The 288,358-nt window shown below is 41.8% G+C and overlaps 9 protein-coding genes across 14 annotated transcripts in view; 4 read left to right on the forward strand and 5 right to left on the reverse strand.

The window, feature by feature from the left end:
- Positions 1-39,049: 39,049 nt before the first annotated feature.
- On the reverse strand, positions 39,050-73,714 carry LOC129110546 (protein disulfide-isomerase TMX3-like). The gene is made up of 16 exons (XM_054622639.1): positions 73,450-73,714; positions 73,167-73,224; positions 72,536-72,575; positions 69,974-70,097; positions 69,259-69,304; positions 66,764-66,844; positions 66,214-66,313; positions 65,893-65,970; positions 65,502-65,568; positions 59,735-59,833; positions 56,057-56,114; positions 55,759-55,812; positions 52,517-52,573; positions 48,661-48,790; positions 47,242-47,310; positions 39,050-42,292 (listed from the first exon to the last, which is right to left on the reverse strand). Exons 1-16 carry the CDS (start codon positions 73,541-73,543, stop codon positions 42,011-42,013), a joined length of 1,437 nt encoding a protein of 478 aa, XP_054478614.1. The 5' UTR covers positions 73,544-73,714; the 3' UTR covers positions 39,050-42,010.
- Positions 73,715-75,527: 1,813 nt separating this feature from the next.
- pxdc1b (PX domain containing 1b) lies at positions 75,528-87,082 on the reverse strand. Its single transcript, XM_054622971.1, has 5 exons — positions 86,394-87,082; positions 79,157-79,248; positions 78,878-78,995; positions 78,674-78,785; positions 75,528-78,221 (listed from the first exon to the last, which is right to left on the reverse strand). The coding sequence occupies exons 1-5, from the start codon at positions 86,647-86,649 to the stop codon at positions 78,095-78,097; spliced, it is 705 nt and encodes a 234-aa protein (XP_054478946.1). The 5' UTR covers positions 86,650-87,082; the 3' UTR covers positions 75,528-78,094.
- An 8,896-nt stretch (positions 87,083-95,978) lies between these two features.
- prpf4bb (pre-mRNA processing factor 4Bb) lies at positions 95,979-105,415 on the forward strand. Its single transcript, XM_054622654.1, has 16 exons — positions 95,979-96,122; positions 98,031-98,121; positions 98,621-99,771; positions 99,939-100,112; positions 100,281-100,439; positions 100,856-100,937; positions 101,096-101,297; positions 102,061-102,134; positions 102,266-102,356; positions 102,524-102,671; positions 102,828-102,965; positions 103,079-103,232; positions 103,341-103,455; positions 103,548-103,699; positions 103,828-103,914; positions 104,062-105,415. Exons 1-16 carry the CDS (start codon positions 96,064-96,066, stop codon positions 104,263-104,265), a joined length of 3,081 nt encoding a protein of 1,026 aa, XP_054478629.1. The 5' UTR covers positions 95,979-96,063; the 3' UTR covers positions 104,266-105,415.
- Positions 105,416-106,878: 1,463 nt separating this feature from the next.
- Positions 106,879-197,839, reverse strand: gli3 (GLI family zinc finger 3). Its single transcript, XM_054623011.1, is given in 16 exon segments — positions 106,879-110,541; positions 111,551-111,944; positions 113,078-113,365; positions 113,479-113,643; positions 113,770-113,919; positions 119,954-120,094; positions 121,109-121,222; positions 122,280-122,493; positions 124,005-124,206; positions 127,769-127,930; positions 131,221-131,426; positions 148,405-148,510; positions 163,041-163,070; positions 163,073-163,279; positions 180,277-180,450; positions 197,409-197,839. Coding segments are annotated over 15 exon segments (4,884 nt in total). The 5' UTR covers positions 180,410-180,450; positions 197,409-197,839; the 3' UTR covers positions 106,879-108,169.
- A 14,390-nt stretch (positions 197,840-212,229) lies between these two features.
- ccr9b (chemokine (C-C motif) receptor 9b) lies at positions 212,230-215,803 on the reverse strand. The gene is made up of 3 exons (XM_054623023.1): positions 215,544-215,803; positions 215,336-215,403; positions 212,230-213,609 (listed from the first exon to the last, which is right to left on the reverse strand). The coding sequence occupies exons 2-3, from the start codon at positions 215,396-215,398 to the stop codon at positions 212,551-212,553; spliced, it is 1,122 nt and encodes a 373-aa protein (XP_054478998.1). The 5' UTR covers positions 215,399-215,403; positions 215,544-215,803; the 3' UTR covers positions 212,230-212,550.
- Positions 215,804-221,642: 5,839 nt separating this feature from the next.
- lztfl1 (leucine zipper transcription factor-like 1) lies at positions 221,643-230,844 on the reverse strand. Its single transcript, XM_054622513.1, has 10 exons — positions 230,588-230,844; positions 230,210-230,334; positions 229,185-229,379; positions 224,424-224,481; positions 223,888-223,959; positions 223,735-223,800; positions 223,558-223,635; positions 223,084-223,260; positions 222,795-222,898; positions 221,643-222,609 (listed from the first exon to the last, which is right to left on the reverse strand). Exons 1-10 carry the CDS (start codon positions 230,588-230,590, stop codon positions 222,591-222,593), a joined length of 897 nt encoding a protein of 298 aa, XP_054478488.1. The 5' UTR covers positions 230,591-230,844; the 3' UTR covers positions 221,643-222,590.
- A 4,138-nt stretch (positions 230,845-234,982) lies between these two features.
- On the forward strand, positions 234,983-266,300 carry LOC129110433 (dnaJ homolog subfamily C member 13-like). Of its 2 annotated transcripts, XM_054622511.1 has the most exons (57): positions 234,983-235,153; positions 238,069-238,149; positions 244,531-244,606; positions 245,313-245,462; positions 245,892-245,933; positions 246,022-246,222; positions 246,711-246,917; positions 247,496-247,591; positions 247,854-247,945; positions 248,195-248,361; positions 248,511-248,590; positions 248,692-248,861; positions 248,964-248,996; positions 249,742-249,841; positions 249,943-250,050; positions 250,153-250,308; positions 250,413-250,469; positions 250,577-250,698; positions 250,887-250,962; positions 251,152-251,247; positions 251,359-251,499; positions 252,499-252,516; positions 253,384-253,466; positions 253,764-253,917; positions 254,112-254,215; positions 254,316-254,475; positions 254,576-254,638; positions 254,741-254,842; positions 254,971-255,075; positions 255,894-256,096; positions 256,229-256,313; positions 256,419-256,573; positions 257,347-257,392; positions 257,504-257,658; positions 257,778-257,979; positions 258,098-258,213; positions 258,354-258,432; positions 258,531-258,666; positions 258,979-259,163; positions 259,285-259,359; positions 259,471-259,590; positions 260,017-260,412; positions 260,503-260,616; positions 260,724-260,840; positions 261,224-261,401; positions 261,505-261,596; positions 261,682-261,781; positions 261,873-261,947; positions 262,033-262,145; positions 262,235-262,404; positions 262,508-262,550; positions 262,742-262,915; positions 263,144-263,323; positions 263,427-263,567; positions 263,687-263,830; positions 263,940-264,039; positions 264,771-266,300. In XM_054622511.1, the coding sequence occupies exons 2-57, from the start codon at positions 238,082-238,084 to the stop codon at positions 264,866-264,868; spliced, it is 6,819 nt and encodes a 2,272-aa protein (XP_054478486.1). In that variant the 5' UTR covers positions 234,983-235,153; positions 238,069-238,081; the 3' UTR covers positions 264,869-266,300. The 2 variants fall into 2 exon arrangements, with proteins under 2 accessions (XP_054478486.1, XP_054478487.1); XM_054622512.1 differs by lacking the exon at positions 248,964-248,996.
- A 1,143-nt stretch (positions 266,301-267,443) lies between these two features.
- On the forward strand, positions 267,444-282,380 carry topbp1 (DNA topoisomerase II binding protein 1). 5 transcript variants are annotated; one of them, XM_054623200.1, is made up of 29 exons: positions 267,444-267,553; positions 267,649-267,712; positions 267,832-267,924; positions 267,998-268,132; positions 268,535-268,678; positions 269,667-269,848; positions 270,129-270,322; positions 270,403-270,579; positions 270,671-270,837; positions 270,946-271,109; positions 271,653-271,897; positions 272,010-272,332; positions 272,892-273,064; positions 274,110-274,321; positions 274,459-274,775; positions 274,892-275,077; positions 275,245-275,360; positions 275,526-275,649; positions 276,541-276,699; positions 276,844-276,940; positions 277,031-277,232; positions 277,466-277,695; positions 278,427-278,569; positions 278,672-278,768; positions 279,514-279,677; positions 280,409-280,537; positions 280,650-280,739; positions 281,837-281,998; positions 282,151-282,380. In XM_054623200.1, the coding sequence occupies exons 3-29, from the start codon at positions 267,838-267,840 to the stop codon at positions 282,277-282,279; spliced, it is 4,548 nt and encodes a 1,515-aa protein (XP_054479175.1). In that variant the 5' UTR covers positions 267,444-267,553; positions 267,649-267,712; positions 267,832-267,837; the 3' UTR covers positions 282,280-282,380. The 5 variants fall into 5 exon arrangements, with proteins under 5 accessions (XP_054479175.1, XP_054479174.1, XP_054479176.1 ...); XM_054623199.1 differs by having other exon boundaries at positions 267,652-267,712; XM_054623201.1 differs by having other exon boundaries at positions 267,444-267,530; positions 267,652-267,712.
- Positions 282,381-284,648: 2,268 nt separating this feature from the next.
- tmem108 (transmembrane protein 108) overlaps positions 284,649-288,358 on the forward strand; it is a 42,906-nt gene continuing 39,196 nt past the window's right edge. The window contains exon 1 of the mRNA XM_054623130.1: positions 284,649-284,905. The gene's annotated coding sequence lies outside the window, so the exon portion shown is untranslated. The remainder of the gene's footprint in view (positions 284,906-288,358) is intronic.

Raw genomic sequence — 288,358 nt, forward strand, 5'->3', positions numbered from 1 at the left:
TTAGGTCCCCCGCTCTCTCTCATCTGTCTTATTAAATTTTAATGGCAAACAAAACCCCTAGTCTCCCCCCATATCTGATGGCGAAAGAGAAAAACAATTTTGAGGGATTCGCGACGGTTTATAAGCCGTGGCTTCACGTGGAGAAAACACTCAGAGGTCTAAGATGAGATAGACCCTCCAAATCAATCACTGCCGCCGGAGGATTCCTCACATTAATGCCGGTGTTGATTGACTGACTTCAAAAAGTCTCAGTGACTGTCAAACAGAGCCAGAACTTTGACCACCTGCTTAGGCGGTCTAGCCTTTATGCCCCACTGATGTGAAGTTAATGTGAAATGTATGGTTTTCTTATAATAAAAACTTGGTGGGGGAAAGAAGAAGATGGGGTTATAATAACACACAATATATAATGTACCAAGCATTAAGTGTGGTGTGGAGAAACTTCTGTGGAATATGTGACCATTTAAATGCCCATTTTAGATCCCTGTTAGAGAAAACATACCAGCAGCCTCTGAATCTGCCACATGGAATCATTTTCAACCGAGGTTATATTTGCCATTTTTGTGGAATGTTACTTAAATACTCAACTGGCCTGTGATCTGAAACTCTTAACAAATGTATGTTTTTTTTTCCAAGAATCTACAAGTTTGGCCTCTTTGCATTCTAGGAAGGAGATAGCTGACCACTTTGTTTTTTTTGGGATGCGCCCATTGCAGTCGTGAAATGACAGAGGAGGGAACCCGTGACCTTAATGCCCATCTATCGCTGCTGGAGCTCACTGGTTTAATTAATTGAATCCTTTCATTTTTGCAGACAGGAGAAGTGAGAATGGATGTGGCAGCGTTGGTTGGAATGTCAGCCCTTTATATAGAGAGTCAGGAGGGTTGTAATGAGGAGAGGAGTCTGATAATTAAGCTTCACGGGCACTAGCTGCTGTAGAGGGAGAGCAGAGTAAATATTTGGAATAATGGAGGGGGTAATTGATGAATATTGCATTTCATTAATTAATGGTTTATTGAGGTTTTCTTCCCTTTTACAAAAGTCTTAAATGCATGGCTGCTTTGCAAAACAAACCCCAATCCCTTTATAGACCAGCTACAAGTTTAACAACGTTTGAGCTACAATTCATTTGATATTGCTTGTTAATGTTTCAGAACAAAGCATTGCCATAAAGAACTCCCAAACACATATTTCTTCCACAGAAATAGATTATTGTTAATGAGACCTAAGAGTCTAAGCCGTTCTTCTAATGTTTATCAAGTTTACCATTTAGATTTTGCTATAAGAATGCTAATACCTGCTTATTAGCACCAAACACAAAGTACAGCTGAGGCTGAATGGACAAAATGTCATTTTGACTAGAGTAAAAGTCATGAGATTGAAGTTAATCAAAGTCTTCTCACCACTGTGACTGTATCATGCCTAATTTATCAAATAGCTCCAGCACCATTTTGCCATCCATCCTAAGTATTTCCATTCCATTTCCACAACTGAGAAAAGTCGGATTTCATTATCCAGATCATTCTGATTAACACAAGTTTTGTAGCACTGCTCCTGAGAACAATGCATATCTGTACCAAATTTCACAAACAAAATTAAATTTAAAAAAAATCATGTCAAAGTGGCACTAGAGGAAAAAACAGGAAAATCACCAAAAGTCACTAGGGTACATCATCTGGGAAACATGAATGTCTGTATAAAACAAAACGTTGATCTGATTGTAACACTAGACTATAAATACTGTCAGACCATTTTTCTCCAACACATTGCCGCTTTGTGAATAACAGGTTCCCTAATATATTACAACCGGCAGATTTGTTTTCCAAATGTCGACTTCATGGGAGGGAGCGTTTCATGCCAACCATGACAACTACATAGTAATAATTCCAGCTTGCACACAAGGACAATAATAAACAAAAATAGATCACAATTTCTACAAAGACACATCTGATGTTTTGAAATGCAGATGGTTGCTGTTGGCAACGTGGCAGAAAAGCCCTTTGAGGGTGGTTTGCTCCTCATCCGAGAGCTGTTAGGATTATTTGATAATTGTTAAGCAGTGACAGGGAAATTATTGTTTTTGGTCTCTTAATTTATTATTGAAATGTTTAGATAAAATGTACGCAATGCACCCTTTGAAACACTTCACTGCCTAATTCTAAAAGATCTGTTTAGCATAATCCGCTAACAATCACTGCCTTGTAATAACCCTGTCAAATGAACCTGACATAATGCTTTACTGGATGATACTTAGCAGTGTCCACACAAAGCACAGGGGCAAAGTAATAAATGTATTCCAATAGGCCCTGCATCCAGGGTTTTGTGTGAGTGTTCTGTTTTCTACGACCCCTGTGAGAGGAAAGGTTAATTGCTGTCCCTGCGAACCAGTCAGAGACGGTTAAGTTGGCCAAACACACCCACAGCATTTTGCCCCGAGGCTAGGTCTGAATTAGAACAGAAATAACAACAATAAAAAGCTGTGGATGAGACTAGGACTAGGTTATGTGTATGTTGCACATACCAAGGCTGCCTTCTATATACATGCAGTATGACAAGGTCAACCAGTTGTAAGCTCACAGAGATACACAGCCCTGATATTATGTGACCATTTCCATTCATGAGATGTGAGGAATACATTGTGTTTACCACTACGAAGACATCCATCCATCCATCTTCCGTAACCTGCTTATCCAGTTAAGGGTCGCGGGGGTGCTGGAGCAGATCCCAGCCGAAGGCAGGGTACACCCTGGACAGGCCGCCAGCCTATCACAGGGCAGACATATAGAGACAAACAACCACTCACACTCACATCCACACCTACGGGCAATTTAGAGTCATCAATTAACCTAAGCTGCATGTCTTTGGACTGTGGGAGGAAGCCGGAGAACCCGGAGAGAACCCACGCTGACACAGGGAGAACATGCAAACTCCACACAGAAGGTTGTCCAGCCCGGGAATTGAACCCCGGCCCCTCTTGCTGTGAGGCGACAGTGCTAACCACTACACCACCGTGCAGCTTGCTACGAAGACATATTCTATCTCATATTCTATATAATAGCAGTTACTGTGCTGTTCTATATTATCTCTACTTGTCTCTTTACACACCAGCCTCCGCTTACTGGTGCCCAACAACTAACACCAGACCAGTATATCATATTTTACCACTGAGTTTAACGCTTAACCAAGCAGACGCTTTTGAAGGGAACATAGTGAGACTGAGAGCCCATGAATGAGATTGTAGCAACTCTTGTCCACTTGCTGGTAAAGAACCTCTAAACTGGTTTGTCAACAGCCAATAAATAAGAAATAAGAAGAAAAAGCAGAGAGTGAAATGGCAACACAACCAGCAGGACAACTGACATATTGTGTTTTTATTTCTCACAACAAGCATTCAAATGAACTTTTCTTATTATATATTCATCTTGTTATGCCAAAAACCACATGAACAAACGCAACGTGCGCTGTGCGTATCTTTCCCCAACCCACCTCTACAGAAATGTGATCCCCTTAATGTAGACTGCCTCGGCTTGGTTGTAAATTGCGCATGGCCTGTTCCAACTCTGGTCGGAGTTATAGTTGGCAAAATGCTTTAATTTGACAAAAAACAAGGTTGTCTGTTGGTTGGAAAGTGGAAACGAATGGCAGCCTCCTGTGTTGAAGTGCCATGTTTTGTTGATTCATTCATCCACCCCCAACTGAATCTCTACATGAACTTTGTCACTCTACAAGGTCACATGACTTCCTTCTTTGTCCCCGTCATAATCACTGCTACCACTAAGGGGTTTTGTCTCTTGAACGTAAATGTAAACTACATTTTGGGACACTTGCTCTTCTTTGGAGGACACTGAATGGCCTTCAAGCCAGTACAGAAAAAAGATAAAAATAAGCAGCAGTGCCCTAGTTATCAAAGTTAGTAAAGTACGGGTTTTATGTGCAGAAATTATACAGTATGTGTATCATTCCTGGCATACCACAGTGTCACAATTAGAAGCTAATTTCCTGTGTCACAGGAAAAATAAACTGGCGCCCATTTCAAGATTTGGTTGGCTCATATATCAGAATTTTAGGTCAGGTAAACATGAAAACAAAATCTATGGACACAAAAACAAAATAATAAAATAAAGGAATATAAAATCACCTGCAGTCTAAAGATAAAGCAGCTTTCATTATTTTTTGTTATCAGTCTGGTTGCCAGCGGCAGGAATTACTGCTCTCCCTCTGAGGCATGCTGCCTAAGGCAAATTAGGTCTCCGGGACAGTGTTATGGAGCATAATAGACACAATACAATCCATCACTGTAGACACCTACTCCATATCCAAATGACAATGGTGAGGCCACAGCAAGAGACACCTGTTGCTAAGGCCGGTGTCCTGCTGTGCAGAGAGCTTACATGAGACCTCGGTATTCTAGAAACGAAGTAAAAGTAGTAACAGGAAGAACAACATTCACCTGGGGCTTACTGGGACACCGAGTTCCCAGTAGATGCTGCTCTGCCAGTGGCATTTTTCTATCCTAATCAGTTTTCTAAACTCTCAGGTGGCCAGAAAAATGGGGTTAATGCTCCTGTTTATAAATGTAGAAATGAGGCTTTAACACTGTGGATAATTTATTGTGTACAGTAAAAATAAACAAGAGGGCAGTAAATTTAAAGGACAATGTCGTCGGCCATTTATCAAAAGGTACAGCTGACTGCTCTGCCAGAGCTTCCATTAATGTTAGCCTGAAGCTCAGGCCTGTCGAGGATTTCTTTGGATATTAAACCTTAAAATTGTTTAGGTTTTGGAGCCCTGCTGAGGGTTATAATTACTAAGGCATCATCTTCACAGGAGGTAGATGGGAAATAACTGAAGGTTAAATGCGTTTCCACATGTCTGTGCTTCAGCTAAAGAGTATGGCTCGAGACCAAAATAAACCCAAATATGAAGATAATGTAAGATTAATTTATTCAACATGCTCAAATTCTAATCACCATCCAACATTGCTGAGTAAATGCCAGTTACCATATTTAACAAAAGACTCTCCGGTCCTTTCATATGGAAATATCAGGGCCTTTCTTTTTGGGATCATTTCTCCCTCTGCACCTCTGTTTTACATAATCCACAGGCTAATTCCTGGTATATGGGTTCAGGCAATGACAGGACACCACTTACTGTAATGACATCATGTGCAAACATAATCTAAAACACCAAGCGCAGCACATCCCTAGCATAAACAATCTGGATGGAATAAAAACACCAAATATTTATCAGTTGCAATAAAAGCCATGTTGTTCCCAGTGTTTGCATTCATTATAATGTTCCATATCAAGGAGCAACTTACTGTCACACTATATCAAAGTTATCCCCAGAAAAACCGAAGCGTTTGCTTACAGAATTAATTTGTTTGCAGTGGTGGATTATAACTTTGGATGACTAAAGTTTTCAGCAGTGAATGCTGATTAACACATTAAACACATTAAAGCCTCTGGAACATTGGCTTGAAATAGTCAAAATTAATTTACAATAACAAAGTTGAGTGTCTCATTTAGCATACACAAAAATCTGACTGAAATATGGACTATTATAAATACCTGGCTTAAGTACCATTTTATTTAACTTTCAGTCATTAACCTTTCAATCACTATAACGTTTAGCTGCCATGGGGAAAAAACATACAAAATCCATCAAATGGACCCTTCTTGGTTAGAAAGCCTGACTAATCGACTTGCTAGTAAACTTCGTTAGGCCACCTTAATTGTGTTTTTAATTAACTCTACTTTCCGGAGTTTGGTGCTAATCGTTTTACCATTCTCGTCAATGAAAATTAAACAATTAGTATAGATTTAAAGGATATTTCAGGTCCTTTTTATAAAAAAAATAAAATAGAAATGTACACTTTTCTAATTATTTATTCTAGCTGAGCCTTTTTTTACGTGGCTAAAACCCATTTTGCTGCTCCCCCCCTCAAAAAGGAAGACCCAGGAAGAGCGTTTGGCTTTAAAGCACCACCTCTGATGCTATATCCAGTTCTCTTTATACATCCATGGCTCACAGCAGTACATTGATCTGATCCTGTGCCCATTCTCCCAGGTAATAATGTATAAGTACCCTCATACAACCCCACTTCAAACGCACCAAACTATCTCTTTAAAATGTTATGCTATAAACTACTTAATGCATCTAATGGACCCTACTTGATTAAAAAGCTTGAATTATCCACTACCTTATTTAAGTATACCACTGGGAGTATGGCGCTAATCGTTTTAGCAATTTCCATTAACTTACTTAGCAATAACTTTTGCCATATTTGCCCACGTTTGTGTTTTTATTGGTCTATACCTCCCAGACTACTTTTTAGGTGTTTACTCTATGCACTAGATATTCGAGGATGGCCGTTATATCTGGGCTAAAGAGAGAAACTGCACATTTACACACGAGGAACAACAGCATAAGTTCATTGAATATTTCAGAAGCTAAAAGTTTTGTTTTGTTTCCTCTGTTGAGTTTATAAATACTATAGTTGTGCTGGTGTAATTTCCCATGATATTTGCTGCAGTGAAATTACTGCGTGTAGGAATTGTTTACAATTACTGAATGCAGCCTGTCTAAATAAATAAAGTCAATCGTTAAAGAAAACACACATACATCAATACAACACATATTTTGAAAATCCACATAGCCTGCAGTGAATTGTCCATGCAAGTGCGGTTCTCTAAATCTGAGAACAAATAATTAATTTGGGTGGGTGGCGGGTGGATGATTTATTTGTGCACGCAGATTTGGTTGCCGTTAGAAACGATCCTTAAATCTCTATTATGTATATTAGATCCCAAATTACATAATTAAGAGCCAGTCATGGATTTGCCTTCCCAGGGGCTTAAAACAATGTCGGAAATCTCCAAATATTTTATTTATATATCTAGATGTCCAGCTACAGTTATTCATGATGTCACTGCGGTTGTGGAGACCCACATGGCTTGTTGGTAGATATTAAGTCACAGGAAACACTGATACTCAGAAACGTGTTATCACAAATATGTGCTGTGTGGAGTGAATTCAAATAGCTTTTTCTTTCTAAAGCAACATGGAATAATGTTACCGTGATATATTATAAAGTTAAACAACATTGCAATACACAACATGATTGCTGGGAATAAATAAATGGGACCCTTAATTCAGACGTGACACTATTTCGTTTGCTACAAATGGTAATCAAATACAGTTGTACTTGGCTGTGTAAATTTGTTCCCAGTATGTTCAAGGAACCAGTGTGTGCGAACATGACAGACTGGCTCTGAGGACAGTCTGAAGAATGCATATTACCTTATTCTAATTATAATGTTATATTGCATGAATATATACCAAAATAGCGTGGCTTCATGAATACTAATGCGTTTGGAGGGTGTTGGAGAAATATATTGCTCTGGAGCAGCGTTGGATATTTTACAAGTCACTTTATGGACCACCTATAACATCTAGACTGCCAGAACTACTGCAAAGATTTATCCCATCCATCGTGACATTTAGGGATGGATCTATTGTTAGACCATAGGATGAGAAATGTATCAAAGGTAGCTGGTCATATGGCCAGTGGCCTTAGGTGGGCCTTTCATTGTTTTTTAAATGACTGTTCGTTTCCTGTATAGGTTATATGAGGATATAAGAAGAAGCAATTTATTAATTCTCGAAACACACCATAATCAAATTCAGTAAGAAACATGTGAGAAATGACCGCAGTGCCGAAGAAAAACCGGCTTCTCCTAATATTGAGACAGGAAGAACCTTGGTTACAAGAAAAGATTCCTGCATGCAAGTAAAAGTATAAAAGTATTAGCATCAAACTACACTTAAAGTACCAAAATTAAAAGTATCCATTATGCAGAATTGTCCATTTCAGAATAAAATATATTATATCACTGAATTATAATAAATTATGCAATAATGTTCTCAGTGCATGACTGCATCCCCAATGTCCATTTATTTAATTACATTTTTTAAATCATAGTAAAAAAGAGAATTGTACGAAATGCCTTAAATAATCAAATTTAAGTTTTTCTTTTTTATCCAATTATTAAATCGATAAATCAAAGTAATTGAGAGATTTAATCAACAAAGACTTAGTTGCAGCCCTCGAGCTAATTATTAAGTGTTAGCATGATAGCATGCTAACACGCTAAACTAAGATGGTGAACATGGTCCACGTTACCCCAGTTGTTAGCATGTTAGCATGTTGATGTCTAAAAGTGCTTCTAGCATGGCCATGGCTTGTTTGTACATATTTAATCCCTATTGGGTTTTCAAAACAGTTCTGGGACCCTGTGATCCAGTAAACGATCTTCATAAAACATTTAAAACCTTTTAAGCGTAACTGCTCCGTTTGTGTGTGCGATTTAACTCTAAAAGGAATTCTTAATTATCTTTGTTGCTCTTCTCTCCACTCTCCTTGGCACAAAGTAGCAATTTATACGAGCTTTTGGCATGAATGTGAAGTATTCAGATTTTTCCCTGCGGTATCCTGACACTGAGTATTGTGAATATTACACAAACTAACAGTGGGAGAGTAACCAAAGTGATACGTAGGAACACGGGGCCCTGCTTCACTAGAACTTTGAATTATAGCCTCTCCCTACAGTTCTGTCAGCTCCTGTTTGACAACCACTTTGAAGTGGAAAAGTTTGCAGCACATACCAGCTCAGACTTAATTGTAAGGAGCCGAAACGAAACCACAACGCATTTTCAGAGTCTTTTTTTATGAGCGAGCTGGCATTTCCGGTGAACCAAACAGGATGAAAACATCGTGTCTGGTACATTGGTTTACTAATTAATCTTTAATGGGAATTATATTGCTGCAAATAACTGTACTCAGACACACTATTTGCTGCAAATAACAGTGCTCGGTGTTTTCCACTCATTCGGATTGAACAAAAGAAAAGGCATTTACAAACACATCACTGGGTCCCTCTCATGAAATTCACAGTGATTCATCACTAGGAGTAATATGATACTCACTCATTTGCATATTTGATGCTAATGTTGTGTTTGTTTATGGTAATGAGCACTTGTAATTGGATTTTAATTCATTACACAATAAATGGGCGATCGGTGGAAAAGATTGTTGCTGTATTTATGTCAGTGAACGCATCAATCTTAATGTCAGTGTTTGTTGTTTTTTTGGGTGGTGAAAGGTGTCTCTTGTTTCCAGCGTGGCCCCAAACTAATCTGATTTCAGCAAAATGCAACACCTCCTTACAGAGCTGTTTAGGGTCGTCTGTGGCTCGGTTCAATCAAATTAAATTGTTCAGCTCTCACTTTGAGTATCTCCCACTTTGTGTTGCTATTCATGCATCATTTGTATGTACAATGAATCCTCTCTGCCGCTAAATCGATGCAGCCACACAGCTTCCAGCGGCTGTTTGATGAATATCTCTCACTCCTCCCCGCCAAAGCACCACTGGAGAGTTTCAGTAACATCAATGGAAAGGCAACCAGGAGAGCCGCTTTGTGCCATGTAAATTAAAAATCATTGTCTGCAGCTCCTTTAGTCACAAAAGAAAATTGTATTTGGACGTACTGGAACAATCTAGACTGAGATAACAAAAATTGGTTGCCAGTTATGCTAAGAACACATGGCGCAATCTCAGATTTGAGAGAATGAACAAGTGGAATCTCATTTGAATAATAATTATGTGATCCACATTTTAAAAGCAAACAACACAGAATGAAAGCACCAGTCTTACAGTGCAGCCACTTTATTCATTTGTTCTACTTTCATTTATTCAGATTGGACCAATGAAAGTGTTAAAAAAAGTTTTGGGGCGGCTGTGGCGTAGTGGAGAGGAAGGTAGTTCTCCAATCAGAAGGTCGGTGGTTCGATACCCGGCTTCGGCAGTCGATGTGTCCTTGGGCAAGACACTTAACCCCAAGTTGCTCCCGAAGGCTTGCCATCGGTGTGGACTGGATGTTGCATGAATGTTAGTTAGAGTCTGATGATGGTAGCCTGTGTGAATGGGTGAATGATATGTAATGATATGTAATATACTACTGATTGTAAGTCGCTTTGGATAAAAGCGTCTGCTAAATGACTGTAATGTAATGTAAAAAGAATGGTTTGACGCTTTTGGAAGGGCATTCATTAATTTCTTGTTGAGAGTTAGATAAGAGGATACCACTCTCATCATATATTTTTCTGGCATTTCACCTCTTCTTGTGATCATTTACTGGATATTTTTACATAATTCTGTTTAAAAGTCAAACCCAAAAATAGCACCTGAATAATCTTCAAATGTATAAATACCAGTTGCCTGCAGCTACGGCAAATATGTGCCTGAAACATTCTGAATGCTGCGTGACAAGACATCAATATCAACTACACATTGTTTCAATCATCGACTGGACTCTTGGAGTCGACAGCTACAGCTGACACAGTAATTTGATTGAAAGTATATGTTTGTGTTCCGTGTGTGAGCTTTTTCTTTACTTTCTTTTCTTTATGTGAATTTTGACAGCAATACCAACCAAAAAAATTGTACCTAAATCCAATCATCTATCCTTATCCTTTCATTTCAGTTTCATTCCGTTTCAGTATCATCGAAAAATCTCATTCTTTTGCCGATAAAAGAAAGTCAATATTCCAGTGCAGGTTGAATTTTCTCACAGCACATATGTCAAGGCTAAAATCCTGCAGTATACCCCCTTTAAAACACCTCTGAAATCTTGTTTCTGTGTGGGAATCAGCTTATTTTGAAAACCTTTCCACCGCTCATAGTTCAGATTATATCTCCTGAAGGCTTGCACACAAAAGATAGGCAACGCTTTTGCCCCCCCCCCAGAGAACACAATAGTCTGAACTCCCATCCTCTTAACAAGAGTGAGCTGAGGCTCCAAGTGCAATATCAAGCCGACAGCTCGCACTCGCAGCTCACGTTGCCATGGCGATAATGGTAGAATCTGTAGTCCTCTCCTTCGCCACGTTGGTAATTCGGTTATTTTAGCTTGAGAGATAGACCTTGTCAGTGATACAGCAAAGCTGCGGAGGCCGCAATGAAACGGGATTAAATCCTAACGATAAATAAATGTGTTCACTCACTACATTCAGCGTGATTGAAAGATACAGAGAGAGTGAGGAGGTGTAAATGAAGGGGCTTAGAAATAACAAATTTCAAACTCCATAAATCACCTTCATATCTTATCATTATCTACGCCCATGCCACAGTCATTGCAAGCACACCTTATTACCTCAAACATTTACAGTCGCTATTGGAAGGATTGAAATTTGTCTGAAAATGTTGAAATTACTTTGAGTATATTGTGAACAAATTCATTCATGACCCCATGACTCCTGTATCGTACTATCTACATACTTTCCTTGAGCACAGACCATGAAAATATTGCATTGAGCGTACCATATGTTTATGATCTCAAGAGTCCTATATTTAAAAGAAATCCAAATACCATGTTACATGTTGTCATGAGTATGTACAGTGTTTCCCACACAATGATTTATTTGTGGCGCCACAATATCAACATAGACCGCCACATATTTTATTTTATTGTATTTTGGCAGATGCTATTAGAACCCAGGTGTCAAAAAACAACAATACTATTTGCACACTGGTGGAATTCATTAACACCTAGTTGCAAATAGCACGGCAGAGACAAGCACCCAGGCATCTCTAGCCAGCAACACTTTTATCAACCAACTCAGGGAAAACATTAGATACTGTATGTGTATATGTAGCTTACTGTACCTAAACCTAACCAAGTAGTTCAGATGCCTAAATAACCAAACTGCTATTTAAAACTGAAAAAGTAAAACAAGTCAACTCAGTGTAAAAATAGGTTCTTCACAGGACTAGGACCCTTGTCTCCTGGGTATAAGTCCTGAGTTTGACCAATTCCTCTACCTCAACCTATAGAACTACAACTACAACAACTATTACTACTTCTAAATCAAAGCCTTACGTCTAGCTAACTATTGCTAAATTAAGTAGCATTAACTCAATTTGGCTGCATGTAAGTAGCCAGATAACTGTTCTCCCTGCTCTCCCTCGGTGCAAATTGGAATTCAGATTTTTTTCCTCTTTTTTTTAAACCATTTAAAAAAAAGTTAGCCCCTCAGTTTGCGTCAACTTCAGCCGTGGCTAAATTAAAGCGGGCTGACCTTTCAGCTTTCTAGGCCATTTAAGCACGTACTAGGGAATTTATTTCTTCATTTGACTACATTTACCATCAAAAATGATTGGACACGCAAATAAAATATGGGGAATTTTCCTTTTAACATTTAAGCAGCATGTCCTCCTGGGCACTATACTGCATGGGAGGAGGAGCCCCAGCGGAGCATTATAAAACTTTGATCTGAAAAACAAGGAATGCTCATAAATGTTCAACAAGCAAACACAAAAGTTCAATTTAAAATAAATCCAGCTGCACGGGAGCTCCACAGCTGTGTGTTTCTTAATGGACATGTGTAGATACATGCTCTCTGAGGAATGAGACCCGACATAAATGTATGGTATTGGCAAAAAAGCTCAGCACATTGTTCTACTTAGCTTTCTAAGCATTGAGTCTTTGTCACGAGCAGCAGTGGAGGAAGTATTTATATTCTCTTTACTTGAGAAACTTTACTTAAGTATTAAAAAAAACATATATAAAAATGTACCCTATGAGTAAAACAATATTAGGATTTGAGTAGTTCCTTCATGGAAATGTCTTTAAATCAATAATTTTATAAACCCTAATTAAAACACAAATGCCTGTCTGTGAACTTGTCTAAACACTTTTCCTATACATTTTATATTTATTTATTATGAAAAGGCATGTTAAAGTAAAATCCAAATACCTAAAATTTGTACATTGTACAGTACTTAAGTAAATGTACGTAGTTACTTTCCACCACTGAGATGCTTGGAAAATAAATAAAGTGTACAACTTCAACACACCAGGTATGTTGCACAATTCAAAAGGAACCAATTTCACAGTGACATGCTCTACATTACATTACATTACATTACATTACAGTCATTTAGCAGACGCTTTTATCCAAAGCGACTTACAGGAAGTGTATTCAACATAGGTATTCAAGAGAACTACTAGTCACCAGAAGTCATAAGTGCATCTCCTTTCTTAAACAAGCATCTTAAAGCATAAACCAGAGCAAAAGTATAGTGCAGAAGCAAATTACTACGAATACAATAAGTGCAACAAACTACTACGAATACAATAAGTGCTACAAACTACTACGAATAGGATAAGTGCAGTAAACGAATGCAAATACAATAAGTGCAGCGAACTGATACGAATACAATACGTGCAACAACTAATACGAATGCAATAAGTGCTACGAGGACGGCTCAGGGTAGTACTTCTCGAAGAGGTGAGTTTTCAGCCTGCGCCGAAAGATGGGCAGCGACTCTGCTCTAATAGGGATCAACGTCATTATGGTTCACATTTAAACATATATATGGTTTATGTAAGTCAAAAGGAAAATACAGTAACCAATCATGATGGTGCCATCAATAAATTCTTCACCTTTCATATTCTTCATTAATTTAAATCACCCTTTCTAAGCCAAAAACCATTTCTGTTGAGCTCTTGCCAACGATGAGGCCCATTAATCTCCACTCTCCTTTCCAATAAACCTTAAGGATGATTCAAATTTAAAATGACTGCAAATCTTACGGTCAATTATTCAGACATTTGGCTGTTGAATCTGAATTTAGCTGTACGTACAGTATTGTGGTTGGCAGCCAGCTGGGCACTTCCTATCCTTAGAATGAATTATAATTAATCAAGAAATGACAGAAAATGGACTGTTGTCATTACGGAAAGCTGCAACAAATTCTAAGAAGGTAATAGTGCTCCATTACTGATATCGCGGATCAAAAGCTATGAATACATTATTTATTTATGACCTCTATCTCTGGGGAGACTGCACTCTCACAATGGCCAGTGGACGAGGCTTGAAGATCAAGCACACACTTGAAACCCCCCCCGGCTGCATACAGCACACCGACTCCCTGGGTGCACTTGAATCATCAGGCCCGATAAAGACAGCACTGCATTCGGCCTCATTGGAATTAAAAAAAATGCAAGCTCCACAACCATAAACAAGGGAATGTGCTACTTTTAGAGGTGGCAGTGGAGCCATAGCATGAGCTATTACTCCAGGGTCCACCACTAACTGGCCGGCAGTCCTGTTTCTCCTCAATTATGTTCAACCCGGCGCTCCCAGTTGGGGAGACGGCGAGCAGCATTTCACTCCATACGCCACTTGCATACATTATCGCAGCATTCTTACTTTGAAAAGTTGGGGTGCTAGCATGTAGAAAATACAAATGCTCTCACAGAAAAATACCGCTTCACTTTTGATACAAGGTGTGACATTGTGATAGCAAAAGAGAGGCGAACAAAGATACCGACAAATGTGACAATCTCCGTACGCAGCTGCCACCTTGACTGTGTTGGGATTAATGAGAAATAATTAAATAAAGTTTGTGAGTTTCCCTTGCAACCTCACCCCAAGGGACGTTATCAGTGTGACAGGCCCTGGCTTCCGTGTCGCTCTGAAATGTCAGACACCGGTGCCGCGGTCCATTCTTAATGATTCGAGACACCAATCAGGTTCGCACACTACCTGCCAACTTCATATTCTTCCCTCTGAAAACACATAATGGGGCAGAGAGCGGATCGTTGCTTGCGGGGGATAAAAGGAGATCCTAGTAGTTCTAGTTTCAGAGCTGACATGAAATATCATGGAAATTGCGACAGACTAGCGCTGTCACATATTTTTGGTCTGCCTCTTCTCTGACATGATCTACTTTTACATCCGATTCTGTGTGGTTTGGATGTATAAACAGGTACAATGATGTAGGACTGCTAATTTAGGCCGTGTGTGGCACGCATGGGACAACGTGCCATCGTCGGCAATGAGGGTTGTCTTGAATTGACTGAAACTCGGGGATGAAACATGGGTTTCCGAGAGCTTTAATCATTCTATTTTGTCAAGATTTGAGGTGCATCCTGTCTCTCTCTTTTCCTCCTGCCGGCTCCATGGCTCGCCTCTAATTCGGGCCCATCCAAGGAAGTACTCTCGGTTGCTATTTCCGACACACTAAGCGGAGGGAGCGTGGCGAGCCTCTCCGGTTGAGAATCGACTGGATGAAATTTTCTCCCGAGTGTCGTCAAAGAGGAGGAATGACCAAATTGGAGCCTTAAATCTTAAATTGCTCGGGTGACATGTTCTTGACTCACACCCACATGATAATGTATGCTCCCAGAGGATGTGTAGAGTGGTGAGGGTGGCTGGAAATGTAATGCGTCTGTGTCAAACCGGGTGGCAGGGTGACCTAGTGATCAAATGGGCAATCAGTAAACCAAAAAAAAGAAAAAAAAGCACTCTGCTAGCAAGAATTCAAGATTGGTACCTTCCTTGACTCCCAAATTGTTCTTTTAATACAGGGGGTAACAGTAGTTATTAAAGTTGTTAAAGTGGAACTCACGACATAGTATCACACCTCCATAAGTATGGGGGGGACTGACAAGAGCCAGATTAAAAATAGAATGGTTCAAATTGACTTCAAGTCCCTAGTTTGGGTCTCAAAAAATGACGGATAGCCTACTTTACTAATGTAACTTTGTTGACTGGTTAAAGGAATAGTTCGACATTTTGGGTAATACACCGAATTGCGTTCTTGCTGAAAGTTAAATAAGAAGATGGATACCACTCTTACATCTGTAGGGTGCACATGAAGCTACTGTCAGTTAGCTTAGCTTAGCATAAAGACTGGAAGCAGGAGGAAACAGCTAGCCTGGCTCTTTCTGCCTACCAGCAGCTCTAAAAGCTCACTAATCAACATGTTAAAAAGGTCTTTGTTTTATCCATACAGGTTTTTTACTAGTGGGTATGTGCCATAATTGGACTGGGAACATGCTGTTGCCTCCTTGGGTCTCCATTGGTTGGCAACAAGATTCCAGGAAGTGACTACACCCAGCAATTAAATAGAGTTTTTCTTGAATCCCCTCATTTTTAAAACTGCACACCCCCAAGTTTACAATGCAGACTTTCTCTAAAGGCCGAGATAACCCTGATGACATTTGCCTCAAACTTTGAAGACACCTCCTGGGTTACAGAAGACATAACTGTTCTCACAGCCATTATGACTTCATTTATCTTCATAAATAAAATCAATGGAGTTCCCATTTAATGTTTTTCATGACGTTAGGAGGTATGAGACAGGCTTATGCTTTCAATTGCGATCATTTGAGAAACAAACAAAATGTTTTCATCATTCAGCTTGAGGTTGCATCATTCACTTACTATATATAAGTTGATAATCGTCAAATTTATGTGATGAAAAAATGACAGGAGACTCTTTTTTTTCCCGCTGAGATGGAGGACCTGCCAACTTGTCCCTGGAGGGAAAAATGTCCGACTTTCTCTGCAACAAGGAGTTTATCTGACAAGGCATATTCAGCTCAACTTACTCAGCTGTTATAAAATACAGATCCACCCATCAGGACATTTATCCTTACTGATGTCATGATGCTACATTTGTAAGATTGACATTCAGATATTCTTACATTTCCCTGTTATTATGCCAGACAACGCCACGTCTCGTTTCAAGCTAACCGCTCAGGAGAAATATATATATTTATATATTTAGATAAAGCAAGCAATATCTGAAGCTTTGAGCAGATGGTATAAATAAAACGGGATATTTTTGGAAGCCCTTCTCCTCACATCATCCTTTTTAGGTGCCCTCAAACAAGAATTACCTGTGAAAGTCAAAGGTACTCTTTCACAGAAGTACAAGGTGCAATGTTCAATGTGAAAGACGGCAAATGTCAGACGCTTGTTTATGAGGAAAAGTCTCGGAACATCAGTGCTTTTTTGCTGCTTTTTTGCTGCTTTTTTTCTTTTGCGCTGCAGTATTTTTGCGCTGGTACTGAGGGAGCACCGTGGTTCTGCTGGGATCAAATGAAGCCCCCCTTTTTTTAAGCGTGCGTCGTGAATGGCGTATTAGTGGCACTTTGTGATCACACACACACCATGAGATGTAAAAGACGTGAGAGCCCTTGACGTTTCTTGACAACTGTGTATTTTTCTAAACATGAGGAGCCATTTCAAGTGTTTATCCCCTAACAAAAGACAAAGTTTGAATTGTGTTGGTTGTCTGGAATGAATGCATAATGCATAAATCTGCCACAACAGTGCTGCTATTTTATCTTTTTAGAAAATGGTATCCTCAGCTGCAGTGCATCTCATCTGGTCACTGAAGCTGTAATCTTGATCAAGTATCACATTTTAAAAACGACGCTACATTGTTAAAGGTCTTTTAATTGGCTTCAAAGAAGGTGCTCAGTTGTCTTTGCAACCTTATTTAAAGTTTTAAAACCTGACATGCTTGTTTACATACTGTCAATTAGAGGCTGGGAATAAGAATGCATGACTTGTCGCTGTTACTGTGGTTTTGTCGCCAATCACTGATCATCTCGAGAGGCATTTGTTTAAATCACCGGTGACTCTGAAGAGCGGGGTAGGCGAGAGAAACGTGGGAGTTTTTCTCTCTAACGCATGACCTAATGCACCTGCAAACTGTACTTTTCTGCAGAGAATGTTTTCCTCCTACTAAAATATGTAAATGTGTGCATTTATACAAAAGAAACAACAACCTGAGATCTCACATGTCATCTGCCTAAGGTGTGTGAGTGTGAGTGTGTGTGTGTGTGTGTGTGTGTGTGTGTGTGTGTGGGGATCAAATTCTACCTTCAAATCTTCCTCTTGCAGTATGCACACTAGGAAACAGCCGACGTTTCAAGCGCCTTATTTGCTGAGAATGTGACACGCTGTAATAAACATGGGAGGGTAAATACTTTCCAAGCGCAAAAAAAAAAAAAAAAAAAGATATCCGTAAACAGCTAATGTTGTTTTTTTCTCCCTCTCACTCTGAACTTGCTTGTTATTATTTCCGTTGCTGCCTGAACGCGGCCGCCATCGTGTCCTCTGGCACATTCGGCCTCTAATAAACACTGCAGTTGACCAGCTGGCCGCAAGATTGTTGAACTCGCTTTTTGGCCAAATAAGACTGTGCTTCCCTCTAATCCGCCTGGTCCTTGTGTGTGTGTGTGTGTGTGTGTGTGTGTGTGTGTGTGTGTGTGTGTGTGTGTGTGTGTGTGTGTGTGTGTGTGTGTGTGTGTGTGTGTGTGTGTGTGTGTGTACTGGGTATGTTATCATTTCTCCTCAGACTGCTGACTAGCTCTGCCGTCCAATTGGAGCGGGTTTCCCCTCGGCCCCTACAGCGCTCCGAGTAATGCCACTAATGAGCATGAGGAGGACTTGGTAGCGGGGATCAATGTTCTCAGCTGTGAGTCGGAGAACCAGCTGCCCCCGACCCGAACCGACCAGGCCAGCCATCCTGCCCGCCCTGCATGCGCCGCAGCCCTGCTGACACCGGCACTGCTGAGACTGTCTGGGTGCCTCTGGGCCTTTTGGGTGTCAGTGTTCCTATAATCACCTGTTATCTCTCTCGCAGCAGCACCTGAGCCTCTGATACTGTGAACCACTGTGGTAAAGAGAGCAGGTTTCATCTGGTTACCTTCTTCACTCTGCTGCTATTACACCCATAACATATTCTGTCACGATTGGTACTTAGTACTTTACGATACAACGACTATCTCTTTCTCTGTAATGGATTTTATTGGTTGTGTTGATTTGACTGCCTGTGCTCGTCTCACTGCGAGCCCTTTTTGTATTATGGCAGTGTGCTTAAGCAATCATTGCTCTGCTCATTCTTTAGCTGCCACACTGCTCGGCTTAAAGCTACACTGTCGCTTGCTGCTGCTGCTGCTGCTGTTGTTCATAAAGCATTAAAAAAAGCCCTCACCGCCACCTCCAGCATCCACCTATAGGCTCTGGGTGTACCTCACCCCAGAGGGAGTTATTAATGTCACTCCCCTACTCCCTGCTGTCTTGAGCTTGGTGGTTTTTTTTGTTTTTTTTCTTCTTGTGGGGAGTGAGCCTAGACTTTAAATATCAACTGTACATTTCCTGCTGTGTGTTCAGAGAAGATGAGACGACTTGACGCTTTTCCGTGTTTCAACCTCGGTGAAAACGTCACGCTTGTCCCAGAGCTTTATAAATAACACAGATACAAGACGGAACAGTGGCACGTGACACTTACATCTGGGTATGGACTAATTATGGTTATAGAGTTAGATGAAGTTAGATGTGGCAGACAAGGCTCTGCTGTTTGAGAAAGAAATCCTAGGATTATGCTGATAGTACATTCAATTCTAGTTAAATCAACAATACAAAATCAATGTTGGAATTAATGAAATCAGTCTAAAGTATATAATGTCCGCACTTTAGACCTACATGAATGATTGGAATATTCAGATTTTTTGTCAGAACACAGTTGGAGAAAAAAGTACCAACACTTTATTTTCATAAAGTACAAAATACTGCAATTACATGACCTCAAAAGCCGCTCAGTTGGAGTAAAAAGAGTAAGTTGTTAAAACCAAAAAGAAAAGAACACAATAAGGAAAAGGTAAGCGGAATATTCTAAAAAGTAATGGACATACTTTTCTACAGCCAAGATGTTTTTTCTTATGTCGTTATTCGATTTTTGTGTCCTCTCTGACACGCTGAATTAATAAAAAAAAAAAAACATGCTTAGCAACATTAGCTTAATATTCCAGCATCTAGATAGAATCTCCTCGTGGTTGTTTGCAAGTGACGTCTTCAGAAATCAATATTGCATTAAATATGAAAACTTCAGTTTTATCAGTTCAGTTCTACTGACAGTCTTGACACAGAATCCAATAGCCTTTATGTGAGAGAAAAAACGTTGAAATAATGACCTTGGAATACAAACGGTTGATGTAGTTTTCATCATAGTTGCATCATTTGGTGTCCACAGTATTTTTCCCACAAAACAAATATCTGACTGTGAACACAGTTTGAAAGCATAAACAAACAATCTATCTGCAACACAGTGTAAAAAAAAAAACAGCCACTTGCATCAGGGCCAATTTCAGAATGGATTAAGGATCTTAAAGTGGCTTTCTCAGAAAACAGATTGTGATTCCACTGTGTAACTCTGCCGAATCATCAAGCAGTTCAAGCGGCTCACATAAGTGGGTGGATGTACACTCCACGAATGGACTCTCGCATTGGAAAAGAACAAGGGAGTGAAGCTTGAAAAGCAGTTCACAACGTTAACATTTCATGCCTGCGTTGGCTGGCTACTGCTCAGAGAACAGAGATCATTAGAGGAATTACAAGAGTAGATATGAAATTGGGGTAATTTCATATCTAATTACTCCAATTTGAGGTTAAAAATTGGGCTGGGAAGATTCGTCAACGTAATGTACGTCATCGATTACAAATATATGTGGATTTGGCGAGTCGCAAAAAAACCTCGGCCACAACTCTCTAAAGTGTGGAAGTATTTTAGACGCATATAGTGGTTTAATGGACTGTAGTTGAACCGTGATCCATAGGATACCCCCCAAAACACAACTATTAATTACACCGTTTAACCCTTGTGGTGTGAAATAAAGTTTGACTTCAGATTGTTATCGGCCATTATGACAAAGCAACAATAAATTCATTTTCCATGGAAGAACATTTCCAGTATGTGCATACAATTTATTTTAAATTATAGATACAACCATCTTCCTTAGTGTAGTTTAATAAAGAATAAACAAGCAAACAGGACAAAAATAAGATGATTAAATTAAAACTACCAAGGAGAAACAATAGAATTATGGATACTGCAATGCCACATAAATGATTAATCTTCCACTTAAACAGCAGCAGAAAACATCACCAAGGGAGACAACACAGAAGCTTCACCCACAAACACGCACATTAAAGCAAGAGAGCCTGCACAGTTTTTCCACACAAGTATCCAATATGAGCACATTAGCATTTAGTATCTTAGCTTGACCCGGCATGCACCTGTTGTTCATGAAACATGGTGGGCGTGTTTGATTTGAGTCACTAAGAGAACTCGCCGGGTGATGCATTGAATCAGTGGTTAGTGCTGCATTCACATGGAATACAGGCAGACTGTGGACCGCACAGGGAAAAACAAACACATGGTCTGACGGAATGGCCGATGTATGGAGAAAATAAAATATAAAACGATTTTTTACCAAATACCTCAATATTGTATTTGTGTTAAAATTTGTATGGTTGACTATTGGTGCTTTCACAAAATATTTAAACAATGAGATTTTTTGATTAATAATCATCAGTAAGGTTGATATAATTACTACGTGGCTAAATAAAAAACTAATAGAGCAGCTAGAACAGTCCGGTAAGTTCAGAAAATGACATCAATTTACTGATATGTAGTCATTAAAACCAAAACAACACTTATGCCAAAGTATGTTGCTACGGTGAGGGAAGGAAATAAAATGAGTTTGTGTCTACTATGTTATGTAATTATACAAGTAATGCAGCTCTACCTTATTATTCTAATGCAAACTGAAACAACTAGTGTGATGGAGCCACGTAAGCATCTACAGTTCATGTTTCCTGTATTCTCTGCTGGCCTCACCTCATTTTTGCCATCCTGCTCTCCTTCACTATAATGATAATTTTAGTGGAAAAATATTATGTTAGTTCTGAGTAATTATGGGAAATATAACTAGCACAGTCACAAAAAAACCCGGAATAAAAACAACTAATACTAAATATTATCTGCAACTCAGGGTAAAGCATCCAAAGGTTAAAATGGAACTTTTTTGGATTTTCCATGCACCCTTTTCCCAGATTCATATCTAGCAGCAGAGGGGTTCACATGAAACAATATGCATCTAGAAATGTGACCTCCATTGTGGAGAAAACAGCCGTGTTAGTTGACATTTCCCATCCATTGATTCCATCATTGGTTCAACCTTTCGGGGTGCTTTGGTGTGACCTACACAGGCTCTACAGGGAGGCACAACACCACAAAGCGGCCTCCTATCGATCGGCCCCTCGCCTAAAAATAAAGCCGGGGCCCCTCGAAAATGACAGAGAGGCAAGCAAAAAAAAAAGCCCTTGTCTGCTAATCAATGGCGACCTAGAACTTTTTACGTCCTGAATCGATACATAATGCTTTTCTCCCATGATCTAATGATCTTCTGGATGTGTCTCGACACTCTAGAGGAGTGTGGGGACAAAATGTCAGGTGGAAAAATAAGTGTTATTTTTGCTGATATTTGTTCTTAAATTGTTTTGGTTTTTTTGGCCGTTGAACCAAAATGTGTTTAGGGATTCGAATGGCTAATCGCTCGACACATCCGCGAGGCCTCGCACGGCCAAATTGACGTCACACAATCAAGATACTTTACGACTTTCCGTTAACATCCAACGTTTTCTGACGAAGCGGATGGGTTCGTGTCCTTGTAACCGTCCGAACCGTAGCTTTAGACTGCCTCATTTGAGCTTTAAAACACGCTTTTAAAAAGATGGGACCTTTCCAGGCAAAGCTAAAGTTAATAGGCACCGAGTCCGATTAACAGTTTTGAGGTGTGTGCTTACTGGTCGTTTTTTTCTTCAATAACTCTCTTTTTACATTCCCTCTCACTTTCCATTTTCCCCCCCGTTCCTCCCCATCTTCCTCCATCTCTCTTTCTCCCTCCCTGCATCTCGCAGCAGGAGCCCGGCTTGCTCAAGGCTATGGCGCTATCTCCCCATATTTCTCTCCGGTGAATATTATATCTTTGCCTTTCAAGTATCATTTTCAGGCTGAAAAGAAGGGGGCCTGTGTCCCGCAGTGGTTTTACCCGCACTCTTTACCGCGAAACATCTGTTTGAGACAGAGTGACAATCTGTTTGTGCATTTCAGGAGAGCTTTTGATCAGAGAATGCAAATGGGGATTTATGATTTTTTATCAACAGGGGGGCTCATGAAAAAGGCATGAAGCCAAGCTGTGGTCACCTGGCATGGAGCCACACATGACGAGCTTACATTTAAATGCTGTTCATATTTACTGTGGCCTTTGTGGCCCTGCAGATAGACTACTATGGAAAAACTCATTATCTCTTCTTCCTCTGTGTCCTTCTTTCTCTTTCCATCTCCCTCCCGCTCTGTCTCTCTCTGCATCATTGCCCAGAGTGACAGTGATTTAAGCTGTCAGACATTTCAAGGCCCAAAATTCTCGACTTAGTGGCTCACATTTAGGCTCAGCGGATCCCACTTGTTTGCATTTGCCAAATTTATAGCCTCAGGCTGCGTTTCCTCAATGCATGATGGTAATAGTCCAATCCAATTTTTTTTGCAGATAACAAAAGGCTGAAATGGAAAAAAAGATATGCTAACGTCAGTGATTATGGAATAATGGATAAAAGAAATGAAAGGGGACAAAATCTCAAGAGCAATCTATAGTGTATTCATAGAGTTATATTTAAATCAATATATGTGTTTATTCGTATATGTTTTATTCATCAGGCACATTTCTTTACGGAAGAAAGAATAAGCAATAACTTGCATTTGTAATGCTTCAGCTGGTGCATTAATTCAGTTTGACACTATCCTGTGCATGTGTGTGTGTGAGTTCATGTGAGTGCATGTTCATGTTCATCCCACCATGAACGCTAGCCGGGATTGACGTGCATCAGTATTGTGAGGGAGTAAACGTCACATACCGCCAGCTTCTGATCAATCATAGGTGCCCGTCGAGATCATATGAGGCTTCCCAAGAACTTCAGCATATATTAGGCTTAGCCATCAAACTTTAAATTACACCTCACCAGCATGACCTCTAAAAGGAGAAGAGACAGAAAGCAAAAGAGACAAGAAGAGAGGGAGGAAGAGTCAGAAACCGAGACGGCAGCAGTGACTGTGACATAAATAAGATTTGGGTGAAAAAAAAAAAAAAAAAAAAAAAAAAAGAGAAAGAGCTGAGCCATAAATCATTTAGTTTCCCACCACTCCAAAAACTGATAAATCACCCATTCAGCTTTCTGGGCTGTGGCTAACCAAGGCACCAGATCTGGGTTGGGATTCAGCTGAGACCGAATCTGGGTTAGCGAGTGATTTAAAAATGCTGAAACCACTGGAAACGGGCCTTTGATAGAATCACATGCTCAGCACATACTGCAGGGAGACTGGGATGCACACTGTCTCGCCATAAAACCGAGAAATCCGACTGAAATTGGTCCTAAAATGCGTCTTTTTAGGTTTATTTACTCAGTGCAGCAGCATGACACTCTGCAGCTTAAGACTTACTCTATCAGTAATCAGTACCCCACCACGGTATGTGTAAAAGTTTAAAAAAAAAAGTTTTCTCCCTTTTTCCACTTAACTTTTTACCTTATTTAAACCCAATACAACCCAAGTAACCCTTTCTTTTGCCACACATATACCAAGAATCATACCATAAAGCATCACAAATAAGGACATATTTCATAACTTTTGGATGTAATATGGACTACAAATATAGGGAAATAAATATTACACAGAAAAATACACTATTTTAAAACTCCAATTGCACAAATCTATAAAGACCTATTTGGGATTTAGAGTGATTAAAAAGTAGTTTACACTGACTGGAAATCCAATTGAAGTCAATCTGTTTTAAAGCAATTGTCATAGAATTTAGAGGTAATTTAACAATTTAAAATGGTTACATTATATGTTTTTAGAGCTCTTTGCATCTCCAGAACATTGGTGTTAAAATAAGAAAGTGGTGGGCCAACAATAAACTTTACATTGGACGAATGCAAAACCAGAAAAATGACACAGGTGGTTATCAGACCGAGCACACACCTGTTGTTGAAACGTCACTGCTACATCCGGGTAACGTCAGCTTCGCTCAAGCCCAATTATACGGCTTTGAGGTGTTGCGTTCATGGTCATACTGGGATTGTTTTTTTCCAATCAAATTGCAGCTTGGCAACAGGCAATTAGTTCTGAGCATGCGTACTGTTGTTTTCCTCCACACACTTGATTGGAGCTGCAATTAAAAACCTTATTTTAAAACTATTATATCCAGCCAGGGACCTTAAATTGTACATAATGATAAATAACAGCAGGCGCTTATGTCATGTGTAAATCCAGAAATAGATTTATTTCTAAAAACTCATTTTGTCCTCCTGCCAGCAGGTAGACCAATTACTTCTAAAAATTTGATTAACATTTTTTGAATTTACTTATAGTTTATTCTTTTAATGTTTTTTATAAGCTGACAATGTGTTGTTATAGTTAGCGACTAGACTATATACTGCCAAATAAATATAATAATATATAGCAAAAAAAAAAAAAAAAATGTGGATATGTACAAGTTGGCCTACCTCAAAGTTGTGTTTAAGCTACCTTTAACCACCATATAAAATACATATAATGGACAACAATGATGAGGATTTGCGGGTCCTTCTTTCAGAATAAATGTACATTTTCTGATTTTCTATATATTTTAAAAAATCATATAATTTATATATATATATATATTTTTAATGAATATAATATTTTGTAATATATAAACATATATATACTTATTTATGATATATGTATATATATATATATATATATATATAGAGAGAGAGAGAGAGAGAAAGAGAGAGAGATTTCCTGTAATGCAGCCATCATATATCCGGTATGTCATGAGAATGGAGGTCTTCAGTCACTTCCTCTCATGCAGCACATGATAATTGCTGAGGCTGTGAAAACCAGCACTGGCTCCATGGACACCCAACGATGACAGCCGATATCTGCTAAAAACCTGCTGCTTGACTTGAACCAAATCCAATCTCTGGGCAGTTCTGCTGACACTGAAGTCATCAAGGCGCCCCGCGGTGAGGCCAGCCCGTGCCCCGATGTTCCCTGGACAAAGTGTCTGGAACCAGGCCTGACCGGTGATGACAGATGGGCGCTGAGATACCGGAGACCTGCCCACCCCCAGACGGTGTGTGGTGACAGCAAAGAGCCACCTATAAAGCACAGGGGAGGGGAGGGGGAGGAGAAGAGGGAGGGACGTGTGGACGGAATGATATGTAGGCGACACAGTGCTTGGCAACAGGCTTATGAATCACCCAGCAGCATCAGTCCCATAATTCACAAACAGAAGCTCTGTATGAGAGAGGACAGGCCTATCATGACATCCAAATTGGCGCCATTTGCAATTTTGACCCCGTTTCACCATCTTTTTATTATAATAAAGTGTGACTCAATGTTGACAAATGTTTCACTGTAAAGCGACTTGCAAAAATCAGGAAGGTCTTCAAATCTTTTATTCAAAGCAGTAGGTGGCTGAGCTTCAAAGCACCCACAGGGAAATCATACTGTGAGGTGAGATTATTGGAAAAGTACTTATGTTGTTCAATGAAGATAAATATAGGGATGAATGGTTGTTATTGATATTTGAACTTGCACCTTTATTGATATTTTTCGCTCTTTACTACTTTGTTCTGCAACAGCTGTACAGCAATTTCTTAAGGACAAATAATAATCTATTTTATTTTATCCTCTCCAATCTTATCTTATCTCATGTTATCTTATCTTATGTTACCTTCCTTATGTTATGTTATCTTATTTTATATTATGTTATGTTATCTTATGTTATGTTATCTTTCTTATGTTATGTTATGTTATTTTATATTATGTTATGTTTCATATGTTATATGTTATCTTATGTTATCTTATCTTAAGTTATCTTCACTTATCTTATCTTATTTTATCTTATGTTATCTTATCTTATCTGATGTTCTTATCTTATCTTATCTTATCTTATCTTATCCATGACTGATATCTACATCTGTGGACCATCGGTAGAACATTGTAAAACAAAAAAACTGAATGTTTAACATGGTTAGACACAGTATCCATTCTCCCAAAAAGCCTACATTTTACACCACTATTACCACATAAAAATGACCTGCCTAAAGTATGTAGCACTTTGATGGTGCACTTTCCAAGTTTTGTAATGCATGATCTAAGTGAAAAGCAGGTTTGTTTTGTTTTAATTTGATAAATTCGTATTTTTTGTTGTGACTTTTGTTGACAACCCAGATCTGGTGCCTTGGTTAGCCACAGCCCAGAAAGCTGAATGGGTGATTTATCAGTTCTTGGAGTGGTGGGAAACTAAATGATTTATTGTTGTGACTGTTTTTTAAATAATCATTATTTATAAAGTAAACAATTGTCCTTTTTCGTCTCATATCTTTGTAGTCCAAACATGCCAAATAACTACAATACTCTTGAGTGTGATCTTGTGTTCTGGACAGTTTTGCATGGTGGCAACATTTATATCGTTGAAAAGCAGAAATAAATTTAAAAAATGCTCAAGTTTTTTCCATTTACTCAGTATATGAATTTATTTAGTTACATTTCAACCACCTTTGCAATCTTAGAAAAGCTTCCAAAGCTGCTTATTCTGTATTGAGTCGCTGCTGCTGCTACTTCCTAGTAATAATCTGAAAACAATTTAAAGGACATAATTGCTTTGTGAACACTTTCCCTGTCGCTGTCTACATGCCACTGTTGTGCCAAATCAATATAGCAAAGATGTCAGCATGAATATAAAATTAAATTTTCTATTCGTTATTCATTGCAGACTGAGCACGGACATCCTTTGGGTGCTTTTTTTGCGGTTTAATAAAAGTGTCCACTGGCTCCAAAGAAATATGCTTTAAGATGAATGAGGGTGGGGATATAGAGGAAGTGCGGTGCATCCTTACTCTGCTATTGCAGCTTTTTCCCGTTCCAAAGTGTCAGCATATTCACGGTGTTAGCTCTATCAGTGTGTTTTATTGCTACAAAAGCTAGAACAGACCTGTGAAAGCTTATCATTACCCCCCCCCCCCAGATGATTTTCACAGCTCATAGATTCATTTGGTCCAGTGAATAATGCCGCGCTCTGTGCAGCGGTGCCAATAAAAAAATCCTGCTGAGGCGCACAATCCGATATTAGTGAAGTGGATACAGAAGTCACAATATAGCAATCTCCCGTACGAGTGTGTGTGTTTGTTTCAGATATGAACCCAGATTGAGGGGAGAGTGTGCTATCCTGCCATGATCACTAGAAGTGTCATGGCACGACGGCTACCAATGAGGCATTATTCACATAACAAGCTAACATGGAGGCCGTCTGATCATGTGCTGTTCAGGATTTCAGTGGGAGAGCGCGGGCGTACGTCGGCGGTCAGACAGCGCTTGTTAGCCAAGACAACAACACTTCATTATCACTGGCTGAGACCCAGACACTCTCGCGTTTGACACTTAGGGAAGCAGTGGTCGTGTTTGTCTATCACATGCGTACTGATGTCTGAATTTTATAAATTCGGAGCAGCAGACAGACCGAAGGGGACGTCGCGTTTGACGAAAAGCCCGGGCAGTTAACCAAGGCGGCTGCTTCAAGTCCCTCCATCATCAACACTTCCTCGGTTTTATTTGACAAGACGGCGTCTGAAAACCAGACAAAAAGGCTTCGCTAGCTGTTCGTCTTTGTCAGCTGAGTTATGAGTAGCAGTTTTCTCAGCTCGGGAGCAGTGCAGAGAAAACTTTTGAAATATCCTCATCACTCAGCACCTCACTGAGCTTCTCTACAAGTTTTTACAAGCCACCAATTCTCATGAGAAAGGGTCCAATCACAGTGAGAACCCACATGTATTCATCCCCCACTCTGCAGCTTATCTCTTATCTATTTTTGCATTTTAAGCATCTTTCCTCTTTTTATTTTTGGTTTTCCAGCTCACAACTTCACTGTTTTGGTCCAGTCCCAACACCATCATAGCGGCGTGTTTTTTGGCCTCAGCAGGAAGGTGTTTTCGCAAAAAAGCTCTTCCCTATCACCTCAGCACAAATCAGCAAACAGACACAGTTAGTGCTGAGCATGGTGGAGCATTTAGCAGCTAAAGCGCCAGGTTGATTTAGGACAAAACAGAGCTAAAAGTGACAATTGTGGGTTAAATTCATTGTGTGGCCAGAAGTCCAAATTAACCATAATATAGGTGGTTATATACATCAACTTAAAGGTGATAATGTGTCGTTGTTTTATCTGAAAGCTGAAGTTAAACTGCACTCTTTTGCTCTTTACTCATATAATTATTTGAAAATAAATAACAGAATACTGTCTGTTGGTTGACAGGCCCGAAAGTATTGGATACCACTCACTACATTAATATTTGGTTACTTTACCTGCCCGACACTTCCACTCCTTCATTGATTTTTCTTCACTTATTATTCCTCTCATTTTTCTTCATTCTTTCTTTCTTTCATTCGAATTAACATCATTCCTACACTTTATTCTGCATCAGTTGCTCCTTTATTTCCAGCCTTTCAAGCAAAGAACATGCAGCAGACACTGGATGGTCTCCAGTTTGTATTCATTTCTTGACATATATTGATCAATTATTTATAAATGCTTTACAGTTCAGTAAATGCATTTCTAAAATATGCCATGATTAAGTGAAGAATATCGAGTTGGTGTGTGCGCAGTGTTAATTTAACGTGGTTCGCTTCTGAATTTGTCTGAAGGGAATCAGATCCACCCTGTATTTATAAACACGCTTCAGAAATAGAAATGGAGAAGTAAAAGGCGCAGAGAGAAACATGTAATGTGGCAAAATGAATATTTCTGATTCATGAAGCGGAATCAAATCTAAATAAATACATTTGTTAACTACAAACAGTATATTCCTCATGCAGTCATAACCAAATTTTGCCTTTATGCTCTACTTACTAAGTCATATCATGTTTAAAAAAGAACTGATCTTAATAGTTTACAACAATGCTGAAGCAGGAGTGATGCTACCCAAACATGAGAAGTTGAACCGGGGTCATCAGGTTAAAGGTTATCACTGTTCAGTCTATCATAAAGTATCCGCTGTCATGAGGATAAAATAAACACGGGGGTTATTCAAATGTCTGCGCTTTAAAAATGCAATCAGAAAGTGTCAAATCAGAGAAACCGTTTACACTTTGATCCTCTCCAGATTCAGACGGCAATTTTAATAACTATTTATTCACATGCAAAAAAGATGGTGTCCCTCCTGCATGCTAATAGGCAAAGAATGGCAACTTTTAAGATTCATTCTGATATCAGACGTTGTTGAGAGAAGCAAAAGAGAGAGAGAGAGGGGATAAATTACAGAGAGGGGAAGAGCTGGGTTGTATTTGTGCATATGACGCTTTTTTTTCCTTTTTGCATTCTTGGGCCTGTAGGTTATTTCTCACATTTCCTTCCATTCACTCCTCTCACACATGCTCACTCATAATTTCCGTGCCGTCTTTGTTTGGGGCTGTCGATCATACTATCAGCCGCTCTCATCAGCTGCTCATGTCTGTTCAATAGCACCAGATTCTCTCTCTCTGCCTTCAGTACGTACACACTTTCTTTGCAGATCTGTCATCTTCATCAGCTTCATCATTTCATCAGCCCACCAGTCTCAGCAGAATCTTCAGCCAAAGATTTTATTATGACAAGTCTGTTATAGTAAACAATTTCTTTTTTCTTCATTCGCTTGTCTGTCCTGATTGAAGTGTTTCTATCTGCAAATATAATTCTTGAGAAGATTGATAGGTTGTTATTGAATGAGTAACAGGAACCTGTGTGTGTGAGTGTGTGTGTGTGTGTGTGTGTGTGTGTGTGTGTGTGTGTGTGTGTGTGTGTGTGTGTGTGTGTGTGTGTGTGTGTGTGTGTGTGTGTGTGTGTGTGTGTGTGTGTGTGTTTCAGTCACGGGGATAGTACGTTTTAAAACATTGGGGTTTTTCCAGTATTAAGTGGATGTGTCATCTACCATAAACCAAGGAGAAGTGTCTTTTGCTCAGGTCGGTTGTAAATAAGTAAGTTAAGGTGCTTTCTGGTAACCGCATAGAACATGAAAATGGACAATTTTTTGTTTGTGTCACATTCATATTAGGAAGTAATAAAGCATATTCGTAGGTAAAGGTTTCTCTCTTCCATTTTCCATCCCCACCAGCTAGAGTCAAACCATAAAACTAAGCAGACATGTTTATACATACACATAGATATTTTCAAGAACAGCAAAACCAGGTGAAAAATGAAATTAGGGATTTGACCCTCCGCTAAACACGACCCACCAATGTCCAATCACAGCTTAGCAACCGTTGCCAGGAAGAACCGAAATACTTCTCTCCACCTTTAGCCTCTTTCACTTTCTTTTACATTTTAGTCTGTAATGCGTTGGATGTAAACATCTTACTCATGTTCACATGTCATGCTTTTTTCCTTCAATGATACCTGCTGCTACTCCGTGCATTCATTTTGATTTTAAAATTTTTAGTTCTAGCATCACAGCTGATAAAATGCGGGAGCGACATTTGTCACTTCAGCCAACAATGGAGGAACACGGCTGCAAAACAACGACGCCTTGTCATTTTGAGAAGCTTTTGTTCACTTCTGGGTGAACATCAAAGACCAAAGTGCTTCAAAAATGACTACAAATTTCAAATGGCACTTCTACCACCGTTGTCATGGTGAACTACATTGTGTTGTGCTCAAACTGTAACTAATGGCAGAAGGGCTTAGTGATCATGGATAATTTGAGAATGTCTCTGCCTAAACTTCTAAGCCAATAATCAACATGCTGTCATATTAATACATGTTGCTTTGTATTAAATCTACCCAGCAGATTTCCATGAGCAGTAGCCAACACAAATGTATTAAAAGAAAATCTAGATAATACAAATAGTTCCTGTATCCTTTAGTTGCATTTGACAGAGAGGGGTGGGAATATCTTGGCAAAACAACGTGTAATTTACAAAGAAAGATGAATGGACAAAGCAATGGAGCAGGAGCATTTATCATTTTGGTAGATCGTCATCTTAATTGTATTATGCCTTTATTCCGCATAACACAGACATGTGTAGCTACGCAGTCCCAGGCTCTGCATTTGGTTATGTGTCTTTGTCTGAAAGATGAATAAAACATCAGCAGATATAAAGAACGCGCAAGTTATTACAGATGTAAAAGCGATGCTTTGAGTTATAGTAACCAACATTTTAAAAAATCAACTCTTAACAGTGTGATAACTGCTATTAAAGGAGTTCAGAGTCAATTTTTTAAAAGTAAGATAATCTTTACTCATATTTAAGTTAAGCCTATGAAATAATTCCCAGACAGTTTAGAGATGTTGTAAAGAAACCCTCTAAAGGAAGTAGATTGCAACCTGTCTTTGATGACTGCTGAAATCCCATGTGCACTTTTATTTTTTTTTAAAGGCGGGCCGGTTGACGTCTGTGTCTCTTCCTGTCTCATGCTGCTGTCAGGACAAGCTGATTGATACAAACTAGCTCAGCAGAGGACTCTCTCTCTCTCTCTCTCTCTCTGCCTGCTCTCTGTTCTTTGCTCGTGACAAATGTAGCCGCTAAGCGGTTGTGGCAGGCTGTGATCCTGCAGGACCCCGCATGTTTCCTATATGAGCGTTACGTTTTTTTTCATTAACTCCAGGTACGCCGTCCCATCCACCCCCTCCCCCATCTGGCATCGTTGGCCCGACTTGCACAGCCCTGTCTCTCTCTTTTGGAGCCGCCATGCTTTTTGCTTTCCGCTCTGTTTAAACCAAGTCCAGATAGGCGGAAAACGCATGACAGACAATCTCTGCCCTACTTGCAGCAGCTACACACAAACACGGCCAAGCACGTCATACACAGAGAGGCACGTAGAAGTGAAGCCACAGAAGACAACCCACTCTGGGGGAAGAAGAAGAAGAAGAAAAAAAGCAGGGCTGAGGGCCAGTCCTGAATCTGCCTCTGGCTGTCCTTGACGAACCTCCGGGCCAGATCCTCCTGGGTGATCCGAGCAGTGAGGAGCTCTGAGAAGATTTATCTGGATGCTTGACAACTTCTGCAACCACTCATCCAGGCTGCTCGCGTCCCCACAGAGAGCACATGTCACTGCCTTTACAGCGATGCCGCCTGACAATGACATTGTGGGGTTGTTTTTATCGCGTGTTCACTTTATTTTGAGGAAGTTCTGAGGGGAGTTTGAGGAAGTTTAGTTTGAGTTTTACATTTGTTTGCTAGTATGATTATAGTAAGAGATATTCCCATTGAAACTTTGCAGGCTACTGTTTGTTTAGTTGGATCATTGGCTGAATTATCTCATTGAACATGGAAATACAAACACCACGTACACACAACTCACAGTTACATGATGACAATACAACTGCCAATAGCCAAACTTAAACTGATATTGGCTTAAAGAATACTTCGCCCCAAATTGACATAATATATGGTTTACATACAATATAACATTACACTGTAAAACATTATTCATTTAGGGTAAAGACAATATAGAACAATACAGTATTTTTTAACTTTTTAACTATAAAGTAACTATAAAAATTCAGAAAATATATTGGGCTTTGAAAGTATGATATTTCTCATGAAAACAAGTAAAATAAGTTTTAAAATAAAAAGCAAAATTCATTTTTGACTTCATCTGGGCCTTCTAGCTCTACTGAAAATCAAAACCAGATTACTCCTTAACTCTGCTATGGGTAAAAAAAAAAAAGGTTGTAAAGCAGGATAAAAAGCTCCCTAAGTAGCACTGACCGGTTCATTATTGACTTTAGTTACAACAAAATATAATCAATATGTCAGGACAACCTCTTAAGAAGTCTCTTTGACTGAACTTGTGAAAACATTTTTAGTGGGAGCAGATGTTGAAAACAAGAAAATGACATTTAGCCGTCTTGGTGAATGTTTTATTGTTTTCATTAAAACTTTTTAGAGTATTTTCTTTTATTCTTGAGTGAAGCCTTGGCACCAACAAGTGCATTTTAAATGTGCTTTGCACTTGTTTGGTCATCTGCACTTTTCAGTTTAGCCCAATGCAATGGTATTAATTCAGAGCAATAACCAGAAAGAAAAAGCTATGACCCAGAAGATTTCTATCTTTTATATTAACAGAAAGCCCAGAGGAGTGTGTTAGAATTGGTCCCTACAAACAGAAAAAGGCCCCCAGCTTCAATTATTGCTTGTTTTTAAATGTGTTTCCGCGTCATCTACCAACAAGAATACATTTTTAAGAGATTATTTTGCACCTCTGGGTCATTTTAAACCAAATAACTGTTCACAATTATGTTTTCCTAATTATGATCATTTCATGATTACATTACAGAGCTCCCTTGCCATAGCCGACACAACATGGTCTCCAGGCTATTGAGGGAGTGAGGTGACACTGTCACTGAAAGCAATTAAAAAGCTATCAGGGGGAGCTGAAAAGCAAACACTTCCTATTAGATTGCAAAGTTAACCACTGGCCTGAGCCCAACAAGGCCACAGGAGCAGCGAGATGTTATTACTCTCTGCAGGCGCTGTGCCGATACTCCTCTGTGGTGTTGGATGCTAAAGTGGGCTCAGTAATGACCAACAACACTTTGGGCCGCCGTTTCCCAAAGAATAGCACATCGGGAGCAGTCGTATCCACTCAACTCGTCATTGTTCATGTGGACTCTCAAAGGTGTCTGGTACATTTTGAATGTTCTATTTTTGTTCAGCGTAAGGAAGTAAGGGCGAATGCAGAAGGGGACATGGGGGGCAAGTCTTCATGCATCTACAACAAGTGCAACAACAATACACTGTAAAATATCATGCATACAAGTCACATGATGCTTCCATCTACAGATATCAGAGTTTTAAAATGGGTGCTACAAACACAGGAATTTCTGAACAATCCAGATGTAGTCAACACGAGTAATAGGTTGGAGCCAAAGCTGGTGTTTGGGTTTAACGAGTGACCGTGTTAACTGGTGACCTTTGAATGCGTCCTGGTTGCTCGTAGTGACGGCAGTTGCTGTAAACATAAACAGAACACAAAGGTGTCCTTGTTAAAGCCTTCTATCAATTTTTTAAATATGTACTTATATGTTTTTATTATCTACGCCAACTATTTATGTGAGTTACTACGAGCAACCACGGACGCATTTCAGTCACTCGTTAAACTGAGAAACCTTTTGCTCTGAAAAGGTTGTGATTCTGTCAGAATATATATACCACTGATGGAATTTTGATATTTTTTGATGACTCGTCTGTAAAAAATGATCTTTATTCGCCACTCAAACCTACATCTACCACTCATGCTCAACACAGACTTCTGACTTTTCTATTATCCACACCCCAAACTTAAACTACTTAACATTTGAACTTGGCTTGGCTGTGTATTGTAACAGGTCCAATGAGATTAATTCATGTTGAACAATGAATTGTTTGACATTTTGTGAAATACACAAATTAACTTCCCTGCCAAGAGCCAAAGCCGAGAAGACTAATCCCATATTATATCGCATATCTGTCTATTGAAGATGACACTAGAGCTAGGAGACAGTTAGCCTAGCTTAGCTTCCTGTTAAGACTAGAAAACCCTAAAGATGACAATAAGTAGACAGTAAATTGGGGTTTAATGGGGCTAACTTCAGGAAGTCCCTGATCCAGGTTAAGGAATATTCCGGCACATAAGCCCCCGTAAAACCTAAAGCCTGACAGAGCCATGCTAACGGTTTCCCCTGGTTTCCAGTCTTAATGCTAAGCTAAACTACCCGTCTCTTAGCTGTAGCTTTATATTTAGCATACGGACATGAGACTGCTATGGATCTTCACATCTGTCTGCAAGAAAACAAATGTCCATATGTCCCAAAATGTACACAGTAAAATATAAGTAGAGGTCTTCCATGTTATGATTATAAGTACGTCCACGTCCCACGTTGGATTGAATCTATGTTCTGTGAATATTTGTTCAAATGTGTTACTTGTATGTTGAGCAGAGAATTAAACTAGAACAAATCATGTACAAACAAAAGAGGACTGATGCCGAAACACCGCCGTTGATATAAAAGATAAAAGGATCATATTCTGCACCAAACGGGCAATGAATTATTTAATACACCAGAGTGGGTCCAAACCCTAATTAAACCTTAAGCATCATATATAGCCTTTTAGCTACATGTTTATTAATTAGAGAAGCCCATTAATATTTTAAGACCACCGCTCTCATCAACAAGCCAATCTTGAATCTTGTTTGTGAGTCAGTACTGTGCCTTGTTTTTCTGTAAGGTTTTTATGAACACAGGTACAGTACGTAGAGCGTGTAATATTCAGTATAATCTACATAAACAGACAGGCCTGCTCTCTGGTACTGACCCCACCCATTCAAAACAACATCCCCCCTGAAAGGATTATTGTGCAAAAGCTCTTAACTTAAATAAATCCCACTTTCTTCACAGAAAATAGCGCTGAGCTCAGCATGTCCCAGTCGTATTCCCTGGGATATACCATTCCCAAAGCTCTCATGCTTCTAGAATGTGTTGCCAGAGCAGCAACATATCCGCACGTCATCTGTGTTTGTGTACATTAGTGTACATAAGTGTTGTTACTGTGTCATCGTTAAAAGCCAGCTGGATACAGTCACTATGGGGGGGGGGGGGGGGTTTGGGAGTAAGCTCTGGACCCAGCAGGCCAGTCACGTAACATCCCTGAACATCTGGGTAAAGGGACTAAGGATCAGATTAAACACAGGCCATGAAGGCTCAGTCACACACACTCACACACACACACACACACACGCACACTGATGTGTTGAGGAACCTGTTGTCTTCCTTGACTGTGAGAGCAGATTTTTTTTTTTTAAGCTCTTTGGGTAATCAGGTTGGAGGATGGAAACAGCCCGCGGCAAAAATTGTGGGATTGACGGCGTCAGCAGCGCATGTCATCTCCTCCAGGAACAGATATACGTCTCAGGTGCTGTAAGTCACCCTGACCCCCCCCTCCCTTCCCCTATACCTGAGGGGGACAGGTCCCTTCAGTAAACGATGACGACCCGGGCGCCATCATTACGCAGCTTCTGTGTGGCAGCAGCTCCTTGGCAGAGTGATAAGCAGGAAACACTCCAGTGGGAAATGCTTACAGTGCACTTAAAGGTGACGGAGATAATGTGGGCCGTGCACTTGTTATTCTCCGCAGAGCCGCGCATCATTTGTACGCTTCAGCTATAAATAAAGATTTGCCACAAACCGAGATGTGGAGTCTGGACGAGGCGCTGAGCCGCAGTTTTTTGAGGATTTCTAATTGACCGTTTACTAAAACCTCTCACTGGAACGGTGGTTGTCCAATCATTGCTTAGCAACCGTAAATAGGCATGACAAGTAGGAGTGGGCGATGGCACAAAATTCGGTTTAAGGTCAATACTATTATTTGTAGAAAAAAGCTACTATATAAGGGAGAGAACAATGTCAGGTTATGAAGTGAATGCATAATTAATAAGCTACTTCTGAATACAGTTTAATCACCACTGCAATCATTTTCCATGACGATTTGCTTTTTAATTCTTTCTATTAATTACTTCATCACATACATTTTTTAATACAAGGTAGCTAACAACTAAAGAGGAGACCCTGTGTTATAAAAGTACTATTTATTGTACTGTAGATGGAGCGAACGATAAATATATGTTATTTGCAGATGTGATTTTATGTGGTGAAGCCATAATTATTGTGACCCATAATCATTTATCATCACAGCGGGTCACTAATGGAGAGTTCAGGTTTACATAACATCAAACTGAATTTATGATTATAAAAAAAAAGTGTCTCCAATATTGTTCTATTTATGTTTTTTCTTATTGAAATACTCAATTATTAATATGCAGAAACAGGGTGTATGTTTGACTCTGAGGTGTTGTTGTGTTGTTGCTTGTCTTCTCTTCAGCTGACAGATACTTTCCTCCGGTGTGTGTTTGTTTGATGATTTTTGATGCAGACGTTGTAACAGCTCCGACGGGTGTCTTCGTGCAGCACACAGTCATTTTCACACAAACACCCCCCCCGGAAGAAACGTTTTTCCAAAAATGTCAGGTCAAAACAACGGCAACAAGCACCATCAATCGGCTGACAGGCTGACAAGCGGCTATTAAACCCAGTTGAACTGTTTGACGTGAAGTCAAAACACCAAAAATAGTCTTGACAGGGAATTATCTGATGGTTGAAAAAAACGAAAACACAAAAGAGGCGTTTACCGGGGGGAGGCGACATCTCAAAAAAAAGGGCACATTTGCCGACATAGTTTGTGTAATTAGGCGTTGAGGTACTTGTGGCGGCAAACAGATGGACTTTAGCAGCTGCAGCCGTCTATCAGCCGTAATGCAAAAAATACTTTTCTAACAGGAGACCAAGTGTAGGAAGGTTTCCATGGTGATCAGAGCTAATCAGCCATTGTTGAGTGGCAAAAAAAACCCCAAAAAACGAGCTCAGAATAGCCCTGAAATACAGGCTCCGAGCATTAACCTGAAATAGCCATCAATCTCTTCTACCTTGACCCGGCGTGGCCCCCTATTAAACACCTCCCCGTGAGTCATGATTACCATCTCGGCCCTTAATATGCCATTTTAACATGAGAGACGTCAGAATGAGCAGAGGAGTGTAATTGCCCTTGTCTAGTGCCGTGAGATTGTTGGTTCTCCAAAAGAAAGGAGACAGGAGGCCTCCTTCATTTGCCACGCGATAAAACTCATTCCTCGGAATATATATATTTATATATGGCGAGGTAATCGAGCGATGAATTACTTTTTGCATCAGCACCGCTCGACGACACTGATTCTGATGTAGCCTGGTAATATATTATCTCCTTATTTTGAGGTAATTTATCCCCTAAAATGTCATCCAGTGTAAAAATGAACATTCGCCTCTTTTTAATCAGACTCGAAAAACAACCAAATTTCCACCAAAAAGCAACGTATTCTTTCTCCCCCTCAAACAGTTTGAGGATCAGGCCTTCAGAAAAGTGCAGAGTGACATTGTGCGTTTTCCCATTATGTAAAGTCACGTCTACCGAGTATGACTTTTAAGCGCCGTTGTTCCCTAAAGAGAAGAAATAAATGAGTTTCACATCAAGTATTGCAATCAGCCGCAGTTAAACCTAGATCTCCAAAAATGTGATTACATCTGCTATAATTGAGTTGACACCTCTACCTTGGATTATATTGTTCAAGAGATTAAAGTAAAGACATTTATATGTGTGATAATTGGACATAGATGGAGCAATAGATGTCTAAATGGAAAACAGGCAGACAAGATGTATGTCAGATGGACAAAAGATGCCAGTCAACAAGAGAAAAAAGAGGACAATCTTTATTTCAATCTTTTTAAACCTGTAATAAAGTGTGACAATCTCAATTCAAACCCAAAAGAGAGAAGTTTGGCAGAGAATGGTAGGCAACTACAAGGACCAGAAGGCAAGGCGAGGGCATGGTTTCCTTTAGTGCAGCTTCACAGTAATAATACAGATAACCTCTGAATATTAAGAAAAAACACAGCAGGTGTGCTTAGGTTGAGGAGCCTAAGTCGATCAAGTTACAAGATTAACTGAGCTACTGAAGCACGATGAAATGGAGAATCTGAAGCGATCGTATTACTCACTATTACACTTTTTAAGAATGGGAGAGGGGGGGGGGAGATTGAGGATCACCTTTAATTATATTAGCAATAATAGCATAAACTGCTCAAAACATTCATTACTATTCAAAAGTATCACTGAGTAGATTTGTATTTAGCTCAGTTGTCGTGACGTTAGATGCGATTGAAAGACAAGTCAAAGTTGGTGGACGCAGAATTCTTGCTACTCTTCCCAAGGTCAAGGATGAACCTAATGCTCATTCATCACCATGTGTTGAAGTTCCCTTGAGAGAAAGCCTGTTACAGAAGCTGTCATTGCTCATTTCAGACTTTTTAATTACTTCCCCAGCTCGGTACGTTAAATATAATGCAGGAATGTTTCGGATGAATAATGTAAAACAAATGCAGAGCGAATAATAATCCAGTGCTCCACTCTAAAAAGGAACAGCTTGTACATTTGGGAAGTATGCCCCGTTAGCTTTTCTCGCCGGGAATTTATTGCATGGCATGGTAAATATGAAACAAGGGTCAGCGGCCGATTAGCTTAGCTTAGCATAAAGACTGGCTGCAGGGGGATATCGCTAGCCTAGCTCTGTCAATGGCGAAAAAAAATGCATACCGTCACCTCTAAAGCTCTCTAATGGACAAGATTTATATTGTTTGTTTAATCCATACAAGAATGAGTAAAAACATGTTGTGGTTTTACTGCGGGGTTATGTGACAAACGACTTCCTGGAGGCTTCACCGTTAGGTTTCCAGGCAACCAGAGAAGACTTCCTGAAAGCTACTTTACTTCACTACTTTTACAGATTTAACAAAAGAGATAAAAACCTTTTAATAAATCAGCTTTAGAAGTGTTTTTCGGGTGATACTATCATGTTTTGACTGAACCGTGCTAGCTGTTTCCCCACTGTTTCCATTCTTTGTGCTAAGCTAAGCTAACAAGCTGCTGGCCCTGGCTTCCTATTTTCCCTTCAGACATAAGAGTATTATCAACTTTCTCATCCAAGACTTGGTCAGAAAGTGAATACGCGCATTTTCCTGAATTGTCAAAGTTTTGAGTGATGGTTTCCAACATGATTTACACTTGTATCCTCAATCCTGGTTATTTAACACAATTTTGTCACATTATTCAGTATTTGTTTTTTACTCTCTTGAAGTGGACACAGCTGTATTGTGAAAAAAAGATGATTAAATTTCAATGCACCAATCATTACTAAGCAACATACGACAGTTGTTGAAAAATGTGCTTTTGTTTCCATGGAAACATCCATGTATATTACAACCCAAGTTTCTGAATGCTAACAGGTTCTCCTTTATTTTTTCCTTCTTTAGTCACAGACATTTCATTTGTAAGAAAAGATCTCAGGTGCTTTAAAATGCCTCACTGCCAGAAAAGCCCCAAATCCAAGCAGTTGCACTCTACTGTGCATTTTTCATAAAGATTGTATTACACTGGGTGTAGCAGATTTTAGGAGCACTTGTTTTATTTGAATGTAACAGACTGGCAACTTAAATCCAAAAGGAAGCCACAACCCTTACTTGATTTCAGCTACTGCATACTCTCACTAGTCATGAGAGTATGAAAATAGGATAGATATGGCCTCGAGGAAAAACAAACAATAGTGGATTATGGCAGTAAAAAAAAAAGGGGGTGAAACTAAGTAGCAGGAAGACAGGACTTGATATTTTGTGCGCTCAGTGTACGTCTCAGTGCATCGGGATTTAAACTTCAACCTGCCTACTGAATTCAATATGGCAACCAGTGATGGAAGACAGATTGAAATATGGAAAGAGACAGAGCCGGTCTATCTGAAGACTACGACTTGTTAAAAGCAGCGGGGACTACTGATGCATGTTATGGATGTCTGCTATACAGGTACAACCCATCTATACTTAGAATTTTGAGCGTGTGCATTTGCCATATGCCAGTAACAGACAGACTGATACCAATTATTACTCAAGCTTCTTTTCATTTACTCTGCTCATTATTGGACACCAACAGGTGGCTGGCAATAACTAGAAATGCGCGACTGTCTCGGCAATTTGCTCCCCTAGAACAAGAAGAAGAAGAAGAAGAAGGAGAAGAAGAAGAAATATTTTCAGGCAATAAACGTACAATAGAAAAAGCACAGTTCATTTATGGCAGATTTTCCTTCTCGGGCACTTTCTCTTGCTTTCTACACACGCCAATTACAATAAGCCTTGACTTTAAGTTTGGGGATAGAGGGGGAAAAAAATGTCTCGGTTTATTCCTGTCAGTTTTGAAGGAAGGTTTCTACTATTCTAGGAATCAAAAAGAAAAAAGAAAAAAGATTGGGATAGAAACGGGAGCATTTTAGTAGTTACAAAACAACGAGAGAAAGCGTCACACATCACATGGAATAAACCAGTGGTTGGTCGAATCTTAATAAATAAGAGGTTTGTTTGGTTCACAGCCACCCCTCTTCTTCTTTTGTGTGTTTACACGCCATCACTAAAAGGCTGTTAGCTTGAAACATGATTCGACGGCTTCACTGAGCAGCCGACCTTTAACACAGAACTCAAAGATGGGAGAAGAGTCTGCGCTACAGGGGCTTTGAGTGGGGAAGTGATATGAAAGACAAAGAAGCAGAGTAGTAATACATCGATATGTCTTTGAGTTTCATGTCACTAGGCCCTATCATCCTCAATCCGGTGGGAGCACCTGCGTTAATCGGTCTTCTTCTCTTCGGGATCCTTCTCTCCGACGTCGTCTTCCTCGTTCTCGCCCTCTTCGGGGCCCTCCAGCTCATTGGCGCGTTGCCTCTCCTCCTCCTCGTCCTCCTCCTCGTCTTCCTCCTCGTCAGTCAGGCCCTCCCTCTTGAGCGCATCCATCTCATCGGAGCCGTCATCCGACTCAGCTGTGCAGATGCCGTAGCACATCAGGCTAATTACACCCAGCGGTAGGCCGAAGAGGAAGCAGCCCAGAAGTGGAGAGCTGCGAAACACCGACTGATGTGGGAGAAGGAGACGGCAGAAGATGAAAGGAAGACAGATAAGGGGGGGGAAGTGTGAGGGAGGATATGGAGACAAGGGTAAGGAGATGTGAATGGGTTGAGGGAAATATATAAACAATGGAGTAAATGAGGAGAAGAGAGAACAAAAAAATCTGTTTTCTTTCACAATTATTAAGTATTTTGCAGGAGAAATTTCAGCTTGTTTACTTTTTTAAAACCACTACAATGATACAAATACAAGTAAAAAAGCATTTCCATCTACAAACATTAAACACCACTCAGAATCTCTTCCTCAATCTTCTTCAAGTCTGGATCATCAACCGGTCACATCAGGATGCTAATTAGTTTTTGGTATTTTGCAAAAACTGCTTGGTGGTAATCAAGTGACTATGAAGTGATAAGGGCAAGAAAGCAGACCCAGGATTTCTAAGTAAAGAGTCTCACTTATAACCAGTGATGTCACGGCGTACCGCCACACTTTGGGGTACGATCCTACATCACTGCATCTTCCACTGGTCTATAATGTCACAGGACGACAACCATCATGACTGTAACAAAAAGGTCCAGTCTAAATAATTACCACCTGAATATCAACCTCCTAGCCGGCTTGGACCTTCACCAGTTTGCATACATTGCTAACACATCCGCAGAGGGAAAAAACAACAACACTTACATAAGAGTGTTTGTTTATTTCAGCTCAGCGTTCAACATAATCTCCCCCATGTAGCTGATAAACTTAGCACTCTGGGCTGAAGTACCTCTCTCTACAACTGGTTATTAAGACTTTCTCACAAACAGACCCCAGGTAGTTCAGATTGACAGGCACACCTCCTCCACTCCAGTGTTGAACACCGGAGCACCCCAGGGCTGTGTGCTCGGCCCCCTCCCGTTCACGCTGTACACCCACGACTGCTACCACAAACATGAAGAGAACTCTGTTGTGAAGTTTGCAGATGACACTGCAGTTATCAGCCTGATTACAAACACTGATGAGACTTCATATAGAGAGGAAATCAACAATCTTGCAGAGTGGTGCTTAGAGAACGACCTATTACTCTATGTCAGTAAAAACCAAGATGCGGATTGTTGATTGTACAAAAAAAGGGGGTAAATACGCACACCCTAGTCTACATCAAGGGAGCTGAGGTGGAGCAAGTCAACAGTTTTATGTTCCTGGGAATCAGCATCACACAAAACCTGTTCATCCAACAAAGCCATCCTGGTATATAAAAACTTAACGGCTGTATTTTTGCCTTTTGGGTTTTGATGTGGTGAACATGTAATGTCAACTCTAAGTGGGATCCCTCCGCCTCGAAATAACAATGTTAGCTGATTGTGTGGTTGGTTTAGTATCAAGGATGTGGAATATGTTGTTGTTTTGATTTGCCTGGGCTTACCAATACCAAGGTAAGATGGCAACTGGTTACCTCATTAGTTATGACCTAATGTCACATCTACTGTTTAGTATCTATGGAGGTGGGTAAGACAAATATGTCAGTCAACAACAAAACAAGATAACCCCTCATCCCAACCCTCGAATAGAAGCCAGTTAACATGGAAACCAGCTACCACAAACTGGAGTAGAGGGTAGTATTCTAGCAAAGCAGAACTGGCTCTGGGCAATAACGTAAAAAGTTGCCATGTGTAGTCTGCTGTATGCAACTTCCGATGGGTACTTAAAAAAGGCAAAAAGGATGAATGTACCAGTGTAGAGAAAGTGGGAACAATCGAGGTTCAACAGGGGCCCCAAGCTCGTTTTTGCCCCGGGCCCCCCAAACGGGTTAATCCGGCCCTGACCTTAATCTTTGACTTCTTACATAAAACCATAAACACACATAATATTTTTTCAGTTTCTTTCATTTACCCTCAATGCTTCTCCAATATATCACAGCACAAATGTGGAGAGGGCATCCGTCTGTTTAATAAGAGTGTTCCATCTCTGTAAAGAGCCTCCCATTACACCCGCTATTAGGGAGAGGGAATTCAAAAATCCTATTTAGAGATCCAAAAATATTGGTGTGAAAAATTGGTGACATGCTTTTATGTTTTTAGCGGAGATACTGCATTTTTATTCATTCATTTATTCATTCATTTGCATTACGCCATTAAGCTTCGCGTGTGTGTGTTTAGAAGGCAGGTCACAAATCATTTGCAGAAACCCAGGCAGGCTTTAATATTTTAGAATTAATTAAATCTCTGTCATGTAATTTCAGGATGTCTGTGTTATGCTATACTGTTTGTGTTTCTCTCTGGTAATGCGCTGTCTTGTTCGCTTTTGTTTTGTTTTCACCCTGGCGACCATATTGGAAAGTTTTACCCTTTCTATAATACTTTGGGTTTCTTTTACATCCAGATTGTGCAGTTTGAACTGATATAAATAAAGAGATCTCAAACTTCAAACACAAGAAAAGGTCCACCTTTAAACACAAGTCTGTCTGTAGACATTTCCTGTTCTTTGTCTGTCTTCCTCGCCTATAATAGCCTCATCTCCCATGACTACACACTCTCTCACACATTCAAACAAATACTGCAGCTACATGTGTGCAAAGGGATCATGCACACGCACTCGTTATGTTGTTCTAGTGTGAATTACAACTACATTTCTTTCTTGCAATGCTCCAGTAAGAGAAACTATTCAATACTTAATGGTTTTATTTAATTTACTACTCGTAGTTTCTAGATTCATTACGATTTGGTGACACTCTGCACATTTTGTTAAATGGAAGTGTAAAAAGGAATGAATTGTGAAATGAGAGAAAAACAGTAAAATGCTCATTCACATCCATATCCTCAACCTGCATATGTATCATTTTACATTTTCGTGACACGTACCACTCCACTCCTGCCAAACACGACCCCTGCGGCAACAACAATGCCCGGGTCGTTGAAGGACAACTTCTTCTTTAAATGATCCCGGTGACAAATGGCTCATTAGGCCTTAATATAGCGGGGTACGTCGGAGACAATGTACCTGGAAGGGAGTATTCTGTCACAACTTCTGTCAGCCGCTGAGCTGAGAAGAAGGGAAACATTCGTGCTCCCTCCAGTCATTGCCACAGGAAGAGGGATGGTAATTGCCGGTGCTGCGTGATGCTCGATGAGGTAGAGATGGGTGTGCTATGCTAACACAGCAGGCTATGAGTCATTGGGCCCTAATGTCGCTGCTCCCTCATGCTCCTGTCAGACGTGCGTTTAGATTTAGGCTCTCCGGGGGCGAGGGTGATGGCTGCCGCCTATCTGCTCTGTATGATATCATGTCACTGTAAGCAAGGCTAGCCATGGGGATGCATGCAGCGTGCTAGATTTAGGGAAGCCAGAAGAGAATAGCTTTTTCTCTTATAGGTGTAAGGCAAGCCTTTTCACATGTGGATTCTTACTTTTGTGCAGTTGCTAATGGGAAACAAAAATAATCCTTCACTTTCTGCTTTTAAAACAGCCAAAAGAAAGAATTGTTTTTGTACAATGAAACCTTTTAAACTGGTTTTATTCTTCCACTGGTTTAAACTGTCATACCAGACCTGACAGTGAAAATGCTTAACCTTCAATAAAAATGTTTTTACAAGCCTTTCTTTGTACGTCAAGGTTAGCTTTCCAGAAGTCACTATACCTTCTATTTTCTACATTATCCTGAATAAAATCTATCATTTTCCTCTACGAGTTCTCTACATCCCTTTGTAAGGACATTGTTAAGGGCAGTGTCAAGCTTCACCCCGTGGTTACAGTACAACTGGAGAATTACAACACAGCTGTATTTACATTCCTATCACGCCCGCTGGAAAATAAACACCAGTTCCTCCTAAAAAGAACCAACTACTTAGGGTCAGGAGGCCGAACTTCCTTCTCCTCCCACTTTCACTCCGTCTACTCTCACATCACCCCACCGCCTCCTGCTCTGCTGCCTGTTTCTCTTTCCTTCATACTGTGTTTACTGCCTGCATTGCATATTCTCAGTCATACTCCCCGTCTTCTTCTCTGAATGTTGTTTTTTTTACTCCCACAGAGGGAGAGCAGGGTACTCAGGCATTTGTTTTTACAGTCTTACTGAACTTGGCGGATATGCATATACAGTATTTGCAGTGGATTGGAGAACACAGTGAAGGTGAGGCATGGTGAGAGGAATATCAACAAGGTGTACTAGTGTCATAATAAAGGATGAGGTGGGAAGAGAGGTATATAAGTTGGGTATCAGGTCACTATAGTAACCAACATTAGGACACAATAATATTAGCCTGAAACCTATTTAAATAAACCCTAAAGTTGGACTAATCAACATTTTTACTGGACAAAAGATTGTGTGCAAGAGGAAAGAGGTCATAATCTCACAAACCACCTAATCGGCTGAATCTGCCGCTTCTCTTAGATCTACGGAGCGTTCAAGTGTCTTTCAGCTCATTGTTTTTGGTTTATAGTCAACTCCATATCAATGCTGATATTGCTACGTCTCTGCAGGTTGTGTAAATAAGAAACTGTCTGCCAACAAGTATGCTCATCAGCTCTATGGCTATTATCAATTTATTTTACAGCTTGTTGTGCTGCTCCCAAAGTGGACATATAGATCTATTAATGGAGGTTTAACTACAACTACAGTACCACGTCTACTTGTGGAAAAATAACCTAATAAACTAAGTCTTAATACGTGTTGGCTTTTGATGCTTTAATTGAAGTTAACGCAACTGCATTTTGGTCAAATATAGTTTTTTTGAGTGAAAGTCATGATGGTGATATCCTGCAAAATGACATGTTTTGAACTATTTTGCAATTTCTTTATTGCTAAATGGTTTAAATTCAACCGGATGTGCATTTCATTGCACTTATATTCTGAACCAACATAAGCGTATATCAATATGATACATTTGAGCATTTTAAATTTCAATAACTGTGCTTAAGAAGTGTTCTCTGACCGTTTACGTGCAGCAGTCTAGAACCAAACTCTCACAAACTTACCATTATTGTGGATCTGGCATCAAAGGCCACACGTTTGATCCTCTGAATGAAGCCATCCCCTCCGTTAGCCTGCAGGGAGATGGATCAATTAATAGAGACAGACGACATACTGTGTCTAGTCTACAACATAACTTCTACTACTCGCCCAGTTCCCACACAGAATGATCTACATCTCATGCATCCTCATATGGTCAGTGCATCCCAGACATTTAAAATATTGTTTCATTAACCGCTTCCCTGCACAAAATCAACAGATGTGCCCGGCTCTAGTTTGTTCACTGTCCGGAGGTTCTACTCGGTCTGAGCCCATTTGTTTAGTGACAGCACCTGGGCAGCCAATGGGCGATCTGTCCCGACGCTAATTCATCACGATGGCCAATTAGAGAGCTCTCTGACTGAGCAGGACTCCTGTGAGCGAGCTGAAGGCGGGCATGGGAGGATTTTTTTGTGGAAGCAGCTGTTGCACAGATTCATGCTTAAGCTGTGTGAGGTCTGCATTAAGTAGTTTAGTTAGAAGTTTTAACAGGCATTTTTTGAAGCCAGCCTATGTGCCACAAGAGCAGTGAGTGGGGGGGGGGGGAATACTAAAAAACATTTCTTAGCAATTCCCTTAAAATCTGCTCGAGAGATTGCTGCCAATTCTGTCCTCCACTGTCCACGGCTAAACACGCCGTCTGTGAAGCTTAATGTTTGTGCTTCTCATGAAAAACACAAAAAAATTAAAGAATTTTGGTCACATTCCATCTAAAAAAAGAAATAAACTATTGCTTCCACTTTATCACCCTAATTTATATTATCTTAAATGTAGTTCAAAGCATTTAACACACATTATTGTGTGTTTAAGCATAAACCAGCCTTGAGAGACATCACGGCAGACATTACTAACTGATGTTGAAACTGTCCAGGCTTTGGCTGCAACCCTTTTTTTCCTTTTTTTTTTTTGCTGGGAGTTTGTTTTGCCAAGAAAAAAAATAGCTCAGACCTTTCTGGGAAAATAAAGGACAGGACCTCTGGCTGTCTGGCTTATGGTTTCATACATCTGGGGACTTTAGTGTAGTACAGAGGAAAGCGATGACATTTCTTTTCCAGATTAGTGTGCAAACCACATTACAGAATCCTGTAGTAATCTCAGTGTTTGACTCAGGAAAAGAATTATTCTAGATAATCCATTCAGAAGGACAGCAATATGAAATCTAAACATGCAAAAGGAGATTGCAAAAACTACCTCATCTGCTGGAAATATTTTCCCTGAGAGGACTTAAAATGCAAAGCAATGTGGTTGATTAATGAAGACTACTGGTGTGATTACAATAGTACAAGACAGGGGGAAGGGGGGAAGGGGAAAGGGACACACTGAGCTGAATGCATAAACAGAGAGAGAGAGAGGAGGAGGGGAGGGGAGGAGGAGAAGATTTGGACCTGTTCAGAACCGTTCAAAACGCCGTTGATGAATTGGACCAGCTGCTCCATGGTCTCAATCGGCTCACTGGGCAGGAAGTACTGCTCGTTGGATGTGTTGAGGATGATAACGGAGGGCACCGTCACCTCCCTGAGAAAAACAGGAAACGCAGCTTTTAATCTTCTTAAGCTCAGCACCTTGGACTGACATTACCAAAGCGCATCATTAGATGGGAACAAATTGTGCATGCTTTAAGAACAAATTGTAACACGGAGGATACAACAGTGAGATAAACAAACTGCTTTGTACGTGGAGCAATGTAACTTTTCCCATGGGCATCATTTCTGAGGATTTTTTATTTTTTTTCCTGCAGCCTGGTTTACTTCAGAGTGCCATTTCTTCTATCGTTTATGCATACAGCGTGCAACTCAGGGGCTTTATGGGTCTGTGCCGGTCACAGTTAAAGAGACCTTCACAAATTACAGCTGACAAGTGAAATCGCAGAGAGAGAATCCAGAGGAAAGCAACTCTGCATTCACACTGAGTCGTATATACAAAAACATATACAAAAGAAGCCCAGAGTCTCATTTCACAGAAACAGAAACGCAGCACGCTCTCCGGCCCGCTTCCTTCCACACATCAGCGGAGGAATTACAAAACTCGGCGAGATAACGAACAAGGTCATAGAAACAAGCAATCCCTCTTTCACATGTCTCGCACAACACCGAGCCCTGGCTTAGATAAGGTATCCTGGTGCTTAGACACACACATATATGCACACACACACACACACACAGTCCATCATGGCTCTGCTGCCACACATCCCTGCAGTGTTTCCCAAACCGGCAACAAATTGCACTCACACGTATCCATCACTGTCCCAATCCACCACCCAGCTGAGATCAGTGACACACACACACACACACACACACACACACACACACACACACACACACACACACACACACACACACACACACACACACACACACACACACACACACACACACACACACACACACACACACACACACACACACACACACACACTGCAGTCATGCCTCACTACTCTGTCCAGCTGAGATCTGCAATCACATGTCCCACACACACACACACACACACACACACACGACAGATGGCACCCATTTAAAATAAATATGGATTAGCCTATTCACCTCTGTGAGTGGGGACTACTGGGGGGGTTCGCCGCCCATAATGAAGGCTCATACTGTACTCTGTAGAATTACAGCTGGCAGAAAACACACATTTAAGACATTTCCCCTTCCGCTGCCAAAAAACGGCTGCCATACTGTATAATTAGGGCTAATTATTTTTTATTACAGAGGAAGTTTATCCATGTCCGTTTGGATTATTAAAAAAGGTACAATTTGACATTTGAGCAAATACAAATCACTTGCTTTCTTGCCCACTTTTAGATGAGAAAAATCAAGACACCACACTCATATCTGTGCTTCAAGAAAAGGACAGTTTTCTTTAAGAGAATAGTTTTGGAAGATTTGGGGAAATGGGCTTAATTGCCTTCTTGCTGATGATGACATCATTAGTACCCCTCTCATGTCTGTGCGTTCACTTTAAAGATGAAGATTTAGCCTGTATTAGCATAAGGTCAGGAAGTTTTCTGCCGAGTGCATTGATGACTCTAAAAGTGTCTAACAACAACAGTTTATTGGTTGTGAAAGGGGCGGGGCTAAAGTGGAGAGTCTGGGCCGAGTCTTTACTGGCATGTAAATATCCTCAGGCCAGGACCTCACATTTGACAAAGAAAACACTGAAGTTACAACAGCTTCCTGTTTTATGGCGAAAGACATGTTTTCAACGACACAATTATTCATGACATGCACACGTTTGCTAACTTTTAATTGCAGGGGTCTTTAGATTATATTAACCTTTAATTTGTGGTTTTAGGGAAGTTAAATGTGGAAGCAATGAACTGGAGAACTCGTTATATTACACTGATGTAAGCTTAGTGTGTGGCCTTAGCTCCATTTGTGTGGTACCGATCTTCTTATCAAACTCCAGGCAAAAAACTAATTGTTGGAACTTGTCGTTTAAAAGATAAATAAATAAGCAAATTGTGACAACTGGATTTTTTTTTTTTTTTTTTTTTTTTAAACTTGCGTTGGTGGACTCTGGCTCATTATCAGCAGATCATTAATTCCTCTTCTGAAAGTTTTCTTTTCACTTTCTGTTATTGATGTTTGCATGGGATTTAAATAATTTCAAGATTCATTTAAATAAATGTGATAATGATTATCAGAGTGTCCAGGAAACATGCATGGGGACATAAAGTCTAAAAGACAATCAATCTGTCCATTTAAAAAAAAAAATAAGGTATTGTTCTATAAAAAAACGTTAAAATCTGAAAAACAATCTAATCATGGAAGTTAACTGGAATTATCTTTATTTGTGTGTGAGCTGAGACCGTCACTGAGGAAATACTGAGTACCATTTCCACGCTAAATTTCTCAGAGGTTCCACACAATCAATCTTTAGTATACAAATGAAATGGCTGGTTTGTGTGGTAATAATATCAACATCATTCGCCTTCTATGATTACAAATCTTCCCTTCACACAGACCGTCCAGTCACCTCCCAACTCTACGTTCCCCACAGCCCACGATGCATTCCATATAAGGGGTTAGCGATAATCCCACGTTTAAACAGAGGCAGAGACATCTCTCTGGTTTAGAGTGGTGCTCATGTTGTATGTGTGTGTGTGTGTGTGTGTGTGTGTGTGTGTGTGTGTGTATGTGTGTGTGTGTTTATGAGTGTGTCTATGTGCCTGTGGTGAATGCAGGGGCAGCCTCACGCCAGACAGACCGCTGCCAGAACACAGTAATCGCTGTGATGACAGAACGAGGGATAAAAAGCCATCAGATTTATTTCCACGGGTTTCCTAAGGGAGAGAATTAGTGGACAGTGACAGGCCAGGATTTCATTCCTCAAAAGGAGGGCAATTAATCCCCCGTGCTGCAGCAGCCAAGAATCAGTCCGGGGGAAAAAAACGAGGCAAATACATATTGTATCTCCTCTTACATAATTAGGAGGGCTAATCACCTCTTTCATCCTTGAACATAAACACTGACTGTGTAATTTCAGCCGTGCACCGGGAGTCTGGCGTTGGAATGTCGTCACATTTGCAATACGACTTCTACTGTACTCACTGACACACTCTTAATTACACCAGACTGAGGAGACCATGTCTGCTGTAATCTCCCCTCACACAAACAATAATATGCTCAAATTAAAATAACATCCCGCAGCGGCCTATTACGCTCGCAAGATTTTTCCACACAAACGCGCACGACTTTACACAAAAGGCAGACGCAATTAGACACTGCACGTTGGTAGATATATATATAAAACAAGACGCGCCAACTGCTACAGCCCTGCTGGCCTGTAACACTAGCGCAGTTCTGTCTAATTAAAAGTGTGTGGGTTGTCTGTTGCAGGGCCTCTCCGAGCCCGACACACCAACAGTCGGCCTAGGCGCAAAACTAGTGAAGCGGGAGAGGGGGGGGGGGGCCTCTCTGTATCATTAGCGCTGCTCTTTGACAAGCTATTAAAAACACATGACCATTATGGATCTAATCCATGCAGAGCCTTATCCGTAAATACCACATATATACTTTATCGCCCTTGTACGAGCAGATTTGCCAGACCTTGTGTGCTTTCTTTTTTTTGTGCGTAAAAGTACAATTTCCAAACGCACAAAAAAAAAAAGATATAACAGTGTCTGTTTATATGAATTCTCCACGAGAGCATCTTCAATGGCAGAGGCTGACATTACAGGGTCGTATGGTGTAGAGGAAAGAGAAGGATGACATGAGAAGGGAGAGGATTTGAGACACTCACCCCATAATGAGGCTGTTAATGTAGTCGTTCCCATCCATGTGGCCAAACTGGAAGTCTCTGGAGGTGCAAAAAAAGACAAAATCAAGTGTTATGAGAAGGTGCATCAAAAACAACATACAGTAGAGCAAAACGAACACTTCTTCATGTCTCAGTGGACGGCGCGAAAACTGGGACGCCAACTTTTTCCTTGCACAAATAGGAGAACACATTGAATGGAATTTCTTGATTGAGTTATGGGGGAAAAGTGTCATTGAAGAAAAAAAAAAAAAATTATCCCCAAAGCTCCGTCCTGTTCCATTCCATTCGTTTCTCCTCGTCTTTCTCCACCACAGAAAAAAGACTCAGGTGATTTATCTAAGCGATAAGGCAGGAGAAGGAATTCAATTTGTATCTCATTGTGCTGCACTATGTCTGAGCAGAGTGTATTGTGGGTAGACTGGGGAGGTGGAGGGAGAGAGCCAGTGACTTCCACTGAATGATGATTATGGGGGCCTCTACACATATATATATATATATATATATATATATTCACCGGATCAAAAGCTACATCTCGCACGGTTGTCCCCCTGGGTGCTACACAATACTGCTTCTGCTTATATCAATGACGTGATTATGCAGAGACTGAACTACATAATAAATCCAGTGGTGGCAATATAAAAATCAAGTCTGTGTTAGTGGCAATAATGCTGACAGTAGTGGGACAGACTGGGAAATAAGGCTCATCAAAAAGTCAGTTTGTAACTTTTGCTTTCTGAAAGCTGCAGCGGAGAGTTTACCATCAGACTTGACTGGGGAAAAAAAGGATCTACATTATAGTCCAGTTAGTTTGTCTATTATTGAAACATTAACAAGTCTGTTTCATCATGTATGTCTATCTTCCAACTCCCACCGACACATCTTGGCCAGACTGGTAAGAAGACCGGCCAAGATGGATGAGTAAACTTAATGAGAAACTTGCATGTGTTAAGAGAAGGCATGGAGAAAGAATGCTCAACAGCTTTTTGCCGTAAATATTTACAGATTTTGTCCGTAAGAGTTGGAGATTTTGGCTGTTTTATTTAAACGTTCCCTCTGGAAATGTCCAAGTGTCCACTTTTTTTATTTGACTCATGAAATTGTAATAAATGAAAGCCATATTTGCTGACGTCGTCATCTGTCACGTTATGTGGTTTTCAGGAAGAGGGGAGTGTTTTCTGAAGACAGATTCCCACAGAATTTATATTCCAGTGAAACTGTGGGGTTTTGTGTGTGTGTGTGTGTGTGTGTGTGTGTGTGTGTGTGTGTGTGTGTGTGTGTGTGTGTGTGTGTGTGTTGGATAGCAGTATTATAGCCATTGCCAAAGTAAAGATGCACAAGAACATTCTACAGGGGAAATCATAGGAATCAAAGGAATGAATTATTGAACCAATTATCATAAGAAAGAATGTTTTTGGTGCTTTTCTGCTGAAAACAGCTGTTTACTGCATCTGGAAGCAGTGGGTGGTGGGACTATACCCAAATCATTAAAGTTGTAGACCACAAAACCAAAACAACGAGCTGAAAGACGCCATCTGTACCAATCACGTCTATTGCAATATTGCATACCGTCTGTTGTTCCATGGAGAGGGGTCCTTCTTCCATAAGTTTGATTTCTGATATCGGGATATAAATACATTGGTTCATGCAGCTTTACGATGTTTTGAAATGTAAAGAATGCTGCTCAACACCTAATTTGCCTCTAAGCAGGTGGAAGCCTCTGAAACCTAAAGAGTCCAGCTCCATTTATGGGTAGAAAGTCAAAAGCTTGTTTGAACAAGGCTTCTTGTCTGGTCTTGTTGCACCGACCGTCTGTGCGGCAACTGGCACATAAAAAGAAAATAATGACTGGTGCAGAATTTCAACCCAACACACACCCACTAACTGAAATCTGACTTTCCCACAACACTCGAATTTCCCCCATGGGGATCAATAAAGGAATATAATAATGTGCAATTAACGCACATTCACCCCCCCCCGCCCCCGCCCTCCCCACCCCAACACACAGACTAGTTCCCTCTCAAATCTGCATTCATTGTTCTGTCAAAACGCTACAGTTGGTGGATGAGCCGAGCACCACATCATTAACTACTGCATCAAACGGTGTCGGCTCATCCAGCCACCTCTGATCTGCCGACTCTGTGCGCTGCCGCCACCCACCACCGGGGGCGTCTCTCTCTCTCTCTCTCTCTCTCTCTCTCTCTGACTTGTAATTACAAGTACCGTTTAGGTGTGTCAGATCACTGCAGGCGGCTCTGATCTCAGTGGGGTTTCTCAAACTCGAGTCTTGAAAAAATGGAAAAACAGCAGAGAGAAGCGTGGCGGATAGTAGTCCAATTGATGATAGGGATCTGTGTAATTCAATCAGCCCTAATGGGAATGCCTGGAGAGGGAGATACACTTTGATCACGGCGGTTTTGAGATGCACCTCCTCGATCAAACGCACAAATCTATGTGATGAAGCAACATGGCCAATGTTAAGGCACTGTGAGGAACTTAAGCACAACATAATGATGATTTTTCTTTTTTTTTTTAATCCTTTTGAGGAAATCCTCTTGTCGCTTGCCGCTCTGCTGGGAGTGATCAGAGATAAGGGTCAGCTACAGAACGGCGACATTAGAGCCCGTTTTGAATGCGAGCCTCTTCAGTCGAGTGTGTTTGCTTTAACCTGGGCCCTTCAGCTGACGGATGACCTACCTACTGCTCTCATGCACACACACGGCAGCTGTTTCAGGGGCCCCATGGTAAACACTCGAGTGTCTGTGATCTTGCATCGTCTCCGCTTCCCACCATCTTTCTTTCAGACCCTTATAGTCCACTAACGGCGGGAATAACAATAACACAGTTGTGAAAGTATACATTGGAGGTGTGCGTTTCCTCTTTGTATTGGATGCCTTGTTTAAAGAAGAAGAACAGGTTGAACAAAGGCGCCACCTGACACAAAGATCCCATCCCCAGTTGTTACTGCACAATTGGAGCCAGAGAAAACAGAAAATGATGCATTAATACCAACTAGGCTGAGTTTTTGACTGACAGCTGAATAGAACACCTATATTTGGAAGCTGAAATTTTGCATAATTACCTTTCTACTGAACCTCAATGAAAACATGCGTGCCCCGACAAAGGCATCAACTTGCTCGTGAACAGACAGGCGAGTGCACCATCCTCACATAAATGTATAATTTGGGATATTCGTGGTCGACCCCATCACGTATTTTGTGCCTTACCTGTTAAAATGTTCTCTGTATTCCTTCGCCACCCTCTGAATCAAGGTCTTTAATCTAAAAGCAAATGAGAAGAGAGTGAAACACCACATGAGTCCAAGTCTAACCTTTTTTTTTTGTATTATTATTATTCTTTTCTTTTTTTTTCAGACTGATGCCTGTAATTTGTGGAGAGATCCAAACAATAACATCAAGCCTTATCTGTATTTGAAAGCCGTGCACTTGAACACAGCCATAGTGGTGACCGTGGGAGTCATTTATATAGAGCCGTGCTTTTTTTTAATTTCAGTGTTCTTTGTACCTGCCACTCTCCTCTGTGGGGTCCTTCTCGTCGATGACTGCAATCGCTACCAATTTGCCTGAGGTGGCAGACAGGGATTACAAATCACAATCACAATCACACACACACACACACAAAAAAAGAAAAGGATGAGGAGACAATGGCAGGCAGATAAGAGGGCTCTGGAGCAGACGGATCACCTCTCAACAGCGGAGAAGAAAGGAAGAGGGAACCGAGAGCGCGTTATTCATTCATCACTCAAACATTAAGATAGCTTAGGCTTTTCTACTTGGTTGGACAGGAAACAAGTGGTCACTTTTCTGGTAGAAGAGCTATTTCGGTGCCATTCAAAGCCCAAATCCCACGACAAGACAAATAGGTCTACTTAAAATAAAAAAAATGTTACACAACTCAAAAGGTCTGTCATTCAGAAGTATATTAGTTTGAGGCCTTGTTGCTCCGATGAGAGTGCCAGCCTGCCCCCTGGTGGTCACTGATGGTGCTTTAGTGTCAAGGTTGGGGTAAAGGTAGTGGGACAGTCATGGAAAGGAATATTTTTTTCAAGCAGAAAGTGTGGAAATTGAAGTTAAACTACAGAAACTATTTTTTTGAATGTATAAATATGTTAAAGGGCCAGTGCTACTGTATATGAGCGTACTTGCAATCCATCCATGTGCACTATTAATCTCCAATATATCATTCCCCAAATGACTGTGGCTGTCGGGGGGGGGGGGGGAATGGGAATTAATTTAACAATAGTTTATTTACGGTTAACTTTGTGTTGTATCGACAATGCTTCTTCATGGGAATACAACCTGCTAAAATATGAATAATTAGCTAACGAGGTGCACAGGATCTATTGTTGATGTAGCTGCAATATCTCTTTGTATATCGTCGGAAAATATAGATGAATTCTGCAATGTTGTTAAACTACAGGACCTCTAAGCAAAATGTTTCAAGCAGAAGGTCAATCGCGGGTTAAAAAAAAAGAGAATCTCTTTCTTGTAGATCACAGTTTATAAGTTTTAACAAATGGCTAACGTTGTTTTTTTTATGTTGTCGCCATTTTTTCTGTCAGTATAGAAAATGGAGGGAACAGAAATCCCAAGACTGGAATGGAACCCGGCATGTCTCAGTTATACACGCGCTGCAACAACTCAACCTGCTCCCTCATGGCTTAAATAACGGTTATTGGTAAAAGTTACTAATGCTTTATAGATCAGTGAAGACTGCTCAACTAATAAAATAATAACCGTGATCACGATTTTTTGGTTCTTACGATTAAATGAACATGATCGACTGAACGTTTAAAATGCGTGCTCCTCAACCAACAGCCAGCCAGCAGGAGGCGATCATTTAGCGAGGCGTAATTACAATTCACGCACGCACACACCACAGGGGCAGCTGTAAAAAAGTTTACTGAATGTTGCTGCTGCAGTCCAGAGTAAAAGAGTAAAATACAGCTTATTACTCGTTTTGTCCGTCTGCTCTCTGTGATATATAAAAGTGCACTGTATTCAGGTGAAGAAGCCTTATGTTGATGCAGAGATTTGTTCATTTGCAGGAATGTAGCACGACATGGGGGTGAAATCGGTGCTCTGGTTATTTAAATGTTAGAGTGCAATAAGATATTTTGTTTCTTAAAAATAACTGAATAATCTCAATACTGATCTAAATAATCCTGATTTTCATTTAAAATATAAGCTTTGGGATCAGTAACAAGCAATTTCATTCAACAATGATCAGTTTTTATCCTTTCTGTGTGGTAATAATGTAGTTAAAATGCATTAAGTCTATAAAGAAACCTTTTCATTAAGTTATAAATGAAGGGTCACAGGCTTCAGTTTCAAATTCTTCTGGTAAAAGCTGAAAGAAAGAGCTATCAGCACTCAAACTTCACTGTGAAGTGATGTAATTGGATTTCAAAGACATCCATCTGACAACTTGCACTCATCATATTCCTTCAAATCTGCTAAAGTATATTTATAGACCAAACCGGCTTGTTTTCTAATCCACTTGTTTGTGTCCTTTATCCAGCTGACTTAGTCGAGTTGACTCTTCGTGTGTCTGAAACCAGTGATGCAGAAAGTTTCATGTTTATGAGCAAAAGTTTGAGAAAATGAACACCAAAAGCTGCAAATTCTAATTCGTTTTTTTTGTGTGATTTAGACATAATTTTACTTCGTGATTGAGCAACACTGAAAGTATACCGTGTAGTCTCTTTTTTAAAGCGGTTGTTTGCGTTGTGGTTATCAGACAAACTATTCACTCTAAAGAACAGTCCCTGTACACCAAAGAAAAACTAAACAGTTGTACTGTGAATCTGTCAAATAGACTTTGTTTTCCGTACGTCATTTCTCCTCGCCTCTGCCTGTCTTCTAAGTTTTGCCCCATAAATAGAATTAAATTACAGCTTGAGACTATTCATTGATTTCGGTCACACCGTTATTTAAACACAGCGGCATAGACTTGAAGTGGGATGAGGCTTTTAGAGAGCTAAAATGTGCCTTCGCCGCCACACAATGAGCCCGAGGCCATGAAACTTCACACTTGATTGAAAAGCCTTTAGAGACAAAGCTGGAGAATTAGATACTGTTTTAAGGAATATACTGTCATCTAAACTCTATCTATGTTTGTTATAGTAGCAGACTGAAGCTGCAGACTTTGCCTTCTCAAATCAGTCACATAGTGTTTATAAAGTTAAGGTGCTTTAGAGACTTTTTTGTGTTCAGAACAAACTACAAATAATGGTATAAATGGGTTTAAGCCAGATCTTGCACCTTTAAAAAACTGACCGCAAAAAACAGTCCGACTGCACATGAAGAGGTAAAATACTGTTTCTAAATTAGAAGCACAGCTTTCTCCGCACATAGCATCAATTTACTGCCGTTTAAGAGGGAGATTGTATTTCAATCTTGAGCTTAAATTTCCTGTGAGAGAGAAAGTGAGTTTAGTGGAGCAACATGGGCTAAATCTAGAGGGAAGTGTCAGATTTTCTCATCATAGCCCCCCCACACAATTAACGCTGATATTTTTACAAGGAACTTTTGACAGGAGCAACTCTAAGATGTTTTCCTTCTAATATAAAAAGTAATTATGTGGTTGATTGGATATTTGGGTGGTGGGAAGCGAAATATTAGGGAATTTAGTGTGAAATAGCATTAAAGAGGCAGGCTGAGTAAAGCTGTGTGCTGATGCATTTCAACTTATATGTGATGATAATCATTCTGTAATATAAAAATGTTGACTATTGACTTTAGCTCCATAAACATTTCGGAGCAAAAAAATGGTGCAAAAAGTATAAAATATACACACAAAATAAAATCATTATGCTCATGGTTAACAAACATCACCATTTACAGTTTTTCTAAATAAAATAGAGCTGAAACAATAACGAAATTTATCAGAAATGATTAATATCTATGTAATATGTAATCATTTTGATAAATTTCTTTGTCTCATGTGATACATTTTAGTTTTTTTTGACAAGACATTTGAGGTTTTCACATTTGACCTTGGAAATAATTAATTAATGATGAAAACAATAGTTTTAAGCCCTAAATAAAACTGTGTTAGATATATATATATATATATATATATATATATATATATATATGTTAGATATATATATATATATATATACACACACACGCTATATGTACGCTCATAGGAGTACAATAAATGTTATGCATACGCCACCTGTTTCTCCGAGCTCATAGAGTGTAAAGCCATCAATCTGGAGGTATCCTTGGAAGCGCTCCTTGTTCACCCATGAAGACAAACTAGCGTCCGTGTACTCTGCAACACAAAGAGGCAGAAGCACAAAAATAAAAATAAAAAAATCAACATTCAGCACACAACCAGTCTACATTAAAAGCAAAGCACAACAGCGTATTGATGCCTGGATTGTAAGAAGATCACAGTGTTTACCTCTTGTGTGCTCTCGAGGGAATAAAGCGGAGCTTTTATAGATGGAGTTTAGATAGACAATGATCAGAAATTGTTATGACAGCTGGCTGCCTCTGGGTTAAGTAGTCTGGGGGGCTATTGCGGGTCTGAAACAGCCGACGGATTGTGAGTAAGAGACGGCAGATTGAGAATCAATCCAGCGGTAAACAATCAGATGTATCAGTTTGGTTGTCTAGACATGAATGAAAGAACATTTCGTCCAGTCTGGATTTGACACGATGAGCATTAATCTCTTATTTATGAAATAGCCAGTTGTCAAGATATTAAAAAGAAAACTGCAAAATCATTCAAAATAGTTGGGTTTTTTTATTATATGATGGCTCAACTAACCACACTTTCACAGCTATTTTTCCTTTCTGTCTTAAAAAAAAAAAAAAAAAAAAAAAAAAGCATTTGGTTTGTAAATGATTCTCCGAGCGTAAATACATTTATTTGCAGGGCAGATTTTTACACATTTGGAGCGAATGAATAATTCAGTAGATGCATTAGGGGGAAAAGAAAAAAAGAGATAAAGTGCAACAAAAGGAAAATAAATAAATAAATAAATAAAGTAAAATAAAGGATTGCCTCCTGAATGTGAACCACATGTTGTTGCTAGCCTAACATCTGGAGGCAACATGCAAACGGTAACCCGAGTCTGTCCCTCGAGGATTTAAATAGGGTGTAAAGCGAGGCTGCTCAAACAGAACTGTTCTCTCCGGCTGGTAAAAGAAGCTACAGGACGCTCATAATTGATGTCAAATGTAGCTGGGACCTCATTATGACATGTTCATAAGTTATCACGACCCTTCTGCTACCGTTACAGTAATTACAGCAACACTGATGACTCCAACGTGGTTCTTAAGCTGCTCCCCAAACGAGCCGGGAGCACGATAATGAACATGACAACTTTAAACCTGAACACGCTTCTAAACCCCCTCCGAGGTCGTAGCTTGTACTAGAATCCAGATAACCTTAATGCAATGTATTTCTCGCTGCTGCTGCTGCGCAAAGGCAGAGTTGTTGTTAAGGCTGCTGAGTCGGTCAATCTGGTAGAAATTCCAGAGAGTTCTTTCCACAGATGTTCTGGCTTTAAAGACAGCATGCAGCTGCCCGACTCCCTTCTCCCAGATGCAAGAGAAAGAGAGAAAGAGAGAAAGAGAGAGGGAGAAAGCGAGATAGCTGAAGGCCCCAAGCTGGGATCGTACAGCCCGATGAAGCTCTACGCCGACTGAACCTGCTTCACCTTGAAACAAATTAGAGCTGCTCTCTTCGCGGGCGCCCGCCTCGCAATCACCATACTGCCCTACAGGAGCCTGTCAGCCCAGAGTTCACACAGCTGGAGACGAGGGGGGGGAAAGGATGAGGGGCAGGAGGGGGAATAAAAACAGACAGGGGGTGGAGGGAGGATGATCCAGTGTCAAGAGTTTCGAGCACGGGGATGAGACAGCTCTGACACGTTTCAAAGATGGAGGTTAATGGCACTGAGGACCCTCCGAGACAATGCAAATAGTGCAGAAAGAAAACCAGAGGGAGAAAGGTAGAAGAGGGGGAGAGGAGGGCGGAAATATCAAAGATGATTCAGACAGGGTGAGACGCAGAGGGAGGCAGAGGAGGAAAAGATTGATGAAAGAAAGCTCAGTGAAATGACAGAACATAGTTGTTTTTATACTACTGTATGTACAAAAAGGAAGGAAAATGATATAGCTAGTTGCAAAACTGCAACACAAAAAAGAACATCCACAAAGCAACAGTGAGTGATGGGGAGCATGTGGAATAAATCAGCTCCTTAATGTGTAAGAAAGCTGGCTCTTTTTATCACGTTCTCCATCTTATTTTAGCACGTTAGCAAGTACAACCGATCGCTGAATAAGTCATTTTTTGACGACCATAAAGGTTACAATTAACTTCCATTAACTGAAAACGCACTGTGAAACGGTTACATTTCTAAGAAAAAAATACTGACAACTCCCAGGCCGAACAACGCCATGGTAGCCACCTGTCACAAGGTAGCCACGCCCTACAGCATACTCTGCTTTTTGGTGCATTTTACTCTAAATGGGACCATGATTAACTAAATGACCATCATGCTGTATTGAAGAAGACTTGAAAGTAGCAATTGAAACCATAAACTCTTAATGTTTACTGAGGTCTACCAAAGTGGAATATACCAACAGTCCCAAATAAAACTAATGAAGAACACACCTGGATTACAATCCAGTAAAGATGACCCTTCACCATGTCATTCATTCAAATAACCAATGAAGTGAATTGTCTCCATGTGTGCCGTCACAAATTGTCACATAGCATCAGTGTGTTATTACCTCGTCATCACATTCATGGACTGTTAAGCCGCCTGTCATTTAAGTGCTACCAATAAACACATGCAAAATAGTGCTACCTCACAGCTGGCTGTGTTATGTACATTTCCATACAAGGAGTGTCGGGGCCAAACCACAAACCACTGAAACAGATTAACAGAGAGCCTGATGTGTATTAAAGGGAACATTTGCCATCTTTTATGTGGATGTCCAGTCAGGGCTGATGGTAAATATAGTCCACTGAAGAAATAGTGTATGCTGTATTGACCAAGAAAGCTGATTTCTCCCGCTGTGGAGCTGTGCTTACATGTACCAGGATGCATTGCATGAGAGTGTCAAGTTCGCTACGTCTGATAAATAAACTCACAAAATCTCAATATTCTTTCACCTAAACAGAAAAACACAACCTTCTGAATTCAAGTTTCTCAACAGCCATGTCTTTTTTTTGGTCTTTCCATAGTTCCAACTTTCAACAAATTGGTCAAAAGTCCACTTTGGTCAAAATAAGTTAATTCACAGAGTACGATGTTGTAATATGACAACTCTACACTTGCTCTTATTCCTTATTAGCAAATCACATTCACAAATATGGCCGAAAAATCGCCACTGCTGGTCCTGGTTCTATTTCCAAGTTCATCTTCGGGATCCTGATGAAGTTCTCCAGTAGACCTCGGTCTCCAGTGTGGAGGAAAACCTTCATGCGTAGTAACGAACACACAGCTCTCTCTCTCTCTCTCTCGCTCTCTCTCTCTGTCTGTGTTGTCGTTGGCGATAGCATCCATTATAAACCGCCCACGCCTACATTCAATACAGGATAAGGATGATTCTGTTGGCATCGAAGTGCAATTTTAGCCAGTTGGTGTTCTCTCTCTCGGCAGCTCAGGTTCTGGAGGTTCTCCATCAACCAAAATACTGTAAAATCTACTCTGTTAAAATCCTCGTCCATAACATCCTCTGCACTCATATTTGGGATGCCATTTTCGCTGTTTTAAAACGTAACACAAGCGAACAGAACAAGGATGTTTTTGAGCGGCATTGCGCCCAACAGCTATCAAAGCTGAAGTAGCTCTTCTGTAGTTCTTCCTTGATTCCGACAACGTCAAATAACATCACTGGAAGGAGGACAACAGATTATGCAGCTGCTCCCCAAAGACGTAGGGGAACATAGGCCAGAACTGAAGACGTTTTTCTACATCCGGACTCAGATGGATAGAGACATTGTTGAAAAATAGGAGACTCAAAAACATCTCTGGAAAAAAACATCGCTGGCGAGTGCAAACAGCATGCTGTGCAGACTAATATACATCCTAATTATATCTTTCTGTTGTCTTCTTACGGTGCCAACATGTAGCCCAGTAGATTTCGCTGCACACACCACATGATCAAAACCATATGGGCCTTGAAGCGAAAACAACAGTGCAGACCTGTACAGCAGTATGAAACTGAGTATTTGGTTTATTAAATATGTATGAGCTCGAGCCTCCGTGTTGAACTATATTTTAACAACGCTCTTCAAAAAGGATTTTTTTCTGCTGTTTGTGATGTGCACTAAACCAATCAAAGCTCAACTAAATGTCAAACATCATTTCACACAAAGCGGGAGGCCGTGTTTGGACAGTGCGGCTTCGCTCTATGACATCTATTGTTTAGAAACACAACAAGTCAGACATGCACAATAAGGACAGAAAACATGCTCCGAATTTCTACTAAGCAGATTGAATCTGAATCACTAAAATAAATAGAAAAACAAATACAAGGGGGAGATGATAAAAGTTGCTTTTAAGCCTCTGTAGCTGGTAGATTTAAAAACACAGCTAATGAATAATGTGTGTTATTCATCCAAACACTTTAATTGACATCATAGTCGGCCATAAAACAGTGTCACTGGATGACTATGCAAAAGATTAGCCAAATAACAGTCGATAAAAAAAAGTGCCTGAGAGAACTTCCTGCATAAGGTGCCTCATCCAACATCCAGTCAGTGGACTTTCACTGGGACCAGTCCTCTGTGAGACGCCGCACAGCTGGAAAGAAACCAGATGCTGAGGACCACAGATTGTAAAAATGGAATCGGGAAAACTATTTCTCTAATGCAGAGTGGGGGCAATTTCTTTGCTGTCATTGTAGGTAAGTGCTTAATGAGCTGTACTCTCATTATATTTCATTTCCAGTTTCACCTACAATAACCGGCGCCTTTCTTCAACTATTTCCAGAGGCTTGAAAGGGGAAGGAGGAATCCGCTCTGCGAGGAAGGACACAATCATGTCATTTCGCCACGATGCTCCCGTTCTCAGCCCCTGACAAGCTTAATATGCCGTCGCCATGGCAATGCTAGACATTCGCCACATCCTCCGTATCAAGGTCCTGGAGGACTCTGCAGAGTGTGGAGTTTTTGTTATCAACGTCTGCTGCGGCGAGCCTCTCCTGCTGCATTTCTGGTGCAGGAAGCCCCCCTTCCGTAACGGTCAGGTGGAGCAGACGGACGTGAGCTGGCAGACGGCGGCGGAGGTGGATTTCGTTCTCCGGGCGCTACACCGTCAGCCAAATCTGCCCAACAGCCACTACTGGGGCCCGTTCGTGTTGTCATTGTGCCTCGACGCCCTTCCCTTCCGATTCCGCCTCCCGCCTCGGGCCCACAGCGACAGCAGAATACAAGACATCATGGGGGAACGCGGTGAACTCAGGTTGTTGCGGTAAGAAAGCTTCAAATTAGGCAACAGAAGAAATAACGCAGCTCCTCTAAACCCCTTATGTCACACATGACGCTTTTCCAGAGGCTGCTCCAGTGATTCAGTTCTTGGCTTTAAGTGACTGTATACACGGTGCCAGCTCTGCACTGATTTCCTTTGGCCTTAGCTGTGGTCTCTCACGCCCATCCACCCTGACCTGCTATGTACGTCCGCCCAAAGACAAACCGCCACAACATCGCTGGCCTCACCGCACACACACAATAGTGGGCAGAGCCCCGGGTGTTTTATGATGGGCCAGGCACACCATAACTCAATGTGGTGAGGAAGATGAAAGAACAGCAGCAGAGACCGGAAAACTAGAGGAACACAGCTCGAGAAAACAAGGATCGGAGGAGAGGAGCAGTAAACAGAGAGCAACCTACAGGCCCTTTAATCATTTTCTTATGCCTTTGTGTGACTAAATGAACAAAACTGCAGTGGATGAAGACATGGCAACACAATACTCACCATCATAGGTAAAGTAGGCCCCATCTTTAAAGACCACAACGGCAGGAAGCTCTGGCAAAGTTACTGACTGTTGAAAAACAACAAAAAGATATTTAAGTCAAAACCAAGTTCTATAAAACATTTTGTACTCTTTAAATGTAAGTGCACCTGCAAAAAATGTGGGACAAGACTGTTGGCAGCAGAGCTTTGCAGCAAACTGTGAAACTTGTCCTGTTTTGCATAATGCAAACACAGCATGCAAGCCTGGTTTCTGTTTATGCAGTCGAGAGAGGCGATGCTAAAACAATTAATTATTTACAATTTAGAGAAATAGCAAGGATAGACATCAACAATAAGATGCCGACATAAATATGGAACTCTTCGATAGTGATAACAGTGTTTTTGTGTTTACCTCTGGAAAGACTTCCTCTGGTGCCGAGAAGAAATAAGTGTAGACGATGAGCTCAGAGGCGACGTCGTTGTACTTCTCCTGCAACGGCAAACAAGTATATCAGAGTGCACACAATGGCTTTCAATAAATCTGTGTTAAACAGCTGCAATTAGGGTCACTACAAGGTATCACACAGAACCTCTTCTTTGTTAAAATATGTTAGAACAGCAGCAGAGCTTCTATCATTTAGTCAATACACTGTTTAAGCATTGCTCTGAAGAAGCTTGAATAAAAAAATAAAAACCTTTGAGTCATGTCTTTCTGACATTAAACGATGCTTACTTTGAGGGGAGACTCCCCACCGACATACACAAAAAGCACATTGTGTCGTTTCATCATGTGCTCGAACATCTGCTTGCTGGGAAGCGCCCTGACGGCCGGTCTGCAGGGGGAAATAAAACCCTCACTGATTAGTTCATTTTAATGAGTGAAATCCGTTCAGCACATAAAAAAAAAAAAAAAATGGCACACTAATGCAATAACATTTGTGTTCTTGATTTCTGGGCTGGTGGCGCCACCTGGTGGAGATTCAACAACAAGCAGCCCTGGAGTGAGAGCCAAGCTTTTGATCTACCCCTCTGTCACGGATCAAGCTTGATTTCCCTCAAGGAGGAGGAAAATCTGTCAGGCACTTTTGATACAGTGGCTTAAACTGGAGCTTCGGGGGGGGGGGGGGGAGGAGACACCCCATTGAGCTGTGAAACAAATATGGCCTCCATTGATAAGCTCGCTTGGATGGTTTCCTATTAGTACAGCTGTGAAATGAAGGAAGTTCTACTCAATAATCAGTTTCATGTATTTAGTTTTTTTGAGGCGGTGATCGAAGGCTCACCCTGCCACCCTGTTGGCAAACTCTATGATGTCATCTTTTGTCCGTGGTCCTTTGTAGTTATAGGCAAGATCCCCCTTTAACCTGAGGAGGAGAGACAGAAAACAAAGCCACAGTGAGAGGCTGGTAATTGAAACGTAAAACCGTTCAGTACCATTTGTTATTTTGGGGTTATTAATTCGCTGCCGGGTGAAGACATTTTCGTGAGAATTTAATTAAATTGGAAAAAACAATTACGTGACATTGAATTTTGCATTCAGGATATTGGGATTGTCTGAAAAACCTCATTCAGGGAGGAGAGAAAAGGGGAACAAAAGATCAGTCAATGGACAGAAAAAATTAATCAGCAACAATTTTGCCGTTCAATTGATCGATTTTGTCGCTTAATTAAGCAAAGACGGTAAATACTAGCTGGTTCCAGCTTTCAGAATGACAACATTTTGATGCTTTTCTACGTTCTATACACTTCTTGGTCGCTTTCTTTGGTACGCCTCTGTAATACTGGGAAGGTATTAGACTGCACCCAGAACAGGCTGAGTTCTTTGTGGCATTGATTCAATAAGAAGCTGGAATCTGCGGTTTTATTTGATGCACATCCTTGCTGCAAATCTCCCTTTCCACCACATCCTAAAAGATGCTCTGTTGAATTGACTACTATTGAAGAACTGATGAACGGCATTGTAAACAGAATATCTTTGGGTGACAGAGACCTGGGCCTCTCAAAACCTCTTAGAAACATTTTCAACCTTCTTCGGGGGCCACCACCATCAAATGTTTCCGAATCCAGATTGAAAACAGATTTACTTTCTCTGGCTTTCTCTGTTGTAGGTATGTCAATCTGTGTTTTGTCATTGTATCATTTGTCATTTTCTTCTCTTTTTTCCTTTTTAACTGAGTAAAGCACTTTTGTCAACTTCAGGATTGTTTTGTAATTGTGCTGAATAAATAAAACGGACTAATTGGCAGGTATATTACATTGATTAAAAAACAGTAAAAGAATAAATAAAAATCTGACAGATTAATCGTTAATGAAAATAGTCATTAGTAGCGGCTCTACTTTAGCCCATTATAGACATCACCTGTCTTTGGCAGTATGTGAGCATTATAACGACAACCTGTCTATTTCAAGGTGATGTGATGCAACAAATCTCTCAGGAAAAGCTTATTCATCACTAAAAGGTCAACTTAATCTAAATCCTCTCACCTCCAATGAAAAACAAAAACTAATGACTGGCCAAAATAAAAAAACCTGCTCAAGCTCCTCCAACAGGCAGAATGCATCAAAGATGGCTAAGGTTACATCAGCCCACGGGGGTTAATGAGCTCGGGGGGGGGGGAGAAGTCTAAATCAAGCCTCCTCCTGTTACCGAGGGGAGATTTCTGGTGTTCCTCGATGGATGTTTCATCACTTGCTCAGTTTGATGTTATGAACCCTGCCGTGTTCATGTGGCAGTTTTCCCAAATGAGCTTGATGAAACTAAATGGGGAGCCCATTAAGACAGCGTGCAGATAAATGATTCTGTATCGAATTCATTGAGGAACGCTCGCTCTGCGGGGTGATCATTTCTCTCAAGTCAACATGAGTTGTGCTGCTGAGCAGCTGGCGTCTACCTACAATCATCCATTCTATTTTTTTATTTTTTTTTTAAACGTCACTTGCACTTCAGGAAAGATGAAAATGAGGAATCAGTTGATGCAGTTCACAAGTGGATGTAGCACCAAACGTGGATTTATCAATCAATAGATCAAAAGAGAATGAGAAAAGCAAAAATATAAGATTGAAATTTAAATAGCTGAAGCTGATTTTAAACAATTTATGGCCCAAGAAATGTATAATTAAACTTGAGTGTCGAACCTAATACGAATTAGCCCAAAAAGGTGTGGACGGAGTTTGTCACTTAGTTGGGGCCTTAAGGACGCAGCAACAACACCTCGTTCCCTCCTGAATAAGTCATCTAAGGGCATCTCAACAGGCCAGACCTCAAGGGAGAAAAGACAAGAGTGTAAAAAAAGATCCTGATAATAAAACCATACAAATTTAAGTTAATTCACTTCATATAATAAAGTTTAACACCAAATTATGGCCTCAAAAAGTTAAATCAATGTCTCTCTGATATAAGCTTAATAAATACTTAAGACTAGAGGCTCCACAGAAACAGTGTTATCTGCAGATATATTGTACTGAGCTTGTTATCGTTCCGTCTTAGGACCCTGTAGGTCCGTACAAAATTCAATAAGCCTTCTAATCTCATATGGATTTCTTTAGGCCTTTTCAAAAGTTGCACTTCGTGGCTAAGAAAATTACAGCAAAGTGAGCATGGTATTTCATTTATGATTACACAAAGTTTAAAATCAAAGTAAACAGTCAACCGCGGCTTTAAAGTTCATTATGTTTACAAAAGATTAAAGTTAAAACAGAGTAATCTCTTATATATTATATTAAAATATATATATTATTATATATATATATATATATATATCATTTTTTTGTCACTTACAGTTTTATTGTGGGGTATCCACGAACACCGAACTCTGACGACATTCCTGCAATTTAGAAAACAAACATAGCATATCAGACAAAAAAGCGAATATTTTGAAGAACCGTCTTTGTCTTCAAAGTGTTCGATCAGGAAAATGATCAAAGGAATAGTTTGACATTTTGAGATATTCTCTTTTGTGCCAACAGTCAGATTCAGAAAAAATGAACACGGGCTGAGCTAATCTAACAGACTATTTTATCTGTAGGCTTATATTTAACAGACTGATCATGAGAGAGGTACCAACCTAAAGCTCATCCAACTCTCCGCTACAATCGAATAAGCATATTTCCCTAAAATTCCTTTAAAAGCCCTGTGGCTTAAAAAAAAATAAGGTTTCAGTCTGTCAATCAGTAGATTAAATGCGTCTGTGGATTACTCCTTAAACACAGTCTGCATAATTAAATGGAGGATTACTGTAATTTTCCCTCACAATATTAATCTTTCACTGTATGATTATTGTGGCAAAAATATGACAATAACATAATATTGATCATCATAATGTCACAACAACAAAACCAAACCTATATTTAATATTGTTTATGGTGCTTCACCATGTTGTTGAACAACACAGTCAATTAGTTTGGTCCGTCTTCGTCTCCAGCACATGAGATAAATCACCCGGGGACAAACGGGCAGCGAGGGAAGCTCCTGAAGCGCTTCATCGTTCACTCACCAGAGTAAGCGGTGGCATCCATCTTTCCCACGCGGACCGGCGACCCGGAGCTCTTCAGCTCCACTCCCACGTCGTGCCATACTGGCTCGAGTTTTTTACAGTAGCCGCACCACGGAGCATAGAACTGGGGGGAAAAAAAACAGGAGAATAAAGCGGCCTTTAGATCGTGTGCAACATATTGTCAATATTATGTTTAATCATGCAAAATACACCACTATATGTAAAGTAAATAACCAAATCTCTATTCTTTTAGAATCACACACACACATTTTTGTAGATTACTGTGCTGAATTTTGAGTGTGAGCCACCGCCCACTAAAAAAAACATTAAAAAAGGATTTTCACTTCAATTTCATCTTACACCAGAGACGATACTTCATTCACCATACTTAGTTTCACCTTATTTGACAACAGGACTTTTAAAAGCACACCAACCAGATGAAATAAATGGTAGTGCTTCTACTGAAAGGGGCTTAAACAATTCTCTTGCCTTTTTGTGTATCTGAGCTTTATTTGCACCATTGTTCTTTTATGTGATATTGTGTATGACCTCCGGGATGGATTCTTTTAGTACAAAAGGACAACACTGGAGCTTTAAATAATGGGAACAACAGTCTGGATGATCTGAATGCACTGCTGCTCATTAGGACCAGATAATGGGCTATTTAAGACACATCTTTAACCTGCAACAACTGATTTGTTTGGCCACTTGAAGGTCGTCAGCGGGTAGCCATTCTTCACTGATGTTTTGGCTCATTAACACCGGAACATCTCTGGGTGGTTGAGCAGCGGTGCCCCTGCAGCAAGACCTCAGATCCTTAGTTTCCCCACGCTTTGTCCTTATTTCGGAGTCAGAGCTCCCTCGTTCTGCCTCCTCTTCCAGAGCCTTCCTCATCTTAGATCTTGCGATCTCTAGGGCTTGGATGGATGTTCCAGTGTAGCCTCTGCAACCAACCTCTGAGCTGTTACAGAGGTGCAGGTTAGGGTGACCGGGAAGGTAATCGTCGTCTCCCACGTTGTCCATTTCTGTTGTTGCTGTTGGCTCAAAGCTTTAATTTTCTAGCTCTGTCCTTGCATCTATACCACTTCACAGATCACAAGGTCTTTCCTTCCTTATTTGTGGCACAGCTGCGTGCAATTCCCTATCCAGCACCTGCAGCAACTCAACAACATCCTGGTGTTTCATTCGATTGTTGGACTGGTCTACTGTCTGCTTCACATTCCACTTGCGTTCTATGCAAATTTGGTGTTTTGGACAGACAGGCAGGCAGGCAGGAGGTCAGGTTAGTATCTGAGCTTGAACAACAGCCTCACCTTCTCCTGTTTGTTGCCAAAGCTAATGGATTTCATTGCTTGTTTAAGAAAGGAGATGCACTTATGACTTCTGGTGACTAGTAGTTCTCTTGAATACCTATGTTGAATACACTTCCTGTAAGTCGCTTTGGATAAAAGCGTCTGCTAAATGACTGTAATGTAATGTAATGTAATTTCAGAGGAAGCTTAAGGGCGTTTCTCTCAAATTAAAAAAGGAACCCAGCCATTTACAGATTTAGTTAGCTGTTGACTTTTGAGTAAAAACCGGTTGTGAACATAACATTGACATATTGTACTTTTAAGTTTATATGATGAACTTGTTATGAAACAGTTACTTTTTTTACACATCCAGCAGTTACTTTTCCATTATTCACTCCAATTTTAGCTCTGTTTTTGGTCTCTACCAACTGCTGAGGGAGGTATCTGACTGGGACTAATAAAGGATTGATTATTATTATTATTCTTAAGCTGCTAAATGCTCCACTTAGTTAACTAGCTAGTCGCTAACTGTGTCTGTGTGCGGGTTGATGCCGATAAGGGCCTGTATGGTGGGTTTATTGTTTATCATTTTGGCCATTTTTGCTGCTAATAGCTAAGTACTACTGCTGGTAACAAGACTGACAACAGCTGGTAGACTAAACCATAGAGTTAATGTGCCATAAAGCCAAAAGCAAAAAAAAAGCTGGAGTTGGCTGACAAATGATCTGTGGGTTAATCACCGGAAACGAGACTGTGTACTATACGTAAAACATTTGATTCATTGTTATGATAAGAAAGTGATAAGTGGAGCTTTAAGAATACACATACAGCATGTAACTGGCAGGAATTCAGGTCAAACACTTGTGAATTAAGTTGTAAAATATTCCATAATTGAGTATGTAACAGAAAATACTAATATTTATATAACCAGTTGACTCAGTTGAAGCTTCCCAGGACAAGGACTCATTCTTTCAACCCAAACTAGGAGTGAAAGCAGCTTTGGGAGCTCAGGTTTGCTTATATGGACCCAGACACAAACTCTGATATAAACCCATCAGAGCCCCTTGGCTTTGCCCCGCATGCATGACTTCTCATTCTCTAATCACAAACACCCGGCCCCCCTCGGGCCCCCCATCCTCCTACAGCCCAGCCCGGCCGCTGCCACTTCCGCAAGGGATGATCCGGACAGTGGCGTGCTGGATATGAATTAAAGCATAGCTGAATGGACCCAGACTGGTATTAGTGTGTGTGTGCATAACGGCAGACTTACATCAACCAGCCAGATATCGTCCACTCTGGTGTCTTTAAATCTGTAGGAGAAAAAAAAGAAGAAGAATGAATGACAGTTGGATAAAGTTAGCCACGACATCACAAGATTTGTGTTATATGTTAAAACATAAAAAAAAATAATGCCACAGCTGACAATAACTATTCAAGTTATGAGAATATGAGTTATTATCTGTAAAAAAGAAAAAGCCACTCAATTACAAAATTAGAGGATCTCACAAACACAAATACACAAGGGACAAAATCTCCACAGACTTCCCACCACCGGCATCCAATTAAAAAACACACAGTGTAACTAGAAACCTGATATAACATCAAGACTTCATCCTATTCTTTTTTCTGATTTCAAAACAACCCTCTTATGTTTAATTGTAATAATATATAGCCTTTTGGAAATGTGATGAACCCTGCAGATATGGAAAAATTGCACAAGCCAAACTTGAGTTTCTCCTCTAAGAGAGAGTAAGTAAGCACTAAACTAAACTGAGATTAGTTTGTTAACCCACATGAAGGCTGTGGGTATACTGTGGGCATAATCTGCATTTCATGAGCACGCTATAAAGCCACAGCAGAAGCAGGAAGGTGACACATTGAAGCAGGGCTGCATTACTTACGTGTCATCTAAATCCTCCACAAATGCAAGCACTGCTGAGGCCAGGAAAGCTGCTACAACTGGAACATTAAAAACAGAAAACAATGCATGTGAATAACAGCTTTACAGTCTGTGTGTTGTGCAGCCCTGCAGCCTGAAACCTCATGACTGGAGCATCAGCAGCTAAAGCTCGTCCCACATCACACTGAGCATCAATTTTCGACAACATTAACACTGGATTTATTTGCAACAACATGTAGAGTGTAGCACTAAATGCACATGGAGTAAAAAATGGGGTTACGTACCGCCGCAAATCAGGGAAGCTTTCACTTCTGCCATCGCTTCGAGTGGAAACAGCAAGCAGGAAATACAGCTGCTAAAGCGAGCCGGTGTGCGCATGCGCGGGAGGTGACGCAGACGCCCAGAGGCTGCTGCTTCTTCTTCTTCTTCTTCTTCTTCTTCTGCTTCTTCTTCTGCTGCTTCTTCTTCTTCTTCTTCTTCTTCTTCTTCTTCTGCTTCTGCTTCTTCTTCTTCTTCTTCTTCTTCTTCTTCTTCTTCTTCTTCTTCTTCTTCTTCTTCTTCTTCTTCTTCTTCTTCTTCTTCTCCTGGTTTTATTTTAGTAATGTTTTTAAAAAATAAAAATTATAACTGCTGAGTGATTTCAAATATATATGTTAATATTTGTATATAATAATAATAATAATAATAATAATAATAATAATAATAATAATAATAATAATAATATTAGTGCATTTGATTTGACTTTGGAGGTAAAAAAATAAATAAAAATACCATCATAACAAATTAATTAAATGTGTTTTTAGCTTTTTCTGCATTTAATGATTGTCAATAATACCATATTATCTACTTATTATCTACCATATTATCTACTTATTATCTACCATATTATCTACTTATTATCTACTTATTATCTACTTATTATCTACCATATTATCTACTTATTATCTACCATATTATCTACTTATTATCTACCATATTATCTACTTATTATTACTTATTATCTACTTATTATCTACCATATTATCTACTTATTATCTACCATATTATCTACTTATTATCTACTTATTATCTACTTATTATCTACTTATTATCTACTTATTATCTACCATATTATCTACTTATTATCTACTTATTATCTACCATATTATCTACTTATTATCTACCATATTATCTACCATATTATCTACTTATTATCTACTTATTATCTACCATATTATCTACTTATTATCTACCATATTATCTACTTATTATCTACCATATTATCTACTTATTATCTACTTATTATCTACCATATTATCTACTTATTATCTACCATATTATCTACTTATTATCTACCATATTATCTACTTATTATCTACCATATTATCTACTTATTATCTACTTATTATCTACCATATTATCTACTTATTATCTACTTATTATCTACCATATTATCTACTTATTATCTACTTATTATCTACCATATTATCTACTTATTATCTACCATATTATCTACTTATTATCTACTTATTATCTACATATTATCTACTTATTATCTACCATATTATCTACTTATTATCTACCATATTATCTACTTATTATCTACCATATTATCTACTCATTATTATTATTACTCTTATAACAAATTAATTAAATGTGTTTTTAGCTTTTTTCTGCATTTAATGATTGTCAATACTCACCACAAGGTGGCGCTATAAGATAATTAACACGGGCAGCAGGCCAAGCTTCCATTGCTTGTATTATTTATTTACTTTAAGTTAATGCTACAGTCCTGCATTTAAAATGATAGTGTAGTATTATCAGCAAAATGGGCTATGTGGGTATGAAAAGTAGTCTACTCAACATTATTATGTTCATATTATCTACTTATTATCTACCATATTATCTACTTATTATCTACCATATTATCTACCATATTATCTACTTATTATCTACCATATTATCTACTTATTATCTACCATATTATCTACTTATTATCTACTTATTATCTACCATATTATCTACTTATTATCTACCATATTATCTACTTATTATCTACCATATTATCTACTTATTATCTACCATATTATCTACTTATTATTATTATTACTCTTTTGTCCTGTTGGTAAACTCACTATTTAATTACTGATGTTAGCAGCAATTTAATGTAGTTTTAGACAAAGATGTACTTTTAATTTAATTTTATATGTCAGATTAATGTGGTGGAGAATAAGTACTGTACGGCTATAAAATTGATAATACTCACATAAAGTGCAGGACCCTTGAAATTGTACTCAAATGCAGTACTTGAGCAAATGTTCTAGCTGCTAGTAAATGTATTCCCATCACAATTTCCACACAAAACACAACATGAAGGGTTTTTGTTTTTTTATTGGAAACATATTTATTTTGCTTTGAGAATAATAATTTGTATCTAATACTGTCTGAATAGCTTTAAAATAATCAAACATCTTACCACATGAACTACATTTTCAAAAGGTTATAATTAATATTATCTTCATTCAAGCCTTTTGTCAAATATAAACAAACAAAATCTCACATCACACATGAGCACATAAAAAAAAAAGTTACAAGTCATAAAATGGTTAGCTTCACAGAGTGTGGCAGAAGTTTACAAAATAAATAAAATATTTTGTTTAATATTATTTTCATATTATCTGTCACATTGTGCTCCACTGACTCCTCTTAACTATGCTGGCGTGATGGGCTTATTGATAAGTTTTATAAATAAGTCGTTTTTGTCATAACAACGCAGAGACTGCAGAATATTAATAATGCGTTACTCCAGCCTGCAAAGGGTCCTAAGATAGACAAAGGTCTTAGATATTTGAAATATGAACTCATACAACATTTAATAAACATGAATTATCTGAAAGAGAGAAAATTAACCAAGGTATGCAAATTTAAATTCCAGTTTCCTTCTATTGAAATATATTAATCATTACCATTAAGTATGCTGGAACTTTTTCAACTGGAACTTTTATATCCAAAGAATATCTTCAAATTCTAGACCTCATTCATGGAGAGAAGAGAAAAACAAAAAGTAGCGTGAAATAGTTTCACACCGTGAGAAAGAGCTGTACTTTCTCATGGGGTGAATGGTGATCATGACTGTGTTACTAAATAGACTCATGTGGAGGATCGTCCCGTCGAAGCCCCGTGTGCCAAGTTTGTGAGGGTTGAATGCCTTTTGTGTTGGGAGGGGGCAGGAAAGTGGACGCAAGCTGTTAGCCCACATTGTAAGGCCACAATGACTTCTACATTGACAAAACTGTTAAAACAATGAATACAAAAGGACATCCTTAAAGTTACTGGACACAAATATACATTTTGTTTTGCCTTTCACTTGCATTCAAAACTCATGTAATGCTCTGCTAAGAGCCACAGTTTAAACCAGGCGCTAAGAGAAGTGAAAGTTACCCAAAAAAACGTACTAAGAGAATGACCTTTAATCAAGTGTTTGATTATTTCACACACTTTTTTTTCTATTGAAAGTTTTAGTACAGCAAGATCGTTTGTGTTCTTATAAGATAAAGAGTGGACTTGTTCCCCCATTGCAGGCCGAGCTGCAGACTCCCACATTCACTAAAGACTACAGTCATCTGTCTAACTGGACCCACACACGTCACCTCACAGATATGACCTCAGATGACCCATAAAACAAAGCATTCTTTGCCCTATTTCATCACTCATCACATGGCAACAACAGAAGTGAGACGATCCAGTTGTCAACACATTGCAACAAACTTTCTCTGCTCTGGTATTTCAAACTATTTTTCTTTATAAACATAAAAGAAGCAACGTTAGACAAGCTACATTACAAACGCATAGTACATTCTAATTTATTATTCAGACAAAACCTCCTAAAAAAATATCACAGACATTCAAAAAAGGCAGCATCAAGTTCTCACTTTGGAAAGTTGTAACAGAATTGATAATGTCTTAATATTTATTTTCTCTGATTTGATAGTAATCCAAGAACAAAATGAAACACGCATAAACATTATTCTCGCTTGATTGACCATCAAGTGTTAGTTTTTTGCTAAAACAAGAAGATTTGACAAAATTTGCCCCTATGACCTTTATTCTTTTAACTTTCTCTCAGAGCCAAAGACTAAATATCACAGCAACAAAACAGGAATCATCCCACGAGTTTTAAGCTGATATTTTACAAACAAAAAAGTTGCTACACGCTGGTGGAAATCGCACCGTAAACAAATATCATATGCAAAGCTTCGTGACAGCTTCCTGTATTTCGGCAGGATTAAAACACCAAAGCGGTAACACTGTGGACAGAGAGCCCGTTTAAATGAGAGGACAACAGGACATTTCTCCAGGCAAACCGGGACGATGCCTTCATGGACGGACAACGCGAAATATAAGACAATTGAGATAGATAAAAGACAAAGTGCTGGTTGATTCAGCTACATTTTTTTAGTAACAGTGAAAGGTCCAATACTGTAAATGTGACTCCAAGTTCAGGTTCATGTGTTGACTTCTCCCCTCTTTGATGAATTATTCTGAAGGGACTGAGCTGCATGTTTTGAAACCTCTCCAGCTGTTTGCATCTGCTTCAGGACTGAAGGAGCTTCATTTTTGCTGCCACAGGTTGCGTGAAAAACGTGAAAACCCTCTGCAGTCACAATACAGACAATCCCGTCATGTTTCTACTTGACACACTCTCGTAAGGCTCTGAATGAGGCACGCTGGTGATGTCACTTAAAGCGGGAAAAAAGTGGTGCTGCAGTTTAATGCATAATGTACATCTGCCCGACTCCATAAACGGGCCACAAGCAACTCCTGGAGTTTATCAGGATGAGCAGCATTTACTTGGAGCAGCTTAAGTGCAGCGTTGCATAGCCAGGTTCCATTTAAGAGAACATATTCCTCTGTGGCAGCGACAGATGTCCATCAACAGGCATCAGTTGTTCATTCCAGGATGTCAGTTTCAAATGGGACCAGATGGTAGTAGGAGAGGTTGGTGACATACGCTTCTGTTTCCTCTTCACACAGGTCTGCTTCCATCTTCCATTCCAAATCTGTTCCATCCTCATACCTGGCAACACAATGAAAGACATATTACTCAAAGGACAGGATGGACCTGTTGGTCTAAACACAGGAATCAAAAGTGTTGATTTAAACCACCTGTTTTTAATAGTCTACATCAACTTGTAGATACTTTATTTGCTTGTACAAATAAAAAAAATACTATTTAAGAATTATGTAAAGTGGTGTTTTATGTAAAGTAACAAGAGGAATGTGTTCCTCTTTTGTTTGCTACACACACCCAGGGAAGGAAGAGGTGCACAGACACACTTCCTGGAGAGGGGTGGAGGGTCCTGGGGTTTGGGTCACATGCAAGGACTTCCACACTGATCAAAACACTTACTACACACTCAAGGACAAACATGGAAATCCTAATAATTGTGGGGAAATAAGCAGTTTATTTGTCCATCTTGAAGCTAGATTGACTAAAAGATAGAAATGTTGAGTGGTCTTAACACTTACGTATGTTCCACAGAGTCGGTGGAGGAGGGTCTCTCTTTTTCTTCTGGGATACTGTGATCAAATACGATGGTTTCTGTGTTGGCCAGACAGAATCCGTTTGACCGCATGATTTCTGAAAAGGGTCCAGAGTGCCGGTTTAGTCATCATGACAAGCAAAAAAGTGGCTCCATCTTTTTGTTTCAGAAGAATACAAGATATACATACCAGATATTTTGATTGGACTCTGGAAGCACGGCTGGATTCTGTGGACTTTGTCGTTCCTCAGCACCTGGTCCAGAGGCGACCGCTCAAAGAAAGTCAGCATCACCTCAGACCTGGAATACTGTGGAGACGGGTTTGTTAGCGGTCTAGTAAAAAGAGTTTCCAACCATCTACCTTTGACCCTCAAGCAAGAGCATCATGGAAACTTTCTACTGCACAATGAACATGCTTATGAAGTAAAGACATAGGATATTATTTGAAAGGTAACAGGTAGAGACCGACCTTGCACGGCATGTTGATGACATTCTTCAGTAGTTGTTCTACCTCGTTCAGTTTCTCCTCAATATCGCTTGCCTCTTTGATTTGTACCAGCCCTGAAACATATAAATGTGAAATCATCAGCTTTGTGTGAGGATTTCAAAAAACAGATAAAAGTCGAGTGTAATTCAACACCACAACTTTGCGATTTTAATCCTGTCTTTGTGAAGTTCATAACCTTTGGTGTTACAATATCAGAGTGTTTGTCGTTTTATGTCTAATCCTTTTTTCAAACCCCAAACCTACCACAATACAATCCAGTACAACAGCATCAACAAATACCGCATAGAGAATAACCAAAAAACATCAACCATTCCCAACAAAAGAGTCTCAATCAAAAGCGTAATTATTTCTGTGCCTGTGCGATAATAAAAGGGCAGCTGCTTTGACCTCTACACCAGACTGCTGTGTGTCCAAACAAAAAGCCAGACAGGTCTGATTTTATCCCCTGTAGTCTTGAAAAAGGTTGCCACAAATGCAAGCGAAAAGGTAGTAGTCTGTTTAAAACTGTAACCTTTTTATGAACAATGATCCCTGATATTTACCCAAAGTAGGAGGAGGGCAGAAAAATAGACTGCTTATCATTGTCTTTAGAACAAGAACACAAGAACACGTTGTAAAACTGCCAGAGTAATTGCAAACATTTGTACCACCGCAGTAATAGCAGAGAGAAGTAACAGAGAGAGAAAAGCTACACGGCGACACGTTAAATCCTGCATAACACTGGGAATGCAATTTAAGAAGCAGTGGGAGTGTCAAATCAGCACTTTTAGCAACACAAGGCTGCCGCCCATGTGAGCAGAGCAGTCAGCAGAGCATCATTTACTGCCGTGCTGACAAAAGGGATGTGGTGGTGGAGAGAATAATGACGAACACGGAGGCCACGCTGATGAGTCTCTGTCTGATGTTAGCGGTGCAGACAATAGTAGTCACACAGCGGTTACTGCTACATGGAAGCACTGAGTAAGAGAGCCTAAAGCAGCACTGTGCACAGTCACAGGCTCATCCATTTATAATGGCCAGCAGTGATGACATCATACCCGGGGGGGGGACGTGAAGAGTGATTGGGCGGTTAAATCATCAGCTGGAGCCGACTGAGACTCCCAAAGAGTCTGAACCTCATACCGCCTCTGGATCATGTTCTGTGATTAAAGTCCCTGTTTACATGTGACAAATATTACATGTTTAAAGGCTTATACTGATATATTGTGTTGTTTTGGCAAGTGCTAGGCAGTTTCATTCACAGTGTGGTCCCCCTTTTCAATGGTGGGAGAAACCAACCAGAAGTTAATACTAAGCAATTCTCAACAAAGAATATTGGGAACCATCACATTTATGTTATTTATGTTGATACGATGCATTTTTGCGAAATTTGGTCGATTTGGAGAATTAACAGCAGTGAACATCTTATGAGGAAACAAAGTCAGGATGATAACTTCACCACAGAAACTACACCCATTAAAAACACATTAGTAAAGTTTATGTCTTGCGGTGTAGGACTCTAATGTTGTGAATCCAGTGCATATTATTTATTTTTAGGTGGAGGCACACAGGACACCCAGGGTGCACATGGAAACAGGGCGGGATTAGGAAGAATGTCTCACCATGTGTTATTATCAGAGGGTGTGTGAAGGACCCCATCAAAAGCTGTTTCTCCATCATGACATACTGACAATTTAGTCATGGAGTGGAGGGTTCAAATATGCTGCATAAGACTGATGATGTCTCTTTTTGAATCATATTTCAGGGGTTCAGAGGTCAGACAATGGATTAATAAATACGGTTTTATTGCATTTAAACAAAACAAAAGCATAAACTAGCAGACTTTGTGGAATGCTAAGATATAACAGGCCTGCTTTATGTGCAAAAGAGAAGCGTGCGTGGTTAAATTTGCAACAGCTCTGTGCTGGTTGCGTAAGATTTAATCGCGGTAACCACAGTGGATCTGATGCATGTAGCTGTTTGAAGATGCACGCCTCCCTAAACATAGACATCAGAATCAACACATACCTGCTGCCATCAGAAGCATAAAAGGGATGTTAATGTGCTGGAAAACATACAGTGATCAAGCTGTTGTGGATGACAGATATTTACTCTGCATTCCTGGCAGCAGTACAATAATCATCATCATATTTGTGCGGCTAGACGGGTCTGCTGGTTGAAGATGAAGGTAAAACACTGAATAAAAGGGGGATTCTGGAAAGGGTCAATCTGGGCCGCATCCATCAATTAAAGTGTATCAAAAGGTACAAAACTTGGGTGAGCAGTGCTGACTTGGTGCGAGCAGAAGGGCGTCACATAATGCAATCAGTCTTGACACCCAAATTGCAGTGAGCCACTCGAGGGACACCCCACCCACTGCACCTCTCCTCCCACTGAGGCACCAAATCAACCAAAGTACCAAACAAAACAACACGCCGAGTTTCATCTCCAAGCACTATAAAATATACCACGTTATGTATATATTTTATCTCAGAAATGTTTGTGACAATTACAGGGTTTGTCGACTGTAAAAAATGTCTTCAAAGACACTGAGACAAAATACAGCTTTGTTTCTTTCCCCTACCAGGGTCCCTAGTGTATTTGTAAGAGTCTATTTCCTGTCTGCGTTTCCTGGTGAGTGTGGTCTTCTTCAAAATGGCGTGGTTTCTTTATGCCCTTCACTCTAAATTATCTCCAATGAGCCTAAGTGGCAGCGTTTATCTGCCAAGTGCAACCAGTTCGTAAAATGTAACAATAACAGTAACTACATAGACGCCGTATGGAATTTTGCTATGTGAGCATGTCTCATATTTTTTGTAATTGCACATATAAGTCACCCGTCTTTTATTTGTGTGACAACAGTCCGTGTTGAAAAGCCATTTCTTCATCTGTTAGCTAACATAACACAGTAGAAGTAGATGCACAACAGGAACTTGACTGTGTACAAGTCATGCTCAAACACATTATCTAAACAGTCATCACATGTTGTAAGGATCAGCTATTTCACAGCTATCTTCTGCATGGAACTTATAAGTCAGCAGCCTGCTTCATCATCTAACCACTAACTCTGCTCAGTTTTGTCATCTTGTTATTTCTGGAGGCCAAACCTCAGTGAATATCCATGTCCATGAGAAGGTCAGGGTTCAAGGATTTATTTAACCTGGTATATAAAAGTACCAGTATTTGATGTGGCGGTGTGTACAAAATCAGTACCTAGTATTTATACTTTGACTTTATTTTTTATTTTTTTATGAAAGTTTCCATATTTCCATATAACTGTGTATTAAATGCAATTTTACCAGGACTACATCCCAAAACACGATTAATAATATTAATTGTTCACTTACTTAAACAACCAATACTACAATGAAAGTAAAGAGTTTGAGGAAAAGATCGATCCCACTCTCATATCTGCTGGTTAAAGGGACAGCCCGCAGCAAGGTAACTGGAAAATTGTGTAAAAACAAACTGGTTTTGGCACCGTTAATGTTCGTTAAAAAAACGTGTAAAACAGGAAGGAGAGGGACGGTAACTTCCTGCAGTGTTAAATGATAACATGTTGTTTTTTGACCAGATTAAACAAACATTATTATTGCCAAGCTGTAGTGTTGCTGGTAGACATATTTTGTCACTTTTGGACAGAGGCAGGCTAACTTATCCCCTTCTCTCCATTCTTTATGCTAAGCTAAGCTAACCAGCTGATAGTTGTAGCTCCTATCTAACAGACATTTATGTGAGTGATATTGATTCTCTCAGCTGACCTTACAAGTGAGCGCATGAATTTATTTCTAAAGATGTCAATCTATTCCTTTAATGCTGCCACTAATTCACAAAAAGACTCCTGTCAGCCAATCAGAGACAAGAATTTTCAGTGGCCAAAATATAACAGTGTGAAAACACCACAGAGGTTGTAAGTTTTATAAATGTTAAGTAATCTATTCCGCAAATCTGCATTGAGCAAAAGGAGAAATGTAATGTCCAGTGACTCTCCTTTCTTAATGTGTGAATTAGCGCTATAATAACCAAGTGAGATGATAATTCATGAGTGTCCAAGAATAAATGATAGAGTATTTCATAAGTAGATAGTGGTAAACGAGTGTAAGGGGGAGTCATTTCGGACACAGCTTGTGTCCAAATTCCTCTGTGGGATCTGTCTCCCATGGAATGTGAGCAATCCCTTCCTGTCTGTGTTTAACCCAGGGGTCACATGTAAGGTAACTGTTAAAGGGGGCCTTCGCAGACCAGAGGGACTATATATGGGAAGTCCACTCCACCCTCTCTCTCTCTCTCTCTCTCTAACATCATGACATCAGTCTGAAAGCTCTGCACGCCTTCCCTGTTGCTTAGGCGCAGCACAGAAACAGGGAAACACGAGCGGAGCCAGAAACTGGAGCAAAGTGGACTGAGAAAAGGCCAGAGCCACACTTTTTCACAGGGACTCTCAATCTCCGTGGCGATTAGAGGGGGATGCGAATGAAATATTGAACAGTGGTAGGAATTAAAGAAAGGCCATTAGGAGAATGTTATTAACCTTGTGGCTTGCTATCCATCCATGAAATTGATTGAGTCACTAAAGTAACGCTGATGGTGCCAATATCACTGCACCATTCGTCTTTTAGCTATTAAAGAATATGAAGACGGTAAAAAAAAAGAAGTGAAAAGTGAGTCATGAGATCCAAAATGTCTCTTCCCAAAATGCATTGCAGACTGAGCTGTCAACAAGTTTCATCAGCTATTTCAGTGCATGGCCAGGAAGCGAAGCCGTCCAGTCGCCACTGAGGGGATGTTTCCAAAATATTGGTATAGGCTCAGTGGGTAGAGACAAAGGGGAAGTCCCAAGGAACAGGAACATGTCGGGCGCTCGGCCAAACTTGTTGGCAGTGTCAAAGGTCTGAACCCTGAGGGCCATGGGTATGGGCTACATATGGCAAAAGACTGTCCTCTGTAAAGCCCTGCAACTTTACTATAGAAATAAAACAAATAATAACCATTTAACCTGTCGATCAAATCATTTTTCATTCAGGGATATGATCATGTATGTCTTATATGGCATTTTTGCATAATTTTAGCATATTTGGTTTAAAACATAAACCAAATATTCAAAAATAATTTAGGGAAACCAAACTAAATTTAGTTTGCCACATACGCAGAATATATATATAATATCTCCAATCATTGCTGTCCTGTGAAAAACATTCATCTCAAAAATGTCATCTTTTTTTTTTTGGCGACAGCATGAAGATTTGTCACTTCACAGCTTGGTATTTGTATCTCTACTCCATGGTCTTTTCTCTGCTGAGTTTAGAGTTCTATGTGTGTTTGTTTTGGCTCACTCACACACCGTCAGATATTAGGGACACATCTGTCATGGCCTTTGATCAAAGCAGAACTGGGGTCAGTTCCTGAGCACAAGATAATAGCTGCTCAAACCTCCCAGTGACTTCCACCCCCCCTAAAGATCCATGATGCGTCAGATGCAAAAGCAAATTCTGTGGGGAATCCAACTTTTAGGCCTTTAGACCTTACAGATCTGACAGCCTTTTAGCTCCTAGACATTGACCAGGATTAGCCAGCATGTTGGTCTTGTGGTCTACAGGCTATGTAATAGGTCTGCTAATGTGAACCAAGAAAGAAACTATGTAAAATATTAACCTGTCCAAACAAAAGCAGGCAAATCTAGACTATGAAGCGGTTTAGTTCAGATCAGCTCTGAACCATTATTATTTGATTATCTCTTATTTTCCTGCTTTTATTTTCCTGCCCTAAACTTATAAATCCCATTTCTTTTTTAATCAAGCCCTGATTTGAATTGATGTCTTATAGTAAAAGCTACCTAAAGGACCCAAAGCTGGGATGCTTGGAAATAAATGCCGATATGGCTCTCAATCGTACATTTAGAGAAAATGTTTTGCAGTGTTATGCTACAGTATCTGAGGTCAAATATAAACAGAAACATCATATTGTAGGGGGTCCTGTGCAAGAAGGGTGCAAAGTTTTCCTCCCCAGCAGTAATCCACTACCTGGGGACATTTTACTAGTCTGATGGACAAAACCTAAAGTCCAAAAAATGATCTGTAATGATAAAGCCTTGTCAATGTGGTAAGGTGTATTTATGTTGCAGCATGATCAACAGAAACTTAATCTAAATGTGAATAAGGCAAAAAATGTAATTGCTATCACCATGAAACTTCCACAGTTCATAACTTACATGCAGACATTTTTTTTTTCTTTCTATTGGAACTTTTCTGAACTGTGGTTGTTTAAATATGCAAACTAGGAATTACCTAATGCAAACTTTATTTATAGAGGACTTTTTAAAACAAATGTTGCTCAGTGCTTTTGGGAAATGTTTGAGAAATCTGCAGACGCAAATAGACAAAAGTATAAAATAAACACCTAGATGTGTTTCGATGCTTTCTTTCCACTAGTATGAAGCAAAACATCCCCAAATCTCAAAATGATCAGTGCATGAAAACCGCCTTGCCTTAAGTCTTTTATCAGGCAAAAATGCCAAATATTTTTGCTAGTTTATCCTTCTCAGCCCAATTAAGTACAGTAATGCAGGAGAAGACAAAGTTTAGGGGCCCCCAGACACCTCCAGCACATATGGCCCCATCATTTGCAGCTACGCCCTTGATCCTAAAAAAAATGTGTATTAACAGCAACAATATTTATCATACTCTGTCACTGTATTAACTGCTCTGCCATCACCTCCCTGTGAACTGCCACATTCCCATCACACCCACCCAGGGGCGCCGCTAGGGATTTTGGGCCCCATGAAAAGAATCTTTACAGGGCCCCCAACACAGCGGCAAAATTTTTTGATGCTATTTTACATACAATTATGCATTTTAATGGTATTTTTGACTATCATTACCATATTTGTGAAAGAAGAACAGCATGACAGTTGACATGTACAGTAGGGGAAGAACTGAGCACTCTGAATACAATGGAATTCATTTTGAGTCATTTATTTGCTGCACCACTGATTCTTAAATTGGAAATAAACTCTTCCATGAAAAAATAGCAATTATAATCAGTGGAGAGAAAAAAATCTCAGCAAAAACAAAAACGCCATCAGAATACAAAATGGCCATATATCATTATTTTTTCTGTATTATAATTTCATCATCATTAGGGGCCTCTCTGGGCCCCCCTCCATCATGGGCCCCTAGAATCCGTCTCCTTTACCCCCCCTTTTCGGCGCCCCTGCACCCACCTTCTATCAGAGGACACTTGGACAGCTCTCTCCGGTCCTCGGGGAAGGACTCCAGCAGTCTCTTGAGCAGCCTCCCCAGATCCGCGTAACTGCGGTGCAAGTATAAAATGTTCCTGTCCGACCACTCCGTCCTGATCTCGAAGAACTCCTCTTCCTCTCCCCGCTGGCTGATGATGAGTCTCCGGATCCCGTTGACCCAGCAGTCCCGGACAAACATGTTGACCAGCGACGTGCCCTCAAACACAGCCGATGCCATTCCTCAGACAGTCAGTCCAGCATGCTGGGGCGGGCCGGAGGACAGCAGGGCTGAAAAGGGGGGGGGGGCTGAGCAAAGACTATACCACAGAGGATTTGGGCAATAATGATTAAGAGAAAGAAAAGGAAAAAAATCTGCCGAATAAGGGAAAACAACTTTGGGTAGCTTTTACGCACGAACTGGATGAAGGTTTACGCAGCGCATCACAGGCGTGAGCTCAAACGTGGCATGATCTCAGACCAAAAAAAAAAAAAACACACAGAGAGACAGACTTTGGAGTCATAGATACCGAACCAGAAAAATTGAATTGCCCATCGATCCAAAAACTGTTTACTTTTAAGTCATCTGGCAACAAGTCCAAAGATCTCTCAAAAGTATAAAGTGCTGCTCCCTCCTCCGATAGTTTCCCCTAAATCCAGAGCATGTCACTTCACACTGTCTGGATAAGCTTTTCTTTCAGCAGAGTTTCCTCCCCTCTCCTTCCTCCCTCCTTCCGTCCTCCCTCCTTGACAACAGGGTATTATTATGCAAAGAATGCAAAGGGCTGCAAAGACCAAACTGTCCATCTCCTTATTTGTAGAAGAAATAGTTTATTTTGCTCTTTTTTTTTTCTTCTTTATTGAAAAAGCTTTGATTGCCTCTGGATTTGATGCCATTTGCCATGTCTCTCCTTTAATGAGTACACTTAATGTTAAAAAGAGTTGTTTGGAAATAATAAAAAATCAAAATCCAGCCGCTCTTATGCCAGCTATGGAGCATTAACATTTGCAAGCTTCTCCATTTCTGACCTCACATAACTCATGTCTCCACAAAATACCAGTATTTTTAGCCAATATTTAGCCACAGCACACAAAAAAAAGATGCACTTCAGCATATTATTTGTCTTCTGTCAGTGAGACCAAAAATGGAGCAGATCTTTTATCCATTGAACGATTGAGCAACACACTAATGTTTCACCGCCAAAAAGGAGCTTTACAGGAGGTCACGGCCAAGTCAAGTAATGATGATTCAGCTGTAATTAACTACTGCAAATGGTTCTGGTAAAAGCAATTCATAGCAAGCTACAGGAAGTGGCATGTTCACTGCAAGTAAAAACAAGCTGTAAAACACTGGACAGACACACAAACATGCACATAGATCTGTGCAGGAAATTGAGTATTGGGCTGTTGAGATCGGAGAAAGCAATTCTGCTGTAATGTGCACATTACATTTGTACCAGACAGAGCAGGGGGTTGCTGTAAAACTCTGCATTCCTGCCCGTTTTGGGCTCGCAATTGCACCTTTGTGAGTGTTTCAGCCGTGCTATTGCAAATGTTACGACTCCAAACAAGGCCAAGCAGCCAGTTGGGGAAATATAAAGTGTCAAATTGCCACGCCGAAACTGTCCAAAGGGTTCTCCTTCCTGTGTGACAGTTTTATATTTTCAGCTGTTCAGTTCCTTGTTGCGTTGTAAAGAGGTGGCATATTGGATGGTGATGCTGTCAAACTGGCTGCAGTCAAAAGATGTTGCTACGATATAGAAAATAGGGAAATATATGAATAAATAGAGGAGATTTTCTGAAGAGTGAGGGATTACTGCTTCTCTGGAAGTTCAACATTGTCATAATCCATTATGCACTTCACCTTTCCTGTTATTTCCCTGTACTTTTCTGTGTAATTTTCTAGAAATAGAAACCAATTACTGAAAGTGTTTTTATGTTATTGTGGAACTGTGCTTTGTAAAAACAGATTTGTAGTCAGTGATCAACATTTCAGCATCTTTAAATGCATCTTTTCTCATACTGGTTACTTTAAAATGCAGATTAGATTAAATTAGATTAAATTACTGAAAGTGTTTTTATGTTATTGTGGAACTGTGCTTTGTAAAAACAGATTTGTAGTCAGTGATCAACATTTCAGCATCTTTAAATGCATCTTTTCTCATACTGGTTTCTTTAAAATGCAGATTAGATTAAATTAGATTAAATTAACTAAATATTGCTTTATGAAAATAAATTAGTTACATGCATGACTAATACAAAACATGCAACACTTGTATTAGTAGTTTTGTGAAATGATTGCATATTTAAAATTATATTTAAGGGAAACATCAAGAAAGCTGTGGTGCAAAACTATGTGATTAGTCATCTCAATGTTTGTTTGAAAACAGAATATTACATAGAGCTCCTGTCCGCTGTGTGCACACTAACCTGTATCATTACAGCAGAAATTATAGAGTGGGAAGAAAATTACTGGGATGCACTGTGATCATAAAATATCTGTTGTTGATTTGTCATATAGTGGTTGAGATGTGAGATGCAGTTTGGTACAAACCTACAGAGGAAGAGCTCAATCATACTGATCAGCAACCAAACCCCAAACTAAACTGTCCCTCTGCTATTGGCTGCTTTTTGCTGGAACAAAAGCCTAACATTAAAACTTAGATGGTAATGTAGAGGTTTGTGGTTTCAATTACGACTCTGTGAATGAGTTCAACATCAGTGGACAGCCTCGGAGAACTACGATTTTTATACTAACATCGGACTGTCTTTAAGAGAGAGAATCAAAATGTTAGGAGAGCTTAGGCTCCAAAATGATAAATATCTTGACCTTTGTCTGCCAACTTTAAATTAGATAAAAATAAGATTTTTTGCAATTCAGCTCTAGCATTAATTTAACATTTATTCTAAAACCAGCCGTTCTATGGCACCACCCATTGAGGTTTTAATTGAACAAAATAAATGTGTGTTTTTTCAAAGTAGCTTTGATTCTGAAAGGTTTTAAGTTAAGTTGCAAAAGTCTAATTGAAGTAAATGAATGCTCTGTTTTGAGAAAAATGCTAACTTCATCAGCATGCTAATATGCTTACAATGACAAAGTTAACATGCTGATGTTTAGCAAGTATAAAGTTTAGTGTTATGTATATTAGTTTGGTGTGCTAACATCTATGTTTTGCACAAAACACAAATTAATATTATTTTCTTTACAGTTATTAGTTTTTTGTCATTTGTTTTGCAGCTATTTGGTTGTATCCAAAATGCTGGACAAATCAAAATTTTGACCTGATGATGGAGCTAGATGAAAAGTCAGGGGAACACCAAACATACTGAGATTCATCCTCTGTGCACCATGAATGTCTGTAACGAATTTCATGGCAATCCATCTGATAGTTATTGAGATATTTCACTGACAAATAAATGTCGACCTAATGGTGCTGCTAGATGAAAAGTCAAGGGATCAACAAAGTCATTAGGATTCATCCTCTGGGGACCATGACTGTTTGTATTCAAGGCATTCATACAACAGCTAACAAACAGCCCATCCCAAACTTTAAAGAATACATGGAAGCATGTCCTTCTGTGAAAAGATCTCTTTCTTACTGACACTAAAGTTTGACTTTTTCCTGGTATGGAGCTGCTGTTTGCTGCACGTATAGCTTGAATGATTAGAGAATGATTGTATTACACAGAAAAACCGCCTCCTTAGTATCAGAAAACCCCTTCTCTCCATCTGTAATAACAGGATCTGTCTGTTTTGAACCGAGCTTCAATCTGTGGTTTGCCCACATTTACAGAGTCAGCACATTCTGTCTCAATGCTTCATTCCAGTTTAATTCCTCGGAAAAAGAGTAATCTTTAAATGGAAAAATAGACTTTAGCCCACTCAACCATAGTGCAGAATTCTAAACACATTTGTCTCTCGTTGCAACAGAGCTGAGACCAAAAGCCTGTGTGGGGGGGAAAGTAAGAGAGCGAGAGGAATCGTTGAGGGTTTGTTTGTTTGACGAGAGGCTGATGTGTCACCAGATAGAGGACAGTTTGTTTGTGTGATACAGAGATATGAAAAAAATACGCTCCAGATTGAGGAGCCAGTCTGAATTTTTAATGGAATAATTTAGGATTAGTAGCTGGGTTTAGGTTTGAAATAAGAATTTTGATTTTGCTTAGGGTAGGAAAAGGATTAATTCAGGATTAAGAATTGAATATGAACAAGTTAATAAGGGCGGGAGTCATGGCATGAGGGTTAGGATTTTTAGTTTACAACATTGAAGACCTCACATTATTTAAGACCTTTAAAAAAAGTTTTACACTTTGGAAAATGTGCACATTTGCTTTCTTGCTGAAAGTTAGATGAGAAGACTGATACCACTCTCACATCTGCCTATCATATATGAACCAGGAGCCAGGAGCCAGTTAGCTTAGCTTAGCATAAAGACTGAAAACAGGGGGTAAAAGCTAGTCTGGCTGCCAGAAGATGCAGCCACTTATGAAAAGGGTTAATACATTTCTAAAAAAGAACATAACGAGAAGTAACCGTGAGGCCTTTAGTTAAAGTGAATGTTTACCTTGTAACTTGGGTGGTGGAACTACAACATTCAAAGGCTGACATTTGGGGCCTTAATTATCATTATAGTAAAAATTTACACCAATGTTTAATTATGCAGTTTAAAAGGAGGCAGACTAGGGCTTCTACAGCTCCTGTTTACTAATATGTTACTCCCTCAATGCCAAACCACCACACCCTAAGACCTGCAGTCCTGATGTTAACACAGATGTGTCCAATTAAGCGCCAAATGATGTCCCAGCCTGCCCCAAATTAAAAGAACTTCTGTAGATTGCTCCATGAAAATCACCTGTGTGCATCCAGAGAAATGACCGCCAGTTTCAAAGTCACTCTGCCCCAGTTGCTCCTTTAAAAACCTGCCTCCTCGTCCCTTTCCCTCGGAGCAAACATAAATTTCCCCCTCTGACAAGGCCGTATGCTCCGGTCGTCCTTCCAAGCCTGCTTCTCTGACCTTGTGAATCCTGTGCCAGCCTCCCGTTCTTTCAGAAAATCAAACATCAGAGGCTCGTAAAGCGAGACATGTTCAGAAAGGAAGAGAAAAGACAAGAGAAACATAAAGATGGACACATCTGTCAGGGAACAAAGAACATCTGCGTTGATGGAAACAGGCGTTCCGTTTTCATTGACAAGTATTGTGAGTTGTGGCAGAGCTTCACTCCGAGGAAGTCGCTCTGAGCCATAACTCTGTCCTCGTCCACAACAGCAGACAAAACCCAGTGAAGAGTGCAGGAGCCAAGGGTGAAAGTGGGTTAGCGAGCTGCCGGAGTGTTTTTAACAGGCTGGATAATGGACTGTGGTTGTCTTCACTGAGCATCTGCTAGACCTCGTGTTTTATGGCTTCATCCTTATTGTGTCTCCAGTGCAGCTTGGAGAGCAGAGGCCCCTAAAAGTCCAGGCAGGCTGAACGTCTGCCTGCTTTATTTCCTCTCTATGGAGATTCAAGTTCTAGCAACAAAAGTCATAAATCAAATCTATGTATTTGTGTGTTTTCTTTCTTGTTCCAACACTTTGGTTATGCTAGATGATGCTGCTTAATGTAAATTAACTGCACCATTTCGTCAAGGGAAAAATATTTTTTATGTGCATCAATTATTCAAGTTCCCTAAATATCTGCTTACATGACACATGAGATTGTCATTTTCAATTTAAAAGTTTTGTATGTTTGAATGCTTGATCACACACAAAATTAGTTTGTAAAGAAAGTTTCACCAATGGACCCGCTAAAGATTCAGGACGACTTAAAGAAGAACATTGACATTTGGGGAAAAAGACGGTAGCTACTCTTAACATAATGTTTGCAGACACATGGAAACAGCTAGCCAGTTTAAAGGTCACAAAATTCACCCACTAATAACCGTATCTTTGTTTGTTTTAGTACATAAAAAAAAACTCAGTGAAAACTGATTATGTGCCAGATTATTTCCAACAAAGTCTTGCAGCAGTTTTGCATAATGCAATCTATTGGATTTTTGTACAGGGACACAAATTGTCCATATTTTAAAAAGGACTACATTACTTGCATTTGGTGACAATTTCACAACCCACCATGATATTGGGCTGTTATTTCTTGGTCATGAGGTGACTTAAGTTTAAGCTAGCTGGTTCCTCCAGTCTTAATGCTAAGCTAAGCTAACTGTGTCTCTTGGCTCCAACTTCATACTTAAGGGGAAAGACACAAGAGTTGTGTCAATCTTCTCATGGCAATTAAGTGAATAAGCATATTTCCCCAAATGTTAAACTGTTCTTTCAAGATTTGTGACACTTGTAATAGTTCTGGGTCAAACAGAGACTCAATTGCAGACACAGGACACAAGGCAGGTTTCAAAAAAAGGCTATGTCTTCACTGAAAAGCAGGTGGTCATACAACAGTAATCCATCCAACTAGAGCAAACAAATCTAGACAGGCAAAAGCCCAAAAAACAGTCAACAAGGCAAAGTCCAAAAACCAACCCCTTACACTGGTGAATTATTGGAAAGCAATGAGCACAGGGGCTGAACAAAGACAATCTGACAGCAGAACAGTGAGCATCTAAACAAGGTAGACTAATGGAAAAATTAGAGTGAGGTGAGTAATTGAGGACAGGTGTGAATAATCAGAGAGGAGGGAAACTTACAAAGACGGGGAAATGAAGAACCTAAGAAAAGGAAACAAACACACAACAACAGAAAACCCCAAAACAAAATCTCTATATAACCGATTACATAAAAACAAAGACGGATAAACTAATAAAGACCACAAAAATATTAAAACGCCAGATAGTATAGGACACACAGCTAGAACGTTACACCACTGTAAACAACCATGTCTAAAGTCATGTTATTTGATGTATTGCCTTCTGTTGTCAAGGTAACACAGTGAAAACATAAAGACGGATATTAATAAAAAGAAGGAAAAAGCATATATTGCACAAACTAAAGGGCCCAAGCTTCATTTTAACAAACTGGTCACGCAGCGTAATAAATCATAAACTGTATGACACACACTCATACAGCGTCTTCAGCAGCACACAACATTAACCACTGTATAGGTCCATGATTTACTGGGCATACTGGGACAGAGGCCTCACCTAATGGAATATCTAATGTGTCCATGACCGACACTTTAATCTGTGGCGAGACCTCCAGCGTGCAACTTCACCATATAAATCTGAGATACACTGCACCGCCCAGACTGTGAGCTACAGCCTTTAAACTGACTCAAGCAAAAACTGTTGGATTTTTATATAAATTGCTTTATAATGGGAAACCTAATTAAAGATTTTTTTTTTTTTTTACATTTTCAGTCCAGCCTACACACAGAGCGAGATGTCATTAAAAAACATAATGATAATGATAACACCTGCAGGACTATCATCTGCCAGAAGAACTTGTCCCATCTGCCAGGATGTCAACATTAATGCCGTTCTATCTACATGCCTCCATTATTTTCACACGGCTGTGAATAAGCAACCACAGGTGCCTCACAATAACACAATTTACTGCTTCATATAACACCGTCAAGTGAGGATAATAGCCATCCTGTGAATGCTCCTGCAACCTTGAATGTAACATGATTTCACTGAGCTGTGTTCGAAGCGACTGCTCGGTTCTTAAAATTGAAACTTTTTGCAGCAGAATGTCTCACAATGATCTGTCTGATTACGTCTTAAAGTTTAAACGTGTCGAAACACCAAATCAGATGTGGTGTTTGATATTTTTTACTTTCCGAGTAGCTATCACATTTTGTGGTTTCCCTTCTGAGAAGGATTCACATAATTGATAATGGACTTTGCATGTGTACGTCTTGTGTGCAACCACACTAATATGCCAGAAATGTAACTTGCATATCTCATTGTGATTGTAGAGCAAATTAAAATGTATCTTGCATACAAATGACAAACTTCCAAAGCAAAATATTAGGTTTCTTCTCTTGTCAGGCTTGTTTTTGCAGTATGGAATAATAATAAACATCATCTTTAAAATATGAGATTTCAGTAAACTATTTGTCTGGTGAACAATAGAATCCATAAATAAACAGCATTAGTTTACAAATGAGCCTATTAAAATAAGTCTGATTTATTTTTGTGCCAGCCAAAAATTAAACTGCTCTACAAGTTAAATTCATGAAAGGTGGGTTCTTCTTTTGAGACAATGCTTCTTAATTTATCATGGAGTATAAATGGGATGCAATCGTGCAGTATCTGCACATTCAAATAAATGTATTTTGCTGAATCGATCAGACAACTCAAGTTAAGTAGCCTACAACAAGACAACATGACAGTTTAATGTTAGTGTCCTTACCTGCTTAAAGTGCAGATGAACTCATATCTCTAGGAACTAGGCTAATGGCATACACAGTCAGTACAGAGCTTATTGGTAAAGAAAAACAAAAAGATATTGCTCATAATGCTTAAGAAATTCCTTATAAATAAGGCAATAAAGTACAGTTTCTGTCTTTATGACAACATAAAAACATCCACTCTTTACACAGTTGTGCTTTTACACATTCAACTTTTTACTGCACCAACAAAGACAGTGAAAACTGCTGTAAAGTGAAAACAAATAAATGATATTCAGGATTTTCTTGTGTTTTTCTATTTTCTGCTTCTTTATACTTCTACTCCACTACATTCTGGTGGGATATATTGTACTTTGTTCCTCCAGTATATTGCATTTGACAGATTTTTCCACTGGCTTCTTCACCAAAGCCTCCTGTTGTGTGCTCATGTTTGGACGCCATGATGTTTTAAACAGTGACACACTCACACACCCTGGTGGACAACATATACATGTCAGTGCACTAATCTGGACTTTGAGGATAAATGGGATGCCATCGTGCAGTATCTACACATTCAAAAAACATTCTTGTGCTGAATCGATCAGACAACTCAAGTTAAGACAACATGACACTTTAAGGGTAGTGTCCTTACCTGCTTAAAGTGCAAATGAACTCAAATCTCACAAATGAAATAGGCCAATGACATACACAGTCAGTACAGAGCTTATTGGTAAAGAAAAACAAAAAGATATTGCTCATAATGCTTAAGAAATTCCTTATAAATAAGGCAACAAAGTACAGTTTCTGTCTTTATGACAACATAAAAACATCCACTCTTTACACAGTTGTGCTTTTACACATTCAACTTTTTACTGCACCAACAAAGACAGTGAAAACTGCTGTAAAGTGAAAATAATAAATGATATTCAGGATTTTATAATTTTTCTATTTTCTGCTTCTTTATGACTTCTACTCCACTACATTCTGGTGGGATATAACTCAAATATATGTCAAGCCATGTTGGCTGTATTGCACATAAGTACAATTTTGAGGGTATTTTCTTGTGTTTTTTGTTCCTCCAGTATATTGCATTTGACAGATTTTTCCACTGTTTTCTTCACTAAAGCCTCCTGTTGTGTGCTCATGTTTGGACGCCATGATGTTTTAAACAGTTACACTCACACACCCTGGTGGACAACACAAACATGTCAGTGCACTAATCTGGACTGCAGTGCTCCTCCAGCACAACAGAGGGCACATCAGTGTTTTCATATCATAGCCATTTTTTTTTCTCATAACATTTGAAGAAGAAAAAGGCCCCTCTGCTGAGGAAAATGGCCGACGTTGAGATGGACATCGCGTCCACAAGAATGAATAATGGCAACGAACACGTGTAAGTGGTTTTATTTAAAACAAGATGTCGGTGTTAATCAAGTGTTAATGCTTCCACCACCTGACACCGATAGAGAAGTGTTTCTGTGCGTTACGGCTGCGGGGTAACGGCAGCAGCTTCACGTTGTTTGCCGGGGCTAACGTTAGCTACGTTACTGTGCCAACGGCTGGCTAACGTTCTTAGCTTCTAATGCTAATGTGGCTAAACTAGCGTCACGTTTTGTTTCAACGTTAAAGCACGTGCACGTCGTCGGAACCGTTGTGTACGTGTGCGTGCGTGTGTGTGTGTGTGTGTTCTAACGGCCGGGACATGTTAACCGCCGGATCACGTGGCCAAACACGAACGTTCGATAGCGCGCGTAGATGCTTGGGGGGGAAAGTCAGTTAGCGTAGCTGGAAGCTAACTAGCGGTAGCATCAAGTTTGCTAAGTTAGCTTGTCAGAGCTAATGGTGGTGGTGGAGAAGGAAGGAGGGAGGGAGACGTTGTTTCGGGGTAGCCGTGCCCCTGGGAGGGAAAGCGGACAAGTAACGTGTACATGGGGATGAATAAGTTTCGCTGCCGCACTAATAAGCAGATAAATCCCAATTAAAGTTTCAGCCGTTATTCTGAGCGTTTCCGTTCAGTTTGAAATGCAGTTAGTAGCCACATTCTGCCCATTACGTAACCATGGTTTCCCCAGTGTTACCCACTCCGGTGTGTGTGTATATATATTTTTATATTTATTTTTTTATAATTATTTTTTAATAATACTATATTTAATATGTTTTATTTTATTTACAGTAGCCTTTCTATTTTTATTTTTTATTTTTTTTATAGCACCCAAAGTGAAGAGCGCCCTGGTTGCCAATGGTTACAAGTGTTGGGAGGAGAGACAACAAAAAGGCTGCAGAACTAGATGTTTATTAAAGGAACCACCTCATGCTCATTATCAGTTAATAATAATAATAATCTTTATTGCACATTATAGCACATTGCATACAGACTAAGTAGCTCAAAGTAAAAGATAAAAAATAGTAACAGAATAACAAGTTTGTACAGAGCAGCAATAACAGGAAATTGCAGCATATCAATAAAACATATTACATTTAAAAAATTGTATATTGAATTACAGTACCAGTCAAAAGTGTGGACACACCTTCTCATTCAACTACTTTGAAGAATCTAAAATATAAAACATATTCTGGTTTGTTGAGCATTTGTTTGTTTACCACATAATTCCATATGTGTTCCTTCATAGTTTGGATGTCTTCAATATTAATCTACAATGTAGAAAAATAAAGAAAATAGAGAAAAACCATTGAATGAGAAGGTGTGTCCAAACTTTTGACTGGTACTGTACATAGAAATGAGTACATAAAAGTTGAGGGATAGTTTTGGGACTATGTGGAGGGCACCTAAGCGCTGTTATTGAAGAATGCTTGGTGAAATAGATGTGTTTTTAGCTGAAGCTTGAAAGTGTCATCTGATGTGTTTTTGGGGTAGGCTGTTTCACAGTTTGGGAGCATATGTGGAAAATGCTGCATCTCCAATTTTCCTTTTCGAGAGGTTTTGAGGAACTAGGAAACCAGCAGTGGAGGATCTAAGTGTTCGTGGAGGAACGTAGAGCAACAGGGAGTCTGTGATGTAGGCTGGTCCTAAGCCATTTAGAGCTTTGTACACAATTAACCGCTAATGCACTGATTATTTTGTAAATTAAGTGTGCTATTATTTTGATTTATAAATAAACTGCATTTATTGTGGATCACTTATTGGCTTAATAGGATCTGTATTTGCATTACACCAGGCAGGGTTTGCTACAACATTGTTTACAATTACTCCTATCGATCAACACATTCTGACTGGTCAATTAGGCACTACTGTGTAATATTGTGTGCTCAATATTTAAGATTGTAACTCTTTTTTAAACAGGAAGCAGGATCTGGAGAGCCAGGAAAAAAGTGCAAATGAGGACAGCGGAGAAATGTCGGAGGAAGAAGAAGAAGAAGAGGAGGAGGAAGAGGTAGGGGTGGACAACAGCAAGACCTAAATATCTTCAGTGGTATGATGCTATGATTATGATATGAAGTTTTTACCTCATACGTAGTTTGAACAAACTTGAACAGTCTAAATGTTGTTTGTCTCAAACTGTAGTGCTTTGTGTCTGCATTGTGATAGTATTCAGCGTTAAACAAAAAACTATTTTTCCCACAAAGCGTTGTCAACAGCATAATAACATATTTAGTTTTTCCATGAATGAACGTCAATTTACATTGACTATGGAGATAGATTTTTGAAACAGTTTTAACTGTGTTTTTTTTTTTTTAAATGACTAATGCGTAATCACAAACACAAGGACAGACTAGCATACAAACAAATACATCAAATAATACCCATATTCATGCTGTAATGATCATATTTCATATATTATACAAAATAAAGTTAATGAGAAAAGACATCTATACAGTTAAATGATTTTACACCTGAACGATTTGTCAAGCTGAAATGTTGTCTCGTCCTAGGAGGCAGAGGCCGAGGCTAACGGCCAGAAGACAGAAGAGGGGCCCAAACATCACAGCAGCAGCGGCAAACATAAGAGGAAAAAACACAAGCATCGTAGTAAGCACAAAAAACACAAGCATGCCTCTGACGAGGACAAGGACCGCAAACGCAAGCATCGTCACAAACACAGGAAACACAAACGCAAAGAGGGCGCCTCTCCCTCTGCTGCCGCCCTCTTTGCCTCCTCCGGCCACAAAAAAGTTGAATCCTCTCCCTCCTCTGGAAATCCGAGTCTGGATGACAGGGCCTTGCTGGAGGACTTGGAGAAACGGAGGGCCATGATCAAAGCCGAGCTGGACAGCCAGTTGATGGAGGGCAAGGTCCAGTCAGGAATGGGCCTTATCCTCCAGGGATATAACTCTGGATCTGAAGAAGACGGAGATGGCAGGATCAGAAATGGAGAACAGCGTCAAAGGACCAGCTCAGGTAAACCCATATCTCCCAGAGGAGTGAAAGGAGGGAAATCTAGACGGGACTCAACAGAGGGCAGTAAGACCAGCGCCAAGCGCCGCAGTCGGAGTAAGTCTGCAGAGAGGCTAGGACAGGCCAAGGAGTCCAAGCACGACAAGGTGACCAAAACCACCAAGGACACAGCTGGTAAAGACAGAGGCCGCGGCAGGAGCCGGTCGAAAGACAGAAAGCCCTCGGACAGCACTGATAGGTCCAAGGACAGAGCCGGGAAGTCCAACTCCCCCACCACCACCTGGAGAGCAGAGCAGAAAGGCGGCCGCGCTGACAAACGTCCCTCTCCACAGCGGGACGACAGACCAAACCAGGAGAGACCGGGCCGCCGGTCCAGATCACCTGGACGAGAACGACCAAGCCGCTCGGATGCTGACCGGGACAAACGGCCAGCCAAGTCCCCGTCCAAGGATGCGTCGTCGGGGAAGGAGAACCGCTCCCCCCACAGACGGGGGCCTCACAGCCCCATGAGGAAACGCAGTGCTTCGCCTCGCCACAGAGATGCCCACCACCCTCCGGCCGGCGCCATGGACAGGACAACGAAACAGAGCCACTCTCCACCCAAAACCAGGTCTCCCCCCAGGAGACCGCGCAGCCGCTCACCAGACGTCAGGAGGAGGGATGCTGACAGGCAGGACTCGCCAATGAGGTTTGTGATCACAGCTGGTTTGAGAAGTTTGACTGTGATGGATGAGTCGGACAGAAATGCCACAAAAATGAATGATAGCTTTGACTGATTCTTAAAAAAAAAAAAATGTACATGAATGATTAGAATGTCCACTTCAGCTTGTCTGTCCACTCCTGATGTTTCTACAGGAAGCGCCTCCGGCCAGATGCGGGGCCAGGCAGAGATTGGTCACGTGACAACAGTCCAAGATTAGGCGCTCGCCGCAGGATGAGTCGTTCGCCTTTAAGACGGAGGTCGATGTCACCACGACGACGCTCCCGGTCTTCCCCCCGCAGACGGAGCAGGTCTCCACTTGGACACAGGTGATGGCACTATTTACACAACTCCCATTTGTCTCTGCTCACGCTGGAGTTGTATTTAGTCAGGGATTTGTCCTGTTTTTGTAGTTTTTGTAGCTTTGTCAAAACTTCTTCATGTTGAATGACTAACGAGGTTCTAAACTATCCCTCCTTGACGTCCATGCCTTGCAGGTCTGGGGAGAGAGACCGGTATGGGCGGCTCAGACAGTACCGACGGTCAATGTCCCGCGATCGGGATAGGAGAAGAAGACGCAGCAGAGATGAGGACAAGTTCAAGGGAAGCCTTTCAGAGGGCATGAAAGTGGACAAGGAGTCCTCAGAGGAAGAAGTGTGAGTAAAGGAAGACTTTATTCTTTATGTTTCACCTTCATTGCTAAGAGCTAAACCATAGACATGTAATATTCATATAGAGGCTCTTGTTAATTATTAATTTAAAACTATATCAAGGCGATATTGCGTACTTTTTTTTTTTTTTACATTTTTTTTAACCAGTTTGCCCTCTGATTCTGCGTTATTAAAGTCGGTATATGTTATACAGGTGCTGATCTAATCATTTGCGATTAACAAAGTTTATTTAGATTTAACTGACTAATAGTGGGTTAAGCCGTTAGTCACCAACTGCTTTTTTAGTGCTAGATTGAATTGGTAATAGGTCAGACAATCTTGAGTTGATGTGCTACCTCCCTGGTGATAACAGAAAAGTGTGCATATCCATCATTTTTCTTAAACCTTGTTTGTGTTTGCAGGTTGGAGGACTTTGATGGAGAGGAGGTCGATGAAGAAGCTCTCATTGAACAGCGCCGGCAGCAGCGTTTGGCCATAGTCCAGGTCTGTTTACGTCCATGCCGATCCAAACCCGGATCAGGCTAATCTAGGCGAAAAAGCTATGTCATACTTATTCTAAAGAAACAAACGACGCAATTAATGTCCACGGCTTACCGTGTTTGAGATGTGTTCTTATAGTCGCACTCATTTCCCCGCCGCAGAAATACAAGGTTGTGAATGACGACAGCAACATGGTGTCGGAGCCCAGCAGCCCTCAGAGCAGCACGCGCAGCCGATCACCCTCCCCCGACGACATCCTGGAGCGAGTAGCCGCAGACGTCAAGGAGTACGAGCGCGAGAACCTGAACACCTTTGAGGCCAGCATCAAAGCCAAGCACAACCTCATCGCCCAGGAGAAAGACGGTAATGTCGTCTTCAGAACCATCGTACCCGTTGGCATACAAGGCCAACTGAATGAACCACACGGTCAGGTGTGTGCCCGTCTTAGCTAACTGCAGGGGTCAACATGCAATACATTCCTCTTAACATATTAGTGGAGGCTTGAGGAAAATCTCTGATTATATGAATGGGAATAGTTCATATTTATATTAAAGTTGACACACACAAAGGTCAATCAATGGTGCTACCTCATCGTTCCTCTCACCATAACCAGATCTCAGTTCAAATGGAATTGGTTGAGCACAAAAGTGTCTTCTTAATTTTCTTTCTTTGATTTTTTTATATGAAGCAAACTGACATTTTCTTATCAATGCAGTTCAATCACGGTCAGTTAACAGCCGACATGGAGGAAGTCCAAAGTACAAAAGTGAACGCTTGACTGACCTGCCTTTTTGAACTATAAAAGTGCATTAATATTTGACCAATGAATGCCGGTCGATACCAAACTAAAATGGCATTTGAGGGCTTGATTTATGTGAGAAAGAGAGTTGTGACAGTTGTGTTATGTAGGGATTTTTAATTTACCTTTCTTTCTGTCATGTGTTCATTCAGTTGCTGGCTTGTAATCCAAAGCCTGGGTGTCTCTGCCACCTGCAGCATGTTATGATCTCTGCAGAGTATGTGAATCAAACAAGTTCCAGTTATTCTGTTTTACAACATGGTGGATGATCAGAAACTCAAACTGGCTTTTTTTTTTTCCTCCTTTTTTTGTTTTTTTTTGTTTCAGGAGCCAACCCAAAGAAGCCTTCAGCCCCCGACATGTTCACAGAGTCGGACGACATGTTTGCTGCTGACTTTGATGTGAGTATTTTTCTGTTGCGTTTTCTCTTTTTCTCTTCTTTTTTCAGCAGATAATGAGAGAAAAAACTGTTTTCAGGTCTCAGCAACTGCTATGAGCCACTGACTTTATGTTTTTTGTGTGGTTTCTGCAGAGTGCCAGGATGAGAGCAGCAGGTGTAGGGAAGGACTTCAAGGAGAACCCCAACCTGAGGGACAACTGGACTGATGCTGAGGGCTACTACCGTAAGTGCTGCCTCCCGAATCCTGTTTTTTTTTTTTTCCTCCAACAGGTTTCGTCTGGAGGCAGGTCTCGCCTAATGTTGTCATTGAAATGTACCATCAACACTCATTAGAAGCGATGTGGAGTAACAGCCTCTGTGTTTCTGTTTGTGGATTGTGTTGTTATTTAGGGGTGAACATCGGGGAGACACTAGACAAGCGCTACGACGTCTACGGCTACACCGGCCAGGGTGTCTTCAGCAACGTGATCAGAGCCAGGGACACTGCCAGGGCCGGCCAGGAGGTGGCGGTCAAGATCATCCGAAACAATGAGCTCATGTGAGTCCTACATTTCTTTTTTTTTTATATGAATAACAAGTGTTCATCCAAACAAGTACAGATTCTTTGAAATCCAATACTCTCAACAACAACACTCCTGTGGATGTTTGATTGAATTTCCATTAATGAACAACATGCGGTTTTTGTGCTCAACAGGCAGAAGACCGGATTGAAAGAGTTAGAATTCCTCAAGAAGCTGAATGACGCCGATCCTGATGACAAGTTCCACTGCCTTCGCCTCTTCAGGCACTTCTACCACAAGCAGCATCTCTGCCTGGTATTTGAGCCTCTCAGGTACTGATGGAGGAACACTTCTGCTCTCTTCACATCATCTTAGATCCACTTCTGTTTGCAGCATTTACGTAATGGCCTCGCTTCCTAATAACCTGTTGTATTCTCATCCGTAGCATGAATTTGCGAGAGGTCTTGAAGAAATACGGTAAAGACGTTGGGCTCCACATCAAGGCCGTGCGCTCCTACAGTCAGCAGCTCTTTTTGGCTCTCAAGCTGCTGAAACGATGCAACATACTCCACGCCGACATCAAGCCGGACAATATCCTGGTATGGTGTACACACCCACTCTTAAAATTAAGACCGTTCAGGTTATAAATTGATGAAAAATGTCATAATCTTGTGTGTATTCATGTTTTTCTTTTTCCTTTTTTAAAGGTGAATGAGTCAAAGACTATTCTGAAGCTTTGTGACTTCGGTTCTGCGTCCCATGTTGCTGACAACGACATCACACCGTACCTGGTCAGCAGATTCTACAGAGCTCCAGAGATCAGTGAGTAGCGTTGAACGTATACATTACTGTTCTTAACATCACGTCAGGTGAAATTCAAACCGAACCTTGCTTACATTTTCTTTGCGCCTCAGTCATAGGAAAGCCGTACGACTATGGGATTGACATGTGGTCTGTTGGCTGCACTTTATTGGAGCTTTACACTGGCAAAATCCTGTTTCCTGGATCCTCCAACAATCACATGATCAAACTAGCTATGGACCTCAAGGGCAAGATGCCCAACAAGGTAAGATTGCATCATATCATTTCAGCCCCTTCAGATATCGTTTCCCTCTCCTAGATGAGTTGTGTTGCTGTTCCATGCAGTGTTCAAGAAGTTATGGCTGACGCAATATCGCGCTTGTCTTTCCTCAGATGATCCGTAAAGGCCTCTTCAAAGACCAGCACTTCGATCAGAACCTGAACTTCCTCTACATTGAAGTAGACAAAGTGACGGAAAGGGTAAGGCGTTCTTTCTTGCTAAAATGATTTTGAATGAGTATGAAATGTTATTTTATTGCCCGTTCGAGTCCAGTTTTTGATACATATTGAAAATATTGTCATTATTGAGTCCACATCTCCTCATTTCTGGTTTCTCTGCACCAACAGGAGAAGGTGACGGTGATGAGCACCATCAACCCCACCAAAGACCTGCTGATCGACATGATCGGAGGCCAGCGACTGCCCGAGGACCAGAGGAAGAAAGTGATGCAGCTGAAGGACCTGCTGGACGGCACCCTGATGCTGGACCCAGCCAAACGCATCAGCATCAACCAGGCTCTGCAGCACCCCTTTATCCAGGAGAAGATCTGAGTCCCTGAACGCCTCACACTCCCAGAGCAGACAGAAGAACCAACCACTAAACCAGCTCTGACAGGAACTGACTCTGCAGTGAAGCAGCCAACCCAACAGACAGGATTCTTTTTTTTTCCTTTTTTTTTTCTTCTACCTTTATTTTGTTTATGAATTCATAATTGTGTTTTATTGTAAATAGATCATTGAAATGGTAGCCATTTGTCCCCGTCCCCCCCTCCCCACGATTTATCATTGTAAACTTCCCTTCATACCCAACAATGCAGTTATGGACTTTTCTTTTTTTTTATTTAACTGCCATTGGAGTGACAGATGTTTAAAAGAAAAATATAATTCCTGTAAATACTGTATGTCAATCACAATAACCATCTCGAGCAGCAGACATTCGAGTCTTGTCGTAGTTGCAAATGACTAAATACATCGGTTCTTTTTTTTAAACCACAGTTGTCATTGTGGAGGCGATGCATGCTTTTGAATGTGCACCCTTTTGTGCTCTAGATTTCTGTGGTGCAGAACTGTGTAAATGCTCTGTATGTCCATCAGTGTCCCACATGTGACGTCAAACCCCCCCCCCGACCCCCCAACTCCTACCCAAGTCTTCAGGCCTTGAAGTCTGAATTGAAGGAATAGATGCATATTATGTACTCCTTGAACCAGATTATTATTATTATTTTTGTTCAAAGCAGGTAGTAATTGTTTTCTGTTGCTGGACATTTCCATATTTTTTTACCTCCCCCCCCTCCAGCACTCTGGCTTGGTCCCGGCTCTCAAGGCTCTCACATTCAAGTGCCTCCTGTATGAGCCTCGGGTGTTACAACAACCCCAACCATGTGGGCCCATTGAAGCCACACCTGTGACCCTCCTCTCCCATTGTTGTGTATATAGTCCATAGTTACCGTCATGTGTGATTAATTATTTTTTTCCTCCCCCTCCCCCCCCATTAAGTGGTAAAAAATAATTTGTGATTTCAATAAAGAATAGTTGTGGAAACACTGCTGAAAGAGAACCTTCAGTATAAGACAACTTTTTAGTAATAAAATGTTTCCTATTGTATACCAAAACCCCCTTTCTTCATTTAATCCCCAACATGTCCTGTACATCCTGTCACTGATTCTTTATTCTTCATAAAAAAAAAAGTGTTTTATAGGAAGCGAAAAGGTATTTGAGGGTCTTTTTTCATCCTTGTACCAAACTAAGTGCAGTCTGAAGATGGCAAAGCAGTGAGAGGAGGTATTGCTGCTCCCTCAGAGGAAGTATTAAAAAAAAAAAAAAAAAAAAAGGGTCCATCTTGTAACCAGTTGGTATAAATTACAGCTCTAATGCTCCGTCTCTACAGTGGAAAGTCTTAAACGCTGCCCTTCATTTCTGTGGCATGATTTCACTTGTGTTGAGCTGCTAAAAAGCATAATGGGAGGACTCACTTAGGAAAAGTTGGGGAATGATGTAAGAGCTCTCTGCCTGCATGAAGCGCACTAAAAGGACCTCTGATGTGAGCTGATGGGCTCTCGGCCTGTAAATGCGCGTGGGCTACAGAGGTACAGACGTCAGCGTGAACGAGCAGAGAAACTAACACCTACTGGCTTTAATCTCACCATACAGAGACGAGGGCTTTAATGTGGATATGTAACTAAACATTCTATTGTATAATCATGCTATTAGTAAATGCATTAGGTGGACATTCACACATTGCATTGCTCCTGTGTAAAGATGCAGTTGTAATTCCTTGTGATGATCAGTAGAGGGCATGAGAAGCTGTAGATATTCAACAAGACTGAAGTCAATGATGGCGACTGACCTTGGAACTTTTATTTTTTTTAAAGAAAGGAGAAAATTCCCAAACAAAACTCTTACACAACAGGGTTTGTTTGAATGTGGTTTGATGAGGTCATCAGTTTGATTTATAGTAATATAAGTAGTGTGTGCACAGTTAATTAAGTAGTTATTCTTCTTATATTGGGTTGTTGTCTCCATAGTAACAAAACCATAACTTAAACTAACATGTATCTATAATCAAAACCAGCAGACAGTATCAAGAAGAAAAAAAAGAGACTTAAAATATAATGTCTTTTTTAATTTCTTTTCTCGTTTTTATTAAAACCATACAAACATTTGTAGTCAGTTATAAAAGAGCAGTGGCTCTTCTGGCGGAGGGGCAGTGCTGGGCACTTGAAGCTCCGCTCTGAGCCAGATGTGTCTGGCCTCTGCCCAGGGCCTGGGAATCCCTGCTTTCAAAGTCAATTCTTTATTGGCCCCAGGATACTCCCCGTTTCCTCTGCTAAACCTACAGAAAGCGTATTGTATTTACACATTATATATAAAAGAGCACAATAAATGTGAAAACTTAAAAACAAAATCAAAGAAAAGTAGAATGCATTTCGCAAATCTTAACTTTTCTGATAGTCAGACTCTTCTTATATAAATGTTCTGTCATTTAATCTTTTTTTTTCAGGTCTCACAAGACACTTTACATGTTATTTTTTTTTTATATTTTCATAATTCACAATGGAAGATTGGCAGTGATCTTTCTCTTTACCGACAGGCAGATACGTATAAGGCACATACCTCAATGTAATTTCCTTCTCTCAAAGGAAATGATTTCTACTTCTTTGAAAAAAAAAAAAAAAAAAAGAACACCATCAATGCACGGCTACAAAAATGACAAAAGTACCAAAGAACGATAAAACAATTTGTACCTCATTGCTTTGACGCTGAATAAAAGGTAAACTACTCAATATTCTGTGTTCAGTCACATCAGACTGCAAGGCAACACTAACACTGTTGACAAAGTCACTGCAATACTTGACGGCAGTACACATTCTGAATTTAAGAGCTTTGGAGAAAACGATACTGATGATTTCCTATGAAACAAAACACGTCACTTTACAGCATTTATCATCATGAGAGGGAGATTCATGTGCTGTGGACCACTGTTGGTCATTAAGACAGATTCAAAAAACGTTTAGTACTCATATCTATTTATGTAAGCATACATAAAGCACCAAATGGGACCTTTTATCATCGAGGAGAAAGAAATGTCCATTTTCTTATCGGCTCCAAACAACCGTGCAATCAAACGTCAATTATCAGATTATCACAAACAGAATATAAAAACACTGTTATATACACTTGTGAGTACCTTTCCAGACTAACTAAATCAAGATATCAAGGAGACGAATATCGAGGGTGCCTTGAAGCCTTGGATGTGTTCGATACCATACCGCAGTTACTCTTGACAAAAAACACCACTTGGTAAAACTTGGTAGAAGCACTGAAACATTTACAGATTCACGAAAATAACGTACAAACAAAATGACAACAAAATGTAAATACACCACTTATTAAAAACCTATGATATATATAAAGTTATCGTCAGGGCCTGTTAAATCAATGCCCCATGTCTGGCCTGCCGTAACAAGTGTGGATATGTACCTGTGGGATCAGAAGGGTAGATACTTGGCACATGGGCTGGTCTATGTACTCCTATAGACAGTGTTCATGTTCAACCTTGAATACATGCATTTTTACCGACAGTGTGTACAGCAAAAACAGTGACAATCCACGGAATACTGTTTTTAAGAGGTGAACTTTTGCTCACTTTCACACAGAAATACAAACAGAAGAGCTTCCAAAAATAGCCTACATTCCAGAAAAGGAATATATCTATTTATCTATACATAATTTTGACACATCCCATCTCTGTGTGGGATGACATTTGTACAAAATAAATGGGTTTGGCGACTGCCGTTTCCAGAACACTTTAAGTACATAATAAAGTTCTCGTAATTGACACTTTGGTCTTAATCTTCACATACACCAGAGTTTTTCTCTTCCTTTTTTTCCCATTTTTTCCTAAGGGAGGAGAAAGCAGAGGGGAGAGAGAGAGAGAGAGAGAGAGAGAGAGCAGCTACTGAATGGTAGCCAGGAACTTGCTCTCCTCAGCCAGTGTGGTGAGAAGAGAGCTCATGTCTCCGATCGCCATGTTGTTGAGGCCGGGGGCCACGCTGTGGAAGGTCGCGGACGCTCGAGGGGTGGTCAGGCGTGATGAGGTCCTGGACAGGCCCTGGAAGATGGAGGGACTCAGCACACCTGAGACCAGGCTACCCTGGTCGTAGCCGTCCTCCAGCATGGCACCAAAGTCCAGACTCACCCCCTCGTCTAATATACCAGGCACATTGCCATCCATTGTGCTGGTCACCTGGTCTGTACCAGGGGAGAGAAGGGCGGCAGAGTTCCCGCCGCCACTGCCAACAACTTGGCCCACAGACTCTGCCATGGAGTTCAGCAAGCACTGGTCCTCCAGGACAGGGAACGAGGAGGCCTTGCGATCCAATGGTTCGTAAGCGAGGCAGTCACCGAAGCCCTCCTCCAAGTACCCCTGATCCGGGGCCTCCAGTTTGAGCCCGGATACCTGATGTGCAAGGGAGCAATGGTCCCCACTTCTCTGCAGTTGTTGCTGCTGGTTGAGACTAACCTGGATCTCACCAGAGTTTTCTGGATTGAGGTACTGCTGGGTCCTGACCATGTTCCTGTAACCGTCGGGTGGGCGAGGGACATGAACCTGCCGATTGTGATGAAGACCAGTTCCCTGGGAGAGGCCGGGGAGGATGTCCATAGAGGCCCTGCTAAGGACTAGGTTGTTCCCGATCTGGCAAGAGGTGCTACCGTTGTGGTTCTGTTGGAAGTGGCTCTGTTTTGGAGGTCCATTGGAGGCCTGCTGTTTGAAGCCCTGCTGAAGAGGCCCGTCGATGATCTGTGCGAAGTTAGGCCTTCCAAAGGTGTTTGTAGAGTTGTTTCCGGTACCTCTCATCTCCATGCAGGAGTTGGGCGATGTCTCTAGCTTCACCGCGGGGTTAACGCAACAAGCACTTTGGGACTGATTAGCCTGGGCGCAACTGTTCTGGAAATCAAGGGGCGCTTGCTGCTGAACCACCATGTTTCCAAACCTGCCAAAAGGCGCGGATACAGGTCCGTGTTCAGCACCCGACCACCTTCCACACTGTGTCTGGTGGTTGTTTTCCTTCTGAGGGGACCTGTCAGCACTCCCGGAGCTCACTTCATTCCACTGGATGGGAAGCTTACTGGGGCTCGTCCGCTCTGCCGTCTGCTGAGGCTGGATGCTGTGGGACCCAGCGAAGCCCATGTTCAACCCTGAAGTCTGGATCTGTTCTACCTCCTCCATAGATGGTTGGGAGGTGTCCCTTTGGATAGAAGCTATTTGGTCCTCAATGTACATGGAGGAGCCACCGTCCACCTGATCTTGGGAGTGGAGATACTGCACCAGGTCATCTGGGAGCATATCCTCATCCCCGAGCAACAGGCCAGCCTCGTCCTCCATGGCCAGGGCTTCTAAGGCTGCGTGTTCTGCGATGCTAGGAGTGTACGGTGAGTGCTGCAGGCCTCTCTGCAGGTTGCCCTCCGAGCGTGTGTAGTTCTGTAGGCTAAAGCTGCGAGTTTCAGGTGTAGAATGATGAGATAGAGGTGGAAGAGGGTGGAGGTTGTTAAGGCTGTTGAAGCGTTGTACTGGGGGCAGACCGCCAATGTCACGAGGCTGCGTCCGCACCGGATCACTGGCCCTCCGGTTCCCGTTCAGTGGTCCCTCGCCGGGATAGAGGACCCTCCTCCTGTAACCTGCATGTCCCGTGTACCCGTTGGTGTACCCGTTGGTGCCATCACCGCAGCAATGTGGCCTGACTAGAGGCGGCAAGGAGTGGTTGCTACCACCCTCATCCATCATGGCCATGCGAGTCTTCAAGCTCATGCGCTCCATGTTGGGAAGAGGCGTGGGAGGTGGGCCGCCTGTTGCTGCCGCGTACTTGGCTTTCAGGTGGTAGTGCTGTGCTGGGGTTAAAGTGAGCATCCCCCGTGACCCCCCGTGACCCACTCCCATACCTACTCCTGCACTTCCACAGCCACCACCTGAGAGTATCCCTCCTCCTGTCCCTCCTCCATAATGGCTTGCCTCGCTGGACCGGCGCGAGGCATCCGTGGAGATGGGGTCGTAAGAGTCGCTGGAGCTCAGGTTGTGGAGGCGGCGGTGGTGGGCGGCTGCCATCGTGCCCTCACTCTGGGAAGCCTGGCTGGAGCGCCGACTGGAGAAGCAGGGAGAGATGCCCGAGGAGCGCCGACTGCTGCTCAGGTAGGCCGAGCTGGTGGCGCTACCGCTGCTGTCACGCCGGTCTCGGAGCAGATTGAGCACCGTTAGCTCTGTGCTGCCCAGCTCAGCGTGAACAGGTGGCTGAGGAGCAGACACCCCCCACTGCCTGCCCAGACAGGATCCTGAGGAGAAACACAGAATGGGAAAAAAATAGGAATGAATAAAGTTTGGACAGTAAACAAGGAGCATGAAAGAGAATGAGCCAAATAAGTGTAAGCGGGGAGAGATCCCTCAAACAGATGTTACCAGAGACAAGAGGCAGCATTTGGCCATGAAACACTGTTACATGCTATTTTCTCTGATATGATATACGGCTTGATATGGTTCTGATACCATTTTCCAGCGGAACAGTAAATTTTAAGCATCTGTTTTGCCTGAATGCTTCAGCCAAGTCGGGCAAGATGGAATTCAGGATAATTTGTTTCTCAAAGCCTGATTTGAACACGCATTTGTGGTGATGTTTATATTCTGTGTACAGGTGCTTTTTCACTGTGATAAATGCCCACATGAGCTCAACCATGTGTTGAAATAAGGATACTACATGCTTTTGTGAATTTGGGGTGTAGACTTAAAACATCTTAGTGGCCCTATTATGCTTTTCCACTTTTTCCCTCTCCTTCAGTGTCTCCTAAAATGAGTTACCCTCCCCCTCAGAAGCTCCTGAGCTGCCTGAAACGTCTCGATTGAATTCTCTCCTTCACTTCTGTAACTTTATGAGGTCATAATGTTACGGAAGTGACGTAAAACTCCTTCCGGCTAGTTTGGCCCTCAAACAACAAAAGAGAGAGACGGAGCTGGAGCTCCGGAGGAAGAGTTTTTTGAAATGTTAAACGTTGACCAATCACAACAGAGCAGACTTTGCTTTCTGGAGGGAGGAGCCAGCGCTACAACGGAGCATTTCAGAGAGAGGTTGAGAAGATGTGCTGCAGGACAGCCAGGATGAGAAAAACAAGCCGGATTATGAGCATTAACGCATGTAAACATGTTGTAACTGTAACTTGAGATAAAAATATGCACCCGGAAAATAGCATAATAGGGCCTGTTTAAGAGCATTCAGTAAAAGGTTATCATAACCACCTGCACCTCAAAATTCAAGATGAAGTTGAAGATAAAGTTTTAAAAGTGGCTTACCCTTCCCCAGTATAGTGGGTAGTGTGGAACCTTTCGGGGGCGGTGTAGGGGACAGGGTCCCCAGCCTGGGCGGCGCTCCGTTCACCTGCTTCAGCCTCTCCATCTTGATGTGCTCCATCCAGCGCACAGGGCGGCCAACACTTCGCCTCGCCTGCAGGGTCAGCATGGCCGCGGTCACCGTGGAGACTGTGGAGTCCATGATGGGGGCCCGCTGGCCCACGCACTCCTCCTCCACCTCCTCATCGTGTTCCTCTTTCTCCTCGTCCTCCTCCAGCCCCTCCCCTGGCGAGCGTCCGGCGCTCACAGCAAGCTGGACTCCACTGCAGGGATAGGTGCTGACGGGGGACTGGTCACTGCTGCATGTAGACTGACCGCCAGGGCTTGGCTGAGACGTCTGACAGACACAGGCCAGGGAAGAAGAAAACACATAAGATGAGTATCAAGTCTATTTCAGGAAACACAAGGGAACGTATACAGTGTCATATGTCACATACAATGATACAATGTAATCTTTTGAAGGATGTATTCCCTATGACATTAGCCAATGATCATAACAAGTGACAGACCATTATTAGAGATAATTCAGGAGTTCAAATAATCCTCTTGCGTAATCATTGCAGTTTCAGCTGGTTCCACAAACCACAGAACCCACTGCAGCATTTATGTTTGGAAGTTTTGCAAATTTTTGGGGCATGAGTAATGCCTCCCCCTGTGAGCCAGTCCGGACAAACACACCCAAAAGAGAGAGAAAAGAGAAATCATGTTTGGGTTGTTTTCAGAGGATAGGCAAATAGGATAAAGGCCTCCTGTGAGACCGGCTAGAGCCTAATTAGGTTGTTTACTGAATTTTACGAACTATGTTGCACTGAGGAATAACGGAATTACTTTTTTTTGGCATCGAGCGTCATCAGTGTTTGGAGAGTATTCACCCTGTTTACTGTTGAATGAAGTTGGCTGCACAGCGGAGCCCTGGGCAGTTTCAGGGATAATTTCAGTGCCCATACAGTTCTGCCCAAAGACATGGGCATTGCTCCGAAAAAACATGCATTCCCTTTGGTAAATATCATTGCCACTCTTTAAAGTGTTGTAAAATGCGTAGAATCATCTTTTTTTTAATGAATATGTGGGATGAGGGAAACTTACAATGAGAGCAAATCTGCTGTGTTTTGGGTGAAAGTCAAGCAGTTGTGATGGGATGAGAAAAAAGACAATAAAACTATGAACGAGACGGGAAAAAAGTGAGACTGAGAAAGAATATTTTACGAATGCAATGTGAAGGGGATACCTATCTCACCTGATTACCCACTGTCCTTAGAAAGGGAAGGAGAGAAATGCCGAAGCATTGGATAGAAAGAAAAAGTTTTCTTGTTAGAAGAAGTCAGTGTTAAATGAGCATGCCCCCAATTCAATGTTAAATCCCAAAGGAGTCTAAATACTAGGCATTTAAACTATGTTAAAGTTAAAGAATTAGTAGCAAAGTATATAAAAAAAGAAATCTGTGTCTTAAAGCCTTAAATAAAGTCTTACCATAGGCTTCTCTGTCTTGATGGACTTGACCTGCAGACATTCATCCTGTTTTGAGGTAGCATGGTTGTACTCCCTTTGGTCCGTGTACCCACCCAGAGGCAGTTGCCCTGGCGACCGGCCCTGGCCGTTGCCCCCGTGCTCCCGGTTGGGTGGAGGACGCGGGTAATCTCCGCGCTGTTTCTTGGTGACGTGCGCCTCCGGCCCGTGCACCGTCTTCACGTGCTTGCGTAAGGAGCTGGGGTCCGTGTAGCGTTTGGTGCAGCCTGGGATTTTACACACATACGGTTTCTAGGAATATAAAGGAGACAGATGAGGTATGAGGAAACTCTTTGAATGTAAACACCACATTCAAGCAGCAAAGTCAGAGAAGCATTATCGTCTGAATGTACGTTTCTCAGTACCTCATTGGAGTGTGTGCGGTTCTGATGTTTGGCCCGGTCCGAGGCATTGGAAAAGGCCTTGTTGCAGCCTTCGTGTTCACACACATAAGGTTTCTCTCCGGTGTGCGAGCGTAAGTGGGTCTTGAGGTTTTCCAGACGGGAGTAGGCCTTGGCACAGCCCTCAAACTGCAAGACGAGAGAGAGGAGGGCATCACTCATGCAGTCTGAATCTCCTCTTAGCAGGCTACATGTCAAAACAGCTTGTTATCTGCAAATAAATGAAGTCAACTGTACAGATAGCAGTTTCCTTACCGTGCACTTGTGGGGTTTTTCCCCGGTATGCCTGCGCATGTGGACCACCAGCATGTATTGCGCCTTGAAGGGCTTCTGCTCTCGAGAACATTCCTCCCACCGACACACAAACTCCTTCTTCTCCCCGTGGATGTGGTCATTGTTGATGTGCTGGAAGAGGAGATGAAAGAGCTTTAACCAGAATGCAATGCTGTTTTTGCCTTCGATTGATTTGTTGTACAGCTTGAGGAATTTTTTTTTGCTCTGCAGCATTGGAGGCAAATATAACATTCTCTTTCCAGCTTTGCCATTTCTTTTCTTCATCAATTTCTCTCTTAACTCTTTCCTTCCTCTCTCTCCGCCTCACTCTGTTGACTCGTCAGTCTCAATGTCCAATCCAAACACGATTTATTTGAAATAAAACCCTGTCACTTCGCATCACATTGGGCCCTCGCCCCCGTCCATGACAAGTGCTGACAGATGTGCTGCCGTGGCAACTTCCAATCTGAGGCTTAGGAAGGAGGGGAGGCGGGAGGGAGGTGAGGAGACAGGGGGCGAGAAATCTAAAGTTCAGTCGTGGCATCTGAAATGCGAGGGCTTTACAACTCCAGCCAAGCATTTTATCTGTGAGCACCACCTTTCTCTTGCTCCATCCCCCTTCTCCCTTCTTCCTCTTCTTCTTCTTCTTTCCTCAATAACTATCCTGTAAAACTGGCGTAGTGGTGGATGTTACAGAGGAACTGAAGGAGGTGAAGAGGAAAAGAAAATGTCATGGCGACCCTCTGGGGACAAAGTCAACATCTGGCTCTCTTTCAGAGACAACGCTGTCGTGGCCTCTGAAGTGCCTTTCAGGGAGCAATATAAACCCAGGGAGACAGACTCAATATCCTGACCACTACAAACCGGTATTATTACATTCCTCAGTCTTTTTTTACCTCGGGGGTGAATGAAGACGGACGGATGGAAACAGAGGAGAAGGAAGGGAGATAAATAGAGACTTGACTTTGAATGCTCTTAAATGTCGGGGGGGGGAAACGTGCTTTTCTTTGAGCTCTTACTCGCAAGATTTGTCGAGCCATAAAACACGCAGCACCAAAGCAAATAAAGCATCCAGGGTCAGTCCCCCTCCAGGCATGACGCCGCTCTGACAATGGCATCTTTGTGCCTCCCCTGCTGCCCTGCCCACTGGCCAGATCATGACCCCACATATAACAATAACCGTGACATCCACCAGAAAGCGCCCTATTATTTAATCTTTCTTCCAAGACAAGCCTGCCACTACACTCGTACACTTGCTTCACAGTCGTACTAAAGGGGGGGGAGTATCGACAGATGAGTCAGCGCAGTAGCAGCAGGGTGCGACAGCAAAAGCAAAGAGCAAAAATTGACATTAATATATCCGCGGAGGACCTCCATTATTCTCCCTTGACATTTTTTTAATTCTAAAGTGACAAAACAAGACTAATTCCACGGGAAATGATTGGGGGACTGGATGACCACAGACGTTAGTGAAGTTTCCCCAAGATTGATCTCCTCCCCACCTCGGGCCCGGGCCTCAGAAAAACCTGACTCGTCTTCTCTTTTTTTTTTTCTTCCTCTATGTGAGGGAATCCCTGTGGCAAGCAATCGGTCTGCCGCGAGCAGCGTTCAATATCCCCCGGCTGAGAGCGATGGGAGAGCGCCATGGCGTTGGATCACGCAGGGTGGCTGGCACAACACGAGCCTATGCACACACACACACACACACACACACACACACACACACACACACAGATGGACACACACTCGCACCCTGTTTGTACAAATGGAGGAGGTCGTTGACGGGTGTGATGCATGAGCCTCTGAGCTGACAGAGAGAGGGGCCGCCGAGGAAAACCTAATGGCATGATCTAATGGCAATTCTTATTGAATCAATAATCTCCATGCTGAGCAGACAGGCCCCGTTGGCCGGCTAAATCGACAAACAGGTGCTGATAGCGGCGGCGCGGCAGGTTATTCATCTTCTCCCTGCCAGCTTATCGGCCAACAACTGTAAAAACGCCACCAAGATGGATTTAGGAGGGAGTCGCACGACAGGGAGCGCCGGGGACACGGACACAGGGGACACTGAAGCCGTCTGTGACGTATGAGAGGCGCACACACACACACACACACACACACACACACACACACACACACACACATGTATATACACACACACATATATACACACACAGGTGCAGACAATGTTTTCTTGGTTCAGACTCCTCCTGCATGGGTGCATGGCAAAAACATGAATATAAATAGCACTAAATCACACAAATACTTTTGGATTGCTGTTTTTATGTAACCTAAAAAATAAAAAAACCTCTGATTCAAATTATATTTTTCCTTCTATTCTCACACCTATCTCTACACACATTACTGTAATAGACAGAATCCTATCTTTTTTTTTCTTTCTCCCCCCTATTTCCCAGCATTTGCCCACTTCAGTATCCGTCTCCATGTCTCCTTATCAAACTCTCTCTGGGACACGGCCCTCATGCATTAGAATGCAAGCGTGCATGAAAAGAAGGCCTGTTTACAAGGCAATTTCACTAAGCTGTGGGACCCGCAACACCGTTTAGCTTTATCAAACACCGCCTAATAAATCATATGCTCTTTTGTGATGTCAGTTGCTGAAGTGCTTTGTGTGAAGGGGGGGGGGGGGGGAGAAGAAGGGGAAAAAAGCGTGAAAAAAGGCAAAGAAGGGAGGGAAGGAGGAGGGGAGGAAGTAAAAGCGGGGGGGAAACATGGAGTGAGTGAAGGTAGGAGGGAGGATGAGAGTAAGTGAGTGAGCGAGCAGGGGGCAGGGAGCTGGAATTGGCATGTGTAATTCAGCACAGTCTTTTCATCTCCGAGTAAGATACTCTTGACAGATAAGGGGGCCTAATCCTTCTCCTGATCAAAAAAAAATCTGCATTTTACCAATTAAAAAGACCGCGCCAGCAGCCAGAGATGTGTGTGTGTGTGTGTGTGGGGGGGGGGCTGCCTTCAGACTGTGCCCGCGTTTATCTCTCTTTAACACCGGGGGAGGCGCACAGCAGCCGCCTCCAACGAGGCTGCTCCCCAGCGAAGAACAAGGACATCACAGCGCCACCTATGCAGATGACCTGGAATAGAATGGTGCGACGGTGGAGGGTGGGAGCGACCTGGTGAGCTGTGAGAACACACACACGCACACACGGAGACCACCAACCCCATCAGAGGACCCCCCCCAATGGACTAAAACAGTCTGGGAAATCAGGCTGTTGGCAGGCCTACAATGACAAGACAGAACCTGAACTCTCATGTTCTCAATCCACTAATGTTTCAGCAGTTAAAGAAGCTGAAGATTATAAATTATGCTATTTTATTTAGCAAATCCATGTGGTGAAAAAACAACAAACTTTAAAGCCGTTTCAAATTTGTATATTTCCTCCCTTATGCAACGTCTCTAACTGCAACAAAAACTGCAAGAGAACAATATGGCTTGCATGGATTTTTACATCATACCTGTACACTGCAACTGCAGAGCTCCCTTTTAGATTTCTCCACAACCCAGTATCAGTAATACATCAATGAGAAAAAATAAAAGCTTGTTGAGCGAGGCCATATTAGGCAGTTAAGGGAGTGTGGGGTTGGCATCTCCGGCGCCACAAAAAAAGAAAACGAGTGAACAAAGCCCACTTCAAGAGAGACATTAAAGAAGCCACCAGGCCTTATCTTTAAAAGTACTCCCTTCAAGGGGGGGAAAGAGGGGAGGGAGAAAAAAAATGAAAGAGAAAATGAGAGAGGGAGAGGTTTATGCCCCCCCAAAAAAGGGGGAAGCAAAAGAATGTGGAGCTGAGAGTGAGATGGAGAGGTATAGAGAGAGTTGAAATGTGATAAATGAAATAAATACAGCAAAGTAAAATTGACACCCGCCTCGCTTTTGCTGACTGGGTAGACCAGATAAGTGAGCTAAATTGCATAGATCTGATGTTTATCTTATCGGCAGCACCGAGAGCGCTTAAACGCGAATGATAAAGGAAACGCCGCGGCATGTCATGGTGAGAGCATGCTTGAGAGTGTAAAAATATGCACGAAGAGCGCGGCAGGAGTGCTTTTGAACAAGGTGGAAAAGCGATGAGGGTGGCGTGAAGGCTTAATTCTAAAATTAGGCCAACCACAAAGGGAAAAGGGATATTTGAAGCGGCGCAGCTGTTACTTTTGATACCAAAACATGCATTTCATGACGCAGACACAGCAGTCACATGTTCTAATCATTGAATATGAATCAGTGTATAAACTTTGTGCAAAAAGCCGGTGGTTAAATTGGTTACAACCAAGGAGCTCTTTTTTTTTTTTCTCCTCATCATGTTTTTCTCCCCAAAGCCATTTCAGAAGACAAGTACAAGGGGGAAGGGACGCTCCATTGTTTGGTTATATGGAAATCCCCCCCACCCCCAAACCCCCTCTCAGTGTGTGATGAGAGCCACTGTGGTCCAAATACTGTACTTATCCTATTACTGGGGGGGGGTGGATAGATAAGAGCATTTGCCCGTCCGCTCTGCTGAATTAGAGGGCACGGATTCTGTAGGCGAATACTTTTTTTTATTGGCATCTCTCTGCATATCTGCATGTGCATGGAAAATGAGAAATAAAAAGGCAATATCAGAAAGTCAATTGGCAGAAAATAAAAACTATTCTGAGATGGAAAAACAATGGAAAACTAATAAGAGTTCTTTTTTTTTGGTGTCTCTCTGCAAATGAATCTGATAGTAAGTGCAGCTTGGCGAGGTGAGGCTGGATAGTATGGGAGGAAGGCTGAGAGGACATTGTTTTTTCTCAGACGGCCACCTGGTGTGACTACAGTAGGGGGAGGATGTGAGCAAGCTTTCCCCTCTATTAAGAAAGCCGTCCAACCCCTTCCGCTCTCTCTTCCACCACCTTACCTCATCCCGCCCTCTGAAACAGGGGCAAGAAGTTGTCAAGATTCTCAACCTTTGAGCCGAGCCCTTCAAACACGGGGAGGCAGCCCATTCCGCGCTGAGGATATCAATTATAGATAGGGGTTACCACCGCGGCAGAGGATTGCAATGTCAAGACGGCAAATAGACAGCTGTGAAGAGCTGAGGATCTTTCTATCAGATGTGTGCTGATGTGTGTTTCATGTGTGTGTGTGTGTGTGTGTGTGTGTGTGTGTGTGTGTGTGTGTGTGTGTGTACACTCCGGCGTCCCTTGTTCACAGCATCATATTGGTGTATTTCCACCACTTCCCCAACTTCAGTGTGCTCTCTCAGTCGGCTGACATGTGAGCGGTTCAGAGGCCGCGAGAGAGCAGCAGAGCTAATAGCGTCAGTGAAAGTAGACTGGGGTGGGGTTGGGGGGGGATGATGAGACCATAATGTCATTAATATTTAGCTTTAACAGTGAGTGAGCCATCCATCTCCCGGGCCGTGTGAGAGTTCTGATAACAGGCAGGAGGAAGGCCGGGTCCAGTGTTGTACACAAAGCTTCACATCCCCGCCAAATCAGTTAGCGGCGTTCAGCTGTGAGATGTGCTCTCCAGCTTCTGAGCCCATTACCACCGTCCCTGGATCCAATCAGGAATCCAGCGGCAGTATCAGTCAATGCCTGCAGCTCCGACTCCACTGGTAGCTTTAGCTGCCGTACAGACACACAGACAGGGGTCGTGGCCTGATAGGAGGGCGTTGTGCAGAACGGCACAGCTGCAGTTGTTGTTGCTAGGATCTACCGAGCTGGAGGAGAGAAACACTGAACACTCAGGCAGCATACAAACTAAGAGGCCTTGTAGTTTTCTGTGTATTTTGTGCGGCACAGTGTGGGTTTTTTTTTTCTCAATGTAAGTCTTCACCCATCTAAAAGTAGACACACCATGTTGTGTCTCCTTGTTTCCCAAGAAGAAAACTCTGGTTCTGCAGAACAGGGGTCAAGTGTGAACACTTCTCTGCCCACAGGACGTGAGAAAGCCAACTGCAAAATATCTGGTAAACAGCAGCAAGCAAGAGCTCCATTCAAATATTATTTTTCAGGTTCCTCACCCTAACCGTTTATATCAATTCACAGTATTTCTGGATATTGAAATTATATATTTGGAGTTGTACAGAAAAGCTTTGTGCAGCTTTATGTAGACAATCGAGCGTTCTTCGCTGGAGTTAGACTTTAAATAAGCACATCTGTTATTTAAATGTGAGATACTCACATGTACTAGCTGCTCCTGCGTGTCAAACTCGCGGCAACAGTTCTCCCAGTGGCAGTTCGTCTCGTAAACCACCTCGGGCTCCTGTTTGCTCTCATCCTTGTCCCCTTCCTCTTTCACCAGGGTCATCCCATCCGGATGGTCCTGAGGAACAACAGTGGAAAAAGTTTTAGCTCAACAACCAAGCACAATGATGTGTAAATAATTTAAATAAATGTATTTAATTCCAGGCTGAAATTAAAAAAAGTGAAAAAAATAATGAAAATAATTTTTAAAAAAAGAAAAGAAAAAGAACCCAAAAAATGTATAAAAAAGAAAAAGGAACAAATATATAAAAAAAAAAAAAAAAAAAAGCTATTAAAACTGCCTCCCTCTCCCCAACATCAGTCCATCCAAATATGTCATTGAGGTATTTTTTTACGGCCTTGCTGGTTTACATCTAAGGCACAGCCAAAAATGATTTGGTCACAGGTCTGAGCCACAGCGCCTCAGTGAATCTGGCCTTGGGTTGGCTGCTTGGGAGAAAAGTGTGCACAGCGGAAATGTAGCGCTGAAAGCTCCTCTGTATTTTTGGGGGTTGTTATACGACAGGACCGGGGCGAGCGTTTGAGGAACCTAACCCCCTCTTCCTGCTGTAGGTTGCTCTATTAGCCCAGACATATTTCACTGTCACAGTTAGCAGGCTGAGTGGAGCGGGGAGGTGGTGGTGGTGGAGTCTGGGCCTCCACCACCACACACACCCCAGGCTGAATCTGCTGCCGCCTGAATATCGACTCTAATAAGGTTTTTCCTGCAGATACAAACACTTGCTGTTATCACATTTCTCTTTGCAGCCACTTAAAAATTTTGATTAAACAAAAGCAGAAAAACAATTTCCTTCTAGTCTCCCAAAGATCAATGAATTGTTTTGCTTTCGGAAACAGCGGCTGATAAGAGCCGGGTGGGAAAACACCAAGAAACAGCCAGATGCAGGTAAATAAAATACAAACTGTGGCTGGTAAGCTTGTCTATTGTTGCTATTGTTGCATGTCATCATGCAGGCTTTCTATTCTATGGGAAAATCTAAAAATAAAAATCTGGCTGTTGAATTCTGGGATTGACCAGTTTGATAGCTGAGGAATATATTTTAATATGCTGATGAATGTAGACTATTCTCACCTGAACGCTCACTGCGCCTGGACTCGGCATCTCTTCCTCTGGTTTCAGTTTGGAGCGTTTGTGGTGCATCGGGTCTCCCGTGCTGCTCACTGCAGATTCACTTGTTGGTTTGGTCTGTGGAAACGGAAAATATTTTATTATTTCAAGCTCTCCTATATAGATTATTTAATGTCATCTTACTTATTTTTCTTATGTTATCCTCTATAAAATCATTAAAAATGCATGCGATGCTTATAAGTAAATCAATCATTTACTTAATCAAGCAGAAAAAACAACTGTGGTTGAGCCATAATGATTTCCGTATCAGTCCCAGGCCAGAGCTGTAACTGTGCAAATGAAAAACTATGCAATTCACTGAATCACATTAGCACCTCTAATCACAGCAATTAAAACAAACTCATGGACCAATTCAATGAGCCATTCACTGAACCAACGGATGACCTGGCTTTGGCCCTGGCTTAACTTCATCCTTGGGGGAATTCTTGTTACGAACAAAGCTCACAAGAGTAAAAGAGTTAACAAGTTTTTGTAAATGTGAACTCCCCCTAATGTCTCTGTTTTGCACAGGACTCTTAGTTGTTGTAGTGATACTGTCTGTCTCTGAGACATGTAACTATCTTTGCAATAACCTACAAGATTCAGCCATGTCCCCGAAGCAATATTCTGTTCATTCAGGAGAAGGAAAAGGCAATTTTGGTGTGCCCAATTTGAAGGAGGCCTCATTCGAGATGACACCAAATTCAAGCGATGGAGAAACAGCGGGGAGGACGGGTAATAAACATTGAATATTTACTTCAAACGTGGGCCCGCACATAGAGTAAGGGTTGGGGATGGAGAGGAAAAAAGCCCCTTTGGATCCATCCATCCATGTCAATATTCCCTCTCTATATCCTTGTTCCCTCTCTAGTGATTAATGGAGTCAGCAGTGGGATTCTATGCTAACAAGCCCCTTGTTGTTCGCTGCAGGCACGTTCAGCGCCGAGCTCGGCAGTCTAAAAACAAGAGACAACACAAGTAGGAGGGAAACTCCCTGGAGATGAGCTGGTGGAGGGGGGCTGTCTGTACCACGTTGGCTCGCTGCGATTTTCTGAGATGTGGCTGGCATGCGACGGCGCTATCTATTATTCGTGATGATGAATCGCACGTGGGCTTTTCCCGCCGCCGCTCTCACCTGCGAGGAGTCGTTGGAGAGGGCCGGCGCTCGCTGGCGCTGAGCCCGGAGGGGGATGCCGGGTACGGGCCTCTGGGTGGCGAAGGCCGGCGACGGGTGGATGAGGGGCGGGCTGTGGCCGGCGGAGCCCACGAGGCCCGGTTGACGGCCCATCAGCTGCTGGTGCATGTGCAACGCCACCGGGGTTGGAGGGTAGGCGAAGCTCAACGCCGGGCTGGAGAGGTGAAATAATAAAAACATGAAACTTCATTAAAACATCAGTTGCAAAAGGTTGAAAAAAAGGGGGTTGGGTGGTGGTGGTGGGGGGGAGACAGTGAATAAATGGATTGTTCTGGATGGCTTCTCCTCCCTGAGGACAATCTGACAGCAGACGGTGTGGTAATGCTGGAACCACGGGGCTGCCGGCAAATCCCTGCCAATGAATGTTCAGCTTGTTAACACACAGTGAAATTATCATGTGGTCGGTGTAAGGCGGTATGTCATTCTTCCACTGGGCAAACGATACAGATGATAAACAAATCTGGAGTGTGTCGTAAAGCCAATGTGCATAAAGCTGAATCACTTCCCTGTCCCCTCGACCTAAGCAAACTTTGTTTTTCCCTAAAATCCACCACACCTCCTCCAGGGGTCTGGGTAACCACAGGTGAACCGCCGGATAAACACGGATCCGTGTGGCTCGGCGGCAGCGGCGGCCTCCATTCATCCTGCGCTCTGACGCCTCGCTCTCTCCCTCTCTCTCTCTCTCTCTCTCTCGCTGCGACCCATATGTCTGCTGAGCTTATTACGAGCCGAGTGGAAATCAATGGGCCGAGACGCATTTGGGGGCCCATCCGCTTGTCATATCACTCATCAGTCTGTTGGCTCTGGCTATTCGGGGTCCTGTCACCGGGACAGTGGCCGAGCCTGCAGCGTGATTGATCAGGCTCTGCTTACAGATCGCTGATCAATGGCTGTGGGTGGGGCGATGGATCTTTTCCCCCCCCCCCCCACCCCGTCTTCTCTTCTTCTTTTCTTTTGCTTTCCCCCGTGCCTCGCCTCTGCTACCGGGCCGTGATGTATGTGGTGTGTTTTTCATGAGGTGTTACCGGATGACTGACACGAGCCGCCGGGGAGGCAAGCTGACTGGCTGGCTGGGAGATCGTCACCCACATGGGGGTTTGACATGGGTGAAGCACACTCTCGGTCACTCCACCACACACTTTCTTTCTCTCACACAGAGTCTATGTAACTACAGTACTATCTTGGTGCAGAAAAATACAGATCATGGATATTAGAAAATCATTTAAAACATAATTTCTCCCCGCGGAGAGGCTGCTGTTTGCTTTATCATTGGCATATTTTAGTCCCTAAACGACCACCTTCAGAGAAACATAGTCGATCAAAGCTCCTGAAAGACATCCTGACAGCATAAGTTAGTTTTTATAACTTTATAGGGGGTAATCCAGGAGACTAACAATGGACAGATAAAAAAATATATACCAAATCGAAGCAGCAAAGGCTGAATTATCCAGATTTTTTCTGCACAAAACTGCAAAGAAACCGAATCCTAAAATTCCCCAAATTCAATATGAGTCTTTCAATGTTCTTCCCTACCTCCTAAAATTCACGTAGGCTTTCTTTAGTTTACATCCCAACGCCCAATCAAGATAAATAATAATAATAATAATAGTAATAAACTTTATGGATAATTCATGCAGGACAATTTGCAAATCACAGTCCCATTACCTGATGGCTCCAGCAGAGAGGTGACCGTAGGAGCCGCTGGTGGAGGAGCTGGAGCGAGAGTTGTTGAGCATGGTGACCAGGGAGCTGGGTGAGTTTCGGATCACCGTCTGCAGGTCAAAGCCTGGATCGGAGAGCGGCGAGATGGGCAGCGGGCGCTTCCTGCTGGGCCTTGATGGCAGCCTCGGGCTCGAGAAACGGGAATCTGCGTGATGAGGAGAGAGGAGGAGATTGGAGTGAGGTACTTCGGAAAGAATGATTGTGAAAGTGAGAGGGTAAAAATGATCTTTAAAACTGTAAGTTAAACTTTATCTGCTTCCTAATTTTTATGTTTTTCGGGGGAAGAGCATCAGCTAAATTCATACAAATTGGTTACAGATCAAAAGGGAGTGTTGACGTGATTTCTGTTTGACTTACAAACTCTCACCTAATCTAACCCTAACAAATGACATTTTTGTCAATCATCAGACAAAGGGCTTCTCTGAATGAGTGTTCAGCTGTCACTTGATGCACTGCTTGCATTTCATCCATGAGAAAACATGCCTTTTATGTTGGAGAAATGCTCTGACTGTGTATGGTAATATTTAATCAAGTCCAATTTGACTCGTTATTCAAATGCAATCAGTGTTGACTGGAAATACTAAAAAAGGGGGTTTTGAAAAGGTAAAAGGCGGAAACGGCGCAACCATTCTCTCTGCACATACAATGAGCCACGGGTAGAGATTAAAACATGACTTTTGTTGTCTTTTCACATGGAGATGTCACAAACAAGACAGGGAAAAACAGAGGGAGACAGAAGAAGGGGGGAGAAAAAAGCGCTGAGGGGATGTCGCGCTTTGTGCGTGAACTGACACAATGACTTTGTGACTCAAGACTCGCAAATAAAACATTTTGAGTTATTTCATAAAAGGCAAACAAAACCAGCTTACGCAGCCCCGATAACCCCCCCCTCCATATTTACGTCCCCCACAATCCATCCATCTCCCAAAACGTAAATGCTCCGTCTCTCGTTTGACACATCCAACGATTACAGAACGCTCCATTCACATGGTAATCAGAGTGTGTGGATGTGAATGTGTGTGTGTGTGTATGTGGACGCCTCTGTGGTGGCAGCGGTGGTGTTCTGGCATACATAGGCCTGAGTTTTCACCACGGCGTGAAGCTGTATGGAGAGCAACGCCCCCTTTACGTTGTCATTGTATGGAAAATCTGTCTTTCTGTATGCCTTAGTGAAGGGGGTGTTGGATAGGTGGGCATGCGTAGATACACTTACAAATCCCTGAGCGCACACAATCTAGATACAATGTAGTTTGTCATGTGACGCTCCTCGACATGTCTGCTTTTTTTTAACTATTTAATTCAGGTTGAATCAACGATATAATCCTGTAAAAACCCCAAAATCCTCTTTTCTCCTGCTTTGGACAACATTTGATACCTGACACTTTTTAAACAAGCCGAATCAACCATAAGTACATTTTCCAAATTCACCACAAGTGAGAGGCAGTGTACTGCAGAGGAGCAGGGCCAGCGTCCCGCCACTGCAAAGCCTCATGGGAGTGCTGTTTATTAATGCACAGCCCAAATGATAAATCGGTCAACCGGGGGAGACGGAGAGAGGAGCGTCCCGGCTCGTAGGAGGACTGTCCCTCTAATTTCCTCTTGATTTATGGACGGGACGGCTGGTTACGCGCCGCGTCATTAATTCTTGTGGCCAGGGAGGGTTCAGACACGCGGGACGGACGGCGTTGGAAATAAAAAACTGGGATTGAACCTTCGCCGACACACTTCGGGGCCACCTGAGAGGGACGCCTTCACAGGGGAGGGCTGAAGTGTGAATATAAGACCGTACAGATTTTTTTTTTTGGTGCAACAGAAAATGGGAATATGACAGTTATCCTATTTTTCTACTCTCTAAAGATTATATGTCACGTTTAGTTTTTGGAAGCTTTTTGGTCAATTTTGCTGAGTAGTCGAATCAAAAACTACAAGAAAATGGTGTGTTTGTATTAAACAAGTGTTCAAAACGTGACTAAAAGTGAAATTATTAACAAATAAAAAAACACCATATCAGTAGACGAAATAGCAGGGAAATTAAAATGAACTAATACAGACTTTAGCGTAGTGATCCATGAGAGCTATGGCACTAATTAGGCACATAGACAATGGCCCATTAAAGCACAAATAGGCAGGACAGGCCCATTGTTTCATTAGCACAACTCTCTCTGAAGGTAATTACACTGATGTGAAATAGACTAAAATAGCCGCAGTAACATAGTAGCCCAGATTATCAGCGAAAGCCTCTTGATTGACTCTCTTCTTTGTACGTTTTTTCTCTCTTTCTTTTTATGAAATCCAACAAAGCTTTAAAGTGTTAATTCTTCAGCCGTTGGAACACACATTGTTGAAACATGATGAGTTATTACCAGCAATGATCACAGGCGTTTTATTTTTTTAAGTGAGGAGCATCGCATCTCCACTTAAATTTGGCCCTAATTGTTTTGTTTCAGTCTATTAATCTTAAAAAGTGACACAGAAGAAAGGATTTCTCCAGTGATGAATGGCGGGACATTCCAATTCCCACTTAATAGCAATTAATTTTCTGATACCCACACAAGTTTGGCTAGTTTTAATTAGTTTGTTCTGAGGAATGGGGGAACTTCACCCCGGATTTCCATGAAAGCGGCGCCCGCCTGACTAAATACGTTCTCATCAAAGGGAGCGGGGTGAGGCTGTCTGACCTTTCTGAGATTCAGTGTGCGTTTAATTTCCTATTTACACTTTAAAATAACTCATTAGCATAAGTCCTCTGCACACACAGTCCTGAGCCCAACACATTAAGACAAAAGCTCATTTAAATCATGTCATAGTAAAGTTGCAGGTCTCCTCCTCGCCGCGGTTGAGCTGGAGCTTGATCTATATATAGTACAAGAGAGGTGCATTGTGAAGGTGCATTTTAGAGGTTCAATTCCCACCGGGGCCACCCACGCTATAATGTGCAGGTATGCACTCGTAATACTTAAAGGTCTTATCCCTGTAGGCGTGGATGTGGTGGGTGTCTTTTCACCTGCTGAGCTACATCTAGTTGAAATATTGAGGTTTTTAGATGTCTAGGTTACTAAAAGAATATGTTTTTTAAACATCATTCCAATAACTATATTTCTGTGTGTAATTAGGATATGCTGCATATTGAAGTGTGATTTAAATGCTGTTAAATTTAGTCTGGTATTAACCGAGAAAACAAGAAATTAATTGATCTGCTTCATAGAATAAATCTAAAAATTCACCAAATTCTGAAAAAAACGTATTTCCAAAATTGCTGAACTTTTTTTTACTTTGGATAAATAAAACATTTAAGATTTTTTTTTTATCATAAATTGAATTGTGCATTTTCGCAAAGCCAAAAACAGGGCTGTTTTTATTACCAGAGCACATAAAGAAGGTTAAGAATATGGAGATACATTTTTTCATAGCACAACGACGATATGCAAAAACTGTTCTCTATAATTAAACAAAATTATGGCTATTATTTGATTTATCCAACTTGGCAAGTTTTTTGATGTATAAACCTGAACATTTATTGACCTTAAGCTCCTATGGTCTGTAAATCTCACACTCACACACCTCTGACCCTGCATCAGTTGGACCTCATCTCATCTCATAATACTGTATATATGGAAGGTAACTATAGGTCCTGGATCAGCACTCCTGAGACACATAGAAATGGGCTTGTGTGTGTGTGTGTGTCATGGTTCTTGCGCGTGACTTACTCTCCACGGCCTGCAGGTATTCCATGTGCAGGGCGGTGGCGGTGCTGGCGCCGGCTGTGGACGCCACCGACGGGAGCAGGTCGGTCGTGTAGGGACTACGGTGGCCCGCCAGCAGAGCCATCTGGTGGTAGTACTCGGCTGTGGTCAGACCTGTGTGAGGGGCTGGAGAAGGTGAGCGATTAGGTCAGCAAAGAGGAAACAAGGAGACCAGAAAAAAGTGAAGGTGACAGATGAGGAGACGTGGGTGGACGGGGGAGTATTTGAAGAATAGAGAGTAGAGAAAGAAACAGAGGAAGGATGAGGTAGGAGACAAGGAAAGCACCTGTACAGCATTACAAAAAAAACCTGCGTTCATTTACATGAGATGCTAATCAGCTCAGCAGAACAGTAATGAGCACATTAGCAACAACATCAAGTTAAGCAAAACAGCTGCACAGGGAGCATCACCTGAAGAGGAGAGCCTCACTGGGGATTACCGGATGCTTGCTCAGAGATTACAGTGAGTGTGCATTAGTGTCTGATTGATGCACTCATGGCGAGCGCGGCAGAACGGATCGCCTCACAATACAATTCTTTAACAGCCTTTTTTCTTTTCTTCTTCCTGTTTCTTGATCATTTTAAAGAGAGCGTGTATGTGTGTGTGTGTGTGTGGTAAGAGTATGTGGGCTGACACATCCTTTGCCAGAGATGCTGCTTGTGTGTTGTACACATCAGGGCTGCACTCTGCAGATATGCAACCTGCTCCTCCACTGTGCTCCCTTAAACTCAATGGGAAAACAAAAGGCCTAAATATGCCCAAAACGTATCTGCGTGCATAAAGATAGAGCAAACGATCCTGCCTCCACTTCACTCTATTCCTCTCTTTTTTTCCCGAGTTAAAGAGTGCTGTAAGTCCTTGAACCAGATCCTAAAAATAAACATCTGGTGGTGGGCTTCCTTATGCAAATATTCTAAGAAAGAGAGAGGGAAAAGACTAACACTGTGGTTTTGGATGCAAATATAGAATCGGTTCAGACCTACAGAGTGCTGCGGCTCTTTTTTTTTTTTTTTTTGTCCTCAGCTGAAGAAATAAAGAGGAAAAATAAAGAAAGAAACGCTCTATGAGGAGATTTCTTCTTAAGGCCGGCCTGTATGCCTGCAAAATGCATCCCTGATTGGTTGAATGAATGTAAGAAAAAAAAAATCTAAATTAATTCGATCTGGGTATTATGTCTTCAGTGGAAGGGGGGAGTTTCTTAATTGTCTCTGCTGTTCCGCCTTAGCTTTGCTTTTGCATTCAACCATAATATGGCCCATTCAGTATCCAACACGCAGAGAAAAGGGCTTTGCAGAATTTCTAAATCAGAAAACGTTGGCACCCGAGATCGATCCTGGGGGCAAAAAAAAAAAAAAAAGGGGGGGAGGTGGGGGTGGTGGTGGTGGTGGTAGGGGGGCTGTCAGTGTGGCACTCGGGCGGAGATGTGCCCCAGGACTTGGTGAGCCACCGGGTGCTCCTTCAGCATTACAATAGGATCAGGGCGAGCTTACCTCTGAACCCCATCTCACATGGAGAAGACAGGAGTGTAGTGTGTGAGGGAGGAGCACAACAAAAAAAAAAGAAAGAATTAAATAATAAGATGTGAAAGCAAATGTGTGGCAGCAAGAGGGTGGCACTAAATCCCACCCACTTTAAATCTCCATTAGATTCTGTTAATTAATTCATCATTATTCAAATGTACATTTTGGTAGGAAAAAAAAAAAAAAAATAGCATATTGAAGAAGGAGGCTCCCTGTGAGCGCGGTGATATACTAACAACACAAAGGCTGATGGGTTAATTAATCACTGCGTTGATTAAAGGAGTAATTAGGTGCCTCATTCACACTTCACAGCGAAATGAGCTGGAAGGGGATCATGTGGTAGGTTGGAGAAATTATTTTGATTTAAAGCAAGCTGAGAACGGTGCGCTTTATGTTTGGGGGGGGATGGAAAATTGGAGTGTGAAGAGTTTGAGGCTCTAGTATATGCTTCCTGTTGGGAGTGCAGGAGAGTAGGAGGTTGAGTGAGACTCTTGGCCTCCACTTAGACACAGCTCTTAACAGACCTGGAGGAGATGGAGTCGAGTGTATGTGGGGCGGTGTGGAGGAAAGGCTACAGCTATCTGTCGTAGCAGAAATACACTTCAACGCAAGGTGAAGCGCTAAAGTGTCTCCCTGCTGCTGAAGCGCTAAAAGGTCGATGGGCGACGACACACGAGCCGTGATAGGTCATCAGGTCATTTCAAGTCATTAAGAGGATTTTTGCTCAATAAGATTTTTAATAAATTTACTTTTTATGGTTTGGTCATTTGCTGCAGTTTGCTGTACTGGGTTTTACCTCTGGCTGGTGCAGCTTTGTTTTGTATGGACTGAAAACTGAAAATACTATAATAAGATCGCAAACACCAGTTATTTTCATTCTTGAATATTCTGTCATTTATTTTTTGCAGATAACAATTTAAAAATTAGTTTATTTCTAAGGAAAAATTGCCAATCCCAGAAAATATATATATGTATAACACCTTAATAAAAAGGTGCTCAATGCTCAAATTTGCACAGCTAAAAACAGCAAATATGGTTGTTTTTTTTGTTAATATATGACCTAATCAGTTCCTCTGATTTAAACCAAAAAGAGCATTAAAAACCAAAAACCAAAACATTTAAATGCATCTAATCATTTCACCACACAACACTTAGTTGCAAAAAAAAAAAAAAAAAAAGAAGAATGGGAGTTCTTCCTTCCTAGTATTTTTAATTGTTATTTTGAATCATTTTTTGTCCTTCACATTAACTGTTTCTGGTGCTCACTTTAATTTATTTCCTGTGTCCGAATCCATTGTGAGATCTCAGGAAACAAACGCTCCCCGTAGGACACCACACCACAACGCCAACCCTGAACTTGAATCCCTCCCCCTCCCCCCCCCATCCCGGTGCGAGCTCAGTAACTGTACGTGACCCTGCCGCTCACTGATGCATCCTCCAGAGGTCTCTGACATGACTCACAGATCAAAAGGATTAGCCCCCCACCACCCCTCCACCCACACGGATCGCAACACACTCATAAGACTCCCATCCACCTCCTCCCTCGCTCAGATAACATCTCACCAACCCCTGGGTCTTAATAGAGAATGGATCCAGTTGCCTCTCACCTGACCTCTTCTGATCTCAAACAGGAATTAAACTGATCCGGAGAATCGGGGTTCCCGCTAATAGCAATCAAACCTCACTAATCAATAACAATCATTTTTAAGGGTCCGCTGAGGCTTTGTCGCCCATTTCTGCTCTGCTTTGTGTGTGTGTGTGTGTGTGTGTGTTGTGTGTGTGTGTGTGTGTGTGTGTGTGTGTGTGTGTGTGTGTGTGTGTGTGTGTGTGTGTGTGTGTGTGTGTGTGTGTGTGTATCATGCTCTGTGCGTCGGCGTGTGTTTCACTTTATTCACCATCTGCAGGGCTGAGGCCCCGGGTGGCCGACAGAACGGAGATGGAGGGGCTGCTGTGGAGCGAGCGGATGTAGTCCATGTACGGGTTGATGTAAGGGTGCGGAGGGTGAAAGGGCGACTCCGCCCCCAAAGAGGGGTTCCTCTGGGGCGAGATCCGGATGAGGGAGATGTCGGAGAAAGCTGGACTGCCAGCCAACCCGTGAGGCCTGCGAAGAGACGCACAGAGAAGAAAAATACAGAAGGAACATGAATACATATTTTAAATGTGCAAAAAAAACTCATTCACACACGTTTACTGAGGAAAATATGTCAAAACTGACGCGTATAGGACTCATGTTTGGACATTTAAAAACGTGCAGTTCACATTTGAAGTTTGATTGAGGCTGATTAAGTCACCACGTGTGAAACAGTAAGATCTTTTGATTTGATGAAGCTATTTGATCACCCGCATTGTGTAAACAAAACTTGGATAATCCAGTCGCTTCCAGTTTCAACACCACTCTCATTTCACCGTCCAGATTCCACTCCCGTGGGTGGACAAATGGACTGTGACACTATCTCTCTGCCTCCATCTGCAAGGCGGAGAGGAGAGCGCTGCATTCCAAACTGCTCCCTACGCAGACATTTCCTCAGATCAAAGGCAGCTTTCACCACTGCGTCTTAATCAGAGGGAAACGTTACACCGAGCTCACCGCCGGCCAGCGCCAGACAAGCAAAGCTACACCACTTTTTGCTCGGATGGCTTCAGACTTGGCTTTGAGCAGAAAACCGTGTACAGAATCTCACATGACGGATGCGATGTTGTACAAAATCCGTCAGCAGGTCTCACATCGCACATCTCTTTTGCTTTAAATAGAAAACAGAAGCACTATCACGCTCCTCAAAAACGTTAACTGTTTCTATGAGATATGAAATAAAGTTGAGAACAATCAGGGAAACTTTTAAGGAGCCAAGTTTGAGATGAACTAATTTCTCTCCCTTTTTATAATTGGCTGGGAGGGCAAGGAAACTTCATAATGATGGCCTTCACCACAAAGGCCTTCCCCTGAGGTTGTGGAGAAATCCACATATCAGCCAGACATTAACAGGCTAAGAGATTAGACTGAATTAGCCCCTCCACTTCTCCGCGGCTCCCCAGTGGACCGGTCTACTGTGACAAAAGGACCCCAGGAGAAGGAGAGGATGAGCGAAGCAAGACAAAGTGGGGGTTTAAGAAGGAAGAGGTGAGGAGAGATGGGGGGAAAAGGGTGGGAAAGAAAGAGTGCGAGACCTGGCGCGGAGTTTGTTTCACTGTGACCTTGAGCAAGGCCAGGGGAGCGGAACAGCCCAATTACGACCTCCGCCCCGTCCCCTGATCCCCCACCAGCCCCTCCGTCCCTCCACTTCACAGCCATCCTAATGAAAGAGCTCAGGCCAGGGCAAATAATGAGCGCTGGGGAGCGGAAACACACACACACACACACACACACACACACACAGGGACAGACAGACACATGTGTGTGTGTACGCAGGAATTCACACATACAAACTTTGTCTTTTGTAATGAGCCCAAAGGGGTTATGGAATGAGTTTTTTTTTAAAGGCGTTGTGACAACTTGTCTCAGTGATGCTGAAGCATGTGTTGTGTGAGAAAGACACTCTCACTCTCAGGAGGAGCAGTCTCATTGTTATAGTGAGCAACGGTGACAGATTAATGGATAGTTTTTGTTGTTGTTTCACCTCCATTTGATCGTGTGTGTGTTTCTGCACGTCTCCCCGTCAGCAGATTTACGAGAGATTGCTGTACTTCCTCCACACCTAGCGGGTCACGCTGAGGGCAGCCGTGCACAGGTGTGTTTATGATAAGCAAGTCATGAGCCCCCACGCCAGCATTATATGCCTCGTTTACACAGATCAACAACCTTGACCGCGGAGTGATGCTGCCTTTGATGCCACATGCCTGGCCATGCATCACGCACACATACACCTATGTGCACGTGCAGCGTATTGGGATAACAAAAAAAAAAACCATGCTTTGTCATTGATGACTGCAGAAGAAGCAAAATAGAAACAGATATGTTTAAATCGCACCTGCACCTGATATTTTTATATGCATGGAAAACATTTAAAACTCTGAAAAAACGGTGCATTTAATGGCAAAGTATACGAGACAAATGAGTCTGTGTCCCTTAAATGGTTGCATATGACGTTTTAGACATTTTCAATGTAGAAACAAGAACCCAGAAGGAAAGGTAGAACGTTTTTTTCCCCTCGTCTGGCCTTCCACATGCTTTTTTTTTTGGTTGAGGAGAGCCAGACACCCACTCTGGCTGCCATGACACTGATTAACCCTGTCATGCGTTGGCTGCATCTCCCTACACTGACCCTGGCTAAATGCCTCTGCTTGGCTTGTTTTTTCCAATTAACATAGCGAGTAAGAGCAGAGCCCTACTGGAAGGCCGGAAAAGAAAAGAACAGAAAAAGAGAGCCCACGTGTTGATTGGTAGGAAGACGTTGGCTCGGTGGAACGGAGAGATTTCAGCCTGTTGAACGGTGGAAGGGGAAATAAAGGTGTGGAGAGAGGATATGAGGGAGGGCTGCAAAGAGGGAGGAAGACAGTCAGAGCAGGAACAGTAGTCGGGAGGAGCAGAAGGAGGGAGTGTGTGAAGATATGGACTATGAGTTTTTGGGAGGGGAATGGGCGGACAGAGAGGACTTAGGAGAAAAAAGGGGGGAGAGAAAAAGAGGTCTCCAGGGGTGCGGAGCCAGGTGTGAGGGGATTTGAGTCGGACAGCAGAGAGATGGATGGTTTTTGGGGGAGTGCGGCGAGCCTTCTCTGTACTTGTGAGAGGAAGAAAGAAAAACAAGAGAGTGTCCGATCCTCGGCGCTCAGCTGCTCTCTGCAGGGCCGCGATCGCCTTAGCATCTGCCAGCGCGCATTAATCAACATGACGAAAAGGAAGTAATCTGGCAGCGTGTGTGCAGGAATGTTCGCCCTGTGTGTGTGTGTGTGTGTGTGTGTGTGTGCGCCCGAGTAGGTGTGAGCGTACCGGAGAAGTGGCGTCTTAGTTACACCTGATTTAAGATTTACATCAAAGCTGTACCGCAGGGTTCTCTGACTCACCAGAGAGAGAGAGAGAGAGAGAAAGAACAACTTCTCACTCCTCTAACCTTCATAATTCCTATTAACCCTCAAAGAAGACAAACAGGGCACAAGGAAAGACTGAGCTCCCGACATATGGAAGCCATTTCCTCTTCACGTGGCGTTGCTTAAACCAGCCAGCGCCTCTTTAGGATATCACATGTTTACACGGGGCGGTCTGTCGGACTATTTCACCGGATGAATACACACTTGCCGAGTTAAAATATGCCCCCGAAAGATTTTGAGGGTTTTGCGGACGGTGGTGTGTGTGTTCATGTAAACAGGCCTTGAATCTTTGTTTGGAACAAGGTTATGTCAGCACTAATAATTCTTTTGGGGTGGGTGAAAGCTGCAGTAGAAAACACACAGTTGCGGTGAAGGTTGATGACTTCACTCGGGACAGAAGGTATCATTGTGGTGCGAGCAGTCAGACCTCGTGGTATTGACACAGCGGCCTGCAAAATACTTTTAGCCCGGGCATGAAACGGTCGCGCATGAAATGGAATCAAAATGTGTGCTTCACAGAAGGGTACAGGAAATTGGTGAGTCTAAAGCCAATAATCCAGCAACTGTGAATGTCAGTTTTTCATGAACAGCTGCTGGAGTGGTCCGAGGCGGAGATTTGACAAAAGGAAAAAACAGCTTGAGAAGTCACGATACTGACCAAGTCCACCTTGAGAAGTCTCATGTCTTTACAACAACCAGGTATATACAGTATATGTGTATAAAATAGATTGTCATAGGCAACATACTCCATGTTCATAGCCGGATTACTTTACTGGGTTACATAATGACACACAATTGTTGCTATTGATGTTATTAAATGATCTAATTTCTGTTTTTTGAAAGTGAATTAAACATTCAACTTTATTAGATGCAGGTGATGTTTCGCACTTTTCTTCATACTGGAAATTATGCAGCTAAAATGATCTATCTTTAGCTTATTGAGCCAATTTAGAGGGACCTGAATGACTTGAAGAACAAATTCACATTGTGTTTGAGAAACACGTTTTTTCAAATGTTAAAACAATGTGCAGCAGTCGTATTTATTATATCAAGATTAAGGTAAAGATATCTGACATTGGGATTTTAGGCCAGTAGCCATTTTATCATGGCATAGCAGCGTGAACACAGGTGTAACTGATTAAATGAATTACGATCCCTCTCTATTGAGTGTGTCACAGCCATTCCAATGAGCCAGCATGCACAATTTCTCTGTGCATCACCTGTGTCGTATTAGTCTCGTCAGCCTTGCTCTGTTCCCATTGTTCCAACAACCAATCAGCTTTCATTCTGCCCTCATGTCTTCCCACCTGTGTCTTGTTGTCTGATTAGTTTCTGGAGTATTTAAAGTCCTGTCTTTGCACTGCTGTCTGCATTTGGCTCCTTCGTGCCTGTGCTGCTCCCTGAAAGTGACAGATCGTCACAAATGCAAAACATAGTTCCGTTGGTAAAAGAAGTCCTTGGTTGACAAAATCCTGCAATTGCAGCCAGGTTGCATTATATCTTTAGGTGATTATGTGAAAGAAGGATCTAAAAAATAGGTCCTCAGGTACGAAATATACAGGAAGAAGAGGTTATATGAAAATAAAACCTCTCTAGACCCAGCTGTCTTGACACATTACCCCTGTGGCCACAAGGGGCTGAGTGACTGGGAACTGGGGGTTTTGGAGGGAACTGGGATCAGTCAGGTGTCAGGTCCTCTCCTGACCGAGGCTGACAGCCATTCCTCCCCTCCAACCTCGGCTCAATCTCACCACCTCATAGAAACCCTGTGCCCCCACCCCGCACCACCCGACCCACCCAGCCACAGCACAAGGCTGCCACCGCTATGAAAGCCTAAACCAGAGAGGAGGAAGAGAAGGGGCTCCTGACAGCGGAAACAGAAGCACTTTAAAGCTCTGAACCCTTTCACTGAGATCAAAGGGCCACAGGAACAGAGCCAGCTGAGACCCAAGGAGAGAGAGAGGAAAGGGAGCTGAGACAAGGGGAGAGAGTGGGAAGACAGACACAAACAGAGGGAGGCAGATATATATTCTGGGTTTCTAATGATTCAACGGGAACTTCTTCATTAAGTTCTCCCACTAAAGCCGGTTCCAATGACTTCTTTTTCCACATTTATGACATTTACAGCAGCGGTAACGATTCATTTTTACTTTGGCAAAAAATGAACAACACAAAAGGTGGATACATTTAAAAAAAACCATATTTTTCCAACCTAAGGCCAGAATTTCCACCCCCTTTTGAAAATACTCCAATGTGGAAACATGGTGATGCAGATGGCAAATAAAAGATGAGTCATAAATCTTTGAGAAACATGCCAAATATGTTTAGAAGCCAACTTTCTTTAACCTTTAACTCTTGATAGTTGCCAACGGGATATATATTTCAGTTTTTTCTACAGTCAAAAGGCTACTGATTTGGGTTTTAATGCTAACAGACCAAAATTACCATTAACAAAGATTGGCTTACTCAAGCTTTCAAGCGTACGCCATGGTCTTCATCAGCAGATGGAGTTTGCTCAGTGGTTGTGGAGCTTAAAGGGTTATCATGAACACTTTGAAGAGAAACTAAACCCCAGAGTGCCTCTACGAATCGAACTAAAAAACGAATCAACATGTGCAGGGCTGTGAGAGCGGCTAAGAAACACGCCAAGTCGCATTTATAGTATTTTCTGTGGGCTTGAAATGAAGCCATCAGCACATCTGGTGAATCAGTGTTATTGACTGTTTATCTGGTGATACAATGTGCTCTCTGTTTTGCTAGCTAAACTTGCATTCTCTCTACTGGCCATCAGGGGGCGACTCCTCTGGTTTAAAAAAGGAAGTCTGATTGTACAGAAGTCAATGAGAAAATGACCCTACTTCTCACTTGATTTATTACCTCATTAAACATTGTGAACATGAGTTTATGGTCTCAGTCGCTAGTTTCAAGTCTTCTTCAAGAAAAGAAGATAAATTATGGTCTCATTTAGAGTATGCTGTAGGGCAGGGCTACCTTGTGATTGACAGCTCCCAGAGCTATATATGGTGCAAATAAAGCGTCTGCACCATGGCGTCGCTCTTCCATAGCCCAAATATGGTCACTTCTGTTTACTGGTTGCAAAAAAACAGAATGGCCAATGCCAAAATCCAAGATGGCGACGGCCAAAATGCCAAACTCGTTGCTTAACCACTTAACACACAACTATAAATGGAGCTTGTTTAAATGTCATTAAGTTAGAGGAGGAAATGAGGAGTTTGGCTTCTGCGTATTGCGTAGAGTTTCACTGTAGGCACCAAACTTTTAGAAAAAACTTTTGGAGATTTACAAAAACCCAGAGGAGGCAGTTACTATATTTAAGTAAGTGCCTTAACAGATCACATGTTGCAGAGATCTAATCTGTCAAACTGCATATTTGAAATGAACTTCTTTACAATTCTAAGAACCCAATGTGTATATTTCAGGGAACGTGTCCGTTAACAGTCTCTGCTTTTCCTCTTCCCTCCTGGCCGGGCAGAGCAGACGGCGGGCCTGGCATGGCACGGTGAGGTTGCCAGGCGTTCATGGTAGCTATGTCTGTCCCCCACCCCCCCCCTCGGAGCTACGAGGGCTCCGTGTGACCCCCTGACATCAAAGGGCCCGGGGTGGGTTCATGGAGCCGGGGGATGGCTTTCTATTCATGGTCACATCAAGCAGGATCCCCTCTCTGTGGGACACTTCTGGAGGCGTGCCAGACATTCCCGTACGCTGCAGAGTCAGTTCACACACACACACACACACACACACACACACACACACACACACACACACACACACACACACACACACACACACACACACACACACACACACAGGCTGACCGGTCCAATGCCCGCCACTCTCCTTCGGTTTCTCCGTGTCTCCTCCCCCCTGTGTGTGTTTCCGTCACACTCACATTGTCTACATATAAGCACACAGAACATCCCTGCAGGCACGTATCACTTCCACGCTGCTGGAGTGATAACATGTGTTTATCAAGAGGAGCCGGCGAGTGTGACAAGCTCAAGTCATAACAACCGGGTCCAGGTGTCAAGAGGATCTGGTTATAGCTGCCGCCTGAGTCATGAACCCGCTGAAGGTGTGGTGTCACACATAAAAAAATAAATGATAAAAAAAGGCATCTTGTTTAAGATCAAGGCTCCCTTAGCATTTTGTTTTATCAAAAACGACACATCTTTTCACCGCTCGCCCTGGTTCCAAATTACTACGACGCTAAAAACTTTGTGTTTGGCTTTGCCACGCAGCAGGAGTTTTTTTTTTTAATTTCTCCTTCTTCTTCTTCTTCTTCGCAGGCTGTTTCAAACCATTTTTTTTCCCACTCTGCAATTAAATGTAATTTCAGCCATCGAGATAAGAATGGCTACCAAAGCGAATCAACAGAGTGAATGGCGCGGGAATGAAAACATGAAAGTGAAATGACACAAAATGAGGCTGCCCTTTTTTTTCCTGTAATTACAAGGGGGCTGGGAAAAAAACCTCACATTTTCTTGTTCCTTTTTGTTGTTCTCTCCCATGCACGCTTTTGCCTTTTTTTTTTTTTTTTTTTTTTTTTTTTTTACAAACAAAGCGTATGTTTGCGATTGGACTTTTTAACTTGATTTCTTTTTTTTCAAAGCAAGTAGAATTAGCGCTGTTCTCAGACAGTGTTTTGAGTTCCTCTGGCATGCCTCGGGCTACGGAGATGTCAGGAGAAGGGGACTCCTGGGTGTTGAAGTGTTAAACTTAAGAAAACAGAGAGGAAGCACATCTATCTTTCCTCTTCCTCTCCAGTGACGTCTCGATGGCCCCGATGCCTTTTACACAGAAACCCAGCCGACGCCTGCAGCTAAACAGGGTTCAGGTTCCACACCCCACCGCCTCCGCTCCCCCGGACAACTGTAGGTAACGAGCGTGCACGCAGCCCATCTCAGGTGAGGAAGAGTGAGTGTGGCCCAGGGCTGGGAGGAGCGGCGTGGACTCTCATCCCACCCCTCCACAATTCACCAGGTCACGCTGGGCTGCTGAAATGAGCAGCCGCACGGATGGGCCTGAGCAAATCACAAACAATACACGACGCTACAAGACAGCAGAGACACACTGCTGGAGATGGTTAATCCTTCAGACAGAGATCTGAGGTAGAAACAACAGAAGAAGGAAAAAGAGGAGGGCGAGGAGGTGGAGGAGGGGAGGGAGGGGGAGCTACTCAGAGAGAGGGGGAGAACAGGAGCATCAGGTACAAGAAAACAAGAATATATGTTTCCTTCTCTGCGCTGAAAATCTCCTTTTTCCAGAATGAAATCCATCACGTTTTCCTAATACATACTTCTTGTAGAGGAGGGAGAGAAAAAAAGGAGAGAGAAAATCCGGACAGAAGAAAGGCAAGTGCTGGTGGGAAAGTGAAAAGACACAGCCTACTTTATTCTGGCCATTTCATCCATCTTGTTGGACTAATAAAATGTCATGTGGAGTTCCTTGATATTTAATCATGGAGAAGGGCTGAGTGCGTGGCGGTGCCAAGCTCGGGCTTGATGAAGCTTTGGGAGGCTTAAACACAGACCTGTGTACACTTTGGATTTACCCAAAGGAGGATGTTTCACAAACCTGCTACATGAGTGACACAAAACTGATATGAGGGGGAGGGAATTCCTATTAAGCCTGCTCTGGAGAAACTTGTAGTTTATCTCAGCTTTATTCAATCCCTTTTAAATAAACTAATGTGGCGAAATCACTCACACACAGATGATGGACATACAACAAAAAAAGCCTGATGCATTCTTATAAGTGTGGTCACCCTGCAGCTGCGTGCATGAAAAACACCTCAGGTCTGAGCCCTGGTCCAAAAAAGAAAGTGAAGTATCATGGGAAACAGAAGTAGGTTTCATTTTTGCCAAACGACATTATTAGATGAAACCATCCCGCTATCAGATGAAATGGACGCACTGCATCTGATAAGGGAGACAATGAGAGGGCTGAGAGAATCGCTTTATGTGATATGAATGAATTTGCATTGGTGGGGGGAGTGTAAAAGGAGTGTGACTTAGAAGATAAACAAATAGAAAGAAAGAGGAGGAGAGGAGGTGCAGAAGCTGTAAGGGAGGCAATGAACTCATTTCCTCTTACATTAAAACTGTCTTTAACTGGACTTCTCCTGGACCAAGGAGGCATGTGTTCATATTTTACATTGTTGCATTTAGGTTTTTTTTTTTAAATCACATATTGAAAGCTTGAGTAAGGAAAGATGGAGAGAGGGAGGAAAGGAAAAGGGAGGGACGAAAGGGAGGATGGAAAATGAGGAAAGCTGCGGAGGATTTATGACCCTGTTCCCCCGCTCTCGTTACTCGCTGTAACTGGCCCCCAGAGTAGGATCGCAGGGTCTGGAGCCCACAGCCCAGAGATCAGAGTAATGGAAATTCCACATTTCTACACTGCTACAGCATGACGTCTGTAGGGCAAAGTAAAAGAAGAAAAAAAGCAGAGAACTGACTCAGAGTCTAGGGCTAAAATTGATAATTGTGCCATTAGGTAAGGAGGGAAGTATTTCCTTTCTAAAAAGAAATCTGTATTTCCTCCCGACTTTAGTGAGGTTCGTTTTTATTTGTGAAGAAAAGCGGACGTCAGGAGGTTGTGGAGATGATGTGAGGAGGCGGCTAATATCTCTAATAGCCAATGAGAGGAGGGTCTTTTTACAAAACCAATTAAGAACCGGCGCGGCTCATAAAAGTGACAGCCTGCCACACCCATCGAGCAACTTACCACCAGAACCACTGAAGGCTGTGTGTGCCCTTTATGAATCTAATACACCACGCAGATGAAATGCTGTTGAGCGTCGCTGCCAATGATATTTGGAATCAGAACTGAAATGATTAGTCGACTAATAAATTAGACGATTGACATAAAACTATTTGGATTATTTTTACAGGCATTTTTCCAGCTATACTACAGAACTTTGTCTGGTTCCAGCTGCTCCAATGAGAGAATTTATAACTTTTTTTTTATCTATGTAAAACATTATGAATATGTCACTGTAGGCTCTGGGAAATAGTGATTTGCCATTTTTCCCTTTACACTACAGACACGGTTAATCAAGGAAATAACAGTCAGATTAAGTGATAATAAAATAATAATTAGCTTCAGCCTTATTTATAATGCATATTATAATTATTTAAACAATTATTTAGCAAACTATACATTATTAAATGTCTGAGATCTGAATTGTAAGAAGTTAACTATTAAAAATGCATGGATAATATATTTATATGTGGCATATATATATTTACAAGGAAAAGAAAAGGTGGGGAATTGCAAACAAAAAAAAACGAATGAAATAAATAAACTAACGCTCAAACACTGACGGGTAAATATTTCAAACCAGCGTGTGTGCGTGTGTCAGCATGGAGGCACTCTCACACACACACACACACACACACACACACACAGAAACACACACACACACACACACACACACACATATTAGCGCAGAGCTGTTGGCACCTGCCTGTTATCTCTTCCCCTCAGACCTGGTTTTCCATTGTGCTCCATGGGAGAGCTACAAATTGAGATCTCAAACATGAAGAGGGGGCAAATGACTCGAGTAGAGAAAATCAAATCCACTAATGTGTTACATGTGCAAATTCACAAGGCCTCGTATTAGAGATTAATGTATCCCCTCTTTTATCCAAATGTACCTTCTTTTTTTTTCAAAAGATATTTTTAATGGAGCCTAAAATTAAATTCAACCAAAGGACTTACACTGAAGAAATAACAATGAACGGGAGATATATGTTGAGTGAATAATCAGACGGGATTTGCATGAATAAAAGTGTAAGGAATCATTTGTAGATCAGAAACGCTATGAATTAGAGATTACTATTTGCCGTTAAGATATATTAAACCATTTAGCAAGGAGCAAAAAAAAAAAAAAAAAAAAGACATAAAAAATGCATGTGATATTTAATAACTAGGGAGGAATACAACTATACGCAGAGCGGCAGGAGCAGCTCCAGCGTAGGTAATCCTAGCCCGGTAAGTAGAGTTTTGGAGCATGTCTTAACAGATCTTCACGGGTAATGACTCAACCCTAAAACCTTTACAGGTCTTGTCAAATGTCTGCTGTGCCAAATTCTTTTTTTTTTCACCCAACCTGCTGGATCTATCATTCTCAAAATACACAGGTGCCTTCAAAACATCACGGTCCTGTGCAGAGGCTGAATATAAAAAAAAAATAAAAAAAGACTACACTGCCCATTTAGGCTTCTGAAACTGGTGTATTACAAAAAAATAGATATACTGTAACTTCAATCTGCCCACATTTCTGCTTAGGCATTTATCTCCTTTCTCTCTAAATCCTGAAATTGCCTCAGAAGAAAAAAAAAAAAAGGGGAGCGGTACTTCCTCCCCCCTTCTTCGCACATTTTCACAGAGTGGTGCACAACTTTCTTTCTTCCCCCCTTCCTTTCTTTTTTTTTTTTTCTTTCCTCCAGTGAAAATTGAAGAGGCTTTATGTCAAATACGGCTAAAGCCAGCCTCTCCATATCAAACAACGCAGCGCGAAAATTACTGTGGCGATGATAAGGCTGCCAGATAGAGAGGGAGAGGAGAGCGAGGGGGGAGAAAAAAAACTGAAAGGAAGTGACTCTACTCAATTATACTGCAAAATTGGTATGACTGAATATTTTTCATTCAGGTGACTGATAGTATCAGTGAAACTGCAATGCAGATAAATAAAGGAGCCTTCTGTCAAGAATAAACACCATTAATCATGAAGCCAGCTACTGCGTGACCGCCTGTCCCCCCGACTTACTCCATAGAGAAAGTATTAAAGGGGGGAGGAGAGAGACGGGGGGAGCGGGGGAGTGAAACCAGTGACTGCACCAGAGAGGAGGTGACCTATGAAGTCACACAGAATGGGTTTTGGACAGTTGGAGAGGAGGATGAAAAAGTGGCCTTCGTCTCTCTCTCCCCTGCTTTTTTTTTCGGTGACAGCGTCCATATCTGGACACAAAATGATCAGATGAGATTATGAAATAATCATCAATTCTTAATGTTATTTATGGCTCCTGTTTCACATTCTGTTTAAGTCTAGACAATATTCAAATGTGAATATTAACAGCAAATCGTCAAGAAGACAATGGTTTCTATTCGTTTTTTTAACGACGAGAAGAAATGCTGCAAATGCATAAAAAAATATTATATAGTTACAAATTCCAGTTTTTGATTAAAAAACTGTAAAATTGTGTGTAGAAGTCGGCCTGAAACCTTAAATGAGGCCTTGACGATGCAAATTCAAATCACACCGTACACACTCATTGATGAAGCTGCACACTTACAGAACATGTCTCCTCCAGCTTCTATAAAAGCTACAGTAGACCCTTTTGTCTTTCCATTGTTTTGCATTATGTGTGTGTGTGTGTGTGTGTGTGTGTGTGTGTGTGTGTGTGTGTGTGTGTGTGTGTGTGTGTGTGTGTGTGTGTGTGTGTGTGTGTGTGTGTGTGTGTGTATTGCAATGCTCGGCCTCGTCCCATCTGGAAGGATGTGTTGAGATAAGACCGTGGTCTTTATGCTAAGCAACACGCCGCTCCTCTATGCCCAGATTGGGCGCTCCGACAACAGTTTATGTAAATAACAAAACAACACGGCGCACATCTTAAAAAAAAAAAAGAAAAAGGAAAAGAATAAAAAAAAGCACCCTCTCTCCACCAAAGGCAGAGGACAGAGAGAAGGGAAAGAGTCGGTTTACGGAAAACTGTGTGAAATTGGTGAGAATCTCGGGTGCCTAGAGAATAAAATCGGTAGGTTGACGAGGTGATTCCCCCGCTTTTTTTTTTTTTTTTTTTTTTTTTTGGTAGGATCTTTACATTAAATGATGCTTCTGGAGCAACAGCTCATGCAGCCGTTAAGTCAATTAACTCCTCTCCTGGTTCATGGTTTCTCTCCCCTGGTGCCTCCAGAATACCTTCTAGTCAGGCCTCGGCCCTGCAGCTGAACAAACACACTCCTGAATGAAATAACCACACACACGCACACACACACACACACACACACACACACACACACACACACACACACCTCACAGCCGCCACCTGCACACTCTCCCTACACCAACAGAACATACAGTTCATGACTTTATTCATGAGTCACACTGAGAAGTTTTATTTCTGAAAAATCAAAAAAAAAAAAAAAAAAAAAAAAAAAAAAAAGTGCATCTTTAAGCTTCAGATTATCGCTTTTTAAACACATTAAATCCTTAATGCAGTTTTGTAATTTCAGAACAGAATCAAATAAATACCCATTAAATAAGATATTTGTGTTTTGGTATACAAAAAGTGAAGACTGGCTTATAAATGTATGTTTTATTTTACCTCTCTAGATGATTTAAATGTAATTCTTGTGGTTTGAAGTTAAACATTTGCTCTCACGTTGAGATGCTTCCAAATACTTTTGTTTTTAGAACCTTTAAATATTGTTGTATTGTATAAGATAAGTTTGTATTTCTTGACAAATTCACAACAAAATTGAAAGTCAAAGTTCAAAGCTTTCTATTTGCTTTACGACTTTACAAACTCCTATATGGACTCTGTCTTCGTGACTAATTCGTTCCTTAAATCCACATTCGATAACCGCGCAGAAGGTTGTGAGTCAATTGCTTATCCCATAAGAATGTTTTGTTGTTTTAGTGGCCCCATTCACAGCACGAGGGCCCGGGGACTCCAGAGTAAACTCCGATGCTGATAATTGACTTGTGGCGAATACCTCTGTTTGTTCTGCGCGGTCGCCGGGTGACCGGGAGCCGTCGCTGAGCCGCATGAGAGGCCTGTTTTGTTTTGCTGTGTACCGTGGTCAGGCAATAAAGCTGCAATGAAAGGAGCGTTCTCTTCTCCCCCCCAAAAAAACTCCCATTAAGCCAGTCCCGCACAATGGAGGTGGCAGAGGGGACCAGAGCTCCCATGGAGAGCCTGCTCTTCACCGATCAATGTGTTTATTTAAGCAGGAAGCATCTTCTCTGGAGCACGAAGGGCTCTTTCTCCTCTTTGGTTGAGACTGGAGGTCAGCTGTTAACACACCAGAGGCATGCAGAGGAAAAAAACACTCAGGAGAGACTTTCTGCTGGTCCTGGATCAGTACAGGACATTAAGGTTCTGCTTAAGTTGGGAGGTTGTGGAAGCTCAGGAGCAGCTTGTTGTTAGTTGGCTTTGCTTTCTTTTTAAACCGGGGTTGTAGAAACTCTCTTCCACGTGAATATACTCCTCAGTGAAGCAGGCATCCACAGGAAGAGACCCCCACCCCCCTCCTGACCCTGAGGCTTTAATATTGAATGGCACATTGGTACCTTCCCCACAAGAATTCATAAACTAAACGATTAGCCTCTGTCTGTAATTGCGCTCTCCCCTGCCTAATAGGGGAGGCGAGGTAAAGCGGGGGGGGTGAAAAAAAACAAAGGACAGTTAATTTGTGATTTCCTCTGCTCATTTGAAGGCAAATTAAGTGTCAAGCAGCTAATACGGAGCATATTTCATTTTATGAGCTTTTAATTTAATTCTACCGCCTCGTACCGCTGGCGCCCCGTTAGCCGCGCTGCTAACGCCCGCTCCTCGCCTGAAAACGGGGGCCATAAATAAACATGTTTCAATTAGGCCCTTCACAGTAATAGGATATGATCCTGTTCATTTGCCACGTACGGATGGTGGATGTGTCATTGTGGCGGAGAGGAAACAAGCTGCTGGGCGTTCGGCGGTGTGTTTTTTCTTTTTCTTTTTCCTGCCGGACACGGACGCCACAGCGGTGACTGGGCTTGCGTGCGTGGCGGGGGGAAGCCGGCTGGATTGATGGAACCGCCGCAGGGCCAACCCAACTGTAATTACAGGCCGTAATGAGAGGCTGCATGGGGAAGTACTGCAATAATAGTCCCTGTGTACTTAGGCATATCTTTGAGAGGGCTAATAACGATTAATTCTGCTCACAGAGGAGAACTTGTCTTAAAACAATTCAATATTTCTCCATAAGCCGCCTCCTGTCCTCCATTTCCCCCGAGGCGACACAGCTATACGTTGACTGCCTCTATTTTGCTCGGCCCGACTACAAGCAACGTTACCGAGCCCAATGCATCACTTTTAAATCCTCACTTTACTTTTTCTGGCTGCAGTTCCACGGTCCTAAAGTTCTGCTGAAACTTGCACAAAGCTGAACCTGGAAGTGTAATTAATGTAATGTAATTTGCCATCAGGTGGTTGGAGCCAGCTGTAATACCGCATCTGATGAGTGCTTCTTCTCACTGGAGGGAATTCAGTGCAGCTTTTTTAATCAAGCAGGCAATATCGTTGCTTCCCGGCGCAAAGACTCCAAAGTAGTTGAGGTGATTTCTGCATGAAACCCACGTAAATTCGTAGACAACACGCGTGACAGCGGGTTTGCAGATTTAAAATAAGGCTGGCCCACTAAACAGGCTGTCGTATAATAATGACAAATAGTTTCCCTCGGCATGGCGGGTCATATTAAACAGCTCTATGCTTAATGGCTTGGATAAATAGGCCATAAGTAGCACGGCGGAGCACGGCCGTGTTCCCGCTGACAGCAAACCAAGCGCACAGATAACGCCTGTCCGGACGGAGTGACTGAAGACACCGGCGCCGCGTAACTTCTCCACCTTAATTCAATTCCACCGGCTCCGTGTTGTCCCTCCACTGCCCCCCTTCCCTCATTTCTTCCCTCCCCCTCCCTAACCTGTGTGCTCCACGTCGTACCAAAGCACTCCTGACGGATAACAAGCCCGGCTGTTTGTTCAAGCCTACGTTGCCGGTGCGTGTTCGCCCCATTATCTCTGCATAAGCTAAATGCTAAATTATATTTGCCATTTTGTTTGCAGTGACACGGGGCATCAATCACCTCCCTTTTTCTTATTTTTTTTCCCTCGCCTCTCTCTCTCTCTCTCTCCCCCTGCTGCAGCCCCCCTGAGCAGGAGATGAGGGGTTGAGAGGTAGGGTGGGCCAGAGGTGGGGAGGAAAAAGAGGAGGGGGGGGGACGGGACATAAAAAATTCATTACGCTTAGTGGCACATCAGCAAGGGAGAGATATGACTCCTGAGGAGGAGAAGGGGGGAGTTGATAATGATGAAGAATATCAAACATAATGCGGCCCAAGTAGCTGCCCCATCCAATTTGTCCTCGTCGCGCCGTGATCGCTTCCTCCGTGTCTTGCTCGGGGAAGGAAACAAGCGGCGCAAGGACGATGAGGCATCTTCCACCGGTCGGACGCGAGGAATACAAATGACGGAGCGAGAGAGAGAGTAAAAGACAGAAAGAGTGAAAGTAATTTGTGCATGAGTGTATGTAAAGTGAGCGAGCCGAGGGAATGCTTTGAAGTTCTCTGCTGACCTGGCCGGCACCGTCAGAGAGAGGAATACGAGACTACCGCAGTACTACATCCCCTGTTTCTAAATACCTACCAGTCTCCGTTACGAGGCATGACACCATGTTTTACTCTTCATTTTTGATACCCCGCGCCTGCGTGTGATTGGATGAGGCGGGCTGGTTAGCGGTATGCTCGCTTGTGTGTCAGGAGCCCATCTGTGTCTGTCAGAGACGGGTGGATGTCAGCGGAGGCTTCCCTTCTCCCTGACAGGGCTTGATCACTGCTCTTATGAGAATCGCTCGCTCCCAGGCTCTCTCTCTCCTCCCCCCCCTCGCCCCGCTCTCATTTTCCGCGTCTCTGACACATGTTCATTTGCGTGTCTCTGACATGCGGATCATGTTGCGCGGGCGTTCAGGGGGCCGTGGCCTTTTGATCCTGAAAAGGCAAAGAGAGAGAGAGAGAGAGAGAGAGAGAGAGAGAGAGAGAGAGAGGCGCCCAGCAGCCACAGGCGGAAGGAAGTTTGGGGAGCTTGATTTGTATCGCCATTAGGGGAGTGGGGAGCTCGCCAGTGATGGGTGTGATGCAGCCGAATCAAACGTGTTCTCAGGTATGATCGGCGGTAGTTTTTTGAGTGTGTGTGTGTGTGTGTGTGTGTGTGTGTGTGTGTGTGTGTGTGTGTGTGTGTGTGTGTGTGTGTGTGAGTAGTTTGAGAGACTTACACATGAAGAGGGGGCACAGGGGAGGGCTCGTAGATGTAACGTCCCTGGGTATGTCTGTCGTCGATTGGCACGGGAGGATGGAAGGTGGGGAAGAACTGTGGAGTAGCTGTGTAGAATAACAGAAAGAGAAAGAGAAAAATAAATATTAGACATTTTCTTTTACACCGGTTCCTCTGAACGCATATCGTCATGTGAATGTATTCCCTCCTCAGCTAATCTAAATAGCAGCTTTAATGAAAGGCAGTGGATGATGGCTATCTTTCGGCGGACCCGCCCAAATGAGACCTCATTAAAAGCTGCACTGCTCAGAAATGTTCGCTGAGGAAGTCTTTGCAAAATGTCTCAACGCTGATAGAACTCAACAATAAACAGCGATAAATATCCGTTAGGAAAGCAGCCAAATGGCATGTTCGTCAGCGTACTAAGCATAATATGGGTTTTGCACAAAGGATAACGTCTAAGTACAACCAATGAAACGTACAAAACGGGGACAAAAACATCCTTTTTTCCGTTTCAGTGTTTAGTCACAACTGCCAAAGAGAATCGAGAGGCTTCTTTTTTGTTCTCCCTCAAGATAAAACATTGAAACATTTGCATAATATGAGCTTCCAAGCCATTCTCTATTTTTACCCCTGAAATTTAGCACCAGACTGAATTCACATCTTTACGCTTTTACTCATCTTCTAACCTTAACTGCACTCCAAACAACCATCTTTAAAAAAAACTCAAGCTGGTATTTTGTGTTGCAACGGTGCAATCCATTGCTGGACAAGTCGCAACGAGCAAAACCATGAATTTTGGCTGAAATGCTGAGGGTCGACTTGTGAAACTGAAATGGGTTAAAACTTGTACAGCGAATGACTAATACGCACACAGGGGTCCGCAAAGCAACAAATCACCTTTTCATTCACATGCTACACAAACTCAACGCCAGAAAAAGTCACTTTATTGCCTGTGAATGACACCATTGCCAAGTTGCGTATCACCACCCCGAGGCAAAGCATGTGTCAACATCTGCATATCTTTACGCAGCGAGTCTCTGAGGCTGCGAGCTATGTGGTTTTGTTTTTCTTCTCCTTGTAAACATTTAGAAGTGTGCGCCAAGAGGGCGGATGGCCAAACGGTGGGGTGCCCGACAGCTCTACGAGCCAAACGCAGCTGCATCGCTGGGCAACGCAGCAGGTGTTGATCCCCCCCACAGAACCTCTCAGGTGTCCTTACCTCATCACTAAGTCATTCATTGGGTTGTGACTGCTGCCAGCTTGAGCCAACACAGCTACAATTAAAGGCGGGGGGGGGGGTCAGTTTGGGGTTGTTTGTAATCCTGCACCAGTCTTAAAGGGGCATTATAAGAGATTCGGAGCATTCCTTAGCCTCCCTACGGCTCTCAACGTGACGACACCTGAGCAGACTGAGCTAACATGCTAGCGGTGTTAACAGTACAAACTACCGCAAAAGTGCTGACAGAGCTAACGGCAGAGTGCACGCACACATGCACTAATAGCGTGCACGGCCGGCCTGGCTCAGATAACAACACACACAGAGGGAGAGGGACTTCATTCTCTGCTTAGGATAGAGGTTACTCCACTCAATCTTTACTTAGCAAATAGTTGTTTGCTGCTATATTGAAATAAAGTCATCGGTCTTTATGGAAGAAGCAGCAGAAGTCACGATACCCTGACTTTTACTCCCTCATGTGGATTTCCAAGTAAGAACCGAGATGCCCGGGTGATGTAACCTGAGAAACATTCTAAGACTTTGGAAACCTCGCTCTACAAGCAAAAGACAACATTATACATCTGTTTTCACAAGCTATATAGTGCTTAACATGATGAGAAAATAGACTCTGACATGTTGGTGGAGTGTCCCTTTAAGTCTAAAACACTGCCCCCACTGAATGGGAATCTTTTGAGCTCTTGCAGGGGTGACAATGAATAGGGAATAACTTGTTGAGGAGGAGATTGAGTGGGTTTTCAGATGAGGAATCAAGTGAAATAATGCTCAAACAACTGTCTAAATTCTCTTTATCCATATATTATTTATACATTACACATTTGGGTTTCCTTAAAATGAGTGGAAAAAAAAACTTAGGCAAACTTTCTGAATGGTTTTTCATTTTGTTTTCACAATAGCAAAGTAAAAAGCCTCCTACAAGCAGCTCTGGCAAATATCTGACCGCTCCGTCTCTCCGTCTGTTTGATAGTTTCCTCCTGATGACTCGGTTTTGGCTCGGCTCACCTCGGCTGAGCTGCTGAGGGAGGGATAAGGGTTTTCTGGGATGGAGAGATGGGCTGGTGGTAGAATCTGCTTTGTTTACTCTGCACAGCTCCGCTCCGAGGCTGTCGGCCCTCGGCTGTCAGAGTCGGAAACAAAACTTCAGGTTCGCCCGGGTCTACGCGCTGTGTTCTGGCTCAACGGGAGTAAAAGCCTCATGTTCTCTAATCTTACTGAACTTTAAACTAACCTCTGTCCTCTTAGGTAATGAGGGATGACTGTAGAGATTACAAACTGTGAAATCATTTTAAAGACGCCACCCCTTCACCCCCGCAACACACACACACACACACACACACACACACACCTACAATCCCACATCCGCCTCTCCTCATTGAATTACCCAGATCCCCCCTCTGTTTATGTCTCTGGAGCTCCTCACTCAGCACAGCCCTGCGCCTGGACTGGACTCCTTTTTTCTTTCTTGCTCCTTCATCACTCTTTCCTCTCTTTCCTCCCCCCCCTCTCGCCGCCACGGCCGCATGGCAAACCGTTCCGCCGAGGTTTATTTAAATCCAACTCTGAAGTTTACTTTACCACGGCCCCTATCTAAATAGAGACCGCCACCTCTTTTACGCCAGCACGGCTCTCCATTAGCGAGGCAAACAGCTCTATGTCACTAGAGGGAATGTATACAGTCGCAAAGAACAGAGGGCGAAGGAGAGAGGAGAGGCGGAGGGGGGGACGACTCTCCATCCTGCAATCCATCTCCAGTATTTCCTGTAGGGACTACTTACTGTTTACTCCGGGACTAAATTGCCCCTGCTCTTCTGGATATTCACGTTTTTTTCCTCGTTTCTCCAATACACAATACAGCTGGAGGGCGTATAGGAAGCCTAAGCACGCGCCACCGTTTTTTACCTTCCCACTGCGGCCTCACACCACAGCAGCGCCAGCATTCCTAAGGAAAACTATAATCACGATGGTTTTGTCACGGTTTGCATTTGGTGAACCACCACTGGCAAAGTGAGAGGGGTCGAAGAAGTCATCTCAGCCAATCAAACACCGAAAGTCACGAACACTGCAAACTTTTTTTTTTTGAAATACAGAACATTTTGTAGAGCTCTCTACCCATTCATCAGCTCTTCAGAACTCTTCTCGAAACATTTTAATGACTCCAGAGCAGCAGTATTCATTTTTAGTGTACTTTCTTTTTTTCTTTTTTTTATTCTTTTAGCAAAGGGAAGGAAGTCATTAAGAGATGATTACAAATGGGTCTTAATGAAAGGGCAATTAGAGGCAAACTTTGACCGGGCTCATTAATTCTAATTCAACACAAACACACCGTGCTCAGGACCAAAAGCCAGCTTCCCCTTCATTAAAGAGAGGATGGTAATTGCCTTGTCCCTTTATTGGACACTTGAATAATTTCAAAAGAAGGGGGGAGGACAAGGGGAGGATAAAGCCTAAAGCACATCATTTGCAATATCGCTCTTGGTTAATCTCCTTTCATAATGGCAGTCTTACCACAAAGGATCTTCACTGGGCTTTTTGGAACGCATGTGATGTGATACTTTAGGAGAATCTGACCTGTCACTCACAATTCAGATTTGGGTTTTGATAACACACAAACAATTTCTCATCTTTCTCTTTTGTTGTCAACTCAGCATTGTGAGTTTTATTGTCTTGACTGCTAAACCTGGGCTCCTCCTCTCCTCTGGCGAAGGTTCACCGACTCCGCTCTAACGGAGTGTCAAACCCGCAGCCGAGGACCGAGCGCTCCTCCGTAAACACTGCGCTTCTCACCAACGCTCCGCCGCGAGAGCACAAAGAGCCAGTGACAGATTGTCATAAGCGACTAAGGCGGAGTGAGGAAAGGGGCTGCTGGGGCCCTGCTCCAGAGGTTTGTGCATTGCTAATGTGGAACATATGAAGCCTGTGCCGGGGCTGTGACTGCCAGATTTCATTATGCCACCTCTCTCCCAGCTCATGATCTCACTGCTCCGGCACGCTCGTCTGCACCGAGGCCCCGCAGTTACACCACAGCTCTGCAAAGACGCTCCAGACGGTGTCTGTTTGCGTGTTGCTCCTTTATGGGAGTGAAAACAAGAACATGTACGTGACTCGTTGCAAACAACAGGACAATGCGGATACGGGCGTATTTTGTTAGTGGTGCTTTTTTTTTCTTCATACTTCTTACTGGAGATGTCACCTCGAGGTATTTGTAGTAGTTGTCTCCAACTATTTTACCTGGAGGCCCTCTTTAAATTTACATCAGCACACTTGTGACAATGAGATATCCAATTAACATATTTAATATTTCACCAAAAAGCAAACACTCATATGCAATGTAACGTAAGTTTGTCGGTTCTGAGCTACTGTAGGAACAAGGCGGTGCAACATTATGGAAACTGTGAAGAGGACCCGCTGCCTATATAGATATAATATATAATATAAACTATTCTTAGCTTCAGGTGATGACACACTAATAAAAACATAGCTATGAAGATTAAATTCCATTTTTGCTAATAAATCACCCCCGAAATGCTACACACTGTCCATAAAAAAAAGAACCACAGGACAAGAAATCAATCAATTTATCGTCATAAAATAAGAGCATAAGGATCACACTTAAACTCTTAAAGTACACTTCAGCCTGAGGGCATCTTTCAGTGAGTATTTTTCATGTGCCTGTACTTTTTCTACAACTACAAACTATATAAGAAGATGGAGAATCCCCATGCAGACTATCACTAGAAGTATTTTGGACGCTGGCTCCCTTGTGAAGCCGATTTCTCCCTCTGATCAATCCCCTCACACCCCGGTCTCTCATCGTGTTTGCATACACTGGGACCTCAAGCTGTTTGGACATGTAAATAACACTTTCGGAGACTGTTTAGCTAAGCTCAATGGGAGTTGCTGTTGACTTTTGGAGCGCTTTGCTTTAATTACGGGGTCCCAGATTGTTTCAGGTCTAATGGCCTAATTACCGCTGTATAAATTAGCCTAATGTTCTTGCCGTGCGGAGCTTTCACTACTGTATGCGAGTACACGCTTGGGCGCTAGAACAGAGAAAGCTTTTATTTTCCAGCAAAGAGCAAATAGTAATAAAGGAAGGAGAAGAAAGCAGGCAGAGAGGTTAAATAGCAGAAGAATGTTAAGTGTTGCCTTGCCAATCTCTCTGCCATTCATCATATAAACAAGGCTGGCAGATCACACTCTGCCTTTCCTCTCGAAATCAATAGATCTTTTTTTTTTTTCTCTCTTCCGCTCTGTGTTTCTTTTTCCGCTTTCTTGCTCAATCGCTCTCTCACACCCTTAAACATGAACCATCTCTCTGTGGATAAAAGTAATTAACATAGTGGGGAAAAGAAAAGCAGAGCAGAAGAAGAGTAAGTGAGTAGAGAGAAGGAAGGGAGGAAAAAAAAGGAGAAACGTCAGCTATGCACGATAAACAGCCCCCCTCCCGTTCACGTATACATTCCATCGCTACTCGCTGTCAGAAGTCATTTGTTTGTCTAGACTGAACAAGTCAAATGAATGCCCATCCGTTCTCATCATGGTTTCTACACGTCTATGCATATTTGCTCTTGGACTTAATGTTCAAGCAGGTTATCTCCACCTGTGTGCCAATATTTACCAAGTTAAGTTCTGGATCATTTGTCATTAAACCACTGCTGCTCAAACGAGTATAGCATCCACTTGACCTGCAACGATTCCATGCCGAACTTTATCCAAGAGTTCAACTTTTTACACATGTGTATCCCCTAGAAAATATGTATCCATTCTCAGGACGTTTATCTTAATTAACATACAGTAAGGAACCTTGATTTTAAGCAATCAGGGTGGAGGAGATCAAGATGTAGGCTGCGCTCCAAGCAGCTTGCTCTTCTACCCCTTTCCCCTTCTCCATAAGTCACACAAAAAAAATCTTAATGGAGCTCCAGCATCTGCAAGACATTTACCAAGCCGAGTCAATCTTAACAAATTGCACGCCAGCACGACGACCCTCGCCCCGCTACGAGAGTGGAGCTAAGCACGCACGCCGCTCTTTTCCAAGGGGGGCCCCCAGCGCCATCCAACCCCAGCTATACACCGTGTTTTTCCTCCCCCCTTTTCCTCCCCCATGTATCCCAGTGGTGGATCGGGGAGTGAAGGTTATTTCACGAGGGCCTCTGCGGAGCTCCAATCTATCTCCTACATTTGGTGAATTTCTCCAGATTGGGATAAGCTGGGGAGCAGAACAAAGCGCTGTGCGTTGGGCCTCCCCCCCCACCACCACCACCACCACCACCCTCGCTCCAGCACCCTTTCTTCCCTACCCCAACCTCCACCCTCCCCCCACCCAGCTCGGGAGAGATTTACACAGCAGTTTAGGTAGCTGAAAACACTGCGCTACACTTCTTCTTCCCCCCGTCCCTCTCTTTATCCCTCACATCTGTCTATCTCCTCCTCTCCAAACAATGATGCCTCTCAGAGAGAAGGGAGTTGATTTAAAACCTCAGGTTAACTCACCAGGACTTTGCTACATTTTATTTTTGCTTCAAACTCCCCGCTGTGTGATTTATTTGACTCAAACATACGGCCGCTTACGGGTTCGATCCTTTTTTGAGATCTTTTTTTCAGGGATTGGGGTCAACTGTTATTTATTTTTTTTAAAGACTCCATTTAAATGACTGTATCATAAATGTATGATAAATAATTCGGGTTTACCGCGACACCTATTTATGAGCCACGGTCGTATCAGTGACAGTGTTCATGATTGCCACAGCTGTATCAGGCTAGCGGGGTGACAGACTGACCCTCCATAGCCCCGTGCCGCCGCTCCTCTCTGGGCCCCTATGAAGGTGATACTAAACCTGCATGTGGCTGTGTGATAGTGACTGTGAGGCTAATACACCTGCATTATAATAACACTCTGGGCTGCTTGGGGGAAACTGGACAGCTTCTCAATTTCTGAAATCATGCCGAGAGGCCACTGACCAAAGCCGGGTATTTTTAATGATATTTTGTAACACAAATAGCCTCAAGTAGTTCTGTATTCATATTGTGTGCTATGAATATCAGCTTGCAGAGACTTTAATCTTGGTTAAGAGTGGTAATCCATCACAGTGAGTGTTTTGTCCCCTTTATTTTAATGTCAGAATTGCGTATTATCACATGGTAATGTGGCGAAAAGAAGGTGCTCCTCAGTGGTGCATTTAAGGGCATCCAAGATTCCACGTTATTTAGGTGTGTCGCAATAGCATGTTGTCTTTTGCATCACGTCGGCTTCGATTTGAGAATCTCAATCTTGGAACATTTATGAGTTCAAAAAACAAAATGGTCGCTCTGTCTCAAGTAGGTTGTAAGTCTCTGAAAGTTGATTTTCACGTGTATTCAAATAAGCGGGAAAACCAGTGGCTGCCTGGAAGTTGGGAAACCAATCTGAGAACATATCGTATCCTTTGGAAAATGGTCACGGATTCAAAACCTCCAGCGCTGTCCTTTACATATGTTTTACATTCAAATGATATTTCCCCCTGTACTGTAAGCCTATGCCTCTGTTTTCCACCAAACCCATACAGACATTAGACGAAGTCTGTGCAGGCCTCTAGAGGTACGTGGCCATTATTTGGCCTAATGGAGGAAACTGCGTGTCACAGAGCAAAGACAAAGCCCGGTGTCACTGCAATCAGACCGTCTGGCTCTGCAGGGCCAGACAGAGGTCGATGCTTCTGGACCAATTAGGTCAGTTGGAACTCTGTGATTCTCTCAGTTTTCCAATCTCGTTGCTCTTTGCATCGCTGTCACCTTAGCCTCTCTTTCACCCTCTCTCTCTCTCTCTCTCACTCTTGCGTCGTCCTCCTAATTCTTTCTGTTAATCCTGCTCGCTGTCTATCTCTTTTTTTCTTCTGCCTCTCTCATTATTCAAAGCGCATCCTCCTGATCTCTCCCCTTTGCCTCTTCACAGCATCCCAAAAACAAGGACAAAGTTGTAATCCATTTACTGCACCCCCCTGTCAACACATTCCACCCCCAAATAATCCTAAAAGACTTACAACCAGGCCTAGGTACTATCAAGGGAAAGGGGAGTGAAAAGAAGAGGCAGAATGCACAGGGGGAAGGCGAGCGAGAGGGAAAAGGGGGAAGAGAGATGAGAACATGCGAGGGTTAGTGGAGGAGAGAGGAGGAAGACGGAGGGGAACTTGTGTCACAGTGATTTGGGTCTTTGTCACGCAGGTGGCGCCCAGGGGTTCCCCTCAGCCTGGGCAGAGAGACAAACTGGGGGCCCATGTAAAAACCTTAAAGAGGATTAACCCTGCCGGAGCGCTTTAATGAGACCTGAAAGTGGCGGGCACCGGAGAGCCCCACTGATTGAGCCGCGCTTCGAAGTGGGCTCCCAACGGTCCGCCGGCCCAGCGGTGCTGCCGCAGCCCCCGTGGCCTACAGCTGCCCCGCTCACACTGAGCCACATCAAAGCGCCGCGTCTGGAAGGGGGGTTTGCGGCTGGGCATGAGGGAGGTGGAGAGAGAGAGAGAGAGAGAGAGAGAGAGCGAGCGAGTGGAGGGGAGAGGTGGGAGGAGGAAGGAGATGAGGGTGCCTGGATGGAGGAATCCCTTATCTCCTCCTGAGAGGATGCTGCTCTGTGGTGCGAGATTGTCTGGAGCTGCCACCTGTCCCAGGCATCTCTAAAGGCAACACCAAAGCCTGTGATGGGCCTGACCTCCTTGAGCTCCCATTCTTTTATGTCTCTCTTCATTTTCTGCTTTGTTACACCCCCCTCCTCCTTCTTCTCCACTCTTCTCTGGCTCTTCTCTCCTTTTTCCTACCCCTCCGTCTCACTTACAACCTCAGACTCCTGCTCTGACTTCTTTTCTCTTTCCCTTCCAGCGATATCTAACATTTCACCAGGCTGCTAGAAAACATTTTAATTACACTGTGTTCATCAGCCTCCTCTCCGTGTTAGAACAATATACACCCGCGACCCCTCCAGAGACGAGAGCAAGATACGGGGTTGTTGGCTGAAGGGATAAGGGCGCTTATCTCTGCCACTAAGTGAGAGGAATGCAAATACACAACAAAAAAAGAAGGAGCGATGAGATTTGGATACACGGGAAGCAAACATGAAGAAAGGCATGAAATAACTCTCCCGTAGCACACAGAGGTGATTATCCTACTGGAGACCATACCGGGTAACTTGAGAAGAAGAAGCCCCCATGAGCTTTTAGCCTTGTTGTTTTTTAAGTATCGTGCTTAATGTTATTGTTGCCAGTGGTGTTTGCTGCAGTTTATTCTCCTTTTGCATGGACAAGATGCAGCAAATCTTCATTTTAAGCTTTCACATCATCAGCAAAGTGCTATTGTTCCCGCTGGCCTCTGTGACTCGACTGATTAACCAGTCTCATTTGAAAAGGGAAGTAAAACACGCTGACAGATGTTGAGACGATGATACCAAGAAATGCTGAGTATTCTTCTTTGAACATCTTAAGTTCTCTGGAAATTCTTCTTAATTCTTCTCAGCCCCTTCACATTTAATCTTGTCATTGTTAATAAGAACCGCCATTGTGCGCAGATATTGAGTTCACACGCATCGGCTTTTGTGGTAAGAGAACCACATGACCCTAAGATGGGGTTTTTTTTTCCGCCGCACTTCAAACTCTGCTTAACCCCCTTTTAAATCATCATGCGCTACAAAGGGGGCACATGCATGTGAGAATATGGCCCCATCTTACAGCATAAGATGCCTCTAATAAGCTGTATAAAAGGGGATCATCTGATTATCCCTGGTGAGCTGGACCAAGGGGGCCACAGCAGAGCGCCGGCCCATGTTGTTCTTTCTTGATGAAAGGAGGTGGGTGGAAGGGATCCCTCTCCGTTGCCTGCAGTGTGCCCGAGGCTTCTCTGTGCCGGCACGCCGCTGGGGGACTACATCGTGCCACCGCGCTCTGAAAGCCAATATTGAAACAATCACAAAGACAAACACTTACCCTTGAAACGGGCACGTGTCTTCTCACCCCAGGCTCTCCTCTGTACTCCCAAGTTCTTTTGGGAGGGGGGAGGATGTTTGAACCTGTATCCCAGCCAGCACTTGTCATGTTCAAACCAACAACAAGAGGCCAAAAAAGTTTGTTCTTTCGCTCCAATTTCCAAAGAGTGCTCTGTTGGAACTTTTTTTTCCATTTCTACTCACACACGCACTTTATAATTGCTCTTTTTTGCTCTTTCCAGACATATGGAAAGGTCCAGTCCATATGAACTGAAAGACCAAAGCACTGTAATTAAGTGTGGAGAGTAGAGAGGCCATTGTTGTGCGGATCACGTTCAGTTTGGTGACAGCTAGCTCACTCAGTTCACTGGTCAGCTGCATTTTGATATTGAGGCAGACAGACTGACGCCGGAGGCCAGCGGCAGGCGTGCTACGGCCCAGTAGACCTGAGATCAGCCCTGCACAGCAGTTTAGAGTTTAACCCCTGTGACTGGACACCCGCCACCCCCACCACATCGTAAAAAAAAAAACCTGGACTGGTTTGGAGCTATGGCTCAGTTTTACCGCAAGCTTTCCCAGGACACAGGGCCAGAATGATCCAGGTTGCGGTCAACTTTTGGCCAGGCTCAGAGAGCAGGGTTACGGTATTGCATGTGAAGGAATCCTTCAGCCAAGAGATCCATACCTCCACCGCCTCTAGCTTAGCGGGCACGGTTTCTGAGATCAGTCAAGGACAGCAAAGGCTTTGGTGTGGGGATTAGGCCCTGGCAGCCAGATCTGGGTTAGATTCTTTTAAGGAGCTAACCCAAAGTCTATCGGGCTGATAGGCAGCCATCACAGCCTGGAGAGACACTTAATGTGGTTTGTCTTCTATCAAAAACATACTGTAACATAGATACAGTACAGCCACAAAACTTATGTCACTTCTGGGCCAACATACTTAAGCATTGTCTCTTAAACTTGGCAAATTTACTTTCCTTTCCTTTGCCTTTTCGTTTATATAAACATTCTCAGAGCAGAGTTTTAACATTTGCAAGAAAGCCATTGAAAAGGATGCTCTTTAAGTCCCTCCACGGATGTGTTTAGTCTGACAAAGAAGGGCAAGTGTGTGAGAATGAGACACTTTAAAGAAGAAGATCCCCTCTGGAGGAAGCAGAGATGCCTCGCCAGCAAGTGGGCTCACTGTTGCTGCAGGACCACTGACCGACTAATCAGCGCACAATGTAAACAGATGTCGGCGCTGCGCATCCCTTTCACACTTCTAAACAATTAAGATCTTAAAAAAGAAGGGAAAAAAAGACTCCTCCCTCATTAATCCTCATCTCAATCCTTTTCTTCTTATCCCACAGCAAAGCCCCGTGTATTAGTGTTGTGGTAAGAAGGATGTGTGGACTCTTATCCAGTGTTTGCCCGAGAAAAGCGGCTAAGACTCAGGCATCACCACAATTAGCTAATGCTAACAATAGGGCCGATGTTTCCTTAGCGCCTCTTCCTTTCCGCGCTGAAGTGGGTGTAAAAATAAATAAATGAGTAAACACAGTCTTAGGCCACGGACGTGAAAGGAGAGTGGGAGATCACGAGTCTGGGTGAATAGCAGAGATTTAGCCGAGCAGAGGCCCCCGAAAGATAAAAAAAAACCCCTTCTTGCTCTCTTCTCGTTTGTTTCGACTCCTACGCCTCCCAGAAATTCGCCGCCACGTTAACGACCCGGCGACCAGGTGTGGGGAGGCTGCAGGTGCCGTCGCATTTAGGCACATTAAGCACTGACAACACAGCAGCGCCAAGAGTAATCGGATTTACCTGGCTGTCTGCTGCGTGGCGTGGCACACTATGCAAGCACAGCACAACGGCTTAGGGCCCCCTCTCCATCACAAACACACACACACACACACACTCTCACATGCACACCTGGGATGAATTTAGGAGGTGACAAAGCCCTCATGGAGAGGGACTACCGCTGGTGGAGTAAGGGTCTGTGTGTGTGTGTGTGTGTGTGTGTGTGTGTGTGTGTGTGTGTGTGTGTGTGTGTGTGTGTGTGTGTGTGTGTGTGTGTGTGTGTGTGTGTGTGTGCTGGAACCAGACACCAGAACAGGAGCCGGTGGCTTTTTTTTTTTTTTTACACCTTTGTGGCGCAGGAGTGGCGACAGACACTACAGGCTTCTGGTTCAAAGCAGGCTGAGGGAGGGAGGGGGGGGAGGGGAAGTGGAGTTTTTTTTTTTTTTAGGGGAACCCTTTGGTTCTGCTGACCCTCAGACCGCCGGAGCTCATGGGGATTGAGCTCTGGTGCTGGGTTCAATCAGACAGAATGGGACCGCCGCCTTTAGGGACACCCCATGTCCTTAACACCTGAGGCCAGGAGGAGGTGTTTTACACAGTAATGCCCTCATCTCAGATCATAAGTCTTCCTGAGCAGAGTCCGGATCAGAGAACTGACATCAATGAAAAACACTAGAAGGCTTTCAGACCTTGTGTTTCTCAGTTTTATTTTCCTTTGTTGGTGTCATTTCTCCTAATAGCAAAATCAGTCTTAACTTTTTTTTTTGTTAGGGTTTTGTTAGGGCTGCAATTTAAAATTATATTTGTTATTGATTATTCTGACAAAAGATTTTCAATTGATTAATCGATTTTATATATGAAATGGTTACAAAACAAAATCCGAGCCCAAAGTAACATCTGGAGTTTGCTTGTTTTGTTCGACCAATAACTGAAAAACTTAAAATATTCAATTCACAATGATTTTAAAAAGTGAAAAGCAGCAAATTCTCGTACATTAAGAAGCTGCAGCTTGAAAATGTTTGGCATTTTTTTGCAAAATGAAATCAAATTATTGCAGATAAGTTCAACGACTTTTTATTCCAGCACTAACACTTTAGACTTTTATATTGAAATGTGGAAGAAGCAGTGCAGAAGGAGGGTAAAATATATGTTCATCATGCCTGCAGCTTCCCAGCAAGCATCACTGTGCTCTACTCAAACTCCGCCGCGTATATGATTGCGAGTCGTCCGGCCTCTTGAGCCTCAATGCACAAAGAAAAAAAAGCCTCTTGAAGCTCCACGGCCCCTTTTGACTTTTTCCTGCTGCTTTTGAACTCTCCATTTCAGACTGTGACTTTTCCACATGACCCCAAGCCCCAGATTGACCCCCTCCCCCCTTCCTCTCTCTCCTCCACTCCTACCCCGAGGCTTCAGTGGTCTGGAACCTCCAGAGCTCCTTCACACTTACACCCACCCCACACACACACACACACACACACACACACACACACACACACACATGAAATGAGAAGTGGCAGTGTTGCTGAGTTAGGTCAGGATGTAATGGGCAGTAATGTTCTGCCCTCGAGGGCCCTGTCCACAGCGCTGGTTTTTCAGTAACCTTTCTCTTAAAGAGGCACCTTGGTGACTCCCAGGCACCCAAGCACACGATGGAGCGGTAGCTAATGAACTGGCTGAATAAATAGAGTTACAGTATAGTGTTGGGGTCCACTGGACTTTTTCATTACTGCCACGGGATTAAAATGGCTCTGTCCCACTCTGTCTGCCCCAATTCAGAGCCAATTTAACCAAACTAAACAAGCTATCACATCAAATCCTTGTCTGCAGGCTAAGTCCATGCTACAGCAGCCGCTGAATTAACCTCCTAATCAGCCTCTTACTCCCCAATCATCCATCTCCTGTTCTCTCTTTCCACACACACACACACACACACACACACACACACACACACACACACACACACACACACACACACACACACACACACACACACACACACACACACACACACACAGCTTCGCTTTCATCTGACTCCTATTGTCTATATCACCTTTTTTTTTTTCTTCAAATTATCTTCGGTATCTTACTCAAGCCACAGCTCTCCCTTCACCTCAATCTCTCAGGCTTCATCTCCAGTAGTCTCTCTCTCTCTCTCTCTCTCTCTCCCTCTTTTTTCTCTCTCTCGCCGCCTTTCTCTCACACAGTCTCTGAGTCCCAGAGAGAGAGAGAGAGAGAGAGTAGGGGTGGTGAGGTTTGACGCGGCGCTGCTTTGGGGCTTTGAAGTGTGTGTTGATGAGGGAAAGCAGAGTACTGTGTTCAGACAGGCCCCTAATGAGGGAATTAAGAAGCTACGCTGGCCGTTCCCCATACTAACTTCCCAGGCACCAAACAAGACAAGTGTGCATGCGTGTGTTCACAAAGTGTGTGTGTGTGTGTGTGTGTGTGTGTGTGTGTGTGTGTGTGTGTGTGTGTGTGTGTGAGAGAGGCTAATCTGTCAGACTTAATCAAGCATCTGGCAGTCCTGCCTCTCGCCTACAGTAAATAGACAAACTTGGCCTCAGCGGTCGGGGTTGCTAAGATGTCCTTGAGCCGTGTAGTTTCTTTTTCTTCACAAAATCTACAAGCTTTCCACTTTACAGATAAATAATACCAACTATTTTGTGGCTTGCGGACTTACGATAGTGTGGGTCTAGGTAGCCGTTGCGGGGTCCATGGCGAACAGAGTGCCCCGGTACGGCAGGGCATGTTCAGCCAGGTGGGGTAAGGACCCGTGCAGCTCCTTCTTGAGCAGGGAGGGGCGTTCTTCTGTGGAGGTGGAGGGCTCCTCGCTCACGCTCCTGTCGGGGCCGCGGGGCGCCTGGGAGCTGATGGCATTGCGCCTCTCGCGGTGGTACGGCGTGCCTGAACTCTCGTCCTCTGCAAGGGATGATAGATAGAAAGGGAGGAGGGGAATATGATGTTAAAACAATTATTTTAAGAATAAAAAGTTGGGAGAAACAGATGCTTAGGTTTCATACACAACACAACCAAACACAAGCGTGGTCTGAACACCCACATGGTGAGGAGGTCCGCTCACATAGAAGGCAGGTGAATGGAGGAGCTGGAGATCAGCTTTGTATGCTTAAAACCTACTGGGCGTTATGGGTTTGTCTTCCATGGCGCCAAATGTGGGAGTTCAGAGGCAGACGGTGCATGAGTCAATGGACATTATGAATGAAAAAATCCAAACCTCTTCCTTTCCCAAAATTCAGTTCTTAAATTCAGCTCTATCTGTACTTTTCTTCATGAAGAAATGGATTCCCACGGAGGAGGCAACGCAGGCTTTGCGTCTGCATTCCAAGCTGCCCATTAACCAGCGTCATGGGTTGTATCAACCCCACCCTCCTCCATTGTCTTGTTTCCCCCCTTCTCCCCACTCTCTCTCTCTCTCTCTCCCTCTGTCTCTCTGTTCTCAAACTAAATCTGTCTTACTCTGACGGCAAAATTAGGAGGAGAGGGGTCTCTGGAGAAAGCTTCCTGGCATGCTGGGTAAAGAGGATAAATGTGGAGTTGAGTTCAAGGGCTGCGCGCCACCAGAAAAGACACGACCCTTGACCCCTTGGCCTGAACTCTGAAATGACATGCGCAAAGGTCAGCTAGCCTCCTGACCTGGTATTAGTCTTTTTCTGTAGTAGGATACTATATAGACTAACTCAGAAACTGGCATAGCATGTAAGACTGATGAAGAGGAAGAAATGCCTTCAAATGTTTGGTGCGCTTCATTTAGATCGTCTGCAGAGTGAGTCTCTATTCAGGCCCTGACTGGTTTATCAGATGCTGCTGTGAATGGTCTCCATGTTCAGCTCTGGTTATATGCAATGATGATTTCACTTTTTGAGGATGTAAGTCATCCGTTTACTCCCATTCTCTTTCTTGCTCACAGAGAAACTGGCAAAACGCCATTGTTCCGGCGCCAGAGATTCGGCCGTACTAGCATCCGATCAGTGCAAGACTCCCCAACTACGCACTGCAACCCAACAGCATCCAACAGCCAATTAAGAACAGAAGAGAGGGGCCAGATTAAAGAGCACTACCTTAAGCGCTGAAGAGGGCCGCCATGACGCTGTACCACTTCACAGAAGAAGAGAAGCGATCAGAAAAGGGGGGAGGTTAAGAGAGAGGAGCAGGGAGAGAGAATGAGATTGAGGGGAGGCGAAGAAGAGAGAGAGCACAACCCACGGGTCCCGCTTTTATTCCCCTCACTCTCCCACATCCATTACCGGCGTTCGGGCCCAGCCGTGCCTCAGCGCAGCACTGGCAGCAGATTCAAGGATTTCTTTAACGCGGAACTGACAGCCAGAGAGGCAAGCCACTCTCATCCGCAGGAAATGACAGCGTCAGTTATGATATAAGTATTTAATCCTATACTGCGCAGCCAGTGATCTTATTAAGGGAATAATGGCACTTATACGGTTAAAGCTGGATTAATAGGTCTGCTCTTGCAAAAGCGCAATATTAACATAAAGGGATTTGGAAATTGGGTTCATCTCCTGACATGGATTGAAAGAAGTCGAGACTGTAAACTACGCTGGGAGCAAGCGCTGCTAAGGGTGGAGCATGTAGCCGTGTGTAGCCCAGGCTTCCACTGCGTACTCCTTCACTTCCAGAAGATCTAGCTTTAAATTTGGGAAAGTAAAAAACTGTGTCCATATTTATGAGCTATATTTGATGTTTTATAAATACATTAATCACTGGGGGCCTCAAATAGCGTAGCAGTTGGGAGGCCACTGTGCACTAAAACCGGCCTAAAACATCTTCTGCAGAATCTACGAAAAACTCCACAGGAGACTTTACTTTTACTTTAAAAGACACACTGTGTATTCTTATTTTTTCACTATTAGATTTCATCTTGTTCACTATATTTCCCCTATTGTCCTTCCTTTCTTTCTTCTCCTTCTCCAGTGACCCCCACTACTATTTAGATATGTCCCTCTCCTCTGAGGGAGGTCAAGCGACTAATAGTTCAATCACAGCAGAGTGACAGTCCCACCATCCCCCTCCAGTCACCACGGCGGGGGTTCATCATTCTACCATATACCACCTTAAGGGGCTTCATTACTTCAGTTTATAGCACCTTAAATGGTTAAACAAACACTCAGCAGCACAAGGGTCAATGGACTCCTCGGACTGGTAGAAGAAGAAGAGAAATCTCTAGTAAGGTTTTTCTTCTGTACCTGCTGGTGGAAACTTTTTGTATCCTTACAACATGTCAGGCATGTCAAAGAAAAAAAGGGGGTCTAATGAAGACGGGGCAGACGAAGGTAAACACAAAGTTCAACCATGCAACACTCCTCTAACTCTGACCATCAGCCCCACAGACCCTTTCCCCTTTTCCCTCCCTCATTTTTCATTCCTCTTTTATTTTCTTCTCTTTTCCCATGGTTGCCGCATCCAGTCCTCCACTAGTTCGCAGGTCTATTCAGCCCAATACAAAAGCAGCAGGCCGGTCCTCTGTGGACCAGAGGAAAGCATGCCTCTCAACAAAAAAAAAAACCCAGAAAAAAAGAACCATCCCGCTCTCTCTCTATGGTGATTGAATTTCTTAACATCTTTTCAAAAAGCGCTTAAATGCCTGGAGGCGAGAGGAAGAAACAAGCTAATGGTGGATGGGGAGCACTGAACAAATTTCAGAGCCCTTTCCTGCTCGCGTTTGAGGTTGAAAGCGGGCTCCTGCCTTTCAAGTTTCAAAGTCCTCCTTCCTCCCGCAGTGTCACTGAAGGATTTGAAAAGAAGGTAATTGTGCTCACTGCCGTCCTGATCAGAGCACACGCCCCGGCTCTAGTATTTCAGGAGCTTTCTCTGCCACTATTATGGTACCTTGTGCTCCATTCCTGCATTCTTCCTCCCTTACTACTCTTTCTCCTCCCTCTCTCTCTAACCCTCTACAAATGCACTCTCTCTTGCTCTGCCCCACTTGCTTTCTATCCTTCTTTCACCCCCAGCAAGCCACTCATTAAATCCTAAAGCCCAGGTTTCTCCCTTTTTTCCCCCCCCTTGTCTGCGGTCTCCATTGTAAGACTCTGGTGCGAATACCTTCAGAGAAAAACCCCCCTATGCATGGCCTTTTAATATGGCGGCATAAAAGAGATTGTGGATGCAATGACAAAATGAAATCTTAAAAGAGATAATGAGATATGGAGTGGGGCCAATTCCTCTGAGAGTTGGGCTCCGGGACAAAGGGGGGGGCTAAAGTTAAGGGTGCCAAGGCAATTCAAAGAAATGAAAAGTGAAACAAAACCCTTTGCTTGTTGTTTTTGAAGGTATTTTCAAGAGGCAAGAGGTTAAAAACAAGGATTGTCGGTTCCTTCACATGCCAATCTGTCCTTGACTCTCAAGCATCTACATTTGCCCTCCGGCCTGCACTCAGTCAGTCAGACTCTCTAAAACCTGCGGCATGTACATTTCGGGGGTGCACAAAGGGCCATTGCTCGTTGCAACTCTTTCCCCATCCTTTTCCGCCTTTTCCTAAAAGCCTAAACATCAGAGGAGGTGTTGTTGTACCTCTGAGCCAAAGCCAGACATATGCTGTGTTCCACCTTCGAACTTCTCAAAGCACCGTTGTCAGTGGCACAAACAGGTTTTGGCCGGGGAGCACATGGAGAGCGAACAAGGAGGAGAGGAGCGGAGGATATATACAGTGAAATCACAAAACACCTCTTCAAAGCTCCTCTCCTCCTGTGCAATAATCTCTTGCTCCTTTTTTTTCTTTCTCTTGCAAATCAACTCCCGGGGAAAGACTCAAGACTCCCCAATTAACAATGAGAGGGGGAAGAAAAAAAAAATTCCAGCAGCTGGCTAGAGTTTAATAAGAGCACCTCTCCAAGCGGCTTAGGCTTATGTACCTGATTCACCGGCCCTGGCATTGGCGCTATAGACAGAGGGAATCATTCACGATTAGCGCAGGCTGAAAGACGAGGGAGAGGGAGAGCGCTCAAACTCCACCGAACCCAACACAACAAGAGCACGGGGGGGATTACCGCAATTGTGTGAGGTATTTTTCTGATCAACTTCTTGGCTGCCGGGCTCCGAGCCACGAGGAGCTAGGGTTCCTTACCAACAACAGAGTTCATCTCTGCAAAATGTGAAGGTTATAGAGTCCTAACGGAGCTTCCTGTATCTGCCCCAAAAAGGGTGACATTCGAGAAAGTCCTTGACGAACAAAATCTTCTGAATGTCAGAAGGCAGAATCAGGTCATTGGCCTGATATCTGTGGGCGGGGTAGTTGGCAATCCCCACTCAAACGATTTGACGGACCTCTGGAGAACTTCAGCATACACAGACTTCACTCCCCTTTAACTTTTTGCGCTCATGTTTGATTCTGTCTCTGCAGAGGGAATCCGTAGTGGTGCATTATTTAACCATCAGCTTGTGACTGATGTTTGGACGAATTGCAGAGAGAGGCATGGGCAGGTCAGGATGTTCTCCCTCTCCTGGTTAGCAGTCTATTGTCAGCGGCTGATTTCCCACACAGCGCCCGCAAATGCCCTCTTCAATATTCATCTAGGCCAAAAAAAAATGTGACGACTCCCACATCTCAATTTGGCTCTCGGCAGCCCACGCCCCAAACCCCCTGCTCTCACAGCCCCCGCGGTCCCAGCTTGCTCTCTCTGCCGCCAGGGGTCTGCTGGGACGCACCCAGAGCTCAGCATCTCGCCGTCCCAGCCTCCAGGCCCCGGGGGGTTGGGGAGGGGCAAATCAAAGCCTGCTCGGCTCCTTCCTTCTTCCCTGCGCTCACCTCAAATCAGCCTCACAGCGGGGTTGTATCGTGCCAAGCCTCCGCCTGCCCCCAGCTACCCCTTATTCACCCATTAGGGGCACAGGCCCACCGTAGAGCAGCCCGAAACCCCACTACCATTTCATCAGGGCCACATTGTGAGGGAGCAATGAGCATTGCAGCTGAAAGCCCTGACTCTAAAATGCACACTGATGTGTTTTTTGACCATGGATAGTTATGGCTTTTAAGGTTTTTCACTCAAAGGGCACCTTGGCCTGCATTCTCTTAGGAATCAAACACCAAGAGATGCATTCGATCAACGCTTCAAAGCAAAAAAAAAAAAAAGCCATTTAGTGCTCTGATTGGCTCATAGACTGTATAAGCATTGATTCAGATAGTCACAAGCCAGCACTGATCAGCCATTAACCTGTTAGTTATGTATCCTGTCCTCCATAACAATGTGAAATGATTGTGTGCTAGGGCAGACTAGGGCAGAGCTATGTCCGATCGGGATAGTGGGTCTTTTAGGGTGAATCTGGGCACAATGCCCAACAGACCAGAGTGGGCCAGCTTTCCACTGGGCCTCAGCATTGGAATCCCACTTCTGACACCAGAGTGATCCGGACCAAGTCTGTGGCACTCAGATTAGGAACGGCTCGCCAAGAGAAATGGATATCCAGCCAAAGCAAAGAAACATGGAGCCAACAGTTTGGATAAAATTGAAAAAATAATACAGTAATTTCAAGCACTTTAAATACGATCCAAAATGCCACTGTGGATGTTTCCCACCTTACAGGATAGAAACTTTTTAATTGTTCAAACTTGACCTCTATGTTGGATCCCCCCCTAAATACTTTCATATAAACAATGTGTTTTTGCTTGCTTAAAAAAAAATGCATATTCACACATTCAGGTCCATGTGTTAAGTGCATAACTGTGTGAGCTGCGTTGAGGCATACAGGCCCCCATTAAGATAGTTAGCCTGCACTTACTGGGAGCTGGATAATTAGACACTTCAAAGGCACCTGCCCGCCGTCCCAGAAGGGGCAGGAATCGCAGCGCCCCGCCCCATTTAAAAGCATGTTAACTCCTATCTGAGGCTAGCAGGCTAATTTAACTCTTGACATTTGATATCTAAGGAATGAGAGGGATCAGCCATTTAGCTGGAACAGGATTACCCCCCCGCACACCAGCTCTCCTCCTCCTCCTCCCCTTCCTCTTCCTCTCCCTCCCCTACAACCCCAAAACCCCCTCTCCCAGTTGGGCCGGATTCATTAATTTCCCTGCTGCTAAGCACTTTATCAATGACTGGTGAACGTCTAAGTCCAGAGTGGACTCTCTCTCTCTCTCTCTCTCTCTCTCTCTCTGCTGTGGTGATTAGGCTCGTGGATGTTCAGATCTGTCTGTCTAATTCACTGCCTGCTCTGCTGCTGATGATCTATTCTCACACCTGCTATGCAACTCAGGAAAAGAGCCATGTTCGAACAACACCAAGAAAATGCTGTATTTAGTGTGAAAGCCAGCATATCATTTCCAGGTCATTTTGGTAAAGGTCTCAGTCCACAAGGAAACGCCTAAACTGTAGAAAAATGGCTAAAAGTCTTCTTCGTCTCTTTTCAGTCTGCAAAGGACGTTTTTGGTTTATTGGATTGGCTTCTTAACTTTGCTACCACACACTTCCTGACTAGGCTTACCTTATGATTTTCACTATTTACACTGAATCAATGCCATTTTCATACCTAACCACTCTAGACACCATTTTTGAAAATCTTTATTGACAGGTGTCACAAACACCAGCATGGAGTGGAACAAAACCAAGAGGAAACTATTACATTTAGCCAGATGTGTATGTTAAATTATTATATTATTATTCATTGTTAACCTATGAATTTACTGCAATAACAGCACCCTAGCCAAACACTCTCAACTATAGAGTATATTATATCACAGGTACAGAGCTGCTGGGAGTACATTTGCGTCCATAACTCTACATTAGTCTCAGTCTAATGCCTTTTGCTGAATGTCTACATTACAGGTTGAATCAGGGGCTACACACGAGTGTGACGGATCTGGGTTAAATGAACAGCATGCACGGACCTTTGATGCTGCAGCTGGTAATGCTTACAGTTCCTAACCCGTCAGATTTGGACACAAGGTCTTTTTACCAGAGAGCATGACAATCAGAATTCCAAACTACAAGCCAAACGCCATAAAAATAACACAACTCAACCGACTCCTTTCACTCTGCTCCCACAATGAGGGGCTGTTCTGCACAAACATTAAGTCACCTCGTGTTAAAAAACAAAAAAAGCATTAATTGAATACACTTTTTGCCTTTACAGCTTGACACATTCATTATCTAAAATAACATTAGTTCATTTTCCACTATGTGTTTTTTTCATCAAGACCTAAAAAGTGCCAAAGCGCCTCACAAAGAACTCTTTATGAACCTTTCAATCAGCGAATGCCTTCCAACATCCTATCATCATTACGGCTGACGGTTGGCTGCCAAACCCCAGGCCTGACCCTCACCCGCCCCCAGCGTGTGATATGAATGGGAGTGCCCGCTTAATAAACAGGGTGTAATTCACCACTCTCCCCCCTTTAAAGTACAGGTGAGACCTGGACCCCTTCATTACAGCCTCTGCAGCGGGCAGCGAAAGCTCTGCAGATTAGAGGATCTGCTATGTTGGCCAAACAGACTAAACTGCTGTCTGCTGGGAAGAGGAATGGAGGTGAGTGGGGGAAAAGGAAAAAGGCACCAAACTTTCTATATGATTAGATAAGTGGCTCTGCAGAGCACAATACAGGATGAAAGTTACAGGTTTAGACCATATGATGGACTAGAGGTTAGATCACTGAGTCCTATACACGCTCACTGAGTGGACATTGTAGTATGTAATAAAGAGAGGAGTAATCTGAGGTGTCCAAGATTTCTAAGGTTTGGTTAGGCATGAAATTATTTCTGTTTCATCAAAGCACCTACATTGAAAAAAATCTGATTCTGTGATTGAAAAGTCTATGAAACTGTGCACGACTTTGCAGCAACATCTAGTTTATGATCTTAAAGTTCTGTTTCCTGCATCACTAATGGGGAGGTTACACCTTGAAGAGCCATGGTAATACAGCCAACAGTTCCAATCTGTTTACTTTTAGGTAAAAAACTTGCTTCTTCTTCAACAAAGTTGTACTATTTCTAATCAATCAAGCAACCATTTATCAGATTTATCTAAAAATTGTTCAGTGACGTTGGGGAAAGTGTTAAAATAAAGCTGTTAATGCAAATTTAAAATGGTGAAAATGTGTCTTCATCAATGAAAATGTAAACGGACACATTCCGACAATGTCACCATGACATTAGAAGTTTTATTTAGTCTATAAAGTGAAAGTTGCTCTTTTGGTGGCGGCTCATACATCTCCCCCTTTAACACGTTCTTCTTCCCTCCCTCCCTACGCTCCCCCCCCCGTCTATTACTGTCCCCTCCCTGTAATGAGCTCTCCTCATGTATGACCTCTCCTGTCACTCCCGCCCGGTAACAATCCTCCTCTCCCGCTCACCTCTCGCCTCCCTCTCTAATCTCTGCATTACTTTGCCATTAATCCCACATTCCACATGAGGATGGCCCGGTGGAGCTCAGACGACACCATGCCTTCATAATCTGGTGTTTGAGTGAATCAGTGTGATGGAAGGACAGCAGTGTTTAAAATCATCATAGTAAAAGGCTACTTTAGGATTCACCTGTGGCATGTAGCATTACCTTCCCTCTCTCCTCCCTCCCTCCCTCTCTTACCTCCCTACATCCCACCTTCTGAATCGTATTCACACTTTCTTCCCACTAATCTCTTGATACTCACTCCCGGTTTCCCGGTATCATCCCCACATTCTCCCAGTTCCCATGTCTTTCTCAAATCTCCTCAATCTCCCCCTCATCTCTTTCCCCGCACACTCCCTCCATCCATCCATCCATCCATCCATCCATCCATTCCCCCCCCCTTCCCCTCCAGAGCCGCAGTGGGACTGCTGGACTCACGCAGCCCCATGCTGAGCTGCTCCAGAGCCAAACCAGAACAAAGAGCCCATTGAGCCGAGCGGAGACATAATGTGGGCCGCCTCTGACAGCGCCGAAGATGAAGTCATGAGGTCGCCAAACAGTTAATAATGACGGCCCATCCTCCAGCTGCACCGAGCGTGTGTGTGTGTGTGTACAGTTTGGTGCCGTCGAGGAAAGTGGGAGAAAATGACAGATTATGTGTCTGCGTGCATGCGTGGTCGAGTATCTACAGTATGCGCCGCATGTGTACACATCTTAAAGCATGTCGATGGATAAAAAGCTTTTAGGAGCGTAATGAGATCCTCCATGACACTCAGAAATGTGCTCAATCACTTTGTAAATACCACAGAGGAAAAAAACCAAAACCTTCGGAGAATTGCACTTTTAGTTTTGGCTTCGGTCCAGCTGCGTTGAAGAACTCCCACCCCCACCCCCACCCAACCCCAACCCCACCACCACCAGACCCCCTTCCCTTATTGGAGTCTGTCTGGCGCGGAGTCTGACATGAGACACATCTCCCCGGGACTGGAGCTGTCGCTGCGAGGCCCACGCTTCCGAAACATCATTAGACTCGCAGCTCCAGGTGAGATCGGGCGGCGTAGGAAACGAGAGAGAGAGAGAGAGAGAGAGAGAGAGAGAAAGAGAGAGAGAGAGAGGTGCGAGTGTATTTGTGTCTCCGTGCGAAAGCATGCACGCGGGAGATTAGGTTCAAGTATTTATCTCAATGCCTCTGAACGGACATGGCCCATTAAAATGCCTTCGCAGGACCAGTTGCTTGTAAAGAGGCCTGCAGGCTGAGTTGGGCTCAGGACAAGGGGGAGGGAGGAGGAGGAGGAGGAGGAGGAGGAGGCGGGGGAGAGAAAGGGTGAAAGACAGCTATGCAATTGATTAACATTAGAAGGACTTTGCTCAAGTTCAAGTTGCACGGCCCCTCCGCTGTAAGCTACAGACGTTTGTTTCCCCGCGAGTAGAATGTTTCTTTCAGACCCCGTCTCTGCAACACATCTGAGTTCAATTCTCCGCATGCCCTCTCTCTGAAAATCAATTCCTCCTCCTCTCCCCTTGCTCTTTTCCTCCAGCTCTGCGAACAGACCAGGGCGAGGGGATTACACTGTCCCTCCCCAGATCCGAGCGAGACAACAAATGGTTCTTATCAACTGACACCCACCACCCCCCCCCCCTGCCATCCAGGAGGAAGAGGCAGAAAAACCTGGCCCGGCCGCCCCGGCACGGATGTGTTTTCTGGGCTCCGTCTGCCAAATCGCGGCAACTCTTTTCACACTTAAAGCCCGAGCTATTTACGAGAGAGCCCTGGGAGAGAATGCGTACGCAGCACCGGAGGGTGGGAAGACTGGAAGGGGTGAGAGCTGCTGCTTCTCAACCTCTGCTTCTAATCAATCACCAGAAATCACTGCCGTGGTTTATGGCCTTTGATCCTAGCTCCTCTTTCGCACTGCGAGGGGAGAGAGTTGGGGCGGGGAAAAGGGGAAAAGGGGAAAAGGGGAAAAGGGGAGGGGGAGCAGGGAGAAGGGTGAGAGTCAAGGCCCAGAGGGTGTGGAGGTCAGGGGAGAGAGATTAGGGGGTATGGGGCCTTTTTGTGCTCCCTCAAACCAGAAAGCATGTCTTGATTTAATCCAGTGAGTCTTGAGCAGAGCGCAGAAAATGACCTGAAACCTGCAGGACGCTTTGTTTAACCGGACATCAAGCAAAGACTTTGATGGACATTTTCATTTGAACTTTGTACAGCAGAGTTCACATGTTGTAACATGTTAAAACTATAATGCATACTGTTAATTTACCTTAATTAAATATTGCATAGTTATCCATCATTTTAAATGACAGCTGCCACTATGCCAACATGTTAGAAAGAAAGATTTACTTGATAGGGGGTAAAGTACATAAATATTAAAAACATGTTTAATAAATTGCTGTATCTTATATCTTGTAATCTACACATAAAACATGCATATGCAATCTAATAAAACATTATTTGTTCAGCACACAGAGATCCAATTATTTTTCTACATCCTACCACTTATAGGTCAAACAAGCAAACTAAGAAAAATGCCAAATCTGAAAATATCTTCAAATGCATATAATACAAATAATTAGTCTTGAAAAACAACTTGTACAGTATCATAGTATTGCAGTATCTTTAGGAGAACAGAATGTAGACATAACTAGTGGTAGTCTTTCATATGAACTCCAACCCTGGTGGCAGGGCCACTAGTTGCTACTTCCTCCCATCCAACAAGAATCCAACTGTGGTAAGGAGCCTTGAGCGAGCGAACCAAACAGAAAGGACGCGTAAAAGGACACACCACAATAAATCTTCCTGGCAGGGTCAGGACACCCCCGCTTTGTTCCTCCTGGCAGGAGGCGGGCCACTGATGCCTCCCGGCAAATGGACAGAGTGGTAGAATAATCAACTACTGTTTCCCCACTTTATGGGTTTATGGGTTTATGGGTTTACGGGGCCCTTGGTCGTCGTCCTCCCTCACTGAGAGGAGTGAGATCCGACAGGGCCGCAGTACAGGGCCACGTTGGTCGATGTCCCCTCGATCCACCTCACACGGGGCAGGCTGATTTGTCCTTGTGAGGCTGGGTAGTTGGCTCAGAGACTTGGATCTGACCCGGGTGACCTCTGACTCCAAGGCCATTCTGGCTCTCAGCGTGTCAGTGAAAATGATCTCAGGTTCTCCTAAGGAGCCTTTGTGATGGTCAGCATGAACTATCACAACAGATTAGAGTTAAAAATATATCACTGAGGTGTCAGATAGAGATAGTTTGAATGAATTTGGGTCTTGTTTTTTGTAATTTCGACCATGATCTCTATTGGTAATTATCCCATTTATCAAGTTAACTGCCAGGATCTGGATATGCGGCATCACCACTACAAGGAAGTCCAAGCAAGGAACACAATCATACAGGTTTTTAAGAAACTCCCAGGGTGCTCAAATTGTGAAAAAAAACCCTGCTGTATTTAACATAATAGTGCATCTGTCCGGTTCTCCAACAAAGAACTGCAATTCAGGCTCAATTTGGGTTTTATCCATCCAAATAAAGTGGTTTAAATAATATGTTTAACAACAAGTCTATCTGTTTCTTCCTCTGTCAGACTTAATTGTAGCAATATGTTCCAGTTCTACTTCACCCTTATCATTGCCAAAACTACAAAAACATGACCCAAAATCATAACAAATCTTAATTTCATTCAAGGGCCATATAAGATTCAAAGCCACATGCCTCGCTACATCCACCAGGGCAAACAAGTCAGCTGATCCCTGACCAAAAAAAACAAAGATGCAATTCCACTACAGCTTCTTTCTGGCTCCATCTCCACAGCATGCAAAAGTCTTGAGGCGGTGGCTTATATGCATCTTCCAACAGTGAAGGAGCAGTGGAGCACCGACCAGGCGGATCTGGGCCCGCGGAAGTGTGCCAGACGAGAGAGGCCAGGCTGGGCCGGGCAGCTGAGGTTCCCCTCCGCCCTGAGTAGCGGCGAGGCTAAGCTAATCCTGCGCCTCAGGCCCCTGTGAGGTGGCTCTGCCAAAGCCTGTCCCCCTGCTGCTGCAGGAAATTGCCTTCAGTGCAGAAGTCCATGAAATGGCTATGGCTCGACCAGTGAAGGCGAAGCACATCCACAGTGAGTGCACATGGGGCCAGAGTGACTTTACAAACCCTAATCTACAGGTAGATTTCATATCTGATACTTATATATCTTCAAAACCGCATGGTGTGCTATCATGAAAACAGCCATATTGTCACTAAAATAGTGTTTTCTTCTCTTTATTTCTGCTTAAATTTAACATTTTTATGTATTTTATGTATTATTTATGTACCATACAGGGGTCTTTTGACACTAAAAGCCAGTTTTCCTGTGTGGGGTTGTGTGTCAGTCTCTATAACGCCTCCTCCATTGTGCTGTTTGACCCGTAGGCCAGCCAGCGCTCCCATGAGGTCCCTTATCCCTCCATCAGTCCTCTCTCATTAGCCCCCACAGGCAGAGCCCAGAGTAAGGTAACACAGAGGGGCCCCTGCTTCCTCCTCTGGTCCCCATGAAATACATACAGCACAAATACAGATGACAGAGATCCCCTTTGAGGCAGCAGCGGTGCACAAACTACTAAGTGCATTTCTTAAATACCTGTTTAGTCTTAAAATAAAGGCCAGTTTAAGGAAGTAAGCAGATACATCTATTTCAATCGTTGTCATTTTTAAACGCTCATGCCGCATCACTTGTCAGAATTTATTGTCAGGCAGCGTCTGGGTGTTCTTGCTAATTTTATGTATTTATTAATCATTTTTTGCACACAAAAAAGATCATCTTTTAAGGGGGGGACACACACAACAGGGATAAAACGTGTAAAAGCAGAGGTGGCAGCATGAGGAGGAGGAGGAGGAGGAGGAGGAGGAGGAGGAGGAGATGAGGCAGGACACAGTGGAGAAACAGTTGATTATGAGTCCCATCAAGTGATCAATGATTTCATTAATAAGACGGATCACGCGGCTGTCATAGCTGTGACACGGGCTGAGGGATGATCCGCTCCCAGTGCTCCATTTCCCCCACGCCTCCCCCTTCCTCCCTTCTCCCTCCCCGTCCTTCCAATATTGCATCCCTCTGCCAACGACGAGGGAACGGCAAGGGAAAAAAAAAAAAAAAAAAGGGATGGAGCTGGGTGTTGACGAGGGTGGAGGTGGGGACGGGGGGGGGGTTAGTCATGAGGGAGGGAGGGAATGGAGAAGGAGGGGGGAGGTAGAGGAGGGTGGATGGTGGAAGAAAAGTGAAAATCCATTTTGAAACCCATTTTCAATTAGGGGTCCACAAGCTGTTATCACAGGTGTCCCAGAATGGGGGCCCGTAAGTGAAAATGTCTCCTATCCGTTTCTGAAATGAAACCTTATCTGGGAGGCACAAAGATGGCGGGGACAGCGTATCTGTAAATTACTTTCCATCCCCGCTGTTAACGGGAACTTTATTTCTGTCAGATGACATTCCCCTCTATTTACTGTTGATCATTTAAATGGCTGCCTTAAAAAAAGAAAAAAAAAGAAAGGTGGCCCCTCACTCTTCCTCTATCTCTCCCCTTTTTTTCTGCATCATTCCTCCTCCTCTTCCCCATCAAAGCAGTCAAGTGTTCCTTTTCTTCTTTAAACACTTTGGCCACGCTCTCCATTTGCTTGGGGATTTCTCCGGTAACCTACACGAAGGCCTCGCATGCGTCGCCCTTTAAGGCTTAACTTGTTTGCCTCTGAGGGCCTTTGCTCTTGCCCTTTTATGCATGACCATTAAAAAAGGTCCCAATTCTCCCACTTCATAACCTGCTTCACAGATGCTGTGTTATGTTAAAACGACATTCTCTGAAAAATGTTTCTGAACTGTGTCCAGTTGTTCTGCTCCCCGTTTGTCAATTCTCATCCTATTACTTACACTCACTCCCTCTCTTTCCTCAGCAGCACTCATGCTGTATCATAAAAGTCCGACCAACCAGAAACTTTTCCCCCTCTTTCTCTCCCTTTTTTCGCAAATAACCAATCCTTCAGCCCCCCGCTCACTGTTTTTTTCTTTTTTTTTTATTAGCAGATTATCCCATGACGACAGGATTTATTCAGCCACGGAGCATGGACATCTTTTTTTTTTTTTTTTTTTTTTTTTTTTTTTTTTAAGCTCGGGACCCAACAAAAGAATCAGGGGACTTTGTGGTCCACCTGCCTGCCGAATGATGAGGGTGGGAGGGGAGAGCACACACACCCCCGAACCCCTCCTAAAGAGCACCAATCAGAGCATTGTTGTGGCACAGTCGGCCCTTTTGAGCTGTCAGTGGCAAGAGGAGGGGGCACAGAGATGAATGGCACACAGGATGAAGCCACCATTTAGGCCAACCATGTGGGAACGCTCTACCAGGGCTCAATAATTACTCTGGGCCTGCTCAACTTGGGACAAAACTTTTGGACAAGAGTGGGAAAGCAGAATGGAGGAGGAGCATTTTACACTGTAGTGCATGTAAAGTGACAGAAGTTCAGTTTAATTCTAAGTCTAATCAGAACACACCGGCTGCAAGATCTGATCAATTTGCAAGCTGACCCCAATCACATAAAATATCTTCTAGCTTTGGGAAGCTAAACATCCGCTTTATCAACTCCACCTGCCCCCCTTCCCTTACTTATTCCTCCACTTTTTCACAACTTATCGTAGCATGAGCACTAGGGGTTTCCACAGCGCTGAGATCAGGGGTCGGCCGCTCCTCTGCTTGACGAGTGGGAAATATTTCGCCGGGCCTTCCCTAAGAAGAACCAGTCACTGGGGTTCCACAGCTGCTCACAATTACCTTTTGTTTGGATGGAGGCGGTGGGGCCGGGGCTACGGGGGTTAAAGTTGAGGCGAGTGTAGGGTTACACCTGATAAGAGGTTATGAGTTCTGGGGGCCGACTTGGGAATGTGCTGTAATTATAACAACACAAAGAATGTGTAAGCTATCTTCTGATTCCACGAGGAAGATTGGGATCTAAAAGGGACCTTTTCTCTGCAGATGAGTATCATCCCTCCCATCGACGAGTGAATCATGAGACTACTGTATTTTAGGGAGTGCGACGTTTCTTAAAGCTGTAGTGTCTCTGGTGGCGTTTAGGAGTCAACCCTTATGCTGCTCAGAACTTTAATAAGCAGCACTTTACAGAGAAAGATCCACAATCACGTAACCAAATTAAATCCATGCTTTTTCCACAACAAACATTCCCCCCCCCCCTTTGCTGCCCCTTTAATTAATAAAACAGTGCTGGCCATCTGGGAATGACTAAGACGCTTAAGGATGCATTACCTTACCCACTTCCTGTGATAACTCCCATATGGAGGAGCAAGTAACAGCAACGTGTTTACCCTCTCCTGGATTGTTTGTCTCCTCTTCGCACTTAGGATGATCACATTTGACATTAGTGGAGTCGAGGAGGGGGCGACAGAAAACTCCCTAACAGGCTAACAGCTCCAGCTACGAGAGCCAAAACCTCCAAATCCTCTCACAGCTAATGAGCACAGCTGCAGCTTAGACCGCGGTGATCTCAACTCTGGTTTTGTTATGACTTTAGCTCGATGCTCCGAGGCTTTTTTTCAGCCAAAAAAAAAAAAACAGTAAAATCGCAATCTAATATTCCTTATTCCAGCATCTGAATTAAGAATGAAAGGCTGAATGACAACTGGCTTGATGAACTGTAAGCTCCACACAGCTTTTAATAGCATGTGTTAAAGACATTGCTATGTAAACATGCCAAAAGTTTTGCTACCAGCGACGGTTGCATGTGACTCACCGCAAGAATAATGGGGAAAGTAAACATAAGTAACGCGAGTGAGGATGTGTGTGTGTGTGTGTGTGTGTGTGTGTGTGTGTGTGTGTGTGTGTGTGTGTGTGTGTGTGTGTGTGTGTGTGTGTGTGTGTGCATGTTTGTGTGTCTAGATCTTTAAATAATGCTTCTGGGAGTTAGTTTCATCTTAAAGTAATGAGAACATAGGCTAAAATAACATTCCTCCGTCCCCAGTGGGTCAGTGGCCCCGATGCTCAAATATGTTGCCACGTATGGTAGCCACACCTCCGTCTCCAGCTCACAGAGGTCTGGAAAGCATCGGGAAAGAAAAGCCTGGGAACGAGAAGCTGCAAGCCTTTTGTGACAAAATATAGGTTAAAATGGATGAAACCTGTGATTCAGTGGCATGTTTATAAGCCAGGGGTGAATTTTGATTAACAGATGTGACCGATCAAAGAGGTCGCACAGAGAAAGTTGAGTTTTTCCAAAATTCTATGATTAGAGGTGGAGGTGCAGCAAAAAAAAAAAACAGAAGGTCACCAGCAAAACCTAAACTTTTTTAGACATTATTTTGGAGACATAAAATGTGGATACAGAAATGTTGAAAGTGTATTATACTTTACTGTCCCTGAAGATCAGCTGTGTAGTGGTTTTTACCTGGGCCTAAATTAGGCTGCATGTTCCCATTACTCAACTGGTGAGCTGACTGTTGTACCAGTCCCTTCAAAAAACTGGGAGTATTCCAACAGACCCAAATTTATATTTACATTAACCACAGCGGCTGAGCGTGTGCAGTTAGAGGTGACGCGTACCGTTTGAGGTGGTGCTGGAGGCCACCGCCTTCTCGCTGATGTCATTGCGCGCCGATGAGCCCTTGGTCGCCACAATGGTCTCCACCCTCTTCTTCTTCTCAGCTGCTGAACTGGCCTGGGACTGGGTTTCCATGGCGATCGCTCATTCCTCAACACCTCATGGAGACGGGATAACTTTTGGAGAAGAACAGAGACAGAGATTGCGGGTGAATAAAAAGACATGAAGCACATAATTGTTCTGTTTTTCCAGAGCTTAAATCATTGTTTGATTTGTGTGTTAAGTTACGATTATTAAGTCTTTTTTGCTTGATTGAAGTTAAGAAATGTTAACAAAAGAGCGCCTCGAGAAAAGACTTTAACACTGAGAACCCAGCGAGAGAAAACTTCAGATCCAGTCCTCCCTTTTCATGATGCCCAGAGCAGACCACGGGTCAATCCACCAGCTCACCCTGATTTATTTTAACTCCAGCCTGCTGGGCTCTGATCTGCTTCTCCGCTAACTGTGGTTTAATATCCCAAAAGAAAAAATTAGCTTACCTTATTTTGAACTATGCCACACTAAACTTCTGACTTCATGTAAAAAAAGAAAAACAACTCTATAAACATCCAGAGAGGCAGGACATCCTGACTAGGTTTTATATCTCAGAATAGAAGTAAAGGCAGCTTGTGGATATACTAATAATCCTGCTCTAGCAGTGTTTCCAGAGAGAAAGGAGAAACCCTAAGGGGATACCACAGAGAGAGAAACATTCACAGTCCTGAAAAAACAAGGGTTGTTTGAAGGCCCTTTTGGGAATATCATGGTGCCGGGCAATTTTTCTTTCAAAGAATAAAGGTGGTTCAAGTTAATACTGTCTGTGGGTTTAGAAGGGGTTCAGCCAACAGTCTAGCAGACATGCTGCTCAGTTCAGCACCTCAGAGGCTGTCTACAAACTCCACTCTATCTAGGTCATGGAGGTCTCTGATTATGGAGACAACACGGCGATACACCACAACCCGTCATTTACACAAAGTACAGGACGGCTTTCATTTGGTCCGACACAAAGCCTTTACTTAGACTCCATAATGCATGGATAATGAGTGGAAATATTTAGTCTGACTAACATTTTCTTTACAATAAAGACCGGCTAATTACCCAACTGTACCACTTAATTGTCCTCCGCCCTATAAACATGCATGGATACAAAGGCCGGGCAGCAAAGGCAGCTATAATGCAAACACAGGAGTGCTGCTGGAACTACAAGTATAGAGGGAGGAGGGGGGGGGGGAGGCTGATTTTTTTACCAACTCCCCAAGGAGGGAAGGCGAGGGGGAAGTGGTGAGGGGTAAACTTCAGACAAACACTGTGCGCTTTGTTTGTTTTTTTTCACAACCCACTGAAAAAACCAGAGTCTGTCATCCATTCTGACCCGACAACAACATCTGTAAGCAATTTCTGGCTTAGTGAAAGAAAAAAAAATAGAAGAGAAGGGGGAAAAAAAAACAATGCAATTACTCCCTTACCAATCAAAACAGAATTAAACAAGAGCTCGTCCTCTAATCACTCCCACATGAATACACATGTAGCCATCATCCCCAACCAAAGACGTTTTTGTCCTACGTGAACAGATATCATCTCACATCACAGCTGCATGCGTTTGATAGAGTCTTTCATTTCTCTGCAGTTAATCGTCAGAATACTGTGCCGAGCTTGTCCGTCTGCACATGCTTAGTTGTAAGTTTCCCGCTATGACGACTGATCATAAATGCCACTCGTTCACTTTCATCGGCGGAAAATGAGACAAGAGCGCGATCAAAGAAAACTTTTTTGTCTCACTTCTGTGAAACTGTCATTACATCATTCTAATGACTGAACTTGAGAAACAGCAGTGAACGAGAACGGGGAGGGAACGTACTTTTCAGGCTGTTGCTGAACAGCTCCTAACATGCATTGCGTGTGTAGGAAGCATTCATGTGTGTGTAAGTGTGTGTGTGTGTGTGTGTGTGTGTGTGTGTGTGTGTGTGTGTGTGTGTGTGTGTGTCTTCCTGTCGCCCCCCCAGGTGAGTCAGACCAGTGCTAAAATAGAAAGAGCTGCAAGTGCAGTGAATATGGCGGTAGGCTGGATTCAGGGTTCGTAGGGGAGGTGAGGAGAAAGCGGGGCATTCCTCTGCTCGGGCAAATATTCACAAGTCCAAGCCAGTGAAGCGTGTCTGACCGGCCTTTTGTGTTCCACCAGGCAGGCCACAGTTCCAAAGCAGCAATTAAAAGCAGGACCTTTTCACCCATAATCCCTCTGACCTGGACGCCCACACCCAAATCCTGCAGATGTTCCTGCCTCTGTGGTTGCGTGTTGCTCATTTTCGCCCCTCTAACTCAGACACTAACCAGCACGAAGACAATTCTTTCCATCTGTGTTTACATCAAGACACTGTGGAAAGAATGCGTCTTGTTTTGAAAAAGTTTTAATCTTCAAGATGAAACACCTAGTGACGGAGATCCTTGTTTGAATGTCTTTTTCATTCAGCACTTTGAACCTTCACTGAGGAAACACGAATGTGCTCACCAGCCAGAATGTGGAAATCAGATATTTAAAAGACATTTAGATGAGACAGCAGAGGAATAAGCATCTGTATGGGGACTACCTCACAGACCATGCATCAGTGGTGTGTCACAGACGCCCGGCACAAAGGGAGGCATTACAACTAGGCATTGGTTGCTGTTCTAACTCAAAATAAATGTTAATTTCATATTAATGTCTTTCCCATGAAATGTCTGTCCTACACCCAATTAGAGACTAGAGAAAGAGGGTGTATCTTTATTTGTGCTCAACTGTAATCCTTCCACACAGAAAGGGTGGCGATTAAACAGGTTTAAAATACCACAATTCAGACCGTTCCCTCGGAAAAAAAAACATTCTTATTTTATAAGCACATTAAGCAAATCAATTTAACATAAATTATACGCCTTTGGTGACAAAGGCACTGAGTTGAAAGTCATCTGCAAATTGTACACATCAAAGTGAAACACTAAAATAAACTTTTGCCTTTGATAGAAAAAAAAATCAGGTTTTTTTTTTCATGCGAGCTTAAACGGCTGCTAACGCTATCAAAAAATCACCGCCTTTTGTTATTTAAAGGCTCCGTCTTTACAAGCTTGATTCCATGAAACTGCTTAAGGTGAACCTCCAACTCCATTTGCGAATGCAAAGCACACGAAAACACACACTCAGAAACTAAGGGACATTTTTATATAAACTCTTGAAGTGTCTTCTTAGATTTGGAAACCCCCCCTCACAGACGGGGTACTGTATTTGTGTTCATTTCATTAGGGCGACTGTTCAGTGTCGAGGGCCCCCTGAGGGGGGAGACTGGCAGCGCCACAGCATTCATCATCATTACATCAGCGACCACCGAGATCTGCTATCTTAGGCTTATCAACGCGGCACAAACGCACCGCGGCACAGCGAGTTAGAGGGGAGGGGAGAGATGGGAGATGGAGACGATTGAGGGAGATTGTGAGCAGAAGTGGGATAAGAGGGGGAGAAAATGAATGGAGGAAGGGAGGAGCATGAGACTGTGTGTGTGTGTGTGTGTGTGTGTGTGTGTGTGTGTGTGTGTGTGTGTGTGTGTGTGTGTGTGTGTGTGTGTGTGTGTGTGTGTGTGTGTGTGTGTTTCATGCATGTGTGTGCACCTCACTGTGCCCCTGCATGCCTGCACATGTTTCCCTGTGTGTACGATGTGTGTTTTCACACATTTTTCGCAGCTATGCCAACAACATTAAGGGCTCCTGCACAGCTGGAATAACTAAAACACTGAGGGGGGCAAAGAGGGAGGAGGAGTGGAAGCCCCCCTTCAGCGAGATTAGCTGAATCTAGCAATAAAACAGAATGCGCTGGCTCAGGCTGCATGTGTTTGCATTGGATAAGGTCAGCGAGTGGATGAGGCCCCTTAAGGAGACAGTGGAAGTGCTCGCTGGTGGTTAGAGGACCTGTCGTGAGTTTCTACTGGGGAGGTGTTCCCAAACTCAATGGCTCTCAGAGGAAACCACATACTTGGGTTTCCATGCTGGGTTCTAACACTGCACTTATGTCTCGCCCTTGGCTCTGGAAGGCAAAGGGGAAGAGGGTGTTTTAGGGGGGAGGGGGGTTGTGGCTCCCATTCACCAGTGAAACTTAACATTGTGCCCAGATGGCACTAAGTCTGGCCTACAGCTGATGGGGACCAGACCCTCAAGTAAGGGCCATTTAGCAGGAATTAGTCACACCCCCGCCACACATACTGCACATGCAAACTGGTTTAGTGCTAGGCCTTCTCCCCCTTTTGTACACCGTGACATGGCTGAGCTATTCAGATTGTCAGTCAGCTACATGTTCCTGTATCATCCCACAATGATGTGTGAGTCCCTGTTTTTACTGCTACCTTGTAAAACTTAAAGTTGATGCGTTTATTGAGATGATTTATTGGTTTGTGACTTGAATCCGTAAATCATCTTTCGAACAAGGAATGTGGTGGGGGTTTTTTTAAAGCTTTTTCCTGCACTGAGATTTTACCAAAATACCTTACCTGTCTTTAAATTACCTCCACACCTGAGGTTCAGAATCTTAATAGCGTCCCTTCCACAAACAGTCTGGTATCTGCTATCACAAGTGCACTGCACAATATTTGAATAGGAAAAGCCTGTGCAAATGATGAGTGTTTGTATATATTTTTTTCATGTCAAGGACAAACATGCAACAACACAGCCTATCAGTAGCTTTCAGCGGAGCTAATAAGATTATCCTCGCGTGCGTCTCGCTCCCCCAGACCTCTCCACTCGAGATGCTTTGGAGGGCTGGTGAGGGACCCTGTGTGTTGCACTGCAGAATGAGCTGAGTGCATCTTACATTCCTGGGTAACAAACCCAAACGATGTAATCGTAATGCTTACACGATGCTTCTTTTGCGCTCGCTACCCAGTAGATAAGGGGCAAATAAAGCAGGCCCCACAATGGAAATCTTCAGCGTTTTTCCCCACAGGCCCCCTGCTTATTAGATTTATTTATTTATTTTGACTTTGCATTTTGTTCGTGAGCCACTTGTGTCAGGGCAAGTGGGGCTGTGAGGAGTGAAGACAATGGGGTAATGCAGGCAGCTTTGTTGCACTGGTGGCCCAGTTAGGCGGTATTGGTTTTTCCCATCTGCTCTCCACTCTTATTCTGTTTCTCCCCATGCTAAAACGTAGAGCCCTTTTGTTAGATCAGACACTTTCCCTGATTCTTGAGAAGAAGGAAAAGATGCTTGTTCAGCCATTTACTGGAGGCCGAAGCAAACAATGCAACCTATTACTTCAGCAAAAAAACACAAACACCAAGGTCCATGAGAGGAAAAAGAAAAACCAGTTTTCTATAAGCAGAAGTTTTTTTTGCGTTGAACTGGCAGATATGAAGATTACCATGATGACAAATACTTTCCCCTACTTGCTAACTTTTGCATGCATCCACACATCCAGTTGAAATTCACTTTTATTATAAAAGCAGTTGTTGCAGCTGCAGAAGCGCATGCCAAAGACTCTATAGCGAAGGTTTCCACTTGAGTGGCCCCTGCACATGGCACCCACTGTAAAGCATAAAAAAAAGAGTGAGGTCTGTATCCTGTCAGTGGGCCTCTCATCTCCAGTGATAACAGTCTTCCTACAAGGCTTTAGAAAGCGCTCTGCACGATGCCACAACCAGAGCGCGACAACAACATCCTTCACTTTGCTTTCGCAGCGAAAGAGTACATGTTACGCGGCGCGCTGCGTTGTTTGAGAGCACGGTTCCTATGTGATGCATGTGTGTGTGTGTGTGTGTGTGTGTGTGTGTGTGTGACGGGGGACTGTGTTTGAGAGTGTGCGAGCCGTGCTGCATGACGCTGTGTAGAGGAGTCGGATGCTCCAGGTGCTCGATACGCCTCTCGGTAGGCAAGTGCGATCACTGTGTGCAGAACATAAATAAGACAGGGGACCCCAGGGAGGGGATGAGTGGAGGGAGAGAAATTCCTGTACTGATGAAAACCTCACACGCAACTCTCTCTGCCTCCTCTTCCTCCTCCTCCTCCTCCTCACACGTGCTCTGTGAGAAGGATCAAGCAGATGGAAGGTCCTGAATGAGCAGATACGGCTTTTTGACAGAAGGTTTTCACGCTTAAGAGAGTAAAACAACGAGTATTTGAGGAGACTGAACTGCTCAGAGCGTTCCGGAGGTTGTACAGCTACAGGTTACGCCGTCATCGTGAAACTTTCCTGCCCGCCAGTACTTGGAAGTTCTCCTTTCTTTCTCTTCTCACTTATTTCATTGCATGCTCCCTCTCCTGCTCTCACCCTTTCCCTCCTCCTTTTTCTATCTCCCTTTTCCCTCATTCCTTTGTGTCATTGGAATAAGTGTTGGAGCCGGAGTGAGTCAGTGCTGCTATGTGATTAATGACGGGCCCTGGCGTTCTTCGGGGCCCGAACGCTAACAACAGCCAGGGGGCAGCGCGATAATGCACAATAATAAAGCCAGCAGACAAACAGGCGGGCAAACGCAAGGCCTATTAGCTAGCCCCATCAGGACGGCTAAGTGAGAAATTAGCCCCTTCCCAAGCTCCGCCACAATTCATCAAGTGCTGCCCCTGAATCCCCCCTCAAGAAGTCATAATGTTTACTTAAATACTGGCCTCGATGCCCCAGCGGCGAGCTTTATTGGTTCTTATTAATTCCCGTTCTGGCCCTCGCGGCCATGCCATTTAAACCGAATTAAAGGGGTGAAAATTGGATGAGATGAAGTTGTCTTGGTGTTTGGCTCTCATGTGATAAAGCCGGACCTAAACGGAGGGAGACTTTGGGAGGGAAGAAAAAAGAAAATAAGAGGGGAGGGCAAACAAATCAGCATGTAAAGGAATGCTGAATGAAGCTGTCCTGAAATGTGCCGCAGTCAGTCAGAGGAATGCAGGGAGAGAGAGAGAGAGGGAGGGAAAAGGGAGAGAAAAGGGAGAAATGGCATTGCTTTAATGCTAGACTTCCTGTGTGGATGGGAAGGGATCCAGAAGGGTAACACTGGGTCACACATTCCACAGATGCAAAAAATAAATGATGTTGTATCTTCACGTTCTCCTTATCTTTCATCAGGCAGGGTTGAAAGATACCGTAAAATAAGGTCACTCTATCAGCACTCCAACCTTATTTCAACATGTCAGTGATGGACAGGAGGACAAGGGGAGGGAGTGCATTAATGAGGTGGTTGTGCTGGTCTTAAAATAACAGAGAAATGAATCACAAGTCTAAAAAAACAGTGATTAAACATGTCTGTTTTCATCAGCATGGTCGATTCACCCATTATTCAGAGCGTTTTTTTATTACATTACATTACATTACAGTCATTTTTATTATCTAGAGCTGAAACGCTTGGTTGATAAGTTGAATCAATTAGTCGTTTATCAAGAAATATGCAAAACATTTGCTGGTTCCAGCTCCTAAAGGGAAAACTGACTATTTTCCTCTGTTTATGTAATTATAAACTGGACATCTTTGGGTTTTTGGAAACTTCAAATGGGCACTTTTCACTAGTTTCTGGCGTTTTAAACTCTAAATGATTTATTGATTCATGTATTCACAGAATAACTCATAGTCAGCTGTTGCAGCTCAATACTGTCTTCTCCGTGCAGTTGCTGAAGTTCACTTCCCTCTTCGCTGTACAAGTAGTGCTTTCATGTGAAACCACAGCACTGAATGGGTTCGCTGGCCCTTGTGCAGGTTCTGTAAGTGGAGCATGCAAGTTAAGAGTCCCATGCACGTGAACTGTGGGTCTTCGTTGCAGGATTGGCGGCGGTGTGAGAGTGTGTTCTATAGTAGTATGGAGTATATGGCAGCGGAGGGTGGGGGGGGGGGGTGAGATCAAAGACAGCTGAAGCTCAGAGGGAGTCCCGGAGACTTCCAGCTCCTTGACGGCTCTCCCAACGGCGGCGTCGGGAGACAACTCTCTCCCTTCACTTTCATATCAGCCACAGAGCCCCCCATCCCTCTGCACCAGCTCTTCAACTCCACACACACACACACACACACACACACACACACACACACACACACACACACACACACACACACACACACACACACACACATATACACAAACGCACGCACAGCAAGTCTCAGAGGATTTGCCAGTGCTGCAAAAACCTGTACCCCACCTACAGCACACACACACACACACACACACACACACACACACACACACACACACACACACACACACACACACACACACACACACACGCTGTTGCTCATCAGAAACACGCAGCTGAATTTTTGGGAGTTTGGAAGAAACTCACTCACTCTCCCAGTGAGAAACGACTCACGCAACCCAAACACTGAGACAATATCACACCACACAGGAATGACAAAAAATAAACTTCCCATAAACTCCAAAGAGCACAGTCACAAAATGGCCCCCATGAAAATCCTCGGCATAAAGAACGAGGAACAAGACCGTCATTAGACAGGCAGCCCCCTCAGGCCCGCCGACTCCATCGCGAGGAAGCCAAACATCTGGGTGTGTTTACTCGTTTCAGCTGTTTGCAACCCCGCCTTCGAATAAATCTGGGAGCCGTAACACCATCGCTTAGGACAGCTCCTAAACAAACACGCTCACCGCTTGCCGGCTCGCTCACTCACTTACTCACTCCTCTCCGCACGCTCCGGCATCCCAACCGGAGCCGGGCCGGGCTAACGCAGGCAAATAAATTTGTGGAAGTGGAGGAGGAGGAGGAGGTGGAGGAGAAGGAGGAGGCCTTAATTGGAGCGTTTTGACGGGAGCCTGGGGTTAATTGGGAAGCATGGAGAGCAGCTGGCTCCACGATGGAAGTTGAGACAGGGATAATAAGTTCACCCTTCGCAGGAGAGACGGTTAGTGATGAATCAGATCAGAGGAACAGTGTACAGTGTGTAATCACCCTCACATCTCCCCCCCCCCCTCCTCCTCCTCCTCCACCACCTCCACCCTGACAAGCAGAGACAACCTGGCTCCCAGCTACGCAATCTGGCACCTATCACACAGGACTGGCAGTCGGAGGGAAGAGATCACCCGGCGATGGTTCACACACACTCACACACACACACACACACACACACACACACACACACACTCACACACACACACACACACACACACACACACACACACACACACACACACACACAGAGCTAATCACTCACGCACACCATCATTCTTACCTCTAGGACACGGAACCCAGTTTTATCAGTTCGCCCGGTCGATGTATGTAAATCTCTCCAACAATGTGTGTACTAATGGCTTATTACCCCGCGTTAGCTGGTTTGCATTGATCTCTACGCCAGAGGGAGATGGGGGGGGGAACTAGAGCAGTTCGCAGCTCATATGTACCAAGCAGGACTATAATCACATCCCAGCTTGTTTCAATAAAAGCAACATTAGCATAAACCATCTCAAACACACTAAAACCTTCACCCCGTGCAAGAAAAAAAAGGGGGGGGGAGAGAAAAAAAAAAAACTTTCCTGGATTATAGGGTAATCAGGGCCATATGGGATGGGTCGGTTCAACTTTGTGCGTCTCTCTGATGTGTATAGATTGTCTCCACAGATTATGACTTTCTAAATGAGGGCACTATTTTTTTCCAGAGGAGCAAGTCTTTAGCCAGTATATATATATATATATATATATATATAGAGAGAGAGAGAGAGAGAGAGAGAGAGAGAGAGAGAGAGAGAGAGAGAGAGAGAAGAGAAAGTGTGTCTCTCAGGAAACTAGTATCTGCAAAGGGTTTAGATATAACCCCAAACTCAGTTGCTTGTGCTGGGAGGCTGGCTGAGGGAAGCCCAGGTAGAGTCATAGGCAGTAATGGGAGGAGACAGCGACTTAGAGCGCCACACAAAAGCCAGGCTTTATAAATAATTCCAAAAGCTAACAGGATCCCTTGTATGTGTGAATCTGTGAAATACATTCACACATGAATGCACACACACACACACACACACACACACACACACGCCCTGCCACCAGGGGGAATAGGGTTATTCACACTCTTCCACTGGGGCTGCTGGGAGTCTGACCTGCCTGGTAAATAAATTGGTAAATTTAGGTGAGTATCTTTTTTTTTTTTTTTTTTTTTTTTTTTTTTTTTTTTTTGCATAGATGATGCAAAAACAAGTCCTATAAATAAAATAAAAAAGGTCCATTTGAGCAACAACAACAACACACACACACACACACACACACACACACACACACACACACACACACACACACACACACACACACACACACACGTTGACACACTCACTCACTCATAATGCAGGGCAGCAAAGCACACCGGAGACCTGTCTTGTAAATCTCTTTGTGAAAGCAGCTTTGGGGGGTAGACAGGGGCTTACGCTCTGAGCCCTGAGGTAGAGCTACAGACTCCACTCCCTCTAACCCCCCCATGGTCTTCCTTCCCTCTCCCACACACATACTCTGCGCTCTCCTCCTCACTTTCCGTCCACCCTACATTTCCTCCTCCTATTCCTGCCCTTCTCTCACCTTATCCATCGCTCCCCTCCCTCCCTCTGTTCTCCCCCCCCTCTCCCCTCTCCCCTCTCTCTCCTCCCCTCTGTCCCGGCCCACGGGCTCCAGAGCGCTGGTCCTTAGCCCCGCAGGCTCCCGTGGCGTTGCGGTGACTAATGTCCTGCCTTTGCTCAGACAATGAGTTTGAGACTGAGCCGGGAAAGTGTTGAGGAGGGGAAAAGACTCTAGCACCTTTTGACAAATGGAACCCTTCGCACTCCCGAGCCCACTGAGGGAGGCTTTACAATGTCGCGCTCCACGCTCCACGTCCTCCGAGGGACGGCTGCAACCCGCAAAGCCGCATCTGGGGGAATATAATGAATTCTTTGGGAAGTCTAACCTGGCTTTCTTCATGAATAAGATATATTTCCAAAGCATGTCGACCCCTCTTAATAAAAACACAAGTCTGGCAGGAATAGCCAAAGCCGTTTTAGGGGCCCCATGTACACGTTAATATTTCTGTTTCTCTATAAATTTTCTCGGGGTCTACTTCTTTTCCAGGCCTGTCACTGCGAGGCCAGGCCTACGTTCTCCCCCTGCAAGGTGGAGGAGCCCTGATGACAAACTGTCATTAAAAAAACGGCTGGAGTCCCTCTCTTTCAAGGAACTCAAACTCTTGGATGCTCCCTCCTCTTCCCCATGCACCCTACCCCCCATGCAACCCTGAAAGGAACTGGGCTTTGTCTGAGGAGCAAAGGAGAGAGGAATACCCCCGCCCCTTCAACCCTACCTCCCCTCCCAAAACCCTGTTCCTCGCTCCCTGCGGAGTATTGTTAAAACACAGCCCCCTCTCTTTTCCGAAGCCCGGGCTCTTAAAACAGCATGCTTTGCATGAGAAAAAACGATTAGTCTTCAAATGCTCCGCTGTCAAAGGAGGGCTCTTTCAGGTCGGGGCAGAAATTTGCTCCGATAGTAGAGTTCCTCTTTTGTTTTTCCAAGATGAGGCATTATTAGAGCCGGGGTCTGTTAGCATTCATTGCTGAGAAGAACACACTAGAGGGGTTTATACGGGATGCCTAACCCCCTCCTCCGCCTTTCCAACTTGCCCCAAGTCCGCAGCAGACGGAAATGAAGGAGCAGAGTGGGGGAAGAGGTACTCATCTAAACATGTTTGGAGAGGAGAGAGAATGTCCGGGCATGTGCTTCTTTCAGGTATTAACCTTGGGATTTACATTTGACATTCAAACAATGGCCCCCTCCTTGACCTCCACTCCAGGATGCAGCAATACTCAGGGATAACTCCCACTGAAAGACAACTAAGCAGCATGGGATTGCAAACACATGGGGTGCACATTGTGAGCATTATTGCATGACAATGCATAACTTAATTACTGGTTCGAGGGCAGGAGTTTTGTTTCTAAAAATGCACAGTTAACAATAAAGCATTTTCGGCTGAGATAATTTGCACAGAGAGTGAACGTACTGGTGTCTCGGAGCAGACAAGAGCCTGACTCATGGCTTCACACATCAAGAGGCAGGGGGTAAGTGACAGATCATTGTTCACAGCAAGCGGCCAGTTCATCTGTCCCCCAATCACCGCCCCGGCCGAGAAAGCACAGACCCCCTCACGGATGCCACAACCGGCTCCCGTCAAAGGCTGACACAATGCCACATCTGCAATAACAGGCCCGGCCCCGGGACACTGTGTCTTTAGGAGCTCAACTTTACACGCAGCCCACGAGCAAATGGGGCCCCAACACCAAAAGCACTTCACCTCTTGCTGCTATACTTCACACCGCAGACTTAAAGACATTTTTACGGCGGGCTACAGCAAACAGAGGAGGGGATGAGCGGCGCCCACATGCAGGCGTGAGCTGTCCTGTTTCTCCTCAAAGTGTGTGAGAAAAAGAAAAAAAGAACGCAGCCGCTTGCAGGCATACTCAACAAAACGGTGTATTTGCAATAAAATTTACCGCGACCTACAACGGGTCTTATGTTCAGCTGTCAAACACAACTCAATCGATCGTAAATTTTAACTCACTTGATGCAAATTTACTTTACTGTTTTCACTCCTTTTTTTTTTCCTCCTTTTTTTTTTATTGCCGTCTTCGGTGCCTCACTCTGGGAGAGCAGTTGACCGGACTAATTGTCAGGTCCAGTTTGAGTTTCCAACAGGCCAGAGCCATGGAAAACAAACCAGACCTCTCTCAGCCCCTGCAAAGGCAACTTGAGCTCCCACCTTTTTTTCCTACTATTACTTATTCCTTCAGACAAATGAGAAAAAAATAAAGTTGCTTCCACAAGAGAGGGAAAAAGAAAAAAGAAGGAAAAAATAAATTCTAAACAAGCACGTGTATGAGCGAGGGAAGAGGAGCCAAAGGAAGAGAAAAAAGAGAAGTGTGAATGAGCAGCAGAATGCATGTACATGCATGCAGTTTGAGTGCGGCGAGGTGTATGAATGTGTCAGTATGCTGTTTGCAAAAAGCCCCGAGTGTATTAAGATTCCTGGATGTGTGTAATATACATATCTGAAATTACTGTGCGATATATCTGGAGTCTCACACCCTCTTCACCGCCACTTTCCCCCCACATCGCACACACGCACGCCTTATCCGAAGACATCACCCGGCTTGAAAGGTGCCTTTAGCAGGCTCCTTGAAGCGGGGAGCGGGGGTCCCGCTCTGGGACAATGATGGTTGAGGTGGAGGGGAGCCGGGGGAGCAGGAACACATAGCATATTAAATCTGCTGGCGGAGCTGGGTCGTCCGCGCGGAGAGCCAGAGAGCCCAGATCTGAGGCATGCCCTGAAGGGATGGCTGGGCCTGGGGATTAGGAGGCCAAGGAGAAGCCCTTGCGAGCCCCAAGACCCCCTTCTTGTCTCTGCTCGCACGCAAATGCATCCAGACATTTTGACGCTTTTCAGGTTTGCCATCTCAGCCCAACTTTTCAATGCAGTCCTCGCAAACCACACCAGCGAACACACACACACACACACACACACACACACACACACACACACGCGCGCATTTCCACCCGCTCTCATGCACAGCCTTTTTTTCTTTTTTCTTCCTCAATCACTACCTCTGTCTGACTTGTCCTCTTTCTTTCCCCCACTGTGTCTGTTTCATTTGATGTCAACATATCAAAGTACTAAATCATCAAAGTGAGAGATTTCTTTTGGGGTCCATCCACTCGACTACGCGAGTTACATGCAAGGGAAGCAACAGCTAATCAAATTATACAGGGAATTACTCCAAAACTTCCACTTGTTTCTGTGTATTTTAAAAACTTATTTACACCTTCTGTGTGGTTCTTGTAACACAAAAAACTCCTGCAGAGAAAAACCCTGCAGAGACAGCGAGCTAACACTAAAAGTAAACTACAGTCCTCATTATCTTTAGGAAAAACAACTTCCTCACATTACCCTGGTTTTAACAAACATCTGCCACCTCTTTTGAGGGCTTCAGGGTCGCAGCATTAGCACAACAACACACCTCATTAGGGCCTCGTGCATTAAAAGCTGATAACAGGTATTCTTCCTGCAGGGTGTGAAAGGCCTGAGGACAGAACCTGCCTTTAGCTGAGAATGCAAAGGCCCTTAAAGAGAGGAGAGGGCCATACCTCAACCGCTAATAGCATGTCATCTCCCTGCATTAACACGACAGGCCTTATTCTGCCAGGTCGCCGGGTCACGGGTGAGCCGGGCGCCAGCGTCGCTATGCATGACTTTACTTTAAGGAGCGCTTTAAGTTGAGATAAAACAATACGCCACGCTGCTATCTGACGGACTGAGAGGGAAGCGAAGCTGGAGCGTGGAGCTGAAGGAGGCAGAGAGCGGCTGCGATACATCTCTGCTGGCTACAGTAAGCGAGTGGCTCTGAGTTGTGCATCTCATTCCAGCAGATTAGCATCTTAAACACTGCTGCATTCATCACCGCTGCTGCATCATAATGAGACAAAGTCCTGTTTTTTTTTTGGGGGGGGGTTTTGGTAAAGGTGCACCTGTTTGAAATCGGTATCCAGCTTGGTAGTTTCCTTTAGGTAAAATGTAATAGTACAAAAAAATGTTTTTGTTCTTCTGTAATATTCATACATAATTATTTTTTTTTTGTTCTTCTTTATTTTCCATAATATGAAGCTGTTTTATATGCTTAGTTATACATCACATTCTTTTTTTAAAAATACTGACGTCCACATGTTGAGTAAAGACAGAAATTAAATAAATAATAATAATAAATAGTTTAAAGTTTTTCTAGTGAATGTTAAATCCCAAAACATCACAGATTTCTCTTTCATCAGTCGGTCACAGAGTTTTGATTTTTATCACATTTAATTTAAGGCTCATGGAAAATGTATCATGTCTTATATTTTATATAAATGAAATTAGATGCCATCCTTATTTTTGGCCTCAAATAAAAATGATATAAAGGCACTCATAAGGTATTTTTAATGATCAGTTTTATTAACAAATTATTAATAAGCCACAAAAAAGCCAAACATAAAGGGGATAAATGTACGTCCATGTTTGTTTTATCACAATAAAGAAAATTACTATTAGTAATTATTCTCATGATGTCATTTTAAAATGTTAAATATTACATTTTAAATCTGAGGCCTGATGCGTCTGCTCCTTCTTTTCCTTAGTAACTGAGCTGAATCACTGACATGACATGATTCACTCCCTCCTTACAGGCCATATAAACTGTTATTTTGTTAGCATAAATGAAATAAGGGAAATATCAAATGACAGCTTATGTGACAGTCCCTTTTTTTATTTTATTAGACAAATGTAACCAAGTCCTCTCCTCAAAGTCAAATCCACAGCCAAGAGGAATGATGGAGGAGCTTCGTAAAAACAGCTTAAAAAGGAGATTTTTTATCCGTGTGAACTTGTGCTGTTAAATATCTTATTTGGTGTGTTCCCTCACTTCTCTGTCTCCAGGCAGCCAGACCCCCGTTAATAATTTGCCAAGTGTCAAAAAAAAAGGAGGATTTTGAGCTGCACCGCATGGCTGAGCACCTCGGACCCTCATCGTCTGTATGAAACCCGAGAGCAGACAAGCAGATAAAATGTGGAACAGCTGGCGAAGGACAGGAGGGAAAGTTTCAAACAAATATCCGCACATGTGGAGGCTCGGGGGCTCGCAAACGTTTTCATGTCCCAAACCCCCCCCCCAAAAAAATACAGACTTCTGTTTGAGAGATTTTCTTTTTTCACCTTACACAAGTCCATGTGAGAGTTTGTTATTTCAGTGTGGATTTTGTTTTTAAATGAAGGGCTGCCTCTGAATGGGACAAACCTGTGATTGTATTAGTCCTTCTTATCCATACTTAATTGTGATAAATCCAGTGAATACTTATAAACTAAATCAGTGACTTTACAGTATTTCTAATTTTGCTTGGGGCCCCATAAAACTCCCCACATGGACCCCTGCAGGGCCACAGACCCCCCTGCAATGGGCTTAAATTTCTCTGAGCACATGCTTTCAAACACGATATGTTTCCTTTACACATTTGTACTTTTTTTTTTTTTTTTTTTAAAGATGAAGCACATAATAATTTGTATTAATTTCTAAGTGTTTCAATTTTGTCAAGTTCCAAATACTGACACTGGTTAAATAAAATAAAAGACCACATTTCACCTTGGTGATACATTGCAATTTTCCCTTTCTTTTTTTTTTAAATATCAGATCAATGCAAAATGTAAACCTAAATGAGTTGTTAAACTGGACATTGTTTTTGCAGTGGAAATAATTCCTGTGTGTATAAAAAAAAAAAAAAAAGGCCTCAAATTGACTTTTAAGTTTTGAAAATACCATAAAAACCACTTATAAGTAAATGTGTGTGTGTATATATGTGCATGTAGCTGTTTCAATGCGTCTGCAGGCTCTTAACAGAATAAACTGAATCAATAACAGACACTGAAATATGATCACACATGCACATACATATGCATGCCCCCCACCCACCCCCACACCTCGCGTTTCTTTAGGCATTAGTCCAATAAAGTTACATGTCTGCAGAAGTTCATAAAGTTTCTGTTCAAACCACCAAGCAGCTTATATATATATATATATATATATATACATATATATATATATATATATATATATATATATATATATATATATATATATACACACACACACACACACACGTGTTCTTTCTGTCTTATAACACACAGATCCAAACACTGCTTTTCCATGACTACCCAAACTTTATGCAACTTTCTTAATAGTTGAGAAATGCACATCTGTCTGTCGGATAGTTGTAAAGTGTGCCATCCGGGGTTTCTTACAACCAACACTTATTTCACAGAGCATAAATCACACACCCCGGCCAAGTGTAACACAAGTCTGCTGTGCTGCATTTTCGGGCTTTTCTTTTTCTTTTTTTCTTTCTTTTTTTTTTTTTGGGATCCCAGACTGAAGCTTTCATGGTGTTTCCTCTGTTAACACACTCTCATGTCTACATCTTTACTTGTATGAAATTCCATCGTTTCTGGGAACATGAAACCTCTTCTGCTTCTCAAACGACTCCCGAAAACTTTAAAAAAAAAAAAAAAAAAAAAAAAAAAAAAAAAAAAAAGTGGACAAATAAGCGCAACAATGTTCCGCCTGTGCGTAAAAATAGATTACTTACTTCTTTCTGTGTGGTTCCTCCTCTAATTCTTCACTTTTTTTTTTTATCTTCACAGGAGAGAAAAAATAAAGTGTTTTATCTTGTTTCTTCGGCTTCTTCTCTGCTGTAGTTGCAGATGTGCCTCAGGACTTGTCTGGGACTTTTTTCTTTTTTTTTTTTTTTTTTTTTTTTTTACGCTGCAACTCCAACTCCAAAGCGGCGCTGCTAGAGTTTTTCCTCTTGGCCGTCTTTCTCCTCCTTCTCACAGTTTGCTGTGTACAACCACCGCCGGACCGAGACCATCAGCCTGCCGATACAATCTGCCGATAGCAGACCGCAGATCTGCGCCAGAACAACACCGGGCGTCAGAGCAGCGCATGGAGAGCTTGTTATTACATTTAGTGCGCTTTTTCCAGGAGAAGAGAGAGGACGAAGTGTGGGACTCCAGCTGCTCCTTCCCTCGCTTGACTCCTCCCTTCGGATTGCTCCCTCCTTTCCTCACTGCCTCCCTCCTTTTTTTTTTTTTTTGGTATTTTCTGTACCCCTTCCTTCTTTTCTTTCTTTAAACCAACATTTTCTTTTTTTTTTTTTTTTTTTTTTTTTTACATTAATCCTAGTTTGTCCTAATACTACAATTTATGGAGCATAAGCCCACATTACTCAGTTTACCCACCTCTCTCTTCCTTGTGGGCCTTTGTAGCACATTTGGAAGTCTCCTACTGATCCAAGTTGGGGAAAATGTGTTTAAACTGACAAGAAAGTGAGATTTTGATAATCTTTGGCACCATTTCCCTGTTTATACTCTCCTTGTATGACAATGTAACTTATATTAGCATTTGTATGTGTATTCAATGCACATCAAAGACTCTATTAGGACTGTTTTATAAAGGACATTACAAAAGTTTACAGGATAGTAAGACATACATTGAGGTGCACATTTACATAAATCCCTATAGTTAAACTAACACATGACAAAACATACAGCACAATGTCTACATTAAGACATTTGCATCAAATGGATGTCTATTTTTTATGTTATTGCTGAAATATAATCCGACATCATGTGACAACTGTTTTGATAAATGTGCTTGAGAGAATCATAGTAACAGGAAGATATGTTGATTTGTTTTGTAATTATAATGTATATAAGGTGTAATGAAAGTTTTTCTATTCTTATTAAATTAAACTGTGAGACAAATGTGACATTTTAACTGCTTTGAGACTTGGGGTTTTTTTATGCACAGGCTCATTTTTTAAATATCCATTAAAAAAAACAAACACAATTAACATTATGGAGCTCACATTTTTGAAACTGTCGATTTATGAGAGCTAAAATAGTCTCCTGGGCTCAGCCGTCAGAGTGATACCTAATGCTGCAGTAAAGCAGAGGGAAGCCTTCCTGTAGGGTTAGGTTATAATCAATATACATAATCAATATACAGGGAAATGATGTGGTAAGAAAGGTCTTTAGGGTGCCATCTCAATCAATGAAGAGGTGGGAGTTTGGAGAGGAAAATCACCGGTTAATCGTTTAACCAGGATTTGAATGTGTGCGTGTGGCCGAGAGGTCAAGTGCACCGAGTCACAGTCAGTGTATTTATCCTGATTGTAACACACATCCAATTAGCTGCTGCTGCAAATAAAGAAGTCTGTAAAATGAATTTTTCCTCTTTTTAAAATAATGTGATCACTTTTCTGATGCTTATTATGCAAATAAAGTCTGCATTGACTAATTAGTGCCTTAATCAATCAGAGCCTAAGATCTTCTGTCACAACTGTCAACATCTTTGTCATCAATAAAGCTCCAAATGTTTGATTTGGATTTTGTCAGAGTATGAAGATGGGTTTTGAATGTAAAAATTGGGCGACTATGAAGAATTTTTATGGAGCTTTTTGAAATATTACAGTTTTTTCACTCAAATAGTTTCGCTAGTCATCAATAAATCTACGGACACAGATGCATTTTTTATCCTATTGATCCATAAAATGTCAAAATAAAAGCACACATTTTTATATTTGAGACTTAATAGGTAAGGTTATAAGAAAAAAAAAAAAACATGCACAATGATAGTATATGAGCTGTGATATAAATCAGTGTCAATACAATAAAAATGCATGTTTCCGTGACGACAGGAAGTCGGGCCGAGAGAGGAGACAGTCAAAGGTGCTCTGTAAGACACGACTAATTCTGCTGTCAGTTTGTCAGGCGGTGCTCATCTGGCCCGGACTACACAGAGATAAAGTCCTTGTTATGAATCTCTCAAAGAGAATCCGAGGAACGTGGAGGTGGGGGTAAGGTGGGGGGGGAGAACATAAGGGTAAAGGAGGGAGGAGGGGGCTGCACATGGGCATCAGTAGGGTTAGCGGCTCCCGAAAGTATTTCATCAAAGAGGGCCAGGATCCTGGGGATTGAGATTCTGCCTGGAGGCAAGTAACCAATGGTCTCCCAAGAACATATTCCAAAGTAAGGCTCGCAGAGCCAAAGCACACATCAAAAGCACCTCTGTAGCCAAAGCGATTCTGGAGGAGGAAAGAAAAAGGGGGTTCGGGTCCCTTCTTGGCCCCCTTTAAGCCCCAGATCTCACCCCAATTAAGAAGGAACTACTGTTTGTTCCAGACCCTGAGATCTACAGACAGGGAGGTGTACTCACTAAGGTAGACACTCAGGCATGCTCACAAAAACACACACACACACATGATAACCAAACACAAGCATGCACACACTCATTCATGCACACACACACACTGTCACTTTTCCTCACTGCACAATCAAAAAGAAAATGCTGTGCACTGAAGATCAACATCTGCATCTTGTGCTCCTTTTTTAATATTTTTTTTATATAAAATGACCAACTGACAGAGCGTGTTTCCATGACCTCACTGAAATAATATGTAGTGCTCAGTGGGTCCACGTATGTTACACGAGTAACAGTAAATCAATACTTGGCAGAGTGTTGTGTAGGCATTTGGATTTTTGCCTTTAATTCTTCGCCGCTGGACAGATGTCACTGTGAAATGGATACGGCAGAATGAGCATATTATATCCACACAGATGTGACTGCTGTGAAATGCACTGGCTGCAGGAACGGAGGAATGACAGAGGCTGCTGCGTCTCTCACAGCAGAGAGGCGGTGTTTTAAGATAAAGGCACATTGGAAGTGTCTTCGGTTGGTATTGAGGTCTCGCAGCTCCACAATATGAAAATACTTGGTTGCAAATAACAATCTTGAATTGAAAATTGTACTTAGCTATAGCAGGAAAATGTACTTTATGTATCCAAAGGTATAGTACTCTTAGCAGAGTGCCGCTGTGAGTGTTATGTGTATCATACATCCAGATTATTGGATTTCTAAATGTGTAAACAGCATTATAAAACAATCAAGGTGGAGATCATTTTGACTTTCACATATATTGTTGGGGATTTTATCCATCCAAATGTTTCCCCTTTTATAAGATGGTCACACGAAGGTTTTATATGTAAAATCCTGACTAACTAAAGAGTCTATTTTCATCTTGAATGTACTGGAGCAGAAATACAAAGCAACATTACGTGGAAATACTCAGGTAAATAACAATTAGCTCAAAATTATACTTCATTACAGTTCTTTGAGTAAATTATACTTCATGCATCTTCATAATCTTGCCCTCAGTCTAAACGCAAATGACACATTAGTTGTGTCGCTCTCTCACTCCCCATGTTTCCTGTGTGTTACACACTTTTTTTACAAGAAAAAGACAAAATACCAAGAGTGCAATGCTAGAAATAATAACAGGTCGCTGTACCTGATCAAATATATCTCAAAATATGGGCAAATTAAAAAAAAGTCTCCATCCATTTTATGTATTTCGGGTGGACTGACCCTTTAAGCTGTAAATAAAAAAGGGAAGTCAGTTCATTGTATATTAATATTTCCAATTTAAGTCAATGAGTTTTTAAATGCCTTTTTCTAGCAGAATGTCTCAACCCAGAAAGGAGCGCTCCTTTTAACCACAAAATCACCAAATTTACAGCAACACAAGACGACCACAACTGCAAATATAAGACCAGGGGACTCTGCTGCTCGTCATCCCCCTCTCTCACTGCCCATGTTTCCTGTCTGTATCTGTCTCTATCTAATGAAGGCCTGATAGGATTTACCCAAAGTGGCTTGTTTGCTCTTAATCTTAGGACTACAAGTGCACCTGACACTGGGGCTATTTGCCAGGGACCAGAGATTTGGGACCAAACAAACATGCCACAAAGGAGAGCTCCCGTGACCTCTAGTCCACTCGTATCCATCCTTAAGCTGTGTACATAGAGCTCCAAAGGTCTTTCCCTCCTCTGTTCATGCTGCTTTTTTTTCCTCCTCTCTTTTCTCTCTCCTCACATGTACTGTACCTGTACACACTTGTACATTCAGGACGCTAAACACACCACTCCCCCTCTTCTCCTCCCTCCCTCCTCCTCCCACCCTGCCGGAGGTATCGGGTGGCTTGAGTGGACCCATTAGTGTGAATGACTGATAAGACTCTCAGCCCCCCAAAATAACCAGAAAAAAAGGATATTTGCACTTATTTTGAATCCGTCAGAAATAATAAATGCCAAACTATATCCACTTGGGCTATTTAAGCAATTTCCCCGTGATAACATCCCGTGGGGATTTCATGTGGATTCCAAATGACGACATAATAAAACCAAGACGCCTGCACCCCCTTATCAGGCTGGATTAAAAGGGAATAATGAAACAGAGAGGGGTTTGGAGCCTTGTGTGGTATGAATATGATTATCTAATGGACTCCAATGGAAAGGCATGTTAATTCCACTTTAACGCGAGACCTTTCCCAGACTATCTGCTGCCCCTGGCTCCTCCTCAGACCCCCCCTCGACCCGTTTCTCTGCCTCCTTCTCCTCTTCCTTTAAGTTTAAATAATCGCTCTGCTTTTTTTCCCCCGCAGAAGTCATTATGCCCGCTGTCTATCTCTGTGTATGAACGTGAGCATGGGAGAGTGATAAATCCCCCCTCCTGCCCTCGTCTTTCACCCTCTTTTTCTGGTCTGATTGTAGTGTGTTGGCCTCTTAACTTTCACACAAAAGCACTCTGGGCAATTATCAATATTCAGATTTTTTTATTTTTTTCTGGCATGGAGATCATTGTTGCTTGATGAATGTGGGTCACTCGTATAAAGTCAAATCAAAGTTTCTGAGCAGCCAGTTGAAATCACATTACATGGTCTGATTTGGGCTCAACAGGGCCTTAATATTTTTATATATACTGGGACAAAAAGAGTCACTTTAAACATATTCATCAAATTTTCCAATGTTTATTTATTTGTTAGAGTTATTTCAAGGTCATACATTCTTTTCTGCAAGTTGTCAGCCCGTTAAAAAACCTATAGCATCGCATTATGACATATAAGTCAGGACGTTTCTGACTGTTTTATTCTCATAGCCAAAAATGACGCAGATGAGTTTCAAGGGAGGAATTCTACATCTATAAATGCACATGTTGAAGTATACAACGTGTACACTGAAAGCCGTTGCACCTTTGTTTCAAGGGCAACCAATTACCCATCCAGCAGCAAATAAAGATTTAAGTCATGTGCAGGCTTTGCTGTCAAGATGCTGTAAAGATTCACAACGCTTGTGTGTGTATTTTGCAATTGAAGTTGACTGATTACCTTCTTCTTTTGATCAAGCAAGTCCCTGACTGATACAAGCCCCGAGTGGGGGGTCATCATTAGGCCCATTAGGACCAATAAGACTCCTTGAGCCGCATAGACAAGTCCATTCTCATCTTGCGAGGCGTGGAGCAGTATTGTGCATCAGCACACACATCCTGAGAGCAGACTGAGCTCCCACAGGACACGGTTAAAAAAGAAAAGCATCAATATTTCATCAAACTACTCTCTCTTTCTGGTCCAGATCAAAGCCTCGACTCCCACAGTCCTACAGGTAGAGATGGCTCTTTTGTTTTCGCTCCTCAGGTAGAGCAGCAGTCAGACTCTGTTCGCTTTTGGAAACCTTGCAACACTCAGCCCATCCATCTCACGGCTTACTGCCTCGCTTCTAGAAAAGGAGGGTAGAAAAAAGGAAGGGTAGAGACTGTGAGGGTGAAAACATGCTCCAGAGATGTCCAGAGATTGAACTTCATGGCCTTGTAGTTCTGTATTATTTCCTATTTTTCTTTCCTAGGTTGGCCAATAGTGAGACTAATGGTGGGAGCAAACTGAGGGTGTTGTAACTTGTCTTTGAGAGACTGAAATAGTGTTGCAAACTTCATTCCTCACTGTTATCTGCATCATCATTACCCGTAACCACTGTTTAAATACATCTGCTGCCTCGTATAATTAGGCTGATTTAAAGATCCTTTCATGCCATGGTTCAGGAAGTAAGGTTACAACAATGGGCTAGGATTTTTCAGCATTGTTCTTTAGGCGTGATCGAATTATATCTATCTGTCTATCTTTATAGCTACAAATCTGATTGTTTTAGGATTTCATTTGAGGGCAGATAGACAGTTTGCCATACATCTTCCACAATAAGATTAGTAAGTGAAGACTATCTGATTTACATCAGCTTATGTTTAACGTACATAAGAAACACAGAGTGAAGTCAGGATGCAGGTTTTTGATATTAAACATGGCAATATAATAAGAAAAGTCAAAGCAAAAGTGTTGTGTTGATAAGAAGTTGATATAATCTATATTTTATATGACAATGGAAATCAATGTTTCAGTGTCAAAGGATTCACTCATGGTGATGAAACTATGTATGCTACCTACTTCACAAAAACGCGCATCTTTGCTTAAATGTTACTATTTAAATCACATATGCACACTGCCGGTCTCAAGGGGTCAGAAGTGTTTAAAATTCTTCACTTTTCTCGTTTTTTGATTCTCCATGGAGTTATGTGAGAAAAACAATTTTTTCTTGAATAATTCAAGGTAACACAGGGGAGATTAAATTATACAATCAATCATTTATTTATTTATTTATTTATTGAAAAGCAAATTATTATTTTGCAGGAGAAGTATTGCTTAAAGTAACCATAAAATATGTAAACGAAACAAAAACTGAAAGCAAACTTGATTATTGGGATTAAGCCTTGTATTAACATTGTTATCTGCTGATGATTTATAAAGTATCATGTAAAAGTGATGATGTAAACTAGGGAAAAAACTAATTGGAAGGTCAAATTTCAAAATCATATAGGATCACTGACATTGTTCAATGCTGGACATTTAATCCCGGACTAAAGCATCATATATACCAACCAATCCAATTTGCGTCAATAAACTATTATTTTAGTTTGTGGATGATAATAATGGTTTTGTGAGTAATTGCCAAGAAAATTCGGGAAACATTTATATTTGTGGGTCTAATATTTTCAAATCCTTTTAAGAAAGTAAACTGACGATTAAAGAACGGTTCATCGATATGTAGAACTTATTATCGGAGAAACTAGTGTTTATTAGAAACTCAAATGAAATGTTAGTTAACCTAAAGAGTCTTCTGAACATTAGAAAATGTAACATCTGTATACAAACAAAAAGAACATTCAATATAAAGGAACAATAAAGTTTCCAATAACCCATTTCATATTAACTGGGATTTAAATTGAGCACTGTTTTATAAAAAAATTTAAAATACCCGATAACAACAACTGCTTAGAAACACTTTCTTGTCCATGTATTTAAAAACAAATTACATTGTTATTTACTGGAAACTTTCAAGGAAATTGGTCCAACAAGTGTTACATCATCATACCAATAAACAGTGACTTATTGCGAATATAACAAAACTGGAATTCTTCACCTTTTAATATTAAAAATACAGTAGATGTCAAAGGTAATAGAAATAAATAGTAATAAATTATTTTGCAAATTAGGAAGGCATGTGATCCCTCATGTTTCTTGATTTGTGTCATTACAAAGACAGAATGCTTTCTCTTTAAATCCAGCTTGAAGTGTAAGTGTGTGTGTGTGTGTGTGTGTGTGTGTGTGTGTGTGTGTGTGTGTGTGTGTGTGTGTGTGTGTGTGTGTGTGTGTGTGTGTGTGTGTGTGTGTGTGTGTGTGTGTGTGTGTGTGTGTGTGTGTGAATGTGTCAGTGTATGGCTTTGCGTTCATTATATATTTATATACTTGTGTAAACGTCATTCCTCTCCCTACACCAGCCGTGGGTTTTCTGCTGTCTCTGAACACACCGTTGCTTCCTCTCCTCCTCTCATCATCGGCGTCAATCTGTGGCTGTCACTCGGAGCCGGACAGTGACTAACGACACTCCCAGTCAGTCAAACACTTATCACCACACAGGTAACACACAGGCCTGGAAATGACTGACATGAAATGGAAACGTCTCTCATTCTGTGGGCCCGAGAGTTGAAGTGAAATATTAGCTGTGGGAGAGATGGCGGCTGATAAGGGGCTCCCCGTTTGCGGCTGGAATTGTGGAGGTCCAAGTTCTATTACATTTTTTTTTTTGCGTCGAGTAGTGGTATGAAGATCCTGTGTGCTGGGATAAAGGAAAGCTTTCCTTATCCGTTTCTTTTCTTATATGCATCATATTGTTTTCTCTGCAAAAACGCTTCAAAATTGCTAATAAACCACACTTGCAACTTTCCTGATGGGCTTATTTGTGACCTTCTATGGTAGTAAATCGAGTGTATTGTTGCTACATAAGCCGGCATCCCTGAGGCTTTCTGTGGTCCACAGAATCAGACCATTGGCCAGTTGGAACCAGCCTGGTCAATGTCAATGGGTCACATATGCCTACTTTGTCTCTCCTATTACTCATAGACTCCACCACGTCCTCCCTCTTTCTCTCTCTTTTTCTCCCTCTCTCTCACACACATACACACACACTCATAATTCCCCCCTGTGCAGAAAGATGGATGGGATGTCCCCAAACCACAGGTGCTGCTCTACTTGTGAGTCTTTCGTATTCTTCACGACGAAGTCCAGACCTGCTGGGTTTTGACTTTTTACCGTTTTCCCCAGCGGTGATTACTATGGAGCTTCAGTTGTGGGATAATGAGGAACATGGAATATTAGTAATACAGTATGAGATCAATCTGCTTGTCTATGAGCAGCTCTTTGGGAATGAGATTCTGTTGTAAGAACTAGACAAACTTCATGAACTTGAAGCTTTGATGTCCAATGCTTTACCCCCTGATATGGCCTCCCGTCCAGACTGCCACTAGATGGGGTTAGTTTCATCTCCAACGTGTGTGTTTGCTGGTAGCTCACTGAATCCTAAAGCACATCAGGCTCACTATGCCGTGCAAGCTTTGCCACCGTGTGGTGGATTTAATGAAAGGAAAGCTCACACTGTGTTTTCTAACATAGTCTGATTGATGCTTTTTATACAGAAGGTGATATACAGGAGTTGGACCGAATAACACCAAAATATGAGGCAGTGAGGGTACTTTTACCTCCAGAGGTATAAAATAGAGGAGTAGTTCAGCTGATTAGGAAAAACTGAAATTATGATTTGAATGCATTTATCCACATATATTTGTATTTAGGAGGAAAGTAAACACACAAATTGGTGGGATTCAGACAGTGGTGGAATGTAACTTCTATACGTGTGTTCACTCAAGTACTGTACTTATAATAATATATAATTATATATCCATTTTATTCTCCTTTATAGTTTACTATAGTGCATTTAAAAGGGAGATACTTTACTTTTTACTCCACTTAATTCATTTAACAGCTGTGGCTATTTTCTTAGATTAATATTTTACATTTGAAATACAAAGAATACGTGTAAAACATTCAGCACATTGTAAACAACCCCTACAACGTGTACTGTTTACTTGTGGCCCCTTATCATGTTTCAGATGTCTGAGTTGTTAGTAGTTCCACCAGGGAGTGATATCCCCTCTAAACTCTTGATGGTTTCCTTTAAATAACATTTATAAAGCCAAAGAGGTCACAATTATGAATATTGCACAAACAATGAAAGATTATATAAAAGTCAAAGCCCTGTATCTGTACCTGTATCTAAAGAAGTTCAAATTAGAGCCACTTCAACCAGCAACAACAGTAAAATGCAGCTTACACACACTGTTGAATCAGTAACAATTCTAATGATGATATATATAATTCTGTTTAAAGTGGACAGTGGACATTTTACTGAAAAATAAATGCTTTAATTATGCTGATATTAGTTCAGTGCTATAAGCAAATTTCTAATGCAGGAGTTTGACTTACAGAGGAGTATGTTTTCTGTTTATGTAGTATACAAACTATTGTTTTTTCTTGTGTTGTTACTTTAGTAAATTACCTTTGTGCTTCTTCCACTACTGGTTTCAGATTTTATGCATCATTTTTAACAATAGCCAACTGTGGTAGTTCGACTGCACAAGACAGGCCTCAGTTACTAACATGAGTCAGTCAGAGCATTGAGTGTTGCAATTGGGTTTGCCTTAAAACCAGTTAGCAAAACGTCACGGAAAAACTAAATAGGGATGGATTAATGGTTCAGTTAACCCTATTATCCATATTGTTGAAGTATAAATACAATCTAGACTGAATACTGAGGAAAATAAAAAAACATCAAGCTTAAACAACGATCACTATTTCCTGTATAAATGAACACCAAGGATTCAAAACATGTTTTCTCTACAGTAGAATACAGTGAGCTACATCAGACAAAAATAGTTATTGAGAGCAATCTAATACATATAGATACAAAAGTGAGGCCATAGCATTTAGGCGTTTACCACTTTTTATTATGGGTCATCTAATACAGACCACATGTAATATGTTTACTGTCAACATTAGTTTAAAAACAAGAGGATAAATTGCATTTTGCAATATGATATGACACATTTATGCAGTTTCTCCTTTTTTAAAATGTCATGAGACACACTTCTCCCTGGTTCACTCAACAATAACTGAGGAAGAATCAAAGTCTTGTTTGCAGATTAAACTGGAATACACAAACGTATTCAGAATATGCTAAAGGTGTGCTGAGGGGTAACGTGACCATCTGCATTGACACAGTTGGACAAATTCATGACATGTGCCAGGGTCTTCACAGACAGTCACTGTGAGGCCTCTGCAGTTAAACAGCACCACGTTGTTATTGACTTGAGGGTTTCCTGTCGTGAGAGGATGAAGACGACACTACAAGGCAGGAAAATGAAAGAACATTTCTCTGTGGTCTCACCTGAATTCAGCAGGTAGGCTGCAGTAGTCTGGGGGCTAACCTCAGTGACCACAATAACACTGGGTTTTGTTTTTTTACAGTAAACGTGTGAGACTATAGGTATCATGTACTTTGTGATGTTCCTCTCTTATGTCTTTGTTCATCTGTCTTTCCCCCCTCGTCTTTCTATGTGTCAGTAGACATACAGTATCATTTGATAGCGATGTTATTACATTTATTTTGCAACTCTTCACCAATGTTACATCTGAATGTAATGACTCGTACTTTTGATTGTGGGTCCTTGAGCTTTCAAAGGTACAATGTGTAACATTACATTACATTACATTACAGTCATTTAGCAGACGCTTTTATCCAAAGCGACTTACAATCAGTAGTATATTACATATCATTCACCCATTCACACACTGATGACAGGCTACCATGCAAGGTGCCACCATCAGACTCTAACTAACATTCATGCAACATCCAGTCCACACCGATGGCAAGCCTTCGGGAGCAACTTGGGGTTAAGTGTCTTGCCCAAGGACACATCGACTGCCGAAGCCGGGTATCGAACCACCGACCCTCTGATTGGAGAACTACCTTGCTCTCCACTACGCCACAGCCGCCCGTAACATCTGGCCACATGTTCCAAACAAATAGTGAGCATCATTTCACCTCTACTACTCGGCCCATAATCTGCATTTACAGTCATCAGTCTTAAGAAAAAGAAAAAAGCCAACTACTTACTAATAGCAGGGCAAGGAAACACAAAATGTGACCAAACTGCTGGAACTCTGAGAGCTGAAATAACACTGTTATCTTATAATCTTCATGTCTGGCATCACGTTGTTGTGCACTATAGATGTTTTTATTTGATTAAATTGGCACAGACAAGAAAACAGCTTGTATTTTAGTTTTGTGTGTGTCAAGTCAATTCAACTCAATTCAATTCAATTTATTTTGTATAGCCCAAAATCATAAATCACAAATTTGCTTCAGAGGGCTTCACAATCTGTACACATACAACATCTTCTGTCCCAGGACCCTCTCATCGGTACAGGAAAAAAAAAAAAAATAAAAATAGCCTTTAACAGAGAGAATAAAATGAAGAAACTTTAGGTAGAGCAACAGAGGAGGGACAGGATGGACAGAAGTGCAATAGATGTCATGTGTTCAAACTGAACAACATAACAGAGTTACAACACATTCAATCCATGTGATATAAATGATTCACATAATAAGAGTAGTAAGCAGAATAATGATGGAAATATAACAGCTACTATTAATAACAACATCAGTGGATATAGTAGAATAATATTGATAATAATAGAATAATACTGATAGCAGCCCTCTGCTCCTGAATGCTTTGGGTGGGTTAAATGTTAAAGGTTTTGTGATGTTTACTTACATGTGGTATAATGAGACAGGACGGGTCAGGCCTGCTGGTTAGCATGCTCATTTCAGTAGAAATCTCTGCAACACAATACATTGACGTCTTTCACATAACACATATGTATTTATGTCTACTGTTTCTACTAAACTTGCCATTGCACTTCTGATTAAATAAACATGAAGTTTGTTTGATTTGCGTCATGGAGATAACACAACCAGCCGTAATGCCAACGTCACTTCTCACCATTGAAGTTTTGTTTTGCCTAATGTCAGATTTACATCAGATTGATGTGTGCAGTTTCTGTTTGGATGTGTCATGAATCTTTTATTATGTGACACGGCTCATTGCCCTCAGCTCACCCGTCACAGAGACATGGATGGAAAGGCCACAAATAAGAATGAGGGTTTGAAAGTTTCAACAACATTGTTGCCCAAGCATTAACTGATCTATTTCTGCTTTCTATCTCTGACAGTAGAGAGATGTTTTGCCAGTGCATAATCTATTTTGATGGTCAGATCATATTCAAATCTACTTTGGTTTAGTTTATTTTTTCCATTGGTTTCCATTGGTTTAGCTAGCGTTATAATGTGGTTTACTTTGACTGATGTGTGAAGAGCATTGTTGATGTGAAACTGTTCAGTGTGCCCCTTGAAAAGGTGTACAGTTAGCCTCAGTACCAACTGGTATAAGGTACTCTCTCTCTCTCTCTTGGAGGGCTTTGGAGTGGAGGGAGTCTATAGGCACTGGATTTAAGGTATTTAAAACATTTGAGTGCTCTCTTTTAAATCAGTGCATTCTGCTCTACATGCATTTGTCAGTGTTTTTCTATAAATGTGTAAAATGAATCCACAGAATTCTGCATGTAAAGATTCTGTTGGATGTTTGGCCCAACGAGTAAAGCTAAGATGACTGAGTGGACCCCATACTTTACTACCTACAGCGCCATAGATAGCGACAATGATTACATTACATTACAGTCATTTAGCAGACGCTTTTATCCAAAGCGACTTACAATCAGTAGTATATTACATATCATTCACCCATTCACACACTGATGACAGGCTACCATGCAAGGTGCCACCATCAGACTCTAACTAACATTCATGCAACATCCAGTCCACACCGATGGCAAGCCTTCAGGAGCAACTTGGGGTTAAGTGTCTTGCCCAAGGACACATCGACTGCCGAAGCCGGGTATCGAACCACCGATCCTCTGATTGGAGAACTACCTTCCTCTCCACTACGCCACAGCCGCCCAATGATATTGTCAAATATTTTAAACCAGATTTTAATTGGAATTTAGACACTTAAAAATGCTCTCTTAAAGGGCCAGTGTGTTTGAACTTCTTCCATGTGCTGTGCCAAGCGAGCAAAGAGGCGGATGGCCCTCTCTAGAGCCAGTGTTTGGTTTGTCCGTTCAGAACGTAGCAGACTCCGTTAAGAGGACCAGCTTCATCCCTAGTTATAAACGGCTCATTTTAAGGTAATATTATATACCGTGTCTGCCAATAAATGCTACTTATTGGTCCTATATTTGTATTCAAGCCTTTTCTTTTAGTGTATTCATTGCCTTGTTGAAACTCCCCAATGCTGTTATTGTTATACCAAGGTAGGTTTAACTGATACTGTAATGTTCAATGATTATTTATGGTAAACTGGTGTTTATTCTCCTGATATTTTGGGTCCTTGCATTAGGCTTTGAAATTCCCTGGCACAGTTCAGACAAGTAATAACTTCTGCTAACTTGTGCGTTGGATTTCATATAGATTTTGCGCCTTTTACCTTTAAGAAACAATCTCTCCAAGGATTCAGTTTGCCTCTTTTTGATGTTGCTGATACTGAAATCCGGTGTCTTGAAAGTTGTGGCTGAATAGGGAAAGTTTTTCAGTTAGTGACACATGTCTGTCTCTGAGCTACAGCCGTTGTGAGGAGATTGTGGGAAACCTCTTTCATTTCAGTTTGAATAGGCATCCGTTGGCATCCACTGTGAAACTGCCAAGTCATAGCCAGACAAGGTTCAACAGTTAAAAGTGTCGGCACAGACGATGGCACAGACGGTCGACAGGAGGATGTCTAGTCAGATCGAAAAAATAGTAGATTGAACAGGCCACATTTAAGTGTGTTTCACACCGCACTAAATACGTTACACCACTGAAAGCGCTCAAATACTTTCCCATGTATAGTAGATATAAACTGTCTATGTCATCACTTACCACGGCTTTCGCTTAGTAGTATGTGCTCGAAATGACTGTTAAAAGTTGACCCCTTCTTTTGTGCAGAAAAGCAATCAAGAAATCTGCAGCATGCTTTTGTCATTTTTAATTGATTTTTTTTTCTGTGAAAATCTAAATTACAATAGTTCTTTTAATTCAGTTACAGCAGCACACGACAAATACATGATGGAAAGAATGTAAGAATCCAAACACTTAAAAAAAAGTATATATACACAAATATACAGTTTATACAGGGACTCCAGAAAAGTTGTCATTGTGACCGTTAGAATATGAATGTAAACTCCAAATCATTTTTTGCTTTCAAAGTAGTACATGTAATCGTTGCTCTGTTAGTAGCAAGTAATGCTTGTGAACAAAAGTAGATATGATTAAGTTGAACTAGGCTCAGGTCTCTGGCCTTTATATGGAAAGGGCAGGGGTAGTATCAGTGTCTGACATGATAGAGGGACGTTTGGGAACTGCCTGTATTTTAGTGAGCCCTCCTATGCCCAGACTGCCAACACACATCTTCACAATCCTCAGGAGGTCTTGTCTGAACCGCACTCCAATGAAGACGTACAGGAACGGGTTCAGGCAGGCGTGAGTGTACGCCAGGCTCTTGGCGATCTGTCCGGCTACATCGAACCGAGTTACAATGTCACAGTTGGTGATGGTAGTATTAGCTGCCTGCATGGCCTCCATTATCAGCAGACCGTTGTGAGGCAGCTGAGAGAGAACGAACACAAACACCACAGCAAAGATGACACGTAGGGCTTTATGCTTTTCGAAGCTCTTGGCCTGCAGAAGTGTGCGAATGATGACTGAGTAACAGAATAACATGACTAGCAGAGGGAGGAAGAAGCCCACGCAGATCTGCAGGGCCAGAACCAGGATCTTCGTCCGGTTGTACGCGTTGTTCCAGTAAACCAGAACGCAGAAGGACTGCCCGCTTCGGTCCGTCTTCACCTGGGCAAAGATGAACTCAGGGAGGGCCAGGAGAATGGAGACAGACCAGACACCCAGACAGGCCAGTTTGCTGTAGAACAGCCTCTTTTTCTTCAGGTTCTGGGCCTTGGTGACTTGTACGATGGCAATGTAGCGGTCTACGCTAATGCAGGTGAGCAGGAGCATGCTGCTGAAGAAGTTGATTTTATAGACGGCTGACACCATTTTGCAAAGACTGATGCCGAAGTCCCAGCCCTTGATGGCATCGACAGCCCAGATGGGCAGCATGCACAGGAAGAGGAGGTCAGCCACAGCCAGGTTCAGCAGGTACACGTCAGTCATGGTTTTCAGGCGGTGGCGCACAGTGGTGTAGATCCAAACCACCAACAGGTTGCCCACGGCGCCAAGGAGGAAGATGATCCAGAAGAGAGGTGGTTCGAACTGCCCGCGAAAAACCCTGACCCAGCTTCTGTTACAAATGCCTGAGTTTTGAGTCGGCCCTGAGCCATAGTAGTCTGGGTAGTCAGACGAGTCCTGCAATGGAAAACAGAAAAACTGATTAGCTGATGCAATATTAAAGAATGTTTTTTTTGCGGCAGAGAGTGGTACTTTACTTTGTACTTTACATGAGTGTTTACATGCTCCAATACACCTTTACTCCACTACATCTCAGAGGCAAATATTGCACTTCTTATTCCAGTAAATGTATTTGATACCTTTGGTTACTACTTACATAGCAGACTCCTTCTAATAATAAATAAAATCAAATGAAGTATAATGCTTTATTATGGTTAAAGATAACTTAATTGATCCATTGGTGAAATTCACAAGCTACTTAGCAGTATATATATTATAATTCTGCTTGATGACCACTACATTTTTGTACTTCAAGTACATCTTGATGCTACTAAATTTTACTTTTCGACTTACTTTTAATTAAGTAAAACATCTAAGTACTTCTTCCACCACTGCCTTTTTTTTCTAACTTTTCATTTCCTGTCCTTGTTTCCCAGCTCACACACCGTTGTTTCACAACATAACATGTTTCTAGTGAGGATACAGTGATATGACATCAAAAGCTGTCTGTGACGTACACGCTAACCATAGTGCAGGTGTTGTGTCAGCGCAGGAGAAACCACACTACTGCACAACTTCCTGCTGCTATTCAAGCCTATGGACGGGGGTAATCTTGAGGGGCTCCAGAAAGGGGCGAGCAGAAGAACTCGGTACCCCAGAAGCATCAAGTTTAGATTTAGGGCAGAGATAAACAGCCTGGGAAGCAGAGGTTTAGGTTTTCTCAAACAATGGAAAATTTGATGCTATTGCAGCTGTGAATGTGGCATTTGAGTATCCTACAGCTGTGTGCTGTAGATACATCTACTGCACTTCAAAAACGCATCTTACCAAGTATTTTTTGCCTAATTACTAGTCAACATATCTCAAAACACTTGATACGAGACACAATCACCTAACAAGTAACATTGCATTGAGACGGGACTTGCTTTTAGACATTGCATCTTGAAAAAACATTTTTTTAAACATTAGAGGCTTATGACCCCACATGACATTTTCTTATACTACTGATATAGCTCGATAGGATTTCCCCCAGCTAATTCTAAGATCTGTTTATTAATTAAAAGGCCTCAATATTCCATCTTATTTCACAAAATCTTACAAAGAATTTTCGCTTGGCAGATGTTTTTGAATTATTACAAGCAATCATAACACCTTGTATTCATCGTTTTTTACATTTATATTCAAATATGTCTTTTTTTTTCAGTGTGTACCTGGGCATGAACATAACATTAAAACAATATCTAATATATCATATTTAATAAACAGCACTGACATGGCTTTGTTCACACAGCAACCTGAGTTTACATTTTTCCATATGGTGTTCTTTAAAGTCATACTGTAAATACTACAATTCAATTCAATTCAATTCAGTTTATTTTGTATAGCCCAGAATCACAAATTACAAATTTGCCTCAGAGGGCTTTACAATCTGTGCACATGCGACATCCTCTGTCCTTCCCTCACATCGGCACAGGAAAAACTCCCCTAAAGAATGAACAAACATCGAGACACACATGCAAATTTGTTTCCCTATTAGTGATCGGGAGTAGTCAGCACCATCAGTGTCACCTTTGTTTTACTTCAGCCTTTTTAATGAAACAGACTACAACATTTTCTATATCACTGTTTCATTGTTTTTCACAGGTATCGTGGCAACAGATAATTATCTCAGATTAATACTTACAGTATAATCAGTTCCATCATAATCAGTTGCTGTGGTCGTATAAGTTGTAAATGTATCTTCCATGGTATCTACAAAGAACAGCAGGATATTAATATAACACACTTGTAAAAATGTTTGAAATAAAGAAATAAAATAAAATATTAATGGTTAAATGTAAAATGCCCCGTGCATCCTCTACAGCAGTAGAGTAGTGCAACAAATCACTTACCCACTGAGTGATGAGACGAAGGGAACAACCTCTCTGTCACAGTTCTGTTTTTTTGTCTGGGTACTCACATTGACAACCAGACACATCTTCACATGCTTATATGGTTTCCCTTTAACCACATGGATCACGTGCTGAATCACTCCAATCTCCATCCCCTTCTCAGTCTGCAGACAAAAAACAACACACGACCATTTGTGCTGTAGATTTCTTACCCTAAATACAGCTATGTATAATATACGCATTGAATTGAAAGATGACGTGTTTCCTCGTATGATCTTTGAACAGTGGCGACAGTGTGCTGGTTTCATAGGGAAGTTGTGACTTTTAGACTTAACACACCGAACCGTGGCCATCAAAAGAGAACCAAAACAATGCACCCACATTCCTTTCACAGTCGATTAAGTTTTATCAAGTCAAAGCCTGTTTTTGACACACTGTGTTCACAGGTGGAGCACTTAGTACCACAGATGAGTGATACATGAAACTGAAAACCATGAGGTGTGATTGAAGATCACATCTGGAGGTGATACACAATGTTGAGATGTTGTAAGCCCCGTTGTTACATAGCACTTCTGGCTAAAGTCTAAAGCTCAGGCAGTGTGGCCTAAAATGACTGTCTAAGCAACCATTATCTTTCTTTGAAGAAGACATTTTTGAGGGAAGTCTTTTTGAGAGTTTCCATTTTATTAGAAATTTCTATTTCAAGCCAGCAGTGACACAAAATCCTCTTTTATCATGAGATAAAAGTCCCCAACTTGTTAAACTTAAACAACTTTGAAGGAACAAATTGACCTTTTGGGAAATTGTTTTCTGTCTGGCTGTTGGATGAAAATATCAATAATTTGTCTGAACAGTAAATATTTCCCAAAATGTCAAACTATGCCTTTAACCTGGATTTGAGTTTGTTCCATCCAGGTTAAATTAAACTATAAGTCCGGCTCATACAGTGCCAAACCCTGCAAAAATAAATAAATACAATAGCCGGATTTCACATGTCAGTTGCTGCCAAGTTAAAAGGAACTCATGTGACGTGTTTCTAAAAAACAAGAGCCTTGTGTGAAGAGAGGGAAATGCAAAGTTCACTGGTATTACAGTTTTGGGAAATGAATATCATGACAAATAGTCACATTGTTGACCACACTGGTACAAAACACGACAAGGTAGAAAGTCCCCGTGATACCAAATGCATAACATGAAACCCAAAATAAGCTGAGTTTTAAAAAAACAAAACAGCAATGAGATGGTTTTAAAAATCTTTATTAATCAAGAGAAGTGTTTAAATCAGTTTTTCTGGTTGTTTCCTGTGAGTGTCTTCTAACTCATGCGGGGCCGTTTTGGCCCTTGTGAAGGACACGAGTGAGGCGCTATCTTCTCTCAGTTTCACTTCCTGGCCTGATATCACTTTTAGGCTATTCTGAGAGTGGATGCAGAGCGTGGGGGCCATCAGCTCTTCAGCTTTTCTTTTTCTTCAAATTGCATTTCTCGGTTTTGCTCACGGCGAGGCAGAGGGAAACGGCTGTGTCATGACCAGATGAGCGTTCTCCTTCTGGAAACAAGCTGTTGAAGAAAGTGGTAGACTGAGAGGTTTCACTTGCACAGCATCGCTAACTGCAGATGTGCTGTTGACTTCATTGTTCTGATCTGTGACCCATTAAAAAGCAGCGTGTGACATACAGTCGCAACTTCTTTCCCCTCGTAGAAACAAATAGAAGACAATGCAGCATCAGATCCCAAGCTGACGATTATAGATACATAATGAGGCATTTTGATCTTTGCAAATAGACTTTTATTAAGTTGGAAACTGATTTTAACTGGACGATATACTTAACTGCTTGTTCTGACTGAGATATTTCATATTCTGTCTTTGCAGTAATGTAACAAATGGAAACTTGAAAAAATAGCCTTCCCTTATGTTCATTCAATGACTTTGCATCCTTCTCTCATAACTTTGCAAAGCTTTTTTATTTGGAGAGAAAACTTGTGTCACCAATTGGATTTGACTAAGCACTTATGATCTCACAGTCACGTGTGAATAATACTGGCAGTAATTACAATCATCTGTTACACAGTCACAATGGCAAGGTCACGAAACATACATATATGACAGAAAGAGGGGGAATTCTTCAACAGATCAACCTTTACTGTCCCTTTCATTCTACATAATATAACCTCCTGATATATATGTAGTTTTCAGTGATTTAAAAGCTTCTTAAAAAGAGTCATTCGCTTGACAGTTCTCTAAATGCTCGGGTGGTGAACATTCTGTGGCTTAAAGTAGTTTCAAAGCAGAGAAAAAGTTTCAAAGCCGTGAATTAGTCACCAGTATGGTACGATGAAAACAGTGTGGTTTTAGCTTCTTATCAAGTTGCGATGCATGATGATGGTAAAGAGGAAAGCCTTTGTCCGTCTGATTAGAACAGCATTCTGTATATTACACTCTCAGCTATCGTGTCATCTCATTTGAAAGTCACGTAGACAAGTTTCACAAATAGTGTTGGTTTTCATTTAAAATAACTGTCCCCTGGGGTAGAAAGAAAGAGGTTTGCGTGACATGATTTGCATGAGCTGATGTTTCTGAGGTGAGGATATGCTGACTCAAACCTGAAATCAGTGAGATCAACACTCACTAACTGTTCACATAGTGCACTGCGTATTTTAGATACCAAGCCATATATGATGTTGAACATGATGATGACACCTCTCAAGTTGTATTTTTATGTGCCAACAAATGTTATACGGTATACGGTATGCTGTAGATATGCTGTTTCATAGAATAGTATCTACCAATTAGACAAAACAATGAGCAATCATTCTCAGATGTGACTGAAATGTTTTATCCGTTAATCTTGATCTGTGCCACTTTTTTTGCAAGTTGCACTTTCAGATTATCAAAAGATCCTCACATAACCTTTTCATAACTTTAATAACATGCCTCCTGACTGGCATGGGCCTCTGGCACAACCCACATGGACATGGCCGAGGCCTTGTGGTCAGGAAGTACAGCTGAGGAGCCAGTGGGTGAGTCACAAAGATGGAGGCAGACAAAAAAGATCTGTGGGGGAAAATATTCTATCTGTTCGGGCTTTGCAGTTCATCCTTGACCTTTGAAACTACTAAAGGTCCATACGTTTAACTGTATCACAAAGTCTGCATTCTACTTTTGAAAATAAAGAGGTACTAATGGTATAATACTGGTACTGGGGTCACTGGAGACCATATACTGTAACTTTGGATGTACAGCTGCCATGGTTGGCTCAATTGACAATTACGCAACAGTGGTAAATAGTTAAACATAGTGTAACAATAGCACGGGATGAGAAGAGGCATCAAGTCCATTATATAGCTGAATGTATTTTAAGTTTGCTAACATTAGACACTATAAGGATAAGGTCATTAACCATGAGGGGATTATGCGCTTGGAGGTGTGTGTGTGTGTGTGTGTGTGTGTGTGTGTGTGTGTGTGTGTGTGTGTGTGTGTGTGTGTGTGTGTGTGTGTGTGTGTGTGTGTGTGCGTGCGTGTGCGTGCGTGTGCGTGTGTGTGTGTCTGTCCACAGCTTATCTTGAAGACTGCTGGATCCATCAGCCTGATATTGATTCAGCTTATTTATGACTGTATGCTGAAGGACCTCTTGTTGTGGTGATTCAAAATTGATACCGTCATTGACTGGTGACTCCTCATTCCACTTAACTAACTTGTAGGGTCCGTAAACATATGCTGCGGTTTGGAATCCTGGTTCTGCAAGGGGTTAGGCATTGATCCTCTCCAGATTTGGTAAAACAATTATGTTGTGTATTTATTAAATGAAACTTTACGGCAGTGGTCGGGAATCTGAACTTTACTGAGTGCACTTTTTTAGTTTTGCCTACGAATTTAGCCTAACATTCTGCAAGGGGAATAAAGTGTTATTTCTTTTGTATGTACAGTACATAGTGTCACTTTAAGTAAGTAAGTAAACATACCATATACTGTACAGTCTGTGTCTGCTTTTTTTTATAAAGCTCTTTGATACTGATATTTAAGGAAATGTTAAAACCCAAGAAGACGCCAGCTTTTTGGCCACACAATATGGATTTGTAATGAAGGACCCAAAGATTAAATCTATCCCACCATCTTTGTTTCTAAACACCATACATCACTCTGGACATCACCTTAAATTCAAAAACTTGTGTTATTTCTCCTCAAGCAGACGTTTACTTGGTGATTCTGGAGAAAAACTCATCAACAGGAGTTTTTGTCTTGCTAGTGAAACTGAGAAAAGCCCTTTGATAGCATGTCACTAAGCAGGAAGCTACTGTGAAAAGGTAAAACACTCTGACATGTATTAACAGTAGCCCCATATTGTGGGAAAGTACCGCCGCCGTCACTGCTGTCAGAAGTGCAGAAAATGAGTTTGGTACCAAGAGACACATGCTACCACTTCCTGTGTACCTGCTTGCTGTGATTTATTTCATGCACTGATACACAACTGTTCAGCATTTGCATCCAAACCTGAAATTATGAGCAGCTTTCCCATGACGGTTTCTCCTTTTAATGCTTCTAATAGAGAACAGATGATTGCACGCAAATGTAAATTCACATGCATAAGCACACAAATGCAATTAAAGGGTTGATAAAAAATGACACATCTTTGCATGCATGCATCACCTTAAAAAGCTGTTATGTTTTGACAGCAGATCAAACAGGTTTTAAAGAATACAGTTTTTGACCACGTGTGTTTTCTCATGTGCATTCCCCCCTCCCCCTTTTTACACCCTGAATACAACTCATACACATGATGCAAAACCAACGCGAGTTTAACTCAGGACAGACTGTGGCTTTCACTGAGAGTTTCACTGAAAACAACAGGGGGGGGTTGATGTTTCATTGGCTTGGTTGGATTGGTTAACACAACCAATGCAAATACAAGGAGGTCCTTCTCAACGCGCTACAAACAGCTGAGGAAGCGTACGAAGTAACTAATATGTTGAATTGAACAAGTGCGGTTGATAAAGTGGTATGCTAATTTAGAGTTTTGATGCATTTGACAATCACTCGTGACCTTCTGTGGTTTCTTGATGTTGAACTGGTTCATGTGAGGGGTAGAGTTCTTTTTTCTCATTTTACTAAATCGGTCAATCTGTCTGATTCAGCCAGCACTGAGTTATACAGAACCACTTAAGAAACCATCATAATAAAAGCCCTGTGTACTGTAGTGAAAATGCATGCAGCAGTACCTGACAGCTCAGGCCTTGTCTGTTTTGACCTTGACACATATATATATATTTAAGTTTAGTGTGTCCAAGGACAATTATTGCAAGTTATCCTCTTTATAATGGAAAAAAATCCATTAAAAAACATCTTCCTTCTTTTGTACATTTCTGTCTCTTTGTTGCTGAAGTCACAGTTCATACTCCGCTCCACCCTGTCTGCATCCACCTGTATCATGCTGATGGAGGTATCAGTGGCATCGTGGAGGATCAGTGACTAAAGCCATCTTCAGTCCTAAAGAGGACAAATGTCTCTCTCTCCTTCTTCCTCAGCGAGTGTCCTTGCTTGAAAATACATTCAGTGGTTAAAACATGAAGCAATGCTGCAATTTACAAAATGCTCATTATAATCTTCTCAATCAACATCCCCTTAAGTACTTTGTATATATTTGTTTACAGTATTATGCATGAGTTGAGGCCACATTTAGCAACTAAGATCATACATTCCCATGTATACAGCTTGTAAATACGTGTATGTAGTTTAAGTCTGTGCATTTTTGCCCTCTGGCACCCCCTTGTGGAACCAGTCAGTTCCTGACAGTGGCGTTTAATCAGTCTAGAATCTATCATAATCAATAGATATGTCCTAATAATTCTTCAAACTTTTTGTTTATTTATTGTTTATTGCCAGTGTTACAATACCCTGAAGCCAATCCCAGCATGCATTGGGTCAGAAAGAGGGACAACCTTGGCATGTTAGAGGACAATCATAGGTCAGAAAGTTTCAGTCTTCAGTGAATGTCCTTGGTGTTTATTAAATATTAATAAATAAATATGCCTTAAACTTTAAGTGAAAAAAAAACAATTACTTAACTCACTAAGAATGACCACACGTTTAATTGTCAACAGCTTTTATTACCCCATACTTTGCACAATACAAACAAATGCACATCTAGTGTAATATAGGGTCGATGTATCATACTCTACAAGAGCATTACTTCATGAACATCATTTTCTCTTACACTCCATCACCCACAGCAATACGAAAAGTACACAGTTAAAGATTCCAGACAAAAATATTCTATGCCCTTTTGTGTAGGGGATGTAGGGAAATCACTCCAGATCACTATCCACATCATTCAATCAGCAAGAGCAGAAAAAACAATCGCGAGAAATTTCGGTATATTTTCAATGATCGGACTTTCACAGAATGTCAGATCATTGGAAATATGTTTTAGTGTGAAATGCAATTAAAATGTTTAGGTCACAAATTAAAGCAGGGTTGACCTCAAAAGGTCGGTAAACATTAATTTGAAGCTGTTCACTATTGATAAACACAACGGCTTGGGTCTAACTCAACAATATTTGGATTACAAAAGGGTCTGCTAAAATTAAGACTGATCAGCAAAATATCAATACTCGATTACCCGTTGCTAGAAAGCTAAATATCACCTATAACCATCTGATGGACTAGACGGCAATGCTTCAGGCAGACAAATGGACAAGGCCTCTTCAAACAGGGACGTGATAGTAATTGCATAGAGCACTGAGGGAAGTCTGCTAGCTACAGTAAGTCAGCTCCAAAACTGGGACGTAGAAAAAGAAAAGCACAGCTGGAGAAGGCTATCAATTGTCACTATTTCATCAGTGTGCTCGGCGGTGTGTGTACTGACGACCTCCCCGACTCTGCTCGCGCTCTTTACTAAAGCCAATAACTACTGGAGATGCCAGATAAAGCATGAATAAACAATTCCTCAACAGGAAGTGCTTTTTTTCTGTCTCTCTTGTCTTGCAGCAGTGGAACTGGTGGTTTCTTGGTCCCGTCGAAACCCTCCGGACACCTGTTTTCTTGGGTAGAACTCATTCATTGGGCTCATATCTGAAATGGACAAGCAATAACAGCATTACAAACCTGAAATTAGACCAATATATCTGTAAGAAAGCCAATTTTTAAAGCACAGAATAGAACAAAAGTGGCTGAACTTGAAGAGCCATATCAGTGTGTTTGCTTGTTTTACATCTCTGTAATTCTTTTGACCAGCATTTTTTAACAATCAAAGCTACCTCTGCAATCGTTTTCTAATGTCTTTGATCTGCTCATTTTTCTTGGTCAGGATCTCCTTCATGTTGCGGTAGGCCGCAGTTTGCTGGAACTTCTTGTCCAACTCCTGCACAACACACACATACATAAACACATGAAAACAACTGCAACAGAAGCTGTATACCTAATCTTTCTCTAACTGGGCAGTACAAAAAGTTGGTCTGCCACAAACATATTTGATAAACACTAAAACATGTGTTAACTTCAGATGCGGTTACTGTCCATTTGCAGGTAAGCACCACAGTGACGTACCTTCTCTGCCAATGACAGCTGCTCCTGCACTCGCAGAAGCTCGTGTTTGGCGGAGATCAGGTTCTCCTGCAGACCCTTCTGGGAGGCCGAGTTGGCACTAAGAGTTTTTTCATAATCATCCCTCAGAGCTGCCACTGTGTCCTCCAGACTGCTGATCTCCTGGGATTGAGCAGCCAGCTTGTAGGGAGAAGAAAAAAAACGTAGAAAATCAGATGGAATGAATGGCCATCATTGGTGTACCTACAGAATCTACACCCTACTCCTATTCACAGGTAGAGGCAAAAGCAACACTTTGATCAGCTGGATACATACCATTCAAGGTCCAAGTTAGCAGATAGAACCAAATGACAGCAAATGTTCAGATGAAACAAAAATAAAGAGTTGAAAAAATAAATGTAGTAGAATGGAGAGCAAACTCAAACAAAGTCCAAAAGAAGATGATGCTACTTCGACAAGCCAAACTCCAAACAGTACCTGTTGGTCACCTTGGACCTTCTGAATGTCCTTCAGGGCTCTCTCTGCTTTGGTTCTCTCATCCAGCGCACTCATTGCCTCAGAAAATGAATCAGAGCAGAGAGTTAACAACGTAAACTGGTGCATGGCTCATAAGAAAGTTACTGTATTTAAAAAATGTATGGCTTATTGTTATACCTGTGATTCTAAAGTCCGCATTCTGGCTTTCAGTTTATCATTTTCCTCCTGTAGTCTCGCTATCTCCTGGAAAAATATATTCAAGATGGGTGTGAAGGATTGTATGATACGATAACAACTTAAAAAAATTACTCATGCACTGTATTTCTTTACCTTGTTAAGAAGTTCGGACACCCCGCCTTCATTTAGCGGTGCTAGCTTGGGTTTGCTTGTTTCCTGGTTTATCTGGGAATAAAAAGTAAACAAATTTTCAAATGAAACAATGACTGTTATTTCTTAAAACATGTTGGCTATACCGTCAGATAACTATATGTAACATGTAATGGTAAATATGAATATTTTATATCCCTCTCACTTTTCTTAGAAATGTGAGGATGACTAGCATCTACCTTTTTGAGAGGCAAGGTGTGAAAAGCCAAACCCATGAAAGAGTGGCATATTGTGTTACAAAGATGATTTGTTTTTCTTTAACTGTGAGTTGTGAAACCACACATCAACCTCAGTGAAGTGTGACTTCTTAACCGCACTCATGAAGGGCAGGTGGCCTGAAATATAAAACTACTTAAAATCCGCCGCAGTAGCTACTGAATTCCATGAGGGTGTAAATATCCTTTGAACACATGATTAATGGCGATATTGACGGTGCCGTGTGAAGCTCTACATGTGAAAGAGCTACACATTAGACTCACCTTATCAGCGGTTTTGAAGTCAGTCTTCTCAAATTCAGCCACTTGTTCTAACAGCTCCCTATGTGGGTAGAAGAGAAAATAATTGGACAGCAGAATAATGAAGAAAATGACAGAGAAGGGAACACAAAAAGCTTGAAATTGCGTCATTTAGCAGATGCTTTTATCCAAAGCGACTTACAATCAGTAGTATATTACATATCATTCACCCATTCACACACTGATGACAGGCTACCATGCAAGGTGCCACCATCAGACTCTAACTAACATTCATGCAACATCCAGTCCACACCGATGGCAAGCCTTCGGGAGCAACTTGGGGTTAAGTGTCTTGCCCAAGGACACATCGACTGCCGAAGCCGGGTATCGAACCACCGATCCTCTGATTGGAGAACTACCTTGCTCTCCACCTTGCTCTCCACTATGCCACCCCTTTTAAATATGCACTACTCATTTTTTAGAGTACATTAAACATCAGCCTTTGGAATACAAAGTATGTACAGGTAAAGTTGACAATTTTTTGTGAGCAACACTGAACAAATTGGAACTGATCTGGTAATATGACCATTATTTGTATCTCTTCATTCAAATGTCAGCTTGCCACCACAATGTGTTTTTCAACATTACAAAAATAAAAATGCTATTTGGCAGTTATGTAGCTTCGGCAAGGAAAATAAACACCCTTGTTCCAGATGGCAGTTTAGCACATATGATATAAGATATATGCTTGTGGTGAACAGAACAGCTCTCTGGAAAGCTTAAATGTGGTTTTTAAAAAGCAGCTGAAAGCACGTAGACTGTGACATGGGGCGTATTCCTTGCTTTGTACGCCGTATCAGTCACGTAGGGCTGAGCCCTGTGAGATAAAAAAAACACTTTAGGGCCTATCCACCCACCACGTGCATATTACAAACAAAATAACTTTTCCAAAACATGCTCAGTGTTTGAACAAGGTGAAAGGTGCAGAGGTCAGAAGATGCGTTAAGTTCAACTGAATGTCAAAGAAGTACATTCAAACCTGTGTAAACATGAGCTTTAAAATGATTATACTGGCCAATGGAATCAGTTTATTACATTTTAAGAACAGTAAGCAACAAAGTAAGAAATTGTATGACCGTTTGCTCTGATACTGGCAGTCATATCAAATAATGTGACGGTAGTGAACATGGAAAAGCCTTGCTTCCTCAATCTCACATGCAAAAAGGAAGAACAGGATGACATCTGCTTTGGGCTTTAGTTTGACGTTCAATTTTGTAAATGAAAGCCACTGACATTAGTTCATTTTGGAACAGATTCATCTTAACTGTGTTATATTGTTCATCTACTTAACCTCTATGATCTAACCTGACTATATTTGTGCCAAAAAAGCCAGAGTTCAAAGTGATTTATCTTAATTATTAGTATAACATGTACATGCGTGCATTGCTATATTTTCTGCTTATAATATGAAGATGCACTCTTGGCACCCTTTCTTAGTAACAACAGAAATAATGAAATAATGTGGCCCCAAACTTTGTACGATTCCACCACTTTAAAAGTATGCACTCATAAAACATGACAAGCTAATAATAGTTAAAATCAACTTTATTAAAATGTAATTGTTTAAATCATTGTAAATGTGTGAAAAAAACATAATACTGTATTTGCAAATTCATTTTTTTCTAAGCGTTAAAGTGTTAGTTCACCCGAACATTTGAATCTCATTAACCCATAGTTGGAAAATCTTTGGGATAAACACTGCTGGGACTTTTGCAATAAAAAAAAATTGTGAGGCTGCAACAAATATTCAATTTGTAAAATTAAAAAACTCAAGAGCGTAATTCTATAAACAATGTCCTTGTTTCTCAAAATGATACATTCCGGAGTGTTACATGCTATTATGTTCTTTAAATTCAGTTTATGTTTTGAGATTCATTAACATTCACGCTCTACTCATCTCTATTGTATTGGGTTGGTGGTAGAAGTCTCAAAGTATGATATTCTAGTAATTTCTGTGAAAATGTATAGTGAAAATGTGGCAGCAGTTGTGGTTTTCATGCTAAATGAATGTCATTGCAAAAAGGAAACCATTGTAATGGAAAAAAGGGTTAAATTGACATTGTCTATGTGGCTTTCCAATGACCTTTTTGCCTGGCATACATACTGTAACACATGCACAAGATCTAAAACTAAACAGCACTGAGGAGGAAATGGCACAAAGTGGAGGAGTTATTCTCATGAACATGAAGGTGTATTGCATGTTTAGAGGCCTAGCGCACTTCTTACTTTGGTGTGGCACTCTGTTTGACCTTGAGCTCACCTTACATCATTTTAAATGATATATATTTTAGAACATATAGAAATATATTTCAGTAACAACGTTTCCGTACGTAGACCTTCATCAGGTTATTTTGGTAATTAGTAAATAACCTGATGAAGGTCTACGTACCGAAACGTTGTTACTGAAATATATTTATATGCAAGTGAAGAAGACAGTGTGCGTGATTCTTTTGTTCTATATTGTCTACCTAAGGTATTCTTCTACGCACCTGTCGTCCTACTGGAGTGCAAAAGCTTTGCTCTTTTTAAATCATTATATTTTTAAAAAGTTTTCACAGATTTTCTCATGTTTTTTTGTGCATACAAGATTTATATCTAGTGCACACAAGTGCAACAAGATATACAATTGTGAACACTATATATATATTTTATTTTAACATTTTATATATATATATATAATATATAAAATATAAAATATAAAATAAATAAAATATAAACTTTGAGGACCCAAGAGGCAATGTATAATATCTGAATAAGAACATTATGTACTCTTATTTACATAAGAGTACATAACGTTTTCTTATCTTCAAAAAAATGTCATTGTTGATCATGTAGCCTCCATATTTCTTTAAATTACTATTGGTAGAGTATGCCTCCACAAGCATTTTGGTAAACTTTTTAAGCATATGGCAGTGTTTATATTTGCAATTTTATAATACAATCACCTAGCTATAATACATGATTAACTGATTGGACTCATCGTGGCTGATTCTTCATCAGTTAAACTTATATGACTGCACGTGAGTAGTTTGGATGTCTTCAATATTAATCTACAATGTAGAAAAAAAAAACATTGAATGAGAAGGTGTGTCCAAACTTTTGACTGGTACTGTTTGATGTCCACCAAGTCTTACTATTTTATCTCCTTGATTCATTTCTATGGGTTTTCCAATTATTAATGTTACAGGTTATAGATACAAGAAGGTAAATATGATTTTTATTTAAATGCACAACATTTACCTTCTCAATGCACAACAACCGCAAATATGCTAGTGTGTGGTATTTAGTGCTAGATGGCAGTATTGAGCTAGAAGTGTGAGAGGTCGTGACAAGATTTAGGCTGTGACCTCATCAGCAGTCTACACTGAGATCATCTATACTCTTCTTATGCCTTTTTTCCTGTGGCACTTGCATGTACAGCTCATGAATTTATATAAGTTAGCAACCAGCCCTAGTGTGATTTAAAGGTTCCACAGAAAAGCTTTAGATTGTTTTTTCAGTCAAGCTCCTGGTAAAAACAAGATGACATATTTGACACTGATTTTGACTGAATATGACAGTCACATAAAAACACTGCCAGTGTGTTTTGACGTATCTTTACTAATCTTCAAATCATTTTCATTGTTGATCATGTGGCATCAATGTTTCTCTAAATGGTAGATTATGCCTCCATCAGCAGTTTGGTAAACTATTTTAAGCATATGGAAGTGTTTTAATTTGCATATTTACAATACAATTACCCAGCAATACAACATGATTCAAATGATTTGACTAATCATGGCTGCTTCTTGATCAGTTAAACTAATATGACTGTAGAGCCAAATAAAAGATTCAAAAAGATTCTGTTGCATTGTCTACTTGTAATATGTCACTGAAGCCTAAAAGACATCACTATCCATTTTGTTAAGGAGTTTCCTAAGGATACAGAAGGAAACTCTTCCCCCCCCTCATGTCTGTAGCTGTTATTAAATTACACTAACAGGCAGCACATGGTTGGTCAACTAATCAGATGCCTCAAAATGTGACCACTCGGTGCTCCCCCGCTCAAATTCACTGTGCAACATCAGTCAGCCACAGACACCAAGATGTTTCCCCTTTACCTTCAATCGCGGTGAGTGATTTATAATTTTAGAAAGGGACTACACACCTATAACCAGTTTCTGGAGGGTTCAAGTCATAGATTACCCTTCTTAGTTTTTTGTTATAGTGCAATATGTTGGTGCTGCTGTTCTACAGTGGTAAACTGGGCTATGGTGGTTACTTTCATTATTTGCATAGCTCTTGTGGCAGAACCAAAATAAGGAAGTGTTGAGCTCATCGTGGCTGATTCTTCATCAGTTAAACTTATATGACTGCACGTGCGCCAAATAAAAAACTATGGTGTGGCACTCTGTTTGACCTTGAACCCCCATCACATCATTATAAATCATTTTATTTTGAAAATGTTTTACAGCCAATTTTTAATGGTTTTTTTGTGCACACAAAATTCATATCTTGTGCTCACAAGTGAAACAAGATAGAGATTTGTGCACACTAAATTAAAATAAAAAATTAAACTTTCAGGATCCGAGAGGGGCTATATAATATCTGAATAAGAACGTCATGTACTCCTGCAGGACAAACCTGACCAGGTCATCTTTAGTCAAATGTTTGCTTTGTGTTTTTAGGTGTATTAACCTAACAACTAACAGGAAACCTAAATCTGCTTCCTCCCTCACTGCTCACCTGTTCTCGAGCTCTGAGATATCGCTCTGCAGTCGTAGGTAAAACTTCTCAGCCTGAGAGAAGAGCTGCCTGAGCAGCAGCACGTTGGTGTGAGCCGTGTTGATGAGCTCCGTCTCCACCTCCCCACGCACCACCGCCTGCAGCCCGTCCAGCATCTCCTTCACCTCGTCCACTGTGAAGGTTTCCTCCACCAGCCTTCGGAGAGAAACATACATGCATAAACATTACAGGTCCATCTCAACTGAAAAGCACTTCATTTTTATATGATATATCCTGCTGCTGTCAGGTTGCACAACCAGCTCTGCTCCCAGTAGACCACATGACACTAATACACTGTGCAATACAATAGTTATAATAGTTTCTGTCTGTATATACAGTACCAGTCAAAAGTTTGGACACACCTTCTCATTCAACTACTTTGAAGAATATAAAATATAAAACATATTCTGGTTTGTTGAGCATTTGTTTGTTTACCACATAATTCCATATGTGTTCCTTCATAGTTTGGATGTCTTCAATATTAATCTACAATGTAGTCGTCTGTTGCAATTATTGTTTTCGTAGTAATTTGCCTCTGCACTATACTTTTGCTCTGGTTTATGCTCTTAGATGCTTGTTTAAGAAAGGAGATGCACTTATGACTTCTGGTGACTAGTAGTTCTCTTGAATACCTATGTTGAATACACTTCCTGTAAGTCGCTTTGGATAAAAGCGTCTGCTAAATGACTGTAATGTAATGTAGAAAAAAATAAAAAATAAAGAAAAACCATTGAATGAGAAGGTGTGTCCAAACTTTTGACTGGTACTGTATAATATTTCAGTTACTGTGGATTCTTTACTGTTTTTTATTGCTCATTTGCTTATTTACTGTCTCTTGTTTGCACTATCCTCTATGATGCTGTAATCCTGTAAATGTCCCCGCTGCGGGACTAATAAAGGATTATCTTATCTTATCTTATTGTATATGTCCCTTCTATTGAATATGTGTCTCAAGTTAAGTGAGTAAAAGTTGTATGACCAGTCACCTGCTGTCCTTGAGCTCTTCAAAGCATGAGTCAATGGTCTTAAGTCTCAGGACCATCTTTGAACGTGCAAATCGCATGTAATTGATGACTTCATGTTGATGGTGTTCATTAAACCCAAATTCAGCCTGCAGGGAGACAAGAGGAGAGAGACAGGCAAGGTTAAAGAGAGACAGGGAGACAGGCAGAGGCTTGTAATGGAAACCACCACTAGCTCATTATGGGCTAACATGCAGAGGATTCCCCCTGCTGATGTAACAACCTGCTATTATTAGGGATGATTACTGTGCATATTCTTGTCTTTCTATAAAACAAAGTGAGTGATTAGCATGCTGCACTGACTAGCAATAAACAACAAATGATCGCAGCTAGCTTACTTACCATGGTGGGCTGTGCAGCTAATGCTAACGTTGCTAAGCTAGCTTGTAGACTGAGATCCAAAAGGGAATAAAATGGGTGTTTCAGCCTTTAATCTAGGCCACGCAGCGAATATACAGCAAGCTAATGGTGATATGCTGGAGTCGAGGGTTTTAGTAAACTATTCAGTGCTTGTAGTTCAACGGTGAAGAGGCTAAACGGAGGTTATATCATAGCTATAAGATTATCTGGCAGATTGGCTAGCCTAGCTATCAAGCTAGTGTTTGCCTCGAGAATGCCTTGGTAACGGAGGATAGCGTCATTGCCTTGGTTACTGGAGGTGCGTTCAGTGGCGCTACGTAGAACTGGAAACAAAAAGTGACACGGTGGAATGACTGCTAAAATATAAGATATTTTATCGAAATAATATTGTCATAATAGCCTAATTATATTAAAAATATTTAAATATTTAATTTGTATAATAGGCTTTAATAAATGTAATATAACGCAAATCTGTTCACGCCAATAATATTATCATTCGCACTTTGCACTCCGGTTTCTTTATTTTCCTACTTTTTTTAAACGCAATTTCATATATACAGTACCAGTCAAAAGTTTGGACACACCTTCTCATTCAATGGTTTTTCTTTATTTTTATTATTATTTTTTTCTACATTGTAGATTAATATTGAAGACATCCAAACTATGAAGGAACACATGTGGAATTATGTGGTAAACAAACAAATGCTCAACAAACCAGAATATGTTTTATATTTTAGATTCTTCAAAGTAGTTGAATGAGAAGGTGTGTCCAAACTTTTGACTGGTACTGTATATATATATACTTATATATATATATACTTATATATATTTTATATTTTATTTATATATATATTATATATATATATATATATATATACTGTAATTGTTGATGGCCTTTTTTGTAGTTAAAGGCCATCAACAATTTTTTTTAACGAAAATGCTTGTTTTTGAAGAAACATCTATAGTTCTGAAAAGGGTCATTCTTAAAAAGGTTTATTTTTTATTTTTTTGACAATGTACAGTACCAGTCAAAAGTTTGGACACACCTTCTCTTTCAACTACTTTGAAGAATCTAAAATATAAAACATATTCTGGTTTGTTGAGCATTTGTTTGTTTACCACATAATTCCATATGTGTTCCTTCATAGTTTGGATGTCTTCAATATTAATCTACAATGTAGAAAAAAAATGTAAAAAAATAAAGAAAAAACATTGAATGAGAAGGTGTGTCCAAACTTTTGACTGGTACTGTTTGATGTCCACCAAGTCTTACTATTTTATCTCCTTGATTCATTTCTATGGGTTTTCCAATTATTAATGTTACAGGTTATAGGTACAAGAAGGTAAATATGATTTTTATTTAAATGCACAACATTTACCTTCTCAATGCACAACAACCGCAAATATGCTAGTGTGTGGTATTTAGTGCTAGATGGCAGTATTGAGCTAGAAGTGTGAGAGGTCGTGACAAGATTTAGGCTTTGACCTCATCAGCAGTCTACACTGAGATCATCTATACTCTTCTTATGCCTTTTTTCCTGTGGCACTTGCATGTACAGCTCATGAATTTATATAAGTTAGCAACCAGCCCTAGTATGATTTAAAGGTTCCACAGAAAAGCTTTAGATTGTTTTTTCAGTCAAGCTCCTGGTAAAAACAAGATGACATATTTGACACTGACAGGCCCGATTTTGACTGAATATGACAGTCACATAAAAACACTGCCAGTGTGTTTTGACGTATCTTTACTAATCTTCAAATCATTTTCATTGTTGATCATGTGGCATCAATGTTTCTCTAAATGGTAGATTATGCCTCCATCAGCAGTTTGGTAAACTATTTTAAGCATATGGAAGTGTTTTCATTACCCAGCAATACAACATGATTCAAATGATTTGACTAATCATGGCTGCTTCTGTTTCCTAAGGATAAAGAAGGAAACTATTTTCCCCCCTCATGTCTGTAGCTGTTATTAAATTACACTAACAGGCAGCACATGGTTGGTCAACTAATCAGATGCCTCAAAATGTGACCACTCGGTGCTCCCCCGCTCAAATTCACTGTGCAACATCAGTCAGCCACAGACACCAAGATGTTTCCCCTTTACCTTCAATCGCGGTGAGTGACTTATAATTTTAGAAAGGGACTACACACCTATAACCAGTTTCTGGAGGGTTCAAGTCATAGATTACCCTTCTTAGTTTTTTGTTATAGTGCAATATGTTGGTGCTGCTGTTCTGCAGTGGTAAACTGGGCTATGGTGGTTACTTTCATTATTTGCATAGCTCTTGTGGCAGAACCAAAATAAGGGAGTGTTGAGCTCATTTAAAGCCTGTCTATGAACTATTATGGAAAACCGTCAATGTTATTAGATCGTAGTAGAATGTGGGTCATTGCAAGAGAGTAAAAGTATACAAAGTAAACAACTGAATGAGAGCATAACAATCTAATGTATAATAAACAATAAAGCAATAAAAAGCATTACAATTAAAAATTTGGGGGCTTATGCAAACATAGGCAATTTATAGATGAATTTTATCTAAGCTGTTGTAATACAGTAGGAATGATGTAACAGGAAAATACAATGATTTATATATATATATTTACTTTAAATTGTTTGAACAGATATTTTTGCATAGAAGTGAGGCTCTTGATCATTTGAATCCCTTTTTTTGTCATTGTGATAGAACAAATGTGTGTATATGCATGTATATATATGTGCATGTGTAGCCAGTTAATGTGTTTCCTGGTCTCAATCTGTATGTAGGCCTCACTGGCGTAAACTACTATAATAGCACAGGTATTGCTGCATTGCTGGGGAAGTGTCCCTAGAGGGCACAATAATCTTTCTTTCCCCAGGGTCATCTTTTTACTTAGCAAGCTGTACTGATTCCTGGAAACCTGCATAAGAAAAATAACAACAAAAAAGATCAAATTAATAATAATAATAATAATAATAATAATAGAATAATAATAGTCATGATTATAATAATGCTTATAATTCAGGTTGAATTGCCCTATAAGTGTTTTTACAAAACATATCCTGGTTTGTTGAGCATTTGTTTGTTTACCACATAATTCCATATGTGTTCCTTCATAATTTGGATGTCTTCAATATTAATCTACAATGTAGAAATTAAAAAAAAAAAAAAACATTGAATGAGAAGGTGTGTCCAAACTTTTGACTGGTTGTATGTTTGAACTAAAAGCAGATTATAAAAAACATAAATATATTCAAATAATTAAAATGTAATTCAATATGTTTTGCATGTAATTTTAGGAGATTTTTGAAACATAACTGATTTATATTTCTTCTTGTATTCGTTATAGTATTGTCATTTTTTTAAAGATATTATATACAGTACCAGTCAAAAGTTTGGACACACCTTCTCATTCAACTACTTTGAAGAATCTAAAATATAAAACATATTCTGGTTTGTTGAGCATTTGTTTGTTTACCACATAATTCCATATGTGTTCCTTCATAGTTTGGATGTCTTCAATATTAATCTACAATGTAGAAAAAAATAAAAATAAAAATAAAGAAAAAACATTGAATGAGAAGGTGTGTCCAAACTTTTGACTGGTACTGTATGTTGACGGTACAAAAAAAAAGGCACATGATCATCTGGATAAATCAAATATGAATCAAATATTCTATTGAGTTTTGACACAGACAGGAACAAAACCCAAATATGATTCTGGTTTATGCAATTTGGTTTTCTTCTTGAAAGCTTTTTTTTTTTCTGCACTTAAAACCATGTTGCAATGTCCCCTTTTGCATTTTTGCCAAAATAAAGGAAACAATCTCTCTGGCCACTTGAAGGTCTCTTTCATGAGCCACTTGCATGCAACATATAATAAACTTGCATCCTTTTTCTTTTTTTTTTGCATGTGACAAGAGATATACAGATGGTTCTTGCACGAATTGAGCTACAATGTTGAATGAATTTGAGGATGTATGCTGGGGCCCGATCTGTCAAGTAAATCCCAGTATTAAAAACTTTTGACTGGCACTGTACACGTAGAAATAGTGCAATTCAGTTTCCATTTCATCAATTAATTTCACAGGAATTACAAAGAAAGTCAATTTTAATAAAAATAACTGTTAAAAACCAAACAATGTTGATATGTATAGAAACATATTTGCTGTAATCAAATCTAGTTTTGAGGCTGTCAAACGGAAACTAAAGCTTCTATAATAAGCTGTTCCGAGGTCAGTTTCGATATGAAACACTGATGAACTGAAAATGATGCAAAACTGATCTCAGGTCTGCATGTCGACACTTCCGGGTTCCGACAAACCAATCAGCTGACCGCCGCATGACAGGCAGGCCCCCGCGCATGCGCAGTAGCTCCCTCTCGGTGCGAGGAATATGGCAGCGTCCTGAGCGCTGTCGGGGTTGAATACGCCGTAAACTGAGCCACCTTTTCAGCGTCAGAGTGGGGACAACCGAGCAGCACCAGCCGCACTCAGAGGAGGGTGGGTGTGGGGGGGGGGGGGCTGAGGGACGGCTACGATTAACACCTGTCTGCGTGAGTTTACAGGTAAATGCACCCGCCACCACCTGCCACTGTGTTCAAGTCCCATCTTCTGCCATGCTAATGCTAATGCTAATGCTAGCTGTTAGCTCCGCTGCCGCAAAACCCCATTGATTTAGCTGGCTAGCCGCTAGCTTGTGGCTAACCCCCCCCCCCCCTGCCACAGCCCCCTTTTTTTTTTTTTTTTTTTTTTTTTTTTTTTTAATGCATTTGGCAAACAAATGCTTGTTACACACGTGTTTGAGATATCTGTTTTTCTAGAGAGGAGGAGCAGGAAGAGGTCGACATTAAAAAAAACATAACACCCGTGCTGTCGTGCTTGTTTTTAGCCCGTTTAGGCCCGCTGCAGTGGAGCAGAATAAGGCTAAGGGCTTGAGGTCCAGGTAAGGTTAATACTGGGATTTACTTGACAGATCAGGCCCCAGCATACATCCTCAAATGCATTCAACATTGTAGCTCAATTCGTGCAAGAACCATCTGTATATCTCTTGTCACATGCAACAATAAAAAGGATGCAAGTTTATTATATGTTGCATGCAAGTGGCTCATGAAAGAGACCTTCAAGTGGCCAGAGAGATTGTTTCCTTTATGTTGGCAAAAATGCAAAGGGGACATTGCAACATGGTTTTAAGTGCAGAAAAAAAAAAGCTTTCAAGAAGAAAACCAAATTGCATAAACCAGAATCATATTTGGGTTTTGTTCCTGTCTGTGTCAAAACTCAATAGAATATTTGATTCATATTTGATTTATCCAGATGATCATGTGCCTCTTTTTTGTGCCGTCAACATAACTTTTTAACTGGAGACGTATAAAATGGTGAGGGCCATATAATGGTGTAATGGCAGATGATCTTTTGACCCCCTGTGCCCAAATTGATGAGGAAGCAGTTTTCATATTCTTTATATTGTTCTTTTCCATGAGGAATCAGGTGATCCAACTTTTTTTTCTTTTTCTAGCAGCTGTCAGAAACAGGATGGACTTAAATAGGCAGAGCAAAAAGAAGATGTCCACACAGTATTTAGTGTGAACTGTCGAGGCACTTGCAGTATAACCTGTGGCTGTCATCTTTATAGTCGGTACCTAACAGTAATATGGCGTTTGTTTTCATTTGTTCAGATAGGTCCCGTTTAGAGGTCTGATGCAATCCTATCAAATGTACAGACTGTCAAAAAAAAGCTGCGTTTGTTAAAGTTTCTGAAAAGTTGTGAGACCTGTCTGGAGCAAGTTATTATGTAAATGTTGTTTGCTTTGCTTTGGGCCCGGTTCCATTTCCATTTTCTTTACTCTTCACTGACCTGCTGTTTTCTTTTTTGCTTAACTCTGTCAAGGACAGCCCGTGAATAATTTGCTATTCATCTGCATACAAGCAGGAAGAGGTGGGAGGGGTAATCACATGACCCAGTCCTGGACTCTGCCATGGCCTTTTTTTTTTTTTTTTTTTTTTTTAAACACTCAATCACAGGGCTCTCAACCCAGTAATGTAATAAAAGAAAACTGCAGCAGTAAAGATCACGCTGTGCACTGCTTGCTGCTAACATCTCCTATTGTGCATTCCATCAGCCCCCCGCTTTGGATTAGATTCATTATGCAGCGCCATGAATGAGTGTTTGAAAACAAACTGTAGAGGAAAAACTTGGCTCTTGACTGTTCCCTTGCACCTTTGTTTCTCCAGCACAGGCATCAGTTATTGAGAAGCCGACACTGGCTTATTTTTTACGGATTCCTCGTCCAGTGCTGTGGTCCCTGAAAGTAGCCTGTATTTGTGTCCTGACGTCTCTGAACACCAGACGATTGTCCGCTCGGTTAATGGTGGTTTCCATCATTTGGGGCTATTTTGCTGTCCTCTGCTTCAGTCGCTTGCACACTGAAATGGAGAGGAAGGAAAACTGGAGTCTGATTTTTCCAGGATCCTGCTGACACAGGTTCCCCTTGTCACAGTGCAGCCGCCAGCAGATTACTGCACTAAAGGATATGAGAGGCAGTTATGTCCTCAGTTTGCTCTATTCTGGTCTGTTGACTGGATTCTCTTTGATGCATTCATCTTTAATTTGTTTGAAACAATCTGTCACCAAATATCAATCTTAACCGTCTCACTGATGCTTTGTTGTTTGTCCTGGTTGGAAAAGGAAACTCTTTATATTTAGTGACAAAAGGACAAGGATCCTTCTTGATCTATTGTCCAGGTTTGAGAACATGTAGCTGTGTTAAAGTTAAATTACAAAGAATTTCATTCTAATAATGCACTGGGCCAAAAGCACTGAGACATGGCCGAACCCTTGTTTATCTAAAGCAATCAATAGGCCACACTGGCTTTGCAGCAGACTTTATTGACAAATGCTCAGCTGGTGCACTGTTTTTTTTTCGTTTTTTTGTGGCCATGATAAAAGACTGGAATGAAAGACCTTTACTTCCTCTCTGTTTCGCTGAGCAGGCTGTACCCCAGTGGTTCCTAAAGTATGCCTCTTTTCAGAGTGAACCTGTGAAAAAGCACACATGAAGAGGAGAGCGTGGATGTCAGAGAGTGGGCTGTAAAAAAAAATTACAAGTCATGTGCTACCAGCTGCATTGATTCTACGGCTCATAGCTGAGCTAACGACGCCGATGAAGCATCGGTTAGTCATGGAGACATGGACTACTCAGCCGATGGATAATCACTGTTTACTCAGCATTACTTGTGAAGCAGAGAGAGCGTCTGGTGGAAGTCTCTCCCTTCGAGCTGCAAAATGTCGAACGACCGTGTGAAGTGTGTGCTGCAGTATATGGGAATGTGTGGTACCTAAACTTGATGTAGTAATGACCTGTGAAGGTGCAGGTAATTCAAAATATAACCTCTTTATTTTCTGAACCCTTGTCTGTGTTGAAAATGTATAAGGTCTTACTTTTTGGATCCTAGTCCTAATAACTTTTGTTCTGTTCTGTAGGTCCTGTGAAAAGATGAATGTCATCAAAGAAAACAAAGACCTGGCCTGTTTCTACACCACCAAGCACTCCTGGAGGGGAAAGTAAGGCCCACGACTTCTTTATTTAACCACACCACTGATCGGATTTCAGGGCTGGTTGCATTGTGTACTCCACATCTTTTCTTTGTATTGGTTTACAAAGCGACATGTACCTAAACACTTCCCTTCGTCACCTCTTAAAGACAGACAATCCTGAAATCCTGACTCAGTACTTCCATTGTGTTGACTTCCTTATCATAGCCAGGTCAGCAGTCACTGATCAGCACTAGTGACGTAGTGGTGTTTTTATGAACTGTAACAAAGATAATGACAGTGAACACTAGTCTTAAGCAAGATGACGTCCACGTACTGACATTCATTTATTGTGTGTATATATATATATATCTCTACTGTTTGTTATAAACATTGTGTTACATCATGAGTGAGGACAACATACTTTCCTTGTACAGCATTGTACTATGCACTGATATTTTGGTACAGTAGTTATGACAAGATACTCTCAATATGCCTTCTTTTATGTGTATCAACTTCCCTTTAAAGATTACAAGGTGAATCTATTTTGTTTACACCGTGATATGTTAACATCTTGATTTTTATAATGTTTCTTTTTCCTCAATAGACATTTTTGTTAGAGCAGAGAGGAAGTGTCTGTGAACACGGTAGTGACAAAAAAACAGATGAATTGGTAGAGTACATTACAGGAGAATGAGGCCAACTATAACTGTATCTATGCTGTAAACATACATCTGAATGGCTCATTGTCCTCAATCATCTAGTGCATAGGGTATCTGTTTTCATTTTATAGATAATAGCTACATTACATACTGAAGCCAATATAGGCCTAAAACTAGATGGGACTTGAGGTAGATTACTTGGTGGCCCTTAAAGCTAAAGGATGGACAAGTTTGAGCAATGAGCCAGAGGGCTCACATTACCGATACCTGCTTTCTAAATGTCTTTGTGCCATTAAGGCCTGCCATTGACTCTGGTAACCTAAGCAGGGCTGCAGAGCATTAGCCATCATCAGAGCTTCATCCCGCTAATGCTTCCTGAAGTGTCCGTCGGAGAGCAGTGCTGATGTATGTGTGGTGGACAGCGGAGGAGACCGATATCCCATTCAGGACGCGTGTCGACACATGTCAGCTGACCTGGGTCAAGCTTGGGTGAACAGGCATCTCAGAACTTAATTTATTGATAGCAACATTTTTAAGGTCGTTTAGCGGACTCTATGAAGAGAGAGATGAAAAAAGAGACGGAAATATGAGAGAGCACAGGTTAATGCATGTGAGATAGGTGGATAGAGTGAGCAGAGAGACATAAAAATGCACCTTTATTTGCTTTTTAATGTCTTTCAAATATTTCAGTGAAGCTTAACTACAGCTGCAGACATAAGTGTACGAATGCTGACAACTAGATATTTACTTTTGACAGCAGGCTCATATGAATGGGTCCAACGCAATTCAGTGAATCTGCGTGATGTGCCTGTCTACTGTGTGAAAACTCACGCTTGAATAGGCCAGCAGAAAGGGAAAGTGTCAAGTCAGCATATCCTCTTTCAATTTCTTCACACAAACCTCAGATATTGTGGGCGTGGCAGGCAAAATGAAAAATGCCTTTTTTAACCCTTTTTAGATCACATCCCAAGTCATACTTTGCACCTATTTAACGATATATGCAAAGATTTATTTTTACAAAACATCAATTTCTTGATCATCTTTCATTCCTATATAACACAATATGAAGTAGGCATACGTAAACTAGCACCGAGCGGCATCATGACATCCATCAATCAATCTAGAGAGGTAACTGGTAACTGGACTTGTACTTTTATAGCGCCTTTCTGGTCTTCCTACCACTCAAGCGCTTTCATTCCCCCATTAACACCCATTTGTGCACTGATGGAAGGGGTTAACTAATCCATTCACATACCAATGGGAGCAATTTAGAGTTTAAGTGTCTTGCCCAAGGACACGTTGACATGGACCGGGAAGGAGCCAGGGATCAATCAATCGATCCTCTGGATGAAGGACGACCCGCTCTACCTCTTAGCAACAGTCGCCCTCAGGTGTGTGTTTGGAACCACAGTCCTTTGTAGCTCCACATAGCACATTCTAAGCCCGCCCACTTTTTAGCGGTCCAATCAAGTGCAAAGGATTTGATATGAATCCCTCTTGTAACAGCTCAAATGTTCATTTTACTGGGGAGTACATCATAGTACAGTAGCTCAAGACTCTCCAACTTCTGTTTTACCTGGACTTTAACATTTAAGTCGTGGTTGATTTGGCGACACCCAATTTACTGTTGGTAACAGCAAATGTGGTTTAATATTACAGGTCCCAGAATACTTGGGGCAGCTAAACACACTTCTCTTTTTAATTAAAAAGTCTGGCAATATTGACCTTTATTCCATTGTTCTGTGAGCAAACGTGATCTGACTCTGCTGCACACGGCATTGAGTCTGCAAACAGCGAAAGTGAAAGTTGTCTCAGGTAGCCAAAGGATCATCTCAAACATAAACAGATACTGTGTCATTGATAAAAGGTGCACAGCGCTTCATTTTGAATACAGAACATGTTTCTAAAAGTTAACATTAATTAGACTCATCTTTTTATCAGTATGCCACTTTGGTCATATATAAAAAGTGCTGAATTTTGAGCGTGTTAAACATTATTCAGCATCACTTATTTAAAGCTTAAGCTTGTGAGGAGGACATCTTACTCTGAATGCTTATTTCAAGGTGCAGATTTAAAAAGGATCCAGTTAAAATGCATGTAGGAAAATGAAAAATAAGGCGTCATCTTGTAGTTAAAACGATTAATAATTGGACTTTATGACAGATTGGTTAGCAGATGGGGAGAGTATCTGTCATCTGTTCTGGGAGTTGAAGGGGAATTTTAAAAAATCCATGATTATACGATGTTGTTTTGTAGTCTAGTATCCTTTTTTTTTTTTTTTTTTTTTTTTACACGTCTAGAACAATTGTCTCTCAGTGTTTCAGTTGGTGCAGTGACATTGATCACTAGATGTCCGTGAACCCGCCCCAGATACTTTTCTACAATGCTTAAAATTACAGCAGCCCTTTACTGTTGCCGTTTTGCTTTAGTGCAGCAGCTTTCCCTCTCACTCTGTGCTCATGATCATGGTTAATTCAGGTCTTGTGACTCAAGCTTGTAGAGATTTAGTTTTGTCTCCCAGTGAAGGGCAAATTCACGACTTTTTGACACAAATTGATTGTCTCACAAATCTCCTTTGAACCTTCAATGAATGCCTTCAATCTTGCAACAATAAGAAAAATACCGATGCTCCATTTTCCACCAGCTGTTTTACATCTCAGCACATAGGATACTGTTACTACTTTTTTTGTCCTTGTATTTTTTATATACATAAGTCTTTTTAGTTGTTTCCAACATTGTGGAGGATCTGTTGCTCACATTCAGCTCTCCTTCTAAAACGCTTTAATTCTCTGAGATCTAGTGTTTGCTGAGTCTCGTACAGGGGATTATGTTGGGTTGTCCGAGCTCTTCAGCTCAGTCTTCTTTGAGAGAAACTTTGTTTAAAGAGGAGAGGCCGTTGTTTGTCAGACACGGGAAGTTGCTTAATGTGATACATTATGAAATCCCTCGAAGTGGAAGTAAAAGCTTTGAAGAAAATCTCTACAGTACGACTGAATGAAGAATAACTTACTTATCGCAATCGATATCTGTGCTGTTAACTGTACTTGTAAAGATTATCCATAATTCTCTTTTCTCCTCATTGAATAGCTAAAGGACTGTACCACTGCTTTGAATCATTAAGTACAAATCACATATTCATAACATCACTACTGACCATTTTTCAAGGTATACTGTAAAAGAGTAATTTAGATTTTTTTAGATTTTCCTAGAATCATGACGTTGTCTTCCATTCATTCCTGTCTTGTGTTAAAATCAACGTGAACATCATGACTGCTTTATTCAAGTCAAACAAACTTAATGACATAAGCAGACATGGTGCTGTCAAGGTAGTTTCAAATCACTGCTCGGTTGATTTTCATATCTTTGTATGAATGGAAATCTGAACCACAGCAGCATGGGTTGTAAAATGGTGAGCAGTAATGTCAAGTATATGTGATTTGTTATAGGTAAAGCATAAAAAAACTCTGATAAGGTTATTTAAATTCCTCAGGTTTCTAAATGGTATAACACATGTACTTATTCTCTTTAATCTCAACTCATCCCACCTTCCTACATGGAGGCTTTATTCCATTTTAGCAGGTGATTTTGGCTTCTAAGTCTTTGGACACAGCTCCGGCTCCTCCTCTGTACTTATCTCTGCATCACTTGGTTATGTAGCCGGCTAGAGAGCCACTTAGCGCATTTCTTCTTGTTCTATAATTGTCACACTTCAGCATGAAAATGAGTCTGTTTTTAGCCGTCTTTCTGGTTATCTTTCAAAAGAATGTTCCTCATGATCATCTCGATGAGGTCATGCATGATTTCATTATGTTCAAAGTCGAACTCTGTGTCCATTAAATCTTTAAAAGTATTAAAATATAGTGTTTATGAAAAATTGGTTAACTGCTAGAACTGAACAGATGCTAAAAGTAACTTCTTCATACACAAACCTGTTCATAAACTGATCAGAAATATGTCAAATTTGCATGCGGCTTTGTTTTCCATTATTTTGTGTTGAGACTTACAGTAAAAAATAGTAGTTGATGCATCGTTAGCCTAAAAGACAAACGCACACAGCAGCCAGGGAGGTTTGGATATTGGCTTTGTGCTAAGATATAATGAAAGGGGGTAAATCAGCACACATAGAATGAATAATTAACTATGTTTGTGCTGACAGCACGCCATTTAGCACCAAAGGTCAAGACATGGAGAGAGACAGCACCCCGAGATCAGGATCCAGGTCCCAGACTTTGTGCCCCAAGATCACAGAAACCAAGAATAGTGAAAAAGGAAACATTAGTGTGTAGCAAAGATGAATAGAACAAAATGAATACATTTGAACAGGCTTTCTAATGGGAGCAAAAAGGACGTGACATTTGTGTAATTGTGAACTAGGAAGGACTGACTGTTGGATGTGACTCGCCTCAGGCCGCTGCCTGACCTGCCTGTTTATGTTAGTCATGTACTCAAGTCTGAATGCATTATGGGGAAGTAACCCCTCAAATTGACTTCCTTTTTACTATGTTTTTTTTTTTTTTTTTTTTTTTTTTTTTTGATGGGACGAGCTTGTAACTTTGCCAAGACCTCTTTATGTTATCCAGGCCCTATGAGGATGTGCAAGAAAAAAGGAGCCAAGTCAGCATGTTCAGTGTGCAGGCTGATAGTGCTTTGGAGGCGCTACAAGAACATGTTGTACATGGATGAACATGCATGTGTACCATATACAAATAAACCTTTTACATTTGAAACTCACCAAACCTTATTTCTTACATAAACAAAACTCTCAAATGATTTTCAAATCCTTTTTCATATCAAACAGCAGGCTGAATGTTATGAATTAAGCAAAATGGGTTGGCTAACCACACGACGATCAAGCACACACAGACATGCCAGCCTGAGCATACACACGCACACGCACACACACACACACACACACACACAGAGTATGCAGCAAAATTGGCAGAATTGAATTTCACACTTCCTTCCTACTGTGTGAGAAAGCCCCGCTCTCACAGCAGTTGCACTGAACTAGTGTGAGCTGTCTTCAGAGTCAAAGAGTGACTCATTGACAAACGGTTAACGTACGATAAGTTGCAACCTCTTATTTTAAAGTCACTTGAGAGACAGAATGTGGTAAATGCATGCAAAGAACAGCGAATCCATTAGTGTCAAGGGAAGGGTCTCATGGGTAAATATTCAGAAATCACAGCTGCATTGCTTCAGTCTGGTACTGCATGACTATACAAAATGGTGAGAATAAAGGATGCGTGTCAATAAGGTTCAGTTCAGCTACCTCTCTAGCTATCGCAGCATTAGTCATCTTTTCTCATCACCATTTCACCTTGTCTGTGCCTTATGTCAACCATTATCTCATAAAAATGTCTGTAAACCGGCATAATAAACCTGTAATGTGGATGATATCATCAGTTAACTGAGTCCCAGTGATGTCACCTGTCCTTGACTCATCGTTGGCTTTCAGAGGGCTACAAATGGAGCTTTTCCTCTCACACCATCCTGCAGATGTAATGGTGCTTTATTTATGTGATGAGATGAAGTGTTTTTACAACGCAAGTTATACAAGCTAACTAGGTCTGTTAGTTTTGCTTCAGCTAACTCCCACCTGTTTGAACGTGACCACCACACATTCAGCCACTTCCCCACATCCTCTGTTAATCTCAAGCGACTGCCTATGCTGTTGTAGCTGTTGCCACCATGTGTGGTTGGCGATGTGTAGGCCGTGTTTGTGACTCATACCATCTCTGTGTTCCAGGTACAAGCGTGTCTTCTCAGTGGGGACGCATGGCATTACCACTTACAACCCTGCCACGCTAGAAGTAACAAATCAGGTCAGTGTGTATGCAGAACCGTCTCACAGGAACTCCCGTGTCATTCAGGAACCTCCTCGTCGCCGTAGTTATCAGCGCCTCACAGGCGGTTGTGGGATGAGCTGTTCTTAGTTTCACGTGACTATTGAAAATCCATTTGAAACACATTGCTCTTCTGCTAAAAGCTGAAATGCAGTATTTTTGTCTGTCTTTACACTGATTAAAACATGAAACATGTCATAATCAATACCCTTTTGGCATGAAACCTGACTTATTAACCCCCTCAGTCAAAATGTGTTTTTATAAGCAGTATATAAGTATTTTATAAATAGTTTATTATATACTATAACGAGTTGTACAAAGACATTTTAAGTGTTTATTAATCTGCAGTATTGGTCAGCAATTACACATTCTCATATAAAGACATATTTTATAATATTCCAACTGTGTTTTACTATATTGTCATTCTTCATCTGTTCATTCAGCAGCCTCCACAGGGGGAATTACATTTGTTAACAAATTCATTAATAAACACCTAATAAATCAGCTTACAGTATGCAGTTCATACATATTAATGTGTAATAAACATTCATGAGATGTTTTTGATCTGCTTATAAATGCCAAAAAAGGATAATTTAAGGTATCATTCAATATAAAATGTTCAAACTGCTCGTGTGTGACTCTAACGATGTGTTTATCTCTGTGTGGTTGCTGTCGACGGTACCAGTGGCCTTATGGGGACATCTGTGGTATCGGCCCGGTAGGAAAAGGTCAGGGAACGGAGTTCAACCTCACATTCCGCAAAGGCAGCGGCAAGAAGTCCGAAACGCTCAAGTTCTCTACAGAGCACCGGACAGAGCTGCTCACAGAAGCACTGGTGAGGACCAACGCTCGTCACTTCAATGCCGTCACTCAGAATGATCTACCTGCATCATAGCTGCACATTTTGCTGTGTTCTTTTACAAAAAAGAAAAAATTGCAGAAAAGTCACTTAATGTACGATGCACATGTTTGGGAATGCGGTGCTTGCAAATCACAGGCCCTTTGACTCCCTGTAGGGGTTTATCACAAACGTGAATCAGCAGTTTGTTGATGTGAAGAAATAAGTTCATTATGCTGAGGTGTTTTGAAACAGCGAGGAGGATGCAGAGGAGGAGGAGGAGGATGTGTATTTCCCCATAGAACTGTAATTCTGCAATGAAGACAACACTTTCTAAGTGTTACAAAAGGGATGATTTAAGAGCTAGCTATGTAAGTTAACTTTTAAATGAATTACATGTTGTTTCTTTGTTTTTCTTGTTCACAGAGATTCAGAACAGAGTTTTCAGAGGGAAAAATAACTGGCAGGGTAAGTTCTGAGATATGTAAAGAAAGAATATTCATTTAAGTATATGTTTGACACCAAAATGAATGTCTCTCAACACGTGTGCTCACAGCGTTACAACTGCTACAAGCACCACTGGAGTGACCAACGGAAGCCAGTGAGTTTGGAGGTAACGCCGGGCGGCATCGACCAGATCGACCCGCAAACCAACCGGGTGGTGTGTTCCTACGACTACCGGAACGTAGAGGGATTCGTCGAGCTCTCTGATTACCAGGGAGGATTCTGCATCCTTTATGGGGGCTTCAGCAGGCTGGTATGCATTCATAGAGTTATTGTGCATGTATATATGTCTGTGGGAATGCTTGAGTGCGTCTGTTATTTTCAGGGTTTGTAAGTTCATGAAAGGAATTTGAAAATGGCAATTTCCAGGCCTGGAAAATTGTTGGAATAATAAATAAACCAAGAACATTTTAAATATGTCATGGAAAATGTCTTCACAAATAGCTGTATGATAAAGTATAGGTGGTTCATGTAAGAATGAAAACAAATGGATTGGTTAAACAATACTGCACTCAGATCAGTTTTGTCACACGTTAAATTGTCCTCAATGTGGATTAATGTTAGACTTCAACATTTTATTCTCATTCTTCATGTACATACAGACTTTTCGAAAGATATATGCTCATGACAATTTGCCTCAAAGTCCTCGAAAAGTTTTGGTAAAAATGTGTATGAACCCTGAATGTGTCATCTTAACATTTCCTTTCCCTCCCCCTCCCCATTTGCTTTTTTTTCTCTTAGCATCTGTTTGCATCAGAGCACCGGGATGACATCATCCGCTGCGCCATAGAACATGCTGGGAACTTCATCGGCATCACGCTACGACTGAGGAAGGAGGCGTTGACCTTTGAGGACTTCGTGACGGACAGGTTGGGGAAGTACAGCTCGGATGAGAGCATCACTTCTCTGGCCGAGTTCGTGGTGCAGAAGATCACCCCGCGACACCCGGTTAGAACCGCTTCTCCTTGTTCCTCCCAGTGATGTCTGGTAGGGGTTCTCAACATGAGGTCCAGGGACCCACAGGGACCCCCTTAACAGATTATTTCTACTTGGGAAATCTTTAAAAAGCTCTCAATACTGTAAAAAGATTCAAAATTAGTATTTATTAAGTGTGAAATGTGTTAAAAACAGTTTTTTGAAGTTTTTGAGCTTTGCACTATACTCAGGAGCGAATAAGTAACGCAATGCTTTTTCAACTTCACTGCTAATGTAATATGCATGTGTTATGGTCATCAACCGATGCTCTGTGATGACCAATACTTTCATGAGCTGGATGGTAATTCCGAATTTTTCATTTGCATTCATTAGCAAGGAAATATAAAAGCGCCTACTCCTGCTCTCAGTGGTCGTTATTATGTCTCTTTTGAAGTATGATATATTTCATAAGATAAGATCAAACTTTATTTATCCAGAGGGAAATTGTTGTGAAGCAGTTGCAAATCAAAGTGGGAAGAGTGGAAATATAGAAAGTGAAAATATAACAGTCAGTTTTATTAGTGTTATGAAATGCCTGTTTCTTTTCTTAGGAGCCTGTTAGGCGTATTCTGGCCCTGACAGAGACTTGTCTGGTGGAGAGAGACCCGGCTTCATACAACATAGTCACCCTCAAGCCCTTCGGAGAGGTGAGCGCTCGGAAACTAAAGTGACACCCAAGTCATAAAGAATTCCCGTCTCAATCGTTTATACTCAACCATTTTGTTCTGTCTAGTTGTACTCCTGTGTAGATAGATGTTAATTGGACCGTCTGTCTTTGTTTCATTATGTATGAACTGCATCACTGCAAGTTAACAGCTTGGATGAAATCACTTGAGTCTGTGTTTTATGAGTAAACTCTTCCCTCCCTCTTTGTTTTGTTTTTTGCTCACTCTTGTTATCTCCCCTTAGGTATTTGCTCTCATCTGTGACGTAGACAACCCTCAGGTGTTTACAGTTGAATTCATCCGAGGTCAGATCAGGAAGTTTTCCTCCACAGAAAGGTACACATACACCCATCTTTATGTCTTTAGTGACGCTACACTCCCTGTGGGTTTATTAAATGTTTAGAAACATTTATTTTTTTCCCTAATTTTCCTGTTTTTCCTGTTATGTTGACCTCATTTACAGGATGAGTTTCTTGCTTGTGTGCATGAGTCTGCTGCACAGCCTTTACACTCTCCTGTTATTGTGTACTCACTGTTTGTTTGTAATGCATTTAGCTGAGTCTTTTGCTATGTTGGTATCTCTAGGGACTCTCTGTTAGCCAGCCTGCTCGATGGAGTCCGTGCATCAGGCAACAGGGACGTTTGTGTCAAAATGGCCCCCACGCAGCGAGGGCAGAGATGGGGCCTGCTGAGCATGCCCGTGGACGAGGAGGTGGAGAGTTTGCATCTGAAATTCCTGGCTGCACCTCCTAGTGAGTGCAAGCACTTCATCTCATGAACTTAAATTGCCACCATGAGGTCAAAATTCTGATTGGTTTATGACCAAAAATGTATTTGTTATTGTTCTTGATACCTTCATATTCTCTTGTTTAATTGTTCCATCCCTCTTTCCTTTGCTTAGATGGAAACTTTGCAGATGCAGTGTTCCGATTCAACGCCAACATCTCCTACAGTGGAGTGCTGCATGCAGTAACCCAAGATGTGAGTGTTTTTTCAATCCATGTGATTTATATATCGTCCGGAACAGAACTCACACTCATTTCCCGTCTTTATCTCTCTCTCTCTTTTTTTTATCTCTTCAGGGCCTTTTCTCTGAGAACAAAGAGAAGCTCATCAACAACGCCGTCCTGGCCCTTTTATCCCAGGAGGCCGAGCTGCCGGCTCTCAACACTGAGCTGGAGAGCCATTTCCAGGCCATCCGGCGCCTGGTGGCCTCCAAGGCTGGCTTCCAGGCTTTTACCCAGCTGCCCAAGTAAGAACACAGCAGTAATGCCACTGTATCCTCCTGCTATTATTTCTTTGAAGCGTACTTTCTGTCGAGCTGCTGGTAACAGGCATGCTCTGTCATTCCAAGGTCTGGTCAAGGGTCTGGAGTCACAGATGCAACGTAAATATGAATCCATACATCTCAGTCCGCCCTTTTGCCCGTCTCTGTTTCTTATCCTTCTTGCTCTTTTTCCCAAAGTCTCTCTCTGCTGTCTATCGATCAGCCTTCTCCTCTTTTATCTTTTGTTCTGCTTTCATCTCAGGCTTTTAGACAGGCACTTCAGAAGAGAGGTTATGTCACTTCACTGTGTTCAGTCGAGCTGTCTGCCTCGATTTGTCTTGACCTTCCTCTTTAGACATCTCATACTCTCTCCCGCTATCTGCTTTTGCCCGTTCTATCCTTTAGATTTCTGCACATCAGAATATTTAAAAATCCCGTGGTCTTTTTCGGGTCACTGAGATGTATGAGAGGAACTGTATTTACTGTTTATTATTTGTTCCTGTGAAGCAAATGAGAATTGGTTTTCCTGGAAGATTCATTGCCAGAGTAGCTTGGTGTTTCCCCATGACGCGGATCACTATAAACACATCAATGGTTTATTTTTTGCTTTAAGGGAATCCTCTTTTATATTGTCACACTTAGTAGGTCAGTTCAGTAGAAGATGTGAAAACCTTAAAAGCAAAAGAACCAACAAGCCACTTCTGAAGCAATGAATTCTTTGTGTATCCAACCCCAGACCTCTTTTAAAAAAAACACGTTATTTTTGTTGTTTATATTATGTTGTGTTTATGATCCTCAACGTTTTAAAGGCATGGGCGTTTTAGTGATGTTGGGAAATCTGTGAATGTTTGTTTGTGTGTTTTAGGTTCAGGGAAAAGTTGGGAGTAAAGACGGTAAAAGCTTTAAAAAGGAACAACAACAGTGTGACACATGCTGCTGTAGACATGCTCTGTGCTCTTATGTGTGTAAGTATGCCCTCAATATTTGGACATCGGCCAACTGCAAACGTGTTTGTGTTTCATCATGCTGTTTGGCTGAGACGCTCTCTTTGTATGTTTCTTTGCAGCCGATGCACGATGACTATGACCTGAGGCAGGAGCAGCTGAACAAGGCCTCTCTGCTGTCCTCCAAGAAGTTCCTGGAAAACCTCCTTGAAAAATTCATCACTAATGTGGTACATTTCTTTTTATTGTCAGCAAGCTGGGTGCAGAATTTGGAAATTTAGAAGTTTCTCAAGTACAAAATGTGTTTACAATTTTTTCTTTTTTCTTTTCAGGACCAAGGAACAGGAGCTCTGGTCATCAGCTCCTTACTGGACTTCTTAACGTTTGCCCTCTGCGCCCCGTACAGTGAAACCACAGAGGGGCAGCAGTTTGACATGCTGCTGGAGATGGTTGCCGCCGATGGACGCACTTTGTTTAAACTCTTCCAGGTAGTTGAGTCGTGTGAATAAACCTTTCTGGACTAATTATGATGGTAATATGATATAAATTCAGTAGATGATTGTGTGTTGAATTAAATTGTCTTTATCTTTAGCATCCCTCAATGGCAATAGTGAAGGGGGCAGGCTTGGTGATGAAGGCCATTATTGAGGTAAACCTTTCTGTGTGTTAGCTGCTTTACAGTATAAAGAATTTCATGATTATTGGAATGTATTTATGCTTTATGACCATTACCAACCCGTGTTTGTTCGAATTTAGGAGGGAGACAAGGAAATAGCCACCAAGATGCAGGACCTGGCCCTGAGCGAGGGGGCTCTTCCCAGACATCTGCACACTTCTTTGTTCACCATCAGCGCTGACCAGCGGATGCTTACCAACAGGTCCAACCTCAATAAATCCACACACTCACACACAATGATTTGGATTTGTTGGTACCAGCAGCTAGTTAATTCTCTCTGTTTAAGTAAGAAAAAACACTCATTGTATGTCATGGTAGACAGCTTAAGTTTCTACTGTGGATTAAACAAGAAGATGTGTTCTCCAACAAACAACTTACAAAATGTTTCAGGCAGCTGAGTCGTCACCTGGTGGGACTCTGGACGGCAGAAAACTCTGTTGCCATGAACCTCCTGAAAAGGATACTGGTAAGTCTACAAATCAGTCCATTTCAGTCTTTAAAATATTTGATCCTCCTCCAGTACTCATTTCAGAAGCTATCTGTATAATGTGATACAGGCAAAGTGTTCCAGGAAGCAATCCAATGGTTTTCTCTGGCAGCGGAGGCTACCTGTTTAAGTCTTAACCCATTTCCGCTATGTCTTGTTCGCTCTCAGCCAACAGGCCTTCTGGCTTACCTGGACAGTCCTGATCCAGTCCCGGAGAAAGATATGGACCGAATGCACATCCGCGACAACTTGAAACTAGCCCAGGTATCTGCAGAAACATTGGATCACATCTGTACATTTTTGCAGAGTGAACAAACGGCTCGATAAGAAGGTATTCGCCATCTATAACTGTTGCTTAATATTTGTTTCCCACAGGATCAGCTCAATCGAAACAAGGTTCCCGAGTGGCAGCGGATGGCCGGCAAAGCAGCCAAAGAGGTGGAGAAGTTTGCCAAGGAGAAGACTGATCTGGTGTTGATGCACTGGAGGGATAAAATGGGCATAGCCCAGAAGGAGGTGAGGAGATATTTTCCTTTGTTAAGATGCTCAGGAGCTAATTTCCCTGTTATCAATCAGACAAGCTACTGCTGCTGACTGTCTGCTCAGGTGTCTCTAACTGTTTCACCCTCCTGCTGACGCTGAACACTACTGGCGAATGCAGAGGCAAACTCAATAACACACTTTTCAGCTGCTGCAGCCGTTTACTTTGCATGCAGAGCGGTGCAAGCTCTGACGCTGCCTTACTGTGGGGAAACGGTACATGTCAAGATCGATCAGGCTTTTTCTGTGCCTTGCATATCGGCTGTTCAAACTGCTTGTGCACATGTTTAACTGACATTTGCTCTTTGGCTAAGAACATTGTTTTCCATTACAGGCATGTCTGAATGTGACCGAAGTGTTATTTTAATTCAAAGGTCACCTTCTTTTATAGAAAACCTCTGTGAGGATAATTTCACATAGTCATTGTAAGGTGATTCAGAGTCAGTCTGAAAGTGTGTGGGTGGGTTGAGGTTGGTGGTCTCGTCTAAACTGCTTAATAAAACTTTGCTGCCTGCTCTTTGACGTTTCTACAAGACTGAAATCAAATACTCTTTAAATTAAAGCTAAAACCTCTAAACATACTTTACCTGAAAATCACCGGCTTCCTTTTTCTACTCTTTCGTTTTTAAATGTCTAAAAATGGCTGATCAACGACATATTTTGATTGGCTTGCTTTCTCTGAAAATTCCCTAATCATCTTTTATGTTTTCCAGCTCATGCTCCATCTATATTTGTTGTTAGCAACAAGTAATCTTTGAAAATATATTAATCGAGCAGATATTCAGCTAATAAATTATGAAGGAATTACTGTTTGTTTTGTCTGTCAATCTCTTAGTATGATGTACTCTGACGACCTGTGAACCTTTTTGTTTCGATTCGACTCTGTTTGATCCGAGGAACAATAATCTCTCTGTGTTGTATCTGCCCCACCCTCCCCCTTGTCTTGTGTGGTTTCTCTGCTGTCAAACAATGCAGCAGGACAGAAATAACCTGGTAAGTAGGACTGACCAATGGGATCCATGCTGTTTTCTCTCCATCTTCATGTGACATTGGGTGTGTTTTTTAAATTCAGCCAGGCGATGACTTATTATTGTCTACAAGGGATCGCATATTCTTCAAATAGATGCAGGAAAGAAATGAAGGCAATAATACTTTATACAGTAGACAATAAATGTACAGGTTTAAACATGTATCTTCTTGCCCTGCTGTCAATACAGGATCGTTTAGACTACGTGTAGTGTTTTGTAATCAGTAAATAATGAACGCTTTTAGTTTGATGAGTGTAATTAACATAAAGTCAAGGATATTTGCCAAGCATTTAGCTCCTGGAACTGTTTTCTATAATTTTACAACGCACACACACCATTTTTCTTATGCAGGAAATGTACCTCATTGCTTTATGGCACCAAAAAGACAAATAGTTTACCTAAGTTATATGCTAATTAAAGTTGTATGCCTCCAGTAGCAAAATCCTCTTGAGAGGCCAAAGATTCATGAGAACCATGATCATAACTCTGTCTCGCCCAGCAGGAATTACAGAACGCATCCAATTTTGGGATCCCACTTTGGTTTTTTTGTGTTTCATAACCTTGTTTTCTATGTTGGTTTGATGATGATGACATTGTTTTTTGTCTCTCATATCTGGCTTTCTCCATCCTCAAAAACATTTGTGTTACCTTCTCCATACTGGTGCCATTTATTTCATTTCTGGTGTCCTTGTCCTTAAAGTAATGATCATGTTGTTGTCATTTCATCTTCACAACTCTCTTTATACCATAAGCTGTAAAAGAACACATATTGAATGCTGTTAACTGACTCAAAGTGACTCCTTAAAGATTCAAACCTTTCTTTTGATTTCAGAACCCAAACCAAAAGCCTGTCATCCTAAGGAAGAGACGCCAGAGAATAAAGATTGAAGTCAACTGGGAGCTTTTCTACTACAGGTACAACATGTTCCCATAGAGAGATCAAGCCATATCTAGCTTTGTTGACTCCATTCTTTTGAACATCATCCTGATTTAAATTATATTGGGGGGGAGTTCAGAGTCCATTTTTTAGTGATTGATCTCTGTGTCTTGCTTAAGAACCTTTAATTCAGGCCTTCCAGTTGAAGGCATGTCAACGACGATGAAAACACTGTGCTGTTTATGAGCTGCTCAATTTTCTATATTTTTACGTTAAAACAAGCTGTTAAACCACATCTTTTTAGACAATCCTGACCTGCTTTTTGTTTTGTCCAGATTCCAGCTCGACCACGCACGGTCCAACCTCATCTGGAACCTGAGGACGAGAGAGGAGCTGCGAGACGCTCTGGAGGGGGAGATGCGAGCCTTCAGCGTGGACCGCGAGCTCGGCAGCGCCACCGTCATCTCCTGGAACCACCAGGAGTTTGAGGTTTGTGCTCAGATGGACTATTTTACGCTCATTGCTCCCTGGATCTCAAGGCTCACATTTAAATATAACCATAAATATTTGTGAAACACTGGAGTTTTAGGCCACACGAGTATATCCTGATACTTGGATAGTTATTTCTAAAACAAACATGTATACTGTGAGCCATGTTTGTCTGTTTATATTCTTATTCGCAGGTGAAATATGAGTGCCTTTCAGATGAGATAAAGATTGGGGATTATTACCTGCGTCTGCTGCTTGAGGAGGATGAAAACGACGAATCGAATGCCATCAAGAGATCGTAAGACTTCGATACAACAACCCAACCAGCTGCACTGATATTATCATTCTTTACTGAATCCAAAAAGATGATTCATGCTTCTCCGTCTCTCTGCTCTTAGATATGAGTTCTTCAATGAACTCTACCACCGCTTTCTGCTTACACCCAAAATCTCGATGAAGTGCCTGTGCCTGCAGGCGCTCGCTATCGTCTATGGGAAGTGCTACGAGGAAATTGGCCCCTTCACGGACACAAAATACATTGTGGGCATGCTGGACCGAGTGAGTACAAATTCTTACTGCAAGATCACATATTTAATGCACTAGAAGTGTTTTTTTGTATTTGAATTCATCCTAAAACAATACTCTTATGTTGTAACAGTGTACAGACAAACTTGAAAGAGACAGACTCATCATCTTCCTCAACAAACTCATTCTCAACAAGGTAAAGCTATTGAAAGCAGCAGTGCCTCTTAGAATTGTCTGTTCATTTAGCCCATGTTTCTGCCTCTCTGTCTTGAGTGATGATTCATTTTCTGTTCTGTAGAAAAATGTGAAGGAGGTGATGGACTCGAATGGAGTGCGTATAATGGTGGATCTGCTCACCATGGCTCATCTGCATACCAGCAGAGCTACTGTGCCCCTACAGGTAAAAGACATGGCTATTCATTCATTCTTTGAGTCATAGATGAGATTTAATTCAATGTTGACCCACGTGGTAAAATTTGCATTAACATGTGTGGAGTGTCAAACAGAGGGTCTTCTTTATTCCAACAGAGCAACGTGCTTGAGGCGTCACCGGACATGAAGAGGGAGAGCGAGAAAGAGTGGTACTTTGGTAACGCGGACAAGGAGCGAAGAGGACCTTTCAGTTTTGAGGAGGTATGTGATCTTCTGGAAATGTCAAGCACTGGCTGAGAATTAACAATAGGGCATAGGGTTACATGAAAGGTGTGAGTGGAAGCAGTTATTTATTTTATTTTATTTTTTTACTAAGTATTTTAGTTTAATTTACTATAATCTATTTTTAGATTTTAATTTTAATTTTGTATGTATTTACATTCAAGTATTTCTACATTTTCCTTACCTTTCTTACACATCTACATATATATATATATATATATATATATATTAATTTCTTTATACATTGACTGTATTTTACATAACTATACATTTATATGTTTTTTTTTATTGTTGAATGTCTATTGTGGCTGTAATCATTTTCTGAACTCTCAAATAATAAATGAAATGCAAAACGAATGTCAAGCACTGGGATTTCTCAAATTTTCACTTTTAAATCAATTTGAAAACGGAAATGAAAGAAATATCTGCTAAGAACCGCTAATCAAAATGATCAAGAATAAGAATGACCATCTAATTTAATATATTAATGATTAATCTAATAACATCTTGTTTGTACCGGTTACTTTACATAGATGTAATACCTTAAACTATTTTATTATTCTTATCTTGTCTCTATTATATCTGTTTAATGGAGTTAAATTGCACAGTTAATATCATTTGATGTTATCTTGAGGAGACATCTTAAAAGATCAGTCCATTCTCACAGTTGTTATGTTCTTGATTTTTGTCGGTCTCCTGCAGTTGCTGCAGTTTATTTCATTTAAATTTTTTACTTCTTCTGCAGAAATCACCAATACTTATCCTTTGTATTCCATTTTGGCTTTTTCCCTCTCCAGATGCAGGAGTTTTGGAGCACAGGTGTCCTGACAGCGAAGACACGCTGCTGGGCTCAGGGGATGGATGGCTGGCGCCCCCTGCAGGCCATCCCACAGCTAAAATGGTGCCTCCTGGCCACTGGTCAGGCAGTGATGAACGAGTCCGACCTGGCTACACTGATCCTTAACATGCTCATCACCATGTGCTCCTACTACCCCAGCAGGTGGGTGGAGCAGAAAGTACCTCAGTTTTTGGAAATATCTTTAATACGCTATCATTATATCATTCCATAAAGCAATAAAGTGTGTTTGTGTGATGATCTTAGGTTTAAACTGTTCATCTACTTTTTTCTCAGGGATGCAGATAATGCCATTATCCGCCCTTTACCTAAAATCAAGAGGATGATCAGTGACAACGCTTGCCTCCCTCACATTGTCCAGGTAATTACCTGATCTTTATCTGATTTTGTGTCATATCCACTTTGGTGAATTGCTGAATTAAATTAAATGACTTTTCGATCGTCTCCCGTTCCTTTTCTCCTCCAGCTGCTGTTGACCTTCGACCCCATACTGGTGGAAAAGGTGGCTAACGTTCTGTACCTGGTGATGCAGGACAACCCTAATCTGCAGCGCCTCTACTTAACTGGAATCTTCTTCTTCATCATGATGTACACAGGCTCCAACGTGCTTCCTGTAGCAAGGTGAAAACACACACGCAAGCATTTTGTGAAAATATGATATAGAAATCCCCAGACATTTTTAAAGTCCCATTGAAACGGAAGATGGGGGGTCTATCTGGGGACTAAGTATTCCCCAGTGAAACTAAATATTTAAGCAGTGTGTAATTACAAGAGGGATTTAAAACATATCGGTAACATTTGGTTGGACCACTTAAAAGTGATTGGGCTTAGGGTGTAGTGTGATACGGAGCTACAGAGGACTGTTACTTCCATTGTTGCTGATTGAACTTTAAAAAAGATATGGCTATAATTGATTAATTAGAAATACTTTTAGTTACGTTTATCTGTATTGTCCCTTGAGGGGATATTTGGTTTTCAGTAGAAAAAAACAAAACATACAAGAGGACATGGGACATTAAACAGTTACAGCAAACAACCAGGTAAAAGAAAGAGTTGTATCTGTCCGTTAAAAGTGTCAAACCATTGTAATGGTAGCCATGATAAAGTGCTGCAGAGCAGTGCAGTCAAGTCAAAGTTCAGAGCGGTTGCACTTGGAACAAAAACAAATTTAAACCGATTGCTTTTTACCCTGGGGAACCTGTATCTCCACCCAGAAATAGAGCTGGCTTGGATTGACCGTACCTTCATGCCAAACTTGTCTGTCATAGATATCTGCTAAAAAAAGCTCCTGCATGCCGATTATTGTGCTGGGTTTACAATAGAACATTACTCATTGGCATCAGTAACATGCAATATTGAAATTGACCTCAAAGGCATTTCTGTGGTTTCTTAAGGTTCCTGAAGTACACACATCTGAAACAAGCCTTCAAATCAGAGGAGGTAAAGTTTTTGATATGGATTTTTCAATTTATAAATTACAACAGATTGTATCTTATGAATCCAACCTCCTTTTTTTTATAATAACACTTGTCTGTTGTGCCTCCTCCCCAGTCTAAGGGTCAGGACATAGTGCAGCGTAGTGTTCTGGGACCCGTTCTGCCCGAAGCCATGGTGTGTTATCTGGAGAACTACGAGGCTGAACGCTTCTCAGAAATATTCCTGGGAGAATTTGACACACCCGAGGCCATTTGGAGCAGCGAGATGAGGTAGGTATCAGTCTCTATCATGTCTAATTAGTGTGCTCTAAAAGGCAACGGAGAGATATTTAGTGCAGCGTGTGGTTTATAGACATTTAAATAGATTGTGTTTGATCTCTCCGTTTCAGGCGGATGATGATCGAGAAGATCGCTGCCCACATTGCTGACTTCAGCCCCAGGCTGCAGAGCAACACGCGGGCCCTCTACCAGTACTGCCCCATCCCCGTGGTCAGCTTCCCTCAGCTGGACTACGAGCTCTTCTGCAACATCTACTACCTCAGACATCTGTGTGACACCATCCGCTTCCCCAACTGGCCCATTCGAGACGCTGTATGTCTCTTTCTTTTTACTCATAAACCAAAGCTTGTACTTCCTTGAAAGCGTCCTGTTTGTGTTTTTCTAAGAAAGGCGTCTTTAACTTTGTGCTCCACCTCCATTATTCCTGCAGGTGAAGCTGCTAAAAGACACCCTTGAAGCCTGGAAGAGGGAGGTGGAGAAAAAGCCTCCGTCTATGTCTGTAGATGATGCATACGAAGTCCTCAACCTCCCCAAAGGACAGGGGCAGTGAGTGGCCTTTGATTGTTATCAAATGTTACTTGTTGTGTTTCCTGAATACCCTTGAAAGAAATGAATGTGGATGTTGTAGTTGGATAATGTGGATTTAAATAGCAGGACTCAAGAAATGCATGTATTTATGTCTTCAGGCATGAGGAGAGTAAAATCAGGAAAGCTTACTTCAGACTGGCGCAGAAGTACCATCCAGACAAGAACCCAGAGGGCAGGGTATGTGTTACGATCATTACTGACATGAAATGTATTTAAGGGCTAACTTATCATATATTCATTCAACCACAGATTTAATTTCAACTTGTGTCTTTCAGGACATGTTTGAGAAAGTCAACAAAGCCTACGAGTTCCTTTGCACAAAGTCCGCCCGAATCCTGGACGGCCCCGACCCGGAGAACATCATCCTCATCCTCAAAGCTCAGAGCATCCTGTTCAACCGACACAAAGAAGGTATGCAGACATTTCTTCCATTTTTGCTATTGTTCTTTATACCTAAACATTTAAAAATAATAAATTGTAAAGCCATATATCACAAATATACGTCAGAGAGCTTTACAATCTGTACAGCGTACACATCCCTTGTCCTTGAACTCACGCATAAGAAAAGCAAGGAATCCCTCAAAAAAGAAACTTAACAGGGGGAAAAAAAAAGGAAGATCCCTCTTTTAGGATGGGCAGAAGTGCAATAGATGTCATGTGTACGGAATACCACAATTACATTAAACTAATGCCGCTACTCTTCCTCTTATTTGTCTCTAACAGAACTTGAACCTTACAAATACGCCGGTTACCCGATGCTCATCAAAACAATCACAATGGAAACGCAGGATGGGCTGCTCTTCTCCAAAACCTCCCCTCTCCTCCCTGCTGCTGTCGAGCTGGCCTTCCACACCGTCAACTGCTCCGCTCTCAATGCAGAGGAGCTGCGCCGCGACGACGGCATCGAGGTATGCACGCAGTCTCAAATGCTCAAATATCAAGCAGTTCAAATGAAACAGCTGTCCATCTACATGTGGGTCCCTGCGCTGTGATTTTGACTGAATAAATGACTGTACTGTATTTAATCAGGTGCTGCTGGAGGCCCTCTCTCGGTGTGTTGCCGTTTTAACTGCATCAAGCAAGCCTGATGACATGGCTGTACAGGTAAAATGAGTCTTTATCCACCTGTAGTCACCTTTATTTAATAGAGATGAATGCAGTACTGCTTGTAAGGATTTCCAAAACACAATTTTTCAATACTTGAATGTGCTGCAGGTGTGCGGGCACATCTGTAAGTGCTACAGTGTAGCAGCACAGTTTGAGGAATGCAGGGAAAAGATCATTGAACTGCCAAACATCATCAGGGACCTCTGTCACATCCTGTTCTATGGAAAGGTAAGAACCCACTATGTTTGCTTTATTCTTCTGAGTTTTCTGTCTTTAATTACAAAGAAAAATCTTCCATGTGTACACTTTTTTTTTTTTCAAACCATAAAGAAAATGTGCAAGTATTCTAGTATTTTAGAGGCTGCTTTTCCATTTAAGATTCCTTCTTTTACTTTACTAATAAGAATAAAAATGCTGATCTTAAGCAAGAAGAGACTGATTTTAAATATTTCTTTTAGTTTATACATTTTATTTGAAAGTAATGATTGAGACCATCACTATTACTCTTGGCAGTCATCTTCCTTGTTTGTGGTCCCATTATCTGCTATTCATTTAAAGCTTTTTAAATTCTACATGGAGCCAGAGTGAAGTCCGCTTTATACTTTTTCTGCAACCAGACAGCTCCTTGATGTTCTCTCCGTTGCCTCCTCGCAGGGTCTCCCAAAAACTGCCACCCTGGCAGTACAGTGCGTGAGCTCCTTCGCAGTGGATTTCTTCCTACAGACCCATCTGTACCACGCTGGTGTGCTCTGGCACATGCTGGTCCACCTCTTCAACTACGACTACACTCTGGAGGAGAGCGGCGTGCAGGCTAGCCAGGACACCAACCAACAGGAGGTTGCAAACCGCCTGGCCAAGCTCAGCCTGGTGGCTCTGAGCCGTCTGGGAGGCTACACCCAGACGCCACTCGCCCTGGACGGGAACAATCCTGTTCCAGAGACCAACGGTATTGAGGGCACGCCTCCGGAGAACCCCACCATCCGCAAGAGCTTAGCAGCCATGCTGACGCCATACATCTCGAGGAAGCTGGGGACAGGATCTCCTGCTGAGGTATGTTGTGCAGGCGGATGGGGAGGGTTATGTCAAGCTTTTACATACATAAACCCCAACATTGAGATGAGTGCATTGTTGTGCATTTAGGTCTTGAAGCTGATGAATAGCAACTCGGAGAACCCGTACTTGATCTGGAACAATGGAACACGAGCCGAGCTGCTGGAGTTCCTGGAGGGTCAACAGGAGGGAAACATCAAGAGGGTATGAATAACATATGTAAAATCATCTATTAGTATATAGATATTACTGATAAGCTATGCCGGAGTAAAAAAATATATTCATGCATCCTACTTATGGTCTCTTTACAGGGAGAAAATGACAAAAGCTTCGGTGCAGAGTTCGTGTTCAGTGATCACAGCAAAGAGCTGATAGTTGGGGAGATCTTTGTGCGGGTCTACAACGAGCAGCCGACTTTTCCTCTCGAGGTGAGCAAAGGAACAACATACTGCCATTCTGTTGCTAGGGCAACAGATTTGGTCCAAGTTTACTTCCTGTCAGCTACCAAGGACTACTACTGCATTAACAAACAATGCAACAGGAAATACAAAGGGGCCGACCTAGAGTGTTTATTTTGTCAAGTTTGAAAAGGTCGTTTGCCCTTTCTCTTTAGTCTGAATTAGACTATTGAAAGAGCCATATTCATTATACAGTAGCTATCAAATCGAGAGAAGCAATGACTAAAAACCCATTTTATTTGAATTTATTTGTATTTTTGTCACATTTAATCGTCGATTTGGTTTATTTGCAATATAAAATAGACTTTAAACATTTATGTAATGCTATTATTTGTTACAATCTCTGTTTTTAGTACCCCAAAGCCTTTGCAGCCAGTCTTCTGGACTACGTAGGCTCCCAGGCCCAGTACCTCAGCACTCTGCTGGCCATGAGTCAGAGTAACAAAGTGGAGTCAGAGCAGCATGCTGAGCGGCTCCGCTTCGCTGAGATGGCTTTAGAGGCTCTCCGCAATGTCATCAAGAACAACCCCGGTGAGATATGACACTTCCTCCACTTCTACTTTGTCTGAAGAACCCAAGCTGTTCTATTAACATGTCTTAACTTTTCTGAACCGTCATCTTTGTACGATTTCAGGTTCAGAGTCAGAGTGCATCGGCCATTTCAAACTGCTTTTCTCATTGTTGCGGGTTCATGGAGCTGGCAGAGTACAGCAACTGGTTTTGGAGGTAGAGGTTCTTGGTCCTGATATCAAATTATGTATGTGGTTCCCAACGTCTGTGCATTTTTACCCATAATGTGTTTCCTCTGCAGGTTGTGAATACAGTGACGTCAAACCAAGAATGCGTTAGCAACATTGCTGAGTCGCTGGTGTTGTCCAACCTTCTGTTGCTGCTGCACTCGCTCCCATCCAGTAAGAAGACACTTGAGCTCTTTGCTGCCTTTTCTAATTCATTGCATTGTTGTTTCTGTGGACTAACATGTGTTTGTTGTGCATCATTTAGGCAGGCAAATGGTGCTGGAAACCTTGTATGCACTGACTTCTAACACAAAGATAGTCAAAGAGGCTATGGCTAAAGGTCAGTGTAATTCATTTATTTATTTTTCCATATTTGTGGGAATTCTGAGATCACCGATGCTCACCTTAATCTGTTTGTTCCACAGGCGCTCTGATCTACTTGCTAGACCTTTTCTGTAACTGCACACATCCCCAAGTACGCACACAGACTGCGGAGCTCTTCTCCAAGATGACCTCAGACAAGCTGGTCGGGCCAAAGGTCAGTCTCGACAGATATGAATAGAAAAAAAAGATAAATATCCTCCTTGTGTTGTAGTGCATCATCATATATATCCTCATCTCTGCCAGGTGCGTCTAACGCTGATCCGTTTCCTTCCCGGCGTGTTCATGGACGCCATGAGAGACAACGCCGAGGCAGCAGTGCACATATTCGAGGGAACGCACGAGAACCCTGAGCTCATCTGGAACGACAGCTCAAGGGAGAAAGTGTCCACCACTGTCCGGGAGATGATGCTTGAGTATGAGATGAGCCCAAATCAATACCCTATTTAACCAATACCTAGCTGAGTAGTTGGAGATATCTGAGTATCCTAACTGTCTAATATTTGTTTGTTTTTCCAGGCACTTTAAACAGCAGAAGGATAATCCTGATGTGAACTGGAAAGTAAGTGTAATAGTATATTACTAGCAATAAAATAATAATTTATTGTCATTATGCAACACAGGGAAGCACAACGAAATGCAGTTGTAGCTCATTTTCACCAAAAGAAATTACAAACAAAACCAAGCATTAAATATTAATATGTTGTTGTGTATGATTTAATGTGACAATAAATTCTTTGTTTGTGTGCTCAGTTGCCAGAGGACTTCACAGTGGCTTATGGAGCAGGACAGGGCGAGCTGGAAGTGGGTGGTGTCTTCCTGCGTATCTTTATCGCTCAGCCAGGCTGGGTGCTTCGCAAGCCACGAGAGTTCCTGGTGTCTCTTCTGGAGACCCTGACTGAGCTGCTGGAGAAAAACAACCCCAATGTGAGCATCCTTACTGAGAAACACAAACACACAGTATTTGATATTTAAGGCTTTCCAAGAAACTTTAGAGCACATCCCCGTTACGCACAAGATTTAAAGTGGTGCTTTTGTGTGCTTCTTTGTGGAGAAACGTCAAGGAAATGGTGTAAGTGGACTAAGAATGTTTTGGTGGAGGACAGCTTTAGTTTTTACACTGACGTTTTCACTTCTTCCCGTGATCTCCTGCAGGGTGAGGCCCTGGAGACAGTGACCATGGCGGCGGTCTGTCTGTTCAGCTCACAGACCCAGCTGGCCGACCAGGTTCCCCCTCTGGGTCACCTGCCTCGTGTCCTGGCAGCACTCAACCACAAGAACAACGCCGTGCCCAAGAGCTCCATCCGTCTCATCCACGTGCTGTCAGACAATGAGGTGAGGAGCCAAACATGCATGCATGCATGCAAACACAGACAATTTATTCGGCAGCTGTCTTCTTTCCAGACTCTGACGCACTAAAATTGTTGTTTTTGTCTAGCTGTGTGTGCGCTCCATGTCCGCTCTGGAGACCATCGGCCCCCTCATGACTGGCATGAGATCTCGGGCTGACATGGCCGGGTTAGCTTGTGAAGCTCTCAACCGCATGTTCCAGAAAGAGCAGACGGAACTAGTGGCCCAGGTAAACTGTCACCATTAATATTTATTTGATTTTGTTGTGTGCATCATGTTTGATGACCATGTCAAATGAATAATAATAATAATATTAATATTAAAATATTTTATTATTGATCTGAACAGGCTCTCAGAGTGGAGCTGGTCCCATACCTCCTGAAGCTGCTGGAGGGAATCGGCCTGGAGACATTAGACAACCCTTCAGCTACTAAGGCCCAGATAGTAAAGGCTCTCAAGTCCATGACTCGCAGTCTGCAGTACGGAGAACAGGTATGATAGGAATACATGATCAGCAGGATCAATACCGTTAATATTTCAAAGTGACATCTTACTGGCTGTTTGTCTTATTTGAAACTCTTTGCCAATCACTGCTTTGCAGGTGAATGAGATTCTTGCAAAGTCGTCAGTGTGGAGTGCCTTCAAAGACCAGAAACATGATCTTTTCATCTCAGAGTCTCAGACCGCTGGTTACCTGACAGGTAAAGTATTTTCTTAAAACTTAACCTGCTATTAAACACTCAACATCACAAAACCTGACATTTAACAAGCAAAACTATGACCATGATTTTCCTGTCAGTGTTTAAAAGGTAAGTCTTGTGTGCTTTTCTCTGAGCTGTTCTTTGAATCTTAATGCCATGCTTTATCTTAAAACCACCTTGTTGCTGACTCCTCACTTGTGCTTGAACCCAGAGACCCCTTTCTGGTCCTATAACTTCCTGGCTCTGCCCTTCCCTTCCTCTTTGTCCTCCACGTTTCCTCCTCAGGGGTATCCACTCCTTCTCTCCTGGCCGCCAGTAGCCCACTGCGAGGTGGGCTCTAGACTCCTAAGCTGGGCTCTCACAGCCCTCCTCTCTCTTGCTCTGATGCAGGTAGACGTTGACCTCGCTCCTACTGCCATTCCTCGCCCCTTTACCTCCATCTTTGACCCACACTTAATTTTCCATTCCCATCTCTCCATCTTCAAACTGCTAACAATAATGTCCTCTTCATCTCCATCCACCAACTACTACTTATCACAATCCAGTTTCAGGAAACACTCTTGAAAGTTGATATCTAAAAGATTAGTCAGTGTAGCAGTAGTCACACCTCCATACGTAGAGTAGTTGATGTCTTTTAGTTTAGTACATCATCGTAGCTCACCACTAGCACCCTAGCTATCCCACCTAGTCCCACCTGGTCTGAATTGTATCTATGTTCCTGTCACATGTAGGTCCAGGAGTAGCAGGTTACCTTACAGCAGGATCTGGCACCCCGGTAATGCCCAACGTCCCACCCCCTGTGGACAACGACATTGGAGACCAAGGCTGATGGACACACTCACGGTCACGCTCAGGCACCCAGACTGCCCTGCTGCTTCACGGCTGCAGCTCAGAGAGGGACTGTCCAGCTCCCAGACAAGGGGATGGAGAGAGAGAGAGAGATAAAGAGAGAGAGTAAGATGGAGGAGAGCGGGCCGTCATTGACCGTCACCAAAATCTCTGCAACACCTCCTCCAGTATCACTCTCCTCTCCCCTTACAAATGGCACTCGAGTGTTCACAAACACTTTGAAATTGTTTTAACGGATGACCACATTTGTTTTTTGTTTCTGTGCTACTTTTCTTGTTTCTTCCAATGACACACAGAGGAGTTTACTTTTTGTATGAATATATTTTTTACTCCAGATTTTGTTTTAGCTTTTTCATGAGAAAGACATTGGAATACGGAGGCATATTATAGGTTAACTGTCTCTTCTCTGTTATCTTATTCCTCTTTGTCATATCCTGATTGGCTACACTTTATCCAAATCCTGAACATAGGATACTCTGCCTTGTTTGTGAAACATTTGTTCACAGGACCTATCCACATCTTACATAAACATGTCATTTACTAGACTATATAATGAATTCTCATATGGAAAAGGAAGAAAAATGTTTAAGTAAGAAAATCAGAAAATATTTGTGTATGATTTTCTGCCTTGTTTCTCCAAAAGAAAATGTCATTTGAACCCTTAGAGTGATGCTGACCTCTTGTCTGGTTTGGTCAGGGCTAGTTCCATCCACCCTTCCAAAGTTGACACAGATCTGATCTCCAAATGTCCAGCCGCTTATTCCTCTGATCTTAATTCATAGTTCATTCTGCTCTGCTCTCTCTTTGAAGGCTACCCTTTCTGCCTCACATTTTTTAAAGTGATTCTTTCTTCCCCCCCCCAGAATGCAAAAAGCACTAGAATATTTATAAGTGAATAATAACCAATGGAAATGAGCTTCTGCTGAGACATGACGAATGACGTTGACTGATTACGAATCTATGTGAAAGACTAGTGCAATTTGTGAAATGTTCAATGTAATATTACGTATATAAACTTTCTATAATGAATGTACATTAAAAAAAAAAATCAGTCGCACTTGTACATAAAATTTTAAGAATAAAAGGGAACCCACAGTGTTGTTCTTTTGCATTTACATTTGTGTTTGTTGAAGTAGCAGATAATTCATTTTCTAATGTTTCGCTGTTGCTACTGCCTGCAACGTCATAAAAATGAGCTCTGAATTTAACAAGATCATTTAACATTTCATACTTGCATTCTATTAAATCTGCATGAAATCAAAATTGTGCTTTACTCAGATCACTGTGGAGTTTGCGTATTTTGTTACAAGTTTTATTTTGAGGATAAACAAATGCAACAATGTTTAGAAACGTACACGACAAGTTCTCTTAAAGCTGGTAATACTATGTATGTATATATTATGCTGAGGAACATTGAGCCATAAATCATATTTATTTGATAAAGATAATCTTCTGAAATCTATCATTTGCTAAATGATCCTTTAATTAAAAAGTTTATATTGTTTGAATTATTTTCAGAACCCTAAATCCAGATGAACATGCACTTTTAACCGTTCTGTGGAATCAGTACCACTACAACTAAATAGTTATTTGATAACAATAAATAAAAGGTATTATTGTACTGTAAACATGGCATTTTAATCAACAGATATAAAATAAATATGACGTTGAGACCACATAACAGGACAAAAAATAATATTTACAGTACCAGTCAAAAGTATTTTTTTCAACATTGTAGATTAATATTGAAGACATCCAAACTATGAAGGAACACATATGGAATTATGTGGTAAACAAACAAATGCTCAACAAACCAGAATATGTTTTATATTTTAGATTCTTCAAAGTAGTTGAATGAGAAGGTGTGTCCAAACTTTTGACTGGTACTGTACATATAATAATCATAAAGTGATTAAAACTGTAATACTGTAATTCAAACTCTTTGTAAAAAAACACAAAAATAGGCCTTTGGCTTGTAAATGTACATTTACAGTATCAACTACTTTGAAGAATCTAAAATATAAAACATATTCTGGTTTGTTGAGCATTTGTTTGTTTACCACATAATTCCATATGTGTTCCTTCATAGTTTGGATGTCTTCAATATTAATCTACAATGTAGAAAAAAATAAAAATAAAGAAAAACCATTGAATGAGAAGGTGTGTCCAAACTTTTGACTGGTACTGTATATATATAAATAAATAAATAAAATATATATAAATATATATATATACAGTACCAGTCAAAAGTTTGGACACCTTCTCATTCAACTACTTTGAAGAATCTAAAATATAAAACATATTCTGGTTTGTTGAGCATTTGTTTGTTTACCACATAATTCCATATGTGTTCCTTCATAGTTTGGATGTCTTCAATATTAATCTACAATGTAGAAACAAATAAAAATAAAGAAAAACCATTGAATGAGAAGGTGTGTCCAAACTGTTGACTGGTACTGTAACTTAAATTCTAGTGCATTTTTATAATTACACTCATGCGTTGAATATTAAACGTAGACGCTGCGGAACCTTTCTATCTCAGAGTCCGACTCCACACGGCCGAATTAGAAGGCAACACCGGATATTGCGTCGTTGGCGCGAATAACAACAACAAAGCTGATCTTTCAATTTCTGCTAAGCCGGTATCATTAAATGAAAAGGAAATGTACAGACCTTTTAATTAACACTACGTAGATGATATTATGATGATATGAATAAGAATGTTATTTGATATTTTGAACGTTATTACGTGTGTTTGAGGAGGTTACCCAGCTGACGTCATATAGTCCCTTTCCTATTTGTCTGACGGTCCCTCAGAGAACAGGTACGTTACCACCAGTCTAAGACAGTAACATTATGGTGTAATGCTTTTTAAAGTGAATGCCATAATAACAAACATTAATGAAATGTCTTTTTTTTATATATATACTTGTCTTTATTCAGGGAGCCATGTCCACAGGAGACAGGGAAGGCTTCATTGTGAAGTTTGTGGAAAGCAGAGCAGAGAAAACAGAGCATGCTGTCAAAGCTTATGAGGTAAATCCACTATCAAATATCTCATTCATGGTTTTGCCAGTGTGGTAATGATGTTTTTCTATTGTTGACACAGGCCATTTTGGAGCTGCAGTCTGATAAGTACCTGAAAACCATCGATGAAGATGCAGTTTTCCAGATGGACCAGAAGGACAAGTCTCTGTTCGTCCTCAGCAGCTTCACCTCTCCGGCCTTCCTGCACTGCAAAAAGGTCTCACTCAATATTTGTGACATCAAAACCTGGGTCCTGAGTTTCATGTGAATCACATTACAGTCATTTAGCAGACGCTTTTATCCAAAGCGACTTACAATCAGTAGTATATTACATATCATTCACCCATTCACACACTGATGACAGGCTACCATGCAAGGTGCCACCATCAGACTCTAACTAACATTCATGCAACATCCAGTCCACACCGATGGCAAGCCTTCAGGAGCAACTTGGGGTTAAGTGTCTTGCCCAAGGACACATCGAACCACCGACCCGACCACCGACCCTCTGATTGGAGAACTACCTTACTCTCCACTACACCACAGCCGCCCCATTCGGTGAAGCCCTGTCACAGACATTAATGATTCTCTTTCTCCCTCTTTGTTATGTGACTTGTAGCTTGGCTGCAGAGTGGTGAGTCCTCTGGTGGTGTTGTACTGCCTGCAGAAGCAGCATTGCGTCCCCAAAGCGGAGACGCCTGTTTATAACATGGCCATGGCTGACATCACTGTTTCCTGCACCAGTTTGGATAAAGCAACACGGGTAAGATCACTGTGTGTGATGCTTTTCAAATTGTTGCTCCTTTTAAATAAGCAGTCGAATAAATGACAAAGACATCAGGGAGTGCATTAATGTTTTAGACATAAAACATGAATCAATTAGAAGCACAATTTTATTAAAATAAAGGTTATGTTTTTTTAATTGTTGCTCCTTTTAAATTGGCTGTCTCAGAAATGCCAAAGATATCAGGGAGTGTATTACTGATTTGGACATAAAACATGAAGCAATAATTGAAATAGAATAAAAGTTACGGTTTTAATCTGAATGATGTTAGTCAGATACAAATCAAAGAGATCTTTTTAATGGTCTGTGTTAGGCAGGGTGGTTATGTGGGGATTTATTAGGTGTCTGTCTCAGCTGCCTGTTGTAGCTATATGAATATGTATTAATGAATATAATTTTAGAGAACACGGAATAGAGCTATTATGACATGTAAACTAATGTAGCCTTAATCTTTGTTATGGAGTCGCAGGGTACAAAGACATACTTTTCATAGCATGCATAATATTCTTTGCAGTTAATAGTAAAAGTCTGAAAAGGACATATTCATGTCGTCACCTTCCTAAAATAATGGCCTAAGTCATTTTTTGACAAAAATGATTTTGTTGCCTAAATCATCTACTCATGATGATGGCCACCTCTGGTAAAATCACCTACATCCTCACCTGAACAGATCATGTGATTCTACCCCTGTAGTATAATGGCCTATGTCAAGAGTCTGACTTAGGCCATTCTTTTTGTGTTTTCTGAAAAACCTGAAAAAATGACTTGGGCCATTATTTTAGGAAGGTGACGATATGAAAGCTAATCCTTATAATGGTACATAGATGTACATCCCTAAATACATACGAAAAGTTAAACATAGAGCACAATTAATCTTCTCCATAGGGGGTTATGAGTAGGGAAAGCACAGCACAGTGCATTCTTAAGTGTTCTGTAATAATGCGTTTGTGTCCGTCTCTCTCTACAGGCAGAGGTGATGGATCTGGTGCAACTCATGGGTGGACGGGTCTATCTTGATCTAAATGTATCAGTTACACACCTGGTAACCGGAGAGGTGGGAAGCAAGAAATACCTGGTAGCAGCCAGCCTGGGTAAACCCGTCCTGCTGCCCACTTGGGTCAAAGCTTGCTGGGAGAAATCTCAAAACAGGTATGCACTGTTATTAAATCTGTCATTTCTGGCCCAACATCTATGTAGAAAGATGCATACAGATCGTTTTGTGATGTTTTCTTGGCCAAATAAACTCTATCTTGCACCATTTATTAAGAACCTTCAGGATTTGATGGTTTACCAGTCAATCTAACTAAAATTAGTGCATCAAAGAAGTTATACAATTGTTATATGACATTGTGACAATTTTATTATAACTCTTGTGATTATGAAAAAAAAACTTTAGATGACAATTAACACCTCGTTCTGCCTCCTTCAGTCTATTCAGGTATACAGATCTACCCATTGAAGACTATCTGTGTCCTGTGCTGCGTGGCTGCACTGTTTGTGTGACTGGCCTCTCCAGCACTGAGCGTAAAGAGGTGCAGCGGCTCTGTGATCAGCATGGAGCCAACTACACCGGTCAGCTCAAAATGAACGAGTGCACACACCTCATCGTCAGTGAGCCGACAGGTAAGTCACCAGCAGTTTCACCACAATGGGTTCCATTATAGCTACCAGTATCTTTTGTAAGTATTTGTATTTGTTTGCAGGTCAGAAGTACGAGTGTGCAAGGAAGTGGAACGTGTATTGCGTGTCTCTGCACTGGCTGTTTGACAGCATAGAGAAGGGCTTTTGTCAAGACGAGAGCAGGTACATTGTGGAGCGTAACACATCGAAGACCACTCGACCGCACACTTCAACCCCCACTGGCACCAACAAGAAGGAAGGTGAGCCACAGGCTGATAGGTGTTTGTTGTGTTCTGTATTTTTGTCAGTCTGTAATATATTGTATTGAAGAATCATGTTTTCTTTCTCTAGAGGGTCAATCTCTGCTGGGCTTGAGCCACATCTCTGTGAACGCTAGCATGACAATAAATGACACCGCCCTCACTAACGGCACCATCAGCCGCCTGGACGCTCCAGACCCCATTGATACTCTGGATCTCACCGTCTGCCCAGCTGATGATATATTTGATGGTTGTAAGGTAAACAAAAGAATGTTCCTTTTTATACAGTGTGGATATTTCTATTTTCACTATAGTGTGAAAGACATAGATCAGGCTTTATTTCACCCTTTGTTAACTGTTGTGCAGATGTACCTGTGTGGCCTGCCGGGGAAGAAACTGGAGAAGCTGAGGCGTCTTGTGAACGCTGCAGGAGGTCTGCGCTTCAACCAGCCCAGTGAGGAACTCACACATGTGGTGATGGGAGAGCTGGACCAGGACCTCAAGAATTTTCTATCTAAAGCAACACATAGGTCTGACCTGCAAAAATGATTACTTTACATAGTATTTATTGCATCTTTACCTATAGCAAGTTTTTAAACACTGTGTGTCACTTTAAAAAAAATAGTTGCTCTGATGTCTCTGTCAAAAAATTGCCATAAAATGATGTATTGCTATTATTTTCCTATTTCACTGAGTACCATTTATTTGACCGACATAATTTTTTTTTTACATAATGCCACTGTTAATTTTTCACTATCAGTGTTAATTACAGCCTCAGTTTTGTGCTTCTTGAAATGTTGTTGGAGCTCCTGGCGGTAAATACTAAAAACTATATTTGAAGATGATATAATGGAATGTATGATTTTATTCTGTTAGGCCTTGGGGTGAAAAATGATGTCTTTAAGGGACATTTTTGTCCATAAGGGTCAGAGTTTCTGTACAACACAGAAACTCAGACTTATTTTGAGAGCGGTGGTTGAACTTTAGTAACTCACACCCTTGCTAAAATGTATGCCATATGCAATAACAACGAGATTATGATTTTGATGTCATGTCTGTTTGTTGCTTCTCAGACCTCATGTAGTAACTGTGCAGTGGCTGCTGGACAGTTTCAACGAAGCCAGTCTACTCCCAGAAGCGAGTTACCTCCACCCTGACTGTCTGCCTCTGGCCCCGGCTGCTGTATCTGTGTCTGCCCGCCGCACTCTCACCTCCCGGCAGTCAGCTGGTCCCCCTGCAGCCAGTCCCAGCACTCCCAGGCAGACAAGAGCAGAGGAAGATCTGCTCTCTCAGTACATGGATGATGACCCTACAGTAGGTAGGTATCTGTTGTTAAATAACTAGCTCGGTTTTAATGGACACCATTTAGAGATTTTACAAGATATCATTTTATATATTACAGCTAATCTCATCTTCCTTTTATCCTCCAGTGGACATGCCCCCACCAGCAGAGGGCTACAGCAGGAAGTCCATCAGTACATCTGCTGAACCCTGGGCGCCAAACCTCACCAGAGGACCAGAGCCAGACTCCACCCTGCAGGAAGCCAGCGGGGCAGGCCTGTTCTTTGGGAAATGTTTTCTTCTTGTGGGCTTCGGTGCCGAGGCAGAGACCCAGCTCTCCCTACTGGTGACAGAAAATGGAGGCAGGGTGCTGATGGGCCGTACACGTGTTGTGGCAGACTATGCAGTGGTCCCGCTGTTGGGATGTTCAGTGGAGGCAACAGTGGACGAGGTGGTCACTGATACCTGGCTGGTAAGATCATAGTTATACTGCTTTAGATGTATCTGTGTAGAGAGGAAGGGTTTGGCATTCTTGTGGGTTTCAGTGACAACTTGTCGAACAAAGGGGCAAATATTAATTTTTTGTTAATCGTCTTTGTTACTTGTCTAATTTTTGAGGCAACACACTCAAATTTTGAGCTGAAAACAATGAGTCAATATTAATAAAATTAGCAGAAATCAGCAATTTTTTTTTTCTTCCATTGTCTTGGTTAATTATCAGGAAGAAAAAGAAAGCTCAACATTCTTTGGTTCAAGCTTCTTTTTCATATCCTATCCAATTGAAACTGAGTCTATGACTAGCTTTTGCACTAAACAAGGCTTTAAAAGACGTCAACTTGGCCTCTGGGAACTTGTGATGGGCCTTTTTCACATTTTTTGTAATGTTTGAAAATAATTGCTGCAGCCCGACACAATTACATTCCACTGATTTTGAAATACATGCTTTTTTTCTTCATCAGTTCTGTGTGCTATGACAATGCTTTGTAAGTTTGATACCTGACCGGTGTGCTTTGTTTTTGGTTCATTTTCAGGCCATGTGTGTGGAGAAGGAGTGTGTCCTGCAGCTTTCCTCCAACCCTTTGTTCACACCTGTTCCTCTGATGGACGGACGTTTTCCTCTCAAAGATTGCGTTCTCTCCGTCAGCCAGTTCACAGGAGCAGAGAGGGAGTCTTTGGTGGAGCTGGCCAAGCACCTTGGAGCCAAGTAAGTAACATTGTAGTCCGACCTCACTGCTGTTCTACTTTTATGCTACATTAAAGGTGCGGTAATCGATTTTCTACGGCTTGTTATCGGCCGATATTTGTTCTAAATAATTTGATCTTCGGCCTCTATGACGGCCGATCAGAAGAGCTGATCAGATGATGCAAAACAAGAGAGACAATTTCTCTATGTGCCGCTGTAATGGATTCACAAGTCCGGCAGTTCTAGCAGAAAAAAGACAATAATATTACAAGGGGTGTTCCATGGAAATCCCCAATGAAGAAATGCAACCAAAACATTTATCAGAAATACATTCTTAACATACATGAGATACTTTCTCATCTCTAAATTTTAATAATTCCTAAACAATCTTGTTAAGAATAGATGAATACATAATGCTATGCGATACATAAAAGGCTTTAATAGACCCCGTATTCTGTATCAGACCCAAAGATCCTGATCGAAACACCCTTACACAGTGTAAAGATTAAAAGCTGCAGGAGTGTTGGGTGTTTACCTTTTCTAAATTGATTAGGTCAAAGAGTCTAATACAAAAGGCAAATTAATTTATACAGCACAAATCATAGAATTGTCCCAGTGTTTTATGTTAAAAAAAAAGAAAGAAAGAATGATAGATTTTTTTTTTGTCTACTCAAATTGAATATCCGTTGCTTTTTATTGTTTTTAAATAGTTTTTTGTTGTATTGTTTGATATTGTTTTGTTATCATTTGCTCTATATAAAAAAATATATCCTGACCTTCCCTATACTAAAAAAAATAGTAACAATATAAGTAGTTGTAAGTATATTGTACTTGTTATCCGTGTTCAGGACGAGAATGTCAAAAGTAGAATATCCCTGGTACATGTTTCTAGCTGTATGAGGTCCTGATCTGTGGCTAAATCAGTGTAGGAGAAGTTCTCAGTTGCACACGTTGTTCTAACACAATTGATTTCTGTTCTCCCTCCTGCATACTTTTACCCTCATGTGTCCTGTCTTTCCTTTGTGAACTACCTATTTTTAAATCTCTTCTTCTCTCCCTCCTGCAGTGTCCAGGATTACTTTGTCCGCCTGGCCAACCAGAAGAAAGGGATGCTGGCGAGCTCTCATCTGGTGCTGCAGAGCCCCGAAGGCACAAAGTACCAAGCAGCAAAGAAATGGGGGCTTCCAGCCGTCACCATGCACTGGATACTAGAGTCTGCTCGGACCGGCCAGAGGGCAGAGGAGGGGCGTTTTCTGGTTGACCTGCCGCCATCACCAGGTTAGAAAAGTGTCTTGATTAAAGCCTTAATGTGATGTAAATATTCAATTTGGCTATCATCATTGTTGGTTGTGATTCTGTAGTGAATTCTTTGTTTCCTGTTCTATAACATTGATTTTTCTTTTCTTCTCCTACAGAGAGGGATGATGAGAGTTTTGTCGGTGGCTCCCAGAAGCCAGCGATGCCTCCTCCAGCACTTTGGTCTCCAGAGATCCCTTTGCTGGGTCTCCAGAGCGGTAAGGCCGTTACTCCGCTGGATTTAGGTCGCCTCCGGAGCAAAGTGTTACGCTCTGTGTTGGACGAGATGAAGCCCAAAGGGGACATCAGCACCCCCAAACAAAACCAGGGGAGCGGCAGAAAGAACCCCCCTGAGAAGGAGGCCTCCCTGCAGCTGGACACTCCCTCTCGGTTCCTCAGCAGAGACCAGCTGTTCAGGCCGACTTTCAACTTTAAGGTTGGGACCCGATGAGTAGCAACAGTATCTAGTGATAGAATATCAATTTTAGCTTCTTGTGCATTGATATTTAATAGATCGTCCTGTAAAATACATGCACTGTTCCTTTTGTTAAGGATGCACGAGGAGCATTGGAGACTCCAGGGGGTAAATCCAAACCAGCAGAGAGGGTGGAGACCCCACTGACTGATGTCATCAACAGGAACCTGAAGGTGTCTATCGCCAATAGCAGCCGAAATAGCACCTCAGATATGCAAGCCATCACTGCTAGCCCCCAATTTACCAAGACGACTGAGAAGGAGGTAAACTGAAATACATAAAAATACAGTATGCCTGTTTGTAAACTTGACATTAGTGGTTTAATCTCAAAATCTTTTTCAATCTAATTTGGCAAATACAGCTAATGAAGGAACCTTTATAATTCCAGAAATCTTATAAATCTTATAACAAAAGTATTATCATTTGTAAGGTCCCAGAAAAAGAAGCCGGCCCTCTGACTGGTGTTGTGGTCTGTGTGGGGAAGAAGCTGAGCAAAATGCAAAGTGAACTCAATGCCATCGCTGCCTCGCTCGGAGCCGACTTCAGGTATTTAACACGTTTTTGCAAACTTCAATTTAAGAATTAGTCAAACATTTTTTGTTATAAAACAGTCTTGACAAGTGTTATTGGTTGCAGATATTGTTTTTAATTTATATTTTAGTAAATATGGATGCAAGTTGTACAAACATTTCTTCCTGGACTTGTTTCTAGGTGGGCTTGTGACGATACAGTGACACACTACATCTACCAGGGCCGTGTGGGGGACAACACCCGGGAATACAGAGGAGTGAAGGAGAGAGGGCTGCATGTGGTCTCCCAGTACTGGCTGGAGGCTGTACGTTTCCCAGTAACAAATATAAATATAACCCAAGTTCTTTAATGTACTGCTCAACTTGTTTTTACTCTTAACTGCACTGAAAAGGAAGATATTAACAAATCTGTAGAGCAGTTCATAGTTTTGAACTTTTAAATGAATAAGGACTGGAACTAATGATTGTTTTCAGTGTCAATTAATCAGTTGATTATTTTGTGAATGAATTGATTGATTGTAGTGTTTTATTCATGTTTATTTAAGAAATTGACTAAAGATGGTAAAAAAATGCCCATATAGTTTTTCAGAGCCCAAGTTCACACTTTTGACAATGTTTGGTCTGACTAACCAACAGTTCCAATATCCAAAATATTCATAATATATATTTTAATTAGTTAAAACAGACAAAAGCATTTTGAGAAGCTAGAACAAAAAACATGATCATTGGCATTTTTGCTTATTAAATAGTTTGGGATTTGTTTTATGTTGCTCAATAAATCAATGGTTTCAGCTCTAAAATGAATGGGTAAGTTTGCAGCTGGTTATCAATGTAGAAAAATGCTCAACAAAAGTACAAAGAATTAGTTAAAATAATTAGGAGACCAACTACAGTACTCAATACTCTTGATTTAGTTTGTTATTAAGTCAAAATATATTCATGCCCAATAAAGGTCATATTTAGTCATGGGAATGCCATAAAAAAGGATAAATCTGTAAAAGAAAATAAGTAACTAAATGAGAAATATGAAGACAAATAAATACAAGAATAAATAAGTAAATAAAAATAATTTGGAAATTTAAATGTTATTTTGCAGACAAATTCAGCTATGTTTCCCCTCATCCTTGTTTCATTAAATGTTTTCTCGTGTCTAATAAGCTTCTGTTTTTGAATGTGTGCCATGTCGTCTTGAGCAGTGTGCCGAGGAACAGAAGCACGTCCCCGAGTCTCTCTACCCTTTCACCTACAACCCCAAGATGAGCCTCAACCTCAGCCAGGTGCCCAACAACTCTCAGAGGTCTCCACCTTTTACACGAACCCAACTCAAAGACATCACAGAGACAAAGGACGAGAAGGTGGGTCTAAATATTGATATTAATTCACCGAGACATTGGATACTGTTCTGCAGGAACGAATATGTTATTAGTAACGTCTAAATATAAAGTTACGTTATTGATGCAGGAGTGTCTCATGTAATTGTCCTTCTGTTTGTCACTCAGTCTGGACACATTGCCACAGAAGAAACCACAACTTTACGCCGTGTAAGCGACGGAAGCGTAGATCAAGAAGACACGAACGATGCTGCAGACAGAAGCGGTGGGTGTCTTTTTACAACTTTCATTCATTTCCACGAAGCTTGTTTAAAGAAGATGCTGATTCGTGCGTTTGATTATCTCTTGTGTCCAGATCTTTCAGAGACTCTAGAAATGAGAGAGAACCTGCAGAGACAGCTCCAGGAGATCATGTCAGCCACCAAGCTGACGACAGGGAGGCGTACCTCGGTCAGACTCAGCAGGATGGGATCAGGAGGAGCCGACTCGAGACCGCACACACCTGATGGGAGCCGGTTCGGACGCTGTGGGAGCAGACGTACTCTGGAAGCTCTGAGGTAAGGAAGCCATGTAGTGAGAAGATAGTTTGTTCATCTCAAAGCAAACTGGTTACATTTTTAGGACTGTTGTTGTGCTGTAAAACCTATACAGTGTACCAATTTCTATGTATATTGAATGAAAAAGGTCAGTTCATTAAAGTGTGGAGCAAATTTTTACTCGTAGTTAATGGATACCAAGTTCACACACGTCCTCATCCAAATAAATTCACCTCATTCCGTCCTGATTTCAGGGTTCCTAGAGAAGCAGCTCTGGACATCAACACAGAGCCATCTCAGAGTGAACAGATAGTTTGGGACGACCCTACAGCCAGAGAGGAGAGAGCCAAGCTGGCTGATAACTTACAGTGGCCTGGTAGTCCGTCACAACACTCTGATCCGCTCGGACCTCCACCTCCTCCCACTGCAGAGAGCGGCCATCAGTTCAGGGACTCCATGACGGACTCTGAGCTGGTGGAGATGGGTAAGAGATCACAGTAGTTATAATTTAAGTGTTTACTAAGTGAAGAGTTATAAACTATAAACAGGTTTTTACTTTGAGATTAGTTGTTATTGACGATTCACAACTACTGATTACTACTTATGTAATCATGCTATTATTATGACCCATTTAGAATTGGAGATACATTTGATTAACAATAACTGAACTTAACAAAACAGTAATATTTAGTTAAAACGGCCAAATCAAAACTGTTAAGTTCTCCAATTATACGTAATTGAATAAAACTACGTAATACTTAGATTTGCAAATGATTGGCAGTTTATTTCAATAATAATAATATTCATTTTGTCAGTTATGCTACAGTTTGTGATGCTACAGAGACTATTTAACATACTTAAATGGTTTTGATTGACACCCTGCTGATGTTTCCAAGCAACCAATTTACTTGTAAAGTCTTTACAACCAAAGACATTAAGTTGTAATGGTGCAACCCCACTTAGTAAGTGACTAGTTAGAAACGTGTTGATAGTTACCATGAGTCTAGGAAGGACTTAACACATAAACTTAATGTTGGATTTAGGAATAGCTGGTGCAAATCAATCCTGCAGAGAAGTCTCACGTTGTAGTTAGATCGGTTTGTTTATTTACCTGCATCTGAAAAGAGTACTTACAACAAAAACATATACAATGAAACAACATGGCTTCTAACTAATGCACTTGACTTCTACTGTAATAACTGTGTCCTCTCACAGCTGCTTGTGACGTAATCGATCAGCACATGGGCCAGAGTGTCACGACGGCTCCAACAGAGGAGGAACAAAATGACATCCTCACTCCCAAAGCCCCCAGCATCGCCTTCCCTCTGGCCAACCCCCCCGTTGCCCCGGAGCCACAGGTGAAGATTCTTGTTTACATTAACAACAAGACATAACAAGAAGAACATTCATATATATCTGAAATACGGTCTTTTTTAAAACGGTTCCATCTTTTCTCTCAGGAAGCGCGTGAGGAAGAGAAGCAGCCGCCCAGATTTCAGCTGTCCTCCCTCAGCCCTCAGGAACGCATTGATTACAGTCACCTCATAGAGGAACTTGGTGAGTCTTCCACCTAATGAGCTCGAACAGTGTTTCATCACGCTGCAGTAACGCATCACAGGCCTGAAGTCAGAGGAGCTAATCCCTGCTGACTAAAAGGAGGAACTGCCTCTAGGGTCTGGGAATATTTCCTCCTGCAGATGTTTCTTGTCGCGAGCTCAGTATTCTCAAACAAGATGCAGCATTTACAAAGAGTAACATTAAAGAAATACTTTACCCACAAAGTGACACAACAATTCAGGATTGCATGGAACAGTAGCGCGCCTGAGCAAGAATGAGACTGTAAATGCAGAAGATTTTTAAATAATAAGGTTTAGGTTAAGATGCATTTGTTTAAGAAGTAATGAGCATAGGACTGGATAAATGAGATTTGGATAGTAGTCTTCATTTACTTTAATACGTAAAGAATTTTCTCAGTTTTGTTATTCTCTGTTCACCTTGAAAGGCATGCGAGAAATGATTCAGAACTCAAGGTAACACAGAGTGAGTAATTGAAATACAAACGGTCATATTGTTGATGAAGTATTCCTTTGAGAAAAAAGGGGCAGATTGAATGCATGAAACAGTCCACGAGAATTGTTTTTTTTTTGCTTAAGGGCACTTTAACAGCTGTTCATACATTTATATAACACTCTTCAGTCTTTTATTATCAGATCTGTAACTAAAACTACATATTAGCTACAGAATATCTTATTTAGAGTTCTTTATTTATTTCCTTTCTCTTTATTTCGGTTTGGTATTTTAGGCGGTGTAGTCCTGGACAAGCAGTCCTTCGACCCCAGCTGCTCCCACATCATCGTAGGGACTCCTCTGCGTAACGAGAAGTACCTGGCGGCCATGGCGGCGGGCAAATGGATCCTGCACCGCTCGTACCTGGAGGCCTGCCGCTCTGTGGATCGCTTCATCCAGGTCAGGATCTGAATATTTATGATTTGGTGCCCTTAGCAGATGACTATTAACACTCATAATTGCAGTGTTTTTTTATTCACAAAAAGAAGAATTCAACTGTAGCCTGCAGGACAAATATTGTCTGCAAATGATGTATTGTTATCTTTAATTAATGCTAATAGAAGGAATAAATTCAAGCCATCCTATTTGTTTTTCCTCCTGTAAATGTGTAGCATGTTAGCTAAGGTCCTGTTATGTATATGTTCTTCATACTGACCACCAGGTTTTGCATGAACTATTTTCTCCTAAAAATACTGTTTATTTTTACAGATTTACTTAATTTTATTTTGAAATTGGTATCAGGCTTGTGGTTCACATGAAATGATCTGAAAGGTGTCAGTTATAATCTGCAGAAACTATAAAAGATTATTGATTCTCTTAAAAATTCAAAAATTGTGACGTAAATTGGAAAGTAAATAGTAACTCTGCAAACTAACCACCATGGCTGTTTGACCTCTATTCCAACCAACTACAATTTAAGCATATAGGGCATCAAAATGATGAAAACTCCAGATGTATCTACAGAAACTAAGACATACAGTCCTGCCATTCGATACGCAACCGTTTTTTCGTTCACTCGAGAGGTTTTAAAGAGTTCCAAAGTTAATTTATCTCTTTAACAATCAAGAAAAGGTCAGTTGTTATTTTTTATGCTGAATAATACTTAACATTTCCTTATCTGTGTGTTCCAGGAGGATGAGTACGAGTGGGGCAGTAGCTCCATCCTGGACGCGTTGCCCTCCATCACCTCCCAGCAGAGGAGACTGGCGTTGGCTGCCATGCGCTGGAGGAAAAACCTGCAGGGGCGCTCTGACCAAGGGGTACCTACAGCCGACAGAACAGTCCTCATCACTGTCATTTGATCTGTTTTTATCTACTACTAGAGTATTAAAGTATTCTATGCATTATTAAATGTATATATATGTTTTTCAGGGAGCCTTCAGCGGATGGACGGTCATGCTGAACATCGACCAGAACAGAGAATCAGGCTTCAGGCGGTTACTGCAGTCTGGCCGGGCGAAGGTTGCTGCTTGTTTATTTGTTGTGTTAAATCAAACAGTATTTACTCAACACTACTGCAGGTTTAAAGTCAGGCAAACAGCTAACCGTCTATCAGAAAGAAAGATCTGGTGGTACTTTATTTAATGCATTATAAACATACGTATAATGTGTTATAATCTGTTTATAGACCTATTTATTTATAATTAGTAATAATGCTTTATAACAATAATCCCAATAATTATCAAGCATTTTATAATGACATATAATGTCAAGTGTCATAATACTTCATGATTGCTGGTCATTCACAGACATTTTGTGTATGTGAGATGTCTTGCATAGATTTAATATTTTTTCACTTTATTTAAAGTAAATAATAACCACTTACAGTGATTTATAACCAGCTTGTAATGAATTATATCTGCCTATATATCAGGAATTGTATTACTTCACTTAAATCACCCACTTACAATAATTACATTATAATGCATTATAAAAAAAGATTCTAATTTATTACAACTATGGGAATTATAATACAGTACATTATTAAGATACTTGAGCTTATAAATCAATAATAAAATACTTTATAATGTGCTGTGAATAATGTTGTAAAGCATTATGAACATTTATGAGTTCTTATAACTATGATTTTAAAATGCTATAAGCAGATTATAACACATTATAAGCATGTTTATATTGTATTATAGACAGGATGATGGTTATTTTATAGACAGCATCTTAAACAGTGACCCTGTAGAGATTGTGAACATTTCTTGCCTTGTGATCAGTTTTGTTGAGAGATGACTCCTAAACAACAGTCATTAAATATGACATTTGCTGGTCTCTGTTTTAGACGAGGTGACTCACATCTGCTATAAAACACTGAAATTCTAACTATAGAGGCCTATCAGGCAAGAACAAAGTGCTGACAATAGAAAGCTAACCAAAAAGGCAAATGATTTAATCAGATGTTGGAGCACACATCAAAAAGATCACAACGACGTAGAGAAGCTACATTCCCCTTGCCTCTCCAATTCTATATTTTCACAAAGAAGTACACGTGTATTTTTCTGTAAACGTAGTGAAGCCATAGTTCTCACCTGTAATTTCTCTCTCTACAGGTGTTGCCCAGTCCCTCCCCGTCCTTGTACAAGGAGGCCACTCACCTGTTTGCAGACTTCAGCCGGCTGAAGCCCGGAGACTTCAGAGTCGATGTGTCAGAGGCCACTTCCAACGGAGTCACATGCTTGAAGCCAGAGTACATCGCAGACTACCTCATGCAGGTGAGAGAAGCTTTTCAAATAAATGATTACTAGATTGGTTTCATATTATTGTGAACAACAAAATCTAAGATCATTTGTTAATGTCTTTATATTGCAAGAAGTAAGGTCACTTCAGGTCACTGTTAAAGGTGTGCTTTATTGCATTGACACAGGAGCCGATCCCGCCTATGGAGCTGTACCACCTGACAGAAGCTGCCTCTGAAGAAGCTCCAGGCACTCCGTCACGTAAGCGCAAAGCAGCAGCAGACAACTCCAAGCTGAAAAAGACACGTCTGAACTGAAATGTCCTTCCTAAATATTGTCTTTAAAAAATGTTGATTGTAAATAAGATTTTCTTTTTTTTTGTATCTCTTATGTTAAAAAATAAAACAAGTGTAGCATTTGTTTTGTCATTTTGGCATCTTAAATCGAGTGCATTGCAGTTGTGTGCAGTGAACGGTGAGACTGTGGCCATGATGGATGGCTTAATGAAGGTCTGAAAAAAGTGTTGAGTCATGTTTGATAATTGGGTGCAGTGACGTTCTCTGGCCTTTTGAGGGCAGTAGATCTCTACTGTCAAACTCAGGCCGGTGTTACAAGTGATTTCTCAGCATCACAATGAGAAAGCAAGTTTTTAATGTGCTGTTTTATTTCATGAAATTATTATAACCATTTAGAACTTAATTTAATTTTTCTGTTGACTTATATATACGATATATATTTATGTGGCTGTTTCCTGCAGCTCTTTCCTCCTTAAAAAATACTTTTTTATCACTTTTTGATTGTTTTGTCAAAGTCAAACCTGCCTCTTTGTCTATACATGCAATTTTATACTGTTAGTCAGCATACTTTGTGTCTGTACTCTTGTTCACTTTGTAACAAGAAGTCAAATAGGCTGATAAGAGCAATCGAAACGCTAAATAACTTCCTCGCCCATGTGATTATGACCCACTTGTATCTGCTGTTGATCTGCTCCTGATGCAGTAAACACCAGATTTTGTTTACCCGTTGTTTATTTAGGCCTTTGGTCGAGCGATGAACTGTTTCGTACCAGGCTGCCGGCCGAGGTTAGGTGCCCCTGTTGCCTCCCATATGGACGGATAAGTGGTTTAGCCCTCATAATAGACTGACCAGCTGACGGCCTCTACGCAGATTCAGCCTTTAGCTGCTCTTTGAGAGGTGTGGGATTAGAGGAGCAAGAGCTGCACTGACAGAGGAACACGACTCAGGCTGCTGAGTCCAAGACCCTCTAGGGGCCTCCGACCAAGGACAGAGGAGCTTCACTTTTAAAGGTTTGTGCAAATTCACTCCTTACCACCTGCAGTCCTCTCTGTTATTTATTTAGAACTGTGGTTCCCCACCTTTTTGACTTGTGGTCCATTTAGAATGATGTAAAAGCTTGTTTGACCTGTTCACATGTTGCACACATAAGAAGTTGTGAGCTCAGATATTTGCATTTAAGACCCAAAGAGGTAAAAGAAAACTTTTTTTTCCACCTTTCTTACTCTGTTAATCTTCTTGCGACCCTTTAAATATATCACGTGACCCCCTCAATGGGTCCCGACCCCCAAGGTTGAGAACCACTGAGCTGTAGCACTCTACACTTAGCTGACCAGAAGTCTTATAAAAATGGTCTAAAGTGGGTCTATTTCAGTGTAAGATTTAGTCGTCAGATTAAAAAAGATTAAAACTATACGCCTACTGGAGGCTTCAGGACATGTATTACCTGCTAAATGATGTATTATTATCTTTAATTAATGCTAATAGAAGAAATAAACTAGCCATGCTATTTCTCTTCTCCTACCCTCTCCAGTATATGACTCAGAGGCTACGTGAAGCAGGAGTGAATATTCCCTGCAATGGTCCACGGTTCTCTTTCTTCAGCCATGTTTTATTTCAGGAGTTTATACTATTGTTGTTATTATTGTTTTTTTTTTTTTTTTGTTATAGATTCTGGAGCAAATTGTGTAATTATTTTGTCTAAAGTAAATTAAAAAAAAAAAAAACAAGCTGTAGGAAATAGTTTTGTTTAGTTTATGACTTAAAAGGATTACCAATTAACCAATTAAGCATTTCCCATAAATATGTTGCGTTCACTTGCTCTGAAAGCCTGTGAATCTAAACATCCTGCAGCTTTAATGTGAGCCTATGGTTTCTGCAGCAGTGCACCATGATGGACAAACAGGCAGGCTTTATAAATTAAAAATAAAAATAAAAAATGAAATAGCACAATAACAGAGCACAGGTTTCATAACACAGTGGGGCTTTTTGTTGATCTGAGTCAGTACACCTGAGCTTGTTTTCAGTCAACAGGTGTCCCACTGGCTAATCTCCCACTCTGCTGACTGTCTGGTGTCCAACAGTTGACTTCCATCCCTCCATCCCCTGAGAAGGTAACTTCAGGGTGTCTCTGTCGGGACAGTGTGGGTTTGAGCACAGGGGGAGCACGACTCCTCCGAGCAGGGGAAGGGAAAACTCTGCAGCAGTCCTCATTAAAATTCCCTGTCCGTCCACAAAAAGCCCTCCTTCAGTGGGTGGCACCGGCGTCCTGCGCGCCTCTTTAATTGCGCACCACGCATCCACCGCGCTCCGGCTCTCAGTCTCATCCATCCAGCAGCAGCAGCAGCAGCAGCAGCAGTGGCTTTGCTTACTGTGTCCCTGAGGTTTTTTTGGTTTGCACCCCCTTCAAGGCTGAGTGAGGAGAGGTCCGGCAAAAGGAGGAGGGAGGAGGTGGAGGTGGAGGCTCCCTACACCATCTCATCCCAGCGGCTTGGACACACTGGTGCGCTCCTGCAGAGAGGACGCTTCACTTGGCTCCTCGGTGCGGATCTCGATTGTTACATTGTTCTCCTTTTTTTTTGGGGTGGGGGGGGAGAACATGTGAGTCATTTCTCTACCCGACGTGACGGTGCACCTTGTGTATAATAGGTGAGTGCATCATTTATTCCTCTACTTCAGGTCTCCCCTCCTCTCTACCTGTAGGCTGTTTTATTGGCTGCGTATTGATCATGTTTGGGGATCCGATTTGTTGAAATCCTGGTTGAAGGTTTCCAGTGACAGAGCATCAAATCACTGCCAGTGCTGCATACAACTACAGTATATGGTGTGCTAGTATATCAGGGCATCATTTAATGCACTGCATGATGGAGAAGTTGAGCTGCTGCTGGTTAGTTCCTGGAAAAATCCCAATTTCACTGGTTTGTGTTTGTTTGGTGGATGTATATTTTGTGTGGGATCCAAAATGTCCAACTCTCTCTCGGGCTATCCTAAAAATGATCATGATCAATTAAGAAAATGTGCTCTGAAGTGTTTCATAAGACTTTGGTGGCACTACATTCTTGGAAAGCTTAATGGTAAAGAGTCCTTGCAGTGGCTGGCTGGAGTCCCAGTTTATTAACAACACTGGTAGGCTGGTTTACTTCCAAAAACAAGGAGTTTAAAGTTTATTCTAGACCAATCAATCTTGTAACTTGAGGATCTCTGCCCCTAAGTGCCCTTCAAGTGGTTTATTTCTCAGGCAACATGGCAGCAACAAAGCAGATAATAGGAGGAACTCTCTTAAAACGTAAGACCACCGTGAACAAAACCGGCATCACCAAATACCCCGAGCTCCAGCTTTGTTTTCAAGCACAGAGGGGATCATAAAGAGCGTAAAGTAAAGTGTATACTAATTGAACCTGCCGGCCACTCTCTCCATTGTGCCAGGAATGTTTGGTTGCCTGTTCTCCACAGAAACCCCCTCCCCATTCCTTTGTTCTGGGGGGACAATCCTCCAGTGCCATGTGTGTGCATGGGTGGGGGGAGGGAGAGGGTTCAGCGAGGGGTACTGACATCTGTAGCTGACAGCTTCCTCGGGCCGAGCTGACATGCTGTGATACCATGAATGGGTATTAGGGAGCATATGAGCAAAGCACTTCACAGTAATGAGGACATTTATTCCTCCTGCATCTGGAGAGACATCATGCAGCACAGCAAACTGTGGCAGCATTTATTATTGAATGTAGCTTTATACATAAAGATGATTTGGGTTATAGATTGCAGTTGATGAGAAAATGCTCAATGAGAAAACGTTCGCTAGTCCTTAATCCTTTTGTTTTTAAAGCGACCTTTCACTGGGTGAATTGGTTTGACATTGTCGGAAGTTAACGGTACAGTATGCTGGATTTTGGGACATCTAGTGGTGAGGTTGCAGATTGCAACCAACTGAAACTTTTCCAGTCTGTCAAGCATATAGGAGGACTACATGGTGGCTTAGTCAAAAATGCAAATGGCACAATTTAGAGCTAGTGTTTGCTTTGGCTGTTCTGGGCTACTGCAGAAACATGAATGGCAGTGCAACATAGTGGAGGACCTGCACCGTATGTAGATACAAACGGCTAAATTAAGCAAACAAAAACACAGCAATTCTTATTTTCAGGTGGTTATATACCAATTAAAACATACTTATATATATTATTTTTCTTATTTTTGTCAATAGATCCCCAATAAATGCTACACACTCAAGAATTAGAGTCTACAGTCACACCATAGTGAGTCTGTGAGGCTGTACTGAGCTAAATGCTAATGTCAGCTTGCTAACATCGTCACAATAACAATGCAAACATGCTGATGTTTAATATCATGTTTAACATTTTCACTATCTTCATTTGTATATGAAACCACAAATGTGAACCACTTGTCAGGATCAAATTTAAATGTTTATCCTCTTGGGACCGTGACAATCTGTACAATTTCATGAAAATCCATTCATTAATTCTTGAGATATTTCAGTCTGGACATAAAGTGGTGGATCAGCCATGCTGCTAGTATAAAACTCCAACGGATCTCTGGATTCAGCTTCTCAATTGTGATTGAAATCATGATCTGTGATTGTGAAAATTAAATATTGTCAGATTTATATATATTAATCGAGGAAACAGGGAGTTTTAAGACGTCAACTTGGGCTTATATATATATATATATATATATATATATATATATATATATAAACTTAGCAATTAATAAAGAGGGAAATTGCATTTAGAGGATTTTGGTACTACTGCCAACAAATCCTGCAAATTCTTTGTGACATTGTCCTGTATAATGGAAGCTAAAGTGTTAATCAGTCATTTCAACTCTTTCCTATTTGGCGGGATACTGTGAACATTAGGAAGAATTTCTAGAAGGCAATGGCTGAACAATCTCCACATCTGCTCTACAGGAAAAGTCTACGTGAACAATGAAAACGTCCGGAAATTATCAGCTTTCGCATCTAAAGCAACAGACCTCTCTTAAACAAACGTATCAGTGAAGTTCCAGGAAAAGGGAAAATCTGGTGTGTGACTCTTGCAGCAGAAAGTCAGAGCTGATGGGAAACTGTTGGGGAATGTGACCGTGGCAGTGTTGCACAGCTTTCATGCTTTTAAGTAGGCATCACTGATGACTGGTAGAGAGTGGTACACCATGAGGTGGAATGCAGGCCCCCATGGGCCTCCTCATGCTGCACAGTATGTGCTCAGGATGGACTTTACACCTTCGTCCGGCAAAACAGGATTTCACCGAAGCAATGGGAGGAAAAAGCCGGCCTGTGCCTGCTCCATTTCTTTTCCTGTGCTTTGTAAATGCCACACAGTATTAGCGAAGGCCCTCAGCTGGTTTCAAAATGACTTTAAGCCGAGAGCGAGGCACGTATACAGGAACCACGGGGGAGAGGCGCCACTCTGAAAAAAAGCAAGCGAAAAAGCAAGAAGATAAATAAGTTTCCCCCTCAGCCACTTATGATCCTATCAGCTAAAGAGCGCTCCCAAAGGACCAGACGGCTAGTTGTGCTTCAAAACGAAAAATAAACCTCTCTCTTTCAAAGTGCTAACGTTTAAAAGCCTTCATGCTGTATACATTGGTATTAGAGCAGGCTCTGTTTGATCATCGGGGGTATCCGTGCCTCAGGTAAACAAAAGTAGCAGCAACCCCACCTGCCCCGATCAAAGCATAGGTGGAGCAGATAGAAGGTAATGAATAACCCACCATTATGGTGATGAAAGGGGGCGATGGGCACGGGGGGATAAGAGTGTGGCGACCGTCGGAGCATGAGGTGTTTACAAGGGGAATTCCTCACATTCCTCAGCTGCAGCCATGCCACTCCAATCTGCACCTCCACCCACTGATGGTCACCCTCTGTGGCAAGAGGGACCCAAGGGGTGGAAGGGCCCAAATAGGTCCCTCCTCAGGAAGTAGCCCCTGATAATGGGTTATAAGGCGATTTTTGAGTGTTGCTTTAGAGATTTTGGGGAGTATTTGATAGAGCTAATAAAGCAGGCTGAGGAACAGGTGCAGTAGACCCTCGGAGAGTTAACGTTCACACACAGAGGCTTGTTTTTGCTTTTGAGGCTTTGAGTTGAAAAA

Source organism: Anoplopoma fimbria, chromosome 21 (genome assembly GCF_027596085.1).
Source record: "Anoplopoma fimbria isolate UVic2021 breed Golden Eagle Sablefish chromosome 21, Afim_UVic_2022, whole genome shotgun sequence".
Lineage (NCBI taxonomy): Eukaryota > Metazoa > Chordata > Actinopteri > Perciformes > Anoplopomatidae > Anoplopoma > Anoplopoma fimbria.

Bases quoted from the DNA above. Each gene is read 5' to 3' on its own strand.
- pxdc1b (XM_054622971.1), bottom strand. From the start codon at position 86,649: ATGGCATCGGCTGTGTTTGAGGGCACGTCGCTGGTCAACATGTTTGTC. The intron at 79,249-86,393 runs GTGGGTGCAGGG...TATATGTTTCAG, and splicing joins CAAGTGTCCTCTGATAGAAG to GGCTGGTACAAATCAAAGAG. The intron at 78,996-79,156 runs GTCGGTCTCTAC...CCGTCTCCACAG, and splicing joins TCATCAACATGCCGTGCAAG to TATTCCAGGTCTGAGGTGAT.
- lztfl1 (XM_054622513.1), bottom strand. The intron at 223,636-223,734 runs GTATAACAATAA...TCATTTTCTGAG, and splicing joins TGCGGACTTTAGAATCACAG to GCAATGAGTGCGCTGGATGA. The intron at 223,261-223,557 runs GTACTGTTTGGA...TCTCCCTACAAG, and splicing joins AGGTCCAAGGTGACCAACAG to CTGGCTGCTCAATCCCAGGA.
- LOC129110433 (XM_054622511.1), top strand. From the start codon at position 238,082: ATGAATGTCATCAAAGAAAACAAAGACCTGGCCTGTTTCTACACCACC. The intron at 247,592-247,853 runs GTGAGCGCTCGG...ATCTCCCCTTAG, and splicing joins CCCTCAAGCCCTTCGGAGAG to GTATTTGCTCTCATCTGTGA. The intron at 259,164-259,284 runs GTATGCACGCAG...GTATTTAATCAG, and splicing joins GCCGCGACGACGGCATCGAG to GTGCTGCTGGAGGCCCTCTC.
- topbp1 (XM_054623198.1), top strand. From the start codon at position 267,838: ATGTCCACAGGAGACAGGGAAGGCTTCATTGTGAAGTTTGTGGAAAGC. The intron at 268,133-268,534 runs GTCTCACTCAAT...TGTGACTTGTAG, and splicing joins CCTTCCTGCACTGCAAAAAG to CTTGGCTGCAGAGTGGTGAG. The intron at 271,110-271,652 runs GTCTGACCTGCA...GTTGCTTCTCAG, and splicing joins CTATCTAAAGCAACACATAG to ACCTCATGTAGTAACTGTGC.
- ccr9b (XM_054623023.1), bottom strand. From the start codon at position 215,398: ATGGAAGATACATTTACAACTTATACGACCACAGCAACTGATTATGAT. The intron at 213,610-215,335 runs GTAAGTATTAAT...TTTCCATTGCAG, and splicing joins ATGATGGAACTGATTATACT to GACTCGTCTGACTACCCAGA.
- prpf4bb (XM_054622654.1), top strand. From the start codon at position 96,064: ATGGCCGACGTTGAGATGGACATCGCGTCCACAAGAATGAATAATGGC. The intron at 100,113-100,280 runs GTGATGGCACTA...CATGCCTTGCAG, and splicing joins AGGTCTCCACTTGGACACAG to GTCTGGGGAGAGAGACCGGT. The intron at 103,700-103,827 runs GTAAGATTGCAT...GTCTTTCCTCAG, and splicing joins AGGGCAAGATGCCCAACAAG to ATGATCCGTAAAGGCCTCTT.
- LOC129110546 (XM_054622639.1), bottom strand. From the start codon at position 73,543: ATGCGCACACCGGCTCGCTTTAGCAGCTGTATTTCCTGCTTGCTGTTT. The intron at 73,225-73,449 runs GTACGTAACCCC...TTAATGTTCCAG, and splicing joins AGCTTCCCTGATTTGCGGCG to TTGTAGCAGCTTTCCTGGCC. The intron at 56,115-59,734 runs GTGGCGTATGCA...CTGCCACCTCAG, and splicing joins CTATGAGCTCGGAGAAACAG to GCAAATTGGTAGCGATTGCA.